Source organism: Lissotriton vulgaris, chromosome 1_1 (genome assembly GCF_964263255.1).
Source record: "Lissotriton vulgaris chromosome 1_1, aLisVul1.2, whole genome shotgun sequence".
NCBI classification, from domain to species: domain Eukaryota; kingdom Metazoa; phylum Chordata; class Amphibia; order Caudata; family Salamandridae; genus Lissotriton; species Lissotriton vulgaris.
The window spans coordinates 1,194,615,281-1,194,903,638 of record NC_141685.1 but is presented as its reverse complement, the minus strand read 5'-3'; the positions used below and the strand labels follow the sequence as shown (position 1 = coordinate 1,194,903,638).

Genomic DNA, 288,358 nt, shown 5'->3' with positions numbered 1-288,358 from the left:
CAGATGCCCTGCAAGTACCTGTTACTATAGGTCCTATAGTATCGATTTATGACCCAGAAAGAGCTAGAGAGGAGGAACAGGTACGGAGGGACAGAGAAAGAGCAGAGCTGGCAAGGAGGAACGATACGATCAACTCCCCGAGTCAGTTGCCGATACCAAGAGAGTGGAGCACCCCGGTACATACAGCAGAGGATCCAGTAGGGGATCCGGGGGGCCATAGATGGCCAGTGGATATGAGGGGATCAGGACGGAAATCCTTTCAGGAGTTAAATGAGTACATGAAGAAGTGGGATGAGGCAGTAGAGGCTCACAAGAGCATCATAGCTGCGGAAGCTGGAAGGGAAAGTCAGGATAGCAGGACCCGGACCCACTGCGGGGCTGATGAAAGCAGTCCGGAGCGGGACGGGAGGCAGAAGGACAGTAGGGAGTCACCCATTGGGCCCGGAGTGGAGGTAGATCAGACCTGGAAAACAGGGGCCCCGGGAGTGAGGGGGTGTCTCTCCCAATACACAGTGAAGGAGAAAGGAGAACGCAGGAGTACAGAGACAGCTTTAAGTGTACCCACTGTGTGCCCGGCAACAGAGAACAGAATGGGAGTTGCGAGAGGCCACGCCACAGCCCCTGTGATGACGGACAAGAGCGCAGTCCAGGAGATATGGGTAACCGAGAAGGATCATATCGGATACTGAGTGATACTAGACAGAGAGAGAATGGCGACCGGAGGGAGAATAGCAGAGAGTCCTACTGTGAAAAGAGAGAAGAAAGAGAGAATGGACAAAGTAAGATCGGGGGTAACAGGCCCGTGTTCCATCACCTTCCAAGATCGGATGGCCGAGCATGGGACCTGGAGAGATGGGAGCAAGGGAGAACACTCCTTAACTCTCCCGAACCCAAACGTAGGGCTCGGAGTTGGGATGGGAGGGAGACCTGTGAACCCCCTTCGAAAGACATATTGCGAGCTGAAATAAAAGCCAAGAGGCTCGATGTCGCCAGCTTAAAGTCAGATCTGGATGACATGGTAGATGGTACCCTGCCTTTAGAAAGAATGGAAATGTATGAGCAGGACGAAATACTGTTCATGGCAAAGGACATCACTCGAAAGGCGAGAACAATCCATGAGAAGTTAGTCGAACTAGCAGGCAAATATATGGTGGACCTGTCAAGGACCAAAGCATTACAGGGTAACCACAGGCTGCATTATTCAGATCGAGACCTAGATGAGAGGAGAACAATCGGATTGAAAACGCACATAAGGGAATTGATCACTGGAATAAGGACGTGGAGGGCACTAGATAAATGGGAAGAAAGGTGGTCCAAGAAAGGGACCGTCAGGAGAAGCGTGCTTGGTATGACACCAGGAGGGCTGCAGAGAATAGAGGCATATCCTTTGCGTGAGGTCGCAAACGGGAACTATGTGCATGTGCCATGGAGTAGGGGAGATTTAGCTGCTTTTACCACTTCCTTCCCCAAATTGCGGGAGAACCCAGTCGAGTGGTACAAGCAAGTCGAGAGATTCGTAAAAATCTCAAAGGTCCTATGGATAGATCTGAACACGCTGTTTGACATTGTAGTACCAGGAGATTTGTGGACAGCATGCAAGGTTAGCGCCGAGTGGCCCACAGCAGAGCCAGAGAGAGATGCTAAGACTAATGGGCCGTCCGAGACCGTAATGGCAAAATACGAGAGAGTGATGACTTGGCTGAAAGAAAAAGTGCCAATGCAGGACATAGATTGAGTCAAAATAGATCGAACTAGACAGGAGCCCAAAGAGACAGTTCACGAATACTACGAGAGATTGCTAAAGGCGTTCAAACAATATAGCGGTCTGGACGTAATGGATCCGAAGGACATAGGGCAATTTGTGTCTAAGTTCGTTTTGGGCCTGAGACCGGATATCAGTTTAATGATTCAGCAACACTTGATTTGTTGGCAAAATAAACCTTTAGATGAAATCCTGAGATATGCCAGGTACTGCTGTGATGAGATAGACTCCAAGGCCAAGAAGCTAAAAGAGAAACTGATGGTGGTGCAGATGCAGGCAGCTGGAAAGGGGGGGCAGCAGCAACAGCAACAAGGAACAGGAACTGGGGGGAAGAAACAGTATAGCCAGAACAAGGGCAAAGAGGAGAACTCCACCTTTAGACCCAGAATAGACATAGCTGCCTTGAAGAAAACGACTCGGTGCCACCAGTGTAACGAGGAGGGGCATTGGAAACGCGAGTGTCCCTACAATGTTGAGATAGGGGAACAGGAAGTAGAGGAGGAAGAGGTCCAGAGTACGCCTGCGAGAGGGGTAACGCAATACCAGGGAAAGGTGCTCAAAGGGGGGACCCCTCCTCCACGAGCCCAGTTCCCTCAGCCACCCAGAGTAGGGACTATGGGTAAGACATATAGGCAGATGCCTCTGTTTGTAGGAGGCGAGGAATGCTATTACGTAGATCCGCTAACTGGACAGAGGGTGGAAAGGGAAGACTGTACTCTTGGGGCAGCCTTGGAAGTGGATCAAAGGGGACCCTATGTTGAGGCCGAAGTGGCGGGGTGCCCCACGACATTCCTAGTGGACACAGGAGCCACTCGATCCACGATCAGATCAGCCGCAGTTCCAGGCCTGCCCATGTCTGGAGAGACAATACAAGTGGTGGGGGTCGCAAACAGGAGAATAACCAGCCCATTGACTGAACCAGTGCAGGTGAAAATAGGGAAGTACAGCGATGAGCAACAGTTTGTGGTTTGCGATTCTAGTCCTGTATGTCTGCTAGGAAGAGACCTTTTGTGCAAGTTAAATTGTACAATATACTGCACACCACAAGGAGTGGAAGTATTGACCAATGACGATGATGCTGACTTCAAAGTTGCAAATTCAAGAATATGTGTGGAGCTGTACCCCACTCTGACAGTAGATGAGCTCCCCTGGGATCTGAGAGAGACAGTGGCACCAGAAGTGTGGGATTTCACTGGGGAAGAGATTGGATTGGTAAAGGGGGTGGACCCAGTGAAAATTGTAGTGAAACCACATGCTGAGTTTCCGAGAACACCCCAATATAAATTGACTCCAGAAACGATTGCAGGTATAAAGCCCGTGATCGAGTCCATGATTAAGCAGGGAATACTGAAGGAAATCGTGGGTAGTCCATGTAACTCCCCGATTATGGGTTTGCAAAAACCAAATGGGAAATTCCGGATAGTGCAGGACCTCCGAAAGATTAATAACATAGTTGTCTCATGTTGTCCAGTGGTACCGAATCCATCAGTGATACTGTTTCAGATACCGTTTCAAGCCGAATGGTTCACTGTGATAGATCTTTGTCAGGCTTTCTTTTCGATCCCTCTGGACGAAGAGAGCCATTACCTTTTCGCATTTAAGCTGGAAGGTCGCGTCCTAACATGGTGTCGTATTCCTCAGGGGTATACAGAGAGCCCATCGATCTTCAACCAGCTTCTGAAGAAAAATCTTGAAAGTCTAGTGCTGCCCCAGAAGTCAGTTCTGGTCCAGTACATAGACGACCTCCTTGTGGCGTCAGAAACAGAAGAGGCTTGCAGGGAGGACTCCATTGCTTTGCTAAATCACCTAGCTGCAAATGGGCACAAGGTGTCCCCGGGAAAATTACAGTACTGCCTGACAGAAATGCAGTACTTGGGACACAGAATTGAGAAAGGCAAACGAAAAGTGTCACCAGACAGGATAGAGGCGATCATGAAGATGAATGCGCCTAAAACACAGAGAGAAGTCAGGATGTTTCTAGGGATAGTGGGTTATTGCCGACAGTGGATCGCGAACTTTTCACTGAAAGCAAAACCCTTGCAAAAACTGACGCACAAGGAGGTGAGCGATCCGGTACCATGGGACAAAGACTGTTTGATGGCGTTCCTACAGCTGAGAGAGGACCTGTGCCGTGCTCCTGCTCTGGGAATGCCTGATTACGATAAACCATTCTTGCTTTACTGTTGTGAGAGAGAGGGTTGTGCGCTGTCTGTGTTGGCCCAAATTCATGGGAATGCCCGTAGACCAGTCGCTTACTTCTCGGCTACTTTAGACCCAGTAGCCGCAGCGTTGCCCGGATGTCTCAAATCCGTTGCTGCAACCGGTGTCAGTATCGAGAGGTGTGAGAACATTGTGATGGGGCATCCGTTAGAGGTGTACGTGCCCCATTCTGTTGAACTGTTGATGACCAGGACCAAAACACAGCATCTGACCAATAGCAGGCTCACGCGCTATGAGCAAGTCATTCTTGCTGCAGAGAACGTGACCCTCAGGAGATGCTCTGTTTTGAACCCTGCCACTTTGATGCCACTCCCAAAAATGATATCGATGATGATGAATGTACAGACCATGACTGCCTCGATGTGACTGAACTATGCACCAAACCTAGGCCCGACATCGTGGATGAGCCACTGACTGACCCCGATGAAGTTTTCTTTGTCGATGGCTCATGTGTAAGAGACGAAGTTGGGCAGTTGAGAGCAGCTTACGCTGTTTGTACAATTACTGGAGTTGTGGAAGCTGGATGCCTGGAAGGAGTACACTCCGCTCAGGTAGCCGAGATTATTGCCTTAACGCGTGCTTGCTTGGCAAGCAACCAAATTCGAGTCACCATATACACCGACAGCCAATATGGTTACGGGGTAGTTCATGATTACGGGCAGTTGTGGTCTCAAAGAGGTTTCATGACCTCTTCAGGCTCTCCCATTCACAATGGAGAGTTTGTGCGCTTGTTGTTAGAGGCGTTGCAATGTCCAGCAGGTATCGCAGTTGTGAAGTGCACCGCACATACCAGAAACATGGACTTCGTGTCACAAGGCAATAGATATGCCGACGAAGTTGCGAGGTATTGCGCGGAACAAGGGTACTCTTTCACGGAGGTGGAAGTGGGTGGAATAAATGTAAGAACTGAATTAGCCATGATATTAGAAACTGTTGATACTTGGGACGAACTGAAATGCATGCAAGAAAATGCTCCTGATTTTGAAAAGCAAACATGGGAAAAGGCAGGATGTGTGGTGGGTGAGGCTCATTTCTGGGTCTCAGCAGATGGAAGAGCAGTGTTACCCAATGAGATTGTGAGCCCAATGGCTAGACAAATCCATGGTCCCGTACACCTAGGGAGAGATGCCATGCTGAGAGTATTTAGGCAAACCTGGTACAACCCTAAATTCAGAGTCGCAGCCGAAGCAGTGTGCCAGCGTTGTGTGACCTGTCAGCAGTTGAATGTAGGAAAAAGGACACCAGTTGCACTGAGCCATATAGGGAGGTCTGGGGGTCCATTCAACCGTATGCAGTTGGAGTTCATTGAACTGCCAAGGTGCAACCGCCTTCGTTATGTCCTGGTGGTTGTTTGCGTATTCTCCAGATGGGTTGAGGCATACCCTACACGTAGGTGTGACACCCTCACAGTAGCCAAGTTACTGCTTAGGGAACTCATTCCGCGCTTCGGGGTACCGGCCTCTTTGGAATCAGATAGGGGAACGCATTTCAACAGCGAGCTTGTGAAGATGATTTGTGCGGCTCTGAACATAGATCAGAAATTGCATTGCAGTTACCGACCAGAGGCCTCAGGAATTGTGGAGCAGATAAATAGCACCATTAAGGCCAGAATTGCAAAAGTGTGTTCATCAACGTCCTTGAGTTGGCCTGACGCTCTGCCGTTGGTCCTTATGAGCCTCCGTAGTACCCCAGACAGAAGAACGGGACTGTCACCTCACGAGGTGTTGATGGGGAGAGCAATGAGGTTGCCATCTGTACCAACTGCTGCACTGTTGAACATCACAGATGATATGATCCTGGACTATTGTAAGGGGCTGTCTGACGCCATTCATTCTGTGTCCCTTCAGGTGCAGGCTGCCGAAGTTCCATCGTGCCAGGACCTGTGTCATGACCTGTGCCCTGGAGACTGGGTGCTTGTACGAAAGCACGTGAGAAGAAGCTGCCTCGATGTTCGTTGGCGTGGGCCCTTCCAGATCATCCTGATCACTAACACTGCAGTCAAGGTGGGAGGCCTGCCCAATTGGATCCACGCGTCGCATACGCGGAGGGTTCCAGCACCTCTGGAAGAAACAGCTCCTCTCTCGGATAGAAGTCCAGCTGCGGACCGAGAATCCATAGAGGGGGCCAGCCAAGCTGTAGAGGTGCCAGAAGAAGGAGGGAACGAGTCTGACCAGCCTGAGGACGGTCAGTACAACAGCGAAACGGACGACGCTACTGAAGGAGGAAGTAGCTGGGAATACGAATCAGACACTGACCAGGCTGAAAGAGAGCGAGAGCAAGCCAGAAGGACAAGAAGCAGAAGGGTTAGACGTGGAGAAGCCAGCTGGCCTCAAAGAAGGAGTTCAAGCCTGAGGTCAACTCCAGAGAGAACCCTTCCCCCGATATCCGAAGATTCAGACCTGGAGGAAGGTGCTCAGGGCGCTGAGGCACCAGATCCAAGAAGGTCAAGAAGAGTGCGTGTGCCTAGCAGAAGATACGCCACCCCTGAGTGGACATATCTGGCGACAAATGTCTTGGGAACGAGCGACAGGGAGGACCAGAGCGGTGCTGGTGTCCAGCTCTGAACCCATCATCACAGTAGAAGTACAGCTGTTAGTACCCGGAGTCGAAGCAGAAGGGTCATTAACGTTCACACTCCCCAACCCTCCCCGCCTCAGCAAGTTAAAGCACATGTTTTTCACAGAATTGCAATTCCCCGACTTTGGTACAAAGATAACAAGCCATGAAGAGCACGTTCTTCGTTTGGAAATATTGAACTATGCTGTTCAAGCTGCAGGCTCAAACCTGATTGTGGATGCTTAGAGACTTTGTAAATAAGCAAGAAAAAGAAGATTACCTAGCGCCCAGGAAGCAGAGAATCTTAGGGACCTTCCTTTGAGTTGACGGAGAAGGGCTAGGGTTGTCTGTGTTAAAGCTTTTAAAGACTTTTGCTAAGGAGGTTGTCAGCTTCCAGTTGTGTGGTTTTAAGGACAAGAGGAGCAAAAAGGACTGTAAAGGAACGAAAAGAAACGAACTTTGTGCTGAGAAAAGAGAGAGCCATACTGTCTGACGAAATGGAGGCCGGCACCCCGAATCGCAGGGCCAAATGTATAATAGGCACACTAATAGTAGGAGTGATATTTTTGATAGCTTTAGTGGTAACAGTTTCATATGTAAAGGGACATGAGGATGAGGCAAAGGTAACCGATGAGAAATCTGTAGTGACACCTAAACCAACTGTTGCTGGTAAGAAAGGGGAAAACACACAGGAGAAAGCGTTATCAGCAGCAGAGGCCCGTAGGTTACACGTGGATGAGTCCCAAGGCGACTTTAGGTCAAATGCTTATGCTAAACTTTTGTATGAATACGTGGATGCCATGGAGGTTAAGGACTGTTACGTCTGCATGCAGTTGCCGGCGTCTGTTGATGAAGGCATTAGATATCATCACCTCCCGCTGACATATGGCATTACATGTAGCTTATTGCTTAGTATATTTTATGGGAGAGATAGTTTTGAATACTATTTCTCCAATTATGATTCAGTGTTACCAGAAGTCCCAAATTACAAACAGATGAACAAATGGGACTACTGGAAGAGTGAAGACAGATTGGCCAAGTTCTTCATTCCGTGGATTACCTTAGATACTTCACATGCCCGCAGAAATAACCTGACATGCAAGGTGTCAGAAGTCGAGAAGAAGTTTATAGGGCAGGTGGATGATCGATACAGGAGGCAAAAGATTTTGAAAAAATCAGGACAATGGAAAACAGATTGGACCGAGGAAGAGAAGGCACACAAAAGGAAGGGTAGTAGTGGTCCAATAGCTTTAGATAGAACGCAGAGAGGAAAGCTATGTCTTCACCGAGCCAAAACGTATTATGAAAATGTATACGTAGGAGAAGTCAGCTGTGAACATGCTTTCAATTTAGAATATTATACCAAGGATTTCCTGAAGGGAATGCAAGTGATTCCAAATGTATATTTTGTATGTGGAAGAAATGCCTACGTGAGACTACCTGATAACTGGTATGGATCATGTTACTTGGCAATTGTCTTCCCCAAAATATATCATGCCCAAGACTTAGAGATCATCGAGGGCAAGGCTTCAGCAAGAGGGAGAAGAGATCTAGGAGATGCAGAAATGGTTGGAGATGTATTTGGAGCTGTATTTCCTCTGTTAGGACTAATCCTTAATGATGTTAAAATTAGACGACTGGCAACAGTCGTAGACAGGTTGTCTGCCAGCACTGCTCAGTCCTTAATGCTGGTAGAAGGAGAGATGCAATCGATAAGGGCCATGGTTCTTCAAAACCGTCTTGCATTAGACGTCCTACTAGCAAAAGAGGGCGGAGTCTGTAAGGCTTTGAAGGTCCAGGAATGTTGTACTTACATTCCAGACAATTCAAAGCCCCTTGAGAAAGTTATTATGAACATAACTGATATTCACAAAGAGATCGAAGACCTGAGTAGAGAAAATGTCTGGGAAAAAGTGGGCCATGGAATGAGTGAAGCTGGAGGTTGGTTCACCACATTAGGCAAAAGCTTCGTGTGGTATGTGCTGAAACCTATCATCATAATATTGATCTGTGGGATCATGTTGTGGGGATTGGTGAGGGCATTCAAATGGTACAGAGCAAGGAGATTGGAGAGGGCCCAGAGAGAACAGCTACAGAGATTAGCTGCCATACAGGACAATCAGTACAGGAGTCTGAGGGCTCTAGAAACGCAGAAACGAGGAACACTAGCAATTACGTCAGTTTAAATGTTAGTGATGACCCCGAGAGGTCATCAAAGGGGGGAACTGAGAGAGCGCAAACTGACCTAATTGTATAAGTACATCACATTTACACGTAGTAAGCACAAGTCATGAAGAGAAATGCCATGAGTGCTGACATTGTATGCATCTATATTCTGAAATGTGTAGTTAAGCTAGAGAGTTATGTAGAAGTGGAACTAATGCAGAAATGTGTGAAAATGTATAACCTTATTAGACGTGATTAATCCTGAATCCATGTCGTGTAGCTGCTAAATGAAGGGATGTACAAGACGGAGTAGGCCTCAGGGCCAGAGCCGAAAGGGTTGGGAAAGGTGCACGTTTGCACGACATGGATTGCACTAATGTCATTTAGTAGTAATGGGTCATATTTTATAGATGTGTTTACCTAATCATAGAGTAGAGTATTAACATGCTATTAATTAATGAAGGATTCGAAGGGTATAATCATTATGAGAAATGTTGTAGGCCTGAAATGTTTAAAGACACTGATTCATACGTATTAGTCTGTGCTGAAAATAATGTTGCAACCTTTTGTTAGAAGTCTATGAGAATTGGGATCCTGGCTGCAGATGTCTGTCTGCAAGAGAAAGGGGGGATCCAATTATAAATGAAATGAATAAAGGTTTGTTCAGGAGCCGGCGCAGACACGGAGGAGGGTTCAGGAATGTTTTAAGGGGTATCAGCGGGCCGGAGAAGAGTCTGAGAAGCAAGGTCAACTCTAACGCACGAGGCCTCATCATGGAAAAAGCCAGAAGCTACACCACGTGAGGGGCGTCTCACGAGGGGCGTCTCAAATGTTGTTGTATGTTTTGTATTAGGGACAGCACCCCTGGGTGGAGTTAGAGCAGATGCCTGAGGACCCTTTAGAGAGCGGATGGGTAGGCAGAGAGGGGTCAAGACTGGAGGACTATAGGTTTTCACCAAGAGACTAAGAGTGGATGATCTTCCTAGGAAGTCATTCACAGCTGACACCTTTTGATAGGTTGAGACTTTGTTAAGTAGGGATACCATCCAGGGCAGGGTAGGGACAGCCTAACCTGTATTTTCCCTCTAGCCCTAAATGACGGAGAGATCACAATACGTGTCTATGCTCGCAGCCTTGTTATTTTTAGAACTTGTACTTGTAGTCTTCTTTGCTCGTCTGAGGGTTTTCAGAGAGCACATGTATGTAGTTGGGCCCGTGTATCTTGTGAATCTCATTTTGAGATGCCTGTACTTGCAGCTAATTCTAACTTTATAATAAATCTTTGAAAGCTAGAAGTTGTTTGTGATCCTTCAGAGCGGAGTCCATTGTTGGGTGACTAATCTGGTAAGAGATACACTTTCTTCCCTCAATGACAGGCAACAAAGGTTCAGACGGCCAGAACGGGGTTTTAGATCAAGAGTGATAAGGTAGCGATCAAAATCTCGCCCTCGCAGAATCGTGTATCCCCTTCACTTCGGCCGTCTTCGGAGAATTAACCCAGCAGGATCAGACAGAAGCAGTCGATCTCTGCTCGGGCTGAGCGCAGGGATACACGATTTCATGGGATACCAGACAGGCTCACGCTATAAATTATCTGACGTTTCTCTGAATACTGGAGCCACTGCTGCACAAGAGACAGGAAGCAAATTGAAAGCAGTACAAAGAACGAAAGGTTAAATAAATGAACATTAAATGCGTACACAGAGTCGAAGTGAAAGAATGGTATGCTTATTTGCCATGCAAATCGCAACAAGTACAAAGAAAGAAAGGTGAAATTAATGGAAAATTAAATAAATGCACGCACGGAGTCACAGTGAAAGAATTGTTTTTTTTAAGCAAGTGGCAAGTAGTACAAAGAAGGAAACCGTGAAATAAATTAAAATTAAATAAATCCATGCACGAAGTCAGAGTGAAAGAATGGAGTTTTATTTTTTAAGCAAGTTGCAAGTAGTACAAAGAAGGAAGCGTGAAATAAATGAAAATTAAACATGCACAGAGTCGGAGTGGAAGAATAGAATTTTTGGGGCAGATGTATCAAACGATTTTTTTGTCGCAAACCCGGCGATTCGGTAAAAAGCAGCGTTTGCGACAAAAAAACGTGAAAATGCAATGTATCATCTAAAACGCATCGCAATATTAAGGAATCGCAAATTTTGCCATTCCTTATAATATTGAGTAAGCATTTAAGGAATCGCAAATTGCGATTCCTTAAATGCTATGTAAGAAGCAATTAAGTTTTGAGAATTTACACTAAGAAATTGCAAATTACCACCAACTTGCAGTTGGTGGTAATTTGCGAATTCTTTTACAAATGCACTTTTTGGCATTTGTAAAGGTGCCATGTGGCACGCATACATGTCCTTAGGGCATGTATGTGTGCCATATGCGCACACATGTACATTTCAGGGGTGCAGAAGGGTGTCCTTAAGACACACTTGAAATGATTCTCAATTTGCGATTAGCAAATTGCGAATCGCAAATTGAGAATAAAATTCCCATTCCTTCCTAGGGGCCTCCTGGCCCATAGAAATTAATGGGAAATTATTCCTTAATTGCGATTAGCAATTTGCTAATCGCAATTAAGGAATTTTAAGAAATCGCTAAAAAATAGTGAATTTTTATAAACATACCGTTTTGCAATTCTCTAATAGCGATTCTCAAAAAATCTCTACTTGAGAATCGCAAATAGGTATTTTGATACATCTACCCCTTTATTTTTTAAACTAATCGCAAGTAGTACAAAGAAGGAATCGTGAAATAAGTGAACATTAAAGATATGCACAGAGTCGTAGTGAAAGAATGGAATTTTCATTTTTGAGATGGAATCACATTGTAAATTAAAACATGAGGAGAGAGACTGACAGAGCAGGGAACATAGCTGCCAAGGTTTTAGATTGCTATGTGTGACATTCTCATAAATTTTGTGTAAATATGAGTGACATTTCAGCAACTATGAGTGACTCTTTCTTGCAAGCAAAGTCAAGTAATAAAGATGAGGGACACATATAAATATCAGAAATCACACCCATTTCACCAAAGAGAAACTCTAAGAAGTTCTTAAAATTGCTGCAAAGCACCAGCTCTAGAAGGGCACTGACCTAGTACTCGCGAGCCGTCCCAGACAGCAGCACGGGCATTGAGAAGGATCAGGAGAGTGAGGCGCAAGCCTTATAGATAAGCCAGGATGCTGTTTGTTTCAAAGACAGTACGGTTTCATCAATCCAAATGAAAATGATAACTGAGGAGTGCAGCTGAGCGGTGTTAGCCCGCTTGGCACACCACTACCTGCCCCACCCCGCAGCACAAGATTACACCAGCAGGCTACAGCTGTACAAGAGCTATTGAAAACACCAGGCTCATAAGTGACACAGCTGCTGGCCATGCTGAAAGTTGGACCGGCACCATTACCGCTGCTCCTCATTACCATGACCAGATATCAAGTTGTCGATTCTAGGGGCCGGACTCACTCCACTAGGCAGACGCCAACAGACGAAGGCTCTAGGGAGGCTGCATCCATCCTGGTGATTGCTCCCTAGGGCTCAGCTTCCAGCTTGTTTATGTGTAGGCCTACTCACCTGCGGCAGTCTTGTGTGCAGGGGATGTGCCCGGGTAGTCCTATGTGGAAGGGAAGTATGGAAGCGGTGATGCTTGGAGAAAGTGTATGGGTTTTGGGAGAAGGTGGCCTGGCATATGCTGTCCACTAGTTATAGTGGGCACCTTGCACCAGTCCAAACAGCCGCTTAGAGGTAATAGGTTAAAGACAACCTTTAGTGAAAGCTATCCTAGTGGTAGCTATGGAGAGCAGCCTTCAGACTAAGTCTTGAAGGAATGTGAAACAGATTGTTTTACCAGTCTATAATCTCATGAATGACCAAATGAAAGGAGAACCACACCAGGTATATATATATATAATATATGTATTTATTCTAAACACACCCTACTAGTCTCTTTATGAGGCTAGAGGTAAAAGCACATATATTATACTTAATATCACACAGTAAATTAGCATAATATACGTTGAGCCTTAAGGGCATACCAAACCATATATTAAGAAAGTGGTATAAGAACCACTACTTGACTAGACACACGGCCTAGAGCCTGTAGACTCGCTGGGCCCTCAATAACCACCCAAGGTAGTTTTCTGGAAATAAGGACGGGGCCCCTGTGATAAAGGATGATACCCTAACAAGGAAAAAGCTAATTTGGAAAAAGAATCGCACTGGGCAAAAGTGCTACTGTTACATGTGTGCAGTCAGCTGTAACACAAATATACAAACAATTGAAAAATTAATCTAAACACACATAGTGTACAAAAATATATATTTTGTTTATTATTTTTATAAAAGATTTTTTGTTTACTTTTATGTTTCACTGGTTTGTCATTACTTTCAAAAAGATATTTTTAAAATACATTTCACATGATAGATCATTAATGAAGTTAATCAAAGACAGAACATAGCTTAACTATCCCTATGATTTGATGTAACAGTTTGAATAATTATATGTCTTTCAACCGGTGTTTTCTCTATATGAACTCTGGATATCAATATCGATTTCTAATTTCACATCCCAGGATCTGCTGATACTCTGTTGTCATTGTCATCATATTATTGTCCTTTTCTTTTTTCTGTTTGATTTTCTTTTCTTTTTTGTGGTCATACCTCATTATTCAAACTGTTACATCAAATCATAGGGATAGTTAAGCTATGTTCTGTCTTTTATTAACTTCATTAATGATCTATCATGTGTAATGTATTTTAAAAATATATTTTTGAAAGTAATGACAAACCAGTGAAACATAAAAGTAAACAAAAAATCTTTTATAAAAAAAATAAACAAAATATATATTTGTTGTACACTGTGTGTTTAGATTAATTTTTCCATTGTTTGTATATTTGTGTTACAGCTGACTGCACACATGTAACAGTAGCACTTTTGCCCAGTGCGATTCTTTTTCCAAATTAGCTTTTTCCTTGTGCTAATGGGGAGCCAGTGCAGGTCCCTCAGGTGGGGGGTGATGTGGAAGTGGCGTGGTACGTCGAGGATGAGTCGTGCTGAGGCATTTTGGATGCGTTGTAGTCGTTTGATGAGCTTGGTCGGGGCTCCCGTGTAGAGTGCATTTCCGTAGTCGAGTCTGCTGCTGACGAGGGCCTGGGTGACTGTCTTTCTTGTATCTATCGGGATCCATCTGTAGATCTTGCGGAGCATGCGGAGGGGGTGAAGGAGGAGGAGTAAACGGCATTGACCTGCTTGGTGATTGAGAGCGTTGAGTCGAGGATGATTCCCAGGTTGAGTGCGTGGTCGGTGGGTGTAGGGGCTGCTCCAGTGCCGTCGGCCACCAGGAGTCGTCCCAGGCTGAAGGGTTGGAGCCGAGGATGAGGACCTCCGTCTTGACCGAGATCAGCTTCAGACAGCTGGTCTTCATCCAGTCGGTGATGGCCTTCATTCCTTCATGGAGGTTGGCTTTGGTGGTGATGGGGTCCTTGGTGAGGGAGAGGATCAGTTGAGTGTTGTCGGCGTAGGAGAGTTTGTTGAGGTCGTGCTGTTGGACGACGTGTGCGAGAGGGGCCATGTAAATGTTGAACAGTGTCGGGCTGAGGGAGGATCCCTGGGGTACGCTGCAGAAGATCTCGGAGGCATTGGACCGGAATGGGGGAGGCGGACGCTCTGGGTTCTGACGGAGAGGAAGGAGGTGGTCCATTCTAGCGCCTTGTCTCAGATCCCTGCGGCGTGGAGGCGTGCGTGTAGTGTGCGGTGGCAGACGGTGTCAAAGGTGGCGGAGAGGTCTAGGAGGATTAGTGCTGCGGTCTCGCCATTGTCCAGCAGGGTCCTGATGTCGTCGGTGGCGATTGTGGATTCCAAAGTGTTTGACACCAAACACAACATGTTTCCATGCAGCCATTCCAAAGTTAGCATTTACCGCTAGGTTATAATGCACTTAAGAGTGTATGGTCTTGCTGCATCACAGAACAGCCCCAGAGAATAGATTCCGAAGGCTGCAGAGGGGTTCTGCTCATGAATAGGCACCCTCTCACATGAAACCAAGCACCCTGCCTTCGGGATTTATAAGCCTGCCATAGGGGTGACTATTAGGTTTCTATATGCAGTGATTTAAGGTAGATATGGGTAACCTATATCTAAGCAAGGGGTGCTTGCACTACCTTACCCAGGCTGCAGTAGCAGTGCTATGGTGTCATTTTGGAGGTCTTCCCAGGGGAGGCATAATACATGCTGCAGCCCCTGGTAGGCCTCTGGGGTACCCATGCCATTAGTACCTGGTGTACCATATACTAGGGACTCACAAGGATACCCCAGTAACCAAACTGGAGTGTACCTAAAGTACTTGCAATCAATTTAGAGAGGAAGCAGCTAGGCTGGGGTCCTGGATAGCAGGGCCCCAGCCAGAATAAAGTCGTAAAACAATGAAACATCAGCAAAAAGTGGGAATAACCATAAGAGCAGATCCTACTCTCCAACAGGTTTCGCTGGTGTTTTTTGAGGGTGTGGGCGAAAGATTCTCGGTGTAGACAGGTGTCTCATGCAGGGTCCCTTACTTCTTGTGATGCTGCAGATAACTGCTGTTTATCTTCTGTGAAGCGCCGGTAGGGCAGCATGCCATTTTCGGAGTTAGGTGCTAAGTGCAGACCCCTTCATCCCTGTGGCGCCCATTACCTGCTGAGTGCATGAGTATAATCCCTCACTTGTTTTTCTGGCCTGCCCTGTGGGAATTCAAGACCAAACAAACTGGGGAAGCTAGTACTGGCCCACGTGGAGCGAGATTGCGTTTCAAGGTGGGGGGGGGGGGGCAGGTTCCCTTACCTGCTGCCGGTGTAGGCACACTCTCTCCCTCCTAGGTGCTGCTGTCTTCGGAGTCAGCTGCAGCCACGCTCCTCCAGGAGTCGAGTTGACAACTCCTTGCCGGCTGCACCACAGCATGCATTCTGAGATGAGCTCACTGCTGCCTGTCAGACACCACCAATCCTGCAGCTGTCTGGACTGGGATGGGACTGGCCACGTGCCAAACGACTGTCACATTATTCCATTACTGTCGCGTTTTCCACTCGCACATGCCTGCTCGCCAATATATAAGGAGAGCAAGTCTCTTGATAGAAGCGCTTGGCCATAATTTTAACACTGACTGTGTGAGGTGCCATCATGTGATGAGTCTCACAGTGAGTCACACGGTTAACCTGAATGGATTGCCGGTGTCAAGGGGTAGTGAATAAACATTGTTACATTGTAGCCTCTGCTCTCAGCCTTCCTAAGCCAGCCCAGTCATGAGCTAAACCAGCCGCCCCAAGCCTGCGCGAGCAGAGCAAACCGTGGGCTCCAACCTGGATTATTTATTTTATTTTATTTATTTTATATTCTTGTATAGCGCAAGAATCGACCCCTTACGAGGTATCTCCGCGCTTTGCTCGCAGAATGGAATGGCTGCTATAGAACAGTGATTGAGGTTATAGACTGATGTTTGGAAATTTTTATTCTTCCTGGAATAAGACGGTTTTTAGTTTCTTCCTGAAAGAGGAGTGATTATGGGTTTGTCTGAGGTCAGTTGGAAGATTATTCCAGAGCTTGGGCCCTACCAGAGAAAAGGCTCTGCCACCTTGTCTGGTTTTTTTGACAAGAGGGGTTTTAAGTAGCAGTTGGTTGCTTGACCGTAAGGCTCTGTCAGGTTTATAGAAAGGTAGCTTTTGGGACAGATAGTCAGGGCCTTTCCCGAACAAGCACTTGTGGACAATGCAACAGATCTTGAACTTGGTCCGTTGTCGTATTGGCAGCCAATGCAGTTCTCGCAGCAGGGGTTTGGAAGGGGTTCTGGGGGGGGCGTTCAGGACCAGTCTTGCTGCTGTGTTTTGGACTACCTGGAGGCGATTAATAGCACTCTCGTTGGCTTGAATAAGGAGTCCGTTGCAGTAGTCAATTTTGCTTATCACCATAGTCTGCACTAGGGTCTTTCTATAGTTGTCTGAAAGGTAGGGGAAGACTCTTCTTAACAGACCGATGGTGTGAAAGCATGCCCCAGCGACTGCATTCACATGTTCCTTCAAGGTAAGATCCCGATCCAGCTTCACCCCCAGATTTTTTACTGTTAGTTTTGGGGTGGGTACTGGTCCCAAGTCAAGGGGCCACCAGTCGGGAGACCACAGTAAGGACGCTTTTCCAAAAAGCATTAGCTCCTTTTTTCCAACGTTGCATTGGAGGCGGTTGGCAGCCATCCAGTTGGAGATGGCCCTCATTCCTTCCGCAAAGTTGTCCCTAACGTTGGAGTTGAAGGAATGGAAAGGGTAAAGAAGCTGGGTGTCGTCAGCGTAGGACACCGGGGTGAATCCATATTTTCTCACAATCTCAGCAAGGGGGGCCACGTACACATTAAACAATGTGGGGCTTAGGCATGAGCCCTGTGGCACCCCCTTCGTGAGCATCCTGGAAGAGGAGCGATATGGTCCCAGGCTGACAGATTGTGAGCGCCCGGACAGAAAACTCTCCAGCCAGGAGAGGGCTTGACCTCCTATGCCCACTCTCTGTAAACGGCTCATGAGGATCTTATGGGACACAGTATCAAATGCGGCCGACAGGTCTAACAGCACCAGAATCATTGAGCCTCCTCTGTCCTGTGACATCTTGATGTTATCGGTCACGGTGAGGAGAGCAGATTCGGTGCTGTAGTTGGGCCTGAACCCAGATTGGGAGTGGTCCAGGCCCCCTGTCGCCTCAATGAACCTGGACAAGTGGATGTTAACATGCTTTTCGGCCAGTTTACTCAGGAGGGGCAACAAAGAGATGGGACGGAGGTTAGAGAGCTCTGTCCATGGGGAGGTGGCATTTTTCCGAATGGGATTCACCACTGCCTCTTTCCATTGCTGGGGGAGTTTACCTTCTATATAGGAAAGGTTCAAAACTCTTTGGATAGAGGGGCAGAGCTCAGTGCAGAGCATGACATCTTGATGTTATCGGTCACGGTGAGGAGAGCAGATTCGGTGCTGTAGTTGGGCCTGAACCCAGATTGGGAGTGGTCCAGGCCCCCTGTCGCCTCAATGAACCTGGACAAGTGGATGTTAACATGCTTTTCGGCCAGTTTACTCAGGAGGGGCAACAAAGAGATGGGACGGAGGTTAGAGAGCTCTGTCCATGGGGAGGTGGCATTTTTCCGAATGGGATTCACCACTGCCTCTTTCCATTGCTGGGGGAGTTTACCTTCTATATAGGAAAGGTTCAAAACTCTTTGGATAGAGGGGCAGAGCTCAGTGCAGAGCATGTTCATCACTCTGGGGGGGAGGAGATCGAGGGGGGACCCTGTTTTTGTGGTATTTAGTAAGGATTTTATCTCGTCCTGAGAAATTTCAGGAATCTCAGTGAAAGTTTCAGCATTGGTTTGTGAACAGAGAACGTCAAGCGTCTCTGTGTTGTTGGGGTGTTTGGCCAGTATTTTATTGTAGATGGTGTAAATTTTTTCCTCGAAGTATAGAGATATTTTGTTGCACAGATCCTGCGAAAAAGTATCAGGACTTTCGCAGGCTGTGGGATTTGTGAAGCTTCTTAGGATTTTATAAAGTTCTCTGGTAGAATTGTCTGCTTCGTCTATTTGGGACTGTAAGCTAGTTTTCCTTGCCTTTTTTATGTTATTGTAGTAGGAGGAGGCAGCTTGTTGATAGAGCTCTTTACTTTCACTGGAGTGGTTCTTCCTCCATTGTTTCTCTAGCTTTCTACACTTTTGTTTTTCAGTTTTTAGAGCTTCAGTGTACCAGATTTCTTTTTTGTTATTAGTGGTAGGTAATTTGACCAGTTTTTGAGGAGCTAAGAGGTTTATTGTGTCGAGGAGGGAGTTGTTAAGTTTGGCCAGGGCCGAGTCAGGGGTATCAGAGTCGGAAAAGGTTGGAGTTTTCCATGTTTCTACGAATGCTTCCGGGGATATCTTGTGCCATGGTCTACGTTTAATGCTCCTGGTAGCAGAAGGTTCGGGAGGTTTGGTGAGTTGCATGAAGGAAAACTCCAGCATGCTGTGGTCAGACCAGTATACTGATTTGGGGGGGTGACAGTAAATTGAAGGATCGTTAGTGAAAATGAGGTCTAAGGTATGGCCACCTCTGTGGGTGGGACCACTATTTCGTAGATGTAGGCCAAGTAGAGCAAGGTCCTCCAGTAGGAGCTTAGTATCAGGATCCTCTGGTGTATCTGCATGGATATTAAAGTCACCAAGTAGAATGAAATGTTCTTTAGCTTTCATGTGAGGAGCAAGAATTTCAGTGAGAGCCAGGGTAAAACTAGTGTCGGTGCCAGGGGGGCGGTAGACTAAAGCGCCCTTCCAGTGGTGTTTGTTACTAGTATTTATTTTAAAAATCATAATTTCCATAGAGGGAAGTAGAGCTTGTTCTAATATGGAGATACGGAGACTGTCTTTATGTATTATGGCGGTGCCGCCACCAGTTTTTATCGGGCGGTCTTGCCTCAGGATTTTATATCCTGTGGGGATTCCTGTCATAACAGATGGAATAGTGTGGGGCTTTAGCCAGGTTTCCGTTAGGAAACATATTTCCGGTTGGTGGCAGCAAATGGTATCCCATATTTCAATGCAGTGACGTGGAAGGGATCGAACATTAAGCAGGAAACTTTTCCAGCCTTTATGTGTGGCTTTAGGAGTAGAAGCGTGCCCTGGTATGATTGTATTACAAGTGGTTTGGAAACCGCACTCACGACATGAGAAAGGTCCTTCTGGGTAGGGCCAGCCACTATCTAAACATTGGTAGTGATCCTGTGGGCGAAGCGAGTGTAGGAAATCAGAAGAGTACCTGATAAGAGAGTCTGTAGAGGAGACCGGGACGGGGGAGGGGTGGGAGGACATGTGAGCAGGGTGGGCGGCCCCTGGTCCCGTCCTGTCGCGGACGGGCGCAGACGGGCTACTCTTTGGCTACTCTTCGGCGTAGCTTCGGCTCCACTGCGCGCGATCGCTGCGCGCTCAGGGGAGGGCGAGGGCTAAGTAGCCCCGAGAGCCCCAGCTGCTAGAGCGCTAACCGCCCAGCAGTTTGGGAACAGGAAGTGGTGTCCTCCCTCTAGCTTCCGCGGGAGGACGAATCAGAGAGCGTGTCCTCTGCTGGCTTGCACCAATCAGCAGGGTGTTGTGATGGTGAGTGTGGGCAATGCGGAGATCAATTTTAAGTTAAAAATTCCGTTTTCGGTACAGGTGAATAAAACGATTAAAATATTTCAGTCACAACAGAAATCAAAGCGCAGGCTCAGCGCTATAGCCTGGGCGAGCAAGCGGTTCCAGGTACTGCCACTACCTCTTACCGCAGCGCCAGGAAGTCAGGCTCCGCCTAAGTAGCCCCGAGAGCCCCAGCTGCTAGAGCGCTAACCGCCCAGCAGTTTGGGAACAGGAAGTGGTGTCCTCCCTCTAGCTTCCGCGGGAGGACGAATCAGAGAGCGTGTCCTCTGCTGGCTTGCACCAATCAGCAGGGTGTTGTGATGGTGAGTGTGGGCAATGCGGAGATCAATTTTAAGTTAAAAATTCCGTTTTCGGTACAGGTGAATAAAACGATTAAAATATTTCAGTCACAACAGAAATCAAAGCGCAGGCTCAGCGCTATAGCCTGGGCGAGCAAGCGGTTCCAGGTACTGCCACTACCTCTTACCGCAGCGCCAGGAAGTCAGGCTCCGCCTAAGTAGCCCCGAGAGCCCCAGCTGCTAGAGCGCTAACCGCCCAGCAGTTTGGGAACAGGAAGTGGTGTCCTCCCTCTAGCTTCCGCGGGAGGACGAATCAGAGAGCGTGTCCTCTGCTGGCTTGCACCAATCAGCAGGGTGTTGTGATGGTGAGTGTGGGCAATGCGGAGATCAATTTTAAGTTAAAAATTCCGTTTTCGGTACAGGTGAATAAAACGATTAAAATATTTCAGTCACAACAGAAATCAAAGCGCAGGCTCAGCGCTATAGCCTGGGCGAGCAAGCGGTTCCAGGTACTGCCACTACCTCTTACCGCAGCGCCAGGAAGTCAGGCTCCGCCTAAGTAGCCCCGAGAGCCCCAGCTGCTAGAGCGCTAACCGCCCAGCAGTTTGGGAACAGGAAGTGGTGTCCTCCCTCTAGCTTCCGCGGGAGGACGAATCAGAGAGCGTGTCCTCTGCTGGCTTGCACCAATCAGCAGGGTGTTGTGATGGTGAGTGTGGGCAATGCGGAGATCAATTTTAAGTTAAAAATTCCGTTTTCGGTACAGGTGAATAAAACGATTAAAATATTTCAGTCACAACAGAAATCAAAGCGCAGGCTCAGCGCTATAGCCTGGGCGAGCAAGCGGTTCCAGGTACTGCCACTACCTCTTACCGCAGTTTCTAACAGAGCACTAATAGCACTCTGGATTGATACTGAGGCACTACAAATACATGACTTTCCATTTCAGTGCAGTGATGCGTACCACCACACTAAAATGCGTTAGTCTAACACCTGATGTGTGGTACATGGCAGAGCTGAGGGAAACAGTGGCAGAGATTAAAAAACCTAAAAGGGGGGAGGAGCCAAGATGGCGACCGTGTAGTCCCTCGGCTCCGGGGACCGTCTCCTTCTTTGTGTCTATCCTGCCGGCGATCCTGCTTTTAGAAGGCACATTGAGGAAGCCGATGTGCTCCAGCGGCCCGCGGGGAAATTCTGAGGCTTGCGACCCCTTGCAAGCGGGGGTAATGTCCAACTGAAGTTTGCGGCCCGCAGCGGACCCGAGACCGGGGCCTCGAGTGGATGCTGGGGCCGGCTGCCGGGTGAACAACACCGGGCGTCAGCAGCTGTTTGGAACCGGTCGGACCACTCCCATTAGACGCGACCGAATCTGGAACGCGCGCCCCACTGGACTGCAGGTACTGAGTTGGATGTGCCTGGCGAGTTATCCGGGGGGATTGCACGAGTGTAGAAACCCACACTGCGACTGCTGAGGAATGCCCGAACATAGCCCCGCTAGCAGCGGGAGGCTCCCGAATTTTCTACCCCTTCAATATCGAGCAGGGCGGCTTGTTTAAGGGACAATGCCTACGGCCACTCTTCGGACCTGTTTAACGTTTCTTCTTGATGTGTAAACCTGAGGCCCATTGTCAGCAGCCCTGCATTACTCGAGGTGTTTCCATTGGTGATCGCGAAGCGCATAATGGAGGACAGCCTTGGGGAGCCTGTGTCATGGAGCGATCGTGGACGTGTGGTGCAAGGGGACTCGATCGGAAGGGAGCGTGGAACTGTTCGGGGCTATGGCGACCTATTGGCGGCTATTGTCTCCCTTCATCACGATGTGTTACACTCTGCACGAACCCTGATCAGCAAAGTGGACGTTATGCTAAATGCTCAGGGATGCTTGAAAATGGCTGCCTCGCCGGACTGTAGCGGTATTCTTTGTTCCACGTCTGACTACGACAAGATGGCGGCTTTGCGCAGCGGTGATGGCTCAGAGACCCCAGGCCCCGAGGTAACTCTGGCCGCTGATGGTTATTGCCCGGGCCGAAGTGAAAACCATGGACTGCAATCACGACGGGAGTTCTCTCCCCGCACCGTGTCTCCCTCTACCCGGAGATCGCTCCAGAAGGGGCTGGACATTGAGACTTTCTTCCCTGGATCGGTTTCGCTCTGTGCCACGAGAGTGGTGTACTTTTGGCCCAGCATGATAACATTGGTCCTGTGTATACACGACATGGTTGAGTGCTTAAGTCAATGTTCCCCGTTTGGACTGTCGTGCACGTCTTCCTGGACTCTCTGGGTTTCCATGGTTCGCAGTGGTAGTAATGAGAGAACGGGCCAGGGGTGAACACTTATTCTTATGGTTTGGTGGTTTCCTGTTGCTGACCTGGGCATGTGGGTGGTGTGTTGCTGCCTTTGACTGCGCTGTGTGTCGATTCTGTGCATCCAACTCACTCTGATTGTAATGCTTAACATCACCGGGCTTTCTACTTTGTGCTGTTACTGGACTTGTGGGATGGTGTAGCCGGGGGACGGGTGGTGGGCTCCTCCCCGCCTTTCTTTATTTACTGAGAGTTATAGATTAGGGCTCTTTTCTTACTCTCTATATTTCGGGACTCCTTTTACTGGGCGACAGGCACACTGCTGGGGGGGGTAGGCCGTAGCCAGCTGCAGGGGTGCAGGGTGGGGGGTGGACGGGGGGGGGTGGACGGGGGGGGGTTTGTTTTATTCTTTTTGGTTCTAAGGGCCTTCTATTCTTTTTCTTTTTCTTTCTTTTCTGGGTTTAGACGTTTCTACATGTGTGGTAAGCAGCGATTCTGGCATTTTATTACGTTGTGTATTTGTCTATCCTGCTCCTACGACGCCGGAACCAACTCGTTGTTCTGCGATATTCTGCTCCTGTCTATCCTTCAGAAAAAACTTTTAAAAATTAGACCTTAGTATCTCTGTACCATATCCTTTGCGCCTTTCTATGTTGCAATGTACTATATCTGCGAGCCCTCGGGCTCCTTGTGGACTGTATGTGCGATTTTCTATCAATAAAGGTCTTCCAAAAATTTAAAAAAAAAAAACAAAAAAAACCTAAAAGGGTAAAACCCATCAATATGGGAGGAATATTAAAGTGTGAGGGATAGAAAAAAGGCAATGGGAAAAGCAGGATAGGAAAATGGAGAAATAAAAAAATTATTTATTTATTAGAAGGAAAAGCGTCCTACCTGTATTAGCCGAGCTTGTTGCGACAGCGGGGGAATTCGCTTGGTAAGCGCAGAGCTATTGGGGTTGGTGAGAAAAGGGCTTTAGAAAAAGGGGGGTCATAGGACGCTGCATCTTACCGAAAAAGTTGCAGGCTTACTCTTTCAGGCGCCATTACCCGCGTGTGGAGAGTATCCTAACTTGTGCTGACTCTGCCCCCGGATACCAGTGGTGTTCCGGTTGCTCTTTTTTAAAGAGGCAGTGTTACAGCGGTCAACTGCATTTAAAGGAGCCTGTTTATTTCATTAAGAGATAGGCTTGGATATTTCTAAAAATGCTTTTCCTTCTAATAAGAATTTCCGCTATGTAAGCGTTTGCCGTCTAGCGTTTTGCCTTGTATGTTTATGCTTATGTTTCTGTTCCCTACCTTTGAGCATTAGCCGGCGCCATTTGTTTATATCATTTCATAACTGTGGGCATTGTGTAGAAACGTATTAATGTCCCAGAGGTAATTTTCCATCCCTCAGTCTCTTTTTCAAAATCGGCACTTTACAACTGTGACCTATGCCACCTATGCTTTCCATATGTGAACTATAAGCATTATGCTCAGTATGTATAAACGTATTAACGTTCCAGGGGTGGTCTATTCCTCCCTATATAAACGGGACCTTTTTTCAAAAATGGGTCCCCTTTTTCTTACTGAACTTCAGCTAAGTAAGAACTTTAATTTGAAAAAACAGACTCAGCTGTCTACTCAAAACCCTTCGTTGAGTACCAATCAATATTTTGACACATGAGGCACTCAATAAAATTCTACCCAATGACAAACATCTAGTCTATAACATTTTCCCAGCAAATTAGAAATCTCCCTGCACTTGCAACAACTGAACCCAATAAAAACCTCCCGTTCCCTCCCACACTCTGATTTGCAAATAGAGTACTACTCAGCCTTGTCCCACAATAGGACAATGTCTATTAATTTTCCCCCAGTGGGAAGAAATTGACCTTTGAACATAAAGTCTGTATTTCTGTACTAACATGCAATTCTTTTTCAGAAATTGGACAAAATGTCTAGACCTTGAAAATACAAAACCGATACTGCACAAATAGTGTGAGTATACTTTTTATGTTTTTTGTAAGTCCTGACGAAAGCTCCACAGACCCCTAGGGCCCAAGGAGCTGAAACATGTCGACGAATCCACAACAACTTTAATACTTATAGACCTAGTAACTCGGTCTACAATAAGTACCATGCTTTTTTAAAACTAAGTGGAAACATACCCCTCAATAAATCCTTGGGGTTACTTTCCAATTTTTAAAACAATTCTATGCACACCACTTTTCATTTTCTTTTCTTCCTTTTTTGCACTGTGTGAGTGGGGAAACCCTCATATCTCTGGACACTGCACCAAATAACCCAGAGGTGCCTCCGGTTTGAGGCTGGCAGTTAACGCACAGAAGAAATCCCAATGATAACTGCCATAACTACAATGCGGGGCGGATGAAACATATATACCGCACTCCGAATTGCATTGAGTTTTTTTGAGGGTACTCTTCTTCCTTAAACCTAAGGTTGTAAGGTGTAACAAGTGTCCTTTTTCATTATTTGGTTTACTGTCAGTCCCTAGTGGAGTGCACCCGGAGTGCCAGGGCTTGTAAATACAAATGCTTCTCGTGGGCTTGCAGCACATGTTGTGCCACCCACAAGAGAGGCCTAATAAAAGTATGTCTGAAGGTCTGCCATTGCTAGACCTACGTGCAGTCTGGTACTGTCACGCTGACTGCGCAAGTACACCTACTTGCCAGTCCCTAAACCTTCCCTTAACTTCGTGTTAGTCACCCCTATGGTAGGCCCACGGGCAGGGTGCATTGTAAGCATAAGGTAGGACAAGCCTGACCAAGTTGGCATGTCCTAATAGTGAATTACAGCCATATTAGTTTTTCACTATTGTAAGGTTACCTGCTCTCCATTAGTTAGAATGGGCTCCCAGGGTTATTAATGCTATAATCCTAGATGGCTCGGGGAGCATGGTGCAATGTCGAGTTTGGTATTCCTGAACTCGGGGTTTGATAACGCATCCGTTTGTGTGGATGGTTTTTGGACTCTGGGTTTGAAAATAGCACTTTTAGAAAGTGGCTATTTTCTTGTCTAACTATTTCTGGTTTCTGCTGGTTTGGTGTGTGTGTGACAGGGGCTGGGTGGCTCCAGAGTTCTGAATGAGTCAGTGTGGGGTGAGTGGTGCATTTGCATTGGGAGTAGGGGAGAGTAGTTCCTGATAGCCTGCCCTGCCTGATACAATGCTGGCTCCACCTCCTGCCGGGCGACTGATAGCTCTGCTCCTGCCAGTGACAATACTGGCTCCACCTCCTGCTGGGCGTCTGAGGACCCAGCCCTGCACAGTGAATAGGCCAGGTGCCTCTGCCTGGCTACACCCACAACAAAACCAGGATGAGGGGAATTCCCCTGCATGGACAAAGGGATCAAAACCAAAAAGGGGTATAAGAGAAGGACCCCTGAACCAAGAATTTAGATCACTTCTGACAAGGAAACCTGAACCAAGGACAAGAAGCCTGTTGATCCAAGGACTTGCCTACCCCCTCTGCCAGTGTGCTGTTTGCTGGGGGGAATCCTGCAGTGCTTCTTTATTTTTGCCAAGGAACCAGGAGAGAGGAACTGAGTGTGTACTCTCAAGCTTTGCTAAAGAAAATCTCCAAGGGCTGGAAGAGTGCCAGCCTCCTGTTGAAGTCACAGGGCTAAAGGACTTCATCTATTTGCTAAAAGTGCTTATTGCTGGAACCTGAGAATCCAGCACCTCTGAAAGAAACCAGCAATCTCGACGCCGACGGACGCCGCCGAATCCAGCTCGACATCGTGAGTAACGGCTCCAGTGTCCCGCTTCCTCGACGCCGGCCGCCGGGCCCGATCGACGCCAGCAGCGACGCCAGTGAGTAGTGAGTTCGGCTCCAGCTCCAAGTGACCCCGTGTCTGCATCGCCGCTGATCGCATCGACTCCGAGCCCTCTCGACGCCGTGAGCGCTGCTCACTCTTGCAACATCATCATCGACATCGACGACGACGCCGTATCCTGCTTCGCCTCGTGAGCGCTGCTCCTGCCTGACATCTGTCATGCCGCTGCAGGTCGCCTCGGCTCCGAGGCTCGATCGACGCCGAAGATGCGACGCCGGACATCTCGACGCCGCTGATCATTGTGTGCTTTGCTTTTCCAAGGTACTGTGTTGTGGGGGTCTGTGCGACTCCGTGCTCGACGTAGCGCTCCTCGCGGTCGACGCCGAACCTTTGGATTAACTTTGCCTCGACGTCGTGTGACTCATGTGTGGGTTACATTGTTGCCAAGAACGGTGTTTTAAAGAAGAAGAGTTGCTTTTGTTACTAAAGACTTTGTGCTAAGAAACTACACTTTAACTATTATTTTTTCCTTCCAAGAGTATTTATTAAGATTGTGGTATATTTTTGTCGTTATTTGGTCTTGTGCTAAGCCTTATATAAAAATCCTTATTTTTATAATACTACTGTGTCGTGTCCATTTGTAGTGTATTCACTTTATCACTGTATGTGGTCACAAATGCTTAACGCACTGCCTCTGAGATAAGCCTGTCTTCTTTGACAAGCTACCAAGGGAGTGAGCAGGGGTTATCTAAGTGTGTGATCCCCTTGCCCTGACAAGAGGAGGTGAGTCCCTATTTGTCAGAAGTGTATACCTCTGCCAACTAGAAACAGCCAAGTCTAACATTGGTGGGTCAGCGGTGAGGATTTGAACTTTGCATTTATGACCCATGTGCAGTGATTAGTGTGCGCTACATAGTGAAAGCAGACCATAGCACAGCCACAATCTATTTTTGGTAGGATTCTATTTTTGTTCTCCGCTTTTCTGAAGCTTGATTTTTTGAACACTGCCAGTTTTGACCATGAGTGATGCCGGAGTCACTACCCCTGTTGTTGTTGTGGAGGAATTTGATAGAGCAAAGATAAACGACTACAAATTAAAGGAGCTGAAATCCTTTTGCAAGAAGTTTAAAGTTCCTACCACAGGCATCTCATTGAAGGAGGAATATCTCAAAGCATTGGAAGCCTGGTTAGAGGCCAGAAATCCCACTGATCCGGTGGTGGTACCGCCAGTAGAAGGGGAAGAGGAGGTACCAGTGAATGGGCCCGTGTCTCCTCCTGGTAGCAGTGTTTCCTCTAAAGGTCTTTCCCCTGAAGAAAGAGAAGAAAGGGCGAAGGAGCGTGCATACAACATGGAAATGGCAAAACTTAAGATAAATGGGCAGTTGGAGTCAGAAAATGCAAGAGGTAGGAGAGAAGCTGATCTGGAGATCAAAAGGTTGGAGTTTGAAAGAGAAAAGTTAGCTTTGGAGCATGACACAAGGTTGAGGGAGATAGAGCTCCAAGCTAAGAGTTTAGAAGCGAATCCCTCTGGTGGCAGCATCCCATCTGTGCCTGCAGAAAGTAGGTTTTATTTTCCTAAAGATGTGATCAAAGATTATCATAAGAATGAAGATATTGGTCAATGGTTTAAAGCATATGAGTTAGCATTGTTGGCCCACCGGGTCCCTGAGAAAGATTGGGGAGCGGGGTTGTGGGGTCACTTTGTGAATGAGGGAAAGATACCCTGTTAGACATGCCTGTTGAGGATAGGATGTCTTATGCTCATATGAAAGATGCTTTAATGTTGAGGTATGGCCTACCCCCAGAAAAGAACAGACAAGCCTTTAGAGAATGTAAGAAATTGCCTGGTACGACGTGGGTTGAATATGTGTCATTTTTTTGCAGAGCCATGGATGGTTGGGTAAAGGGCAGCAAAGTGGAAAGTTATGAAGCTCTTTATGATTTGTTTGCTTAGGAGCATTTGTCTAATAACTGTTTTCCAGAGCTGCGCCAGCACCTTATTGATAGCAAGATATCTAACCCTAGAAAACTTGCTGAGGAGGCGGACCGCTGGGTCAGTACCAGGGTCCACAAGGGTCCAGTGGTAGACTCAGCCAAAGGTGGGCAGGGTCCCCAGCAGAAGAGTGGGGGGGCAAGGGTAAACAAAAGGAGTCCCAGAAAGGGCCCCAAAGTAATCCCCAAGGGAACCAAGGGAAAGGTTCCCAGCCTCCCCCTGTGAAGAAGCCAGGGGCCCAACAGGTAAACCTGTTCATAGGGGCCCAATGACCTGCTATGTTTGTAAGCAGGTAGGACATCGTTTTTATGATCCCCAGTGTCCCATGAGGGACTCTAATGCACCACCACGTGCACCCCCCGTCAGTTGGCGAGTGTAGCCCTGGGAGGGGAGGAGATGGTTGCCCCTGGTGGGAGGGGTCCCGCAGAGATGTCCCTGGTCTCGCTAGGAGACATGGAAATGGCCCCTCCACCCCCTCTGCCTAGTAAAACTAATAAATATAGGCAGTAGGTGACCATTAATGGCCATAGAGTGGAAGCTCTCAGAGACACCGGAGCGAGTGTCACAGCTGTCAAGTGTCACTTGGTGTCCAGAGAGCAGGTGGTTCCCCACAAATTCTACCCTGTGATAGCTGCTGACAACTCCCAGAAAGAGTGTGAGGTAGCTCAGGTTCCCTTTGAGTGGGGGGAGTTTCAGGTACTCTTCAAGTTGCTGTGAGGCCCGCCATGCCTGTTTGTCTCCTGGGCAATGATTTGGAAGACTCCCCTTGGGCTAAGGTGGAGCGAGAGACACATTTGAAAATGTTGGGTGTGCCAGAGTTGGTGTGTGCAACCACTCGATCGATGACAGCAAGTATGGTTGTTGATGGGGTCCCGGAGCCTGAAAGTATGGCCCAGGACCCAGCTGTGGAGAAGAGGCAGGAGGCGTGGGAAACCGGCCCCCACTGTTCCTGTGGTCCAGGAAGAAGTAGACCCTGAGGGGGATGCCCTGGAGCCCGCAGGGGAACAAGTTGCTGAACTGGGAGACCTGCCCGAACTGACCCACTGGCAGCAGGATGGTGGTCCCTCCAGGGAAGAATTTTGTGCAGAACAGAAAGTGTGCCCTTCTCTTGTGGGTATGAGGCAGCAGGCCTCAGCCCAAACCGCAGGTGATCAGTCAGGGACACATTTTGTCTACTGGGAGAACGACCTCCTGTATAGCGAGCCTAAGGCTGCTGAGCTTGGGTCAGCCCGTGTGCTGGTGGTACCCCAGCGCTTCAGAGCCTTCCTACTGGGTTTGGCTCATGACGTTCCGTTAGCTGGACATCTGGGGCAGGACAAGACCTATGACAGGCTTGTCACCCATTTTTATTGGCCTCAGATGAGAAGGAATGTAGACATCCATTGTAAAACCTGTCACACTTGCCAGGCAAGTGGGAAAAGCGGAAGGAAGCAGAAGGCTCCCCTCCAACCTTTTCCGGTTGTCAGTACCCCCTTTGACCGGGTGGGGATTGACATTGTTGGGCCCCTGGACCATAAGACAGCCCTGGGCAACAGGTTCATCCTGGTCTTGGTGGACTATGCCACACAGTACCCGGAAGCCATCCCTCTTCGAACAATGACGGCCCCCGTGGTGGGACGGGCACTGATGGTTGTTTTCTCCCGCATGGGGTTCCACAGAGAGGTGGTGTCAGACCGGGGCACCAACTTCATTTCCAATTATATGAAGTCTCTGTGGAAGGAGTGTGGGGTAACCTACAAGTTCACCACTCCTTACCACCCTCAAGGTAATGGGCTGGTTGAGAGATTCAACCGGACCCTTAAAGGCATGATCATGGGTCTTGAAGAACCAATGAGGCGTAAATGGGACGTCCTCTTGCCATGCCTGCTGTTTGCTTACCGTGAGGTGCCACAGAAGTCTCTAGGGTTCAGCCCCTTTGAGCTTTTGTATGGTCACCCGGTAAGAGGACCTTTGAGTCTGGTCAAAGAAGGCTGGGAGCAATCTCCCAGGAAACCTCCCCAGGATGCATACAGTTACATGCTGGCCTTTAGGAACCAGACTCGGCGCTTCAGAGATCTTGTTCAGGCAAATCTGGAGGCCAGCCAGGAAGAGATGAAGCGGTGGTACGACCGGAATGCCCCTCTGGTCGAACTTCAGCCTGGTCAAGAAGTTTGGGTCATGTCCCCTGTCACCAGTGGCATCTGTGTGATGCCACTGCCACACTTCTAGCCCTTATGGAGATACTGGAGGAATTGGAATCGTGTCAGGCCTCAGAGTAAATTGGTCTAATTCTTGCTTGTTCCCTTTGGTGTACAGATCTACCACTTGGACAAGGACCTTGTGGAGAGTAATGATAACATGGGTAGGGTCCTGGACTCGATCCATAAATCCCTCCCTTTCTGGTTGTCCTTGCTGGGCCGGCTGGCAATCTCCAAGATACCTATCCTGTCACAACTCCTGTACTACTTTGGAGCGTTACCACTTTCACTTGCCATGTACTTCTTTCGGGACCTCCATGGTCTCCTGCTGGAGCTGATATGGGGCTTAGGCCGGAGGTGGGTGGAGCTCTCCATACTCCAGGGCCTGCTTCTTGAGGGTGGTCTTGGCACCCCCAATTATGAGTTGTAATATGCAGCAGCTCAGCTGCAGTGGCTGGTGTGCTGGTTGGGCACAGCCCATTGACAGGAGAGGGCAACCATTTGCAGGCTCCTCGGGTGGACACACATATGTGGCTGTTGGACCCCTTAGCTCGCCCACCGCATGAGATGCATCACATCAATCAATCAATCAGGGTTTGTAAAGCACGGCTACTCACCCGTGAGGGGCTTGAGGTGCTATGGGGGCAGGGGACCCAATGGATCAGTGCTGAGATCATCCAAAGAGTCAGGTCTTGAGGTTCTTCCTAAAGTGCATCAGCGAGGGTGATTTCCTGAGGTTGATCAGAGGGTGTTCCATGTCTTGGGGGAGAGGTAGAAGAAGGAAATTCCTCCGGTTCTGGTCTTGCAGATTTGTGGGACGGTAGACAGGGAAAGCTGGGTAGAGCGAAGATGTCTGTGCGGTATGTCGAATGTGAGGCGGTGGTTCAGGTGTTGTGAAGGGCTTTGTATGCGTGAGTGAGGCGTTTGAAGGTTATTCTTCCGTCGACCAGGAGCCAGTGGAGGACACAGAGGTGTTGAGTGACGTGGCTGTGACGGGGGATGTTGAGGAGTAGTCTTTGTGCGATGTTCTAGACATTCTGTAGTCTTCAGAGGACTTTCTGGGTGACGCCGGCGTAGAGTGCATTGCTGTAGTCGAGTCTGCTGCTGATGAGGGCAAGGGGACAGTCTTCCTGGACTCTGTGGGGATCCATCTGAAGGTCTTTCAAAGCAGGCAGAGTGTGTTGAAGCAGGCCAAGGAGACAGTGTTTATCTGGCGGTCTATTGTAAGTGAGGAGTCTACTACAATGTTAAAGTTTTGTGAGTGGTTTGTGTGGATATGGGGACTTCCTAGAGCAGAGGGGCACCAGGAGTCATTCCAGGTGGAGTAGGAGGCTCCCGGGATGAGGACTTCTGTCTTATAAGATTTGAGCTTCAGGTAGCTGTCCTTCACTCAGGCGGCAACAGCTTTCATTCCTTCATGGAAGTTGTTCCTGGCGACAGTCAGTTCTATGGTGAGGGAGAGGATCAGCTGGGTGTCGTCGGCATAGGTGACAATGTTCAGCCCGTGGTTTCCTGACGATGGCTGCGATTGGGGCCATGTGGACATTGAAGAATGTGAGGCTGAGGGAGCTGATCTCTGTCAGTTTCAAGAGGTATGGTGGGAATCTAAACCGTTGTGTTCTGCCAGTGAGGAAGGAGCGGACCCAGTTGAGGGCCTTGTCTCGGATACCAGCATTGTGGAGTCTTGTGGCTAGGGTGCGGTGGGAGACGGTGTTGAAGGCTGATGAGAGGTCCAGTAGGACGAGGGCCGCGGTGTAGCCCTGTTCGAGGTGGGAGCAGATGTTGTCAATGGCAGCTAGTAGAGTGGTCTCAGTCCTATGATTGCCTAGAATCCAGAATGGGAGATGTCCAGGACATGGTTGGTTTCGATAAAGTCGGTGAGTTGGGTGTTGATAGCTGTTTCGATGACTTTTGATGGTCCTGAAGTTCTTGAAGTTCTTGAGGTTCGTCGGGTCCGCTGAGGGTTTCTTCAGGAGGTGGTTGAGAACAGAGTGTTTATAGTCGTCGGGGGAAGGTGGCGGTCTCGGGTGAGTAGTTGATGGTTCGGCATAGCTCGGGTGCAATTGCGGAGGTGTCTCTGTGGGAGATGCGGTGCTGGCAGGGGTCCAAAGGTGCTCCGGAGTGGATGCTTTTCATGGTCTTTATGGTGTCGTCCGTGGTGAGTGGGGATCAGCTTTAGTGGTTGCTGGCCCGGTGGTCCTAGGTGTCGAAGTTATCATAGATAATCATGATCTTGTGGTAGAAGCAGGTGCTGAGTCTGCTACAGAGGTCTTGGGAGGGTAGATCGTCAGTGGCCTCACTATTGGGTTTGGCAACCTCCTTGAAGATGCTGAAGAGTTCTTTGCTATTGGGTGCATTGTTGGTGATTCTGTCTTGGAGGGACTTCTACTTTGTGGTTTTGATGAGGTGATGGTGTGCAGTGGTAGCTGCTTTGAAGGCAGCTTGTGCTTCCAGGGTTTTGTTGTTCATCCATGTCTTCTCGGGCCATCTACAGGTGCGCCTGGAGTCTTGAAGTGTGGGGGTGAACCAGCTTGCTTTCTTGACATGTTGTTTGTCAGTGGCTTTCTTGAGGGGGGCAATGGTGTTGGCGCACTTTGCAATCCACTGGTAAAGGTTGCGTGCTGTGATGTTGATGTCTGAGGATGTCGGTGGTGATGTGTGATTGAGGAAGGTGGTGAGTTGATCTTCTGTGACTCTGTTCCAGCTTCTACAGGGTAAACGTTGGAAGTGGAGGTGTGTGGTGGGTTTGTTGAAAGAGAAGTGGATCAGATGAATATAGTACATTATTGCTGGCATGCATATGAGAAAAGCAAGGGGCACTATCCTCCGTCCTCCCGACTGATCCCCGTTTGGCGGTTCCTGACACTCCAGGAGGTGACCCAACACCATGACATTTTGTCTTGGAGAAAGGCAGAGATTGACTAAATGAGGGACCTTTTCCTGGCGGGTGCACTAATGCCCTTACAGTAGATTATGGACACTTATAGCATTGTGGCAGGGGATTTCCTGATGTATCACTCTGCACAGCATGCAATCCCTACACTACACCACCACTGCATGCAATCCTGTCACACAGAAGCAGACTATAAATTATTGCAACCCTTTAGGTTTTGTTGCTCTCTTCCCACTGCAAGTCGGACAACAGGGCTAAAGACGGATGGATGGCAGATCTTGAAATGCAATTCACAGACCGTCTCTGGTCCTGGGAGTTACAACATGTTAAAGAGGTTTGACATAATCCATGCTTCTGTTACACGTAATTTAACTATTCGCATCAGGCACACCTCGGACTGAAATGATTCAAGGGCATGTTTCCTAAGTCATCCTCTGCATGCCCCAGATGTAGAGCAGTAGAGAGTTTTTTACCTCATGATTTGGGAATGCCCGGTGATGCAGCAGGTCTGGGGTGAAGTCACGGAATAACCGCCACTTTGTGGAGCACTTTGTGGAGTACTTTGTCCTGCCCTCGCTGGGATCATAAGTCACACAGATGATGGAAGGAATGCAGAGCAATTCAAACATTCACACCCCAGTCAATAGATCTGAGTTAAATCCATGGCTCTCTTGCGCACCATGCCACCCTAGTTTAGTCCCAGCCATATGCAAATCGGTCTTGAACCTATGCCTATACCTTAAGGGAACAGTCCAGCCCTAACTGCCAAGCCAGGTCCTCCCTGGACCAGAAACAAGCATTCTGGGAATGGTTTCGGGGCATCACCCCTTATCAGCCAGGCTAGTTTGAATCCAGTGGCATTCTGCATTGGCACTGTGATCCAGATTAGGGTCTAAGTAAGTATTCAGATCTTCTCCCCATCGGATTATTGTGGGTTGCAGAGCATATAGACTGCTCTCCAACTGTTGATAAAAATCAGGGTTATCGACGTTAGGTCCATACGTATTTACAATGGTAATTTCTGTGCCTGTTAGTTTACCCTGTACCATCGTATAGCAGCCCTTATCATTGGATATAGTGTGGGTGAGTGTGAAAGAAGTACCCTTTTTAATTAGTATAATAACTCCCCCGGAGGAGTACGAAGCAGCTGCCCTCGCCAATGCCCTAAGGATGTATCCCGTAATTTGTTGGAATGAGTCTCTTGCATCAGGGCTATTTCAACATGATGCCTATCTAAATATGCAAACACCTGTCAAACCTTTTGGGATTATTCAATCCTCTGACATTCCAAGTCAAAAATGTAATTTTTTTTCAGCCTTGATGGTATTCTACATAATATTGCCTTTGTGTCTTACTCTGGTTCTCCAACCACCCCATGTGCACTACGCTTCGGCAGTCATATTTGTGATGCACCGCACTAAGTATGAACAACAAAAAGTCCCCCATTGCCCCTCCCGCTTCAGCATCCCAATCATGCCAAAGAAATTCCCAAATAAGCAATACAACAAAACATGACATTTTCCGGATAAAGCTACGTTCCCCTCTTGTCTATGAGTTGCTTAGATGTGAGGGTGGTCCCTGGTGTATGGGGGGCAGACACTTTATATTGGGCAAGCGTCATCATGACATATTGTAGTAATCATACCCATTCTATAGCGATGCACCTGGGTTGTTGCAATTTACACGCTGTAGGGTGCCATCTTCTCTGTATATGCTGTAGCAGTTTGAGTTCTTTATCTACCCGCATGTCTTTAAACCTGGTGTGAATCCCCTCAGAGTTTTTTAATAACCTTACAATATCACTAAAATTGCATTGCATTCATGTTCTGTGTACAATATTAGTTCTTTCTGCAACTGCTATTTTCACATGTATATTTACCATACTGCTTACTGCCATTACAATGATGTTGCAGCATACGACCTCCAGTCAGTCCTTATTATGCAGCCGTGAGAGCTGATTGTTCATGTTCCCACTGTTAGGTCGTTCATGGCGCACCATCCATCTTTCTTTTTAATTGTTCTGGAGATTGTGCACTGGCTGATCGGTCCTGGTATCATTCCGAGTGTTCAGATGTGACTGAGCGCGGTGATCCCAGCTGGTTCCGCTGCATCTGCTTCAGGAAATCCATGGCTGCGCCTGGCGTCGTGAAAAATCTGGGTCTGCCCTCATGCAAGACTCGGAGGCGCGGCATGTACATCATTGCATATAGAATGTTTGAGATGCGGAGCTTTTCTTTTGCATTTGCAAATTCTGTGTGTGCTATTTGTACAGCTATTATGAAGTCTGGATAAAAGGCAACTTCCCTAATGTTCTTTTTGTCTCTCGCTAGTCTCAGTACTGGTTGGGTGGATCGACAATAGTGTTAACCTCAATTTCATGAGGCAATGTGTCCCAAGATAATGTACAAAGCAGCATATCAAAATACAGTCAAATAAGAAAAGGTTGACTCAATGAGTGGGATGAAGGGCAGAATTAGAAGTTTAGTGAAGATTTATTACAAAAATGCTAAATGTACAAATAGTGAACTGCAAATAAAAACGAATCTCATTTATATGCATAAAGTCATTGCAGTCAAGGCTCTCTTTAAAAAACCAATACAGAACAAAAGGCTAAATCCATAAAAGACCAAGTTCCAAATATGCAGGAAAAACAGTAAGAACTCAGACAGCATCACTACTAGTAGCATAGAAAAAGGTCTTCTGGTTCACCCCTAAAAGCTGAGCCCTTTTTAATCTTTTCCCTTTTAGAACCAGACATAATACAGGGCCCAGCTGGTTCATCTGGCTTGTCTTTCTATGGATTAATTTTCATGTAAATCAGTGATGTTATCCAGTCCATCCCTTTCCCATTTAACTGCATTTACAGGAGGGTCTTTCTGAATCTGCACCTTATTTTTGCAGGTGCTCTCGCCAATTTGGAGCCTACTTGCCCACACTCCTTCTCCTGTGCTCAGTGGAGGGCTATTTCATGGTAAATTCCGAGGCTCAGTAATTGGTTCTTGATTTTGAATGAAAAATCAAATTCTAAGGTATTTTTATGCTCTATCCCTAGGAATCCGCCCCTTCCCCTCCCCCCTGTCCTGATGAAGACCCCAGCGTAAGGGATATAATAACCTACTTATTTAGGGGTCGGAACGGTGACATCTGTGTTACTAGCCAGCTTTACCAACAGCGATTCATCACTGTGATATTGTTACAAATCATGGCTATTTACTGTTCTGTTACACTGCAAATCTTTTGGCTTAAGATATGAGCCTTTGTGTTTTCTAAACAACGTATTTTGTGATTTGCACTTCCTACTCACTTCTTTATCCTCACTTGAATTTCCAACACCTCATTTCCCCTTCTCCCTTTTCTCCTCTAGGGGCACTCTGAAAAGTTTTGATAATATTATAAACCGATGTATGCTCAGTGTGATTTAATAGCACTGTGTGCTAATTACAATATGTGTTTTGTGAATAATTGTCTTTCACTGATATACTTTGTGTGTTCACTTAATGTCTACTGGGACCAATGTTCCAATGTACCACCCCCAAAATCAGGCATTTGTGAAGTAAATCTCCCCATAGAACAGTATGAAAAATGCTGCATTGTGGTATGAGGAAGGAAATACATTTTCAACAAATCAGAATACAGACTAATAACGTTATCCAGCCTTACTACCTAAGCACTAACCTTCTACATGAATAATGAATACCCCCAACCCCCTGACCTAATGTAATCTGGAGGTGTCAGAACAAACTAGTTACATAACCAACAGTAAACTATTGTGAATAAATTCAATACCGCATGCAAGAGCCTTGTAAAAATGTTACGTTCTAAGTTTATGCCAAAGAATTTACTTGAAGAAGAGTGTCATTCAGAAATAAACAAAGATGACTTGCTTGACTAAGTGCAGCAGAAATAAACAGTGAATGTGACATACATTTTTGACAGATGATAAAACCTAATTAAGTACAAGTTACTCATAAGCCAGGATAACCCACTTTAACAGGTCATTTAAAAATAGTTTAAAATGCAATAGCATCTGGTCACTATACACGTGTGAATTCAAGTGTAGATTAAGATTCTGCAGGTTCTTAGTAATGCACTATTTTTTAATGTTGGACCTGGCCCTTTTTGCAGGGTTATCCCAGAATTTCTTTCCTTCCTCTTGTATCTTTTTCTGACATGTTTTTGTTGGTTGTCTGACTCTGGGCACTTTACCACTGGTGATCAGTGCTAAAGTGCATGTGCTCGCTCCTGTAAACTTGGTAAGATTGGTCTACACCTGTTTTTGTTTTTTTTGTTTTTTGGCAATAGTAAATTCTTTTTTGTGGTTAAGCCCTAGTTACAGCCTCAGCACCACAGTTCCTGTCATGTGCATTTTTTTTCGTTTAAATTTCTTTTATTGGGAATTTTGAAGTTCATGTTACATTGGCATACGTTTTGTGTTAATGCATACAAAAAAAAGTCCATATCAACATTGTGTAACATATCCATTCTACCATATAACATATTGTTCCGGTTCAGGAAAGCACAATTACATGGATACTGCATCTCCAGCCAACTAGTGTATAGGAGGATGGACTGATAAGTGGCCGGTGACTGCATGTGTTGGTTTTGGCACGGGAGCAAATGAAGCAGTAGTCCCCCACTCTATCACTGTGCACTTCTGCATTGTATACTCCTGCCTGAGTTCCCAATACTAAAGAGCCTCTGCCTGAAGTGGCAGAGGGGTAAACATATAACCATTAACTAGTGGAAAGATAGGGAATAGAGGGGAGGTCAGGGGCGCTCTATGGTGATTTTATGTCTTATGTGGGGTATCTGTGACATCGGTTGATCAAGGCGTGCGACATCCTATGGACACTATCTCCTGCACACTGAGTCAGGGTCCCTGTCTGGGGAGATCATAGTAGAGAGTCGGCCTTCTTCCTCTTCCAGCTATAACATGCCTGCGTTGTCTTGTGTGCATGGGGACAGGGGTGGGGTTAGGGATTGAGATTGTGCTGCTTCGGGGGAGTCAGCTTGCGTAATTTCCTGTGTGAATTGAAAAATTAGTTGTGCCCACTCCATGGAGATGGGATGTTTACGGATCCCCTTCACTTCCCCATCCCTTATTGCTTCTTCTTCCGCTGCCCCCCATTTTTTAACGGCGCCAGTCCAGGCAGCTTCCAGGGGCCCTGCCGGAGGCCTCCAGTGCATGGCTATTCCCCGCTTCGCCAGTAGTATGGCCAGGGACGCAAATCTGCATTGCTCCTTTTCTGTCTTCTGCCTGCGGAAGACTTCCAGGGCACATGCCTCCCATGTGTCAATATTCGTGAGGTGTACCGTCGCCTCCAGCTTCTGATGCACCCTCTCCCAAAAAGATTGGATTATGGAAGAGTCCCAGAACATGTGTTTGAAGTTCGCCTCGTGGGTATGACATCTGGGGCAGGTAAAATGTGTATCCGGGAAAAATCGGTGAAGTCGATGCAGCGTTAAATATGCACGATTAAGGCTATTGAATTGAATGTTTTTAAATCGCGCATTTCTGGAAACCTTTTTGGGGTATTCTAAAGCCTTGTCCCACTCCTTGTCATTGAGTACTCTTCCTATCTCATCCTCCCATTTCTGACGTAGGGTGTGTAATGGGGTCGTGATCAGTTTCTTTATCGCCCGGTAATTCCACGTGACTAAGTGTCTGCCCAACCCCATGCGCAGGCTTGTATGTAAAACCGGATGTGTCAGTGGTTCACCCTCTGTGAGGTCCCAACATTGACGGACGTTGTCTACTAAACTCCTATGCACTAGGAATTGGCCTGGAGGGAGATCGTAATTTTCCATCATTTGGGCATATGTTTTCAGTTGCCCATCTTCAAACAGGGATTCCATTTCCGTCACCTCGCATTCCGTCCACACCCGGAGGGCTCCTGCGGTATAATATTGCTCCTGGAGCGGCAAACCGACTAACAGGAGCAGCGGAGAATAGAGAGGTCAACCCTTGGACATGCGGTGTATGCGCATCATGCATTTGCGGGCGATGGATACCTGTAGGGGGTGTGTACACAAAGGCTTAGTGCCCAGCATCAACAGTCTCCGGATAGCCGGGAGCGGTACCCTAACTTCATTAGTGTATGTTTCCTCTGCATGCCTGTCTGCCGTCCAATGAGACAACCATTGAAGCTGCGCTGCCAGGAAACAGGCCTCAAAGGAGAGGGCCCCCAAACCCCCCCTGCGTGGTGGGTAAGTAGAGGGTATGAAGGGCTACTCTGTGCCTGCCGCCACCCCATATCAAAGAGGCAAGTAGTGTTTCCAATTTGTGAAAATAAGAGCGGGCGGTATCACTTGAAGATTAGCGAAGGAGTACAACAGTCTGGGAACCATAATCATCTTCGCTAGGGCCACACGTCCTATGGGGGCCAAGGGTAAGGTCTTCCAAATGGAAACTGCTGCTAGTAACCCAGCTAAGGTTTTGCAGTGGTTTCCCTCGTACAGGTTCTCAGGTGAATGGTATAATCTCACCCCTAGATATCAAGGTGCAGCTGTGCTCCATCTGATGATTTGGGGTCTTATCATTATGTCCAACGGGCCAGGTGGGGCTCAGGGGAAAGGCCGTCGATTTTTCCCAGTTGACCTTAAGTCCTGAGACTTCGGCGAAGCTTTGCAATATTTCCCAGATCGGCATTAGATCACTTGTGATATCCTTCACATATATCAGGAGGTCATCAGCATATAACAATACGCTATGTACCATTTCTGCAATTGGAATGCCCCAGGCCTCCCTCCCTGTCTCAACCTAATGGCCAATGGTTCCACCGCCAGGGCAAAGAGGAGGGGGGGAGAGGGGGCAACCCTGTCTCGTCCCACGCTCCACCCGAATCGGATTTGAGAAGTACTTCCCCACTCTCACCCTGGTGATAAGGCCCCTGTAGAGAAGTTGTGTGTATGCCAGTAGGTACGGGCCAGCACACACTTTACAGCGAACCGCGAAGAGATATGGCCATAACAATGTATCAAAGGCCTTTTCGAGGTCCAATATAAGGCATGCAGCTCAGGGGAAGTATTCCCATGCGCTATCCTGTATATGAAAGAGCCTACATATATTTTGTGACACGCTTCGCCTAGGGAGGAACCCATTCTGGTTTGGGTGGATCAGTTGAGGTAGAACCTGGGTATATCGATCGGCCAGTATCTTCCCCTGGGGAAGTTAAGTAACAAGGAAATGGGGGGATAACTAGAATCCACAGGAAACTTTCCCAACTAACAGGACCTATCCCTCTGGGAGATACGTCCAAACTGCACATCATGTGCTAACTCTAGTTCATTCCGTAAAGAGGAGGGGGTTGCCAGCGCCTTCTGCCGCCGTAGCCACCGTGGCCCGCATATTGCCTACGTAGAAATGGTCCTTATTTGCTTTCTGGGTAGTCGCCGCCTACTGGTGTGGTCTATTAGCCAGTCTGGCACTCAGGCCCACAAGTTCAGTAGTAATCATCGGGTACCCTTTGAATATCTGGTCGGTGTCCTCTGTTCCAGGAGGTATGCGGGCTCTGAAGAATTCCCCACTGGTGTGTATACTGTTGCAGCTTTTTGAGTGTCAAATCAAGGTATCTGCCTTCTGAGGAGTCACCACCGGCGTCGTCGCTGAGCCGTCCCCCAAGGTGTTGATGTCACTACCCTCCTCCTCTGAGGTGAAGATGTATGGGCCCCTCTCACCATCCAAGCTGTCTCCCGGGGGCCCCAGCTCCGCCACTGCCAGAAGAGCCCTCCGACGTTCCGCGATGATTTGCGTAAGATCAGGTGAGATGTTAGTGGAGGAGTCCGATCACGAGCTGAGCTGAGTAAGTGTGATTTTTTTCTGTTGTCGGCGACGGCGACCCGCCGACCCCGAGGTTTGCGCTTTCCTGAGGTTATTCACACCCGACAGATGCTGTTCGATCCAGCCACTAGCTTACCCAGGGTCGGAGAAAAAGTATGTGGTCCCGCCATGCATGATCTTGAGGCGAGCCGGAAATAGAAAAGCGTATTGAACATTTTTCTGGTGAGAGTGTGTTTGACCGCCAAGAACGTGGCTCGCTGATGCAGCAACCGCCCGCGAGTAATCTGGGAATATCATAACCTGCTTGTCCTCCACTCGAAGTACTCCTTGATATCTTGCTGCTCGAAGGATCGCATCTCTATCTTGAACGTGAAGCAGTTTTAGGAGGAATGGTCTGAGTGACGACCCTGGGGGTGGTCTACAGGCCGGCACCCGATGCGCCGTTTCGATTGAGAAAAATGGGGTCAAGTTTCTTGCCGGCGTGAACTTCGCGATCCATGTTGCTATGTAGCTGAGAGGGTCGGTCCCTTCCACTCCTTCCGGAAGATTGATGATACGGATATTACTCCTCCGAGACCGCCCCTCCAAATCATCTGTTCTGGTCTCCAGGATCTTCACCCGCGCCTGTCTTTTAGGGTGTCTAGTTGTTGTTGTATTTGAGGTTCCATAGTGTGCAGCACTTGTTCACCTTGCTTTACTTTGTCTGCAATCTTCCTGTGGTTGTCTCTGAGCAGGTTGATGTCCGTGGCTAGCTCCCCGAACTTCTGTTCAATGGTGACTCTTGATTGCTCAATTGCCGCTAAGACTTTGTCGAGTTTGCTCGACATTGAGTCTGGGCATGTGGCCTCTCCGCCGGGTTGCGTGCTGGCTAGAACCGGGGACATTGTTCTTGGGGGTCCTGGAGTCTGCGCTGTGCCCGTCACACGTCGCCCCATGTTGGGCAAGTCTCGTGCCGGCCACTGCTGGGGGATCCTCTACGTCTCTCTTCACTACCAGCCTTCTGAACGCTTGCGGCTCATTCAGGCTCCCCCCTTAACCTGAAGGGATCTTTCAACCTTGTTCGTATGTATATCTTGCGCACTCCCTCCGTGCTCCACACCAAGTCCGCACCCCACCTAGGTTCAATGGGGATCAGGGCTACCACCAGTAATGCAGACCGCCCACAGTTCAGGTGTGTCCAAATGCTTTTCACTATCCAGATCGCTGATGCGCTCCCATATAGTGTCTCGCTGCACCAGTTAAATTGGGGAGGTCCCAGTTGTAGAGGGGCTATAATCAATATTCCCGTTGTGCTTATCCTGCCAGACCCCCCTCGTGCAGCTGGCCACCATGCCTGGACGCCTCTCACACCCTCCCCAGCATGCCTCAAGGCCCAGCGCCGTGTCTGGTGAGGGGGTAGGATCCCGTTGTGCACCTCCGCGTGGGCCCGCTGTCTCAGATGGTTGGGGTCCCCCCTCGTGCGAAGCTCCCTGTGTCAGGGGGGGCTCGACAAAAGTCACTGCTGTGCCCTCACCTCACAACTTCTCCTCTCTGTCTGCTTGGGAGCCACTGGGTCCTCGTCTGGGCACCACCATGCCCCAGTGTCTACGCTCGGGCGTCCCCCACGGCGCTTTCTCCACCACCTTGGGTTCACTCAGGGCCCGCCGGCTGCCACCATGATGTAGGCACAGCCGCGACCCCCTCGGAGTAGCCAGTAACTCTGCACTCTCCACCTCCGCCGCCACAATTCACCGGGGCAGGAACTCCACAGACGGCCCAGGTGGGATCGCCTCTCAGACTCCACCAGATGCTCCGGCCCTTCCACGGAAACTCTCAGAGCTCACCGGGTGCCGCCATATTGTCAACGTGGCTGTAGCCCCGGCAGAACCCCGGGCATCGTTGTGTATATCTTTGCGGCTGTGTCCTCGGGCTTGACTGATGTCCCTCGCTGGCGTCTGGGGGTCGGCAGCTGATTTCCAAATGTAACTGTGTGACCCCGCAGTCTCCCTCATCTGCACTGGCTCAATCGCGGGAGCTTTCAGAGCCCGCCGGGCACCGCCATTTTGCAAATGCGGTCGCAGCCCTGGCGCAGCTCTCCGCACCGTCGCGTGGACCCCCGCGACCGTGCCCTTACGCTTGCCGGAACTTCCCAACATCCGCTGAGGCTCGGCGGCAGTTTCCGGCAGGTAGGAATGTTATTTCAGCATATTTGGCCGGAAAATCGCGGGCCGCGGAGCGGAGCTCTACAGAAGCACTGCCGCCATCTTGGCCTGCTTGGCCACTCCCCCAAGATTGGTCTACACCTGTTTTGCATATTTAATGTACCTGTAAGTCCCTTGTTCAGTGGTATCCTATACACCCCGGGCCTGAAATTAAATGCATCTAGTTGTCCTGCAGCGCTGCTTGAGACATCCACAGATGTAGCCTTTCTAACCTGTCTCAGGCCTCTGCCACTGCAGGGCCTGTGTGCGCAGTTTACTGTCACAGTGAAGTGGCATTTAAAGTGTTTGCCAAGTCAGAAACTCTCCTTTACTACATATAGGTCACCACTAAGGCAAGCCTAAGGTAGCCCTATGGGCAGGGTGCAGTGTAGGTAAAAGGTAGGACATGTGCCTTTGTTGTGTTGCATGTCCTGGTAGTGACAAACAGCCTATTTGGCTTGTCACTGCTGTGAGGCTGCTCCTCTTATAGGTTTGCCTTGGGAATTTCCTGATATGTATTTCAATGGTAATTTCAGATATGAAAGGGGTATCGTGGCCATGTTTAGTATGTTTGGAATAGTAGCGATACATCCTGTTTTTTGGTGAAAGTGGATTTGTTACTACTATTTTAGAAATGCCACTTTTAGAAGTGGCCATTTCTGTGTGCTTAGGACTCTTTGTGCCCTGCCTGATTGTGTATTCACTGTCTGGTTCTGGAGTGACAGGGGCTGGGGATGGGCATTCACTTTACACAGTCACAAGGGGGTTGAGGTGTGTCCTGCCTTTCCTGGGTGACTCTTAGTTGGGCTGAATAGGTCTGGTCTGCATTTAGAGTGGTGGGAGGAATTGTACTAGCACCTGAATAGGGATGTGCCTGCCTTTGACAATGCTGTCTCCGCCCCCAGTAGTGTGTCTGGAGCAGGGCTGAGGATTAAATGGGGGTGTTGTGCACTTCTAAAGTTGTTCAAAGTGCCCCTAGAACAAAGACTTTGTGGGTATAAGTACAGGGGATGTGACCACACTGTGGGGGACTAGTAACCAGACTCTGCTGCCTCTACAGACTGCACCTGAAAGAAGGAACTATTGTGCTGCTAGGACGAACCACCATTTGGACTGTCTGCTTGTTGTTCTGGAGGGACTTATCCTCTGCAAGCTGACTAACTGTGCTGGTCTTTCTGCCTGCTGTTGCTGTGCGTGTGCCCCCAGTGCTCTCAAGGGGGCCTACGAAGGTGGCACCTTGAGCAACTCTGCCATGGAACTCGTGTCTCCATGAGTCTGGCAATAGCGTGCTCTGAGCAGGGAATGAGGGCGCTTCCAGGTAATGTTGCTGCAACCCAGCGTATGGAGAGAGCTGGATTTGTGCTAATCGTAGGTTTGCTCTTTGTGCCCTAGCCCCAAGTCGGCGCATGAGTAGCGGTGGGTTCCTGTCCCTAAGTCAGCACGGGGCTGACCAATGTGGTGCCTTCCCTCATGGGGATGGACCACCAACATCCAGTCCCCGAAGCAGCTCCCACCCCGGGGCGACCAGAGTAACCGGTGTGATGCCACAATCCTCGGTCAGTAGGTAAGTATGGCACTCTGGTGGCTTTATCCAAGTCTTACGCAGGCAGCAGGAGTAGAGTCTTCAACATCCAGAGGGATAGAGCAAGACCTCCCGTGGATGAATGCCCTGAGGGGTCATTGTTGTGCTCCACTCGTACACCAGACAATCAATTACCAAAGCTCGGAGGGCACCGCTGTTACCATAGATCCCAGAATCCGAGCGCATCGGTGCTCCCACTTCTGCCTTTATTACCCAGAGTGCAACAATGCTCCTACGAGTACTTGCGACATGCCTGGGAGTAGTGCCATCATGCTGCGCTACCTCTGTGAGTGGACCTGTGTCCAGCTGAAACTCCTGCCCTGGGGGGTGTAATGACCTGATTTTTATACCAAGTTATCAGTTTATCAGTTATAGCACATCCAGCCACTACGTACCACAACCCTTCTCAGGACCTATAGGACACAATATCTAAAATACCTACCTGAGAATGGGGAAAATAGCAATAAACAGGCTTGCACAGTTAGAAATACTACTAGAATCTGGGGAAATCCATACGATATCTTATGATTACCACACTGCACTGGTTTAGAGTCTCCTGCACTTATTTAAAGTCTCCCGACTGTCCCTATTTATAGTCTTCCGACTGTCACATTTACCGTCTTACGACTTCTTTATAGTCTCCCAACTGTCCCTATTTATAGTCTTCCGACTGTCACATTTACCGTCTTACGACTTCTTTATGGTCTCCCGACTGTCCCTATTTATAGTCTCCCGACTGTCCCTATTTATAGTCTCCCGACTGTCCCTATTTATAGTCTTCCGACTGTCCCTATAATTTGGGTATCCCTGATGAGAGCCGATTTCCCTTCCACATTGAAAAGGGGTCCGACCTTCCCAAGCAAGAACTGTTAAGCCAAATCACTCCCATCTGCAATTATCGCTAATCATGAGTCATGCACCTTTCTGTCATCAGTTACCTGCAAGAAGGGAATCGCACATCCTTCTATACGTTAGCACCTGGCTAAAAAGACACTGGGGCTCCTTCTTAGAAATAACATACAAATGGAACTAATGCACACTGGGGTCTCTTTATTACATAATGATAGAATGACAAGAAAGAATCTTTATTACACAATAATAGAATAGCAATCACCAACACATACATACATATAGGAAGCTGAAAGAAAAAGTGTTTAAGCACAAACAGATATAATGAAAACATTCTTAGAACACCTCACCATATTAAGAAGGGTCCAACTCTCTGTTCCTCTCTGGTTGGATCAGGACTCTGTTATCACCAAACCACCATCACCAACAGACCAACCTCTGATGTTCCTTATGGCCTTTGCACTCCACTGGCTCCAACTGAACTGGACTGCACTGAACTCCGCCATAACTCCAAAACAACTCAATTCCAACTCTCCCGTAACTCCATCTGACTTCCAACTCACTTCCAACTGGTTCACTGCTCTTCGTTAATATGGAAGGCTCTCTCTCATGGAAATTTCCAGCAAGCAACCTACCTCCCACCAGATTCCTGTACCAAGCTCCGTGCTCCCTACGCACCTCCAGTGGCCAGCTGCTGTTGCGTCTGGAGCACAGAAAATAGGCACATTCCTCTGATAAGAGCCGGTCCTCACTGGTGTCTAGGTAGCGAATAACAAGTTATAGCTAAAAGACCACCCTTCACCTACAAGCGCCTCAGAGGGTCAGGGCAGGAAGAAATATGGCGTCTCTCTAGTATGGGTCTCGAGGCCCAGAAAAAGGAATAAGAGACATAGAATCATGTCAAAGCAAGTAGGTAAGCCTTGCAAATAGGTGTGGTAAAGTCAGAAATAACGGACTTATCATTATATACTGAGATGGCAGTGGACAACGGTCACCACCAGCCCAATGGGTACAAATTATCCGGTCACTACAGGGGGTTAGTGAGAAAGAACAGGAGTGGGACCCATAAACCACGTTGGGATTGGGTATAGAATGTACATAAAAAACAATATCCCAACCGGTGTCAGTTTAAGACAGTTTAACCATGTATGCAAACAGCATTACATAAGTACGAAACAAGGAGACTCAACTGATTTATATAAGGCTTGTAATTCACCAATTCTTAAAAGCAGTTGCACATGGAAATACAGTTAAAGCAGCACTGTACAGAGAGAATCATGTGACAACCTGGAGGCACTTGGTGAATAGTGATATATACAAGTAATAAAAAGTGACGACGCAAGTGATGAAAGTGAACAGCGTGAACGGCGTAAGGTGACCAATATATGTACAGTGGTGGTTCAATGAGTGACAATTGAGATCAATCACAATCAAATTTTTCCATATTTTTGAGCCAAACGCATGAAATACGCTAAATAATTGCGCAGTGATGTCGACGCGTTTCGATCCTCGGTATTCGGGATCATCTTCAGGACAGGGTTGTCGTATTTTCTGGGTGCTGCAAAGGGAGGGGGAGAGGTCAGGGGAACAGGAGGGGAAAAGGCAATGAACTGTAGCGTGAACCATGTGCTCCATGCTGACAAAGCGGCGTGGCTCTAGGGTGCACTCAGCCGGGTGGAAATGGCGCGCTGAAGTGGGGCGGGTGCGAGAAAGAGACTAACGGGTTAGGTCAGGGCGTCGGAGTGATCAAGCGCGTGTGGGAGCAATCAGTCAGGTCAGGAGTGCAGCCGGGTGTTTCATGCCGCTTGGTACTGGGGTGCAATCAGCCGGGTGGAAGTAGCACGCTAATGTTGGCCGGGTGTCCATTAAAAGGATCAAGGCGTCTAGGTGATGCTGGGCGGACAGGTACAGTATGTCTGATCAGGAGTGAAGGAGTAGAATCATGCATTTACAACACGCGAAAGGCAGCCAAGGTACTATGTGCAGACTAGGTGGATAGCACATAGGGTGACAGTTGAAAGTGATAATGCGGGGAGCAAGGTGGCCGCGTGGAAGCATGCACGCATGCCGAAAGTCGGACATACCTAGAGGGGCACCGCCTAGTATGCCAGGTGCCTGTGGAGCCAGCCGGGATGGCGAGTACTCCAGGGGTAGCTGAAGGGAGAAAAGCGGAAATGTAAAACAAGAGTGGGGACTCGGGCAGGGACCAGGCGAAAGCGAAAAGTAAAGGGAACATACCTAATTGGTGAAGATAGACGCGTGGCTCGTGGGTCCGAGCGCGTCGTCAATTAAAGCTCATCTAGTGGGAGAAAAACAAAGAGCATGTAGCAGCGAGCAATCTGCTGATTGTATGACAGAGAGCGACGGGCCAGAAGGCGAAGCCGCAAAGGCATGGACAAAGTTACCTTGATAGATGCTGGGATGGGCATCTACGGTGGGAGAATACAGCGCCTGGCAAGGAAAAAACACACAAGTTGTGTCAATGAACGCCAATGGTGGGCGAGAGACCACAAGTACACCAGGGAGTGAGCAAGGGGAGGGCACGTACCTGTATAACTAAAGGCTGCTGTCATGGGGTGAATCACGGGACGAAGACGCGACTCGCTGGCGCGGTGGAGCACTTCGACAACCCGGAAGGGGGAGCATCCTGTATAAATGCAGCGATTGGGCGTGACGTTGTTAAGGGGCGGGCCGAAAGGAGGGTGTTGCGCTATTGAGACTGTAGTGCAAAACTTTATTGAGTGTGTGAGCGCTGGTAAAATACCGCTGGCAAAATACCGGGGAGTGTTATAATTACAGCTACAATAGAGGTGGCCTTTATTAATACATTGCAGGTGACGGAGAATTAGCGCAGGCAAAGGACGGTTTATAAGCACAGTATAGAATCGTGGTCCTATGCATATGAACAGACAAGGAAATACAATTAGTGGGGAAGGTTATACAAGTATATGTACAATCCTATCACACCAACTTAGATATTTCACAAGAAACAATGTCACAAATTTCAGTTCACAAAATTAATACAAATTGAATTATATATATGGTTCATTTAATCTTTAAGGCTTTCTCCAAGTCCAGCCAACACGTGTTTCGTCGAATGGGCAGGAACCCACGACTTCATCAGGGCTGGGAAAGAAAATATAATACAAACAATATTGGAGTTACGAGATACATTGTCTCGTGTTCACAATTTGTACATGTTATTACTTTTTGGATATTTACTTGTCATGCAAGTGAGAATGTTTATATTTAGGGACATATAGCATTTCCCGTACACGACAGATATATTGTATATCTCTTATCATTATGTGAGAGAAACTTTCTAGGAAAAAGAGGTGGGAGAGAGAGGATATCTCCCATAGAAAGGGTGAAAGTTGCCTCATTTATAGAGACATGACGATGCCCCACAGTTCGTGAAGTTATTCACTTCATAGGTTGTGCCAGAATTCCATTCCCTCACCGGCGGTGTGTTTCCACAGTCGAGTAGTACCGTTTTCGTGCCATATTACATGATTTATATAGATGCCCGTGCCGGATCTAGTTCTTCGCAATATCGGTGTGTATTTCTACAATTGTGAAGTGCCTAACCTAGTTATTGAGGCTGAGTATGAATACTCAGGCTTACCTGATATTCGTTAGTGGTGTATTTTATGCCTGTAAATTATCAAAGGTTGTACGTATAATGAATTTCATATCAAGATTCATGATCAGCATTACAGTGACGGATTGATAGTGTCATTAAGTAAATCAGTCCAGAGACGTACCTTCTGGCTGGTTATATTTCCGACCCAGCCTCACGTGGCATGGGTTAATTATCTCTTTTGACCCCGATTATTTATCCTTTGTTTCGTCCCGTAAAGTAAAGAAACTTCAGGAGGAAATTGCACAATTGGAATTGGAAATTAAGGAACTTAACCTTACAGAAGCCACCGAAAAAAACTATGAGATATTAAAAGGGATATTAGACAAACATCAGACTGAGATTAAACAACGTAAAGCTCGCAAAATAAAGAGAGATGAGATAGATTGCAAACAGGGTAGGGTCTTTACTTACGCACGGAAATATGACCATCTGGTAGATAAAGGGACAAAGGGAACTACACAACAGGCTCAGAATTTAACTCCAGCGAGTTCCGTCTCCACATCTCTGGAGACCCTTCCTAGTGAAAATGAGGAAATCTCATCTGATGACACCACACAAGCAAGTGCTTTTTTAAGGGAGGTAAAAAGAATGAAACGGGGAAACAGGGATCAATCAAGACAAAAGGCAAATACAACAAAAGGACAAGGAGGGGAAAAAGAGGAGGAACCAAATGCAGGAAGACAGGGAATGAGATTGAGATCTTGGAGGAAATAGTTGATGATACGAGTGAATGGAGGGGTGTGCAAGTGGTGAATCTCAGTGACAAAACATTATCACCAGATATGATTTCTGTACTAGAACGGGGTATGGGTTTTTGCCCTAAAGAACAGGGAGATATACACACATCTATGGTTGATTTATTCAAATTCACGAGAAAATTTAAATTGAAGAAACATTTTGACTGTATGCAAACTACAAATAAAAGCATAGAAACAGAAACTGAAAGTGTGACTCGTGTAATACCAACAATACAAGATATTAGAGATTGTGAGATACTCTTATCTATTGTGGATGATGACAGAGACCATATGTCTATAGATGAACTATTGTTTGAACATGATATAGAACCAGACAACACCATCTCAAGTGGTCTACACAATAAATCACGATGGACCCCGACTTTACCAAGTGGGAACAGTGTGGATATGTTTCACAAATTAGTCACTGAGGATCTATACAACCACTTAAAACACAACTTAAAACACAGGAGGACAATTTCGGACAACCTCAGTAAACATGAACGTCAAGCACTACTGGATTTGAGTAAGTTACCCGATGTTACAATTAAGGAGGCGGATAAGGGTGGCAACATAGTTGTAATGAACACTGAAACTTATAATGCAGAAATACAAACACAATTGACAGACAGGATCTGTTATGAGAAACTCACAGATAATCCAATGGGTTCACTAAAGGTTAACATCAACACCCACTTAGAAAAATGGTGGCGTGATGGTCTTATCAGCAGGGAAGAATTTACATATCTAAAAGTAGATAAACCAAGGTTCCCGTGTATTTATACTCTTCCCAAGATACATAAAAACGCCCAATTCCCGCCTGGAATACCTATTATTTCCAGTATAGGGGGCCCTACTGAGAGATTGTCTCAATATGTAGACAATTATCTACAACCACTAGTACGAAACCTACCAGCATATATTAAGGACACCAAGCATATCTTAAGTATTCTCTCAGATGTACCATGGGAGGATGGTATGATTATGGCCAGTTTAGATGTCACCTCCCTGTACACAAACATTAGGACAGATCTGGGTCTCTTGGCAGCCAGAAAATTTAACAAAAGACCAGCATCTCAGTGGGCTCACACTGAGATGTTGATCGACATGATGGATCTCATATTACAGAATAATGTTTTTCTATTTGAGTCTACTTGGTATAGACAAAAACAAGGTGTAGCCATGGGCTCCAGGTTTTCACCTTCATATGCGAACCTGTTCATGGGCAGGTTCGAGGAGGAGTGGATCTGGGGCCCGGGTGGCACACGGTGGAGTGAATTCATCATATACTGGGGCGTTACATTGACGACTGTCTTTTAATTTGGGCTGGAGATATGAATAATCTTAAAGAATTTTGTGAATACCTGAACTCAAACCTGATGGGAATACATCTAACTCACTCTCTAAGTAAAACCCAAATAGAATTCCTAGATCTAACACTATTCATTGAAGACAACAAAATACAGAGTAAACTATACAGAAAACCAACATCATGTAATGCTATTTTGCATGCTGGTAGCTCACATCCCAAACATCAGATCCAATCCATTCCCTTCGGAGAATTAACTCGTGCAAGAAGGAACTGTAGCAAAGATGATGATTTCTCAGAATGTAAGATCAACATGAGAACAAGGTCCAGAGCCAGAGGGTACAATGCAGATATTATTACCAAGGCTGAGCAGAGAATTGATAGCACACCCAGAGAAGTAACTCTACGCCAAAAACACAAAGAGGACAACAACAACACTAAAATTAGACTAATCACGAATTATGACGATGCAGCAGTCATATTAAGAAACAGTATGAGGAAACACTGGTGGATTTTAAATAATGACAAATCCTTGAACCAACATATCACGAAATATCCCCTCATCACATACAGAAAGGGGAGGAATATTAAATCCTGGGTGAGTCCCACCTACCCACCACGACCCAAGATAGTTCCAGATTGGTTAACCCAAAAGAGTATTGGCTTCCACAAATGTGGGACATGTAAATTATGCCCCATGGCCATGAATAAGTCTAAGACATTTTGCAACTACATGGGCAGGGAATTTAAGATCAAACAACTACTTAACTGTAGCAGCTGCTTTGTAGTTTACATGATCACTTGCAAATGTGGTAGTTTCTACATAGGTAGCACAAAAAGAGCTCTTAAAGATAGAATTTTTGAACATGTAAGAGCAATCAGACATCAGGATGCAAGATACAATACTGCCACACATGTAAATCAATGCCCCAAACAAAGCAAGAATAAAACAATTAGCTTTTGTGCAATTGACCAGGTAAGAAATGATCCCAGAGGGGGAAACAGGGAATTGATGTTGCGACGCAGAGAGGCGTCATGGATACTAACTATGCGAGCGGTAGAATATGGGATGAACTCAGACCAGGAACTGCATTATTATCTAGGTGACTAAGACACAGCCTTATATTACACTGCTCATCCAGATAGGAATTCATGTACTAAATATGAACCTGTAATGCAATGAATCAAAAACTGCAATATATGTAAATGTGCCCTCAAACGTATTTAGAATAACAAACAAAATAAGAAATGTTTTTTTATCTGATATAATAATTCAACTCAGATATTATACAGTACAATGCTTGCCTCACAGTACTCTGTATAACTGTATACTGATTAATGATATGTTAATATGACAAAACTGTCAATTTGGCACACTATAAATGTCTGTCTACTCTATTATTTACATGTACTTGGCCCCATAGTTTGGAAATCGGCTATCACTAGGTGACGAGCACTTGTCAAATATATAGGATCACACCTTAACAGTACAAAACGCAATTCGTAAGTAACACCTGGCGCTTCGCCCCGCACTCGATTTCATAAACAGAATCACGGGCACCAGTTTTGAATACTTTTAATATCACGGTGTATATACACAACAGATACCGTCCCAATATGGCGGACAAAAACGACGCGACGGGTCTAACATAGACCGTCTAGTATCTATACGCAGGAAGGCAAACCCGAGGAATATATACTTCCGGGTAATAGACGCGGGCTTCCCAAAATACGGAAGAACCTGCTCGACACGGAGCCGCATTACCGCCTTCAGACTTCGAAATAGGAAGGTAAGATATCGGAATAGGATAAATAATGATGTTTTAGTTAGGGATCTACGGTATTACGGAACACTAACGAATTTCCGTTTATGTAATTTTCTTTCCTTGAAATGATCGACAGCTGGGGTGAGGATGATAAATAATTAAGGTGAACATCGATCCCTCTAATGATTGGATCGGAACTCCAAAATATCTCGATCACGTTGGAGAATTACGGACTTACCATTAGTTAGAAGGTAAGCTCGTCACCCTATTAATGATATGAACTTAAGAATACACTAGCTGTACTTTAAATGCAATAGTATTTCACCTGGATAATGCACAATATATACAATATATATCTCTCTACAGCTCGAAACAAAGGATAAATAATCGGGGTCAAAAGAGATAATTAACCCATGCCACGTGAGGCTTGGTCAGAAATATAACCAGCCAGAAGGTGCGTCTCTGGACTGATTTACTTAATGACACTATCAATCCGTCACTGTAATGCTGATCATGAATCTTGATATGAAATTCATTATACGTACAACCTTTGATAATTTACAGGCATAAAATACACCACTAACGAATATCAGGTATCAGCCTCAATAACTAGGTTAGGCACTTCACAATTGTAGAAATACACACCGATATTGCGAAGAACTAGATCCGGCACGGGCACCTATATAAATCACGTAATATGGCACGAAAACGGTAATACTCGACTGTGGAAACACACCGCCGGTGAGGGAATGGAATTCTGACACAACCTATGAAGTGAATAACTTCACGAACTGTGGGGCATCGTCATGTCTCTATAAATGAGGCAACTTTCACCCTTTCTATGGGAGATATCCTCTCTCTCCCACCTCTTTTTCCTAGAAAGTTTCTCTCTCATAATGACAAGAGATATACAATATATCTGTCGTGTACGGGAAATGCTATATGTCCCTAAATATAAACATTCTCACTTGCATGACAAGTAAATATCCAAAAAGTAATAACATGTACAAATTGTGAACACGAGACAATGTATCTCGTAACTCCAGTATTGTTTGTATTATATTTTCTTTCCCAGCCCTGATGAAGTCGTGGGTTCCTGCCCATTCGACGAAACACGTGTTGGCTGGACTTGGAGAAAGCCTTCAAGATTAAATGAACCATATATAATTCAATTTGTATTAATTTTGTGAACTGAAATTTGTGACATTGTTTCTTGTGAAATATCTAAGTAGGTGTGATAGGATTGTACATATACTTGAATCTACGGATTACTGGTGGGAAAGGATGACAACCCATACCTAGGCACCCAACAATCAAAAATAATAGTGAATCTGGTATTGTTTTGCCTATATAGTGTTAAGCGCCAAAACCACCTAGAACTGTCATCCTTCTATTCCCTATTAATTTATACAAGTGAGCATAAATAGTACATACCACGCACCGGAGAAATAGCGCTGACATAAGACAGATTACAAATACAGCATAGTTTCATTGTCATATGTTTATGAAGTTATACAGGAAGTAATCGTAATGGCAAGAGACAGAGTTGCAACATGCTGGACAACGGGTAAAGGCCTGTAGAAATAAGAAGGACACATGTCAAGCTGGGCAAGGGATGAATGGTATTACCACAGATTGGTAATGGAGCCATGGGTGTGTAAGGATGAGTTGTAGACAGCTCATATGGGACACACTATAGTTAGGGTAACTACCTAACCGGGAGAGAATAAGTGGTGACAGTACTGTTCCACTCATCGAGTGTGTTCAGGCCATGATTAACCGAGTCCACAAGAGAAATCCATTTACATTCTGCTCTGTTCAATAGGCTGGTAATGTTGCCTCCTCTGATGGGCAGTGATGGTTTCTCAATGACCTGCCAGCGCTAGTCTTTGTCAAGATGATGGCGGTCAATGAAATGAGCTACCAACGGAGCGGTCAGGACTTTGCAGTTGATTCTGCTTTTATGTTGGATAATCCGCTGCTTGACCATCTGGGTAGTCTGGTCGATGTATAGTAGGTCACAGAGGCAGTGAATGGCGTAGATCACATTTTTTGTTCTGCAGTTGGTATGGTGGCTTAGTTTGTGGGTTCGTCCGTTGTAGATGAATTCTTTCGTGCTGGTGGTTAGGTCGCATACACTGCAGTTCTGGTACTTGTAGTGGCCGATCACTGGTTCAAGGCCCCAGGCGGCTGTGATGGTGTGTTTGTCCGTAGGTGGATTCTGCCAGGTGATCGCATGTACTAGATGACTGGCTATATTGTTTCCTCATTGGTAAGAGAACAGGGGAGGGTTGTGGAACTGTTCATGGGGACGCAAGAGATACCAGTTTTTCTTGATTATTCTGCTTATCTTATTGCTATCAGGACTGAAGGTAGATACAAAAGGAATCCTGGTCCGTGTCTTTTTGATGTTGGGGGTAAAGAGGTGTTCGCGGTGGTTATACCAAGCACGTTTCTTAGCTCTAGTGACTAGGCGGCGGGGGTAGCTACCGAAGAACAGGTCAACGCACTTGTTGGCAAAATTAAATCAGGCTCTCCGTTGGACCCATGTCCTCCGACCATAATGAACCAACTACACAATGTGGTTACCCAGCCGCTGACCAACATATGCAACTCCATCTTTAGGACAGGTGTCTATCCACAGACCTGGAAGAAGGCTATTGTTAAACCTCTGATTAAGAAGCCATCTTTAGACCCTACCATCACTTCCAACTACAGGCCAATTGCCTGCCTTCCATTTCCTGCCAAAATAGTGGAGGCAATAATGAATAAACAGCTCTCTGAGTTTATTGAACAACATAAGCTCTTAGATGACACTCAGTTCGGGTTCCGGAAGGGACACGGAACCGAGACAGCATTGATAAAGGCCTCGGATGAAATTCGAGAGATCATGGATTCGGGAGGTGCTGCAGTGCTCATCTTATTGGACCTGTCAGCTGCTTTTGACACGGTCGACCACGTCATCTTGGTCGACCGTGTCGCAGCCCTTGGAATTAGTCATCTGGCTAAAGACCTTATAGCCTCCTTCCTTGTTAATCGCAAACAGGCAGTCAAACTGGGCAACTACTACTCGCCCACTTCTGAACTGCCCTGTGGAGTCCCTCAAGGATCCTCGCTAAGTCCCACGCTTTTTAATATCTATGTTGCGGACTTGGCGAGGGTTATTAAATCACATGGGATGCGATTAACTACCTACGCGGATGACACCCAGCTTGTGCTGGCGGTGCATAAGAACGGTCCAGTGGTAGCAGCTAAGTTTCAGGAGGGTTTACTGGATGTACAATCATGGATGCACAGTAACTGCCTGAAACTTAATGCAGAGAAAACCGAAGTTATGACTTTCGGCAAGATCTCCCCCGAATGGTCCCCAACTTGGTGGCCCAGTCAGATGGGCTCCCCCCCGATTCCAGCTGTCAAGGTTAGGAATTTGGGAGTGATCTTTGATAACAGGCTATCTTTTGGTTATCATGTCAACAAGGTGGTCTCTGCTGCATTCTTTGTGCTGAAGAAAATAAAAAAACTCATGCCATACCTACCCGCTTCGGCAGGGAAAACACTGATCACCACCTTAGTGTTTTCGAAGCTGGACAATGGAAACGCCCTCTTCCTTGGCACTCACAAATACATCCTGAACAAACTGCAGTCCGTGCAAAATGTGGCAGCACGGATTCTGCTTAATATTCCTTGGCGACACTCTACTTCAGCAGCCATACGCCATCTACATTGGCTAAGAGTGGAGAGCAGAATTAAATTCAAGGCTCTCTGCATCGCCTACAAGGCCATTCATCAGACTGGACCAAAGTTCTTAAAGGAAGCTTTTCAGGTGTACATACCTGGAAAGAATCTAAGATCAGCAGCAAGCCACCTATTGCATGTTCCCCGAACAAGAACGGCCACATGGGGAGATAGACGCTTCCTGGTAGCGACCCCCATACTGTGGAACACACTCCCCTTGTATATTAAAACAGCACCAACACTCATTGCCTTCCGTAAGGCTCTGAAAACTTGGCTATTTAATCAATAAGTTCCTGTCCTGAATTTTGTGTATCCTAGAGCATCTCATTGCGCCTAGACACCCTAGGGTATTAGTTGCGCATTAAAAATCCCATAAATAAATAAATAAAATAAAATAGCCCCTATGTATCAGCTTGTTCACTAGTATGTCGGCTTCCCGGAAATAGTCTTTGCGCCACTTACAATTGCGGCGGATACGCAAAATACGCTCTAAGGAAAGCCTCCTGGCATTTTTTGATTGGGTGAACACATGTGACCCCCATCTTAAATTCACCGACCAGTACCACCCTAGTTCCATTGTCTTTCTGGATGTCATTATAACCAGCAAAGGCGACCACCTAACCACCAAAACTTACTATAAGCCCACCAGCAAAAACAATCTGCTTCATTTTTCAAGCGTTCACCCATGTCCATTGCGGGAGAATTTACCTTTTGGTCAATACTTACGTATTTGTAGAAATTGTAGCAACCTTACTGATTTCAACACACAGGCAGAGGATCTTACCAACAAGCTACTTACAAGAGGTTATCCAAAAAAAAATCTGAAAAAAAGCCGTAAGAGGGCTAAGAATCAAAATAGGGAGGCCCTGTTGGAAGACTACAGCAAGGACAGAAAACCTGAGACGCCTTTGACCTTTGTGACGACTTACAGCAACATCTCTAATGCCGTGAGTCGCTGCATAGGCAAACACTGGCGAATTCTGACTACCAATGGGCGTAAATGGCAAAAACCGCTGTTTTCCTATAAACGTGAAAGGAGTCTGCAAGATGCACTTGTTCACACCCGCCCAAGAACTAACGATACAACTCGGGACAATAATGTCCTAACTACATGGGGCTTGCCCCCTGTTAACGGCCATTTCCCATGCGGAGGGTGCAAGGTTTGCCACCTTACCACAGCAACGAAGACACTAAACCTAGAGGATGGCAAACTCTGGCATCTCAAAGGGCATACAAATTGCAATTCAAGTAACGTTATTTACCTCGTTACTTGTCCCTGCAATCTTTTTTTTTTTTTTATTTTTTTTTTAAAACCTTTATTTATGAATGCACAATACACAGCGTCTGCCTACAACCCCGCAGGGCCGGCCGCTATGACATAAACAGGATGATTAAAAAGTGAATTAGGAGACAGTACGTTGTTAAAGCAATCTCTCGAGACTACATTATCGGATAAAACATAGCGCAATATAAATAGGATAAGAAAGGTTTAATTTTATGTTTTTGTCGAAAAGAACAACAACACACAAACACATGGTATCATAGTGGCAAGGGTCGCTGGAGTGGGGGAAGGGGGGAAGGAGGTTAACAAATAAAGAAACACATATGGCGAGGGGGGGCGAGCACGAGAAATAGTCCAGCGGAGGAGAGCAAATGTCTCCGCGGTACGAATTCCACTGAGACCAGACCCTGGACCATTTCTTAGGACGCCCCCGCGCCTCATACACAGTTTTTTCTCGGAACATGCACCAGTCCATGTTCTCTTTCCAGGCACTGAGCAATGGTATTCTAGGGGAGCCCCAGAGCTGCGCTATATCTCTCTTTGCGACCATGTTGCCCAGAGTGACCCAAAGTGTCTGGGCAGCATTACAATCAGACGGTTCCCACACATTGAGCAGACAACGTCGTGCTTCGGGAAGGAGTGGGATCACGGTGACACGACCCATAACATCATGCACTCTGGACCAAAAAGCTGCAATCATCGGGCATTCCCACAGAACATGAAGGAAGGTACCATCCATACCACACCCACGCCTGCATCGTCCATCCGAAACCAAACCCATTCGCACCAGACGCATTCCAGTCAGATACACACAGTGGAGGATCTTCAACTGGACAAAGCGAAGCCGAGCCGGGATAGCCACCTCCTTAGGGGAGGATACAGCTGACTGCCAGTCCTCGTCGTCGAGTTCGAGCCCGTCAGCCATCCAGGAAGCACGAAGCTTCTCAAGTTGGTCAGCCCTGTTGTTGACAAGCTTTTTGTATATCAAGGAAATAGTGCTATCGGGGACGTGGCCGTCTAGAACACGATCCTCCAAAGGGGAGGACTGCGGGATATCGGTACCAGATGGAAAGACGGAGGACAAGGCATGTCGAACCTGCATATATCGGAAGTGCTCTCTATCATCGAGCCGGTATTCCAGTTTCAATACCTCAAAGGATTTAACAGCGCCCCGTGCCCATAGATCCTCCACCGTACTGATCCCAATCATGTCCCACTTCTCAAATCCTTTCGTCTTCCACAGATTGCCCAACCGATCCGAGTCATACAATGGCGTCATACGTGTTAGCCTACCACCCCAGCCCGTGGCCACAGTAGCATCTCTCCATGCCCGCACTGCACATTTCGTCGGACCCGTAAGGAGTCGAAAGGGTGCCTTTGAGTACAGAGCCCTATTAAAGTTGCCACCGGGTAATAATAGTTTATCCAAAGCAAAGGCGGGAGCGGGTTCCGGAGCGTACGTCGCATGGTTGATAGCGCTCAAGTGCGAGGCCCAGTAATAGCGTCTAATATCCGGCAACGCAATACCACCATCATACCATGAGAGGGTGAGCTTGGACAATGCAATACGGGCACGGCCATCCCAAATCAGTTGTCGCTGTAAACTCTCAACCTCACGGAAGTAGCGAGCAGGGACAGGATCGAAAAAATTCTGCAGGGCGTAAAGAAATCGGGGGAGCGACATCATTTTAAAGAGTGCCGCTCGGCCCAATGGGGATAAGGGCAATTCACGCCACCGTCGAACGTCTTGCTTGAGTCTACGGAGCGGAGCATACAAGTTCCGCTCATAGCGGACCGAAGAGACCATAGAGACATAGATCCCCAAATACTTGAAGCCGTCGGTCGCTACCAGTATGGGAAACCTGCGAGGCAGAGGCGGCATAGCCCCGGCTATGACGTAAACACAGGACTTAGTCCAGTTGATGACTAGTCCCGAGTTCTTACCAAAGGATGTGAGAACGTCAAAGAGGACGTTAAGCGACTTTTGAGGGGAAGTAAGGTAAAGAAGGATATCATCCGCGTACAAGGAGACGCGATCCTCAAGATCTGGAGACCATCTGATCCCCTTAATAGAGGGTTCCCACCGAAGCCACGCAGCAAGGGGCTCAAGCGCCAATGCGAATAGAAGCGGGGAGAATGGACAGCCCTGACGAGTGCCACGGCCTAAGGGGAAGGGGTCAGAGCATCTACCATTTACCACAACCTGAGCCAATGGCCGTTCGTAAAGGAGCCTGACCCATGCGATGAAATTAGGGCCAAAGCCAAACTTAGCGAGAGCCGCCCAGAGGTAGGGCCATTCGATAGTGTCGAAAGCCATAGTGGCGTCTAAGGAGGCGACCACTGCCGGCTCGGCGAGAATTGGAGCTCTCGCGAGAACACTGTGGAGCCTACGCAGATTAAGGGCCGTGTTCCTGTGCGGGATGAAACCGGATTGATCCGGATGGATCAGGTCGCAAATCACCTTAAGCAACCGATTGGCCAGAACCTTGGCCAGGATTTTGGGTTCCGCGTTCAGGAGAGAGATGGGGCGGTATGAGGCGCAGCGGTCACGAGGCTTGCCATCCTTATAAATGACCACTATGGTGGCAAGGCGCTGCTCGAGGGGGAGGCTCCCAGCCTCAACCGCCTCGAGAAACATGTTGCGCAGATGGGCGGCCATCTTGTCCGGACAAAGTTTGTAAAGTTCAATGGGCAGTCCATTTGGGCCCATCGCCTCTCCCGAGCGCAAAGATCGGATAGCAAGGGCAATCTCATCAACGGTGAAAGGGGCCTCCAAGACAAGACCATCATCATCTGAAACAGTAGGCAGGGCAATATCTCGCAATAGCAGCCTGGAATCAGCCTCATCTCGATCACTAACAGGCGTATAAACCTTCCGGAAGTGGTCCACAAAGCAATCAACAATTTCACCAGGATCGGAGACACTCTCACCGGATTCGCGAACAATGACAGGCACAACACGACTCGCTCGTTCAGCCTTATCCAGCCATGCCAGGAGCTTGCTAGCCTTGTCACCCACATCATACAGTCGGCCTAGTTGATTCGCTCGCATCAATTTAGCAGCATCAGTGACACAAGCTTTATAGTCAGCTTGTTTTAGTTCCAGAGTGTGCAGCAATGCAGGCGTGTCATCCCCACCCAACTCACTTTCAAGCGCAGTGATCTCAGTTTCAAGAGCCAGAACAGCCTCCCTCTTTACCCTACGCTCTGCAGCAATGAGTGATAGGGCGGAACCCCTGATAACCGTCTTGAAGGCCTCCCAAAGAACAGTAGGGGAGGTGACCGAGCCCACATTCTCACCGAAGTAGCAATCAATTGCCTTAACCAAATCTGAGCGGAGCCGGGGGCTTCGGAAATGCCAGGGAGGGACCGGGGGGACCCTGTTACCAAGGAGGCCACCCACAGAAATCCTAATAAGCAAGGGGGAATGGTCCGAGATACCCCGGGGAAGATGTCGTACCTCCCGGACAGTGGACAGAGTGGAAGCTAACATAAAGAAATAATCGATACGGGAGAGGCTGCCATGCGCACCAGAATGAAAAGTATACTGCTGGAGTGTGGGGTGTAATGAGCGCCAAACATCCACCAGGCCAAAAGTATCAGCCATCTCATTGAGCCACATCTGGGACGGCAGCAAGACTCTAGGGGGAAGTCGATCACATTCACCAGACATAACAGAATTGAAGTCCCCGCCCAAGATTAACAATCCATCAGGAAGGCCAAGGAGAGTCCTGCCAAGGTCGGCATAGGTGGTAGCCTGCAGCCCCGGGGGAATATAGACAACAACCAACACAATCTGTTTACCCTCCCACCTCCCAGAGACAGCAGCATACCGCCCTCGGTCGTCAAGGATAACCTCGTCAATAGCGAGAGCAAGGGAAGACTTCACCATGATACCCACACCACGGGACCCAGAAGTGAAACCAGCATGTGCGACCAGGCGATAACCCCGGCGGTCGAGGGCTTTACAAGCATTTCCAATTAAGTGGGTCTCCTGAAGGAACACAACCTCGGGGGCATGACGCCTCAAAAATTGTAACACAATGCCCCGCTTGATCCTGTCACCCAACCCGTTTACGTTCCAAGAAAGAACCCGCATTTCACCCCCCCCCCATTGCGACAAAGGCATTCCACCCCAGTCCCCCTCCACAACCCCAAGTTCGGAATAATTGCAATCTGTGAAATACCATGAAAAAAGAGACATAACAAACTAAACGAAACACAACCAAGTCCCCAGGAACCAACCCCCAAACAGAAACCCGTTACAACACCCCCCTCCCTGCACCCCTGCTGACTAAAAAGCCACCCCCAACTGCAGTGTGCCTGTCGCCCCATCTTATCTACACAAAGAACCCCCCGAGGAGGAAGGGAGAAATCACCCGTTCCCGCACCGCCACGGGCAGAACCATAGAGCACACAGTTAATTCACTCAGTTCAATACGTAGTCTCAATCTGGACCTCCGGGGCCCCATATTACTCCTGGGCCGTTGCACCACCTTCCGCACCACCAGGGCCTCCGCTCCCAGAGTCATCTGTCGGCAACGAGTTCAACCAGTCGGCAGCACGCTCCGGCTGATCAAAAAAGTAGGCACGTTCTCTAAATTCAATCCGCAGTCGGGCTGGAAACAACATGGCGTACTTCAGTCCCCGATCTCTCAGGCGACGCTTCACTCCGAGGAACCCAGATCGCTGTCGCTGCACTTGGGGAGTGAAATCAGGATAGATGGAGATAGAGTTATTGTCATATTTCAACGGGCCGTGTTTACGAGCGGCCTGGAGGATAGCGTCTCTATCTCGATAGTGAAATAGTCTTGCAATGATAGGCCTCGGCGGGCCTTCTGGTTTCACTTGTCCTCCTGGAAAACGATAGGCGCGCTCTACGGCAAAGAACTTACTGAGTCCAACCGGAGCAAGTTTAGCAACAATAAGTTCCTCGACCAATAAGTCGATCGAGGCAGCACCATCACTTTCCGGCACTCCAACTAGGCGTATGTTATTCCGCCTGGCCCTGTTGTCGTAGTCCTCCATACGCTTGAGCAGCAGATCATGCGAGGCACTCAGATTTCCAATCTCAGACTGCGCCTCCGCCATGTCCGTTACCAGGCTTGGCGCCTTAAGATCTAGTGCCTTCACCCTCTCATTCGTTTTGGCAAGATCGGCCCGAATAAGAGTAACATCCACAGCCACCGTGTCTATCTTGGACACGATGGCTTCGTATTGCTGACTCATATCGGCCTTAAGTCCAGAAATGGCAGCCAACAGGTCTTGGAGCGATACTTCCGAAGAAGACGGCATATCCGTTTGGGGTCCTTCAGCGCCCACGCTTGTGACACCGGGGGAGCCTCTCGGCTGGGTGTAGCGTTCGATCATATTGGACTGGATCGACCCCCCCCCCGGGTTACAGTCTTCCTGCGTTTTTCGGCCTCAGGTTTTGTCGCCATGTCGCATTCGATGGCGGCCGAGTACCCAGGAGAAGCAGTGAGACGGAGGAAAATCCAGAAACTCCGAGGTGCAGTTCGAAGAGGGAGTACCGCAGGCCTCCTTGCCAGTCCAATGATGGAAAGTGTGCACCGTGAGGGCAGCAGGCGAAGACAGAGTAGGAGGAGACAGAGACAATGAGGCAGGAAACCGAAAGTGAAAGTGGTGCACCTCCGGTGGGCCAGATGCCAGGCAGCCGTTGTTGTTGAATTACAGGTCGGCCACAGTAGGCAGCCGAGTCCCCGGTCGCGTCCGTGGGCAGGCCAAAAAGTTGAAGACGACAGAAAAATGGTCCACAAGGTCCGATTTCGACCAAAAAAGGATCGTCAGCATCAGTGAGAGTAGTACTTCAAAAGCCCGTCAAAATGATCAGGATAAGTGTAGGATAGATAAAGAAGGGCGGCGCGGGTCTCGGGAGCTCTCTGCTCACGCGACCATCTTGGATGCCCGCGTAGCTCCTCCTCTGTCCCTGCAATCTTAAATACGTAGGGATGTCTATGAGGAAAATAAAATTGCGCATCTGCGAACATCGCAGTAATGTGAGGTGCCGAAAGAGCTCCACAAAAATAACTGCTCATTTTCTGGAACATGGCCACTGCCCGAACGACATCAGATGGACAATAATAGAGCAACTGAATCAAGGGAGTGAAAGTAGCTTCTTTGAAAAGGAACAAAGATGGATCTACCGTCTCTCTACGCATTCACAGGGATTGAATGATGCAATACCCTGGGGTTCAGTAATACGGCGGTGAATGGCCCATTATATCTTTACTACTGATAGAACTATCTGGATTTTACATGTTGTAAATCCATTAGCCATTTCTCTTAGCGGGTTTGTCAATCATCCATACTTTCACCCCAGTTGAGGGACTGTAAATATCAGATACTTTCTATCCCTAGGTTGATGGGATTCCTGAACGTTATATCCCCTGGTTCCAGTAGCAGCCTCGTTTTGTATGCGATTCATATAGATATTTTCAAACTACACGTATGCAAGTTAGGAGCTGCTAGCTGTATATAACATTGGGGGCTCTGTGAATGTGACTTAATACTTATTACATGCACTAGCAGCCTCAGTTGGCATTAATTACCAGGGTTTCGCTATATGTTACATGATCTGTCCCGTCACAAACACCCTATGCCCACAATCAAAAGACGAGAGCAAGCTAGGTTCTTATGCGATCCAAGTTCTGATACGTTTTCTGAGCGCAAGAGGCAAGAATTTCATGTCATTTTTTGTAGCCTCACTTCCATATATTGTTTAATCAATAAAGTTTTGCTTCAAAGAAGGCAGGCTTTGCTTGCTCGCCCTATGGTAGTCTAATGTGGATGGCTCCTTTAAGAAATGGTTACTAAATAACGATCACGTGATCGCGACCTACGTCAATCACGTATTCACAAAAACCAGCGCATCCACGGCTCTTGTGTATCGGGCCGTGAATGTGGATACACTAGGTTCCCTGGAGGGCAGTCGCTGGGAGAGCAGTAAGTAAGACGGCGGCGCGTTTTGTTTACACTATTGCCGCCCGCTGCTTAACCCGGGCATACACGCCTCTGAGATAGCCTTTGGCGAGAGAATACACGGTAATTTTGACCCGGGTCTCTGTTTCGCAGATGTTCCGGGCGTGAAGAATTCCCCCTGCCACGAGCCTAAGGGGCACCGCTCCTAACACGTACGAGTGAGTTTAATACCCTGAGGCTTTTCCTTTTTCAGTGTTCCGTGTTTTGAAGGTGTATTTTAATGTATTTATTTTATAACGGGCACTTTTGCAACTGTGATGATGGGAATCCCTCACGGCTTACAAATCATAAGAGATTGTATTGATGAGGTAGATATCCTGTAGGTGAATATACCGCCAGACACTCTGCAAAGTTGATGCAGTGGTGATTATAGTGACATAATTTGTGTCAATGTTAATGGGTCTAACTTCCTAATTAACGTTATTTGGTGGGACATACTGAATGTCACGATGTTACCACTATCACTAACTACTTGGTGGGTTTTGCTTCTTGCACTTTGACAATAATTGTGATTTTATGCAATAACAGTCAACTTGGAAATGTCTCAGTAGTTTACCTTTTTTCCTATGGTTATTGATTCTTTTCAGATTTACCATCCCTCACGCATTGGAGGGGATGCACGAGGAAGTACCTGTGCACCGGTTACATTCAAGTTTGTAATCTCTTTGTTTTTCTCGTCCCAGGTGGTAGTGGCGCCTTAGCGTGCGTCACCCACGAGGCGAGGATTTGTTTGGTCCTGACGAATGCTTCGCTGACTAGTGGCTCCTCATAGCAGAAACATGTCGACCTTTGTATTTTTATGTATAGGACTTCTTGGTTCACAGTAGTCCACACTCCTTTTAAACTCACTTTTCATCACTGTTGGATACCACTTCACGTATTCCAAATAGGAGCCCAATGAAGACAACTGGCAACCAACTCTTAGTTGGTGCCTGAGGGTTCTTTTTCTGCACTGTGCATGCATTACCTACCTGATTGCTTTTTTCTATGCAGTATTCCTACTTGGGTGGTAGTAACTGAATTTCTTTACCCCCCTTTCCTATGTGCTTTTGTCTTTTTAGTCACTCTTCTGTTGTTTTGAATTCAGTATTTCAAAAGGGGTATAAGAGTGGCCTATTGACCCTTTCTCTCCTGTTGATTACGGATACGCAAAAATTGGCCATAAGGCAGTCCATCGCGTAGGCCTCTTGGGTGGTAACTGGAATATTGCAACAGTGTGTTTCTTTCTGTCGGCTTATGATACAGCGATGTGCTGAGAAATCCATCTTTTGCGTGAATTGTCACGTCAAGGAAGGGTAAGTCGTTGGTCTTGCAGTCGCTCGTGAACCTCAAGTGTTCTTGTGTGTTATTCAGCCACTCAATGAAGGGGTTTAAGGTGTCAGTGGAGCCGTTCCAGATGAGGAGGATGTCATCGATGGACCTTAAAACTACACCACGGTTCATCCCCTACAACCTTCCCTTAGCTGAGAAGAATGCCCTCAACTCTCTCAAAAACAATAGCGAAATCATCATTAAACCTGCAGATAAGGGCGGCGGTATCGTTGTCATGGACATCGCCCAATATGACTTGGAAATCAAACGGCATCTCGGACCACAACCGCCCTCTTGCCAAGGATCCTCTGACCGACATCAGAACTAAAATACTTGCAGTCACTAAGGCAGCCAGGGATCTCGATATCATCACCAAGAAGGAATATGAATACCTAAATAAACCCCATCCCAGGACACCAGTTTTATATGTTCTGCCTAAGGTACATAAGGACGCTACAAACCCACCTGGGCATCCCATCGTGTCCGGTTGCGGCTCAATACTTGAACCATTGGGAAAATACATTGATGCCATCATCAAGAAATTTGTCCCCCTCACGGATACCTTCATACGTGACAAAATGGACCTTATCACCACCATTGAGGACAAGGCCTTTGACACTTCCACACAACTGATGGTGCGCATGGACATAGAATCACTCTACACCAACATCCCCCATTGCGAAGGCCTACAAGTCATCAGGGACCTTCTACTTTCCAGACCCCAACTCACCAAGATCCCCACCGATTTCATCATGGACCTACTACGCATTGCACTACAGAACTACTACTTCCTATACAGAGACACATATTACCTACAGATCAAGGGTGTCTCAATGGGTGCTTGCTTTGCCCCAATTTTGCTATCCTATTCGTCCATGAAATGGAGAAATCACTCATCCTCAACTCTGTCAATCCATACCTACCACATATCGGTCTTTGGCGACGATATATCGATGCCGTCCTCCTCATCTGGAACGGCTCCACTGACACCTTAAACCCCTTCATTGAATGGCTGAATAACACACAAGAACACTTGAGGTTCACGAGCGACTGCACGACCAACGACTGAAAGTGTGCATGTGATTGTTGAGGTCCTGAGGCGGAAGCCGGGAATGCTGCTCGAGTGAGTGAATGAAATAGCATTATTTCTGATCACCTTTTAAAAGACTGACATTTTAAAAGTGTTACTGTGTTTATTGTGTACTTAGCTTTTAAAAGAACTATTTTTAAAAGCGTAATTGCGACTTGATTAAAAACCGAGCGAACGCTCGCTTAGTCAGCAAGTTTCACTCCCCCCACTGTCCCCGTCCCACAAACCCTGCCCGCCCTACCACAGCCGACTTGGTGCTGCCGGGGACTAGAATCTTAAACCACCATCTTTGGTGAGGAGCAGGCGAGCGGCACAGTGCTCGGCCCCTTCCACCTCTACGGTTATAAATGAATACCCCTCGCAGGAAGCGCAGCGGACGAACGCAGCGGGCGCGTCGACGGCGCGTCGAAGACGCGCCAAAGACAAGCCCGTCTGCGCCCGTCCGCGCCTGCACGGGACTAGGGGGTGAAGATTCTGCCTCAACGGCCAGGGATAGACCAGACATATTGCGACTGACCTATTCAAAAGACAACCTTATGCTTCTCAATACAAAACCTCCACAGGGTCATCCTCTATGTACCAAAGTGGAGCCTGCTAACATCATGGGCCCGTTTGGCTGCCGGACATGCAGATGGGTTAACAAACCTAAAGATGATCCAACACCAAGAAACTTTTCTAATCTTGAAATATCTTGTATGTATTTGAACACAAGATCACTCCCCAAACATTCAATTGCACACTAGGATATTCTATACCAATTGCAACCGGATCTAGTGTTCCTCACGAAGACCTGGCTCGACACCCACAGCACTCCGGACATTGCAACAGCGCTCCCCATAGGGTATAAAATATTAAACCTTAACAGACCCAAAAAGAAGGGTGGAGGGGTAGCCTTGCTATTCAAAGAAAAGTTCACTTGTACCCAAGAAGCACCCAAACAGGATAGCAAACATGAAGTAATGATTTATTCAATCTCTTTAGGCACCTATCTATTGATGGGAGGAGCTATCATTTATAACCCTCCAGGGAGCACAGTTGAATTCAGTACCCAGCTTCTCTCTCAGATTCTTCCCGCTTGTCTAAAACACAAAAACATCCTAGTATTAGGAGTCTTTAATGTACATTTTGAGTCACACACTAACTCACTTACTAGGCATCTTGCAGATAACATGCAAATCCTACAACTAACACAACTAGTTAACCAGGAGACACACAGAGCGGGACACAGGCTGGACCTGATATTTACGAATATCGAGACCACTACTATTAACAATATTGTGCCTCTTACATGGACCGATCATTATAGGATAGATTTTAATATCAGCCTACCAATAAAAAATACGAGACCAATGACACAGACTCCAGCTACAACTAAAAACTGGAGTAAATTCTCATTGGAGAAGTTCCAACAGCATTTTCATTATACTAATGCAAGCTCCTCCACTGAACAAGAAATACACCAACTACAAAGAAGTATTGGTGAAGCTCTTGAACATTGCTCAACAAACTCCACAAAATGTAAAACCAGACGAACCATGTCGGAGAAGTGGTACGGTCCAGATCTCAAGGCACTCAAAAGAAAATGCACTACGCTGGAACACAAATGGAGGTTAAGTAAAACCATGATTGATAGATCCACTTATAAAAAAGAACTGAAAGCCTATAATGCAGCCATGCGGAAAGCAAAAAAAGATTACTTCTCACGGCAAATACTAGAGCACAAACACTCCTCTAAAGAACTTTTTTAAATTGTTAGAGAACTCTGCAACCCCCCCAGCCTCACAACAAATTTATCACCCTCACAGGAGGGATGTGATAAAATTAGCAATTACTTTTTTGACAAAATTGATAAAATTTACTCATCCTTCACCAGTAATGACCAGGAATCCACCGAGCACCATGCTGATGCAGAGCCTTTCCCACTGGCCACCTGCTCTGCCTTTGGCCCTTTTTCAGAGGAAGAAGTAAATAAAGTTATGTCAGAAATTAAATTGGGTTCCCCATTAGACCCATGCCCACACCACATTTTCTTACAACTAATTCCCTTAATTAGTCCAATAGTGACGCAAGTACTAAACCAGTCATTAGACCAAGCGGAATTTCCAGCTATCTGGAAAACAGCAGTAGTGACTCCCTTACTTAAAAAAGCGGGTGCGGACATAAACAATCCTGCCAACTATCGGCCCATTTCGCAGTTGCCATATCTTTCAAAAGTATTGGAGAAACTAGTGAACAAACAATTATCCAACTATCTGGAAACTAATGACCTGCTTGATGCCTCGCAGACAGGCTTTAGGTCAAACAACAGTACTGAGACAACTCTCTTGGCAGTACTGGATGATATCAGAAGTCAGGTTGATGTAGGTAAAACGGTGGCCCTGATATTATTGGATTTATCAGCGGCTTTTGATACCGTATCCCACAACCTTTTAATACAAATGCTAGCCGCAAAAGGACTACAGGGAAAAGCCCTGACCTGGTTGAATCCTTTTTTATCCGACAGATCGCAATCTGTCCGATTAGGCAGTTATACCTCTACACCTTGTAAGATCAAGTATGGTGTACCACAGGGGGCATCATTAAGCCCAACATTATTTAATGTTTATGTATCATCACTGGCCACTATCGGGAAGAAGTGGGGCGTTAACATTTGCTCATATGCCGATGATACACAACTAATGATTGCCTTAAATGGTGAAGAAGATCCCAAAAACAGACTGCTTAACTGCCTCTCTGAATTATCCAGATGGATGCATAATCACTGTCTAAAACTAAATGCTAATAAATCGGAGATCTTACTGTTCGGCGGTTCCCAACAACTTTGGGATGACACCTGGTGGCCCAACATCCTTGGTACCCCCCCAAACCAACTCAGACCGCGAGGAATTTGGGAGTTCACATCGACAATGCACTGTCAATGAAAAACCACGTGACAACTATCTGTGGTAAAGGCTTTGCACTACTGAAAATGCTACGAAGAGTGTTTCCATGGATTCCCCCTGGAATGTAGAAAGATCTTAGTACAGTCACTACTAATTAGTAGACTTGACTACGGGAATTCCCTATTCGTTGGCATGGCGGATTACCTATTTTCAAAATTACAGCTTGTTCAGAATGCGGCAGCAAAAGCCGTATGCAACAAAAGAAAATATGACTCCGCTTCAAGTTGTTTGAGAGCCCTACACTGGCTGCCAATGAGAGAAAGAGCCACTTTTAAAATACTGGGCATCAAACCGGCCCAACCATCCTAAAAAACAGAACCAATTTCTATATACCAAATAGAAATCTTCGATCCCAATACACAGCAAGAGCGATAACCACCCGAATAAAGAAGGCTAGGACGGGTGGCCGTGCCTTCTCACACTTAGCTGCAAACCTGTGGAACAATTTACCGACAGACCTGAGACTTACCGACGACTACCTTACCTTTAGGAAAAAACTTAAAACCACACTGTTCCCTAACACTCACTAAAATTACAAAACTACCACTGACCAATGCCAGCTTTATGTACATTGTCTATTTTAGCGCCATGATATCCTTTCAGGATGAATGCTAGCGCTTTATAAATACCTTTACCATTGCCATTACCATTACCATTACCCTTCCTTGACGTGACTATTCACGCAGAAGATGGTTTTCTCGGCACATCGCTGTATCGTAGGCCGACAGAAAGAAACACACTGTTGCAATATTCCAGTTACCACCCAAGAGGCCTACGCGATGGACTGCCTTATGGCCAATTTTTGCGTATGCGCCACAACTGTAAGTGGCGTAAAGACTATTTCCAGGAAGCCAACATACTAGTGAACAAGCTGATACATAGGGGCTACCCCTGCTGCCTAGTCACTAGAGCTAAGAAACGTACTTGGTATAACCACCGCGAACACCTCTTGACCCCCAACACCAAAAAGACACTGACCAGGATTCCATGTGTATCTACCTTCAGTCCTGACAGCAATAAGATAAGCAGAATAATCAAGAAAAACTGGTCTCTCCTGCGTCCCCATGAACAGTTATTATTATTATTATTATTGCATTTATTGAGCGCACAGCTACCCGGAGGTTTCCCGGCGCTTGCCTTGGGAACCCGTCCTGGCTTTTCCCTGTGAGATAACCCCTACAGGGCATCCCCAAGGTGAAAGCCAGGCATCCCGCCGCAGGGGGGCCGTTGTGGAGATTAAGCAAGCTTAATGCCCAGAGTTGCAGAGTGAGAACCCATGATTAGAGCAGGCACCGAAGCGAGAATTATCGAGTCCGTGGACATTTGAGCTCAAGACCCTGCCGCGTCGGGAATTGAACCCTGGTCCCGGGTCTGACCTCAGCTTCCGGGTCTGCCTGCTCTACACCGTGAGCCACACTTCTCCACAACCCTCCCCTGTTCTCTTACCAACGAGGAAACAATATAGCCAGTCATCTAGTACATGCGATCACCTGGCAGAATCCACTGACGGACAAACACACCATCACAGCCGCCTGGGGCCTTGAACCAGTGATCGGCCACTACAAGTGCCAGAACTGCAGTGTATGCGACCTAACCACCAACACAAAAGAATTCATCTACAACGGACGAACCCACAAACTAAGCCACCATACCAACTGCAGAACACAAAATGTGATCTACGCCAGTTGCTGCCCCTGTGACCTACTATACATTGGCCAGACTACCCAGATGGTCAAGCAGCGGATTATCCAACATAAAAGCAGAATCAACTGCAAAGTCCTGACCGCTTCGTTGGTAGCTCATTTCATTGACCGCCATCATCTTGACACAGACTTGCGCTGGCAGGTCATCGAGAAACCATCACTGCCCATCAGAGGAGGCAACATTACCAGCCTATTGAACAGAGCAGAATGTAAATGGATTTCTCTTGTTGACTCTGTTAATCATGGCCTGAAGACACTCGATGAGTGGAACAGTACTGTCACCGCTTAGTCTTCCCCGGTTAGGTAGTTACCCTAACTATAGTGTGTCCCATATGAGCTGTCTACACCTCCTCCTTACACACCCATGGCTCCATTGCCAATCTGTGGTAATACCATTCATCCCTTGCCCAGCTTGACATGCGTCCTTCTTATTTCTACGGGCCTTTACCCATTGTCCAGCATGTTGCAACTCTGTCTCTTGCCATTATGATTACTTCCTGTATAACTTCATATCCATATGACAATGATCCTATGCTGTATTTGTAATCTGTCTTATGTCAGCGCTATTTCTCTGCTGCTTGGTATGTACTATTTATGCCCACTTGTATAACCTTCCCCACTAATTGTATTTCCTTGTCTGTTCATATGCATAGGACCACGATTCTATACTGTGCTTATAAACCGTCCTTTGCCTGCGCTAATTCTTCGCCACCTGCAATGTATTAATAAGGGCCGCCTCTATTGTAGCTGTAATTATAACACTCCCCGGTATTTTGCCAGAGGTATTTTACCAGCGCTCACACACTCAATAAAGTTTTGCACTACAGTCTCAATAGCGCAACACCCTCCTTCCAGCCCGCCCCGTAACGTCGCGCCCCCTTCGCGCCCAATCGCTGCATTTATACAGGATGCTTCCCCTTCCGGGCTGTCAAAGTGCTCCACCGCGCCAGCGAGTCGCGTCTTCGCCCCGTGATTCACCCCATGACAGCAGCCTTGAGTTATACAGGTACGTGCCCTCCCCATGCTCACTCCCTGGCGTACTTGCGGTCTCTCGCCCACCATTGGCGTTCATTGACACAACTTGTGTGTTTTTTCCTTGCCAGGCGCTGTATTCTCCCACCGTAGATGCCCATCCCAGCATCTATCAAGGTAACTTTGTCCACACCTTGCGGCCTCACCTTCTGGCCTGTCGCTCTCTGTCATACAATCAGTAGATTGCTCGCTGCTACATGCTCTTTGTTTTTCTCCCACTAGATGAGCTTTAATTGACGACACGCTCTGACCCACGAGCCTCTCTTCACCAATTAGGTATGTTCCCTTTACTTTCCGCTTTCGCCTGGTCCCCGCCCGAGTCCCCACTCTTGTTTTACATTTCCGCTTTTCTCCCTTCAGCTACCCCTGGAGTACTCGCCATCCCGGCCGGCTCCGCAGGCACCTGGCATACTAGGCGGTGCCTCTCTAGGTATGTCCGACTTTCGGCATGCGTGCATGCTTCCACGCGGCCACCTTGCTCCCCGCATTATCACTTTTAACTGTCACCCTATGTGCTACCCACCTTGTCTGCACATAGTACCTTGGCTGCTTTTCGCGTGTTGTAAATGCATGGTTCCACTCCTTCACTCCTGATCAGACGTACTGTACCTGTCCGTCCAGGATCACCTAGACGCCTTGATCCTTCTAATGGACACCCGGCCAACATTAGCGTGCTACTTCCACGCGGCTGATTGCACCCCAGTACCACGCTGCATGAAACACCCGGCTGCACTCCTGATCTGACTGATTGCTCCCACACGCGCTTGATCACTCCGACGCCCTGACCTAACCCGTTAGTCTCTTTCTCGCACCCGCCCCACTTCAGCGTGCCATTTCCACCCGGCTGAGTGCACCCTAGAGCCACGCCGCTTTGTCAGCATGGAGCACACGGTTCACGCTACCGTTCAGCGCCTTTTCCCCTCCTGTTCCCCTGACCTCTCCCCCTCCCTTTGCAGCACCCATAAAATACGACAACCCCGTCCTGAAGACAATCTTGAATAACGAGGATCGAAACGGCGTCAACATCACAGCGCAATTATTTGGCGTATTTCATGCGTTTGGTTAAAAATATGGAAAATTATGATTGTGATTGATCTCAATTGTCACTCATTGAGCCACCACTGTACATATATTGGTCACCTTGTGCCGTTCACGCTGTTCACTTTCATCACTTGCGTCGTCACTTTTTATTACTTGTATATATCACGATTCACCAAGTGCCTCCGGGTTGTCACATGATTCTCTCTGTACAGTGCTGCTTTAACTGTATTTCCATGTGCAACTGCTTTTAAGAATTGGTGAATTACAAGCCTTATATAAATCAGTCGAGTCTCCTTGTTTCATACTTATGTAATGCTGTTTGCATACATGGTTAAACTGTCTTAAACTAATACCGGTTGGGATATTGTTTCTTATGTACTACAGGGGGCTGCCATTGTCTTCAGCAGCTGCACCGCGTGTTCGCGGGCAGCTTTATCTGGTATTTCAGTATGCTGGAGTGGGGGTGGCAGGCAAGATTCCCCAACACCGTTACCTACATTGGTGCCTTCTCCCCTTTCTAGACAGAACTTACCTTGTGGGATATTTTTCTGTCGCCTGATGGGGTGAAACCTCAACGGAGGCCCCCATTGTGCTGAACACACGCGACATTCAGGAATTACCATATACCATGTCAAAGAAGTGCAGGTGCTTTGTGCCTTTCGTGTTCAGGGTGGAAATTGGTAATTCCTGTGCTTTAATTATTTTTTTTGCCATACCAGCTCCAAAAGGTTGATGTAGCTGTTCCAACCTGTGTTTGTTGTCATTTCCCAGCTGCTTCTTACTTATGCTCTGATTTTGTGATGTAGGTTGTGTTCCCTTACATTTCCAGGATTTGCATAGTATGGCCAGTGGCCATGAGTGATTTCTGACCTAACATGCATTTTATGCCCTGATATTATGATTTATATCATTTTAGGCCTTTTAATGACAGGATAACGAGTATCATTTCAAGATCTACATATTATGTACAGAGATAAGGTCTTTGTGATGTGTGCCACTTATAAGTATTTACTTTAGGCACTAACTGATGTTATGATAATTGTCTGGTTGGCAAAGTGATTAATGTTAATGTTATTTATAAAGCGCGCAAATACCAAAAAGGTGTCTTGGCACTAAGGACAGCAAGCAGCCCTACAGAACACCCCTCACTGGAACAGCCAAGTTTTCAAGCTTTTTCCAAAGCTCAAAAGGGAACTGGCCTTCCTGATCTCAGAAGGCAGCAAGTTCCACAGCTTCGATGTACCATACTGAAAACTCCGCCCACCCCAGTGCATGTTTACTTTTAGGCACTGCCAGTAATTCTGCACCCGTAGAAAAGAGCTGTCTAGCTGGCTGATACCACACAAAACGTTTCTGAAGAAAGAGCAGACCCTTCTCTGTCAGGGCTTTGTAGGACACACAGAGAGCCTTGAATTTAATTTGTTGCACCACTGGAAGCCAATGCAACTTCCAAATTTCCTCTGAGACGGACTTATGCCGAGGCAGACTCAACAAGAGGCAAGCTGCCGAGTTCTGCACTACCTGGAGTTTCTTCAGGCACTTCTTCTGGGCATTCAAAAAAAGCCCATTGCAGTAGTCCAGCTTGGCCTATATGAGGGAGATGATCACCACTTTCTTGGTCTCCACTGGGATGTAAGGTAGTACCTTCCTGATTTTCTTTATAAGAAAGTGGGAAGCAGACACAATGGCATTAGTTTGTTGAGTAAGCGTCAGTCTGTTGTCAATCAACACACCTACGTTTTTAGTCTTTGCCGTTGGAGTGTGCGGGACGCCCATTTCTGCTGGCCACCAAAGGTTACTCCAGGAAGGTTGTAAATTGACGAAAATCAAATCTTCCGTCTTATCAGAATTTAATTTAAGGCAATGGCTGCTAATCCAGGTGTTTATTGTGGCCATGAAGTTATGAAACTGCGAAGCAGGTGAAGTCTCTTTTTTGTGAGCTGCAACCACAATCTGCGAGTCGTCCGCATAAGATGTTAACAAAAAAACTAAATCCCTGACCAGCAAAGCAAGTTCGGAAATGTAAACTTTAAATAACAGTGGACTCAGCGAGCTTCCCTGCGGAACTCCGCAAGGCAGCACATAAGGCTCCGAATTGAAAACATCAAGGGACACTGTCGATCTCCTCTCCTGCAGAAAGGAGGCTAGCAGTGCCAATGCCATGCCATCCACACCCAAGGTTTTTAATCGGTGAATCAGGAAAGTATTATCAACAGTGTCAAATGCGGCGGAGAGGTCGAGGAATATTAATGCAGCAGTACCTCCTCCATCCATAACCGCTCTGATTTCTTCGGTCGCCTTAATAAGCGCTGTCTCTGTGCTGTGTTCCTTATGGAAGCCAAACTGCGAATGATCCAACAGCCCGTTATCATCAATAAACTGAGTCAGTTCAACATTCATAATTTTGTCAACAATTTTTGCTGGTAAGGGGAGATGGGAAATGGGGCGGTAGTTCAACGTAATTGTGCATCTAGGGTAGGCTTCTTTAATAACGGGAGAGTGGATGTCTCCTTCCAACTCACAGGAAATATGCCTGAGGTGAACATCTTGTTGAAAATGTCTGAAAGCACAGGACTCACCAGGTCTACCAGCTCTTTCAAGAAGGCTGATGAACATGGGTCCAATGGTGAGCCTGTTTTAGAGTCCAGTATGTAGCGGCTAACAATAGCTGCTGACACAGGAGAAAACTCAGAAAAACCACTCATGCCGTTGTCCAGAACCCGCACCTTAAGTGCCGACTGGGGACTTAGCCCGTCCTTAAAAATGCTAAAGATGTCCAACACTTTAGTTTTAAAAGTGGAACCCATGTCATTAACACATTTTTGACTCCCCAACTTACCCAATGCTTTGGGAACAGTAAGTTTATTGATGACTGCGAATAGTTCTTTCGAAGAATATTTTGCAGCATCAATCTGAGCTTTAAAATACTTGCTTTTCTCTGCAATCAAAAGATTTTTGTACAACCTAAAAGCTATCCTGTAAACCTGCTTGTCAGAGTCAAGATAATTCAAACGCCAGCGGCGTTCCATGCGTCAACAGTTCTGTTTCTCCTTACGAAGGAGATCAGAAAACCAGGGTGCCGATGGAGCGGCCCGGTTACAGGAAATAATCTTTGTGGGGAACGCTAAACTGATGACGTCAGACAGCCAATTGTTGCAGTTTTTTACTGCATTGTCCACATTATCGCAACATAGGGGAACGGAGCACTCCAGTGTAGTTTGAAGAACTGCTTTATCCACTTTGCTCCAAGCTTTACAGGAGGCTGCCCGTGGCATAAACTTGCTGACCTGACCGGAGTAACTCCTGGGAAAGTTAAAACTAATGAAAGAGTGATCCGACCATAGAAGTGGAATCCCTTCTTTAAATTTGAGCCTCTTAAAAGATGAGAAAATCCCAGCCAACGTGTGCCCAGCCACATGAGTGGGAACACCAACTAATTGGGGCAGTCCAACTTCGCCTAGTGTATCTAATAACATAGCCGTCTCTTTGTTATCAAAGTCCTCTAGATAAAAATTTAAATCACCCAAAATTGTAAATTCCTTGTTGGATAATACAGTTTCTAGCAGCTCATCGAGATTTGCTAAAAATGTAGTTTTGGTCCCAGGGGGACGATAAACAAGAATACCCTTAAAAGAGAGGTTAGCGCTAAGTCTGGCAGTGAATTGAAGTGCTTCGCAACCGGGGAGAGAGAAATCGATGAACAGTGACTGCAAAGCACTCTCTAAAAATAATCGCTACTCCTCCACCTCTTTTATTCAAAGGCCTATCCAGTAATTATGATCTATGTGATGTCATGACACTTGTCTAGATGGCAAAAGGGTTTATGTGATTGTGGTCTGTGTTTTATGTATAATACAAAGAATATTTTTATATATCCTTGTGTGGAGTACCTTTTGTGGTGTGCCTAGTGTATTACTGGTGTGTGTGTGTTGCGCAACCGCTTTACACATTGCCCCAAGGATAAGCCTGACTGCTCTGCCAAGCTAACAAGGGGGTAAGCAGTGTAACTCCCTTACTCTGACCAGAGTGGTGGATTCTGCCGGGCTGAGGTGCATACCCTGGCCAACCAGAAACCCCATTTCTAACATCTATTAATACAAAATTCCTCAGCTTGCTTTCCTAAGAATCTCCCTTCCTGCTCTTCAACCTCTCTGTATTTGCTTAATGGTTCATTTATTGAGGAAAGGGTGGCATAATTTTGATCCCGTGTATAATCTTTTCCAGCTACCTAAGAGAAATTTAAGTCATCAATTTCAATGTTTTTGCTTCCTTTGCTATGCCCTTCCCAACAACATACACTTAAAAGGGCCTGCCAAAACATAGTCATCCGCAGCACAGAGACCAGATTGAGGTCTGAATATTCAGTGATTGTTTTCCGCAGCTCATTCATGAAAGAGGCATTTAATTAGGATTTTAGTTTAGATATCCATGTTACAGTGTATCAGTCCTGTGCCAGAACTATTGGGGAGTGGTCTGATAAGGAATGGCATAGATTGCCAATGTGCCCAATCTATTATGTCAGGCCCATAGACACCAGCCAGTAGTCTATTCTTGAGCTTCCCTTGTGCGCAGTAGATTAATCAAGTTCAAGTTCAAAAAGTCTTTATTTCGAATATCAATTCATAAAAGACAATACAAAAAAAAACCAGTATTTTGTAAAATCATCTAAAAGTTTTCCTCATTTAAAAAGATATTAAACAGTTTGTAAGACAATTTAATAAAGACTTCTAGTTATAATAACAATCGACTTTATAAAATGTGTAAAAAACAGGCATTATGAGACATTGGAGTTCCTAGTTCGAATAATCCAGGCCCAGCCTAGATACTTGGCCACGCCAACCACCACCATCTCAGATGTGTTAGTGCGAAATATCCTCATGGCTTCTAAGAACCCTTTGATTTCAAGATTATTACATATGGGTTTAAGCCATTTTAACCGCGGTACACGGTAGGCTGGGCATGCAAAGAAAAAATGACCCATGCTTTCCGGGTGATTAGGGCACCAAGGACAGGTATAATTTGTATTCACAGACCATTTTCCGGCAAAGGAATTGACTGGGAGTGATCCGACACGGAACTGGTGGTATAATTTCCAGTCGAGGGTTTTAGTGATCACGTCCCAGTAAGATTCTAGAGAAGGGGTCAGTTTATGTACCAGAAAATGCCCAGTTAGGTTAGAAGCATCCGACTGGGCCACTGCCAGGTGTTTTACTGTGGCCCAGTATAAATCCTTGAAATCCTGTTTAGAGGGAAAAAGGGAATCCCCCGGGTTGGACCAGAGGTGGTTGAGACCCATCTCATCCAGCACAGATTTTACTTCCCTTAGCCAGGGGATTTGGGAAGCCCCCCACAATGACCTAACTTCATCCAGTTCCTTGGCAAATAGGCTAAGCTCTGGAGTAGTCCAGAGCCGTCGCCATAGGGCCACCAGACGGAACCGAGCCAAGTCATTGAAGGGTTTGCAACCCAAATCTAACAGCAGTGGTTTGGTGGGTGTAGATTGAGGAAGACCCACCAAATTACGCAGGAATTTATTTTGTGCCTTAACAAGGAGAGACAAATCTTTATACCCCCACACATCAGCGCCATATAATATGGCTGTGTTAATTTTCGCTTCGTAAATTTTTATCACCGGGGCAATACGTTTGGTGAGGGACTTTTTTTGCTCCTGTAATAAGCATCCCGAGAGGCGGACAAACTTAAGATATAAAGCCTCAATCTCGGGTTTCCAGCTAAAGTGGTAGTCCAGGGTCACACCCAGGTACATCATTGTATCCATGTAGGAGAGTAGGGTCTGCTATCCTATGGTCACCCCAATTTTTGCTTTTTGCTTCACTGGTTTTCGACTTACTGAGGCTGTGGGCCTGCTAATCAGACCCCCAGCCTGCTGTTCTCTCTCTAAATTTGTAATACATGTGCTATAGGTACATACCACAATTGGAAATGGACTCCTTGTCAGCCCCTGTACTATGCACTATAGGTGCTCAGGGCATAGGTGCCACCAAGGCCTACCAGGGGCTGAAGCATAGCTTTTGCCACCCCTGGCTGGTTCTTAAATTGACACAACTGGCTGATCACTCAGCTGGGGCAAGTGGGTGTAATCACCCCTTGCTTAGATATAGTATACCTATATCTAAACCTATATCTGGACACATATAAACCTGTGAGTCACTCCTATGGAAGGCCTTATCAATCCTGGAGGCAGAGTGCGTGGTTTTATGTGAGATGGAGCTCTGGCATGAGCTGAGCCTGTCTGCAGCTGTCGGGAACAACTCCCTAAGCTGATCCGGGATAATGCCATACCATATACTCTTAAGTGCCTTATAATCCTCGCGGTTATATAGCAACTTTGGTTTGGCTTTATCAAAACATGTCGTGTAAGGTGTCATACGAATTGGAATACTACCCCCTCGCCAGTTCTGGCGACGGGGGTAGCATTCCACCCTTCTAGAGGGAGAAGACATGTTACTTTACTGAAACGCGGTTGATTTAAAATGAGCCTCAGATCCACAAAATGGATGCCTCTGCCACAGACACGGGTCTGGCCTCCTGCTGCTGACCGAAACTCAGCAAATGGTGGCCTGGACAAAGGGTTTCCTGTCGCAGGGCGGTGTCAAACCACCCCAGACAGGAGATAGTGGATTGTCGCAGGGAGGTTTCAAAGAAACCAGACACTGCCTGGGGAGCACAAGGCTGCCCCTTGCATAATCCGGCCAAACCAGTTCTGGGGCATCCCAGCCCCAGTCCCAGCGCGGCCTGGATCAAAGGAAAGGGGTGTAACCACCCCCTTCCTGGGTCCCACCCATAGGACGGGACCTAGCAGGATGTCCAGCCCACCAGATTTGAATAAGAGTGGGAGCAGTGCCAATGCAACTCAGATCATCCTGAAGAAACATAAGAAACAAATTCTGGACCCTTCGACATCCTACTCAACGTAGAAGACTGAAGAATCTCCCTTGTGGTCAAGGAGTTGAGGTTCCGTGACAATTGTAAGTGGTGCTTTCGACTCGCACGGATATAGTCGAGTCTGGTATCTATGAACCGCAAATGACGAGTTTAGTGGGTGTACGCAGTTTCGCTGTGCTAACCTAAATCATTCGTCTGTTACGTGGGTATTTCTTCTTGTACCCACGGGTTCCATCTTAGATACGGCATCCATTTTGTCTCTTGCCCTCAAGTAGCCAGCGAACGGACGTTGTCCGCTTCGCGACCCTGGGACTCCCAAGATATTTGCGGAAGACACATGTCCTATGTAAGTGTTTTTATGATGAGGGGGATGATACTGTAAGGCAGATGGCGCCGCTCGAGGCTCATCTTGCCGCACGGACTTATTGTCTCAGCCGTGCATCTCATTAGGCACGTCCCTTTGATGCCTGTATCTCGTGTTTCCTGATACCTCCCCTTTTACACCCTTTTCGATCTCCCCACTGTTTCCCTCTTCCTCTGCACCTGTCCCTGTTCCTATTTTCGATCTGTTTTACTACTGATTGGAATGCGCTAATGGTGGGAAGATGGGTTTTTACAGTTGGGAACCGCCAAATGTTTCCGCACTTATGTCCCGGACCTTGTGTGTATCAAAGTGACCAAAGCGACCCCTCTGGGGGATAATTATGGGAACCGGGTCATAAACTTTTGTGTTCAATGTAACTCTATGGGAAAATCGTGTATAAAAGGAGCGATCCACAGAACCAATTTGAAGCAGTCTCTCCAAGTTGCACGTGTTGTACTTGTCGTGACTTCTGTGTTCCCTGCAGCAAATAAACCTTGAATCTTTGACGTCGAAAGGAAGTGTCCCGTGTCTCTGTGATTCGTACGCCGGAGCAGGTTACCCACGAAGGTTTCAGGTGTTGTGCCCTGGCACCGCTGGGTTCTAAATAACCCAGTCCTTCAGTTGGCGCCCAACGTGGGGCTGCATCAGTGGTACCGGTCCAAGCCCGACGATCGTGAGGAACTTCGTGTGAAATCTCCGAGGGAAGGTGCACCCCGCTTCATCGATCCTGTTGTCGAAATAAGTGGCCCGAAGACTTTTCCCGCGAAGATTCCCGCCTCCTGACGGCTGCGACGGACTGCTGCCCTGACTGTAGACCTGTTTTGGCGCCTGGCGTAGACCTTGGTAGAGCGAGACGATTGACGGGCCTTCCTGGTGACGCCATCGATCTTTGAGTTAAGTATTTGTGGGTCGCTCCCAGAGTTCTTGGTTGTGGTTACTTAGTGGTTGCATGGTTCCATTGCATTTGTAGTTCTTGGTACTTTGTTGTGTTGTTTGACGACTGCAGCCGCCAAAAACCGAGGGTTTTGTTCTTTGCTGGGACTTGGTAAATCCCGTAACCCTTGAAGTTTGTGAAACTCGGCTAGTGTGCAAGATGCCTGGTCGCAGTACTTTGTTTAGTTGTTTCAGACCTTGTGGTATGGATTCCCGACTGGAGGACTTGTGTCCGATACCTCCGGTTGGAACTCCCACTTATGAATTGTACAGTAAACATGGGCTAGGCCCGATTACTTTTAATGAATACTGGATCCGATACACGAAGAAGGACGGTGACCTTCGTTGGCCACCTCATGGTAGCTTTGAGGCCCCGATCTTAGATAACCTAGAGGCTAAATTGTTCGAAAGAAAGTCAAGGCCGGCCATGTTTGATGCCTTTCGGTTGTGGCGTAAAGAAGCCCGACAGAAAGAAATCAGACAGACTAAACGAAATCAGCGAGATAATGTTGCTACCATAGTGAAGAAAGCAGAGCAATTTCAGCGCGACAAGGAGGTTAAGGATAAGGAAGTGTTTGATAGACTACAGCGTATGACCATAGATAAATGTTATCCTACTTTGCCTACGGAGTCGGAAAAGAAGGAAGAGGCAGTTGAGGATCCTTTAATGTCTTATCTTATGAAGTCGCCACCTCCGTATGTACAGGGTACCGCAGTTCCTGTGGTTCCTGCTGTACCTATTCTTCCGCCTATTCTTCCTGTGCCTGCTCCTCAACCTGCACCCGCTCTTCCGACTGTTCCTGCTCCTTTGCCTACTGCTATCCCTACTGCTCCTCCGCTTCCACATACTCCTGCTCCCGCTACTGCTCCTGTTCTGTTAACTCCTGCTGTTGCTACTGTTTCTACTCCTTCGCTTGTTAGTCCTGTATCCTATACTTCTCCCTCTACTCGTTCTCGTACTACTCCTCTTGCGGCTAGCTTCTTTCATTCGCTCGGACCTGTTCTTGGGTCCGCTGGTTCAGATGGTCCTCAGAGACGTAGTCAGCTTCCTGGTAACAGAGAACGCGCTTCGCTATATAATATGGCGATGGGTTGGATGACACATCCTCTTAGAAATCCACCCCGTATTGTGCTCGACACATTTTGTCAATTCAATATACCAACCCAGAGATTTGTGTTCGAGGAAATGTGTAAGGTCCTTCGCGATCAGATATCGGCCGATGCACCTGACGAGGTGCTGACCGCTTTGTCTGATCTTCAGCTTCAGTTCTCGAACGGGCTGATAGTGGATACCAACGTTCGACGTGCTGTAGAGCGGTTGCTATCTTTCCGTCCCACTCCGATACCCCAAGCCTTGTTTGTTGAGGATGTTGAAAGACAGCCGGATGAGTCTGGTCAATTTCCTATGCGCGACGTTCCACCAGTATGGATGCCAGGTAATCCTAATGCTGCTCCTCCGACAGTGGGGCACTTCCAGAGAGTATGGATACATCTCCCATGGAAACGCTCGGAAGTGTTACAGGTGAAGCAATCTTTGCCTGACCCTCGCAAAAATCCTACAGGGTATTACAAGGAATTATCGCAGCTCGTAGATGCTACGATAATGAATCTTGCCGATATTGACATGCTGTTCGGCAATGTCGTACCGCAACCGGTATGGGCTAAGATTCGTCAGGAAAACCATCCGAATGAATTAGGTGGTGCTTGGGCTGCCATTGTAGCGGCAGATGCCGGGCAAATTGGTGGTGCTAAACCCGACCAGCTGATTGTTGATCTTCCTCAAAGAATAATAACGTTAATGAAAACTCTTATGCCAGCCATGAGGGTGAACTGGGACAAATTGTCAGCTTGTAAGCAAAAGAAGGACGAGAGTGTTTCCGACTTCTTTACAAGGTTCGAGGAAGCATTCATTGACCATAGTGGACAGGATATGGGTACCGAGGGTGGTCAGCGATTGTTTGTGGATAAATTTGTTTCGAACTTATTGTCCGATTTGAGCAATAAATTAAAGAATTCAGAAAGTGCATGGGCCGTTTCTACCTCAGCTCAGATATTGGCTACAGCGCAGTATTATGAGAATAGAGAGAAAGAGGAGAACGACCGTGCTGATAAAAAGACGAAAGAGCTCAAAACTAAAGTGTTGCTGCAACAAGCGTATCCTCCGCGTTCAAATCAGAATGCACCCCAACAGAATAGATCGCAGTCGCAATCGAATCGATCGCAGATGCGTAATGACTCCTCCTCCCAAAGATCATCGTTAGGGTACAATCAGTGTGCTTATTGTAGACAGGAGGGACACATTAAATTCAATTGCCCTGTTCTGAATGATCGTAATAGTGGTAATTCGTCCAAAGGAGGTCGTGGTGGTTCTCATCAGGTATCACGCGGTAGGGGTCGTGGTGCTCAGAATGATCGTTCTGATAACTCATCTAATTCTAATAACTGTTTCGATCAACGTGGATCATCGCAAGGACGATCTGCGCAGTATAATGTAGACGATTATTACGTCGATCAGGGAACTGACGACAGTAATTACTAGGACAGCCAAAGACAAGGAGAGGGAGTGGTATCAGTTCCGGTTGATCAGAGAGGGCCTTACGTCGCAGTTGCTACATCGGGCGTCGTTGAGCCTTTTCTGTTGGACACTGGTGCAGCTAAAAGTTCTATTATGCATTCGAAACTCCCTGGCGCACCTTTGTCTGGCTTAACAAATGTTTCCGTTGGATTCTCTGGCGCCCCCGTTAGCAATCCAGTTTCGCGCCCTTTACCCCTTACAATTGGGCCACGTGAGCTTCAAGCTCCGTTGATTTTGACTACTGGTTGTGGTGAAAATCTTTTGGGCCTGGATTTGCTTAAACGTTTGTATGCAACTTTGTATTGTTCTCCTGCGGGTGTAAAGCTTACGTTAGGAGAGAGGGTTGTCTCTCCTATGTACTTGTCTCTCGATAAGCTTCCACCGGAATTGAGTTCTCTTCCTGCGTCTTTGTGGGCAACAGGTCCCAATGATGTGGGCCTGCTTGACATCTCCCCTTATGTTGTTCAGTTGAAATCTAATGTGCGATTGCCACGTATTCCCCAGTACCGTATCTCTCTTGATGGTGAACGAGCATTGTTAGCGATCATTTACGATCTGATCGAGAAAGACGTTATTGAAGAGACTCGGGGAAACGTGTGCAATAGCCCTGTACTGCCCATTCTTAAACGTACTGATCCTTCAAAACCGCCTGTTTATCGCTTTGTTATCGATTTACGGGAGGTGAATAAAATTGTGGTTCCTCAATTCCCCGTTGTGCCTGACATCACGGCGCTACTGACTCTGATTCCAGCTTCTGCGTCGTGGTTTTCGGTGATTGACTTGAAGAATGCGTTCTTCAGCATCCCGATTGCCGAGGAGAGTAGAGACCTTTTCGGCTTCTCTCTTGGTGGACGCAGCTTCCGGTTTAAACGCGCTCCTCAGGGCTACTGTGAAAGTCCATCGATTTACAGTCAAGCCTTGAAGGGTCAACTGGATGCGTTTCGATTGCCGGCCGGTGCGGCCTTAATCCAATACGTCGATGACCTATTGGTAGCTGCTGATACTCAGGACATTTGCAAAATCGCTACGGTGTCCTTGCTGCAACATCTCTGTGAGTTGAATCATAAGGTGTCCCCTTCTAAACTCCAATATTGTTGTCAAGAAGTAACCTATCTAGGTCACTTATTGTCAAAGGAGGGAAGGAGGTTGACCCCAGAGAGAATTGCAGCAATTGCACGAATGGCTGTGCCAAAAACTCAAAGAGATGTGCGTGCCTTTCTAGGTATCACGTCGTACTGCAGGCAATGGATTCCTAATTTTTCATTGCTAGCGAAACCATTGGTGGCTCTTACGTGCAAGGATGTTTCAACTCCTTTACCATGGACGGAAGAATGTCAGAAAAGTTTTTCTGAATTGCGTGATTCATTGTGTTCGGCTCCTGTGTTGGGTACTCCTGACTACAGTAAGCCGTTTACATTATATGTTCACGAGAGGGAAGGTTGTGCTTTGAGTGTTTTAACGCAACCTTTTGGTGGTAAACAACGTCCATGTGCATATTTTTCCTCGACCTTGGACCCGGTAGCTAGAGCATTGCCGAGTTGTTTGAGAGCAACAGCGGCAGCTGCGGTCTCCATCCGACAATCAGCAGGATAGGTCATGGATAATATGCTTACGGTGATGGTTCCGCATGCAGTCGATACTCTTTTGAATCGTACAAAAACTCAGCACTTGACGAGTGCGAGGTTGTCTGGGTACGAGCTGACGTTGCTGGCAAGTCATATTCAGATAAAACGTTGCAATGTTCTGAACCCGGCAACTTTGTTACCAGTTAGCGCAGAGTCAGATGAAGTAGCAGAACATGATTGTTACTTGAGGACGGAAGAGGAAACAAAAGGTCGAGTGGACCTTAAAAACACCCCATTGGAAGACCCAGATGGAACACTGTATGTGGATGGGTCATGTTTTAAGTTGCCGAATGGCGATGTGACTACTGCTTATGCTGTTGTAACGTTGAATACTGTTGTTGAGACTGCAAGGTTGAATCAGAATTCTGCCCAAGCTGCAGAGCTGATCGCTCTCACTAGAGCGTGTGTGTTAGCAAAAGGGAAACGTGTGAATGTGTTTACCGACAGCCAATACGCGTTTGGTGTTGCACATAGCTTCGGACGATTGTGGAGAGAGAGAGGTTTCTTGACGTCGCATGGTACGAAGATTCAGCATGGCCAGCTTGTGAATGATCTTTTGGATGCACTGACGTTGCCTAAGCAGGTAGCGATTGTTAAATGTAGTGCGCATCGTAAGGTGACGGATGACGTTGGTCGTGGTAATGCGTTTGCGGATGAGATTGCTAAGGAAACTGCCCGGAACCTTAGCACTCGAATGTATGTGACGAGTTCGGTTAGGTGGCCTACAGAGTCGAGCATGTGTGAAGACACTATTGAAAGTGTGAAAGAAATTCAGAATGAGGCCACCGAGACTGAAAAGGCGAAGTGGAAAGAAAGCACGGGAAAGTTGGATGCGAATGGTTGTTGGATTGATTTGTCGGATCAGAGAAGATGGTTGTTGCCCGATGCGTATGTGCTGGCCGTTGTGACAATGGCGCATGGGTTAGCACATATTAGTGCGAAAGGTATTTGTAAGTTGTTGTCTCCTGTGTGGAAGAATGACGGTATCATGAAATGTGCTGAACGTCTGGTGAAGAATTGTATGGTGTGCATGATGTACAATCCTGGCAAAGGAACCCCAACTCCTCCTGGCAGTTTTGCTCCCCCTTCATGTCCCTTTGAGGTGATCCAATTGGACTTCATCCATATGGAGCGATGCAATAACCTGAAATACGTTTTAGTTGTGGTTTGCGCATTCTCCCGATGGATCGAGGCCTATCCTCTCAAAGACAATACTGCTTTGTCTACTGCGAAAATCCTACTGAAGGAATATTTTCCTCGGTATGGAATGCCTAGAGTCGTGTGGTCAGATAACGGAAGTGAGTTTGTGGGAAGTGTGATGAAGAGTGTGTGTAAGGGCCTTGGAATTAATCAGAAATTCCACAGCGCCAATCATCCCCAGTCAGCTGGTTTGGTTGAAGGGTATAACGGTACCCTTAAACTGAAACTAGCAAAGATTCAGGCTACGACTGGTCTTTCGTGGCCTGACGCTTTACCTTTAGCATTACTGTCAACTAGGGCGACTGTACACTCCCGAGTAGGGCTTAGTCCCTATGAAATAGTGTTCGGCCGTCCTGCGAATGTGTGGGGGGTTCCTAGGCCAGGTGTGTTCTGTGATCTTGAGTACCCAATGTTGATCGATTACCTTCATGACTTGACTGCTAAACTGAGGTTAATTCACCAACAGGTTTACGACGCACTGCCGACGCAGACGGAGGGTCCAGGCCACCAGCTCCAGCCCGGAGATTGGGTGGTGACGCGGAACTTTTCGCGCAAGAACAACTTGGATCCGAGGTTCACTGGACCCTACCAGGTTCTCCTTGCCACGAGGACTGCTGTTCGTCTCGAGGGACGGAAGAATTGGGTGCACGCCACCCATACCAAAAAGGTCCCTATCCCTTTGCCGGCAGACCCGTGGGTGAGGAGAGGCATTGCATCAACCGAAACCGAAGGATTGCCGGCGTTCGTACCTTTTAGCGACGCACAGCCTGTTGGAGAATCCTCAGTGCAGCAGAAAGACACTGTTGAACAATTGTCATCAAAAGACTCAAGACCAGAACACTCAACTGATCAGCAGGACGCTGTCTCTCCAACGGATCCTTTGTTTGACGAGCAGACACGTCCTGGGAAAACCCGATACTTCTTGCGATCTAGCACTAAAGACTAATAAAAGATCCTGCTTTGCTGTATTGACAACTGCATTATCCCGTTTTCCGTGATCAGTTTTGAACATTCATATTATTGTGATTATTCCTATATATATACATTGAGCTTCATTCCTTATACTTTTTGCTTCCACAGCCGAGAGACATTGTTTTCGCACATATATATATATTGTGAAATAAAGGCCGTAGGGCCGCGCGCGTACTTCCTTCTGGATAGTAGGTCTTGACGCTAGGTTAAAGACCGTCGGTTCCTGGGAACTCCTAGGGATTGACTATTGCTACACAGAACGAAGTGTGTCAAGAAACGTTGCGGACGGTCGTAGGGAATGGCATTTTCGAAGCTGATGGACTTGGAAGAAGCTCAGATACAAAGATTCAAGCTGCAACAACTTAGTCGTACGAAATGTTTTATATTCCAAGTGTTTGTGTTATTCTTGACTGTTTCTGCATTCTTGGCGGGTGGGGTGTATTATATGATCTCTGGTTTTCTATCTCCTGTTTTACCTACTCCTACACCTGATCCTAAACTTACTACTGTTGCCTCTCCCCATTCTTTTCATGTCTTACCCGAACACGAGCAGGCTAGACGTGCAGAATTCCGCAATAATTCCTTTATTCAGCTCCTTCATCAGCATCAGTTAGTGGTTAACACTACTAATTGTTGGGTGTGTGGGTTGATGCCACATACTACGGATAAGGGAATCCCATATCTGGTATTACCGTATAGTTCCCAAGGGTCTGCTCGAGCATTTCAAACAATGTTTCGAAGCGCACTAGGTTTCCACCCCATTCGGGAACCACGTTCCCCCTACTCTGGTCCTACCTCGTATCAAAAACCTTTGTCGATAGCAATAGAGGACTTAGACAGCGATATCTATGATCCCTCGCTTATTCCCGAAGAAGAGGTACAAGCTTACAGGGTCCTGAGTAGAGGCGAGTATAGTGTGTTCACTAGTGAAAAGCAGCTTAAAAGCTCACCTCCGATATGGGTCGTACCCCACATTGGTAATTTTTGTCTGATGGGTCGTGGCCGAAGATCAAAAGCCCGACTTGGAGAGAGTGCTTGCACTGAAAATTACATTCTGCCGATGGTCTCGTCCCCTGTGTTCCTGGCTGCCAAGGGTACATACTTTATCTGCCATGATCGTGCATACGCATGGTTGCCCGCTGACTTCATGGGCTCATGTTTCATTGCAAATTTGTTGCCTCCGACGTTCACTGTAGATGCCGATTATCACAAGACTAGAGTTGTGCGAGGCGTAATTAGCGAAGAGGATACTGCCGGTCAAGAGGCAGGAGACTTTTTCAAGGGTTTCCTCCCGTTTTGGGGACCTATGGTTAATAGTAGGAACCTGAGACAGTTGACTCGAGTGGTAGAATCGACAGCTAATATTACTGCCAGTGCCCTTGGTAATATCACCACAGAACTTCAGGCGGATAGACTCATGACGTTACAAAACCGTATGGTTTTAGATGTCATCTTAGCAGATCGAGGTGGGGTATGTAAGGTGATCCATTCGAGCTGCTGCATTTTCATTCCAGATAATGCTCCGACTGTCTATCAAGCCATCTCTAAGTTGCATAAGATCTCTGAATCCATACACGTGGATGTAGGGGATTGGACGCTACTTGGATGGTTTTGGGGCCTAATGTCGACTTGGGGTTGGAAGATTCTGATGATTATCGGAGTTGTCGTGGCGTTCCTGTTCACGTGTTGCCTTTGTGTGCAGTGCGGTCCTGCCTTATGTGGCCTTTGTGCCACAACGTGTATGAGACAGCCGCCTGTTACCAATGGAACTCGGTTGGACAGAGCTATGCTACAGCAACATCTAGATGGTCTGATGAATATCGAGTATGATTCCGACTAGTGCTTGCCTACATGAGGGCAAAAGGAGCGTCTGAGGTTCCGTGACAATTGTAAGTGGTGCTTTCGACTCGCACGGATATAGTCGAGTCTGGTATCTATGAACCGCAAATGACGAGTTTAGTGGGTGTACGCAGTTTCGCTGTGCTAACCTAAATCATTTGTCTGTTACGTGGGTATTTCTATCTGTACCCACGGGTTCCATCTTAGATACGGCATCCATTTTGTCTCTTGCCCTCAAGTAGCCAGCGAACGGACGTTGTCCGCTTCGCGACCCTGGGACTCCCAAGATATTTGCGGAAGACACATGTCCTTTGTAAGTGTTTTTATGATGAGGGGGATGATACTGTAAGGCAGATGGCGCCGCTCGAGGCTCATCTTGCCGCACGGACTTATTGTCTCAGCCGTGCATCTCATTAGGCACGTCCCTTTGATGCCTGTATCTCGTGTTTCCTGATACCTCCCCTTTTACACCCTTTTCGATCTCCCCACTGTTTCCCTCTTCCTCTGCACCTGTCCCTGTTCCTATTTTCGATCTGTTTTACTACTGATTGGAATGCGCTAATGGTGGGAAGATGGGTTTTTACAGTTGGGAACCGCCAAATGTTTCCGCACTTATGTCCCGGACCTTGTGTGTATCAAAGTGACCAAAGCGACCCCTCTGGGGGATAATTATGGGAACCGGGTCATAAACTTTTGTGTTCAATGTAACTCTATGGGAAAATCGTGTATAAAAGGAGCGATCCACAGAACCAATTTGAAGCAGTCTCCCCAAGTTGCACGTGTTGTACTTGTCGTGACTTCTGTGTTCCCTGCAGCAAATAAACCTTGAATCTTTGACGTCGAAAGGAAGTGTCCCGTGTCTCTGTGATTCGTACGCCGGAGCAGGTTACCCACGAAGGTTTCAGGTGTTGTGCCCTGGCACCGCTGGGTTCTAAATAACCCAGTCCTTCAGAGTGACCACCCTGTGCAAACAGTTACCATCCAGCCCTCGACCCTTGCTATGTTACAGTTTCCTGCCGGAACTCGAGCAACAGAGATCGACGATATCAAGCTTGCCTGCCTTCTCCCAGCCCAATCCACAGTCCCTGCAGAGCTGAGACCAGTGGAGGCGACCGGAAGCGTGGGGCACGCCATCTTGAAAAGGCCATGAGACGCTGACCGTGCAGCCCACGAGTGACCCTCGAAGCTGTACACCGGGGTTTGAGAAGCCCCAACCCTGAGCTACACTTGCACCAAAGCTACCCCCTCCACACTCAACGAGTGCTGCGTGGGGCCCTTCTGCTTGTGTTGGCTCGACGCGTTGGCCCGGTCACTTGCCAGCTGGCTTGTGGCCCCTGTGCCGACAAAAACTTGAAAACGACCTGCTTTTCTGGTTGCTCCAGATCTGCACCAGCTCCTGTGAAAAGGAGCCCCCACTCTGACCCTCCTGGTCTGAGTGAGAAGCAATCTCCCGGTTCCGCGTGGATTGCTTTTGCCAAGTGCTGTTTGCTGCAATCTTGAAGCCGACGGTGCTGACGGCGAGAGCCTGCGTGGGACAGATCATGACCTGCTCCTGGACATCGCAGATGCCCCAGAGCCAACGTGACAGCGGAGAGAAGCCTCTCGACAACCATCTGATTGCGCCCGACATTGCCTGATTCCGTCCTGGTTCCACCCTGGTCACTGCTGAGTGACCCAGACTCTGTCTCCTCTGCTTTCAGATTCATCTCAACTTCGATCCACCCTTGGATCACACCGGACACTTCTGCTTCCCATCGCCTGCAGCATCTCCTGCTCCAAGAGCCTGCGTGTCAAAACCCGACGCCACTTCGACCCTGTGCACCCACTTCCTGTGGGTGAGGTAACATTGCAACGCCAGTGTGCCCACGTTGGTACACACCTCTAGGGTCTGTGTCTTAAGTTTTGTTCCTCTAGGTTCAGCGGAAGTATCCTTAATCTAACTTTGTGTAACTTTTACTCACCATTGACATTGCATTGGTGCAAGCCGCACTTTACGTGCTGCACCCGAGTCCTGCGGGCTTCTCCCGACTTCAGCATTGCTAGTCCTGACTGCTCCCAGCGATTCTCTAGGCCCTAGGCCTAACCACTGTTCGATTGGTATCTCTTATACCACTTTTTTAATATATGGTTTGAGTGGCCACCCGCCCTCATCCATAATTGTGCAACTTTGAATGTTATACTGTGCTTTTGATTTAACGCTTGTGCCCCTTTGCTCATAAAGAGTACTGGGGATTAATTTAGAAATAAACACATATATTTTTATAATATATACTTGTGTGGTGTCCTTTCATTTGGTATTACAGGATTGTATGTGGTAAAACAGCTCGCTTAACACGACCTCTTGAGTTGAGCCTTTAAGGCTGCTTAGTCCATGCTACCCCTAGGATAGCTTGTCTACAAGGTTGACTTACAACCAGACACCATAAGGGATTGTTTGGACTGATACAAAGTGGTTCCAGAATTGGAAACACTACATATCAGGCCAACTTCTCACAATCCACTTGTTCAATCAGGGTACCATTCAAAGTAATAGAGGTTTTAATAGGGCTTTTGTTACTAAAAACCATAAATTTTGTTTTATCTGTGTTGATCTGCAGATCATTAACCCTGCAAAACTCAGCGAACCTGTTGAGGGCTAATTGCAACCCCCTACGAGTTTTTGAGAGAAGCAGGGTATCATCTGCAAAAATCAACATCGGGTATTTAAACCCGCCCAAAGATGGTGCATCGGTTGGGGTATCAGAAAAGAATTTTACAACCTGATTAATAAACAAAAGGAATAAGGTGGGCGCCAACACGCATCCCTGACGCACCCCGCGTGTAACTGGGAAACTATCAGTCACCTGACCTTGTTTACCCCATCTCACTTTAGCGAAGTTTTCTTTATGGAGTCTAACCACTAAATCAAGAAGTTCAGGAGGCAGACCCATGAGTCTAAGGGATTTCCACATTTTCTCTCTTGGTACTAAATCGAAAGCCGATTTAAGGTCCACAAAAGCGGCATAGATGGCGCCACCACCCAGCTTGACAACCTTCCAAAACAACATGTTGAGTCTAAATACCTGGTCTAGGGTGCTGGTGCCTACTCTAAACCCAGCTTGCATAGGGGACAAAATATTTTCTTGCTCCATCCACCCCTGGATTCTCACAAGTACCATCCTGGCAACTATTTTTTGAATAGAATCTATCAAGCTTATAGGGCGATAGTTCCCTGGGACTGAGCGGTCTCCTTTTTTAAAAACTGGTAGAATCTCCGCCCCTTTCCAGGAGTCCGGAATCCTTGCCCCTGCAGCGATTGCATTTACAAGCGTGGTTATGTAGGGAACCCAAATGCTCTACCTGAGTCGACTGCACCCAAAGCATACTTCGTATCAGAGGTATTAAAAACAAGCGGGCAATCAGGGTTAGTAGGCAAGACTACATCCAACTCTTGATAAGAATCCTGATCCACATCCGGAGCTCTGAACTGCAATGAATAGAAAGCCACCCAGTCTTCCACTGAGACATGATTCACGGGGGTTTTGGAATCCTGGTTCGCACCCTACTTAACGATTTCCCAAAACTTAATTTGGTTTGATGTTAAACATGCTGAAAGGAGCTCTGACCAATGTCTTTGCGGCCCATAGCGTTTTTTTATAGATGAGCCGGGCCGTTCTAATAACTGCAATGTCTCTGGATTTAATCGCTAAGATCGGTCTGCTGTGTGCTACCCTACAACTTTTATTATACCATTTGGTCCGGACTTTATCCTTCCTTGGTATTAATGGGGTTGTTAACAGGGTTTTTAGTTCCGCAAAGCACTGGTCGTGAAGATCACTAATCTGGGAGATAGTCCCCTGGGAGGACGATGCAACTTCCATTGCAACCAGTGTCTTTGCCACTTCTTCTTCTATACCTTTTATTATGGAGGGGTCTGCAACTACCCTAGACCATTTTACTCTTTTCCTGTCATTACACAATATAACTTCTGACGTTGAGCAGGTGGTAATAGAAGGCCCATCTCCAACGCCTAGAAGCTTGAGACTCAACGAAAGGGGGTTATGGTCGCTCTCTGGGCGTTCCACAACCTCCATGTCAATAACCTGGGACCAGAGCTCATTTTTAACAAGGAAGTAGTCGATACGACTCTTACTGACTCCATTGTTAAAGGTCGGTTGGCCTGATTTATCGGAGGGCGTGCGTCCATTAGCAGCACGCAGCCCCCACTCTAGACATAAGCCCAGCCAGTGAAGTGCTGCCTCAGTGCCCTTGACGCCCCTTGTTATTAATAAGGGCGGGATGTCCCATGCCACATCTTCATCAGCCCCCAGATCCTCCCCCACACTGTTCAGAGGCTCAAATGAGCAGTTCAAGTCACCAGCGACCAGAACAAAACTGTCACTGCCTATTCTCCTCAGCAGAGAGTCCAGATCGTCTATAACTGACTGTTTGCGACCTCCAGGGCGTCCTCTAGCTATATATTTATGAGGACTAAGTCCTTATTGTTGCCTCGACTACACTTAATACAGAAGAGATCCGGATTGTCTACCGAAATCTCCAATAGACTAAACCCCATGGACTGTCTTATCCATACTACTAACCCTCCTGAGGGTCTGCCCTTTGGGCCCTGTATAGCAGGCTTGAAAAAGTTTAGGTACCCAGCCCTATGGATCGGGGTAACTGCCCAACTTTCCTATAGAATTACAATATCAAAGGAGTCAATGAAATCAGCCCAATCTTCACTATCCATACGACCCCTTAGTCCTGCCATATTCCAGGAAACTATTTTGGCTGTCCCCACCTGGTTACAAGATGGGGCTGCATCTAAGGTACACTTATCCTCTTCTAATTCAGCATTCGCCCTCCAAAGGGGACTAGATCTCAGGGGAGATGATTTAAGGTATGATTCTGCATAGTCCTTGCTATTACCCTCCTCAGTGGCATTATTTCCTGGGCAGATGGAGAGTTGGATACAACCTATGGTATCCCTATTAGAACTATCCGGACCATGAACATACCCCAGTCAATCCACACATTCCAGCCCTGACAGTGGATCAAACCTGTTCGAGAGGTACGGGTAAAAGGGCGAGTTGGGAAACCTCTCTACCACGTTTCTCCCCACCGGTCTATGTGATGGGAAATTTCTGGGAGGGGGCGGACCATACCTTTTAGGGTAGAAGTAAGACAAGCTTAAGGATTGTACATCCACTGTTCTTCCGAATCTTGCCTCTCTGCGAATATAGTCAACCACCCATGGATCCCGAAGGTTTATTAAAATGCAATCGCCTTCCAAGTCCTTTGGACAATAACCCACCCAATCGACTCTGCGGACTGTCAGAATCTTTGTAGAAGAGGAAGGTGGAAGGGGACGATTTTTATTAAGCCAAAAGGCTACTTTGTTCATTAAGTCACCATGTGATTCCGATTGTCTGTCCCTTAAGGGTGCAACTCCTGTCAGGACGATAGTATAAGGAGTGGCATCGAATGGTAGATCTGCTGGGGGGGGGCCCTCTTCTAGTAACTCTTTTAGGAGGTTGTGTACACCCAGCTGCAACACTAGCATTTTGATGGGAAGTCGGTTTGGAACTGCCTACCCCTGAAGTAGAGGCCTGTGCAGAGCTCACAGACTTGGAGGTAGATAGCAGAGGTAGCCCATGAGATTTAAAACGTGCCTTCTTAGGTATAACAGATTGGGTAACCCAGGTGGAGGGTTTATTTGGTGCACTAGATGGCTTCGAAGTCCTAGCCTTTGGGACCGGTCTGGTGTCGCTAACATTTGACGGTTCCCCAGGTGGGATAGCCTTGGTAACTGTATCAGTATGGCCTGAAGATTTAGGGTTAGGATGACCAGAACCACTGGAAGAGACCAAATGCTTAGCCTGATGGCTAACGAGTTTTTTTAGTAGACAAGAATTATCTTTAATGATGGTCTCTAGGTTGTCAATTTTTAGATTCATAAGTCTAGTTCTCTCTAATACCGGGAGCAAAAGTGTCTTAATTAAGATTTCCATTTGTGCTAGCAGGTCGGCATTATTTCCATTCATATTTACTATGCTAGTGAGGGGGACCCTTGTGGGATTAGAAGCAGAAGTAACAGGGCCACCCGATGGGATAGTAAGTAATGGACACTAAAGAGAAGCTCTCCCGCCTAGGGAGAGGGCGCCCCTATGCACAACTGAGGGAGGACCAAGAGGTCTGGTTCAATTCATCCAATATATCCAATGAGAGTGTTCACAGCGGAGATATTTACATATATCCAGTTTTATTGGGATATCATGTTTTGGGTATTTTCAGTTGTATAATGCTTTTCAAGATTGGTAATCCAAAACAACATGCATGATTCCAGGTATGTTCATAGTCACACAGCCCAATGCATTTCGGGCGGAGCCCGTCGTCAGGGGGTTACTCTATAACAACAAAAAACAGAATGGCTCGCTGTAATTGCGTAGCGGAAAACTAAATAATACTGACAATATGAAAACGGAAAACACACGGTGTGTATAACATGATGAAAAGTGAGCAAGCAAAAGAAAAAAAGAATAGGGGTATCTGAGTTACGTTCTAAACACCAAGAATTGAATACACCCGGTGAAAAAAGGCGGACCTGTGTTCTCGAGGGATGACAGCCTTCACCCAGACGTGATCTTTTAACTGACGAAGCTGCACCGTATCTATAAACCGAATGGATTTCCCCGTGAATGCACTACCAAAAGATTAAGACGCTCAAATGATACTGCACAGCAAGGCAGGGTAGCGTATTTACTCGTGTGACCAGCGTCAGCGGACTACGCGGAGTTCCGTGAAGTAGACGAGACAGTGTGCGGAGTTAGCAGAACAAGTAGCGAAAGGTGAACAGAAAAGAAGGACTAGAGTAAAGCAAAACTGCCCAAGGGATCAGAATAGAAGAAACGCGTGAGCGCCATCTTGTAACAGGCGAAACTGACAAACAATGTACAATATAGATGAAGGAATAAACATAAGGAAAAGTGACACATGAGAAATAACGTAGGAACAATGATGCATACATGAAAAATATGGTTCACAATTAAAGGTAGCACAAAAATTCAATGCGGTCGTTAAGCCCCAAGGGGGCCATCGTGGACAAATATCGGATCCAGAAATTTTCCCTTTTCAGGAGTAAGTTCTTATTGTTCAAGGTGATGGGTACTTGTTCAAGTATCTGGTATTTCAGTTGGGCTACTGAATGTCTATTTTCCAAAAAATGAGTGGCAACTGTAGATTTTAAATTCCCAGTGCGAATATTGCTCTTATGTTCTAAGATCCTCGTGCGGATCTTGCGTTCCGTGTGTCCCACATAGCATTTGCCGCAAGGGCATTTCAAAACATATATAACATTCTTGCTGTTACATGTAGCGTTGACTCTCAGTTTAATGGTGTTGCCTTTCATGGGGTGGTTAATCAGGTTCCCTAGGATACAGTTATTGCAATTGCTGCAATTGTGGCAGGGTTTGAGACCAGAGTATGTGACATTAGACTTGGGTGTACTGGTGTTGTTCAAAAGTTCTTTTAAATTTTTGCCCCTGGTGAATGCAAAGATGGGTGTTTCTGCGAATAGACCCTTGAAGTCAGCTTCCATTGTTAGTATGGGCCAATGTTTACGGATGATTTTTTGAAATTGAGCAGATGCTTTAGAGTGCTTGGATACAACTACTAGCCGGTCGGAAGGTGTCTTCTGTTTAGGAAGTAGCAGCGAGGCTCTGGTGCATTTCTCACTTCTCTGTATGGCCAAATCTAGTATCGGGGTAGGATATCCCCGAGCTCTCAACCTTTCTAGGACTGTTTGGATTTGAATCTTGCTTTCCTCGGGTTTAGAAACAATACGTTTAACTCGCAGAATCTGGGCATAAGGTAGATTGTTTTTTAATCCCATGCGATGGAAGCTCTGGTAGTGTAATGTCGAGTTTCTGTCGGTAGGTTTTCTGAAGATGGAAGTGGACCAGTCACCCAGTTCTCTTGATATTTTAACGTCCAAATAATGGACGCAGGATGAGCTGTAATCCCATGTAAATTGTATCCTTGGTGTAACCTGGTTCCAGGTGTTGAGGAAGGTGACCAGAGTTTCAACTGTGCCAGTCCATAAAAGAAAAATGTCATCAATGTACCGGAGGTATAACCGGCCGTGTTCTTGCCAATCAGATTTGTTTAGGATGTGGGTTTCTTCGAATATTCGCATGAAGATGTTGGCGTAGCAAGGAGCTGCCGAGTTTCCCATGGCCGTGCCATTGAGCTGTAGGAACCATTTGTCAAAGATGGTAAAGTAGCTGTGGTATAGTGTGAATAAGGTGAGTTCCATCAAGAATATTTTTAGATCCTGGTCAAGGTCTGATTCAGCCAATGTGTTTTCAACAGCTTCTATCCCTTCGTCATGTGGGATTGAAGTATATAAGGAACTGACATCCACAGTACACATGATGAGGTTGGACTCTTTGAGTAGATTCATGATGGGTTCCAATTTGAGTAAAAAATCTGTAGTATCTTTAACAAAAGAAGCTGATGTGGAGACAAATGGTTGGAAGTATTTGTCCAAGAACTTCCCTACATTCTCATGGATGCTTGTTCTCGTTGACACAATCGGTCGGAAGGGCGGATTAGTGGGATGCTTGTGGAGTTTAGGTAACATGTACAGTGTCGGAGGCTTGGGATTAATTGGTATGAGATACCTCTTCGTTCTCTCATTGATGGTTCCATTGTCGAAGGCTTGATTAATGATGTTGATCAAATCGTTGGTGTATTCACGGGTGGGATCCCCCGGGAGTATACCATAAGTGCATTGGGCTGTGTGACTATGAACATACCTGGAATCATGCATGTTGTTTTGGATTACCAATCTTGAAAAGCATTATACAACTGAAAATACCCAAAACATGATATCCCAATAAAACTGGATATATGTAAATATCTCCGCTGTGAACACTCTCATTGGATATATTGGATGAATTGAACCAGACCTCTTGGTCCTCCCTCAGTTGTGCATAGGGGCGCCCTCTCCCTAGGCGGGAGAGCTTCTCTTTAGTGTTCACCTTCTAACACTGACTGGCCAGACAGTGTTTCCCCGTTGCACACTACAAATTTTTTAAGAAATTATCATCTTGGATTACACCAGCTGTGCGAGATCCTTTCATTTATATAGTAAGTAATGGGTCATCCCTTGAAAGGAGAGTTTCAGACACGCACAACGATGGACTAACGGTTTTTAGTGCCTTTGAAACTCCACCTTTCTGCCGGCCTTTGCTGCGCTTCCTCTTACCAGGGCGATTCATCTCCAGAGTCTCCTCTTCAGAGGAGGAGTCTAGTAGTGAGGGTGTAGCTGATAGTACGCTATCTTCTACACCACTCACAGATGAATCTGCATCACCAATGTTATTATCAGAAATATAATGCAGTAGAGGGGAACCTTCAGTGTCATTATGTATCTCAACTGGTACAAGAACCAAATTAGGGGGAGGTGGTTGGTTAGGTGTTGGGCTTGGTACTGTAACAATGTGCCCCAAGGAAGAACGTTTCCCATTTATTAAGTCTAGGGACAACCTTTTCTCAACGAAAGCTATTTCTTTTTCTAAAATACCCGTAGCTTTGGTTATAAAAGCATCTAATGGGACTGATACCACCCCCTTTGAAGTCTGAAGTGCTACAGAACGATCTTTACCCGAACGTAGGGGCATGTTGAAAAACAGACAAGCTATACAACCAAAGTACAGAAATTGAAATCTCAGAGGACACCCAACAATAACTATGACTGTATGGGCGACTAAGCCACTTAACCACTAAGTAGTAATAATCACCAGGTCTTTGTCCAAAGGCCAAGAGGAATGGCCCAGCCCGGCCTCCTACGGCCCCTGACGGCCACAGACGGTCCCGCCCTTGTCCCGGGCTTCTCCTGGGCACGCTCCCGCGCTGCTGGTACACAGTGATCTTTAAGTAACGAGGAACGTGATTGGCGGGGGCGGGGCCGGCAGGGAGAGCAGCCCAGCTGATGTTATTGAGGCACGCAGGGACTCCTGGTCCACGGAGTCCCTGCCTTCTGCTCGCAGCCCTGCCGGTCGGATGTAGAAGTGCCCCTCCTGTTGTAGCAGCTCCCGCGGTTAGACCGCGCAGCGGGACCCGCGAAGCGGGTCCGGCGAGTTGCTGTGTGTGACCCCAGAGGCTGAAGGGCCGTGAACTGGAGCAGCAGCAGTCGGGTGTGTATGCTGGCAAAATCCGAAGAAAAGAGTCCCCAGTAGATTAATAATTGTATTGTACTGTGGTTGGATGCTGTGCTCACCACTACTGCATAACTGATGTTCGTAAGTAGGTTGCGTTTGGGGGTGAAGGACTGGATGATGATGATGGGGCTTCAAATACATTAAACAATGACTATCATAATGCCATGCAGCCTGAGATTGAAAGCACAAATATGCTTCATTCATTAGTCTTGTTTGCAATAGTCTGAGTGCAGCATCCTGTCGCCCTCCATTTACCACCCGCTTTACTCTTGATGCTCACAGGATAATGGACAGGACAAAGAGCTACTTTCGAAGTAGAGAAGTTATAACATGACTCTGCCCTTAAAGTTGCCTGTCAGAACCCCTTTCAGAGGACCTGGGGACATGCAGGGGTTACTGGGCACAATCGTTGGGGTTGTGGCCTTTTACCCCTGATGTCCTGGGACCCGACCTTCTATAGATCCTGAGCAACTCGGCCAAATACCCCTTCTGTACTTGATTCTCAGTGGAAGCTGTGGACAAGCAGTCAAAGGCTCCCTCGGGGAGGGGGGAGATGGAATGGGGGAATATAGATACTGATGAGTGAACATGACTCATAACTCAAAGTGCATACAGTACTAACAATAAATCAATGTCCAGACAAATCTTTCATTTTATAAGAAAAATAAGTATTTTATTTCTAACTCTACACATAACAACATTCATGGGCAAGAACACAATCCCCTTTAGGTTGGGGCTCTATTAGTTCTCAGGCACATCCCTGTCTCACCTTCTACCTTCTAACATGGTCAGGGTTATCCCCATTCAATCTTGACCGCATCTAGGGAATGCTCACTAATAGGCCATACTCAAGAGTAGGAATTCGTAAAAAGTGTCTATAATGCGGTAGCAGTGTCAGCAGTGTCAACAGCGTCCCCCCCCCCCCGGGCTCCACAGACCCAGTTCTAATCGTACCTGCTCTGGCTCTATGGAACCATTCAGTGGTCCAGTGAGTGCTCTCTCTGTGGATGCTCACAAGTCATGATCCTGTTCTGTGGAGACAGGCTGCTCGCGCTACATGCAGCAGCACCATACAGGCACAGGCAATCTCCCTCAAGTAGCAGTGCCAGCTTATCCCAAAGGAGCAGCCACTGCTCTGCGAAGTTGAGGCAAGTCACTCTTTGCCTCACTGGGGTATTTGATCCTCCAGCTCCTGACTGGAGCCAAGCAACTGTAAAACATCTCCGGTAGAGTCCTTTAAGTTTGTGGGGAAATTAGTAAGGTGCAGATATTAGTGTGCGGGCATGACCAGCAAGTCACAACTATAATATTCTGTGCAGATAACAACCTACACTTCTACCAATATTGGTACAGACAGCCTCTTCCAGCATGCAGGGCTCCCGCAGTAGGGCTTCTCACTGGACTTTGCTCCGTCCAACGTTCTCCTCTTACTCACAGGGCACTCGGGTCTTGGCAAGCAGGCAGGCACTGGTGCTCTATGCTCCAGAGGAGGTGATCTTGGTTTTCCCTGGGTGATATCCACTCACCCAGCAGGGAGACTAGCCGACCTATGTCTCTAGTCCTGGTGACAGGCAGAAGTCCTGCACAGCTTCCCCTTCTCAAACAGCCCAGCCGGCTGCTTGGCAGACAGCAAATTTTGGGGTCTCAACCTCCCCTTCTTCTAGTCCATTCCCAGACACCAAATGTGATTTAAATTCATAGGGGTCGATTAGGATGGTGGAAGGACCCCCACCGCCAGACATGCAGTGGCAATCCTTCCGTCCCCCGACTGGGAGTTCTCCCCCCAAATTAGGATGGCGGGGGAATCGTTTTCTGACTGCGGCGTATAAAAAGATAGTCTGCCACTTGTCCGCCAGATGCAATTATTCAGATATAAGGATCATAAAATGGTGGCGGTGCCTAAGAGGTACCGTCCACCAAATTATGATGAGGGAAATGTCATGCCTTTCCATGGTGGCAAGGCCACCATGGAAAGGCATGTGGGGATTACTTAGGGGGTACCCGTTGATGGCCCCCATGTGTTGGGGAGGTGAGGGTGCACTTGGGGGGTACCCCCTACATTTCACAGCACTACTTGGCAGGCACTTTGTAGTGCCCGCCACATAGTGCAGTGAAATGCACAACATGGCGTTTTTCTTCGAGGCGGGTGCTGCTGTGAGCAGCATCCGCCGCAATGTTAACAACCAAAATACGACTGCCCTGGTGGTGGTCACATCCTGATTTGGTATGCGGACATTCCCGGTTTGCCACAGGATGGCGGACAGACTCAAGTCGGTCTGACATCCTAATGACCCCCCGGAGTCTTTGAAGTTTAATGTTGGGGTTTTGCATCTTTTGAAGTGTACATTTTTTATTTTCTTCTTCCCTCTTGAAAGGCTCTCTGTCACAGCAGGAAAGACTCTGAAGTTGATAGACCCACCACAAGATAGTCTGCCACTTGTCCGCCAGATGCAATTATTCAGATATAAGGATCATAAAATGGTGGTGGTGCCTAGGAGGTACCGTCCACCAAATTATGATGAGGGAAATGTCATGCCTTTCCATGGTGGCAAGGCCACCATGGAAAGGCATGTGGGGATTACTTAGGGGGTACCCGTTGATGGCCCCCATGTTTTGGGGAGGTGAGGGTGCACTTGGGGGGTACCCCCTACATTTCACAGCACTACTTGGCAGGCACTTTGTAGAGCCCGCCACATAGTGCAGTGAAATGCACAACATGGCGTTTTTCTTCGAGGCGGGTGCTGCTGTGAGCAGCATCCGCCGCAATGTTAACAACCAAAATACGACTGCCCTGGTGGTGGTCACATCCTGATTTGGTATGCGGACATTCCCGGTTTGCTACAGGATGGCGGACAGACTCAAGTCGGTCTGACATCCTAATGACCCCCCCGGAGTCTTTGAAGTTTAATGTTGGGGTTTTGCATCTTCTTCCCTCTTGAAAGGCTCTCTGTCACAGCAGGAAAGACTCTGAAGTTGATAGACCCACCACACAGTTCATAAAATTGACCAGGGTTCACACCTGGATGTCAGCCACAGTGATATGTGCATCAAAAGGTTAATCCTGTCTCCAGGCACTACTCATTATGATTCCCTTATTAACCCCCTCTCCTTCTGAGATGTGTTGAGGCCACTTCCTTGTGATCTATCACTGAATAAACGAGTAACCTTTTGAATTGTAAATGGCCAGTCTATTCCTCCCTTTCTTCAGTATGTTTTCCACCTATCTCTGAAAAATTCGAAATACACAAATCTGTGAGTTTGTGTGCTGGCAGTGCATGTGTTTGCAAACAGCACACCTCGGAACAATACAGAAAAGCTTATGTCTTCACCAGGCAGGCCTGGGCTTCTCAAAATGGCACCTAATGTCTTCCATGTAGGGTACCATTGCAGGCACACATACACCTAGTACACATTGACAGCACACTTATTGGCCAGCACTATTACCTCCATGCATTGTGCCATTACAGCTACACATACATTCAGCACACACACTCAGTCTGTGTGCACTGTTCAGTACTTAAGCTTTTCTGTATTGTTCCGAGGTGTGCTGTTTGCAAACACATGCACTGCCAGCACACAAACTCACCATGTGCACACCGCAAAAATCACCCTTCATGTGTTGTACTTCATGCAAGCACACATACACTCAGCACATGCTTTGATTGCGCATGCACTGCACAGTGTTACATCTCTCATTTGATGAATTCCCCACAGCCAAAAATACACTCACCACATGCACTAACCACACATATACTGTACGGTATTACTCTATCCCTATACTGTACCTTTTCCAGGCACACATAAATTCAGGGCAGAGTTACTATTCTTACACTGTGTAGTACTCCACATCTACCGGACATGTGCCATGGGTGAGTACAAGGGGAGTACACCTTAGGTAAGCAGCCAAATGTTTAAAAAGGTGAGTGAGATTGTAGGCCTCACTCCACTGACAAAGGGTAAAGACTACCTGTTCAGTACTACTGATCACTACACCGTGTGCTGCCACCACCACGTTTTTGCAGTTTAACTCTTGGTGATGCAAATAGCCTTTCACCACTTTGAGGGTAGTTCTTTGGACACCACTTTTGGTCCAACAAGACTGCGATCTGTGAGACAGGCCTATGTCATGGCACACACACATTATCCCTGTTATCTAAGAGAAACAAATCAGCAATAGGGATCCAGACAACAGAAGAGTTGGTTACTGAAGGCAGGGGTACCTGTCTAACCATGCAGAATACTTTCCCACCCCAACATTGTCTTTTTAATTATTCCCACTGCCCGACACATTGTAACCTTAATTTCTTAAGTCATAAATGCGAGGTACTGAGTAATGCACATGAGAAGAACTGTACATGTTAGACAAGTGCAAATTAAACAGGAAATCAAATTATTATGGCAAAGTTTTGAAAGAAGAAACCTCAATAAATGAATGTTAGCAGGCATGAAGCAAAGATGAGAAATAGGTGAGGGTGTGAAGATGGATGAAATTAAGGTTAAAATATCTTGAGGTGTTGTTGAAGAGAAGATACAATTCAGGTGAGGTTCAAGTCAGGCTTAGTTAAGAGGAACGTTGCAGTAAGTGACCGGGGCATTAGTGTGAGGATGTGCTAAGGTTTAGGTGAGGTTGTGGCCTGGGGGGTCTGGAAGAGGCTGAGGTTGATGTTAAGGTGATGATGAGCTTGATGTAAGGCAAGCATGAGGCGGTGATGTCACTGAGGTAACACTAACTGGATGTCAAGGAAGATATGTTTAGGTGAATTTGAGCCAACATTGATATATAGATGGATTGTGTGAGATTATCCTGATGCAAGGTTGAGCTGAGAATGTGAGATTTAGATGAAGTTGATGTAAAGCTGAGGTGTATGTGAAGATACTATGAAGAAGGGCAACCATGAGGCTGGGGCCAATCTGATGTAAAGGTAAATTGAAAATGAGTGGGAACTCGCACAGCGTGGATAAACTGAGTTTGTATTTTGGTAATGGATTGTAGCGTGCAGCCGGGTTATAACACTGTCTGGCCAAACAGTGTGGGCACAAAGCTAGGAAATTCGAGGGTCCCCCTACTGGGAGGGGAACAATCCGATGCACAGCATGTGGACCGTAGTCTTATTCCATAGACATATTACTCAAGAGTCTAAATGGGTGATTTCAAGATTTTTAATCTTCACGTAGTGAATATTTTAGCATATTCATGTTCACTATGGTTATACAAGCCAAAAGTGTGTCACTACACAGTCTATAACTCGACCATTGTAATCCTCAAAAAAAGATCCCGATGCATTTCGGGCAAAAGCCCTTTCTCAAGGGAATGCTCTACAAAAGAAAACAAACATAACCAGAGTAAATCAACTATAGGACGCTGGAAGTATACGATCGAAAGGGCTCATGCATTAGCCGAATCTTAAGTGGCTATACAGATGGTGGCGGAGACTAAAACAAAGTGACGAATTTGCGAAAAGACTACTAAGTGATGTGGCAATATCCAAGGTTGTTCATACAAAAGAGGAACGTGGTTGAAAACACACAGTGACGGAAAGCGGTAGGAATAAAGAGTCAACCACAGTGCCAAACCCAGGTTGTAGTGTGCAAGACGCGAGCGTGCCAAGGTGCGCGGGAGAGTTCTCCCGAGATTACTTACATGATCAGGTTTACAGAGTGCCTCGCGGCATGCCAGTGAAGTAGTGATACAGTGAATGAGGGGTCTCACGGGAGTATAACAACAGGAATAGACACAAACGAGGGGTGCAGTGCAAGGGGTTAGTAAACAGAAAAGAAGGACCAAGGTGTTAAATCAGAAAGACAAAAATACGGGCGCCATATTGGAAGGGTCGGAAAAACCTAGTGCAATAAGAGAGGTAGTGTAAAACAATAATGGCAGATAATATATACAATAACAGTGTGACAACATTATAAATAGCAAAGGAATTCAATTCGATCGTTCAGCCCGTTGGGCGCCATCGTGGAAAGGAAACGGATCCAAAAGTTTTCACGTTTAAGCAAAGTGTTCTTGTTATTGTAAGTTGCTGGTACTTGTTCCAAAATCTGAAATTTAAGTTGGGCTACAGTATGTCTGAATTCAGCAAAGTGAGAAGCTACTGTGGATTTTAGATTGTTGGTGCGGATATTGCTTTTATGCTCTAAAATCCTGGTACGGATTTTTCTTTCAGTGTGCCCCACATAACATTTGCCGCACGGACACTTCAAGAGATAAATGACATTGTTCGAGTTGCATGTAGCATTCACTTTAAGTTTGATAGGATTTCCTTTCATGGGGTGACAGATAACATTGCCAGTGATGCAGTTGTTACAATTGGAGCAGTTATAACAGGGTTTCAGTCCTTTATACACCTTCTGTGTATCGTCATAGTTGGGTTTCGATAGGATTTCTTTTAAGTTTCTGCCTCGTGTAAACGCAAAAATTGGAGGTTGGTTAAACAAACCCCTGAAGTCTGGTTCCAGGGTCATGATGGACCAATGTTTTCGGATGATGGCTTGAAAGCGATTGGGCGTCTTGGAATATTTGGATACAACAACCAAGCGTTCTGATTGGACTTTAAATTTGGGTTGCAGCAAGGCGGACCTGCTTTTCTTGTCACTTCTTGCAATGGCAAGATCCAATATGGGTGTAGGGTATCCTCTTGCTTTCAACCTGTCGAGAGTGTGTTTCATTTGTGTCTTGCATTCATCTTCTTCTGAAACTATGCGTTTTATCCGTAGAAGTTGGGCGTAGGGTAAATTGTTCTTGAGACCAGGGCGGTGGAAACTACTGTAGTGGAGAGTGGAGTTTCTGTCTGTAGGTTTGCGATATACAGTGGTGGACCAATCTCCTTGACTCCTGTGGATTTCCACGTCTAGATAATGTATTAGTCTTTCATTATATTGCCATGTAAACTGTATTCTCTGGTTGAATTGATTCCATGTTTCCAGAAAGGCATTCAAAGTGTCTGCGTTGCCCTCCCATAGGAGGAAAATGTCATCAATGAAGCGTAGATACAGACGGGCATGTTCTTGCCAACTGTTTTGACACAGGATGTAGGACTCCTCAAATAGCTTCATATAGATGTTGGCATAGCATGGAGCTGCCGAATTTCCCATGGCAGTGCCGTTGAGTTGGAGAATCCATTTGTCTTTAACTGAGAAATAGCTGTGATAAAGTGTGAATATGGTCAGTTGCATTAGAAACAATTTAAGGTCAGCATCTAAATCAGATGAGGCTAAAGTGTCTTCAATAGATTCAATGCCTCCGTGTTGACTCTTTATTCCTACCGCTTTCCGTCACTGTGTGTTTTCAACCACGTTCCTCTTTTGTATGAACAACCTTGGATATTGCCACATCACTTAGTAGTCTTTTCGCAAATTCGTCACTTTGTTTTAGTCTCCGCCACCATCTGTATAGCCACTTAAGATTCGGCTAATGCATGAGCCCTTTCGATCGTATACTTCCAGCGTCCTATAGTTGATTTACTCTGGTTATGTTTGTTTTCTTTTGTAGAGCATTCCCTTGAGAAAGGGCTTTTGCCCGAAATGCATCGGGATCTTTTTTTGAGGATTACAATGGTCGAACTATAGACTGTGTAGTGACACACTTTTGGCTTGTATAACCATAGTGAACATGAATATGCTAAAATATTCACTACGTGAAGATTAAAAATCTTGAAATCACCCATTTAGACTCTTGAGTAATATGTCTATGGAATAAGACTACGGTCCACATGCTGTGCATCGGATTGTTCCCCTCCCAGTAGGGGGACCCTCGAATTTCCTAGTAAAGGCAAATTGAACTGGATTTTAAAGGAAGTAATTGGTAATCACAGGTCAGAAATGGACACTCTAAAAGATCACCTTTAGAGTCCGGTGCAATAACATTGCAATAAGATGAATCAGATTTTCCATCAATTCTCCTAGACATGAAGGAAAGGGGAGACCATGTTGGCTCCTAATCTATCTGGTAATACATTACTGACTCCGCTCTTTGCACTGCATGGGTTCTTCATTTCACTCTGCAAAACTCTTTGACATAGTTTCTGCTTTCTGAACTCCATTATCCACCTTCAGAATAATAAGGGAAAGTAAACCTCTAAGGAGCAGTAGTTCTTTTACTGACAAATTTGTTGAAGGTTTGCATGGACATTACAAGCCAAGCTGAAAATCTAGCTTTAGTGTGGTGTGTAGTTACCATCATCTTATATTGCAACTGGTTGGATCACTGATTCTACCAACACCTGTGCTGTTAAAATCCTTCTCAAAAAGTACCACTGTAAAAGTGAGCTATTGAAATATATGAAGGCAGATCATTGACCAGATTACCTTTATCGTTCCTTTTCCTAAAGATTTGATTTGAAAAATAGGAATCAATAGTGAATTTTTATTGTAGCTTCTTACTTAACAATGAAGGCTATATAATTTAAAAGTGAGAGTCTATATGTTAATTTGCTTCCTGTATATCAACTTCAAAGAATCAGAGGCTGCATTCATAATATTCCCAAAGATAATTGATCACGTCATTTCATGTACAGAAGACAGTATCAGTGGCAGTAGGTATTCACAGAGAGTAACTTTCAGCTGGAAATGGTTCTTGGTACTGAAAAGAACTACTGTTCATGATGAACTACGAGTTCAAAAGAAAGATTTTTAAGGCCGTACTAAATTGAGAGAGAGACTGATACGTTCAATTGCATTAGGTTGTATTCTCTTCAACATGTAAAAGCATCAAGTAGTTTATTCACCACTCCCTTGTGGGTTAGCACACTACTTCTGCATAGTGGTGCTCATTGCTAGAGCATGGGCGATACCATCCTCTCTTCATTATGGTGTAAAGGGGCATGATGGCATATATGCGCTCTACAGTCATCATGGTGGACAAAACACCAAGAAGAATTGGATTGGTCATTGTGGTGGTGGTTTCCTACCTCAACTATTGTAACAACAAATACATGGAGGACTTATGCAAAACCATCTCTAAATTTCAGGGTTTGCCGACAAACGAGGCTCTCCTCACTTCAACCTAAAGTTAGCCATAACATCCCTGGTTTGACTCCACCATAAAGAGCCTTGAAGTCGCCTGCCCTAGCTCAGAAGCCCTTAAATAAGTGGACCTATAACCCTTCCATCCGCACCAGTCCACAAAATGATAAGGCCTCCCTGAAACAGCATCCTCTCTACAAGGGGAGTATAAATGCCCAGAGGGACAGCCATGCACTACAAGGCGCAATTCTGAAGCCAATTACACAACATTAATCAAAGTTGTGAAGGGCCACCTACTTCTTTCAGCCTACAGTCGCTGGTCACCTTTGACTGACCAATTAACAGTCCCCACCCCTTTTCCCTCGCAAGATTTTAAGAATGCTTCTAAGTGGTCATCAAAGTAGCACATTGTGCAAAGCTCAATTAAATAAAGATCCGTACTATGTGTGAAAAGGCCATATGATATGTCACTTGTGAACTAGACATCCCATATGCATGTACGTGAATTTGAAGTGCTTGTGCACAGAAGGGGTGATATATACATACATATTTTCTGCAATACTTATGCTAACAATGAGCAATGCTTAATTTTTTGCAATGATTATGCAAATAATAAATCACTCCTGCAATGCCTGTGTGAGCAAATCCTGCAATGTCTATACAAGCAATAAGCAATTCCTGCTATGCCACCATAAATCATTTTTGCAATGGCTGTGTGTACATTTGCTTCAATGCTTATGCAAGCAATATATAATTCCAGCAATGCCTGTGTAAATGATTCCTGCAATGCTTGTGCAAAAAAATAAACAATCCCTGCAATGCCTCCATAAACAATTCACCTAATGGCTGTGTGTACATTTCCTGCAATACTTATGCAAACCATAAACAATTCCTGCAATGCATGTGTGAACAATCCTGCAATACTTCTGAAAACGAGTCCTGCAATGCATGACTAAGACCTGCAGTGAACAATTCCAACAACGTGCACATAAAGAAGCGCCCAGAGGAAGGGCGTAGTGAATATCAGCTTAAGCGAGGTTGCCAGTAGGGCCGAATACATTGTTTATGGCCCCTTTTTAGGTCGAGCCTAGAGCAGCGCATGTGCTGCTGCTCCACTTTTGGTGGAGGGTAAATAAAAGTGCTACCCATAAGCTTTTCCTGGCCTAAAGTGTGTGTGCATGTGCGAGTGAATGCGCACAGCCGCCATCTGCCTTTCTTATCTTTTCCTCGCCATTACTTTCAGTTTTGAAACTTTCACGGCCAAGCGGCCATTGCTTGTCTTTATTATCTTTCGCTCCCTTGCACACTTTTTCTCTTTCCCTTTCACTCTGTGTTGTCCTGTTTGTTCATCATTTTCCTTTCTCTCGTTCCTTTCTTTCTCTGCGCCCACACCCCTTTGTCATGGTATTTCGTATTTATTTATGAAGTAATGAGCATAGGTAAGTATGGGTGTTCTACTGCACATAAAAATGCAAAACCGGCTCGAACAGACCAACCTCGCCCCGGGGGGATGTCGTCGCTCTTGACAAGCGCAGACGAAGAGTCGTGGTTTGTGTCTCTGCTGTTCCTCAAACACAGGTGATATTCCGCAGGTCTCTCTTGATTGAAGGGCACGTTTAAAATAAAACTGGTGTTCGGGATTAATTTGACTTTTTATTCTCAATAGCATCCTCTAATTCTGATTTTGTTATTTGTAATAATATGAATGTTTTTATTAGGCAGTCTGATGGTATGGAAGTCGGTGACATCATTACAGGCTAAATGAGATTTTTTTCTCTAATACATCAGGACTAAATTCTAATAGGTTGAGGCACCTCCTGCTCCCCATTATGTTTACGAATATCTGTGGCTTGGAGTTTATATCGCTACACATCTTCGAGAGTGTGACAGGAGGATAGAAGTCCAGCCCTCCTCCCACTGCCCCTCCTCCTCTCTTGCCCATGGGTCATTGTTGCTGTGGCATCATCATACCCTTTTCTGTTACACAGCCTCATCCCCGAGATGCCGTAGACAATACTATCACATGTACCCACACTTAATGATATAGAAATACAACATGGAGTGTGTAGGCATGTCAAATCCTGCATATATATTTAAATTAGGTAACATTCTTAATTAACAATGAGTCCAATCTTTTCAAAATAGGGAAGCGTGTGATGAGAGCAGATTCTACATTTTCCGTCACTGGGGCATCGCTGTGACGGGGCAGGTCGCCCTTACCATCTCTACAGTTGCTTTCCTTCAGCAGGGCTCCCAGGGCTGTAAACGCATTGCTCACGACGAGCAGGGTTCTTCACCACTCTAACGACAGTCCTAGACTCATTCATTGATCGGAAGTTTAACACTCTCCAAATATTGTAACAACAGATTTAGATGCAAACGTCTACGCGCACTGCGTGTAGCATCTGCACCGTGGCAAAAGCCCAGAAAACACAACACCAAGATGCGCTGGCCTGCCTCTGGTGTACACACTTTTTCCGCTCTTTATTGCCCAGGATAGATGCCCGTACCTATATGGACTTTTGTATTTACTTTTTAAGCTATGCATTATTTGATTTGCTTTTTACATCACTGGCGAAGTCGGTTTTGTGTTTCAACACTGAAGCGTTATGTATTTTCCAAATTTATTAGTAACATGACAACGGAAATGGTTGTCATGGAAGAGGGCAGGTTAATAGGTTTCTTGAGTGATGTTGTGGTCTGTTGGTAGGTCTTGTACTGATGTCACAATCAAACAGTGCGTCCCTACAGTGATGTTGATGGAGCAAGGTTGCACATGTAAAGCGACTTGCTTGGCATCAACCCCCTCAAAATAATATATAATGTATTAACAAACATGTTTTGTGTACTAATGAACAAGTTACTTACCTTCGGTAACGATATATCTGTAAGAAACAGTAGTTAGTATTAGATTCTTCCCTTAGAATATCCCCAGGCGTTAGTCTGGATCCGGAAACTTTTGCGTAGCAGTACCCCTGCGCGTCGGTAGGCGTCGTCTGCAGGCGTCCCCTGCGGCTCCGTGTCCGTCAGAGGCGTCGTGCGCCGCGATGACGTCGCTGGAGTATATAGACGCCGCCTCCGTGCGCTGACATCAGTTCTTTGCACACAGATTTTCCGCGCCAGAACACGCAGAGCCATGTGAGAACCAACACTGGTGCCATTATTTGAAACTAGGGCCCTGAAAGGTATGTCCCTAACCCTAGGTATCAGTTCGCAGAACAGGGAGGATGGGTGGGGCGGTAAGGAATCTAATACTAACTACTGTTTCTTACAGATATATCGTTACCGAAGGTAAGTAACTTGTTCATCTGAAAGAAACAGGTTAGTATTAGATTCCTTACCTTAGAATAGATACCCCAGCAATACCAACCCCGGTGGTGGGTCTGCGAACCAATACCATCTTACACCAGAAAGTCCTGGAGGACAGAACGGCCAAAGAAGCCATCCCTCCGGACTTGACTGTCCAGGCAGCAGTGCCTCGCAAAAGTGTGCAGCGAGTCCCACGTAGCCGCCTGGCAAATGTCCTGTAAGGGGACGCCCAGGGCAGTAGTAGCCGCCGTGGCCCGAGTGGAATGGGCCCTCAGCCCAACAGGAGGCTCCTTCCGAGCCAAAGAGTAGCACGCTTTGATGCACAGAACGACCCACCGAGAGATGGTCGTTTATGTACCGCTCGCCCCTTCTTCGCACCCACGTAGTCAACAAACAGTTGGTCATCCACCCGGAACTGGCATGTGCGATCCACATAAAATGAAAGCACACGTTTTGGGTCCAGACAATGGAGCCGCTCTTCATCCTTTGAAGGATGCGGAGGCGGGAAGAAGGAGGGTAAGGTGATGGACTGCCCGATGTGAAAAGCAGAGACTACTTTGGGCAGGAAGGAGGTCTAGTTCGGAAAACCACCTTGTCGGGATGAATGGACAAGAAAGGAGGTTTGACAGAAAGAGCCTGGAGCTCACTTACTCTCCTGGCAGAAGTGATGGCAACCAGGAAAGCCGTCTTTAAAGTCAGGAGACGGAGAGGACAGGAATGAAGTGGCTCAAAGGGAGCACACATCAAGAAGGTGAGAACCAGGTTCAAGTCCCACTGAGGCATCACAAACGGAACAGGTGGATACATGTGTGTGATGCCCTTCAAGAATCTTGTTACAATGGGGGACTTGAAAAAAGAAGGTTGATCAGGCAGCCTCAAAGGCCGAAAGGGCAGAAAGGTAGCCCTTGATAGTGCCCAGAGCAGAGCCCTGCTGGGCAAGAGAAAGAAGGAAGAGAAGAACCTCAGAAAGAGGGGCAGAGAGAGGATCCACAGCCTTTGCTGTGCACCATGCCACAAATTCGTTCCACCGACAGGCGTATGCCGACTTTGTGGAGGAACGCCTGGCTGCCAGAATCACATCACAGACTTCAGGAGGCAAGTCAAATGGCCTCAACTGTCGCCGCTCAATCTCCACGCATGGAGGTGGAGGCTGGACAGGTTCGGGTGGAGGACCGTCCCCTGCTGCTGCGACAGAAGGTCCTCCTGAAGAGGCAGACGAACCAGGGGATCGACTGACATACTGAGTAGCTCGGGATACCAGTACCTTCGTGCCCAGTCCGGAGCCACAAGGATGACTTGTGCCCGGTCGCGCTTGATCTTCTTCAGCACTCTGGGCAGAAGTGGTATAGGCGGAAAGGCATACAACAGACCGCAAATCCACTCGCGACGAAAAGCGTCTCCGAGCAAGTGCCGCCTTGGAAATTCCAACGCGCAGAACTGATGACATTGCGCGTTCTCTTCGGTGGCGAATAGATCTAACCAAGGCTCTCCCCACTGCAGAAAGAGATCTTGCGCCACGTCTGAGTTCAGACGCCATTCATGATCCATCGAGCACCGTCGGCTGAGTTCGTCCGCCCTGGCGTTCAGAGAACCTGCCAGGTGTTGAACCATCAGAGTCACGCCCTGATGTTCCAGCCATTGCCAGAGGCGCAGAGCCTCCTGGCAGAGGGTCCACGACCCCACCCCGCCCTGTTTGTTGCAGTACCACATGGCGGTGGTGTTGTCCATGAACACCTGCACTGCACTCCCTCGGACAGACGGGAGGAATGCCTTCAGTGCCAGACGAATCGCCCGCAGCTCCAACATGTTGATATGGAGCCGGGACTCCGCCGGAGACCAGAGGCCTCAGATCTCCGCCTCTCCCAAGTGGCCTCCCCAGCCCTGGAGGGACGCGTCCGTCACAACTACGTGCTCCGGTTGGGGAAGGGAGAGGGATCTGCCGTTGACCCAATCGCGGTCCGTGAGCCAACACTGCAGCTGTCTCGCAGTGCCCTCCGAGATCAGGACATGGTCGGACAGGTTGCCCTGATGCTGGGCCCACTGAAACTTCAGGTCCCACTGCAGAGCCCGCATCCGCCACCTTGTGTGATGCACCAGAAGGATGCAGGAGGCCATCAGCCCCAGAAGCCGCAGCGTCAACCTGACCGAAACTCGGGATAAAGGCCCGAAGATCGGAATCAGAGCCTGTATATCCCGAACCCGCTGTTCGGGCGGGTAAACCCGAAACTGCGCCGAGTCGAGAACTGCTCCGATGAAAAGGAGCTTCTGAGAGGGGCACAGGTGTGACTTCGGCACATTGATAGAAAATCCCAGCCGTAGTCTGGAGGTGGCTGACGACTGTCTGGGGCGAGCCCGCCTTCAACAACCAGTCGTCGAGGTAGGGGAAGACTGAGACCCCTAACCTGCGCAGATGAGCTGTGACCACCGCCATCACCTTCGTGAACACCCATGGGGCGCTGGTAAGGCCGAAGGGGAGCACGGTAAACTGAAAGTGCTCGTGGCCTACTGTGAACCGCAGGTAACGCCGGTGGGCCAGCAGGACGGGGATGTGGAAATATGCGTGCTGCAAGTCCAACGCTACCATCCAGTCTCCTGGGTCCAGGGCAGCTAAGACCTGAGCCAGTGTCAGCATTTTGAACTTCTCCTTCCGGAGGAAGCCGTTGATGTTCCTCAGATCCAAGATAGGGTGTAGGCCCCCTTTGCCCTTCTTGGGTACCAGAAAGTATTGGGAGTAGCAACCACGTCCTACTTCTGGCCCAGGAACGCACTCGATGGCCCCCTTGGCCAAGAGGGCCGAAACTTCCTCCTGCAGGAGCCGCAAGTGATCCCCCGATACGCGGTGGTGTTGCGGTGGCATGGCTTGAGGAGTCGTCTCGAAGGGGAGGGTGTAGCCCCATCGGACGATCTGCAGCACCCACCTGTCCGAAGTGACGGTGCGCCAGTGAGAGTGGTGATGGCGAACCCTGCCTCCCACTGGCGTCCCATGGGCCGAAAAGCACGGACTAGGAGGGTTTAGAGGCGGATGCTGCGGGGGAAGGTGTGGACTGACCTCGCCTTTTTCCCCGACCACCGCCGCGGCGGTTTCCATGGTCGCCGCCACGCTGGACGACAGTCTGCGGCGAGTGGCTGGCGGCACGTGTGGGGACACCCCTTCCTTGGCCACGAAATGAGCGAAACGAACCCGTCTGCTGGCGCAGGGCCAAGAGACCCAAGGACTTGGCCGTGGCCCTGGAGTCCTTAAAGCGCTCAAGCGCGTGGTCCGCTTTGTCGCCAAAGAGGCGACGGCCATCGAACGGCATGTCCATCAGAGTGTTCTGGACATCTGCCGAAAAATTGGCGGTTCTCAGCCAGGCGTGGCGTCTCACCGCCACTGTCGTAGCCATCGCTCTGCCTAGCGAATCGGTGGTATCCAGCCCACACCTAATGGAATATTTGGCTGCATCTCGGCCTTCCACAAGGGCTTGGCCGAGTTTGGCCCGTACCTCCAACGGGCACTCTGGCAGCACTTCCGCCACCGTCTCCCACAGAGAGTGGGTGTAGCGGCCCAAGAGGCATGCGGTGTTGCAAGACCGCAGTCCCAAACTTAGGGAGGAGAACATCTTCTTGCCATAGTTCTCATGCCTCTTGGATTACCGATCCGGCGGGGCCGTCGGGAATGCGGTCTGGGAATTAGAGGCCTGGATGACCAGGCTCTCGGGGGTGGGGTGGGTGGACAGGAAACATGGGTCGCCCGGAGCCGGGCGGTGGCGTCTGGCCACGTTCCTATCTACGTGAGAACCCGTAGCGGGCCTGGACCAAGTGCCCAGAAGAATGTCCGACAAGGCCTCATTAAAAGGCAGCAGAGGCTCAGCCGAGCATGACTGCGGTTTAAGGACCTCTGTGAGGAGGTTAGTCCTCACGGCCGCGACGGGGAGCTGAAGGCCCAAGGCCTTAGCCGCCCTCGTCAACACCACACCATACGTAGCTCCCTCCTCCGAAGCCACGGTAGGAGGAGAGACAAATCCAGTGTCTGGAGAGGTGTCCAGGCCACTGGCATCCCCAAGGTCTCCTGTCCAGTCCATATTAGACTGACACTCCCTGGTCAGAGGGTCCTCAGATCCCTCCCAATCCTCCCCTTCACCCATCTCCTGAGACTCAGGGTCGTAAAACGATGGGGTCGGTTCATAGAAGACGAAATCTCCAACCGGCGTCAGATGCGACGCCCAGCGGCGCCGCTCCGACGTCGGAACCGAAGTAAAGGAGGCATCGGGGATGGCGCCGCCCGAAGACGGCGCCGGGGGTGACTAGAGTACTGCTCTTTCCAGATCTGCGCTGGCTGGCGCGGAAAAAAGAAGAACTGACGTCAGCACGCGGAGGCGGCGTCTATATACTCCGAAGATGTCATCACGGCACCCACGACGCCGACGACGGACGCGGAGCCGCAGACGACGCCTACCGACGCGCAAGGGTACTGCTACGCAAAAGTTTCTGGATCCAGTCTGACGCCTGGGGATATTCTAAGGTAAGGAATCTATCACTAACGTGTCTCTTTCAGATTTCTTGCTAACTCCCTTGATCCCTTAGGACTATAGGTACCGATGACAAGGATTGGTAAGTCAAAGGTATAGGTCCTAAACGTAATCACGGAGTAGAGTAAACGCACAGGTTACCTGATTTGATTATTGTTATTTCTATGAAATATTGTGTTTTTGTTTATGGGCCCAGGTGAGTATGGTAAAACTTGTCGGGTGACCTGCGCGCTCTATCAATGTCACACCATAACAGCCGGTTCTTGGAGTGACGCAACACTTCCAGAGCGATGTTAGTCTGACAGGGGGTTCCTGCAGTTATGTTAAAGGCTGACATCAGATTCTGCAATGACATCACAGTTTCATCTCGTATTCTTAGAGCGACTTCTCAGTGTGCAGTCTGGTTCCTGAAGTTTTGTTACAGTTTGACGTCAGAATCATGTAATTCCTGACATGCCACAAGATTCTCGTGTTACCAAAGGGTGATCTCAGGACTATAGAGTGACGTTAAAGTGTGCTTTTGGATTCCTGGAGTTTTGTTCCAATTTGAGGTCATGCTGTGATTCTGTCTGATGCTTGATTTGTTCAGTATTGCATAAAAGGTTTTCAGAGCAACAATGTTACAGTATGACGTCAAGTGCCAAACATGTTTCACAACCTGTTTGCACTCGGATGTTAATTTTCAGCACTGATGTCACAGTCTGACATGATACATACACATGGGTCATGCCACAGTTTGATGTCACGCAGAGGAAGTGGTATCACACTCTATTGATAATTTACTGCAGTGATGTGACTTTTTGATGTCATACACAGAGTGACATCACAGTTTGATGTTACTTTCATACAGTGATGTCATTGTTTGCTGCCATGCACATCGAGAAGTGTCACAGTCCGAGTCACGTTGCTAGAAAAATATAGAATGGACTCTGTACAAAGACAGCAGAATGTGATATCACTACACCAATCAGGACTACACTGAAGACAGATCACTCTCTTTGGAAGACTATGCAGAATATTGTGTACTGTGAAATTTAAAACAACACTTTTACAGCAACCATTAAAAAAGGGAATCCCAACTCCCTGAACGGACAAGCAGAAGAGATAATATAGTGCATATAGCGCCACCATAGTGTCTCTCTACGCCACCACAGCATCTCTCTAAGCCACCACAGTAACACTGAACGCCACTACAGTAACACTCAACGCCTCCACAGTAACACTCAGCACCACCACATTATCACTCAGGGCCAACACTGCATCACTTAGCACCACCACAGCATCACTCAGCACCACCACAGCATCACTCAGCACCACCACAGCATCACTCAGCACCACCACAGCATCACTCAGCACCACCACAGCATCACTCAGCACCACCACAGCATCACTCAGCACCACCACAGCATCACTCAGCACCACCACAGCATCACTCAGCACCACCACAGCATCACTCAGCACAATCACAGCATCACTCAGCACAATCACAGCATCACTCAGGGACCCAACCCCATCACTCTGCTGCACCACAGAATCAGTCAGAACCACCACAGCATCACTCAGCACCACCACAGCATCACTCAGGGCCAGCACAGCATCGCTCAGCACCACCACAGCATCAGTCAGCACCACCACATCATTACTCTGCACCACCACAGCATCACTCAGGGACATCACAGCATCACTCAACGTCACGGCAGCATCACCCAGCACCACCACAGCATCACTATATGCTACCACACAATCACTCTGCAGCGCCACAGCATCAATTTGCATCACCACAGCATCAGTCAGCATCACACAGGACCACCACAGCATCACTCAAGGCCAGCACAGCATCACTCAACATGAAAGATGAATGCAAAAACATAAATAAATGTTAAAAGAAAGAATTAAAGATGGATGGAAAGGAGGACAGGATAAAAGAAAAAACGAGAGAAAAAAAGGAAAAAAATCAATACAAGTAAAATGCATTTTTTTAACCAAATTCCTTTAGATGTAGGTTTATAAAATGCAATATTTTACACATTTTCCTTGAGTGAACAATATTCACTGGCTTTTAGAGCAAAATTTGAGATCGTTCACTTTGATCCATTTTATTTTCCTGGCTACACCCTCGGCCTCAGAGCACACGCTAAGGTGCCCCTCTGCAGAGCACAAGCTCTAGGTAGGCGCCTCTCCTGAAGTCTCTTTCCTTAATTTATCACGCTTGGCTACTGACAGGCTTTAATTGATAAAACTGCCAAAGGATTCTTTACGAGTCATCCTCGGCTCGGAGCGCTGCTGCTTATGCCGAGCCAGGCCTGAGCTGCCATGCCACTCTCCTTGAGGGGGCGTAGCTATAGAAGAGTCAGAGCTGGCCAATCGGGCAGAGCTCTGAAGAGAGCCGAAGAGCAGGGGATACCGGATCCCGAGGGGATACCAGATATTACACAACACCAGCAAGATCCCAGCTCAGTACAATGGAAATGCCACGGATTGATGCAGTAATATGTAATGGAATACAGAGTTCAGATATTTGCTCTTGATTTATCTACATGGTCACATGAGCTGCCCAGGAGGTAGGTCGGTTTCAGATTGCCTTTCGTTCTCAGGCATGTGTCAGGAACGACACAGAAATGAGGCAAGGGTAGAGGATGTGGTCTTACGGCTAGACTGCCGAATTTGGAGCTGGGATACCAAGGTTCGAGGGGGGAGGGGGGGGGGGGGGGGGTTGGGGGGGGGATCGACTCCACATCCTAAGATTCTGTGCAATTCACTTAATCACCTGGCATCTGACAAAAAAAAGTGTCCTTTCGTAAAGTAACTGGTGCTCATGTAAAGTGCTCCAATACCTTCAGGTCGAGTTTGCGCTATATAAATCTGCAAAAAGAGAAAAAGGTGAAACTCGTACAACATCTCTGATCACAACCCTCCAAAAATAGACAGCTTGTGCAGGGAACCAGCATTCTATCCTGAATGTAATACATCCTTAGGAATGGAACAATTCGTATTGCTCCTAGTTTCCAATTAGTTCTTGGGGAAGTGAGAGAGCCCCAGTAAATAGAGACGTGCCCAGATTTTTCCAAAAAGGGTCAGAACGCGCTCTAAATATATTTTCAAAAAAAGAAACCTATACCACTATCCATCATCAGCCACTACCCCTCCCCCAACCTAGTGAGTGAACAGAAGTCACGCTTCACTCACGAAGGGGAATACACTCCAAGTGTACCCCCAGTTTGATCATCTAGGTCTATTTGGGGAGCCACAAAATAATCTCCTTCCTTTCCAACAGGTATGAAGATGCGGTAATTCACAACATATCTGTACCTTGGGTGAAAAAAAGAGATCATTCTCAGAAATCGGATACTCCTTTTTAATTTAACATCTTTATTTTCAGTTCTGAATTAAACAATGTAAAAACCATACCAACAGTAATAACATTCATTTCTTGCAAATGGTGAATTTGATCTGCACTTCTCAGCTTTGTGGTCTGTCGAACATGATCATTGGTTATCACTCTTTACATGTAAGCAATGCTCATATATTATCTCCTAAATTCTCCATATTCCATTCATTACAGGAAACTGCACGTCCCTGGCCTTCCATAGTTGCAATTATCAGCTCCCAACAAATCTCCACAATCCCCTCCGCTCCCAACACACACCACCTCTTTTCTTTTCCCTACTACCTTCCTGCAGCAGTTGTGGTAGGTGTACATCTTTCAGCCCCATCCGATAGAGCCTTTTCTGATTCCTCATCACTCCCAGCTGCCCTCGTCCGAAGCTCTTCGGCTAGGGGAAATCTCTCCCCCATGTGTTTTTTGTGGGGCTCATAAGTTACAACCAGTAAATGGATATGCAGTGCTTTTCTACGTTTACTAAACGAAAAAGACGCACCCATCATCGACGGCTGGGAAGCACTTGTAAACAGTTTAATAAATGAATTCTCGTCCAAATCTTGCACCTGGCAGGATACACCACAACCTCGCATTTCACCTGCAACAAAAAAGTTATAATCTCAAAGAAACTCGGCCCTACGCCGGGAAATGCAATCCTATTCAACCTCTACCAGCAAGCTCAAAAAGCTTTCAAGGCATCCGTGCATAGAGACGAACAATCAGTGTCTGACCAGATCTGGTTGAAGTTAGTCTACACCAGCAAGAAGTCCAACTCAAAGCTATTCTGGTCTCTCGTGAATAGAGGCCTACTAGGAGGCAGAGGATACAGCAGCGCAAAAATAAGCACTGACGACTGGACTGAGTTTCTATACAATCACTTCGGTAAACATTCAGGCAGGATACAGCATCCCCGTGCCCATTCAACATCCAAATCTTGGTCAGCACTCACTGAAGCCCGCTTCACAGGTAACACCAGGTCTATCACCCCAGTTGAAGATGCCCCGGATGCAACAATAATCGAGAATGGAGGCACGAAATGATCCAACACCAGAGACGCCGACGACTCCAGGAGTTTTAAGAAACACCATTGCTCGAATAATTAGGAAAGGCAGGTCAGACTGAGCACCCGGCCTAATGGGCTACCCCAGGCCTTGTTCAAGTCAGATGTAACATTGTGGTCAGGTCTCCTCACGCCCGTTTTTATATTGAAGGCTCAACCACCACATTCCGGATTCCTGGAAAGGTGCGATCATCTATCTCATCTACAAGAGCGGTAACAGAAACGACCTGAAAAAATATAGAATGATAGAACTCCTTGACATCGAAGCTAAATACTCTGCAAGCAGTGCACTGGAATAGCTTTCAACTTGGGCCGAATCAACACAGCGCCTCCCCTTCAACCAGACCAGCTTCGTGGCTAATTCAGGCACAACCAGTAATCTACTGACACTAACCGTTTTGATGGAGAAGGCTGATGTCCGTCGTATCCAACCATACTGCTGCTTCGTCGACTTCACGGCGGCTTTTGATCGGGTGCCACGCAGCCACCTATGGCAAAAATTAGAGAGCTGGGGCATACCCCCCCACTCTCTTAAAAGCCATAATCCAACTCAATACACAAACCTGAATAAGAATAAAGTTGGGAGAAGGCTCTCAAGTCTCAAAAAAGATCCCAACAGGTAACAGTGTTAAACAAGGCTGCGTGTTGTCAACACTTTTTTAATCTGTTAATCTCAGACCTATCCTCCACACTTGACAAAGTTAATTCTCACCCGCCTGAACCAGATGGAACCCGCATCAGCAACCTTTTAAACGCCAACGACCTTGTGTTACTGAGCCACACAAAAGGTAGGCCTACAGAGGCTACTCGACGAACTACTCCCCTATACAATTGACAATGCTCTCAAACTGAATCTGTCAAAAACAAAAATAATTCCTTTCGGTAAACAGAAGCAGCAGAAATGTGGGTGGTTTTTCAACAATAAAAGCATCAACACAGTGCCATACTATAAATTCCTGTGAATCCTCCTTGACTCCAGAGGTTCCTTTACTAAGCAAAAATACGCTGTTAAGGCTAAACAACTGTCGCTGGTGGTTGCCCCAGCAAAACTTTCAAAACATCTACTTGGGCCAAGCCTAACTCCACAGCTCAAGTTGATGAAGGCTAAGATCACCGACTCTATATCATATGGACACGAGATTATGATGGGCGCAACAAGCATCCTATTAAACAAATCAACCACCAGAATCTTTAAACTAGCATGGCGCCTGCCTAGGTCTTAATCTCCAGCACAGGTTAGATTAGAACTTGGCCTGCTAGACCATAACGGCGTCGAGGCAGGCGCGTTTATTAAGCGCTGCAACAGGCTGGGCAACTTCCGGGATGGCAGTCTGGAGGCCAAACTTTGGAATGAAATAGGGCCCACTCCCTACAGCTACTCAGTGTTACGGAATATTGGGAAAGAAAACCCGTCACAACAGGCATTGAAGACCGTAATCAAGCGAAGTGCCGGCTTTGGTCTTTTCATTCCGAAAGGGCAAAACTATCCAGAAGGAAACACGCCTGGGCTGTTATCTCCTATCTCAAACTGGGGGTTGAGTCATCCTACCTAGCAAGTGCATACTCACTTTTTTGGAAGGTCAAGTTCATGGCCCTAAGGTTGGGCAAGTGGCCTTTTTTAAAGCATCTGCAATAATGGTGGCGCCCCAATGTCAGCCTCGAATGCAGGGAGTGCAGCTACCACTCCGAAAGCATTGAGCATATAGCCTGCACATATCCCGCTCTGCTCAACGACAGAAGCATTGTATTGCCGGAGGAGTGGAACAAACTAGGTGTCTGCATATGTCGTCTGGCCATAATCGCTGCAAACAACCCAGAAAATACAAAGCTGAACATTCGGTTTAGCAAATTTGTCATCAGAGCAGCTAAATCGCTGGGGAAAGATAATGCAGAGAATCTTCTGCCGGTTGGTCACGCCATCTCTTCGCAATAAAAGTTTGCGGCCTCCGGCTCATCCAGCGTGGCAGACCTGAACACAGCCTTTAGCTTTTAAAACTACTTGTCACGTTCATTCGTCTCCTTTTTAGAACTTCTTAAAACTACGCTGTGACTGTTTTCTTCCCAAAGACCACAAACTATATAGGCAAACCACCTCCACATTCGGACATTTTTTTTTAACCATAACCCATTTTACAGTAAGATTACTGCACTGTTTTTGTATTAACTTGGGTCCTCTTTTTTAAACTTTGTCTGTGTACACATGAGCTATACAGTTTTAACATTCTGGTATGGTTTTTAGTAACCAAACAATAAATTTGAATTGAATGGATATGTGGCGTTTCACCAGCTGCAGCTTCAATGCTGGAATCTGTGCCGCGTCTTACTTTTAGCACTTGGTAAAACACCCAGTAGACAATGGCGGATTGTCACTTCTATTCTCTCACTCGCAGTCGGCAGAGCAGAGTCACCGCTCCTGTCCAGGATTCACATACTGGACACTCCTTAAACACAATTATGGGTTAATAACGACTGATTTTGATTAAAGGGGTCTCCAAAGAATGTCTCACTAGTCTCAAAACACCAGCTCACATCATCAAAGTCAGATTTTAGAATGCCCATTATTCATGATTGTTAGTTATGGAGAGTTGTATTGTTTCCTATCTACAATGGATGGCCTCATTGACCAAAACAAAAACCACATAACATCTACTTTAACATCCTATCATCAGAATGCAAATCATTCCGACATTCAACTTTTTCTTCTTAATTTTTGTATTGAATGTGACTTTTTCACAGGGAGGGGATACCCTCTACGAATTTCTTATGCATAGTATATATGTATTTATTATTTTACTCGAAATAATTCATTATGTCTCCAGTGACCAGCATTAGGAATTAAGGTAGGAGACCCACTGACTCGTGTTTTTGCAATCTTTAGCCAGCTCCTGCGGTCCAGGTTGTAGCGCCTATGTGCTGGTGCTGCTGTACCGGTTCATACTGGCCTGATTTACCCACTCTCCACTGTGGAGGCTACTCGACAGATTTGTCTCAATCAATGGCATCTTTGAGTGGGGAACACTTTATTAACAGAAGTGTTGGCAACTGCATGAAAGCAAGGGACATCACAACAAACTGTGATGGAGCCTCTCATTTTCTACTGAAAGGAAAAGCGTCACGCTTGAGCAGTGGACAGGCGCCATCTTAATAAAAGGGCTGGGCTGGCCACACACTTAAACCACCACCAAGAGTCCATTTTATAAGTATTTATTCATGACTAGCGCAGTTGCCACAAGGAAGACCGCACAGTTAAGCTAGAACTCAAGGTCATGATGAGGCGGGTGGCTACACAGAGCTGTCCCACCGATGGCAGGAGAAAATAGTCCAGACTGAAAACGAGATACTACAAGCACTGATGTAGCAGGTCATTCATCACTGGAGAGACCGTGGGATGGCGAGTGTCCGGGGAGTGGTAAGAATGTCAAAGGGTGGCGGGGAGGCCGTTAGGCATTCCCTGGGGATGACAGAGGCCGTGTGTTTTGATGGCGATGTGGAACAAGTGACCAAGGTGACTGCTGTACAACTGGCAGTGAGTGGGTTCGACTCAAAATGGTCCAAGCAGATCAAAGGGCATTGATCTCGGCCCAGCTTAGGGTGAATTGATAATTGTAAGGAGGGGTTGGCTAGCTTTACGAGGAATAGAGGTTTTAAGATAGGTATTTGCAGTGCTTAATTTGAAAAAAAAAATTAAGTGCCACGGCCCTTCTAGGAAGGCCACTGCAACCTGCACCGCCCATTGCTCCTGCCAACACTACAAATGACAGTATCAACGAAATGAAAATGAAATCCAGTATTTGTACAGCGCACAATTCCCCGAGGGCCTCAAGGCACTAGGGGCCGGCGGGAAGATTAGGCAAGCTATTGAGTCACATGGTGCTGGACTAACCGGGGATCGCACCCTGAACCCGTGGTCCGGACTCAGAAGCCCAGGCCACTGCCCAACCCCTCTTCCCATTAACATAACACCTAACCATCCCACTCTACATAGTGTGACAATTTAGAGTATTTCAAGCCACACAAGGCTAAAATAATGGTGTGAGAGTTTGCTATCATTAATTTTTTATGCTGTTGTACTCACCTCAAAATTAAGCAGACAGCGCCACCATGTGGTGGACCGTACTAGAGCCGGTGCTGGCCATTAAGTGCAGGTGCCGAGCATCGGAAAATTACTACTAAGGAGAGGTGCCATGGACCCCTTTGAAAACAAGTTTCGGGGGGTTGAGCAAAACATAGAGCATAGGGGACAGACAATGGTGTAGAAATGTTACAGATAATTTATGTGGTAAGGTTCAAAACTTTGCCTAGCACAGAAAAAAAGTTAAAAGATAGGCTAAATAGGAGACTGTTGCAAAATTCGATTTTACTCATAACTAGTGTGCTGAATTAAGCTTTATGGGGAAGAATGATAAAGTCACATTTTGCAAATGTTTTGTACTGGAACCCCTTACGGTTGTCGAGATGAATGCCAACAGCTGCAGGATGAGTTAAGAGTACTCAGGGTTTCTGGCAGAGGGATATGGGGATCGAGAAAAGGATTGGGTTAGATTGTCTATTTTCCAGACTCCATTGCACAAAGCCTACAATGCCAGCTTTAAACGTTTGTGAAATTAAAAAGAGAAGAGATGTCCCTGCCAGGTCGCTGAGAAGCAGAAAGAAGCGCAAAATTGAAAGTGGGGAGGAAAGTTTAAAGGAAAACATTGGGTATCCTACGAATAAAGGCTCGAGGAGTATCAAAATCACAAGTCTATGTCACCCAGAGAAGTAGTGTAAGGGGGGGGGGGGAGCAGGCCCGTAGCATTAATCATTTCAACAAAGTTTAAATAAAGACGATTATCAAAGCTTGGTGCAAACAAAGGAAAAGTAAGAAAAAAAGCAAGGTTTTACTCAAGCTTTCAGCATGTAAAATTCATTGAAGACTTTCAAAACAATTTTCGGGAAATAAAGCTCCAATTCACGTGCTGCTGAAAAAACAAACACCACGATGTAACTCTTTTTTTATGTTTATTTCAGTACTAGTCAGTCTCCTGATCATGGTGCATGAACTGCACACTAAGACTTAAAAGTAATAAAGGAAGCCTTGGCTTCTATTTTTTATTTCGAGATTGAGATTTTCTTCAGCAACTACAACATTTACTGGAAATTATTTACATTCGTCTACAACAGAAAAAAGCAACAGACTGTAAAATGCCAAGAAGGGATGATCTCATTTCACTTCAACTCCTGCCACTTTAGTGCAAATGTACCTGTGCGATCCCTGCAAATTAATTACTGCTTTTGGTTTCTCCTTCAAATACAAATCACAGCTGCGCCTCAATTCAGCAAACTCTGGGTACTGACAATAACATAGTTCCAAATTGTTCTTCTGTGTTTTGTATACTTTTTTGTGTCAGTGATCAGACAGTGCTGTAGGGAAAGCACCATTGGTTTGATCAAGAAATATTTAAAAACATAAAGCACGTACAAGCTATGATGTCTACGGTTAAAACTACAATTTCTAGTGTTTCCTGCAAAGTGCAAAATGGAGTGATCCAAAGACTACAGAGCTTGTAGGGGACACCGAATTGGTTGCCGTGCATAGGAACGACTGCATTCTAGTTCAGTCCTTGTCACAGATGTTCAGAAGTAGTACATTCACACGTGGGCGTTCTTTTTTCGTGCATGGATCCATGAACGTTTGTATCCCATCAATGGTTTCACATTTTTCCAGTAGTTATCTTCTGCTCCAACTCACTTATTGTAAGCTATGCTACTGTCACTAATAGCATCCCTGTTCCGATGGTGAGCACACAAAATAACTTTCTCTCTGAACCTTCAATTACTTATAGCTATTCAAATAACATCTGTTTATAACACCACAATGACCATGAATACAATTTTCCAGCTTCGCCGTTGCCCGCAATTAGGAGATTTTCAAATGCCCTGCAACAATTTTCAATAAACCAATAAGTATTTCCAATCCTTTACCCTCCCAGTGTTTTTAAATACATTGGTGAGAGTAGACCAAATAACGAATGTGCCCTTTATTGAACGGTCAGGTGCAAAACTACTAAGCACAAATACACGTAGTGAACATGGTAAAAAGAAGAGTGGTTGTAACGTAGAGGCAGAAACAGCAACACACAAGCAAAAGATCAGGCATTTTAATAAAGCACCGGGTAGAACTGCTGCTTTAAATTTTTAGTTGCTACAAAGCACAAAGATTTTGGGCCAGATTGAAAATGTCTATCCTCGCTCCCAGAGTTGATTTTTTTTTTATTTATAAAACAGGTTACTGGTTCAAGCATGACAGGGGCAAGAAAAGTCGTGCTGGTTAAGTAATTGTTCAAATTATATACCACGGAGCTTTACAGAGGCAGGACACTGCGCAGTGTTAAAAAAGGCACCGTCGTCCTGCTGTACCTCAGCGCTTTCTAAAGCAAATCAGGCGGTCACGTATTAAACGAACACAACGTGATTGACAGCTGCAGTTGTGTGTGTATATTACATACATTTCAAGAGGAAATCCTGCGGCAGACTTTGCAGTAGATGTTACTGACAGGAACATTGCATATTTGACACACCAGACACAATCACTCAAACCACGGTTACCTCGGTGCAAAGCTTTTTCTGCTGCATGTAACTCTTAACATTAGTTGAAACTTATTTTAATAGACAATTATTGGTGATGGAAAGCAACACTCTTTTTTACACAGTCTTCACAATTTCAAAGAGTCAGACCTTTAAGAAAGAAAGGCAAGTTTATGAGCTCGTTTTTGGACTAAGCCAATCGATACAATGGTTTGAGGTTTCAATGAAGTCACGGTGACAGCGGGGTAGCTGGTAGTTTTATTTAAATCCGACGTGCCTCTATCTCTTCGTTGGCCCAGCCCTCCATATGCCCTTATCTTTGCTCTATGAAGCAATGCAGATCGAACTCACAGCCACCAGAAGCGAACATACACTATTAACATGATAAAAAACACAGCTACGGCAGCAAGTTTTGCGTATGTGGAACGCATGTTCAAGTACTTTGCATCTTGGCGGTACTTCTTGGACAAACTTGATAAGTTGCTGGCTTTGTAATCCAATGCTGTAGAAGCAAACATGTATGTTTGTAAGTTATTAAAATATGAAGCAAAAATATCAATGTGCAAATACAATCCTTTGCAGTGAATAAGAAACAATAATTCTGAACACCATTAGGTAGCACCAGAGCCAGGGAGGCAAATATTTTGAACAATCCAGAGCAACGCATTAAAGAAAGGCTCACAATATCATGTTTATAACATAATTAATGCACTGAATAAAGATTATATTCTCACATAGGTTTACCTTGAAACATTCACGTACAGAAACTTTAGCATAACGCACCAATTGCCTTTTCAGGACTGTCCAGGGCAGTCTTGGGTTTAAAAAAAAAAGTATATATATATATATATATATCTATATATATATATATATATATATATATATATATATATACATATATACATACACACACAGATTCATATCTCTATATTTTAGCTCTTGCACTTAGGACATTAAGCATAGTAATGTTAGACCTCCTTGCACTTGAGGCTTAACATCTGTCATGCATTTACTTTACTTTGAGGTTGATTTGAAAACATTTATAATTCTTTTATCTCTTGTTTAAATAATTGAAACTAGCTTTCTTATGATAGTTTTTAAATACTCAAATATCTTACATTTAAATTGTCTCATACCTTGAATGTTATATTTGGGCTCCACGTGCCACCCACAGCACGGACCCATCAATCTTCATTTTTTCTTAGCCTAATATGCCTTTTTAATGTTTTATATTGTTTTGGTTTTAAGTAATCTACACCATAAACTTTGTACTGACTTAAAATATCTCTATATATTTTGACCTCACTGGAAAAAAATAGGTTAGAGATGTTATAGGTATGCTCGGATTTCACTTATACAAAACCATAGAAACTCAGCAGATTTAGTTCAGCGAGAATAGCAGACACAATAATGCAAACAAAATATCATAGTCCAGAAAACTGCAGGATCACGCAGTGTTGAGAAAAGGGAGGATAATGTCAGAACTAATAAGTCGAACACTAAGGTAGCCGGTGAGAAGTAGTCATGCGTGTGGTTGAGGAAAAAGGTATCTCAGGACCTAGGGAAGAAACTTGTTCAGAAAGAGCTTCGACTTCGAGGGATTCAATCAGACTTCAGGAAGCAATGTTTTCCAAATTCTCGGGGCAATCCCAGAGATCAGTTGTAAATTTTCTTCTTGTGGAATATCTGAGCTTTTAGAAGTAAGGTCTTGGATCTTTTGATGCCATCAGGGAAGTCATTTGAGACATTAGACCATGTCATGAGTGATGTAATATGTAAGGTCATAAGCAGTGCATTGAGGGTGTGTCAGGTATAGTCAGCTCAGGTAACTAGAACTGCTGAATTCCATTGGTTTTGTATGAGTGAAATCTAAGCGTATCTATAACGTCCCTGTAACCTTTGTTTTTTTTCGGTGATCTATGGTTTTTTAACTAGTAGTCGTGTTTGCAGAGTGGTGGAGAGCAGGGGTGGGGCCTCTGACCGCCTCTCAGGAATCCTGCTGTGCCGAACTTACTGGAGGTACCAGGAAGGCTTCTGGCCCCCAAGGACCCTCAGCATCCAAGAGGACCTCATCACCCAAACAGTAGTGCACCAAGAGGTGCATTTGCAAAGTGGTTGGGAAAGGGGGCAGGGCCTCCAACCAGCTTTTAGCTATTGCGCTGTGTGGAACTTACTGGAGGGGATAGGAGGGGTTCTTGGCCCCCAATGACCCTCCGCATCTAAGGAGACTTCCTTCCACTTCCAGTAGTGTCAGGAGGCACATTTGGAAAGTGATAGATTAAAGGGGAATGACATCCGAAGGCCTATGAGCAATCCCATGTGTGAGACTTACTGGAGGTAACAGGAGGGCTTATTGTCCCCCAAGGACCCTCAGCAGCCAAGGGGACTTCATTCCCCCAACCAGTAGTGCGACAGGAGGCGCATTTGCAGAGTGGTGGAGAAAGGGGGGAGTGGCATCCAAAGACCTCTCAGCAGTCTTGCTGTATGGGACTTATTGGAGGTAACAGGAGGGTTTGCTGCCGCCCCCTTCAAGGACCCTCAGCATCGAAAGGGACTTCATCCCCCAACTAGTAGTGTGCCAGGAAGAGACTTTGCAAAGTGGTGGTGCAAGGGGGCTGTCCTCCAGCAAATTACTGAGCTGTCACTTTAAAAAAAATCTTTCGTAGCATTAGGGAAGGTGAGGCACGTGGCATCTCCTTACCAGGGCCAATTTCAACCCCAGGGACCACATCCCCTAGGACCTTTTTTGAATGGGAGAGGGTGGCTGCGTGGCTTCCCCAGGCTGGTTTCAGCACTAGGGAACCCATCCCCCCCAAGGCCTGGCATTTTTTTATTTATTGCTTTTAAAAATTAAAGGGAGAGGGGACAAGCGTCCCCCTCCTGGCTGATTATGGCCCAGGGACCCCATCCCACGGGGCCCAGCCTCTCTTGTGTGTGCCCTGGTCCCACCCAGGGCACCCACCCAGATCTATTGGGGACCGCGGGGGGAGCCTGAAGGCTCCCCGCGGTCACTGCAGGTTCCCTTCCTCCTATGGGAGCCGGCACTGCTTTTAAAAAGAGGGAGCTGCTGAACATGCAGCTTCCCATTTGTGGAAGCAATTTTGCTCTCCTTCTAGCAAGCATGAGCATTTTTATGCTCTTGTGTGCTAGAAACAGAGAGTTAGCTATGGCTTGATAGGAGTGGTAAAGCCCCTGCCAAGCCATAATAAACAGCTATGTCCTGGGGGTTGGCACATCAGAACATAGAAAGAGGAGGCCCGAAGGGGGGCAGGGGAGGGTTCTGTCCCCAGGGCCGTGTATGGCTCCAAGATGGTGACCGGGCAGCCCCAGTTTCTTTTGGGCTCGCCCCGGGGACCTGGTGGTCCCCAAGGCCATGTATGGTGTGTGAGGGGGTCCGCAAGGGGCCCCCTCCCTCTTTTCAAAGCTATGCCCGGGGGGGGGGGGGGGGGGGGGGTTGTGGTACCCAGGCAACGGGGGTCTGCATAGGCCCCTACATGGCTTTTAATTTAACCCCGGGGAGGAGGCGGTTCCTCGGGCACCGAGATGCACCCCCCCCTTTCTGTATATGGAGCCCCGGGAGGTGGCGGTCCCATGGGCATTGGGGGGTACCATGCTGCCCCTCTCCCATTTGTTTGTATATAGCCTCTATGAGGTGGCAGTCCCCGGGTCTGCGAGGGGTCCGTGTGGCCCGAGCATAATTTATTATTAATACCCCGAGGAGGAAGTGGTCCCCAGGGTTTTATAAACCATTGCAGGGGGGCCTCATGCAACCCCTCATATTTTTTACATGTCTCCAGGATTGGCCCACCCAGAGGCTTCCTGAAAAAGACATGCAGTAGACGGTACATCTTTTTCTTCAATTTCCATCCCTAGATATCTATATTTTTGCCCTTTAAGATCTGAAAACTACTGAACAGATTTACACCAAATCACAAAAAGCATATCTAGCTTTCTGCCAAATTTGGTGCACTTCTGTTCAGCAGTTCGGGCTCATGTTCAAAATCCCTATGTAAAATTGCGTTTTGGAATCCCCCTTTCTTTTCAGCCCCCGCTTGACGGATCTCTTCGAAACTTTCAACAGAGCACTGATCCAACTAAAGTATATGTTTAGAAAACGTTGTTAAGATTCATCAAGCGGAGCCAAATTTATTGGCAAAACAAAAAAATGCTCTTCCTATGGTAACTGTTAACTACCTACTGACGACCGACAGTAGGATATATGTATATCAATCAGTCAGTACTCTCAAATCAGGATTATTCACCCATGAGGGCCTCAATGTGCTGAATGGAGGGGGTAGGGCGGGAGTGGGGGGCTTGGGAGGGGGGTTTGCGGTTCAGTTGAATAGCTTGTTCTTGAAGTCCTTTCTGAATTGCGGCAGTGATGGGGATTATCAGAGGTGCAGAGGCAGTGAGTTCTAGATCTTCAGAGGGAGGTAGAAGGATCTTCCTCCAGCTGTGGTCTTGTGGCAGGGATGTGGAATTCCAATAGCCCGACGCCCAGGACATATAGTTTGGGGTCGAGGGCAACAAGTTTCATGTGTATTTTGCCCTTGGGACAAGTAAGCCCAACCCTCTCCAGCACAAACCCTTTGGCTGCCAGTTTGCAGTACCACATTATGGGTCAGGGAAGGGCACTGTCTGCAGTTAAGGTAATATTTTTGCCCTTATGTTAATTCTGTTCAAACTTGTATTTATGGTTCTTTGATTGAAAGCCTTTATTATCAAGGTGAGCACTCATAAGTAAATGTAGTAAGCTCCAACTGCACTTCTGACAGTGGTTCCAGTATAAAAATGTGTACACATAATTTCAAAGTTTAGCAATATGAGCTATGTATAATGCTCCCAGAAAGCTCGCTGATTTTATGCAAATATTTGCAGAAGCTTGAAAGCAATATGGATGATTCTTTGCTTTCAAAATAAAGACTTCATAAAAAGCAGGAAAAAACATTTTTCTAAACTACTGCAAAATTTCAGGTACCCTTTTTTTTTTTAAGGATCATTAAGTATGGTGTTGATGCATGCTAGTATTTCCCAAAAATATTCATAATGGAAAATCAGTGTAACCAGTTTCAATAAGATAATGTGAAACAAAAATAAACAAGCATTGGCAAAGCCAGTAGGTTTGAAATTGGTGGTCAGCTTTTTAGTTTTGTCAATGTGACTTGTTTTTTACCTTATTGGTGTGGGAGCTGCCGGGCCCTCAACATTATAACAAACATTGGCAAAAGCAAAGAATGGTTTTTGGGTCTCAAAAAGCACACATTGTCACATAGTTACTGGCACTGAACAAAACTACCTTGTGAGCAGATATGCTCCTTGTGAAAGAGCAGAATGCTGTCACTCACAGTGAAGCCAGCCAATGCACAGAGAGAGGTAGAATTTTAATAAACACAAAAGGTTACTGTCAACGGCAGCCAAATTAGGGGCCCAATTATTAAACAAAAGTCTCAAAAGTGCACCCATAGTATATGTCCTTGGATTAAGTGCAGCTATACGGCTTTCGTGAATTCCTAAGAATTTACAGAAGCAGGACAAGAAATAGTACTCCTAGAAAACATTTGTAAACTGCATTTTAGCATGAGCAAATATGCATGTGTAGATTTGCTCATGCGAATAGCTGAGTGTTTGCAAGTTCACGTTCCCCCCAACCACTTTTTTCCTAACTCTGGAAGAAGGTTTAGGTCTGCCATTGTAAGGAGTAAATTTGGGACAACACTTATTGTTGTGATCACTGTTGTGTTGATCTTTGCTTGTTTCGAGTTGTGTTACCCCCTCCCTATGCTCCGCCCCCTGCGTGGCTACGCAGGAGCGTATTGTAAGCAGACCCGATGATGAAGCATGTAACACACATTGTGTGTGAGTGAGGGCAGTTTTTTCAAATAATTTTGATTTTTCACAGCCCTGTGTCTTTGTGTGCTTCGAGTTTCTTTTTTCCCCCACCCCTTTATGTGTTTACATTATTGATTAGGGGGTTTGAGGTGGTGGAGTTCATTTGTTGACCCTCTCCCCTCACTTGTGATAAATGAGGAGTACATTAGCACCATTTCTAAAATAGGAAAAGATTATAAAAGAGTTCCATAAAAAAACATTTAAACGAGCTCCTTAGTAGGTTTGCACAGACTCAAAAGGGCTGGATCCGAGAGATGGTGGCCAGGCTTGTTGGGCAGAGCTGAGATGTCTGGTGTAAGTGTAGAAGGAAAGGCCGTGGTTGAGGTATGCAGGTCCGGCGTAGTGGAGAGCTTTGTAGGTGTGCATGAGAAGCTTGAAGGTGATTCTTTTTTTGACAGGTAGGTCTCGTAGGTCTCTTAGGTGGCTGGTGAGGAGGTTGCCACGTGGGATGGTCAGGATGAGTCTGGCAGAGGCAGTCTGCAGTTTTTTGGGTGGGTTTCAAGGTGGTGGCAGCATAGAGTGCGTTGAGTCTGCTGCATGGGTGACACTTTTCTTGGACTCAGTGGGGTTCCACTTAAAGATCTTACAAAGGAGGTGGAGCTTGTGGAAGCAGGAGGCCAAAACAGCGTTAATTTTAGCTGTTCATGGAGAACGAGGAATCCAGGATTATGCAGAGGCTTTGTGCGTGGTCCGTGGTTGGATTCCAATCGCTGCAGGCAACCAAGAGTCGTCCCAGGCGGAGAGAGGGAGAAGCCCAGAATGAGGACTTCGGTCTTATATGAGTTAAGCTTGAGGCAGTTGTCTTTTATCCGGCTGGCGACTGCCTTTATCCCATTGTGGAAGTTGCTCTTGGAGGCTGAGGGTTCGACTGTGAGGAAGAGAATCAGCTGGGTGTCATCGGCGTAGGAGACTATGTAGAGTCCATGGCTTCTGACGATACGTGAAAGCGGGGCAATGTTGATGACAAAGAGGGTGAGGCTCTGGGCGGATCCCTGAGGCACTCTGCTGCTGATCTCTGTGGGTTCTGAGTTCAAGGGTGGAAGTCTGACTCTGCGTTCGGACAGTGAGAAAGAGCAGATCCATTCTAGGGCTGTGTCACTGATGTCAGCGTTGTGGAGCCTTGCGCATAGAGTGTGGTGGGATACGGTGTAGAAGGCGGCAGAAGCATCCAGGAAGATGAGGACAGCAGTCTTGCATTGGTCGAGGAGGGTGCGGATGTAGTCTGTGGCGGGGAGGATAGCGGTCTTGGTGCTGTAGTTGCTTCTGAAGCTCGATTGGCAGAGGTCCAGAATGTTGTTCATTTTGATGAAGTCTGAGTGTTGGGCGTTGATAGCTTTCTCAAGGACTGTGGCTGGGATGGTGAGCAGAGAGATGAGTCTATAGTTCTTGAGGTCCATTGTGTCGACAAAGTTTCTTTTACAGGGGGTTGATCTCTGCGTGCTACCAGTCTTCCGGGAAGGTTGCAGACTTGATGGAGCTGTTGATAGTGTGGCAGAGTTAGGGTGGGATTGAGTTGCTAGCTCTCTATAAAATTTTGTGAGTGCAGGGATCCGAGGGGGCTGTGTAGGGGATGCTCTTCATGATCCTGGGGGTGTCTTTAGAGGTGAGGGTAGTCCAGTTGGTCAAGGTCTGCTGCAGGCTGGAGCCACTGAGTGCGGTGGTTGCGGGTGGGGTAGGAGAGTCTTGGGTTGCAAAGCCGTCATAGATTTCCTTGATCTTGCGGTGGAAGAAGGTGGTGAGGTTGTTGCAGAGGTCTTGAGACGGGGGATGTCAGCTATCTCTGTGCTGGGTTTTGCGAATTCTTTGACCACAGCAAAGAGTTATTTGTTGTTTTGTGCGTTGGCATTGATGCGTTCTTCGATGGCTTCTTTCTTTGCTTCTTCTGCTGGGGCGGTTGTGGTGTGTAGTGATGGTGAGTATGATGGCTGAATGCCCTGCTGGGATCTTGCTGCTCCTCCATCATTCCTCAAACCGTCTGCAGGTGTATCTGGACTCTTGGAGGGCAGGGGAGAACCAGCTAGCTATCTTGGAGGCTGCTTGCCTGAGGGTTTTCTGAGGGGGGGGGGGGCAGTTTGTTGGCATAGTCAAGAGATCCAGCGGTGGAGGTTGTGTACAGAGGTGTTGGTGTCTGTGGATGTCTGTGGTGGGATCTTGCTGAGGGAGGTGGTGAGCTGGTCTTCAGTGACCTTGGTCCAACTTCTGCGAGGACTGAAGTGGGCATGGTGGCGTACGATGGGTTTGGTGAAGGAGAAGTGGTCGGTCCTGTGTGGCTCGGAGGTGTGGCTGATGGAGATGTTGCTTGTGGTGAAGATGGGGTTGTGTGTTTCCTGCTGAGTGGGTTGGTGTTGAAATCTGTTGTTTGAGTCCGATGGTGGCGAGGTTCTCCAGTAGGGATGAGTGTTGTGGTCTTCGGGGTTGTCTAGGTTAGAACTGAGTTGGATGAAGTCCAATAAGGCGAGAGTGTGGTGAGCAATGAAGTCGGTTATGGCTTCGAAAAAGATGGGGCGGGTCTGGGAGGTCTGTAGATGAGGGTGCCGCAGAGGGTGGATTTTGTGTTAGTCTGGATCTGGAAGTGGAGGTGCTCCATTTTGGGTGAGTCGTCGTCAGAGCTGGTTATGAGGGGGGACAGAGTCTTTGTGTACAATGCTGATGCCTCCTCCCAGTCGGTTGACGTGGTTCTTGTGGAAGAGTTTGTATCAGTCGGGGATGGTGGTTGCAATGTCCGGGGCTGAGCTGGAGTTCAACCAGGTTTCTGTGAAGAAGGTGACTTTGGGGGAGATTAAGTTAAGCAGGTCCCAGATCTCCACAGTGTGTCTTTTAAGGGAGCGGGTGTTGAGTAGGATACATCTGAAGTGGTCGGGTGGTTCATGCTGTTAGTGGGTCTAGTGTGCAGAGGCCGGCGAAAGCGCAGTTGTGCAGGAGAAAGGGTTGGCAGGGGGAGTGGCACCCGGTGTTGAGGGCGTGGAGGGTGCTAGACTCATAGCGGTGGATGGACTAGGGTCCCTGGCACTGCGCACGGTCTAGGCACAGAAGGGCTTGCTATTGGTGTGACTTCAGCACGACAGTGGCACGGCCACCATTAAGTAGTGTGAGTGGGAGGGCTGGACAGCTGTGAGGCAGGAAAGCAGCGCTGGAGGGCAGCGGGGTCGTAAGGGTTGAGCAGCAGCAGGAACACGGAGAGAAAAAGGCACAAAAAAAGAAAAAATGAAAGAAAGTGACAAAAAGCAGAAAAGATGAAAGGAAAGTGTAAAATAGATCAGAGGAGAAAAAGGCAGAAAGCAGAGGGCAAAGCAGCAGCAGAGAAGAGATACTTCCCACTGGACCACCAGGGATGAGGCGCAGGTGGGTGCCTGCAGGTGGAGGGCCTTGAACACAGGCCTGCAAGGGTCAGGTGCAGCAACTACCAGGGGAAGCTTGGTTGTTCTCCTCACTGTCAATGACAACATTTTGTTCTCGTACATGTGAAGCTACGCCGAGAGACTGGTACTCCCTTGTTGGATTTCATTTCTTTTCTCATTCATGTGTTTATTATTTATTTTTATGATGTGTATTTTTTAAGAGCTTTTTTTTTCCAACAATGTACATGCACGCATAGTTTTTATTACCTTTAAAGTCTATTATATATGCTTACAAAAAATAACAGGTTTTCCAAGGCCAGAACTATGCTTGGGAATATAATGTTTGTGAATAACTGTGCCCATCAATGTCCAAAAATCTATTCCTGTATTTAAAGTACCTTATAAGGCAAGTCTGTGTGAGTACTATTTTTGGGGACTTCTGTACTAAAATGTATTAATAAATTGATAGAGAGTTTAGGTTTAATTGATTTTTTGGGATTCCGACTGTGAGGACCTTAGTTAACAAGTAGTGTATGTCCATTAAACCAGAGGTTCTGCAGTGGTTCTATACAATTCTGCAGTGCAAGAGGAGCAAAGGCCCGAGAACAATAAAAGTGAAGCCTAGCAGCTTAATGACATTCACACTACAGGAATTTACAGGAATAATGAAGATTCAGATTAAAAATTAAAAGGTACTGATCAAGCAAAGGAGAGCAACATCTGCTCTCAACTAGGCTCTCATCACCTTGCTTATTGATTTCTTAACTTGAGAAGGTAGCATTCTGGGTAAACTACTCAGGTTTCCCAGATTCTGCCCAGATAACCTTTAAATAGTATTGTTTGGACACTTCACCAGGGGTATTTTTGTTGAGGAATGGACTCAGATCCATGTCATGGCACTACTTTCACAACTGCCCCCCCCCCAAATGCCACAGATTTTCTGTTGTTCACCCTCTCCAAAGATGGTGAGAGAGCCATGAGAGCTCTGAAATGAACAGATTCTTCTCCATTCTATTTTCTGACTACAGTGTAGGCGATCCAAGACCTAGACGTAATGCCAAGACAATGGAAGTAGTAGCCAATGGCACCACCATTTTTCTAGGGTTAACTCATCATTTAGATGTACATGAAAACCATGCACTTGCAAAATAGAATGGCTCTTGTCAGCCAAAGGGGGGCCTACACATCTGTAGGCTCTCAGTGTTGTACACACCTCCTTTAACTCCTAACTTATTATACAAAATCATACAGACCATATTAACAATAATATGAAGAAATTACACAATGTTCAAAAGGACTTTTGAACACTAGCGGCATCTGGTCTTGGTGGTCAGGAACATTCTGAAATTGAAATTGGGATTGCAATCATACTGATCATAATTACTTTAAATCAGCCGATAAAGGGCATCCTCCACCATGCTTGCACGAAAGGAGCCGTACCTGCTTATCCGCTGAGTACATTTGATGATGGTGAAGAACGTGATCATGAAGAAATCACAACTGAAGCAATACGTTAGTTTGCTATTGAATTGATGTTGGGATTTTACCTCCTGGGGAAAATGGGAGGGCCTGATCAAATTAATTTACCTACATATGCGAGTCAATGCTAACATAAATGCAACAAAAATAGAAAATTCCCGCATGGAAGTGTGCTGCTACTTTCTTTAATCAATTGCGGTTTCATTTTTCAATCTACTTAAAGACCACTGAACCTTTAGTATCTTCGGGCATTTACATGCATTTCGATTCGAATTTAGTGTTGCCGTTCTGTGTTGCACAATGCACATTTGCGCTGCACCATTCTAGCAAAGTGTATCCATGAGCTGACTTTGGCCGAGCAAAGCATGGATTTTCTGAGAATAGCAGAGTCCGCTCTTGGATGAATCTGGTAGCCATGGTCTTCTTGCATTCTTCCCACAAGAAGATCCTGGCACCTGTTCATTAGTGTCTATCTATATGCTATGACATGTTCTCGGCTTCATTCACTTGAATTGCCAAGAAGTTTATTCATGAAGCATTGATACGCAAAGACATAACATGCTCCAGCGGATTGAGGGCAAAGTTCTAGTCCTTTGAAACAGCAATTGCCTTGCTTATTTCGAATGCTTTACGGCTTTTTTGAACTAAACTTATGTTAGACTACTACGCACTTTCGCAAGTGTTGTTTTCTTTTACACTTGCCTAACTTGAACGTTAATGAACAAGATTCTAACGTGTCAAGCCCTTAGATATACCGTTTCCCATTTTTTTTAAAAGACAATTTAGCAAATATTTTATTGTAAATAAAATAAAGAAAGCAATTCCTATCTCAGCTATGTAAGCCTCAAAACCGTAAGTAGAGAAGAAATGACAAATATTTTGTATTATACGAAATCTGGAAAACAGATGAATACATTTATATTTCTTTTTAACATTTGCTGTCTTTTAGGGGTTTACCTGCAGACTTATCCGTTTGAAGGTGGATAAACATACCATCAAATATTTATGCACTTGACTAGCATTAGAAATTCATTAAAAAAAAAAAGGTAAAGCACGATGTTTACCTGACAAAGCTTCTCCTCTTTGTAGAACCTCTTCAATATTTGCAACCATGATTCGTTGTACATCCTGCAATTCAGTATTAATGGAGCCAAGGTTTCTTCGAGCTCTGCTGTCAATGTAGGACTTCTTCGTTTTCTGAATGTACGTGTCTAAAAAGACAAAAGGTAGGGTTTGTTCTACAGTTACAAGCTATAATTCAGGAATCAACATTTTATGGCCAACACAGAACGTCATGTTTTAACTAAGTGTCCTGCCAAAGCCCACAACAGCAAAAGGTAGAGTTCACAATGGGCGAGCTGCTTCTCAAGGGTAAATTAGAGAAACCCATAAAAATCGTGTCCAAAACTGAACCCTCTATTGTCTTATTTAGGTTCAGCCGCATCTGCGGAAACTTGCGACAGCCACACAATAGTCATGAATACTACACTACACGAAATCACACATAGGCTTACCAAGAAAGGAGAACCAGAAAGCAATTCCTGAAGGCACTGACTGACAGATTACAAAGATATTGTTCTTAAAGGCAATGCACACCCATTGTTACCAACTACAGTCCACATTCAATATAACTGCTAGACCTCTACTTCCAGGAAGGAAGACGTTATTGCTCTGGATAAGAGCGGGTGCTTTCTTGCAATCCAGCAGGTGACGGCTGACAACACAAGCACCTTTTACTGCCCACTGGCTTTGCATGATGAGTGTTGTTTCGTTTCCCTTTGTAAGCGTACATTGACACCAACAGTTCTATCACGAGTCCAGTTTTCTCAGGGCGAGCTATTGTTTAAGGCCTACTGGTTTGTTCGGACGAGAGAGCTTGAGCTGGTAAGAACCAGATGTTCTCAGTGGTCGAAGTGGGCGGGATCGGCAGGGCACGGCGTGCCCCTACTTCCTAAATTTCAAAGAGTCCATTCCCCTAGTTTCTTACATTAAACATGCCTCCCGGACGGCAAAAATCACCAAGGCCGATAGTTAAGGCTCGGCTTTTGGGGACGGGCAGAGAAGAAAAAGGACTTTGTATTTTCCTTTGTGCCCAGAGAAGACAGGGACAGTGTCAAGTACTCCTGCCGCTGGCAGCTGGCCCCCACCCCCCACCCTTTGATCCCGTTCTTCCCTCTCTTTCTGTCGTGCTCCTCCTCATTTAGTGAAAACAGAGTCTTCAAGAAACGGGTATTACCTTCTTTATCCTCCTGGGTGGGAAAGTGCACCATTCCTGGAGGTACTAAAATACCTGCTTGTTGGGTGAATTGGAAAACAAAATGTCTTCTGCTGCTGTGTGTGTATGGATGTGGGCTTTTTAAACCATACTGCTTACGTTTTGTAAGGATATAAGCAATGGACATTGAAACTGGTCCCTTCGGGCCCTGTACCCATGGACTTAACTTTTCAGGCAAAGCCCTCACTAATTTCTGAACAATAAGTGTAAAAAGAAAAAGGTAACCTTGTTATTCCTGCTTACATTTCACATGCCTTACTTAATCTTGCATTCCTTATGAGTGTTTGCTTTTTCTAGGAAGTTGAAAACAAAATGTAGCCAGCATATTGCTCTTGTGTAGTGCATCATTTGAATTGAGTCACAGCCAGGTGTTTATAGCAAGTCAGTGAATTGCAAGTTTGTCTCAGTGGGGCAGTATAGTGTTCAGTGGGGGAGGGGATGTGGCAATATGTTCAGAGCTGCTGAATTTGGAACTGGGGAACCAGGTTCAGCCTTCATGACTAGTCCACCAGACCACTACCCCTGAGGGAGCACATTCCCATGCTAGACCTTAGAAGGCCTCACAAGATCTTAAAAGCCCTGGTGTCTTAGCACCAGCAGATGGACCCTACCAGTGGCAAGTGTGGGTTAACATTGAAGGCCTGTCCGCCACAATTCATTCTGAAGGTCACCTCCAGTCTTTCAGGCAGGCCTTTGAAGAAGCGCACCATAGAGTGACAGTGGCTCAGGTCACAGGACCCTTGAGCAGGGTGGCTCCAGGGCAGTGCGACCGCTTCAGGCACTGACCAGCCGCGGTCCGTGCAGGTAACCACGGTGGGGCAGAGGGGCCAGTTAATGGGGGATTTCGAGGGACGATGCAGAGAGAAAATTAAATAAATAAATAATTAATTTTCCCTCGCCATCGTCCCTCGAAGTCCCCCCTTAACTAGCCCCACTGCAGTTACCTGCATGGACCGCGGCTGGCGCTAACTTCAGGTGGGGCGTCATGTTTGCAAGTATAATATGGTTTTATCAGCACTTACTGCCTCCTTCTTGGCCTCCAACAATTTTCGGCAACAACAAAAATGTCATGATAACTTCAGTGATTGAGAGGCATGGTGTTTTGTCTGGTGGACGTTTTGACTCATGAAAAGGAAACGCAGAGGGTTAACATGCCTGCTGCTAAGAACATATAACATGCAGATCACAAAGTATGCATAATGTAAATAGGTCAGTGGGTTACTGCTTTTGTCAGAGAGACCCTATTGTTACTTGCAGTTAATAAGTTAAAATCCTGAAATCCTAACATAGAACAATGAGCTAATAACTGTCATGTAAGGGCTGCATGCAAATTGCAAGGTATAAATTAGAGCGTTATAATTTTTTCCCCAGTCTTTGATTATCCTCATGTTCACTTGGGTAGAAATCAATTCTGATTATTAAAAAGAACCCCCAACCATGGTATTACGTTTTCAATTCTGAGTTTGTGTTTCTCCAGACCAATCACTATTAAACCATGCTGTCTACTAGTATGGTTGTCATGTGACTCCACTCAGTGTGTTAAAATACCCCTCACACACCAAAAGGGCCCTTGGTGTCATGCTTCATCATCGGGGTCTTCCCGCCCCCGCTGCGGGACGGGGCAGTGCTGCGACAAGCGGCTACGCCGGAGCACCTTTTAATTGTGAGTACTATGTGAGTGATAATGGAGTGAGTGTCAGTGAGGTCAGAAGTGATGAACAGTGAAATTAAAGTTAAAAAATACCTGGCCTGGTGTTTAGAAAAAATTATTTAATAGGCACTGGCTGGTATCGTTAAAAGGGGTGAGGCGGAGTGCAAGATCGGGTTACTAGTCTTGCTCTCCTGTGTGGGTCAACATGTTTCGGGGCGACATGCCCCTTCGTCAGGACCGGGATGTATAGATCCCCCTGTCACTCACTAATGCGCTCCCACAGATAGAGAGTGTTGTGTTTGATCAATGTGTATAAATAATTTAAATACACGTGAAAGAAGCTCGGTCAGTAATACTGATGATGTAAGCCTGCAAGGATAAGAACACAGGATTTTAGAAAGAGCGCGGATCCCAATGCGCTTTACTAATGAATACCTGTAAGGAATGAAAATACACATAGGGGAAGAAAACACACTTTAGGCTGTTACATGTCACGCCAAAGACTTCTTAGGGGGACCTGGATAGCCGGATATGGAAAAGACAAAATATATAGAACTGTGGAGAAAAGCATTCATGGGCTTATTGCCTGGCTGGCCGAGGATTTCCCGGAGGGGCCAGGTAACTTCACAGGGTGCAAATGGGAAGGAAAAAACACACATAAAAATGTATACATACATACACACACCAATATAAAGCATCAAAAACTAGCAAAGAGATGCTTATTCACTTTTTATACATACTTATTGAATGATGAGACAATGCCCCATGAGCCAAGCTGGGCGAAGGGTATAGAGGGTCCAACTGTGGGGAGACATGGAGAGATAATGCCAGGACCTAGATTAGCTTTTTACCCTGAGTGAATTAAGGTAGTGTATACCAGGTCAGGACTGTCGGCTATGCCGTACTTACTCAACCCCCACACCTCAGTGCTTCCTCCTTCGTCAGTGGCTTCCGTGGTAATGGTAAGCCGGGGCAGGGCGGGTCTTATATAGTGAGGCCGTGGCTTGTTAGCAGAGCCTTAATTAATTAACTCGAAACCGATGTGCGTGTTCGGTCGAGTGGTTTGGGCGTGTGACCAGAGCGGCCATTGTTAAATGTCCGAGGTCGGCTGGGCCGGGATAGGTATTGGCAAGGGTCGGTTGCATTTCCCTTACGATAGGTAGTAGTTGGCGGAGGGGGTGGGTAGAATGCTAGGATACATCCCAGGTCCGCTCTGATGCTAGTATCTGCGTGTCAGGCGACACATGCGCCTGCGCGGTGAAGTGTCTACACTCCGCGCATGCGCAGTAGAGCTGCATAGTGACTATCTTGTCGCGCATGCGCGGGAGGGAGGTGTTCCTCCGCGCTGCTCATCAGGAGCCTGAGTCTTTGGCGTGACATGTAACAGCCTAAAGTGTGTTTTCTTCCCCTATGTGTATTTTCATTCCTTACAGGTATTCATTAGTAAAGCGCATTGGGATCCGCGCTCTTTCTAAAATCCTGTGTTCTTATCCTTGCAGGCTTACATCATCAGTATTACTGACCGAGCTTCTTTCACGTGTATTTAAATTATTTATACACATTGATCAAACACAACACTCTCTATCTGTGGGAGCGCATTAGTGAGTGACAGGGGGATCTATACATCCCGGTCCTGACGAAGGGGCATGTCGCCCCGAAACATGTTGACCCACACAGGAGAGCAAGACTAGTAACCCGATCTTGCACTCCGCCTCACCCCTTTTAACGATACCAGCCAGTGCCTATTAAATAATTTTTTCTAAACACCAGGCCAGGTATTTTTTAACTTTAATTTCACTGTTCATCACTTCTGACCTCACTGACACTCACTCCATTATCACTCACATAGTACTCACAATTAAAAGGTGCTCCGGCGTAGCCGCTTGTCGCAGCACTGCCCCGTCCCGCAGCGGGGGCGGGAAGACCCCGATGATGAAGCATGACACCAAGGGCCCTTTTGGTGTGTGAGGGGTATTTTAACACACTGAGTGTATTCCAACACCATCGGAATATGTATTGTATGTCTGTTTCAGGTGGTCTTTGTTGATTATTTAGACGTTCATAAGAGGAGGATTAGCCCACCGCGGTGCCTTGTTGCACCACCTCTTCACTCCCTTTGTTGATATTTTTGGTTTTTGAGACAGCGCGCAGCTGTGGGAGTTCTACCGCTCCATTTAGAGCCTACCAGAACTTCTGGCCTTTAGTAGAACAGCCAACTCGGTTTTTTCTACTTTTCCTTTTTCCTTTTGCACCCCTTCCCTACACACATAGTCTCAACCTTCCACGCACACACACCTAATATACATACTCCTTACCAGCCTCAATGGAGGAAGCTGGAGGCCTCGCATTTGACGATGAGGAGGTCGACAGGATCCTAGCAAACCTACGCCCATTCGAAGGGCTGAGCAACACTGAACCAGGCATCAACGAAGGTGACTGGGACGAGTTGGCAGCCCTGAGGAGAACGCAGATAAAGACAGCCCTGCACGGCCTACTCATGTCCGAATATTTGAAATCAAAGACGGCCCCTCCCGGCCTAATAGTGAAGAATGAACCATTTATCTTCACGCACGATCTAGAATTTAAGAGGGATTGGTCTCTTATAAGCTGGAAGTGTACTAGGGACTGGCTAGTCCTTATAGTAAAAACTGCAACCAAACTAACACAAGAACTCAAGATTGAGATAACCCAGTTAGAAGTGAAGATAAAAAGTTACCTTGCCCCAGCCATTCTGAAAAAAAGACTGGAGGAACTAAATCAAGAAATGACAGAGTTTGAGTGCACCCTCAAAAAGAATAAGTATAAAAAACACAAAAAAGACACAGAGAACTTCACGCATGAACGTATTTACCCGTACATTAAAAAAGACCATGTATCCAAAAATCAGAACAATGACCAGGACACTGACATGTCCGATACTAGTTCTAACGGGTCAAACTCCAGTAGAAACAGCAACCAGAGCACACGAGGAGGTACACAATTCTCTGGCAGAGGCTATCCACGAGGTGGAAGAGGTTGGGGCCCATATCAAGGACCACCTCCCTTCATGCAAGGACCTCCCGGCTTCATGCAATATCCACCAGGGCCTGTCTTCATGGGGAATCAATTCCCACCGTGGGACCAACAAATGCCCCCCTTTAACCACTATGGCCAACCGCCTTTTTTAGGCCAGCGCCAAGGAACAAGAAAGGGCCGCAACCGGAAAGGTACACAGGTACACTGGAATCAACAGCCAGCGCAACCCCTAGGGGTATCAACCCGGAGTCAAACAGCGTCAACCAGTCGAGGAACTTAGTTGTAAACTTGTCTGACCACTTACTAACGGAAGCTCAGGAGAATGTCCTAAGTAAGGGCTTGGGCTTCGTCCCTACCCATAAAATGGATAAATTCAAACTCTGCCAAGAGATGAAAGAGTTTACGCGAAAACTTAAGCTAAAAGCTTTTTTTCAGGACTCTAACAATGAAATGAATGTCCAAACAGATACAGGCCTGAAGAACAAATCCTCTTTCACACCTCTAGACTCTACGCTACCGGTTGAACTGTTAACCTTTGAAAAGGCAGTTATGGCAGATCTGGAAAAACTAACCACTGACAGTGGGGATGTCTTTAACAACACCTCCACAGCTGAGAGAACGGCCTTGTATGAACTGGCTAATGATGAAACGATTGTAATCAAGCCTGCCGACAAGGGCGGAGCGACGGTGATACAAACATATACCAACTATGATAAGGAGTGTAGGAAACTACTTGAGGACAGACGCAATTATCAAATACTGAGGGAAGACCCGACTGAAGAAGTCAGGATCTGTATCCTCATAATGATTGAGGAAGCAATGGCACACGACTGGCTCACAAAACAAGAGAGCGATTTTCTGATTCAAAAGAATCCAAAAACTCCGTATTTCTACACCATCCCCAAGATTCATAAGGACGCCCCACATCCACCTGGGCGCCCTATAGTATCGGGAATCCAGTCAATCCTTGAACCCTTATCAAAATTTGCGGACGCTTTCCTTAGACCAATAGTACAGAAGACGAGTACTTATCTAAAAGACACGAAAGCAGTCCTACAGTTGGTAAAAGAGATACCTTTTGACCCCGAACACGACCTCCTGTTGGGACTGGATGTAGAGAGTCTCTACACGAGTCTCCCCCACCGAGAGACTCTAGAAATTATTGAGGAAGTCCTGTTCTCAACCCCATGGGCGTACCACACCCCGAGGCAAGTGGTCCTTGAATGCATCTCCATGACCCTAAAAAAGAATTTCTTCATGTATGAAAACACATACTACCTACAAAAACACGGCACGAGTATGGGCAGCACCTGTGCGCCGAGCCTAGCAGGGCTCTATGTGCACCATCTCGAAGCCACCAGAATCCTGAACGACCAGAACCCCTATAAGAACCATGTGGTCGCATGGAAAAGATACATAGATGACGTATTAGTCATCTGGAGGGGTGATCAAAACTCTGTGGTACAATTCATGACTTGGCTGAACCAACAAGATCGGTTCCTCAAGTTCACCCACACAGCCTCTAATGAAAACCTTGTTTTCCTTGATTTGAATATCTACCCCTCTAATGGCAAACTAGAGACATGTACTCATTTCAAGCCCACGGCTAAAAACAGTCTGTTACTATATAGTAGCTTCCATCCACGACATCTACGTGACAATTTACCCTATGGCCAGTTCCTTCGCCTTAGGCGTAATTGCAGCGCTATCCAAGATTTTAAAACCCAAGCAGCTGATTTGAAAACTAAGCTCAGTAACAGGAACTATCCTAGCAAGGTAGTCAACAAGGGTTTTAAGAGAGCACGGAACAACAACCGAGATGCCCTTTTGGAAACTACAGCAGAAAAAGAACAAGACCAACGCCCGATTTGTGTCACAACGTACAACACCAATTCGAACCAGATCACAAAAATTGTGAACAGACACTGGAAAATTTTGAATTGCGGAAAACTAGATTTCCCAAAACCAATGTTTGCACACAGGCGTGGTAAGAACCTGAAGGATCTGCTGGTCCACACGAGACCTAAACAACTCACGAACGAGAGACCCTCTGCCATTTCAACCATTGGAGGGCACCACCCATGTGGCTCGTGCACATCCTGTCAATATACAAAAAAAAGTCGTAACATAACTTTTTCTAACAAATCCACATGGGAACAACGTTCCTTTACCAACTGTAATAGCCGGAATTTGGTCTATTTGATCACCTGCCCATGTAAAAAAGAGTACATTGGCATGACCACACGACCGGTCAAGATACGAATGGGCGAACATCGAAGCAACGTACGTTGCAAAAAAACTACCACAAGAATGGCCACCCACTATGCCACAATGGGTCACAGTATAGACGATCTGCAATGGACAGTCATAGAAGCCTACGGGAGTGACAAGGACCTTCTTGCAAAAGAGCAACGTTGGGTCTATCGCTTGGGCACGCATCTCACAGGATTAAATGACGATATTCCTTGGTCGCAATTTAAGGCATGATTAAAACCTAAGCGAGTTCCATAGTTCGGGACCTTAATACAGTACTAATATAAAACTCAACACCATCGTGTCCCACCAGCAATCACAGAAACCTGCAATGTGGTCCTGGCCGACATGATGTGTAAATATGTATGAAAATCTCGAATTTTTATTTTATTTATTCCTTTTTACAAACTGTGTGCAAAAAATAAGAGTTTTTCGCTCTGAATAGCTGTAACCTAACAAGAGCCTCTTTATTTTCCCACCTATAAGTAAGTGGAACATAATTTGAGAATATCAGTCTTCACCCATGTACAACCTCTGCCTACAGGACAGTTGATAAATAACACATGTTCCGCTTTGACAATGATTTATACATCTTCATAAGCGTCCCTCCGTATTTCCATTGAAAAAAACCCCCCCAGGCTCCTGATGAGCAGCGCGGAGGAACACCTCCCTCCCGCGCATGCGCGACAAGATAGTCACTATGCAGCTCTACTGCGCATGCGCGGAGTGTAGACACTTCACCGCGCAGGCGCATGTGTCGCCTGACACGCAGATACTAGCATCAGAGCGGACCTGGGATGTATCCTAGCATTCTACCCACCCCCTCCGCCAACTACTACCTATCGTAAGGGAAATGCAACCGACCCTTGCCAATACCTATCCCGGCCCAGCCGACCTCGGACATTTAACAATGGCCGCTCTGGTCACACGCCCAAACCACTCGACCGAACACGCACATCGGTTTCGAGTTAATTAATTAAGGCTCTGCTAACAAGCCACGGCCTCACTATATAAGACCCGCCCTGCCCCGGCTTACCATTACCACGGAAGCCACTGACGAAGGAGGAAGCACTGAGGTGTGGGGGTTGAGTAAGTACGGCATAGCCGACAGTCCTGACCTGGTATACACTACCTTAATTCACTCAGGGTAAAAAGCTAATCTAGGTCCTGGCATTATCTCTCCATGTCTCCCCACAGTTGGACCCTCTATACCCTTCGCCCAGCTTGGCTCATGGGGCATTGTCTCATCATTCAATAAGTATGTATAAAAAGTGAATAAGCATCTCTTTGCTAGTTTTTGATGCTTTATATTGGTGTGTGTATGTATGTATACATTTTTATGTGTGTTTTTTCCTTCCCATTTGCACCCTGTGAAGTTACCTGGCCCCTCCGGGAAATCCTCGGCCAGCCAGGCAATAAGCCCATGAATGCTTTTCTCCACAGTTCTATATATTTTGTCTTTTCCATATCCGGCTATCCAGGTCCCCCTAAGAAGTCTTTGGCGTGACATGTAACAGCCTAAAGTGTGTTTTCTTCCCCTATGTGTATTTTCATTCCTTACAGGTATTCATTAGTAAAGCGCATTGGGATCCGCGCTCTTTCTAAAATCCTGTGTTCTTATCCTTGCAGGCTTACATCATCAGTATTACTGACCGAGCTTCTTTCACGTGTATTTAAATTATTTATACACATTGATCAAACACAACACTCTCTATCTGTGGGAGCGCATTAGTGAGTGACAGGGGGATCTATACATCCCGGTCCTGACGAAGGGGCATGTCGCCCCGAAACATGTTGACCCACACAGGAGAGCAAGACTAGTAACCCGATCTTGCACTCCGCCTCACCCCTTTTAACGATACCAGCCAGTGCCTATTAAATAATTTTTTCTAAACACCAGGCCAGGTATTTTTTAACTTTAATTTCACTGTTCATCACTTCTGACCTCACTGACACTCACTCCATTATCACTCACATAGTACTCACAATTAAAAGGTGCTCCGGCGTAGCCGCTTGTCGCAGCACTGCCCCGTCCCGCAGCGGGGGCGGGAAGACCCCGATGATGAAGCATGACACCAAGGGCCCTTTTGGTGTGTGAGGGGTATTTTAACACACTGAGTGTATTCCAACACCATCGGAATATGTATTGTATGTCTGTTTCAGGTGGTCTTTGTTGATTATTTAGACGTTCATAAGAGGAGGATTAGCCCACCGCGGTGCCTTGTTGCACCACCTCTTCACTCCCTTTGTTGATATTTTTGGTGTCATGTGACTCCTACACCTTGTAGTCCTTTGTCATATGTAACATTTCCTATACAGTGATTTACACATGTATGATTTATTGTCTGTTTAATATGCGTTATGTAAAGTGCTCTGACACCCTACACTGGTATTAGTGGTGCTGTACATTTTCTGATTCCTTATTATTTTGACATTTTTACACATGCTAACAGTCTCTGCAAAGATTTTTCCTTATTATTACCAGTGGAACATACGACTGCAGCAGTGAGAACGGTGACCAGTCAACCTTTACAAAGGGCCCTCCACTTCACAGCAGCAAAAGTCAAATGTGTTAGTAACTTTTGATCCATTTGAGCAATAAACAATTTATTAGTTAAAATCGTCAGATTATGCAGCAGATGATGTATTATGTGGCAAATACGGCAGAGCCATAATTATGTGGAAAACATTTGCAAACTAGGATATTTTGCCATTCATGTTTGAACTGCTCTTGTAGAAAAAGGGAGGAGAAGTGCTGATGACAAAAACTCCATGGCTGGGAGACAAATGGCTTGCGGTTCCACTTTTAAGGGTATTTGGGACATTCTGTGATTGGAAACGTATCCCACTTTGTGAATGTATTTTATTGTCAATAACTCATATTAAACCTTAAATAAACATGTGTATCCATTGGTTAAATTATATAACGTAATAAGCTGTAACTGGTTAGTTAAATGGGAAACAAATACTAAAAATTGGGATACTTTGCTCTTCCTGCCCCCCCCCTCTGAATCCACCCACTGACCCAATCCACGGATTATTCCCGCCCTCTGATTCTCCACCCACAGTTACCCTACTTTTTCCCCCCTACTTCGACCACTGGATGTTCTGAATATTCAGAAAGTGACTGAACAATACAGTTTATTTTCTTTTTCTGAACGCAAAGGTAGAGGATTATGTAAAGTGAACTGTCTAATAATCGTGCTGGGGTCCAGGGGGTGTGGAAAGAAAGGCTGTATGATTTAACACACAATTATATAGCTTGTAATTAAACCATATGTATACTTCAAGATGTATCAGCAGTTCAGAAAGCACTTTTTTTGTAATTCTGAAGTGTGATGAAACACAGATGTCAAAACAAATCGGAACACTTTACTTGGTTATGTGCAAATGATAAATATTTGCTGAAACTCGATTTCCACACATTATCGTTTGTATGCTATATAGTTTTATCTGTCAAACTGCATGTCAATGGGAACGTTTGTGGTCATTTCAATGGAACATGAGCTGTGAATGACAGTGCGCTACCATATCATGCTTTAGTGATATATTTACTAAAAGTGAGTTTTTAATCGAATTGAGAAATATTCCTGTTCCTGTCCTGATAACAGTGCTGGTTGTGAACTAAGGCAAGTCCGGGGTCATGTGCATCGTATATGTGAGCTAGATTCTTTTTATGCATGTAGCAAAAGTTTAGTCTTATAATTAAAACAAAAGAGTTTTTGAACTCACATATTTGAAGGTGCCATCATATGATGATGAAAAAAATGGCAACTCGTTAAAACAGAACATTTGCAATGTGAGACCAATTACTGGGTCAAGGGCATTACTGTTAGGATGAGAAGATGATTCAAGTCACTAGACCTGCAGGTCTGGTAGCATGTTCATGTTCAAGGTATGAATTAACATTCCTGTTTCCTATTTTGGCATAAATTGATGACTGCAGTGTAGCAAAATCTACATAGCTCTAGGCAGCAGCGAGCGGCCCATCTTTTTTTGTCTAGGTTCGCGTTATAGAAATGAAGCAAACGAACATACAGTTCACAAACCAACTGACTTTATGCTTCTCTTGGAACCTGCATGGCACTCCACTGCCTTTTGTCTGGTTTGCACTATAGGAGTGCCACATACATGCAGACATCTAATTAGATTTCTATATGAGCTGCAAAAAATATTTTCTAGCAATTGCTTATTATAAAGAAAATTGTGTGTAACCTTCTTTACCAAAAGGCAGAGGGCTAGAATCTAAAAGGTGCCAGCTTGTGCAGCTTTTTAATAGCCGGCACTTTGAAACCTGTTTAAACTTCTTATTCATCTGGAACGGCACCCATTGTCTTCATTCGAGTCCCGTATTTCTATCAAAGCTCTGCACATTATCTCACAGGGCTAAGTACTAGAGAGGGAAAATACTGCTTTGCATAAATTTAGATCACGGCACAGGCAAAAGCTATCTTCATGCAGACTATACTTGGAAATTTGCCTCAAGCCTTCCACGGAGGAGCAGGTAGTGCAGGCTCTTTGGCAACGAATGTGTCATGCATTTCCTTTCATGTCATGCCAGGAGGAGCCAGCTTATTCTCCGAGTGCAGGTATTCCGATGCATGAACTCGGGCAGGACAGTGTGGTACCAGACCCACAGAAAGCACCAGCTATGTGATCTTGATGCTCTCCTATTGGTGCTTTTCCACCTTAAAAGTCACCAGGACGTGTCAGGAGAAGGAGACTCTAGCTAAAAACAAATAATAACCCATTTCAGGGATCAGATTGTGTTTGAAGGGCTAATAGCATGCCATCATGCTTCTTAAACTAGGATTCTCTAAACTCTTTACAGAACAACTCACCTTTAATCTGTTCACAGACAAGTGATCCCGTACTTACTGCAGGAATTTTTCAGACTGTTTTCATCACTAAAAGCTGTGCAAACTATTGCAACTTCAGAACACACCAATACTTCTTGTGTGAAATCTTAAATCCTCTAAAGACATTCCCTGTTCTCCAGTATTAGGGGTGTCTTTCATAGATTCACATGCTTGAATATTCCCCGTCGTCGAAGTGGGAGTCCCACGGTAAATAAAATAGCAATAATGCTAAATATAATAATTATATATAATAATATATATATACATATAATACATGAAAAGAATAGAAAACATAATAGGAATCCCAAAAAAACATTCTTACATAGGAATGCATGGTAAAGAGAAAAAACTACTGTAACACGTTAGTGTCATTATGTTAGTCCAAATTACAGCCAATCAGGCGTCAGCACCCTCTAGAACATGGGTACTCACAAACTTTCTCTCGGGTGCCAAATTTACAGTGTGGTTTGTGGCCGAGGGCCGCATCAGTGGGGCTGGGTCAGTGGGGGGGGGGGGGGTCAGGGCTAGAGTGGGCGGGACTAGAGGGGGAAGTATGTGGTAGCCCAAAAAAGTATACAGAGCAGCAGAAAGAGGCAAAAGTAAGTTGAGAAAGAAAGGTAGTGAGGTAGGTTACACTGCATATGCTTATTTTAATCGTTTTAGGCATGTAAACCACAAACAGTTATCAGTTATTTTCTTGGACTGCATTTCATAACACTTGAGTGAAAATATGGGCAATTTAGGGTTCTTTACAAAAATAGTTCAGAGTTTCAACACGAAAATGCCACAGTTTTGGTTCTACAAAGGCATCAGGGTTCTGCAGAACGTGTTTTTTAGTCGACATCTGAAAGGCGCATAGTTTTATGTATTGATGAAGGGGGGTTTAGTATTGGGTGAGCAGGATGGCTGTATTCACCGCAAGATTACACAGCCTGACCTACTAGCTTTTGTCAATGCTCTTTCCCTCTATGACGGAGAACAGACGCCGGATTTGAAGAAAAAAAAACACCTGGTGAACGTCAACATAAAACACTTCCCTGAGATGTCTTATTAGGCAGACCTAAAGCGAAATAAACTACTCGGACCCCAGCCTAGCTGGAAAAGCACTGTATGCACCAGATAGGTCTTCGAATGCTGTAGGACAGGCTGCACTGCCAGCAGGGGGCCCCAATGCACCCACTCGCATCCTTCTGTCGTCAAAGGCATTTCTTCATTAAAAATGTTTTAAAGAAAATGCGCCATGATTTATCTACGTGGAAAACTGCAGTGTTATCATAAAACATTCAAAAGAAAGACGTGAAAATGAATCCTCCTTCGGTAAACTGAAGCTAACTTTAACGTTTTCCACTTTCTTCGGTAAGCTTCTTCTGTGTGCAGTTATGCCGGTGTTTTAACCATTCGAGATGTCCAGTCTGCCTGTGCTCCCGGAAGTGCCTGTATTTCTATGCTTCTCCTGAAGCTGGGAGGAGAGGCTTAGAAAATGCCCCCAAATATTCGAGGCGAGAATTATTTACTATTTTAACTCCAGGCCTTAAATACTTAGGAAAAGTGTATGAACATGGCTTATTTTCGGCAAACGGGGGGATTAAAAATACATTAACGTCCGTGCGCGTGCATCAAATACTAGGGCACTGACAAATGGGGAGCTTAAAGGAGATCCTGAGCAGGCAAGTTCCCGTTCTGTTGATGAAAGCCGTATTTCTATCTCTTCCTGTCTCAGCACGAAGCATTTTGCTTAAAGTGGTGACTTACAAAGGTGTTTAGTGAGGCAGTTAAAACTTGGCATTGTTAAACATACCTGCAGGTAAAGTGGCCCTGAAGAATCTCCGGGTGATCACAGGCAGCAGTGAAGATTCTGCGGGCTGTGAGGACATCGTCACCACGGACACAGGAAGGTCCTTTAAAAGTCAGCTGTAAAAACGCTAGTTACAGCTGACTTTTAAAGGGCCTGTGCTTCCCGCCGGGTGCCGTGCGTGACGTCACGAGAGGACCGCAGGAGGAAACGTATGCTCCTGCGGCCATCTTCTATGTTTACTTCAAGGAATTGACTAGCAAGGTCCGCGGGCCGCCAAAGAAGTCCGGCCGGGCCGCCTGCGGCCCGCGGGCCGTACTATGAGTACCCGTGCTCTAGAACCTTCTCCTCAGAAGCTCAAGCCCTTAGATTTTCTACCGCACGTCGTGTGAAGGAGTCTCCCTGAGCTCTGCTCAGTTTTTTAACTCTACTCATATATTCCCAGTGTTTTTCACAACATGTCAAGTAAGAAGTCTTTATTTAGACCTTGTTCCTCTTGTGGGAAGCTGCGCCTTTTTGAAAAGGACCCCCATCAGAAGTGTATATATAGTTTATACCCTAATCATGAGGCCAGCAGCTGCAAGTTCTGTAGAACTTTTTCTACTAAGACTCTGAAGGACAGGGAAGGCTGCCTTCTCCTTTGGCTTCAACGTCTGAAAGACAAGGATTCAGCCCTGTCAGACGCAGAAAGTTTTCATTCTGGACTTTCTTCAGCAGCTTCTAAATGTGGTAGTTTACAGGATGTTCCATCTCCTTTCCTTACAAAGATGAAGTTAGCCTTGCCTCTAGCTTCTGTGGTGTCGTCAACCACTCCTACCACTGTTACGCCCACGAGACCTGGCTCTCAGGCGTCTTCTGCTGCCTCTCGAGGTGTTTTCACGCCTCTAAAAGTTCCGCCGTCGACGCGCGCTCCGACGACGAGAACAGCTTTGGCTACATCCTCGACGACGACACTGACTACCACATCAGCTTTGTCTTCTTCGGCGACAATCTCGTCGACAGCTTCCACGTCGACGAGGGTTGCCTTGCCTTCCAAACCAGTTCCGTCGACGATTCCCATTTCCTCGTCGACGAAGAAGAAAGAATCTTCGTCGACGAAAGTCTTCAAGAAGTCCTCGTCGTTGTCGACGACTCCGTCGACTAAGAACTCATCGACGAAGATACCATCGACGAAGACAACGTCGAGCAAAGACTCATCGGCGAAGACGCCGTCTACTGAAGCTACACGGGCGTCGACGACCGTTCCGTCTACGATTGCTTCGTCGACGGCCTCGTCTACAGCTGATCGACAGTCGACAGTGGCTCCGACGACAATTCCGTCGACGATTCCGTCGACGATGATTTCCTCAAAACCGTCTTCGGCGACGGCCAAGCCAGTATCGTCGGCGTTATTGACGACGGCACCGTTAACGGCGGCACCGACTTAGTTTGCCTCGTTGCCGTTAGTACCCTTGAAGGCTTCAGAATCTTCTCATCATCACGACAAGATTCCGTATCACCAGCTCTCTGATCCTGAGATGCAACCTCCTTCTCCAATGTTTGCCACCACATCTGAGCCTGACTCAGACTCAGAACAAGAAGGGGATACCTTTGGAGCGGCTCAAAGTCCATCTGATTTGATTATTAAGTGTCAAGACACGGATTCAGATGAGGCTGTCGGTGATCAGCAATCTCAGTCTGAGGAACAGCTGGTTCAAGTTCCTATGGCCACCATTCCTATAACTTTGATCTCTAATCTCCAACACATGCTGGATGATTATAACCGCTGTTTCCCAGCTACGCCGCAGTCTACACCGGCACCATTACCGGCTACAGTGGCGCTGCCTCCACCTTCTCGACCACCTGTGTTACCACCTGCAACTTCGTCACAGGCCCAAATTTCTGTTAGGATCCATACCACAGTCTATCCACAGGAAGTGGATGATGATGCGGTCCCGGAACGTGAGGACGGAGAAGTCCCCGACAATTCGGATGAGGCAGGTGACCCGGATATGGCGGACTGGGATGATTATCGGGCACAGGCGCCCTCCCCTCAGCCAGGGAATTCTGGAGATTCACCTCCTGTGGATACCGCCAGTTTCCATCTTTTAATGGACAAAACAGCTTTACGCTTTAAACTACCAAGATCACAACGTGAGGAGGATTGTTTTCTTTATGATTTAAAGACAAACCTTATAAACAGACCCACACGATTCCCATCATCGATTTTGTCTGGAAGGAGGGAATTAAGCTCATGACTGCTATAAACTCCTTGCCTGCACAAATTCCACGCCTTGAGAAAAAGTACAAGGCCCCGATTGGGTCTCCGGCTTGCCTGCTTTCTCACTCCAAACCGGACTCGGTAGTGACTCAGGCCGCACAGCGTCGGGCCCGAAACCCAGCGGCTCCTATCACAGCCCCTCCAGATAGAGAGGGTCGACGTCTGGATGCTATTGGCCGCAAGTTCTCAACGATGGCTTCTACGTCTGTCCGAGCAGCCAATGCCTTAGCCATCTTGGGACGCTATGACAGACAAATGTGGTCAGACATTTCAGATCTCATAGAACTCATACCTGATGCTTCCAAGGCTGACGCTTTACAGATCCTTCGAGATGGACAGAGGACGTCAGAAGAGATGATCGACTGTGCCGTCGATGTAGCTAGTACGGGTTTCCGTCTGCTTGCAAGTGCGGCTGCACTCCGAAGACAAGGTTGGCTGAAATCCACGTCCTTCAGGCAGGAGGTCCAATCCAGAATACTGGACATGCCCTATTATGGGGAGTCACTATTTGGTTCCCATATTGATGAGGCCCTGGAGTCCATTAAAAAGGACACTGACACGGCAAAGTCTTTGGGCACGTTGCAATTTCGGAAGCAGTCCTTTCCAGGTGCCCGCGGACGCGGCACTCCTTCCAACGTTTGAGGTGGGCAGCAATACCGCTCTTACAATCAAAGCGGCCAACGCTACACGCCCACTCAGCAGTCTCGTCAGCAATCCTCCAGACCTTACAGAGGAAAATCCTCTTACCGAGGATCCAACTCTAAACTCCAATGACTCTTCCCATCAGAATGTTGGAGGTCGAATCTCTGTTTTACTCTCAGTGGTCCTCGATCACCTCGGACCGCTGGGTGTTGGACATTGTACGACGAGGTCATACACTAGAGTTCGTAGAGATTCCTCCATGCACGCCCCCTCGTGGCCCGCCTCCTCCGCACCTCGAGGAGCTTTACCATCAGGTCTGTCTTCTTGTGTTAAAGGGTGCAGTCAAAGTGGTTCCGAAACATCAGAGAGGAGAGGGGTTTTACTCTCGTTTCTTCCTCATACTCAAGAAGACCGGAGATTGGAGACCCATTCTGGTTCTGAGGGCTCTCAACCAGTTCCTAAAGTCCCAATCGTTCCGCATGCTGACGTTGCAGGAAGTCCTTCGTCTACTATCCAACGAGGATTACATGACCACCATAGACCTTCGGGATGCATACTTTCATGTCCCTATTATCCAACAACATCGCCAGTACCTGCGTTTCAAGGTAGGACCAATGCGCTTTCAATTCAAGGTACTACCCTTCGGGCTCCGTTCAGCTCCTCGGGTGTTCACGAAGGTACTGGCTCCTGTGGTGGCTCACCTGCGTCTCCAAGGCGTGCAAATCTTTCCATATCTGGACGATTGGCTCCTGAAGTCTCAATCCCACCATCAGCTTCATCAGGACACTCGCCTTTACCAGCAGGTGTTTCAGTCCCTGAGGTTAACCATCAACGTCGAAAAGTCGCAGTTTACACCTCTGCAAACCAGATCCTTCCTGGGAGCGATCCTCGATACGAAGCTCTCCAAAGCGTTTATCTCCCACGAACGACGTCTCAAAATCCTTCGTCTGGTCACCCTCATTCGAAGAAAACAGTCCATTTCTGTTCGGACGTTAAAATATTCTTGGGAATGGCTTCATCGTGCATCGCACTGATCCCAAATTGCAGGTTGCGCACCCGTCCCATTCCGGAAGAACTGGGCTTACAATGGCGTCAGGTCTCCGGCTCCTTCAACGACCTTGTCGCAGTGACACCCCGCATGCGAAAGAGCTTGCTTTGGTGGGCGCAACTTTCAAATCTGGAAATGGGAACGTCCTTTCTCGTTCACGCACCAGATCTCACGCTGACAACAGACCCTCCCTGGAGGGGTGGGGCGCTCATCTCCAGGGCCTATCCATCAAGGGCAAGTGGACTCTGCCCCAGCGCAAGTGGCATATCAACAGGCTGGAGTTAATGGCAATCTTCCTTGCGCTCAAATCATTCCTCCCGATTGTTCACGGGGAGGCAGTGCTAATCCAAACGGACAATACCACCAGTATGCACTACATGAACAAACAAGGGGGAACCAAGTCACCTCATCTGTCTCACTTGGCTCAGTCGATCTGGGATTGGGCTCTCCGCCACCAGATCACCCTGACAGCCGTCCACCTTCCAGGTGTGTCCAACATTTTAGCGGACTCTCTGAGCAGACCCCACCTCCTCAACGCACGAATGGGAACTACACCAGCCAACTCTGGATCATGTTTTTCTCCAGTGGGGTCACCCACATCTAGACCTCTTTGCAACGCCGGAGAATCGGAAATGCCCGTCTTATGCAAGTTGGCATCCCCACCCCGGTCGTGTGGGAATGCCCTTTTGATAGACTGGTGCGATCTATTCGCATACGCTTTTCCGCCAATTCCGCTAATACCGCGGGTGCTGGGGAAAATGCGGAGACAACCTTGTCACATCCTGCTGATCGCACCTCGTTGGGCGAGACAGGCATGGTTTTCAGAACTGCTTCTGTTGTCCCAATGCAAGCCCATTCCTCTGTGTCCTCGTCCAGACCTATCGATGGACAGGGGTCTAGTGTGCCATCCGGACCCCTCCACGCTGCAATTGTGGGCATGGAACCCAAGTACCTTGAATTCGCAGATTTGAACTTATCTCAGGAATGCAGAGACATTCTGGCTCAAGCTAGGGCTTCGTCTACCATCAAGACTTATAAACTCAAGTGGAAGAGATTCTGCCATTGGTGTATCTCAGCCAATGTCCATCCCATTCATTCCACTCCAGAGCAGCTTCTTCCATTCTTCTTAAGCCTTGCTCAGTCAGGACTCTCTCATTCTACCCTGAGAGTCTTCTTAGCTGCTATATCTCGCTTCAGGCATGATGGCTCTTCCTCCCTCTGCTCGTCCAGAATCATCCGACAATTCTTCAAAGGGCTTTTCCGCAAGTTCCCACCTGTTCGGCGCCCTCCTCCCTCGTGGCACCTCAATGTTGTGCTATCCCAACTTATGAAGTCACCATTTGAGCCTATCCATAAATCGGATATCAAATTCCTCACTTGGAAGGTTGCGCTTCTTTTGGCTTTGACCTCATCTCGCCGCGTGAGCGACCTGCACGCTTTCACTATCAAGCCGCCCTACCTTCAGTTCAGGCCTAACGGAGTGGCGCTCCGCACCAACCCCTCTTTCCTACCTAAAGTACCGACAGACTTTCATTTGAATGAGCCTGTGTTCCTAAAAACTTTCTTTCCGGACCCAAAGTCTCCGGCGGAACAACGCTTGCATTCTTTGGACATCAAACAATGCCTTAAATTTTATATCGCTAGAACTGCCTCCTTCCGCAAGTCTGGCCAGCTGTTCATCGCCTACGGACGTTTCCGTAAGGGACATCCTGTTTCTAAGCCTACTATTGCTCGATGGCTATCCTCAGCCATTGCCTTCTGCCATCAACGAGCTGGTAAACCACTGTAGTCTTCAGTGAGAGCTCATTCTATGAGGGCGAAGTCTTCATCCACCGCCTTGTTTGCTGGTGTGCCTCTTCATCAGATTTGCTGTGCAGCGACATGGTCCAGCAGGCACACTTTCACCAGGCATTATTGTTTGGACGCCATCAATGATGCGGATACCGCTGTGGGACAGGCAGTGCTTCGCCATCTGTTTCAATAAGGTGAGCCTCTGTTCCCCCCTCCTTGATGTTTTACTGTGATTGCTATGATGTTACGTGACTGTATTATTCTGATACTGTCTTAATTCTTCCATTTATTTGCCTTGCAATCTCAGTTCTCGGAGGTTACTGCTTTCTATTCTATTCAAGCATGTGAATCTATGAAAGACACCCCTAATACTGGAGAAGAACAATTGTTACTTACCTGTAAACAGGCGGTTTTCCAGTATTGGTGTCTTTCATAGATTCACATGCGACCCACCCTCTTCCCCTCAGAGGCTCTCTTCTCCTCATGCGCTCTTTATTACTTGTGCTACGAAAATCTGAGGGCTTGAGCTTCTGAGGAGAAGGTTCTAGAGGGTGCCGACGCCTGATTGGCTGTAATTTGGACTAACATAATGACACTAACGTGTTACAGTAGTTTTTTCTCTTTACCATTCCTATGTAAGAATGGTTTTTTGAGATTCCTATTATGTTTTCTATTCTTTTCATGTATTATATGTATATATATATATTATTATATATAATTATTATATTTAGTATTATTTCTATTTTATTTACCGTGGGACTCCCACTTCGACGACGGGGAATATTCAAGCATGTGAATCTATGAAAGACACCAATATTGGAGAACCACCTGTTTACAGGTAAGTAACAATTGTTCTTATCTTTTGTTTCACAGCTTCCTTGATTTCTACCAAGAAAGGGAAAGGCAGGCAAACTCTTGTTGGCTTTATCTATTATGGAATGTACAACGCTTCAAATGGGAGTCCAGGACAAGTCATTCGAAAAAAACATAAAATATAGACAGTTGCATCCTGGAAATACCTTACCAAATTCAATGAAGGAATACGGTCTGGACACAGTTGGTACCTTCTTTCCGTGCTGTTCATCAAACTCGGACTGCAGATCTTCGAGGTATGCGAAGGCGAGCTTTTTGGGGAACGCCGCTTCACAAAGAACCAGATAACAAACTCCATTTTCTATGACATAACTAGAATTTAAAGCAGAAGAAAGAACTCGGGCTTGAATCATGAACACCAATCTCGGATTCAGAAAGGAGAATGCCTACACAATTAAGCTACAAAAATAAGTGATTTAACTTCGTCAGTTGATCTCTCTCCGTTTATGGATTTAAATGCTATTTTGCACATTACATGTCCCGAACTTGCAAATCAGCTTTTGACTCAGTCTTTAGCCCTATTTTTCAATAGCCAATAGGCTAACCGACAACCCCCAAGTATACATTTAAATTAAACTTGGCAGGTAATTTACATTACTTCCAAAAGGCCTGCATGGGAGATATCTAGGTTCACATGCAAATCTATAGAATTACCAATACTGGAAAATAAGTTAATCATGGGTATCTTACAAGATGGTACTGGATCTTGTACAGTTTCACATCCTTTTTTAAACAGCACTCCTATTTAAAATGGCAGGACAGTAGATGCACCGGTATACTTTGGAAAATCAGTCAATGGCACCTGCTTAACTGAGCATCAGTGCAACATACAGTGCTGCTGATCACTGGTGCAAGGAACAACAAGCATTGGCATAGCCAACAGGTGTTGCCTTTGCAACCTCATAAGTGTTTTAGCTAGAGATATTGGCTTTGTCAATGTCTTTAAGCTATGTTGTAGAGCCGCGTGGCTGCTGTGCAGCAAGCTGAAAAGTTATAATAAAAAAGTGTTATAAGCATTTTTGTTACTTTATATATAACCAAGAAGACATTATGTACAACTTAACAACCCTATTAAAAAATAATTAACATAAAAATGTCTTCTAGTTTTTTTGTCCTTGCAATGCTGGCAACTTCTCCCTGCCTGTTCATATGCTTGTTTGTTATAGCTGTTCTTTGTTATGGTGGGACATAAACAAAGGGAAGGTGGAGGTTGGAAATAGTACCCGAATTACAATACAAGCAGTGTATGGTCACTAGGGCAGAATTCACAGATTCCGAGGGCAGAATGATGTGGTGCTGAGTGATGCTGAGGTGGTGGTGTGCTGGTGCCAAGATGATTCTCAGGTGTTGCTGAGTGTTACTGAGGTGATGCCGAGGTGGTGCTGTTTGATGCAGAGGTGTTGCTTAGTGATGTAGAGGTGCTGGTGCTCATGTGGTGCTGAGCATGTGCTCTGGCAGTGCTGAGTGATGCAGAGTTGGTGCTGTGCTGAGGTGATGCTGAGGTGGTGCTGTGTTGGTGCCGAATTGCTGTTGTGGTGGGGCTGCGCTGGTGATGGTGCACTGATGCAGAGGTGGGAGTATTATAACCCATGAATTCCTCCTGCATCATGTACACATAGACGGCTTATATATTTACATGAAGTCTTGTGTCCCTAGAGGTGCATAAACATACTGCTCTCCTCATACTCTATGCCCTATAAGAATGACAGCACATTAGAAATCAGTGTAATTCACCTACCACAAGCCACCTCTCAGCTTACAGTGCACTGATGTGCAGGGCTTGTCATACTGTAGCATGGCTATTAGGTCGGTAAATGCGCAGAAATGCCTTTAAGTGGAGGCTGTAGTAGTAACAAAGTCATAGTATTTAACCCCTTCGATGCTGATGACGAGCTCAGCTCGTCATCAGCCACGGGGGGCATGTGCGGATGACGAGCTGAGCTCGTCATCTAACGCAGCTTTTGCAAAAAAGCCGCGTAGCGCAAAAATAACCGCAGCAGCGATGCGGTTAAAAAAAGGTAGGGAAGAGACAAAGAAGAGTGATCAATGTGTAATAAAAAGACAGAGCTGGAGACTGGAGTGTACAGTGTTGCAGAATGGATAACTTATATTGTGCCACACTTCACATATGCCAAGCAGTGGGTAAATTGTTTGCTGCGGACCAGGGAACCTGCCATCAAAATCCCAATTTCCCCCTTGACACATTGTGTAACCTTGGCCAAACCAAATTGTGGCCAATCACGAGTCGGATGGTAATCCTGATCTGGTCGGAGTAATCAAACGAATTAGGACTAGGGGTCCTGCTATGACACTGATTGCCATGTAGCCTGCTGAAAGCAAGTGAAATATTCAAGTGTAAACCATCCAAAATTGCAAATATCAAGTTAGAATCTGCACGGAAACCCCAATTACTACATGCTATTAGGAATTTTTGATGTGGAACCTAATAAATACCCGGTGCACCTGAGAGAATAACGCGCAATTTAGAGCAATATTGCAGCCGGTATTACCAGACCCTGTGTACCGAGCCACTTTCTGTGCCTCAGTTCCCATAACAACCAAATCGGGAGCGCTTACAATTAGGATACTATAACCAAACAAGCATTTGCAATTCAATAGGTCTCGCATTAGCAAAGTTTGAAGTTGTTGGTATTGTAAATAGCATTGTTTTTTATCTATTTGTTTTTAAAAGCTTCTGTGGTGCACTATTTATTCTAGTTTTATGTGGTACTATGTTCCAACGTTTTAGACGTCGCAGCGCTAAAAGTAACAGCTGTTACAGAAAACGGCACGTTGCTTTAGTAACTGGGTTTTAATGAACGTACAGGAGAAGCTGGAAGGAGTGGTGCTGGTGACTGCGTCCTCTGCTTGAAGTGCTTGTGCGTTTAGCTGATGGCCTCTAGGAGCTACACTCCTGATTTTGCCTCCTTCCGGGTTCCTAATATTTCGGCCCTCCTAAAAACCTAATTTGAGCAATGAATTTCAAAGAGGACTCACGCGTTTTTAGCTTTTTTATGTGCAGAGTGGCAGCACGGAAAAGGGTTTTGCTTTTTCAGGCTTATGTTTAAGGGAATTATTTCTTCACGCCATATAATGTCAAAGCACACATGATGTAGACCCAAAGTACCACCCAAAATATTATTCCTTACCCCCATCACCGCCACACAGCACCTGAACCATAATTGGTACATGTGCTCGGCGGTGGTAACAGTCTCTGAAGTTTTAACGCGGTTTATTAGAATAATAGCCCGATGCCGAGATGTGTAACTCCCAGGACACGGGTTCGGTCCTGTAGATGAATAAGCTATTTTCAAGCAGCACTGCGAAAGAAACAAGTTCACGAGCTACTAGTTGGAGATGCCTCTTCCACATCAACTAAGAACACAATATGATTCTTCTCGAAATTAAGAGGTGTGAACATGGAAATCGGTCTGAAAGGGAAGCTGGGAGGAAGGGGTAGAAGTGTAGGGTATGTGTGAAGCTGAAGACTGCGCTGGGTTAAGAGTGAGCAGCCGGCTGGCGAATGACACGAGACCTGGGTTTTCTTGTCTGCTGTCACATTCTTGGGGTCCCCGTCCCCAATTCCATCCCAGCATTTGCTACATGCTGCAGAGTCCCCCCAGGACCCCTCACATCCCTCCCCGACCCCAGGTCACCAGAGGCCAGAGCTTTTTCTCCTTCTTGACAAGGTGTTATCCAGCGACAAGCAATGCCTGACTTTAGTGTCTACCCCCAGGGTCTGCCAGGCTCTACTCATCAGTTCTAAATGAGATAATGCCCCGCCAGTGACACCTATGAAAAACAAGCTTTGGAGGCCTGGAACATTCTAAAATGTCACACTTGTAGATATATGATGGTTAGTTGTGTTTGTACTGCCACTGGTAGCGGTGGTAAGGAGCAGTGGCCTCTTGAAAAGGGCCCTGCCACTTATTTATTTACAAATCAAGCACTGGTGGTGCTGCACGCGGCCCTGTGTTGTGTGGTGACCCAGACCAGATTACTTAAACCAGGGTGCAGGGAGGGGGGGGGGGGGGGGGGTAGAGAGCTGTAATTGTTCGGTACTAGACTGCATACGGGCAGATGGTTTTCACATTACTCGTGTTTACACAGCGATGCACGGGGGACATGACAGTCTTTTGGCCAGCTGCCATGTGTAGGATTAGAAGGAAGTATTTCAGCTGTGAGCCTGACCACGCCTCCTCGTTAATTAGGGGGGTTCCTTTCCTCTGTATAGAAAAGTTGTTACTAACAGTTCACTTTGACAAGAGGTTGTGACCGGAGTTCACATCCCACACACCTTTGGTTATTACTCCGCATCTGTCCCAGTGCTGGCGCCATCATCAGCCACGGCGCAGGGTCACAAGAAGCGCTGCCGTCTGGCAGGTGCACCGAACAGGGGCCTGGGGGGCTGTCCAGGGTCCTGTCTGCCGCTGTCTGAGTCCGAGGCGCTGCCCTGGCACGGTGACGCGCTGTAAATCTTCCCACTCACTTCAGAATCACGGTGCCATGGTCTCAGGTTGGAGGGGGCAAAGTAGGGCGCTCAGACACAGCGCCATGTAGTGGCTGAAAGGCAGGGCTTTAAGTGGGATGAAAAAACTGGGGGGTCTCTCAAAGGGGCGTGGCTACTAATTAGGGGTTGTTTTTTAAACACTTGCGCTAAAAATCTTTGTTTAGTATAGTGTGCCGCCCAACTTGTATTTTGCTGTTTCTGTCATTGCATCCAGATATGTGATACAATAAGTAACATCATACATACAACAAGTACGGACTATTGGCTTTGTCAATGGTTATTAGTTGCATAAGATAAATAAGCTGCAACTATATCTTGTTACATATAATATTGAAAAAGCTTCCAATTAAAGCCCTGGTGACCCCACCACAATGTTGCTGCTCTTGCGTTTCAGAAAGAGAAGAGAAATCCAGAGAGAAAATGACTCTTAAAGGATTTCCCTTCCCCCACAACGCTCACCTGGCATGACGTCATGCAGTAACTTCTCCATCAGTGAGAAGTGAGCAGTGTGGGCAGCGCACATCCATGTGCTTGTCTCGAAACGGGTCTCTATCTGGCTGTTTTGTGCCCGGGCGCTTTTTTCCGGACTGCAGTGACAGTAAACTGCTGTCTCTGCAGTCTGGAAAAAAACGGACCGCCTGTGCCAGGGCTCAAAACAGAGCCCGATAGAGACCCGTTTCGAGGCCTCTTTTAAAAAACTCCCGGTGCTCAGACCCCTTGAGACCCGGCCCACTTAAAGCCCTGCTGAAAGGGTATTCTTTATGGAGATTATGCTGTGGCAGCATTTATTTAGCGTTTCATATCCCCGAAGTGCGCACAGGGGCGGCCTTAGGCATGTGCAAGCTGTGCACCTGCACAGGGCCACCAAACCCCAGGGGCCACCACGCCAATATATATCCTTAATATAATAATCCCCTGAGGATGGATACATATTTGCGTGGTGGCCCCTGGAAGGGATTTGGCGGCCTCCGGCTCTGTTCCACTTCCAAACACCCTGACCCGCCTCCCCCCTCTTCACTGGCCTCACTGGCCACCGCGCTCTGCCCCGCCCGGACTCCCTCTTCTGGGGCCCCCTACCTAAGGTCCCTGCCCAGGGCCACCATGAGCCTAGAGCCGCCCCTGGTGCGCAGAAGAAGCAACTTAAGATATCCCTTGTAAACGTATATCGTGCTTGTACTCCTGTCCACGTCTTTCTGCTGGGTGAAACAACACTCCGTCCATCGACCTACCAAAGATAAAGGGCTGTGAAAGCCTTGTGAAACTAAATCACCTGCAGCAGTCTGTTCTCAGCAATGGATACATGAGCCGACTGCGGTACGTTTCCGGTTTACCACAGCCTGCACGTGAAGAGCATTGTGGTGTCTACGCTCCATTTGCTCACCCCAGGGGTAAATTAGTAATGTAAGTCTTGGAGCATAGGCTGCAGGAGGGGCAGGGGGAGGAGGCTTCGGTCTGCGAGGGAGCCCGATGCACACTTGCAAGCACGGTCAGTGAGTGACTCGCTCTGCAGCCGACTTCAGGAAACAACAAGCCACCAGCAGCGTACACACACACACACACACCTCTATACTGCACGCGCTTAGCCCACTCAGCTATCTCACAGGTGGACTTGTGATCCAGAAGTTGCACAACAATCTCCGCAGCAGCGTCGGAAACCAGCTTCCACAGGGGAGGGAGGGGGGTGCAAGGAAGAGCATGCGAAGGGCATCACCGCTGAAGGAATGCAGAAGAAGCGGTGTACCAAGCCCGGGAGGCAGCCCGGGAGGCAGCAGAGCTCGGGTGGGCGGGGGCGGAGGAGGAGGAGGAGGGGCAGGCGGTGATCTCACCGCAGCTGCTCTCTCCTGATAAACAGAGGCGCGTGACCTGTCCACACGGGTTTTATGACAAAAGGAAAGCAAGCTACCTTTTTCAGAAGGACGTTCTAAAAAGGGGACAGGGTGGCAACTAAAAACCCTCCTTTTCAATGGGAAGCCAGCGTTTACCATAAACGCTGACACTACCCAATGAAAAGGAGGGGCGGGGCTTAAAGGACTCTTTTTAGAACAAAATCTCTCGTAGGGCATGGCTAGCAGTTTCGCTGCTCGAGCCACGCCGCTACGAGACCTAAAAAACTGTGGCTCCTGAACAAAAATATAAGAAATAGGCAGTATTGCTAATTACAATGCCAATAGACAGGGGTACAAGGGGATGTCCAAAAGAGAAGTAAGACCATATACAACGAGATACTTGTAAGTTAAAAAATGTTTATATACATAAATCAACACAGTTATATTCAAAATAAGTGCATGGTGTCCCCAATGAACATGTAACCTTTAAAACAGTGTGTGACATTTCGTGACATAGAGAAATGGTTTCCATAATGACAAAGTCGGCCATCAAATTAGTACATACAAACACAACCTTCTAATCTGGTGATAGAGGCTTCTAAATGGTTCGCTTTTAGGTATTGTTGACGGCTTTTCGACCCCGTTCACAGTAGGGGGTCTCTTCAGGACCTAGCAATGCAGGGACATCTGTGGGATGATGATAAAATAGAATAAATCAGGGGGGCAGACACAGCCAAAGGTCTGTAAGTTTACGCTAATGAGCGATAAAAAAAGTACCTGTAAACGGAATATGCTGTCCAAGTGACAGTGGTGCACCCCAAGGAAGTGAAGGTATGGAATGGGTACTCACGTGGGAACCAGCCGTGAACTAACAAAAAGAAAAGAGGGCAGTGAAACCTCATATTAAATTACTGAGTTAAGATAAGTGGCATTGCTGGTAGAAACAATGGTACAAGGAAACTTACCCCAGTGAGGGGAAAGACAGTCTAGGTAAGTGCTATGTATGATGTACCCTGGTTCCATGTGAGTAAGGTTTCCCTTGTTTCCTTTACACTACAATTAGGATGCATCATAAATGAATGCCTAAAGTGCTATGTGAAAGTGGACATTTACCCTTTTCCAAAACCATGATGAGACACGTGGTGTTCCCACAAATGGACGTACTTACCTACAGCACTCATGAGGTTCTCCTGGGAGTACACCTGCGCAAACGTGTGGCCAAAGATTTTGGGTTCAAAGGGACTATAACACTTTGCCATGCAGATATTATTTGGCACGTGTGTGCTTATGCTTATGCTTCTTGTGTGGTTGCTGTGTGCATGCATTGTTCTGTATAACAGAAAGAGTTCAGCAGTGCCATGTTATGTTGCAGTGGAAACAGCATCTCCAGTTTCATCGATTGGTGGTGTTGTGGAAACCTGTAAAATATATAGCCATGTTGAAGGCCAGCGTTGGAATGTTTTTGCATTATATGTAGATTGTGCTTTACTTTTGTTATCTTTGCATATTAACAGCTGGCGCAAAGGTATTTCTCTCCAATTTTCAAAAACGCAAGATGCTACTAGGTTGTAATCGCCAAACGCTGTGCTATGCAATTACCCAGTAACACAACATAACTTCTGCAAAAGTGGAGCAAACACATTTTCTACTTTTGTGCCTTTCGTAGTAGGGTCTGGAGCAAACCCAGTGCTTAATTTGTAAAATATTAAGTGCCAGGGCTCTGACCTAGAGGCCACTGCAGCCTGCACCACCCACCGCACTGGTCATCGCTGCCAAAACAAATACTATCTCTCTTACATATAAACGCGACCGCTCAGATGATTCCAGGTCTCCAAAGCTAAAGGAATGGCTTGGGAGGCAGGGTATTAGCACTATTTAAACGTATATTGTATTCCTAAACAACCATTGTTCTGCTCATCTCCAAATTAGATGAGCAGCGCCACCGTGTGGTAGACTGTTCTAAGTATGGTGATGACAATTAGGTGCCTGTGTCGAGCACCGTAAAGTACTGGCTCAAATTAAGCACTGAGTAAACCAAATACTACGTCCAGGCTTCAGTCAGCGGGTGCGATTCATGCTGCAGGGTCTCCACATGTGGTTGCCTTCCCAAACTATATTTGGTATGAGTGTATGGTGTGGAAGCTCTGGGCTATCCCTGTGGAAGTGTTCCAAAAGGTCTGAGAGTGGGTCTTGTGAACGGTCCAACTGGTGTGACTGTGGAGTGTGTGCAAACTTTTCGCAGTGTCCTGCTTTGTATCTAAAATGAACTTCGACACTGCTCTGTTTAGAATCCTTCAATCCAAATACAAACTCTAACCTTTCACAAAGGAAATGCTGTTTTCAATAGCACCCACTCCAGTCAATTATTATATATTTTTTTCCAAATTGACCTCTAAATTCCGATTTTACAATTAAGTTATTATAAGAGAAACGTGGCTCTGGAAGCCCAGTGCAACAGCCGGTCTAAAAAACACAATGCGATCTTTGTTCCTCAAAGGCACTTTTGCGGGGAGAGAGTAAAGAAGTTCAGAGTTTTTGTTTTAGGCAGAGGAAAAGAAAAAAGTAAAGAAGCAAAACAGTGACAGTGAAGACACCCACTCGCTGGTTAGAAAAGGGATTGAACTGGAGGGTGAGTGATAAAACACTGATGAAGATGCCGACAGACCGCTCATGTGGTCAAACTAAGAGAGCCTTCAGAGTAGATGAGTTTCTGGTCTAGCAGCGGTGCTCTTCCAACAAGGAATTATCTGAGCAAGTGCCAGACTAACAATCCAGCTTGCTTATAATACATGATCAATGTGTCGCCATGTTTGAAGAGAACACCTACACACAACAAGAAATGATTGGTAGGTCAATCAGTACAGAGGAGCTAACTAAATGCACAGTGCGCGTGCAGGTCAGGACGTGAAACTGCTGAAGGAAAGTGAAGTTACCTACTGCTGGAGAAGTGTGGCTCAATGGTTAGAGCGGCAGACCCTGATGCAGAGGTCTAGCCTGGGACCAGGGTTCAATTCACCGCCTCGGCGGGTCTTGGGCTCAAAATTCCACGAACCTGATAATTCTCGCCTCGGTGCCTATTCCAACCATGGAGTCCCACTCTGCAACTCTGGGCAATAGCTTGCTTAATCTCCACAACGGCCCCCACAACGCTAAGGATGCCTGGCCTCCACCTTCGGGGTGCCCAGGAGTGGATGCCTCACAGGGAAAGCCAGGATGGGTTCCACAGCGGTATTCGTACAAGCGCCTCGAGACCCTTGCGGGTGAGTAGGGTGCTATGCAAGTATCAATTTACATTTTACTGCTAAATTGCCAATCATGGCAACCCATTGGTATGACATAGTATTTATTGTTTAAATAAACACGTACACAGCATTGCAGTTATCCGCGGGACTACGACAGTTTCTGAATGTTTTTGACTTGCGGTGTTGTAGAGAGGCGGGTAGCACAGCGTTGAAGATGTATTCTTGGTGCTGTACAGACTGGTGTGATCAGTCATGGGCAGTGGAGGATGCGGTAAGTGCGCGGCTGTTGAAGCACAGCTCCGTGGAGATGTGCAATGTGTGGAACTAGTCAGTGAATCTGCACAGCAGTCAGTTCTTGCCCACGTTGGAGTCCTGTATGAGGGGCAGTCGGAACAGGACGTTGTACTGCTTGGCTATGCTGCATCTGGAGAAACCTGCTCATAGAAAGAGCAGTAAGGGAGAGGCGCCTCTGCAGCAGCTGCAGTAGCTTCCACAACCCATGGCTGGATGGGGCTCGGATCCGCCACCTGGCACCGCTAGCGCCTGATGCTCCAGGGCTTCCCATGGCAAGAATCAATACGCCTCTGCACCTCTTCAGGGGTAAAAAGTACTAACATAAATAACAGTACAATGAAGCGGTGTGCACCTTTCTTTTATCAAAGTAAAAAACAAGAGCGCGGCGGCCGTGAAGAAAGATGAAGTGCAGCAAATGAAGTGGCCACTGGCCTTTCTTTTATCAATAGAGCACCCAAAGTAAACAAAACACGAACACTTATGAGAAGTGCTCGTTCTGAATCTAAAAAATTAAAGTTCCAAAGACGCGAATTACAATGACACAAGTGGAAGAGGACCAATAGTCCATGTGAGTTAACAATTGAGAAAAAGGTGAGACAAGCAGGAACCATTATCCACTTAGTAGCAACATTTTTTAAAGGACCCTGACAAAAGACGATCAAAGGCTGGAGGCAAGCTCTAAGCACACAGAGTGAAGACAGCATGTCTCGAAGACAGTGCATGTGCGCTGCCTAGGCTTGAAGTAAAAAACACCAACAGTTAAAAACATGATCCGTTTCTTTCCTTCTTCTGCTTTAGAAGTGGTAATACATCTTTACTGTGTCTTTAATTTACAATAAAATGTGTCCACTCTTCTAGGAACTCTTAGAGCTAATAACATGGATACTCTAATTAATAGCCTTGATGTTCTAAATAGAGGTGTAGCTAACTTTGATTATCTACCTGTCATTCATTATTAGGAAATGTCTGAATGGCAAGTGTGTGTGTCATATTTGCGTGCTCTGGCCAGTCTCCATCTTTTGTTGTTCTGGCAATGCTCTGATGTGGAGCCTTAACATAACTCTGGGACTCAGAGGAGGCATTTGGGTGCTTTCTCCTGCGTAAAGGATGCAACAGTCATCTGGGGACATTTTCCAATTACCATAGGCATGCTCAAGCCTACATTATTACAGTACAACTGGGTGTATCTTCTCTTGCAAGCCTGTGGAGGATATGATGATGGTAAACAGTAGGGGGTCTCCAGCCACACCATGTACCGGTTGCATGTGGCATTGTGATGGATTAACCCAGCTATATGGACAGAGGGTGAAGGAGGTTGCAGGACCAGAGACTCCAGGAAATGGATATAAAAGGAGTGGGTTCTGCTGCACTGCAGAGTGGGAGAGAGAAATCACGTACGTTCAGCCAGAAAGTGATGGCAAGGATACTAATTCCCGCTCTAGGAGACAGGCCATGCTTAAGATCACGTTCAGGTTGGGATCATGTGCTGGCCCCATAGCTTCTATATAGTTAGTAACTGTCTGCATCCAAGATCATGCACCCCATACCACACAACACCGTAAAAGACAACTAAATCAAAAGACAGAAGAACAAGGATGTGATGTGATATTGATGGCTAAATTAACAGACTAGTAGAGGCCACAGAGCACATTGAGCCAATGAGGAGTACACTGCAATCTGCAGGATGTATAGGCTGACACGGCCATAAAGAAGAAATACATGATGCCCCAAGGGGTGGTCTGCCGGGATTTGCGTTTCTGACATGCATTATTTAAATGCATTCCATAGTTATCCAAGTACCGGATGCCAACCCGCTGGAAGGCAGAATACTTGAGAAGCCCCTGCGACGCAAATCGATAGCTCTAATTTACAGGAAGCTCATGAATAATCTACCAGATGCCCTAGAGGCCTTGAGGGGACTGTGGGATTGGGGTCTTGGAGAATTTTTCGATGATAAGTAGACTGAGGTGCTCTTAGGACCTAGAGAGGTAGCAATTAATAGTGGGTTCGGCCTTGTTCCATTAAATATTCTACGGTCCATTATACCAGAGTGCTGCTAGCGAAAATTGGTAGAATCAATAGCGATGGAAGTATCCTAGGTTGTGAGCAGAGGGGAACTTTTCTACATGTATTGTGGGACTGCACCGCATTACAGTTGTATTGGGAGAAAGTGATACAATTGCTAGACATAGTCATATGCCTGACACTGAACCAGGAAGGGAAGTTTTGTGCCCTGAGTATATCGAATGTCAGGGAATGCAGACATCAACAACTGTTTTACAATTTGGGGTTAGTGGTAGCCTGGTGCAATGTTGCAAAAGTATGGGGCTCCCTGACCCGGTTGTATGACGCTTCAACGCATGCTTTTACCATGCATGCCTTTACAGCCCAGGTATTACAACGCAAGTCGTTACAACAACTTGCGTTGGGGGGCGCTGGATAGTGGAATAGTTTAATTTTCTATTCCAACTCCAGTCCCGTGGATAGTAGGGAAGGTGTTGGATAGAAAATTAAACTATTCCCTATCCAACAGCGCCCTCCAGCGAAAGTCGTAACGACTTTCGTTGTAATTCCTGCGTTGTAATGGTAGTGCGTGGTAAAAGTTTAATTTTAAACGATGTTCCCCCCCTGACCCTACCCACACTAGTGTGATGGAGTGCGAGCTTGGACCGGTGCATGCGAACGGAGCGAGTTATATATGAAGGGAGAGGGTGTTTGCATACATTCTGGAACTTTTCAGATCCGTGGAGAAATTACTGTGACCTGCTAAAGTCCTTGATGACAGAAACACTTCATGTGGAATATCGATCACCCTACTGTACCCTCATGGGTATTGCTGTACCTGCGTCCCTCTACTACCTGTATGGTTGTTTTCTGCTGTTTAGGTGTCACTATGCATGATTGCCCACCTGTGGACTGGGCTAAGCATCACTGGTTACCAGCAGTCATTTTGTTTCTTGTGTTTCTATAAAAAGAACATGCAAAAAAAAGAATAGTATGCAGGAGGGTAAAATGGAAAAAATGAAGGGATTAGTTGATAAAAATGAGTATACATAGTCAGCATGAAAATAAAAAGTGGAGGAGTATTGAAGGATGTTTTGAGTCCACAGCTCAGGCCTCGCAATACTATGGACGACTGTTTTAACATGAGATGTGACGCTTGAAGCTAAGGTAGAGACTGTAGGAAGGTGGATATCTGACTATATGGTTACCCCAACTTTTTGCCTAGTGTTTAGCTGGTTTAGTTGGCCTGGGATCCTGCTAATCAGGGCCCCAGGCTATCTGCTCTCACTGTAAAATGGACTCAATGTACTTTAGGTACATATCCAATTGGGTATTGGGTCACCTTATGAGCCCCTGTATAGTGTATCATAGGTACCCAGGGCATAGTTGCATCCAAGGCCTACCAGGGGCTGCAGCATGTATTATGCCACCCCTGGCTGGCCATCCAAACTGACACAACTCGCTGATCACTCAGCTGGGGCAAGGTCGTGTAATCACCCCTTGTTTAGGTATAGTATTCTTATACCTACCATTATATATAGACACATATACATCTATAAGTCACTCCTATGGCAGGCCTTGACAATCCTGAAGGCAGAGTGCTTGGTTTTATGTGCAATGGTGCTCTAGCATGAGCTGAGCCTGTCTGCAGCTTTCGGAACCATGTCCTTATAGCTGTTCTATGATATAGACATACCATATACTCTTAAGTGCATTATAATCCTCGCTGTTAATGCTAACTTTGGTTTGGCTTTATCAAAACATGCTGTGTAAGGTGGCATACGCTTTGGGATACTACCCCCCTCCGCCAGTCCTGGCGGCGGGGGTAGCATTCCACCCTTCCAGAGGGAGAAGACATGTAGTTGTAGCTTTACCCGGTTAAAGTTAAACATAGCCTCAGCATCATAAAATGGATGCTGTTGCCACAGACACGAGTCTGACCTCCTACTGCTGGATGAAACTGCGGCAGGGAAGGCCTGGACTATAGGTTTCCTGCCTTGGGAGGTGCGAGCACCTCCCCAGACAGGCTATAGTGTATTGGGGCAGGGTGGGTTGAAAGAAATGAGACACTGCATGGGGCACACAAGGTGCTCCATACACAGCCCGGTCCAAACCAGTTGCTGGGGTACTCCAGCCCCAGCTCTGGCCCGAAACTGGACAAAGGGAAAGGGGTGTAACCACCCCCTTCCCAGGTTCCACCCATAGGAGGGACCTAGCAGGTAATCCATCCCCTTAAGATTAGTATAAAGCTTGGAGCTGTGTCTAGAGACATTAGATTATCCTGAACTGAAACTCTGAAACGAAACTCTGGACCTTCGACATTCTACTGCAACTAGAAGACTGAAGAATCTCCCTTGAGGTCAAGGAGTGACCACCCTGTTCAAACAGGCACCATCAGTGACTTTCCGGTTTGCTTTGTCGACGCTCCCGCCGGAACCCGAAGACTTAGCGACGCAGCCTCTGGACTTCGAGACTTATCTGACTCCGACCCACATCCACAGCAAAGCTGAGACCCGTGGCGGACACAAGAGACGTGGGACCGGATACCTGTAGTACCTGCTTTTTGCTAACTGTGCAGCTTCTGAGGCGTTCTTGAAGTTGTGCATTGGGACTTGAGAAGCCCCAGCCCTGAGCCGTAAGTGCACCGAAGCTCAGCCCTCCACGAGTGCCTCGTGGGGCCTGTCCCTGCATTTCTCCTCGACGCGTCTTCGCGGTTGGTAGCCCATTGGCTAGTGGCCCTCCTGAAGACATCCTTTTGAATCAACACCGCTTGCTCCTGCTTTCCTGTAAAGGGGAAGCTCCCCAGACCTTGCTGGTCTGAACAGAAGCTGATCTTCCATTCCTGCGTGGGTTGCCTTTGCCAAGGCTTGTTGACTCCAATCCGGAAGCCGACACCACCAACAGCGAGATCCTTCGTGGGACAGTCCGTATCCAGCTCTGGTCGTTGTCGACGCCACCTGGTCCACGTGGCTGCAGAGACAAGCTTTACTTCTTCACCTGTTTGCATCTCAACATTGCCTGGTTCCTTCCTGGTCACTGGCTAGTGACCCAGACTCTGTCCCCTCTGCTTTCAGGTTCTTCACTGCTCCGATCCACTCTTGGATCCAAACGGACATCTTCCCCCTGGTCGCCTGCAGCATCTTTGTGCAGCTCTCCATAGGATTCGACGACAAAACCAGACACGAAAGAACACCTACGCACCCAGCTTCCCTGGGTGAGGTAACTCGAGTACTCCGGTGCTCCCGTGGGTAATAACTATCCAAGTGTCCTAGTCTAACTGGGTTTTCCCGTAGTCCATCCGGAAGTGCCCGAAATCAACTACTTTGTAAACTTTATGTTCCCATTGAAAGTCCATGAGAACCCGCGTGTGTGTTTAGACACTGCACACGCATCCTGTGGGACTCCTACTTCCTAACCTGTGGTTGTTCTGTGTAGTCCCATCGATTTCCTAGGCCCTAGGCCTACTCACCTTTCCTGAAGTGCTTCTTATACCACTTACTTAGTATATGGTTCGTGAGGCCCCTAGGGCAGAATTGTATTTGTGCAACTTATAGTATGCTTATTGAGTCACTTGTGCTGTATCTCGAACTCTGACCTCATAAAGACTGCAGAGGGGTTGTGTTAGTAATAAATACATATATATTTGATATATACCTTGTGTGGTGCCTTTCATTTGGTATTCAAGGGGTTATTATTGGTAAAACAATTGGCTTCACATGCTCTCTGAAGTATTATTCTAAGACTGCTTTGACCATGCTACCACTAGGATAGCTGGTCTATAAGGTTGACTTTACAACCATCACCATAAGGGTTGTTTGGACTGATACAGGGTGCCCACTAGAATAGTGGACATCACATAGCAGGCTAACTTCCCACAGAGACAATAGAATATGATGAAGTGGCATGCTGGATTATGGCTCTGGGGAGTCCACTTTCCTCCAGGGGTACAGATGATAGCCTGGTAATTCCATGAAAACTAGTCATTTATGGTTTTGAGCCCGTATAGGTCACCGGCTGGAGAGGTCAGCCTGTTGTGGGAGCTAGTAAACACAGGGCAATGCAAGCTCTCCAGTAAGGCAGTGACGGAGAAAACAAGCATTTGCAATGCAATAGGTCTTGCATTTATGCAAGTTTAAGTTATAAACATTGTGAACGACAATGCCTTTTATGTTTTAAAAACAAAAATAAAAGGTATTATCATTTACCATGTCAATAGCTCAAACTCGTGTAATTGCTAGACCTATTGCAGTGCAAATGCTTGTTTTATAGAATCAACATGCCACATTTCCACCCATTCGGACCGCCATTAAACACAGCAAACTTTATAGTTGGTGCTGAGAGTGAAAGAGAGAGAGAAAGAGAGAGGGAAAGAGAGAGAGAGAGAGAGAAAGAGAGAGAGAAAGAGAGAGAGAGAGAAAGAGAGAGTGAAAGAGAGAGAAAGAGAGTGAAAGAGAAAGAGTGAAAGAGAAAGAGAGAGTGAAAGAGAGTGAACAAGAGTAAGAGTGAATAAGAAAGAGAAAGAGAGTGAAAGAGAGTGAAAGAGAGAGTGAAAGAGAGAGTGAAAGGGTGTGAAAGAGAGAGTGAAAGAGAGTGAAAGAGTGTGAAAGAGAGAGTGAAAGATAGTGAAAGAGATAAAGAGTGAAAGAGAAAGCGAGAAAAAGATAAAGATATAGAAAAAAGAGAAAGTGACTCTTTACACATTGCCTCTGATATAATCCTGATTGCTCCGCCAAGCTACCAAGGGGGTGTGTAACTCCCTTACTCCAACTAGAGTGGTGGGTTCTGCATGGCTTAGGTGCATAGCCTAGCCAACCAGAAACCCCATTTCTAACACCAAGCTACAGAGGGGCGCATGAAGCAGTTTTCAGTATTGCAATGCCACAAGCAGTGCCATTCTCACCTAGTTCCAGTGCTTCTGTGTAAAGTGGTTTTAATCACTTATTAACACCACAAGCGCTGTTTTTACTTCCTTACGCCGAATATACCTCTTTGTCCCGCAGTCTTGCCCGCATGGAATCACAACGCAGTCATTATCACGACCGCGTTGTTATTCCGCATACCATTACTCCGGGACACTGGATGTTGGAATAGTATAATTTACTATTCCAACTCCAGTCTGTGGGGACACTAGGGAAAGTGTTGGATTTTAAATCCAACACCTCCCCCCCTCCACAAGTCGTTGTTCCGACTTGCGGAGTAATGGTATGCGGAATCACAACGCGGTCATGGTAACGACCATGTTGTGATTCCATGCAGGAAGAAAAATTTGTCATTAACGTTGTTTACCCCTTACGCCACCTTTATAGCCCGCTCACCTATCCCATGCAGCTACCACCCCTCCCAACACTCACCTCTCACTAGCCACAATACTCCACCAGGGTGATGGAGATATTCAGTGGGTGATTCAGGAGAGTTGTCGGAGGTACGATGGTGTCTGTCGAGATGCCCGACGCTGTTCTCCTAGGGAGACTGCCTTATGGACATAAAAAGGGGCCCCTGCTTCCGAACTGTCTTCACCAGCTATAACGAGGGAGCTAAATACACTTCCGCCCAAGCCAGGGCACTATCGAACAATGATCGACCCTGGGTGTACGGCCACAGGCAGAGGGGAGAAGCTGGTCAGTAGTGTTTGCCCGCATGGTGGTTAGGGGTGGAAGTTGTGGACGTTTCAAAACACAATGTGCCTCGCACTAACCAGCAGAAACTGCAGACCAAGGCGGAAATTACCTGTACAAGTGTTTGCGTGGATGTGGCATCATCGGTGTGCCAGCGACTGGCAGTGCAGCGCACATCATATTTCCTGGTGACAGTTCAGGGCGCCAACTTGAGGCAGGAAGGGGAGGCGACTCTGAACACTGCTCTGGGAAGTGAAACCTGGCCTGCTTCACCTGGCCCAGCAGCTGTCTCGGGTTACAGTCCACGGGGGCGTCCTGTGCTCTTGTTCGAAGTTGGGACATTAAAAAGGGGTGGGTGGGGGCGATAAGCGCCCATCAGCACAGTTCAGCACCATTATTCTACACCAGACAGACGAAAGTGCAGCCGGGGAATAAGAGGGGGAGAGTACCAGGAAGGTGACACACAAGGCCCTATCCATGCACTTAGAGGCCACAGATAAGGGTGATAACAGGACACTTCTCAGCCTGGGGATACTTTTAGGGAGTACTTAATTTGTGAAAGAAAGTGCCGGTACCCAAAGCTCTGCTCAGAAGCCGGTGGAATTCAACATAGGTACGGGGAATACCAAGGCTGGTAGTCTCAGCCACTACCACACACTCCCAGGCACGTTTCTCGCTCTTACAAGTTTTTCCCTTTGTGATGGTTTTGCAGACTTTTCCTCAGTCTTTCCAATCTGTGCATATTTCCCCTTTCTTGCACCAAGTAAACATCTGACATGGGGGGGGCGTGGCCGAGCGCGGAGAGAGATGGCCGCCTAGTCCGCGAGCTCCGCTCGCCACGGCACTTATCCTGTGAATATCCTGCTCTTCCCCGGGTCGCACAGGCTCGGGCAGTGCTCGCAAGACGTCGGAAGATGCGAGGATCGGCGGGCGGCAACTCCGGCGCTTGGCGGTGACTGGTGACCCATCCATCCACCCTTTCTCGCTAGACGCCGTGGCGGCGTCCGACTGCTGGCCGAGGGACCGGATGTTGGTGCCGGCCGCGGATGCCACTGGAGGTCGCGGCTTTGCGGGCCACGCAGCCCATATCTCTTAGCTGCGGGAGAGACACTGCGCCAACCCGGACGGACGTGGGGACTTGGCGCCACCACAGACACGGGCGCACACGCTGGAGATCTGATCCATCGCCTGGCACGACCGTTCCTTTGTTCTCTGCGCTGTGTGTAGATCTACTGGACGAGCTGAGATCGCCATTTTGGAACGGGAGCAACGTTGCTGGCGCTGGCTGACCTGGGGCAGACCGGTGCATCGTTTCAGACCTCGAAGGTATGGAGGTCGGCGCTCCTGCGCACAGTTGGTGGGTCTGCCCCTGCTATTGAGACTCTGTGCCATATAACGCCGATGCTGCCCGCGCTTCTTATGGGGCATCCTGTAACTGAGTGTACTGTGTATTGGCAAGGTGTAATGGCGGGTCGATCGTAGCAGCTGGAGGTGGCGCCAGCCCCTGCTCTGGTGACTTTTACACTAACTTTTCGGCTGGGCGGTTCGGTGGGGGTCACTGACATTGGCCGAGGTAGAAGATACCCTGAGAGCGAGTGATTTTATATCGGCTAAGCACCATGGAACCTACGGCTCGCGACCTCATTGCTGCTCTGAGCTCCCTGCGCTTTACCTGTTTGGATGGGGCCGGGGACCTTGCACGGCGCCTGGACGCTATTATCACCCAGCCGTGGGAAGAAGGCTCCGGCGATCCCGTGAGAAGTAGTGTTGTGGGCGGATCTTTGCCGCCATTAGATGTGCCTGCTACGTGCCTACCGGTGGTGCCATGGAGGGCCCTGGATGATGTTGGTCACAGATCCCACCTAACTGGCCGCGTGAATGTGCCATCGAGGCCTAGTGCTACAAAAAGTGCGGATTCCCCTCATGGGCCTGTTTCACCACCCGGCTATCTTGTGTTGCCACTACCGGGTCGCAACCTGAGGGATTTGCTCGGAGCTTTGTTCCTGTGCCTACATGTCCTCAGGAGATTACTTGTCAGTCCCTTGCCTCTGAGATCTCTCGCTGAATTGCTTTTGTTCTGCCCGCCTGGCCGTCTTGTTCATCCGGGGCGGTGCCCCATTGCAAACTTTCAGTGGCTACGTATTGACGGAAGGGTAAAGTTGGGACAGGGGTGAACTCTTCCTTTTTGCATCGCAGGACTGATCCCCGGTCACCCATTATGATGTGGACGCTGTGCTGAACTGTACTACGACGCCGCCATTGTTTGTCGACCTGCTGGTCTGTTTTGTGATCGCGCCTGAGCTGCTTTGTGCGAATGGGGTGGGGCGGGAGTCTGCTTGTGTTGACTTTCCCCCGTCTTTTCCCTTATGTGGGTACTCTTGGGGCGACAGGCACGTTAGTAGGGGGGGGGGGGGCGTAGCCTCTTCGACGTGCAGGGTGGGGGGATGGGGCTTGATTTTCGTTTTCTTTTTGTTTCTATGGCCTTTTCTTCTTGTTCTTTCTCTTGTTTCCTTCTTCTTCTTTCGTATCTCGGGTCAGATGGGGGTTGGGTTTAGTTCTTTCTGGGACGGATTTTCGCGCTTTGCGTCTGTGTCACTGTCGCAAGGTTTATTGATTCACGACCATGATATCGATTTTAATGCATAGTTACTGAATGATTATACATCCTGCTCTTCCTTCCCTCTTATACTACTGTTTGAGGGCGCATTTTCTGCTGCTAATTTTCCCATGTAATAAGTGCCTTTCTGCATGTCGTAGGATCCTTTCATCGTTGTCATATAATGATCCCTCTTATATCCTACTATACCGTATACCAGCTAGAATGCAACTCCTGATGTGACGAATTGACTGGGCGGGCGCTAACTGGGGTGATATGTATTTCGGTGCTTGTTTATCCTTATTGTGCTGATTTACGCCAGTTTCTTGATAATGATGTTTAACTCGTGTATATCCCTTTACTTGGTCCGCCCTTTCGGCCACCCGATCTGACTTTAGGACGATTCGTCTAAATTACAAAATGAAACCCTCTCTATCCTTCTCCTGTGGCTCCTTGCCAGTCTACCGTAGTGTTGATATTGTTGATTTTTTGTCCTTTATTTGCTGCACAAGGTACCTTGGAAGGCTATTTACTGTCATAGCGGCCGGCCCGCAGTGGTTGTAGGCAGACGCTGTGTACTATGTTTCTGATAAATAAAGGTTTTCAAAAAAAAAAAAAAAAAAAAACATCTGACATGGGAAATTAAGTGCCAGCCCCAAAAATAAGTGCAGGTGGCACGCCCGGCTCAAATTAAGCACCACTTTTAGCTTCTGTAAGGCACAAGATGGAAAGGTCCTGGTAACAAGCTTGTCAGATAAGTGCCAGTGGTACCCCGGCTCAAATTAAGCACTGCTTTTAGCTCTGTAAAGCAAAATCAAAGTGGATAATGGACTGATCTGGGTTTAATCCCCCATCATTCTTTAGCTCACTCCGCCACCCCAGTTCAGACATGGCCATATGCAAATCAGTCTGACCCTGTGCCTCATGGGAACTGTCCAGCCCGAACTGCCAAGCCAGGACTTCACTGGACCGGAAACAAGCATCCTGTGACCGGTTTCTGGTTAGTCAGCCGTCATCAGCCAGGCTAGCTTGAATCCAGTGGCACAGTGAACAAGGGACCCAAGTCTGGGCATACCCTGCCAACTTAGGGCGAACAAAGCAAAACCAAAGGGGATGATGGATGGAGTGTTGAAAAATGCAAGCACTCACCCCCAGTCAACTGATCTGGGTTTAATCCATCATCGTTCTTTAGCTGACTCTGCCACCCCAGTTCAGACATGGCATGGTGAGTGTGAGAAGTTAGCCTAGCATATGATGTCCACTATTCTAGTGGGCACCTTGCACCAGTCTAAACAACCCTTATTGATGGTGGTTGTTAAGTCAACCTTATAGTCAAGCTATCCTAGTGGTAGCATGGACCAGCAGTCTTAGGCTAAGACCCCAGAGAGCATGTGAAGCAAGCTGTTTTACCAATTATAATCCCTTGAATACCAAATGAAAGGACACCACAAAAGGTATATATCAAATATATATGTATTTATTTCTAACAACCCCTCTGAACACTTTATGAAGTCAGAGATCGAAGTACATCACAAGTTAGTCAATTAGCATACGATAAGTTGCACATTTACAGTTTTGCCCTAGGGGCCTCACTAACCATATACTAAGTAAGTGGTATAAGAACCACTTCAGAAATAGTGAATAGGCCTAGGGAATCACTGGGGCTACACTAGACAACCAAAGGTTAGGCAGTAGGAGACCCACGGGAGAGGCATGCAGTGTCTTAACACAGTCGCGAGTTACCATTGATTTATAATGGAGAACAAAGAAGTTACAAAGTTACTGTTTAAGGGCACTTCCGGATGGACTAGGACAAAACCCCACTGGAGAAACGGAGTACTCGAGTTACCTTACCCAGGGAAGCCGGTGCATAGGTGTCTTTTCGTGTTGGGTTTCGTCGATGCTTTCAATGGAGATCTGCAAAAGAAGTGCTGCAGGCGGCCAGTGGAATTGTGTCCAGGTGGATCCAAGGGTGGATCGAAGAAGTGAAGAACCTGAAAGCAGAGGGGAAAGAGTCTGGGTCACTAGCCAGTGACCAGGAAGGAACCAGGAAGGAACCAGGCGATGTCGTGATCTCAGGTGAAGAGGTGAAGCTTGTCTCTGCAGCCACGAGGACCAGGAGGCGTCGCCGACGACCAGGAGCTGGATTCGAGCTGTCCCACGAAGGATCCAGTTGACTGCGGTGTCGGTATCTGGATTGGACCCAACAAACCTTGGCAAACGCAATCCACGCAGGAAGTGAAGATTGGCTTTGGGTCAGACCAGCAACGTCTGAGGGGCTTCTCCTTTGCAGGGAAGCTGGCGCAAGCCTGGAGCAACCAGGAAAGCAGTTTGGTTTCAAAGGTTTGTCTTCAGGGGGCTCACTAGCCAGCGGGCTATGAACCGGGAAGACACGTTGAGCTGAAATGCAAGAGCGGGCCCCACTCGGCACTCATGGAGTGTGGAGGGCTGAGCTTCGGTGCGAATGGCGCTCGGGTCTGGGGCTTCTTGTACCCCAATGCACAACTGCAAGGGTGCCTCTGTAGTTGCACTGTTAGCAAAATGCCGGATGTCCAGGGTGCCCGGTCCCACGTCTCTCGTGTCCGCCACGGGTCTCAGCTTTGCTGTGAATGTGGTTCGGAGTCAGAGAAGTCTGAGAGTCCAGTTCCTGCGTCTCTGAGTCTTCGGGTTCCGGCGGGAGCGTCGACAAAGCAGACCGGCAAGTTACTGGTGGTGCCTGTTTGCACAGGGAGGTCACTCCTTGACCACAAGGGAGATGTTTTCAGTCTTCTAGTCAGAATAGAACGTCAAAGGTCAAAGAGTTTCGTATCAGAGTGTCGTTCCAGGATAATCTAAGGTCTGTGGACACAGCTCCTATCTTAATACTAAAATAATGGGCTGGATTACCTGCTAGGTCCCTCCTATGGGTGGACCTGGGAAGGGGGTGGTTACACTCCTTTCCCTTTGTCCAGTTTCGCGCCAGAGCGGGTCTGGAGTGCTCCAGCAACTGGTTTGAACCGAGCTATGCATGGAGCACCTAGTTTGCTCCTGGTAGTGTCTGGAAAAGCATCTTTCCCATTCAACCCACCCTGCCCCAATACACTACAGGCTGTCTGGGGAGGTCCTACCACCTCCCTCGACAGGAAACCTATTGTCCAGGCCTCCCTTGCTGGAGTTCCCCCAGCAGCAGGAGGTCAGACTTGTGTCTGTGGCAGCAGCATCTATTTTGTGATGCTGGGGCTCTGTTTAAACTTAACCGGGTAAAGCAGGAACATACATGTCTTTTCCCTCTAGAAGGGTGGGATGCTAAGCCTGCTGCCAGAATTGGCGGGGGGTAGTATTCCAAAGTGTTTGACACCTTACACAACATGTTTTGATAAAGCCAAACCAAAGTTAGCATTAACCGCAAGGATTATAATGCACTTAAGAGTATATGGTATGGCTATATCATAGAACAGCTATAAGAAGATGGTTCTGAAAGCTGCAGACAGGCTCAGCTCATGCTAGGGCACCCTCTCACATAAAACCAAGCACTCTGCCTCCAGGATTGTTAAGGCCTGCCATAGGAGTGACTTATAGGTTACTATATAAGGTAGCTATAGATATACTATATCTAAGTAAGGGGTGATTACAGCACCTTACCCAAGCTGAGTGATCAGCCTGTGGTGTCAGTTTGGATGGCCAGCCAGGGGTGGCATAATACATGCAGTAGGCCTTGGATGCACCTATGCCCTGGGTACCTATGGTACACTATACAGGGGCTCACAAAGGTGACCCAATACCCAATCAGGTATGTACCTAAAGTACATGTAATCAATTTAGAGAGAGAACAGCTGGGCTGTGGGTCTGATTTGCAGGCCCACAGCCACACTAAAGTCGAAAAACCAGAGAATCACAGCAAAAAGAGGGGGTGACCATAGGAAGCAGACCCTACTCTCCTACAGTGAGCAAAAAAACAATGGATTTAGGCCCAGATCTCTGTACCGGGGTGAATGTATGACATTGTTCTGCATTCTGTCCATCAACTGTTGTGTTTGCATTTGTCACCCCGAGTGGGTCAGGTATGCTCAGACATGAGTCCTGTGCTCTCCAGGCCACTGGAATCAAGCTATCCAGGCTGATGAGGGCTTACAGCCCGAAACCGGTCCGAAGATGCTTGTTTCCAGTCCAGGGAGGACCTGGCTTGGCAGTTCGGGCTGCACTGTTCCCATGGGGTACAGGGTAAAGACTGATTTGCATATGGCTGGGTTTCAGAATGGAATGGTGAGCAAAAAAAACGATGGATTTAGGACCAGATCTCTGTACTGGGTGAATGTATGACATTGTTCTGCATTCTGTCCATCAACTGTTGTTTTTGCATTTAGCTTTTGTAAGGCACAATACGGAAAGTTACTGGTAACAAGCGCGTCCGATAGACACTACTGGCAGATATTACTGCGGCATGCGGAGCTGGGGCAGGTCCGAGACATGTTCCAACCTCTGTAGTAGTCAGTCCTAGCAGCAGTCCGCTGCCTTCGAGAAACGGTTTCTGCTGCTGAAGTGTCAAAAGCGCCAGCTTCTCAGATTTCCGCTGAACCATTTGTATGAATGCTTGGTAGGCAGCCTACGTCCATTAACACCCCTCCTAGTCCATCAGTAACGCAACTAGAGCAATACAGTGCATGACGTCATTTACCTTCTCATTCTTTCTAATTTTGCCTAATTTTTGTTTTGTTAATGTAAATATTTTTTAAACAAGCGCGTTGATTCCAGTACTTATTAAGTGAAAGTATTTTAGATTGAGATTATAAATTGGACCAATCATCTACATTCAGTTCACAGTCACTACTGCTGATCTTACCTGCCAACTACCATGTAAGAAATTTCAATCTGAGCCAGAGGCGCAACTAAAGCCACATTTCGGCAGGGGCTAATAAAAATTTCAGGGGGTGCCAAGTCTTTCAGCAATAGGCAGAGTGGAGCTGCAGGAGCTCTAAGAAGGGGTAAACACACCAAAGCCATATTAACAAGTAAATGGTCTTTTAAAAACCTGTGAAGTACTCGGGTGCCTCTGCAATAAGACGGGAGCCAGCCAGGTAAACTGTCTCAGCCCGGGCTAACACACACTAAGGGGGGGGGGCTGAAGCCCTTTGAGCCCAATGGGAGTTGCGTGCCTGATCTGAGCACACTTGTACAATAGTGAAAAATTCTGATTTCCGCATTCTGGAAGAGGCACTATTTGCCAGTATCTCCTCGCCAGATTTTGCCTGCTGAAAACCTTTGGGAAAATGGTATGGGGACTCTGCTTGACCATGCATGGCAAGGAGCAGAACTGAGATTAGCACATGGGAAAACTCTGCCCAACTTTGAATCCTGGTTTGGCCGCAAATAGAAGTTTGGGCCCTAAACAGAATTAGAAGAATAGTTGTAACCAGGGCAAAGGTTTATAGTCTGGGAAGTTCTAAGTCACTTGCTCAGTGTACAAAAGAATAGATGGTTGATGAGACAATGTACAGCCATGCTAGCTGTTCTTCTTTTTTGTAGGCGGGACATCGAGTGCGCTGTTGAGATTTCACTATCAATACGTCAGTGCATGGGCTGGGGATTACGACATTCTTTGGAAGACAGACAGGCACAATGTGCAGTGGGTGTTCCTGGCGGAGCTGTCCTCACACGCCTTGACAATTAAGCCATTCTTTTCTGTTGTGCAAGTGCTTGACATCATCAGTGTTTGTGAATCGCATGGTTTGTTTTACCGTCGCACATGCGGGAAAAGTTCTAATGTAGTTTAAGAGATAGATGGTGAAAAAACTGCAAATAACTAACTCAAAGCGCGCATTCTGATTCCTCCCTGACGAGTCCTTTTCTTTTAGAAAAAGAGGCGCTTTGAAGGTAGATGTTCGCTGTTGGTATTTAGCGACAGCATTTTGCTTCTACACTCTTTTTCTAAATATTTTTTTTGTTTGGCGTCTTGTGTTATTTTCTGGATGACAATGGTACTCTGTAGTGCTCAAACAGAACTTATGTTGAAATACGCTATCAGTATTTTTTTCATTTTCACTGCAGGGACGGTGTGTTGTGTTTATACACACTGCCCCCAGTAACAGGCTGCCTAAATAGACTTTTTAGTACGCGACAACTAATATATTGGCTAATAAAGATGTTATAAGTAACTCAGCAGCCAGAGTTCGTTACAAGCGCTCACCATCTGTTTTCATTCAGCCGCTTGTTCATATTTGCATCACGTTTTCACTTTCACTGAAAGCGCGATGCAAAAATAAACACGGGCTGAGTGAAAACAGATGGCTGGCTCCCATAAAGATAAGAAATTGCTTTGCGAAAGCAGCAAAGCAGGCGACCCAGTCCGGATCGGAGGCGAAAGGGCGTCAACAAAAACCCCTCATTTCCAATGGCAGGCCACCGTTTAAAATAAACGGTGACGCAAGCCAATGGAAATGAGGAGTGGGGCTTCGAGTCCCTTTCTGAAAACTCCTCATCCACAAAATCTCTCGCTGAGCGAGCAGCGATTTGCGCTGCAATACTAGGCGAGACCGCAAAAGGGTAGAAGATGATAAACTGGCGATTCAGGGTTTTTCAGTAATGCTAGGAACATTCATGGCTGTGAGCTAGTACAGTGATCAGAGCCACATGCCTTCCTACGAGAGGCACTAGCAGGGCAAAAACTGCAGTGAGCACCCTGTGGAGGAGCTAGTGTACCAGGGGAAACAACACAGTGATAGGGAAAAGAAACCTACCTCTAAGTGGGAGCATGATCTAGGTTTCCCCTGAATGTAGTCAAACCAAGTTACTCTGATAACAGAACCGCCAGTTAATCGAGCAAGAGCTGATCAACAAAAAAAGTGCAATTTGACCAGAGTACATCTTTTTAGACAATTATGCAATTTCTTGAGCATTAGAAGAGGCTCGGTTCCGCACTGACAGCACACCGCAACTGTGTTGAGCTCCCAACAATGCTTGTTTAAGGAAATCCCAATTCTCTATTTTCTCCCTTTTAGTCCACAGCTAGAGCAGGGTCCTCGTTGAACCAAGGATTTGGAGCGGAATCGAAATTCTATGGGGTCTTAAAATAGAAGTAACATTTTCTGATGTCCTCAATTTCCAATTCACCTAAAACTGTAGATGCTGTTTGTTGTGTTGCCCAGATGAGACTTAATAGAACACTGCCACCTGCGGATATTATTAAATACTAATCTGTATAGTACTTTGTTTTAACAACAGTTTTTTTTATTTTATCTTTGAGTTTTCAGGTTATTGGAAAGTTTTGCAGATTTTTAAATCGTTTAACAAGACAAAATAAAAACTTGTAAAACAGGCTGGGTGTATCGGCTTTAGCGCCAACAACCAGAACAAAGCTACTGTTGCTGCTTTTCTGTCTGAATGTGAAGTAACCTAACCTTGTAGCGACAGGATATAATTTAGACAGTGATATGTAAAGTAAAGTCTAGTATCCAACTAGTGATTCTCTTACCCTTTATTCAAATTACTTAAAATCGCAAACAGAGCATGCATGGAGCTCAGTGTTTTGAATGCCTTTTACTTAAAAGTGCTTTTGGAAGAAGGTGTCTGGTCCATCGCTAGTGCTGGCCCCTTTTCATCTTTAATCTCAGATATTTTTTAAAATACCATTTACGTAAGAAACCTGAAACAAGGGGTTTGTCACCGAAGAAAATCAAGAATTCCATGCAACGACTACTAAGAAAGACTGATTGTATAATTAAACACGCAGAGCATCAAAAATCCACTACCAAATTAACTACCTAAACAAGATCAGGCAAGCTTGCTGATTTGAGTAAAATGATTTAACAGACCCCGAGGGTTGTATAATTCCGACTCCAGGACACCTTACCCCTCATGGCAGTGTCTACCCACACAAGCTTTGCCAGACACCCCTCTTCCATTCCTAATCTACGTCATTTCATATTGCCCCCGTTTTTAACGCTATTTTTTACCTTTTTAAACATTATGTTGCTATCGAGAATGGTTTTATTCAATATGCCCCCAAGACAAAGTTGTGCAGGGAAAAATTAAATGCATGCATAAAAAAGAAATACACACTTGTAAACTGATTGTCCAATATAAACTCCAACGGTTCACAGCTCTTTCCTCACACAGAACTGTTTTGCACTGCACCTTTGAGTTTATTGGTCTTTCCTTAGCCAGGGTATACCAGTCACACTCGAGCAGGGTGTAACTTTATCAAAGACACATTCAATATTCTGATGTTCAATTTACTTTTCTGTTAGCCAGTAGAAGACATTTGTTCCCATTACTTTCTTGTAAAACTATGCCACAAGTCCTAAAACCCATGGATTTTCAAGTTATTCCACTTTCACCTTGAAGAATAGCACTACCTCTCTCGTTCTCAATTCCGTTGTAATTTCTCATATTGCAGAGAAAACAGGTATGTATGCCTGGGACTTGGGTAGTCTTAGTACTCCCACAGCACTCTATGCATGCCTTCTGTGTCATATCTGACCCAATTTACCTTAAACATACAGCTCTAAGTCAGAATGTCACATACCAACAGTATGTTGTGCTGAAATGGTACACTAAGTATGCTGTAACATTATTGGTAAAATGAGGGATTTTTTTAATCCCTTATACATAATGTTGAAACACTTTCCCTTTTATTAACCAGGAGTATTTTTCGAAAAGTCCTTCTTTTGTGTTTTCTCTTGTGCCCTTTTTGGGTGATCTCCTTTCACATGTATTCTTTTAGCTCTTACCCTTCAAAACACGATTTTATTATCCTCCTGACCCTTACTTTCTCTCTTCCTTTGTCCCTGGACACAGCAGTTGCAGTTAGTTTCAATTCCTTTCACGTCTCTGGGCCCCTTTCACTCCTCTACCATCGAAGGCCCTACCACGTGTACCGCTCTCTAAGTTGGCTTCCTGTCATCATTTCCTCCCATGCAATCTTGAGGGGAAGGGGGAACAAGAGTGTGGGGCTCTTCTTTAGGTCTCGCCTAGGCAGCGCATGGGTGGTCTCTTGGGAGACATGCTGTATTCAGGTATGGACTTTAAGCTCTGCCCATCTTTTCAATTGGCAAATGTTACTGTCCTTTGTAAATGATGGCTTTTGATTCGCAAATAGGCGTAGTAGTCCCTCCTTAGTACCTTCTTTAATCCTGTTGTCACCTCCCATGAGGTCTGCCTCTGTTACATGTGTTGCTACTCGGTATGTGCTATTTTTAGTCTGTGAGCATTATTTTCTTAATTGCTGCCGTCACTTAATCTCTCACCAGAGCCATCCCCACACTACCATCTTCCATCCTCCCTGCTTTAGCATTCATTATTTTGTTTCAGTGGCATTGTCATTTATATACATTTGCCATTTCGCTCAATTGGTGACCTCGCGCTCAGTTAGGGATTGTTGAGCATTCCACAGATATGTAATAATACACATATACGCAGCTTCGTTTCCCTTTCTTGTTGTCTTCTTGTAACACTCTTAACAAGCAGACTCATATGTCTCACACAGTGTTAACAAAAGGAAAGAAGAAGGCCGTGCGTGCATCTGAGGGAGTCTGCTGGTGCAACCACAAAGTCATCAAGCATTTGGTGGGGAGCAAATAAGAATCCCTGAACACTGAAAAAATAAAAACGCCCTTCACAAGATCAGAAAGCGCAGCACGTTTAAAATAAACACGCAGAGCACAATAACTGCTAGGGAAACAAGCATTTGCAATGCAATAGGTCTCGCTTTGATGAAAGTTTGAGCCATTGGCGCTTCCAATATTAATGCAACGCCAATAGTTCAAACTTAAAGTAATGCAAGAACTATTGCAATGCAAAGCAATCGTGGCACTCACGCTTTAGCTTAAGATGTTTAAAGTGAAAGCGTGAGTGCCGTGATTGCTTTGCAATGCAATAGCGCTTGCATTACTGAAAGTTTGAGCTATTGGCGTTCATTATTATTAGCAACGCCAATCAGTGGCGGCTCCTCCGCTAAGGCGGAGGAGCATCACCCCACTGCTTTTTTGCTGTGATACAAAAGGAAAATAAAATGATAACTTGCGTTATTATCATTTTATTTTCTCCTACTTCTGCCCACTTTGCGTTAGGGGGAGGGGGCAGGGGAGAAGTGGTAGCTCCCGCCTACAGTGCGCAGTGTCTTCTTGGCCGGACCTCTCGGGCCGTCCAAAACAGTCTTGTTCACTGTGCATGTTCTCCGTGCAGGCTTCAAAACAGCCTCCATGACAACCGAAACGCATTGACGCAGTGGTGTTTGTTAAATTTGAGGTGTGGCCGTGGCCATTAAGACAGGGAAGGTCTTACCCTGTTAAGTGCTGTCATTACACGGTTCAAATTGACGATTCAAAGGCAAAATTCACTGTCTTGTGTACTTTCCTTGCCAGGGTGTTTGTCCATATTATGAATTAGTACTCACTAAGTTAGTCAGGAGTTTTTAACTTTTTTATTGGGTGTTATGTTGCCATACAATGTGTATTGTACTTTTTAATGTATTTTATGATTTGATGTAACAATTTTTATATTTCATGTAATAAAATTTGTGCATAAGTACTTCCACATCTTGAGCAGAGTATCTCTACTTATAAATGATGATGTCTGTCGTGGTTTAATGTTGTATGCTTGATAGAAGGGTAATAATTGCTACCATCTCTTTAAGTAATATGTTGAACTGTTCCAAAGGGAATCTTGTTTTTAAACTACTTAGTTTACTTGGTGCTCAATCTCTTTGGATTTAAAGAGCCCCTCTCCTTGGTTTCAAGGTTTGTTGGAAGCAGACCAGGAACTGAGGTCACAAAAATTGTATTGTTCTCATAGAAAAGCTTTGCAAAAGAAACCGGGTGAAATATTAAATCATGATATCAAATTCTCATTGGAGGAAAAAAATTGGAATTGAAAATCTATTGGTAAAAAATCCCTCACGTACCATACAGGATTGGGAAAAAAAATCAAGCAAAACTACCTGGCCTTGAAAGCTCCCCAAAAATCAGAGTGCAAGATGGGTAGAAGGATTCGTGAAAATCACAGTTCCGTAAGAAGATTATGGTAAGGATAAACATAATTACACAGATTGGAACGGACATCCTTGTTTTTCCTTAATTGATGAAATAAATAACGGAATTTGGTAACTTAAGTGACATAAATTAGGATATTGCCACAGGACACAGAATAACAATACTTTCCTGGAATATATATGGCCTAAACAAAATTATTGAATTAAGGAATTTTCAACATTATTACTTATTTGTAGGGTTTCTTATGCTTCCAGGAGACTTGGTCGTTTAAAGACCTCAAATGCCGCTCAAGTGAAGGATTTTTACAACTTAGTAAAAGGACTAAATAACAGCTCAAGTGGCCCCTCGGGATGTATTCTGGCCTTGATATCTACTAAGGTTGCCTGTAATGTGTCTCTGTAAAGGCTAAGAGTAAATGGATTTCGGCATGCTGAACACAATTGCGTAGCACTGCACCTAACTCTAAATTCATAATTGTTACAAATGTTTATATCCATGCAACAAATGCATAGGATTATGAAGCTCAACTTGTCATTTTTATGAAAAATCTTACTAGGCTATTTTAGGACATATTCTTCAATTTTAATTTTATTGTTGGCACATTTTAATGATACAGTAGGTCCACGCAAGAGCAATCCAGTGTTTAACACCTTGCCTGCGGCAGGAATTCCAGCCCGGTGCTGGACATTCCAATCGCGGGCGTGGTGGTGACGGAACCCAGCCGTCATGCGCACAGGCCACCCGTGGCACATGACGGCTGGGTTTTGTCATGAGCATCGAAGGGGTTTAGGAAATGTTACCGGCATAAAACATTAGTTCTCCAAATATTCTAGGAAGTTAATGGACGCCTCTGGATATTGCATTGTGAAATTTTCTGACACGAACTGCTCATTTTACATAAATGTTCATATAATTTCTGATAGACCAGCTAGGGAAACGATCATAAATGGTTTGCAGTGTTGCCAAAATGTTTTTTCCATGCTTGGTTTGTCAACTGGGTTGAGCACTTAGAATACTTGCAAATGGAAGGGAGTGATCATTGTCCCATACATTTAGAGTTACATGTGGGGGTTCATTGTGCAAGAGATAATGCGTTCTCTTTAAAACTGGACTTCTGCAAGTGCCTTTCTACAAGGATAACTCAGAAGCATTTACCTCTGTTGTTGAAGTTTCAATAGCAACAAAATATAATTCTGGAGGATGAAGTATTGGTTGACTTCATACATTGGCACAATGATCTAATTAAGCAGGTGGTTTTATGACTAAAGGACACGTTTAAAAGGGACAGGCAAAGAGAGTAGGAAAAGAATCTAGGAAAGAGGAAGAAAAATATATGGTTCGATGAAGAATGTAGACTACTAAAAATAGGATAAGGAAACATGAGAGAAGAATTAAATTGGAGTACGACTGAGACAAAAGTCCTCCTTGATAAAAAAGTAAAAAGAGACTATAAAAGACTAATCCTCAAAAAGAAAACTGCATCTTATGAACATTTTTGGAAAAACATGCTTGATGTAAAAGATTCAAAAAATGTTTCTTAAAATTCTGGAAGTTTGTACAAGGGATGGTTAAGGAGTTGGGGAAGATAATGAATTAGATGGAGGACGCCACATGGGTAACCTATCTGGAGGAACTATATTCAAACAGTTATACTGACACACTGCGTAATGAAACTTTCCTAATAAAAAAAAGGAGATAGCAGCCTAATTTTGACAGTTGGTTATGAAAGAGACCATAATGATTCTCAACTTAACGAGAGCAGTCGGTCCGGAAAACTTTTTGGCAATTGTAATGAAAACAAATGTTTATGGGTGGACTAGGATGTATCACTTGGTGTTTCAAAGAATACTAAAAACAGGATTTTTTACAGAAAGCTGGAAGGGTGCGATCATAAAGCTTATATTCAAGAAAAATTAGTAGACAGCCCCCAACCCCCCATCCCCACCCCCCAAAATTAGAGACAGATAAATCCATTAGATGTGGGAGAAAAATGATTTTCAAAAACGATTTTTGGCTTGCTGCACGAATGGACAGACACCAAACATAATCCCCATTGAATAGGGAGGTTTAAAAGTGAGGCGCTCCATTGTTGATCACTGTTTTAGTTTGTGCTCTTTAGCGTGAAAGTCCAAGGAGTTAAGAGGTCACTTATTTTGTTGTTTTGTGGACTTTCGCTCTGCATCTGATTTGGTGGCCTGTTAAAAGTTATAGGAAATGTTATTAAAAAGCAAGTTATTTATCTTTGGTAACGATGTATATGGTAGAAACATATTCTAGTTGTAGATTCCTTACCTTTAGAACTTCCCCCAGGCGTCAGTCTGGATCCGAAGATTTTTCAGCAGCAGTACCCGTGTGCGTGGCTGGGCGGCGTCTGTTAGCAGCTTTGCGTCCGTTGTTGGCGTTGTGCACACCAGAAAGGATGTCCCAGGTCCTACACAGACGCCACCTGGGCACACTGACATCCATTCTTAACACTACTTTCCACACCAGAAGCACAGAGCCATGAGGGACACTGACCACTGGTGCGTCAAAACTAGGGCCCTTTTGGGGCGTCCTTATCCCAAGAAATCAGTTTGCAGAGCGGGGAGGATGACTGGGGTGGTAAGGAAACTACAATATGTCTCTCACAGATACATCGTTACAGATGATAAGTAACTTGCTCATCTGATAAAGACTTATAGTTGTAGATTCCTTACATTTAGAATAGATTCCCCAGCAATACCAACCCCAGAGGAGAATCTGCGAACCAAGTTCACATGAGGAAGTCCTGGAGGACCGAACAGGCAAAGTACCTGTCCCTCCGGACTTGGCTGTCTGGGCAGCCGTGTCTGGTAAACATGTGCGGGGATCCCCAAGTTGCCACCTGACAGATATCCAGGACAGTGGTTGCTGTTACCACTCTAGTAGAGTGAGCACATAGCCCAACAGGAGGTTCCTGCTTTGCCATTGTGCAGCACAATTTAATGCAGAGGACAACCAATCGAGAAATGGTCCTTATCTGCACTGCCTGACCTTTCTTGGCACACACATAGCCAATGAAGAGGTAATAATCCACCTTTGGTATGATCAAGATCTAAAGACAGAGCCCATTTTGCGGTGGAGTCTAGTCTCTTCTCTTCCTAGGAGGGATGGGGGGGGGCCGGTAAAAGGTGGGCAGAGTAATGGATTGTCCCTCATGAAAAGGCGTGCCCACTTTAGGGAGGAACAAAGCATTTGTTTGAAGCACCACTTTATCTGGGTGGACAGACAGATAGGGAGGGTTGAATGATAGAGCCTGGAGCTTGCTTACTCTACGTGCAGAGGTGATAGCAATTAGGAAAACAGTCTTAAGGATTAGAATCCTGAGAGGGAAATTCTAAAGAGGCCTGAAGGGAGCACACATAAGAAAAGTCAAGACCAAATTTAAATCACATTGGGGCACTATGAAAGGAGACAGAGGAAACAAGTGAATAAGACCCTTAAGAAACCGGTTGACAATGGGAAATTTGAACAAAGAAGGCTGATCTGGAAGTCTCAGAAAGGTAGAGATAGATAAAAGGTAACCTTCAAGGGTGCCCAGAGCAGAAACCTGCTGAGCCAAAGAAAGTATGTACAATAGATCAACATCATTTGCTGTGCACCATGCCACAAATTTGTTCCATCTACAGGCATATACAATTTTTGTATAGGGAAGCCTGGCTGCCAAGATGACATTACAGACTTTGTATAGAAGGTCGAAAACTGTCAACTGCCGCCTCATCCCCACGCAAGGAGGTAGAGACTGGACAGGTTTGGGTGAAGAACCGTCCTCTGCTGCTGTGAAAGAAGATCCTCCAGAAAGTGCAGTCTGATCGGAGGATCGATGGCCATGCTCAGAAGGTATACCAGACTTTTCGTGCCCAATCAGGAGCCACAAGAATGGCTTGAGCCTGATCATGCTTGATCTTCTTGAGCACTCTGAGCAGAAGCTGTATAGGCGGAAAGGTGTAGACTTGCAATGAAAAGCGTAGCCAACCAAGCTCTGCCTTGGAAACTCCAATGCGCAGTTCTGACATTGTGCGTTCTCTTCGTAGGCAAGCAGATCTAACCAAGGCTTTCCCCAATGCTGAAAGAGACCTTGCACCACCTCCTGATAGAGACGCCATTCATGATCGATCAGGCATCGAAGGCTGAGCTTGTCCTATCTGGCGTTCAGAGAACCTGCCAGGTGGTGCCCAACCAGGGATATGCCCTAATGTTCCAGCCATGTCCAGAGACGGAGAGCCTCCTGACAAAAGGGTCTATGACCCCACCCTGCCTGTTGCAGTACCACATGGCAGTGTTGATGTCCATGAACACCTGCACTACTTTCCCTTTTGAATGCCTTCAGTGCTAGCTCCTAAAGGTTGATCTGGAGACCAGATTCTGCCGGAGACCAGACACCTCTGATCTCCTCCTCTCCCAGGTGGCCACCCCATCCCAGGAGTGATGCGTACGTCACCAACGGCATATCTGGTGGGGGAAGGAAGAGGGATCTGCCTCTGACCCAATCTTGGTTTGTCGCCCACCACTGCAATTGCTGCACAGTTCCCTCCGAGATCTGGACGTAGTTTGAAAGATTCCCCTGATGCTGCGTCCACTGGAACGCCAGGTCCCACCGCAGAGCCTGCCTATGCCATCTGGAATGACCCAGCAGCAGGGGAGGCCATGAGGACCAGCAGCCTCAGAGTCATTCTCACCGAAATCGGGGATAGAGGCAGAAACATCAGTATCATAGCCCAAATATCCCAGACTCGCTGCTCAAGAGGATCAGTCAAAAACTGCACTGTGCCAGGCATCACTCAGATGAAAGGGAGTGTCTGAGAGGGAGCGAGGTGGGACTTTGGTATGTTGATAGTGAACCCCAGGGAGTACAGGTGTTCCGCTGTAGTCTGGAGGTGGGAGACAACAGTCTGGGCCAAGCCAGACTTCAACAGCCAGTCGTTGAGACAGGGGAAGACTGATACCCCTGATCTGCGCAAATGAGCTGCGACCAATACCATTACTTTTGTGAACACCCGAGGGGCATTGGTAAGGCCAAAGGGAAGCAAAAGTGTTTGTGGCCTAACGTGAACCGCCATTAAAGTCTGTGGGCTGGCAGAACCGGGATATGGAAATAAGCATCCTGCAAGTCCAACGCTACCATCCAGTGTCCTGGGTCTAGAGCAGAAAGGACCTGGACTAAAGTGAGCTTTTTGAACTTCTGTTTCCGAAAAAAGAGATGAGGGTCAGGAGGTCTAGAATAGAGTGCAGGGCTTTGTCAATTTCAACTACGTCCTACTTCTGACACAGGGACCCTCTCTATGGTCCCCTCTGGCAAGAGAGCTGCAACTTCCTGGCGGAGAAGCGTCAAATGATCCTCCGACATGCAGTCATAGGAGGGTGGCATGGAGGGAGGTGTAGTCTCGAAGGGGAGGAAGTTTCCCCTTCGGACTATCTGCAGAACACACCTGTCGAAGGCGATGGGAAATCCTTCCTCTGACTGGCCGATGATCGGCCTGAATCATCAGACTAGGAGGGTTTGGTGGCAGTGGCAGAGGGGAAAAGGGCGGACGCAGACTCCCTGACCCAAGAGGATACTGGGTCTCACATCCCCCGCCACGCAGAGGCTGGACAGCTTGCATGACTCGGTGGCTGGGCTCCCCTTCCATAGCCACGAAAGGCAGTCTGTGGGGGACAGATTGGAGCTGTGAGGCCCAAGAATCTGACCGTAGATGGAGATTCCTCGAAGCGATCAAGCGCTGAGTCTACCATCTCGCCAAAATAAAATGGCGAGTGCTATTATAGGGCATGTCCATAAGAGTAGATTGGACATCCCCTGAAAAGCCAGATGTCCTCAACCATGCGCAGCATCATAATGCTACCAACGAGGCATCCGATCTGCCAAGTGAGTCAGTAGTTTCCAGTCCACAACGAATGGTGAATTTGGCTGTGTCTCTCCTATCCGCAACTGCCTGGGAGAGAACAGCCCAGGCCTCCTCCAGGAACTGAGGCAGCACCTGCACAACCATATCCTAGATGGTATAGGAGTAGCGGCCCAAGAAACAAGCCATATTCACTGACCACAATGCCAAGCTGGAGAAAGAAAACATCCTCTTTCCAAGATGGTCCAGCTTCTTGGATTACCCATTGGGGGGGCGGAAGGGAATGCACCTTTGAAAGATGAGGTTTAGACAACCAAGCTCTCAGGGAAAGGATGTTGCATGGGGAAAGATGTTGCGTAAGTGTGGTGACGGCTTCAATTGACAGACAGAGCCGTCATGTGTGAGAACAGAAGTCTTTATTCAGAACAAGTACAACATCTGCGACCTCAGCCACAGCCTCTCGGTAACGCTGTCACCGCCTCAGTGTCCCCGGCGCTCGCCTTGGAACGCTGGTCGCGGTGACATTCTAAGTGATGTCACCGCGAGCAGCACCATTACACGCGGAGCCGCCGGGGGGGGGGGGGCAAAGAGGGAGATACCACACATCCCCCCTCCCTGCGAAAATTGAAAACATTAGATAAAGCAAAGTGCAGAAACCAGAAATGGGTTAAGACCGTACATTGGGTAGAATGGCAATGGTCACATCATTACATATTGATCAAAACGCCTGGGAGGCCTGGTCACTCTCCTGCTGAGCCTGTGGCCCGGATGAGAAACACCTGACGGGTTCCTGACAGTGAAACCGCTATCCCTCCTAGGACCACTCTTCCCCCCCTTTGCACATTCTGGGGCCTCTACAGGAGGGTGGTACTTTACCACTCTCCCTAGGTTCCATATTTTCCCTTCTTGGGTTTTGACTGCATTCTTGAAGAGTTTAGTGATCTTCGTGGGACTGCTGTACTCTGACCAGCTTGCCTTCCCGGTGGGAGCTTTGATCTTGATATTGTCACCTACTTTGAACTCAACTTCCTGTGTGGCTTTGTGTTGGTCGTAACCTTCCTTCCTCACCTTCAATGCTTGTTCATGTTTCGTCAGGCTATCCTTCTCTTTGGTTCGGTCCGACCACCCCTTTTGCCATTCCATCCACCCCGGGGTGAGTTTAGTGTTGGGTGTCCTTGCGCGGAGTAATTCGAACGGGGCGACACCCGTTGTCTGATGCGGCGTGAACCGGTACGCTTCCAGGCGCCTCCACAGCTCTTCTTTCCAACTTATGCCACTGGCTTTGGCTAGCTGGATGCTCTCCTTGATGGTTTTGTTAAAGCGTTCAACCATGCCGTTGGTTTCTGGGTGGTATAGTGCGCATCGCTTATGTCTGATGCCTTTTTCTTCTAGAAAGTCTTCCATCTCTTTCGAGCATAGTTGTACTCCATTGTCAGTGAGGATGTTGCTGGGAAGCCCCTCTCGGATGAATACCTCCTGCAAGAATCCGATGACAGTCTTTGTCGTGACTTCACTGACGAGTTTTATCTCTGTCCACCGAGAATACAAATCTACGAGCACTAGAATGTAAGGTGTCCGCAGCTCCCCAGTCATTGGGCCCACGATGTCCAAAGCCAGCTCGTCCCAAGGTCCTGACGGGGGCGGCCTACATACCATGGGTGGTGTCTGTTGCTTCAAGACCTTGTCACTATTGCAGCACGGGATGCACTCCCTGATTCTCCTTTCGGTGACCAAGTCCATGTTCGGCCACCAGTAACTCTCCCTGAGCCTTTGCTTGGTTTTGGTGATGCCCAAGTGCCCTTCGTGAGCTATCTCAATCAGGTTGTCTCTGACAGACGCTGGTGGCACGAGCCTTGTTCCCCTGAACAGGCATCCGTCAACAATAGTTAACTCGTCCTTGACGGCCAGGAAAGGCCGTAGGTCTTCATCTCGTTTGTCACTGTGCTTCCAACCATCTTTCAATCTTCTGCAAATTTCATCCATTGTCTTGTCCTCTTCCTGTGCCTTTCTCCACGTTTCTTCACCCAACGCCTTCTGAATGGTGCAGACATTCTCAACCATGTATCCCTCTTCGTCTTCATCAGTATTTCCTCGCATTTCACTTGCTTCTACACCGCTGACGAGTCTGGACAGGCAGTCAGCTGCAAGGTTTTGCTTTCCTGGGACGTACTCGACATGGAATGTGTACTCCTGGAGACTGACGACCCAACGCCTTATCCTGCTGGAGATGGCATCCAAACCCTTTTTACTGAACACCTCTACCAACGGTTTGTGGTCGGTTCGGAGGGTGAACTGCGTACCCCACAGGAAGTCTCTGAATTTTCCTATAGCCCATGATACCGCCAATGCCTCTTTTTCGATAACTGAGTAGTTGTTTTCAGACTTCTGGAGTGATCTCGAGGCGAAGGCTACAGTCTCTTCTCCTTCCTCGCCTTTCTGGGTGAGCACGGCTCCCAACCCTTTTGCACTTGCATCAGTGGTGAGGATCGTTGCCCGGCCGGGCAGGTACGACTTCAAACTAGGGGCTTCTGCAAGAGCCCTCCTAACATCCTCGAACTCACTCTGGCATTCCTGGCTCCATTTGAATTCGTTATCCTTTTTTAGCAGTAGCCTGATGGCGTAAGTCCTGCCTGCCAAGTTCCTTATGAACTTTCCATAGAACTCCAACATCCCCATGAACGATTTGATCTCGTCTTTGCTTTTGGGGGGTGACAGGTTCACGATGGTGTCTTGCAGTTCTGCCTTAGGACGTATGCCTTCTGTCGTTATCTTGTGACCCAGGAAATCCAACTCAGCACAACTGAAGACACATTTGTTCTTCTTTACGGTAAGGCCTTAGGACAAGAACCTCTTCAGCACACAACTCAGTCTCTCATCATGCTCCACTTGGTTCTTAGCGAAGACAAGCACGTCATCCTGGTAACACATGACGCCAGGGATGCCTATCAGGATGTTGCCCATGATTCTTTGGAACACGGCAGCCGCCGAGACCAAACCGAACGGCATCCTTTTAAACTTGTAAGCGCCCATAGGTGTCACAAAAGCGGTGAGTTCCTGAGACTCCTCATGAAGTTTTATCTGAAAATAGGCCGAGGTGAGATCAAGGGTGGAGAACACCCTGGCATCCTCCAGCATGCTCATCATCTGGGTGATGTTCGGCAAGGGGTATCGGTCAACAACGACCTCTTTGTTGAGGGCCCTCAAATCAATGCAGAGCCGGACTGACCCATCCTTCTTCTTCGCTGCCACGATGGGCGCCAACCATTCGGTCGCTTCCACGGGTTCAATGACTCCAGCCTTGCACAGTTTCTCCAATTCGGATCTGACCTCTTCTTGGATTGCTATTGGGAGTCTTCTGACTTTCGCCACAACAGGCTTGGCATTCTTCTTCAATTTTATTTTGTGACAGTAGTTCTTCAAACATCCAAGCCCTTCCCTAAACACTCCTTCAAATTCTTTGGTGATGTCTGACTCACAATCTTGTATCTCCTGTATCAAAATCTGGGGATTGCTGTTGGGATTGAGATACACACCCAAACCCTTCTGAGCTCGCCAACCCAAGATGTTGTCTCCTACAGTGGATACATATACTTTAGACACAGTGGTCCTATTCCTGTACTCAATTTTGCTCAGAAAGTACCCTTTCATGGAGATGGGGCGCCCCGCATACCCTCCTGGCCTCAGGTCTAACCTCTTTAAGATTATTTTTCCTTTAGACACACGCGAGAACTCCTTGGCATTAATAATAGTTATTCTGGAACAGGAGTCAAACAATGCTTCAAGGTCAACCTCTCCTACTCTTATGGTGTCTTTGGGACTATCGACCTGATCTTCCTCAACCTGTGCTGTAATCTCTTCACACATTGGGCTTCTGGATCCAGGCGCCTTCAACTCTTTTACTTGCACCACAAACTCGTCGCACACCACATTCGTTCTGTCTCTACTCTGTCTACTTGCCCCCTGCCCACTCTTGCAGTATTGCTTGAAATGGCCTTTCTTACCACACTTGTTGCATGTGAATCTGAGGGCGGGACACTCCTTGTCATTGGCTAAGTGCCCTTGTTTGCCACACCTGTAGCAGGTACCTTTGAATAAACCTCCTGGCCTGCCTTCCTTCTGTTCCTTGCCCACTGCCTTCTGACCTTTAACTACAGACACAGTCTCGCATTCGGACACCACCTCACTGACATTGACCTTGTCATCGTTCTTCTTCTCCCCTGCATCTTGCTTAATCTCTTTGACGCACTGCAACATGTGCTCTACCTGCTTGGCTATGATGAGAACTTCTCTTAACGGCGGGTCATCTTTAAGCCATAGCTCTTCACGCACTCGTTCCATCCTGCAGGTCAAAACAACCTGGTCCCTAATTCTCTCCTCACTCCCTCCCCCAAACTTGCACGTGGCGGCCAATTTTCTCAATTCAGACACAAAATCTTCTATAGACTCTCCTTCCTTCTGTGCTCTTTTCCCAAAGTGGTACCTCTCCATGATCGTGCTCGTCTTAGGGAGGTAGTGCAGATCTAACCTCTTCAGGCTAATTTCAAATTCATTCAGCCCTCTTGCTTCCTGTGCCCCTAAATCTGGGAGATGGTCTAGAACTTCCTCCCCCTCTGCGCCCAGATAATAAGCTAACAAAGCAACTTTCCTTTCCAACCCTAAGTTAGGCCCACACACAGTAGCGTAATTTAAAAAAACTTTCTTCCATTTTTTCCATAAGATGGTGGGGTCACCTGGGTTCGTTAAGAAAAATGGTGGAGGGGTTACACTTTGCATGTTTCAATCCACAACAGTCTCAGGATGAGATAGGACACTTTGAAGTTTGCACCAACCCCCCTCGTGAGACTCAGAGAGGTGGACACTTCCAGCCTGTACTAAGAAGATATGCGTGGCAATACTGCTAGGGGCCCCAAATACTAGTGCTTCAGAAGTTATTCACCACATGGGAGGGACAGCAATGGAGAAGTGAAAGACCCAATCACAAAACGACTACACTCCCCTTATTTGTACAGACATTCACTCATTGGCAGAATGAGCTCTAAGCCAAGTCTGCCCTAAGAAAAGTCACCGTTTTGTTAAGGTGCAGTTCTCTACTCTTGATGACATCGGTCAGGACTGGACTCCATGGGCCTCATAAGTTGTTTATTCGCATCATATGCGTCTGCTCAACAGGGCCAAACTCGCCAACAGTTCTTTATCAGTGCAGGAAAATCCTCCGACAACCCACAAGCGGCGCTCTTGCTTCCACAGACACAGTTCCCCTGTCGCTCCCTGCGGCGCCTGTCAACGGTGGTGGGAGAGGATGATGCCAGACCCACGCGCTAGCGGCGGAACCTCCTAGATCCAGCAGGGTCACTGCATGAAGAGTTCCTCAACAAACAACAGCTGCACGCAAGGCAATACTTCAATCCACGCAAGCGTGGTATGCTCAGGCTCTTTTCAATCTGGTACAGTTCGAGCCTCTTCACTACGCTTAGACTCGCAAAAGCAGTGCTTGCCCCACTTAATTACTGCACTGTTCTCGTCAATGACTTGGCCGACCACGCACAGAGCCATCGAAGGAGTACAAAGTTCGGATATTACACCTTTCCGATTTCGGCACAGCGCATCTCCGTTCAGACTTCGCGCTGCTTGTTCTCACACAAACCAGGCTTACCACCCACTTTGACAGCTGTAAAACGTAGCTCGTCTGGGTCTGGAGTGGCGCGCAGGGCTGGCACACAGACGTACTTCGCGTCTAGGGGTCACACACCAACCTGCAAGTCTCTTCACACGTACTTCGCACCTTCTTTGTGCGTTCGACAAACACCATCGGCGGTGATTCTTGTGGTGTTATTGGGAGGATACTTAAATACGCGCAGGAGTTGCAGACACGCGTTACCTTACTTCATTGAGGTGATGAGATGAAGGGTAAACGCCGACCTGTGGTCGCTCCTGCATGTATGATTCCAGGCACCGATCCTTCCTTGCCTCTCCTTCTCCCTTCGCTGTGAGCTCACAGCGCTGCCGTCTTGTTGGAGCCGCCGGGGGGGCAAAGAGGGAGATACCACAGTAAGCAATGCTGGATCGCCTGCAGAGTGGTGATGGTGGAGGGCAATTGTCCTGTCCACAGGAGTCCTGGTGCTGGGCCTGGACCAAGTGCCGAGAAGGATATCAGTGAGTGCTTAATTGAAAGGCAAACTATGTTCAGCGGTAAAAGCTGCAGGTGGAAGCACCTCTGCCAGGAGGTTAGTCCTGACTGCCACCAGAGGGAGTTCAAGGTCAAGGACCTTGGCCCCCCTTCTCACCACCACTGCACAGGATGCCTCCTCCTACATAACCATGGTAGGGGGGATAAAGCAAGCCAGTGTCAGGGGAAGTGTTCAACTCACTGGCCTCCCCCAGGTCCATCTGCCAGTCCATTGTGTCTTCAAGCTGGTCTGTTAGAGGGTCCAGAGGCCCTCACAGTCCTCTTCACCACCTCCCGGTACAAAATCAACACTGCAGATGAAAACAGGGACAAAAGTCCCCTCCGGCATTGGAACAGACGTCAATCGACACCGGTCGGCATTGGGAGGGTTGATGTTGGGATCAACGTAGGAGAAGGTTAAGTTGGACTGACCAAAATCGGTCTGGATCTGAGAACAGATCCATGGGGGCCCACCGGGGCCGGAGCCTCTAGCGTCAAAGGCCTAAGAGCCCCAACCGACTCTGCGGGGCGCGAAGGCGCACCAGTAGAGCCGGGCTGCCTGAAAATTAGGTGCAAGGCCTCATAAAACTCTTGCAAACAGGCATTAGATGGTCTGGCTACCAGAAAAGGTAGGAGGTGCGGAGTCATCTTGGAAAGAGGTTCCGGGGACGGAGGCCTAGAGCAACGACACCCGGTCCCCCTATCGCTTCGGACTAGGTGAAGTCGAAGAACGCCAAAGCTTCTTCGACTTCTTCTTTTGCTTACCTTTACGTCCCGAATATTTTGAGTGGGACTAGGAGTGTGGGCTCTGTAACCGTTCTCAGGACCTTCCTCTCTGTCAAGGACAGGAGTGACGCAGAGCCAAGCTTTCGAAACCGCTTCCACAAAGCTTTCAGATTCATGGCCCGGCACTCGGAGCACGACTTCAGGTCGTGGTCGCGCTCCAAGCACCAGAGGCACATGAGGTGCAGATCCGTCACAGACATCATCTGATAACAGGATCTGCAGGACTTGAATCCGGTCCTATGTTGCGACACACCAGGAGTCCAAGAGTCAGAAAAAACTTTGACAAAAGTTGAAAAAGTGTAGCCAAAAACAACTAAGGGTTAGCTCACTCAGGATCTGCACTTAGTCTGGTGCGGAAAGAGAAAGAACTGCTGACAGGGCGTACCAGCGGCGTCTATGTAGGTCCCACAATGTTATTCATGGGGCGCACAAAGTTGAACACTGAGCCACCCGGACCCCTCTAGCAACGTGCAGGGGTACTGCTGATGAAAAATCTATAGATTCAGACGGACGCCGGGGGGGAAATTCTAAAGGTAAGGAATCTACAACTAAAAGTCTCTATCAGATATATGAAATTCCAAATGGCCTACTTCTAATACTGCAGAATTACATAGAGAGAACTGGGCATGCTTAGTAGTATATCTCATGTGTGTGCCCCACTTTAATCCTACTAGCTAACTGACCCACAGTTTTAGCTGCAACAAACAGTTTTAGCCCCAAAATAAATTGTTCGCATATCATGTCTCATTTATATGCTGATGATCTTGTCATCACGGACATGACGGAAAATAGGCCTCCAGAGGAAACTAGAGGGGTTTTACATAATTGTATCAAGAAAAAACTGACAGTAAACATGGACAATACCAAAGTTCATGTATTTAGAAAAGGAAATTAAAAGTATATAGATATTTAGGCAATACAGAATTAGGGGTGCAAATACTTAGGTATGTGGTTCAGGAAGAATTTGCAGTGGACGGAGCATATCAAATTTTGGATAAGCAAGATTACTTTCTTCCCTATTCTGGCTCAAAACATTTTGGAGAGATTATGGTGGGTCATTTCTAAGACCTGCTATATCAGCGCACCTTGCCATGATCTGCCTTCAGTTGCAATATGGTGTAGAAATACATCGTCTAAGTGGCAAACTTGATTGAGATGTTAGGGCGCTAGAGGGCGCCGGGCAAGATGGCCGCACGTAGGTGAGGCTCTGCCGAGACCGTGAAATAAGCTGTGAATATCCTTTGAATTCTGCTGCCAAACCTGCCCAACCCGACTGAGATTACCTTCTTCAGCTTTCCGGCGTAGTGTGAGCCGATATTTGATGCTCTGTGAGACCCTGAACCGGCACTTCAGGCAGCGGAGCGCTGCACCGGGACCGGCGCCGGAGGAGAGCGGCTCTACACACGGATGCTGGCGGCTTCCTTGTGAACCGGCTGGGCAGTATCTGGACTGCTAAGGCAAGCAGAGCGACTGAGGCGAGAGCTGGAGGCGGCGGAGCAGAATCTCGTGGCACCGGAGGAAGGCGCTGGTCTGGTGGCCTGGGGCGCGGCCCTGCTGCATGCGGTGAGTGGGGGTGGGGGTGGGGCTCTAGGCGAGCCCGGGGCTGCGGAGGTAGCGCTGGGCCGCACTGGGCCGCGCCTGAGCTTGCCGCGCCTGGCGGGGTGGCGGGCAGGGTGCACACCTCAGCGGAGCAGCGGAGCTGGGGGAGCGCTGTTGGCTGGTCGCATACCGGGGCTTCTAATAGTGCTGAGGAGTGCTGGAGGTACAGAGAGGCGGGCCGGGCGAGAGGCCCTCCCTTGCAGCTTTGGCGCCTTGGGCCTCGGAGTTGACGATTCAGACGGCGGGGGAAGCTGGGTGCTTGTGAACATTGCTGACTAGGGCACACCGTCCAGGCCTGCGTGTTCAGTTCTCAGGGAGGCAATATAACTTTGGTTAACTGATCGTGGGACGGACTGGGAGCCCTGTGGGTCGACATGGGCAGGCCCGAGAGGAACCAGCCCAAGCTCAACTTTGAGGCCAAAAAGACAGCGATGTCTGCCTCGCAGGCCCCTCCGGACAGTGAAACGACCGGGGCAGTTGGTGGTACCCCTAACCTGGAGGCCACACTGGTGGCGATGCAAAAGACGCTCCAGTCCATAGAGGGGACTATGGAAGCGGTCAACCATAGGCTAGACCACATGGCGACGCAGTTTGACCGGCAAAATGAGAGGATGGGCGAAGTGGAACAGAGAGTGTCGGCCACGGAAGACGGGCTAGCTACGGTGTCCACTAAGGTCTTCAACATGGAGCGTGTTTTGGCGGTCATACAGGCTAAGAACGAAGAATTGGAAGGGAGGTCTAGGCGCAATAACATTCGCGTCACGGGCCTACCGGAATCTACAAATGTGGGCAAAATGGAGGAGTTCATGGAACGCATGTTGGTGGACATCTTTGGGGCTGACCAGTTGTCGCGCGTGTTCATTGTAGAGCGGGCGCATCGCTCATTGGCGAAAAGACCGGTGCCTGGGGCGCAGCCTCGTCCCATTATTGCACGTATTCTCAACTATAAAGATCGTGATGTCATCCTGCGACTTGCACGAGAGAAGGGCACGGTGGAGTATCAAGGGAATAAACTTGAATTTTATCCGGATTTCACGGTAGCGGTGCAGACGGCGAGAAAGGAATTTGCCATGGTGAAGAAGCTCCTTCGCACCGGAAATATCCCGTACGCCATGCTGTATCCGGCCAGGCTTCGGATAGGGCCACCCTCGGATAACAAAATCTTCGCCACGCCCAAGGCAGCCATGGATTATGCCAAAAACCAGAAAAAACGTAAAAGGAACTCGAATGTAACACAGGACGGAGAGGAAGATTTGCAGGAGGAGGTGGCTTAACTGTTCGTTTTGTCGTGATGGACAGACTGTGGTATCTGAATAGTAAGTGAGCTGGTTCCACGTAATGCTAGAGGGGAAGTGACTTGGATTCGGGTTGGTCGAGTTCATATAGCCTGCTGACCGGGTATTATCTCCTACGGGACCTTTGTTCTTACAGCATGCGACTTGGTGGACAGCCTCTTCTGACTATGGCGAATGAGGCACTCGCAGAGCCTATCCTTGTTGCACATTTGTTATGTAGTGGTGCCAATTGTTCGAGTGTTGCTACAACTTCTATACAGGGGGGTGGCTGCGGGGTGGGGGGCTGCTGCTGTCCGGAAACTGGTCCCTGATGGGAGCTCCATATGGGTGTCGGGGATGATCAGAGATAATCCTACAATATTATTGTGGTAAAATTTCATCCTCCAGGGATCTTGGAACTTGTACTGCGGCATTGTTTATTGGACATGTGCTGCGAGCGGCTTTGTGACACTACTGGACTTGTGCAAAAACTGTTGGCTGAGGGCTGAGGAGGACGGTATATTTGCTATTCCAGCAGCTGCAGGGTGGGGGGGGGGGGGAGGAGTGGGATGTGCATAGGGCTGTTTACGGTCTGCTCGTCGTTAGTTTACTAGCGAGGGCTGAGCGTCACTACGCCCCCGACAAATGGGAGTTCCCCACACACTACTGGTTATCTGTTTGGGTCTTTGGGGCTTGGGGGGTAGGGGACGGCTTTGGCAAGTTTGGGGCGCTGAAGTGGGTGGAGGGGGAGGTTGGGCTTTTGGAGTTCTTGGGTCGGGACAAGCTGTGTGGCGCTTTATGGTGGGGGGTTGGATTGGACGGGATGGGATCTGAGCCAATTGTTACCTGCTGATATTTGGTTGGGCTCTGACTGTGTGTTCTGTGCTTTCTGTGAGGCGATCGGTTTGTACTATTGTTTACAGGGTATATTTGAGGTCTGGATAAATGAGCAGGGGGGGTGAACTTACTTGTATTACCTGGAATGTGAGGGGGCTCAATCGTCCACAGAAAACTAGACAAATGCTGGCATTCCTGAACAGGCATGGAGCGCAGGTGGCTTTCATACAGGAAACACATCTTAGGGGAAAGGCGGCTAAAACTGTGGGTAAACAGTGGGCAGGATATAGACTGGCTTCCCATTATTCGACGTATGCACGTGGAGTTATGATTTTGGTCAAAAAGAATGTTCCGTTTGTATCACTGCATGAAGAGATTGATGAGGATGGTAGATACCTAATAGTACATGGGAAGCTCTGTGGTACCTTAGTCACGCTGGTGAATGTGTATGGGCCTAATGCCGACGACCCCGAATTTTATGTTCAGCTGTGGAATAAGATCTATCTGTTACCTCCATCGGCTATAATATGTGGGGGGGATTTAAATGTCACGCTCGATGGGGCACTGGACAGGAAACATGATAGGCCTTGTGCGCACAAGAGAGCAGCTGATGCAGTGCGAGATGGAGTGGAGGGGCTTGGACTGGTGGATGTGTGGAGATTGACTCATCCTGAGAAAAGGGAAGGCACGTGTTACACTTCGGCGCATGATACATGGTCAAGGCTGGACTACTGGTTAGTGACCCGCGATGTCAGCGGATGGGTGTTAGATGTCACACATTTGCCTCGAACGATTTCTGTTCATGCGCCAGTATGTATGAAAGTGACACTGCCATTGCATGCGCCAGCACCGTTCTCCTGGAGACTGCCGGCAGGCCCCTTAACTGACTTAGTATTGCGTGAACGTTTGAGGACGATTATGGAGGAGTTCTTTGTTAAGAATGTTGGGTCTGTTGATAGTATGTGCACGGTGTGGGAAGCCTTCAAAGTGACCATTAGGGGAGCGTGTATTGGATTGCAGTAGAGGGTGCTCACTTCCTTGAGGGATGCGATGACCAGGTTGGAGGGCGAATTGTTGTTGCTTGAACGGCGACTGGAGGAAAGATTTGAGGAGTCTGTTTTGGCCAGTATTCGTTTGAAAATCACTGAATACAATGAACTCGCGGACCAGGAGGTTAAATTCCTGTCCAAACATACCAGAGCGCGTTACTATGCTGAGGGGGGACACCCGGGGCGGGGATTGGCTGATCGGGTTAAAGACCCTTGGGCTCGACATTGTACAGTACAGAAAATAGAAGACGGGGACACCACTGTCACCAGTGCGGCTGGTATTTTGACCTGTTTTACAAAATATTATGAACAGATGTATGAGCATAGGGAGACGGCAGAGGAGGAGGAACTGGCACAATATTTTGAAGATGTTGCGCTGGTCTGGCTCTCTAGGAGTCAACAGGAATTCCTTATGCATCATATCACTGAGGGGGAATTTAGGGATGCGATAGCATCATTGCCGAATGGCAAGGCAGCGGGTACTGATGGGTTGCCGTCTGAATTTTATAAAGAATATGTGGATCTTTTGCTGCCACATCTGGCTATGGTTCTGGAGGAGGCGGTGGAACAGGGTCAATTCCCGACCACAATGAGAGAGGCGCTTCTGGTTGCACTGCCGAAACCAGGTAAACCGCCGAATAAATGCGAATCGTATCGCCCCTTATCCCTTATGAACACTGATGTCAAAATTATTGCTAAAGTGTTGGCGACTCGGCTGCGCCTGCTCCTCCCGGTCATGGTGCTGCCAGACCAGTCTGGTTTTATCCCCCTTTGATCTACCACACACAATTTGCGGGCCATATTTGCGGTGTTACATCTTCTCAAGCCAGATTTGGCTGCGGTGGCGGTCTTGCTAGACGCCGCGAAGGCCTTCGACTCAGTTGCGTGGCGGTATATGATCGCGATCTTACATCGTATGGGAGTGCCCTTCTTCTTTACGTCACTGGTAACACTGCTCTACACCAATCCAATTGCACGTGTACAGGTGAACGGTCATGTGTCAGCTCCATTCCCTGTGCAGCGAGGTACCAGGCAGGGCTGTCCTTTGTCGCCTTTACTTTTTGCTCTGGTGATGGAGCCACTGGCGTGTGTGCTGAGGCAAAGGTATGCAGACGCCGCCCTGAAGTTCCCTCTTCGATCTCTGGCGGTATCCATGTATGCCGATGATATGGTCCTTTATGTGCGAGAACCTGTGCGTTACTTGGAGTCTGTGCTACGTGAATTTATACGATTTAACCGTATCTCGGGCCTCTCCATTAATTGGGAAAAATCTGTCATATTGCCACTCACTGACGCTGCGGCCCCCTTCCCCTTGGAATTCCCGTTGGAATGGGCCACAGAACCGGTCCGTTACCTTGGAATTTGGATGCATAGGGACGGTCAGGAACTCATTCGGGCTAACTATGGAGTGGCTATCTCTAAACTTGAAGATCAGGTGGCGCGTTAGATTCGACTCCCGCTCACCTTTGCTGACCGCGTGTCCCTAATAAAAATGGTGGTCCTTCCGAAATTCTTATATCTTTTTGTTAATATTCCACTCCCGCTTAAATCGCATTTCTTTGCCAGACTGCAATCTTTGCTGACAACGTTAGCCTGGGCCGGTAAGAAACCCAGAGTGAAATGGACGGTCTTGACTAAGCCGTACGTGCTGGGGGGCTTCGCCGTGCCAGATATGAAACTATACTACTTGTGTGCCCAGGCGCAGTTTGCTGCCTATTGGCTATCGGCCCCGCCGTACACGCCACATGTGGCGCTTGAAGCCAGTGCAGTCCTGCCTATACCACTGAAGGCCATGGTAGTCAACACGCACTCTGTGTTTGAGAAGGGAGAGGTCGACACGGTGCGCTCCACTGCCAACGCCTGGCAGGCTTTGGGTAAACGAGCGGACCGACTGCCATTATATGCCCCTGATATGCCACTGCTGTACCACACGGGGATCTCGGTCTTCAGCGAGATCGGGGCCTTGCAGGTCCTGCAGGGTGCGGGACTCGACACGGTTAGAAAACTTTTTCCGGGTGCCTCGTTCCTCTCATTACAAGCTGTAACAGATCGTTCCCCGAACGTGGTTATATCCACGTTTATATATGTCCGGCTCCGAGCTGCAATACACGCCTTATATCCTACGTATCCGGAGGAACCCTTGACACTGGGTGCATTGCAATTACTATATACTGCACCGGATAAGGCCCAGTTGCTCTCCAGGTTATACCGAGCCTCGCAGGAGGATGAGGGGGGGAGGCGCAGTGGCGGCAAGAGCGAGGTGGGACGCATGCCTGCCTGAACCACTAACTGACGATGAGTGGTCCGAGTGCTGTTCTATGACTGGGGGATACGTGGCCAATGGCAACTTTCGCCTTATTCATTTTAAATTTCTACACCAGTGGTACTATACGCCGTCTCAGTTGGCAAGGTATGGTCTTCGGGAGACGTCTCAATGTGTTCGATGTGGGATGGATGAAGCGGACTTTGTACACTTGGCCTGGGGTTGCGCGCGTGTGTATGCTTTCTGGATGGCTGTGACCGAGGCACTCACTACAATGACGTCGACTGAGGTTGCGATGGATATCCGATTGTGCTTGTTGGGTCTGGCCTCTGGTGTGCCTGCGAGTGTTAGGCGGCTGGTAGTATTGGCATTACAGATTGCTAAACGCCGAGTGGCTATGGCTTTGGGAGGGAAGAGGGCTCCTGATGTGCAGCTATGGCTGCAAGATATGGCATACTGCAGAGATCAGCTAGTTTGCTACTACGAGGGGCTTCCTGCGAGGTCACGTCCACGTGATATCTGGGGCCCATATACGGTGTACATGTTATCCATGACTGACAATGAGAGTGCTCGCAGCATGAATGGGGGTACGTCGGTGGGAGAGAGGGACTCCATATAACGGGCTGTGAGTGGGATTGGTGGATATGGGGCAATGGATGCTTGCGGTCAGTTCCGCCTTCAGCAGTTCTTTGTGTGCCCTGCCTGCATGGGAATGTGGTTGAGTTCTCGGTGCATCACTGCTGTGTTCTATACCTTATTCTTGACGATCCAGGATGCTGGGATGCGTCTCCCTGATGAGCCATACAGCTGGGTAATGGTTGTTTTTCGTCCTCGACCTTATGCACTACAACATGCTGACTAGTCCTGACTCAGGGGGTACGGGGTGGAGGGTTGTTGGGGTGTTGAGAAGTTGTTTGTATAAAATCATAAAATAAGACCATCTTATTGTAAGCGACCCTAATGTACGATGTAAGTGGACTCTGGGCACTGGTTGATTTCTGCTTCAATATGCGTCAGGGGATGCTTTTAAATGAAGTCATTGACTGTGTGCTTTGTTTTCACTGCTGTCATATCATTTGCAGCCGGCCCTGTCAAGGGGTTGTCGGCACGCTGCTGTGTATATGCATAATGTTCAATAAAGGTCTTGCAAAAAAAAAAAAAAAAAAAGAGATGTTAAAGAGGACAGATGTTTAAAATAAGGTTCTTCCTCTTCCATACTCACTAATGATCCAAGCTGTAAGAATGGAAACTGGTCGAACTGCCTTTCTTTCCCTGATGTGATTAGATTTTTGAGTCACATTGAAAATGGTACAACCTAAAAAATTATCACTCTGTGTCAAATATGAGATAATGTATAGTCGATTAAGATGGTCACCAAATGTAAGAAAGTGGCTCTATATATACTGGACCAAAGTAAGGTATCATGTGTATAGAGTCCACAATCCCCCAGAGGTATAACAGAGGTTAAAGTTAGGTATGACCTTACTCTCTAAAGTGGTAGTTTGGTCGAGCAGTAAGGCAGTATCAGAGGACAGTGTGAAGCATTTGTTGTACACACCCAGTCAGCAAAAGGTTTCACACACTCAATAACTGAACTCTAGGCCAATTGTTTTTATATCAAAAGATATAGTTGTTTTATTTTAGAACCAGCAGGTATCAAAATATACTTTTCTCAATATGAGCACTCTCGGGTAATTACTTTGCAAAGGGCAATAAACTTTGTAAACACAATAGGTACAGTGGTTGCAGTAGGCAACACAATTCTAAACACAATTTAACATTGAGCTCAATGGGTTTTGCTACATAAATTCAGTTGATTACTTTATAGATTACTTTTGTAACTCCAGGACAGGATCTTAGATTCCGTCCTGGGATCTAAGCTGAAAACAGTTTAGGAAAAACGTTTTTGTTATTGCAGTGATTTTTAAACAATATAAATGTATTTTCAAAGTTGACACTTAAAAAATTTTCAGTAAAAAACTAGCAATGTTATCCTATGAAAGGAAATTCCAGTCACAGGTAAAGTAGGTTCTCGTTACTTTTGTAATCCAGTACTGGACTCCTAGGTTCAGCACTGGGGTCTCTACCCAAGACAGGTAAGTAATCACGTTTTTGTAGTTAGTATGATTTTGAAAGAATATTTGTAGTTTGCAAAAATAGACAAGAAATTTCACAGAAAAACAGTCAATGGTTTCCTATGGAAGACAATTCAGGTTACTAGTAAACACAGTTAGGATTACTTTTTCGGTTCAGTACTGGGCTAAAAGGTACAGTACTGGCTTCTCTCCTGATCACAGGCAAGTACTTTGCAATTCTTTATTCGGCTGATTTTAGATGAATATTTTAAAGTTTCAAAACTTCACACTTAGAAGATTTTGAGAGTCAAACCAATCAATGTTATCCTATGGAAGGAAAGTGAGTTATCGGTTTTCAGGTGAGTACTCGATTGGTGAAGTTAAGGTCTGGGCATAGACTCAGGGGTCCCCCAGGGTCAGGTAGGTACAATTGGTACACCCTCAGTGGCACTGGGGCAGCCGGGTGCAGAGGTAGTTAGGCCCAATGTTATCCAATGAGAGGCAGGGGGCCTTCAGTTGGTGGCTGCAGGCTAGCAGGCAACGCTGGAGCGGGAGCTGAGCTCCTGGTCACTTGCTCCGGGCAAATGGGGAAGTAGTATAGGACAAAGCTTACACTCCCAGAGGCACTCAGGCGGCTTGGTGCAGGGTGCTTTTGAGCAGTCAGGCGCTCAATGTTATTCAATGGAGATATTGAAAAGGGAACAAAGGCTGCAGGCTCGGGACGGAGGATGTTCAGGAACGACCAACACTTCGAGGGGTAAGTTGGGATCTTGGAGGATAGGTAGGCACCCAGGAATTGGGAACAGGGGGCCGTTGGGTGCCGGGTGCAGAGGTGTCTTTTGAGGTCGGGAAATCTTACCCCCTGCTGGTCGCGGTTGGAGGGGTCCCTTGTCCTGTGGCTGAAGGCGTAGTCGGGGAGGGTCCTCGGGCACTGGATTCCAGGTCAGAATCGCCGGGGGACGGCCTCAGGGTCTTGATTCACTCCAGCACAGGCCAGGCTTGGCGGGTGCAGAGAGTGCAGGGTTCGCGGTTCCGGGCTGATGCCAGTGCTTGTTACTTGCTTTGAGCAGTACCACTGCTCGTGGGAGACCCAGGTAGTCAGAGTCACAAGGCAGTCAGGTCCTCCAGGGTTTTTGAGGTTGCTATGCACTGGAGATGCCGGGGTTTAGCAGGAGCAGGGTTGAGGGTCGACAGGCCGGTAGGGCTGGGGCCAAATCAGTTGGTGTCTTCCTCTTTTTAGCAGCTGCACAGCAGGTCTTCGTGTTCCTTGTTCTTCTTTCTTGTTTCGGAATCTGGATCTGAGGAAGAAGGTTCAGGTTACCCCTAAATACTAACTTTAGGGGCTTTACAGGTAGGGCAAGGACAGGGACCAATTGGTACACCCCCTAGCCTGCTCCTCTCCTGTGGGAGGGGGAAGGAGCCTAGCTGTGATTGGGCAGGGCTCCCCATCTTCAAGATGGCCTGAGCCCGGTGTCGTGCATCACCTCGCCTCTCCCACCTGAGAGGTGGAGTTGGCACAGGCTGGCATACCCCCTTTCTGACGTAGGGTTTCCCGCCAGTCTTCCCGCCAGAGTGGGGGTCAGAACTGGTGGGGGCCATTTGCTGAGTACAGCAAGTGGTCTGGAGAAGCTCACAAAAGCAAAATGCCTTTGAAGCTTCCCCTGCCCATCCTGGGGGAGGAGGCTTGGCACCTCGTCCCAGGATGTGCAGTGTTGCAGGCCCAGGAGAGCGGGGCTCTCCACCTAGGGGTCCAGCAACATGTCTGCTGTGGGGCAGCATAGGCAGCCTCTCAGACAGGACGTGGATTGTAGATTAGGTTCAGGTGGCATCTCGAAGATGCCCTCTGTAGTGCATTTTACATTAAATCCCACACTGGCATCAGTGTGGGTTTAATGTGCTGAGAAGTTTGATATCAAACTTGTCAGCCTTCAGTGTAGCAATTATGGTGCTGTGGAGTTCGCAATGAAAACCTCCCAGCACCATATACTCTTAATGGCATCACTGCACTTACAGTGCCCAGAATTGTCCCTGGGTACTGTAGGGGCACAGGGCTCATGCACCTGTGCCCACACCTCTGGCATAGGGCACCCAGCTAGAGGGGTGGCTGATGTAGGCCAGGGTAGTGGGTTTGTGGGCATGGCACCAGGGATGTGTGCCATGTCGACTCTTTGTTTAGTTCTGCACCAGGACACTGGCAGTGGGTGTGTGTCAGGGTACAGGGCCCCTAAGGGTGGCACAGTAAGTCATGCAGCCCTTAGGGGTCTTCTCTGGTCACAATGCCCTGGGTACCTAGGGTACCATTTACTAGGGGCTGACATGTGGCCAGAGATGCCAATTGGGTTTAGGCTTTAGTACAGTTTTTAGGGAAGGAACACAGGCCCTGTGTACCTGATTGGCAGGGACCCAGGGTATACAAAGGAAAAGTGCATAAGGTATCAGGCAAAAAGTGTGGGGGGGTGGGGGGGGGGGTACTGCAACAGAAACTCACTTTCTCACACCAAATGTCAGAAAGGCTGTCAGTGAGATATGTAAACGTATATCGGTTATAGCACATACTAACTTACAAGTGGCGATGTCCAAAGTTGAGTTGCGAGTAAGAACGAAAACGTATGCCAGAGAAAGCTATTGGAGATATATGAATGGTACAGTGTCCACTCAGTTTCTGAGACCCTCCTGACAAATTAATGAGACATTTCCATATACTGATGTCATACCAAATTCAGCTTTAAGATTTGCTGTTTCAAAACTTAAAGTTTTGGTGAATCCAGCCTTTCATGTTCTTCTGCAAAAACGGGACTTTTAGAGAACGATAGAAAATGCACATGTGGTTTGAATGTAAGTTGTAATACCTTATGTACTTTATTAGATGGGTGGTGATTTCTAAGACTAATAATGAAGAAGTATTGTATATTAGATTGAAGGCAGGCTCCTGCATTTTTATCGGATATTCGGTATCTAGATATGACTTACGAAGATATCTATTAGCAATGAAGGAATTTTTAAATAGAATTAATTAAATGGATTTAACAATCATGTTTTGCTGGAATTTGTGCTATAGGATACTAGTAATTTATGAAATGTATATTTGTTTGGTGTCATTTTTAAACAACTTCTATTGGCTTGTTTTGAATGTTTTATACATCGATTTCGTGTATGTGCATTGGGAACGTTTAAAGACCAAGGTCCAATAGACATTTTGTGACTGACTGACACCTATAGTACTCTCTTTTATGAATATTAAACAACATGGAACATTGCCTGGTTAAGCAAAAAGAGGTCAGATGCTTGGTGGTTAAATTTTTTAACCACATGGCTGCTAGGCGTTTTCCCGTCCTGCGCTAAAAAAACATAAAGTCCATAAATCATGACGAGCTGGCCTTGTCATCCGCGCACGGCAGGTAAGCGCCATGACGAGCCCAGCTCGTCATTAGCTTCGAAGGGGTTAAAGGGTGGTCGCATAGTGAATTTACAAGAAACACTGGATACAGACAACTCCTTTTACCTGGATAGTTACAACTCATATTACTCCCCTGCCTTACCTGCATTCGAGGGCAGAGCCAGGGCTGGTTTCCTTGCATTAGTTTCCTTAAGCATCACTTGTGGAGACTGGAACAAGCTATTTGCTTGCCGAAAGGGTAGATTTTCAATAATCACCTAGCTTACTAGTGGTCACTTTTTAGAAGTCCTTCTCAAAAATAAGGTCTCTGAACATTTATTGGCTATGAAGATTTTTTTTTAGAGATTTATGCAGAAGGGCAACACACCCAATATTCAGTGGGTCTACTTGAATGACTTCAATAGCCACCTGCCTCACTCTCTTTGTCAAACTAGAGAAGAGATCTCCATGGTCGAGCATTACCAAGGTCATTTCGAGCACACCAACCTACTAAACAGAATTGTGGCGGATCATAATTTGGCACAGCTAGTCCACAGCAACAAAGGAGAGGGTTTGGAAGAGATTATTCCAACATTTGTCAGTAGGAGTTCTCACTCTATTACTGATTATATATTTATCTCTGTCTTTTTATGTGAAATGAGTTCAGCAACCATAACCCATCAATTCAACATCAGTGGAGACTGGAGGAGGAAGCTGTGTCTAGAGGAGGGCCAAAGAGTTATGATATTAGGCCTTGTGATCAAGGGTGTAGAAAGAAATGAAACCAGGTCTCCTCCGATTACCTCTTGAACAATTTACATAATGAATGTGGTTGAGACATTAGTTTGTGTTTAGAGGCTCCCCACAGTCCAAAGATTGCTGGGAGCGTTTGCCATGGTCTATAAGCATGTCTCAAGGAATTTAACGAGAGTGGGTGGAAGATCTAAGACCTCAGTGATGAGATGGTTTGATATCAATCGCTCTGAGGCTCATCAAAGCTTGCTCACAGCCCTGAAATCGATTTTGAGGATACCACTGAAATAGCTTCATGCAGGAAAAGATATGAAGTTTGGAATCCGCTCCTTGAGGTTAATATCGTAAAAAGTAGCACCAGTTTTGGGGAAACAGTCCATCATCCTTATTTTAATGGTGAGTCCAATGGCATAGTGGAAAGTAATATGGCACCAGATTTCTGGGTGCAGCATTTTCAGTGGATATAATGGGTCTATCCCAGATGAAATGTCTAGCACACACGCCGAGGGGCGTGGTGGAAACTTTGTTTTGGCTTTACTTGAAGAAAAATTAGCTGAGGCCATTTTTTATATGTCAAAAGATAAAGCACTGAGCCCTGAGGGAGTCCCCAACAATTTATGTAGAGAACCCCCAAAAAAGGGCTAGGATTTTAACTTTTTTAAATGCCACATGTATATTGGGCATACCGCCCTTCCTGGTCGAAGTCTATAATTACAGCGATGTTCAAAAACGGGGAAAGCAATGACCAGCGATGTTATAGGCCCATATCCCTTAAAGATTCAGTGGTTAAGGTGAGGACGGGTTCTTCTCTCCAGTCTAACAACATGGCTTGCTCAGAATAATGTGGTGTCCAAACTGCAATATGGCTTTAGGTCTGGGAGGAGCACACTAGATCAGTGCCTGAACTTTCAGATGGTCATTGGAAAATACACATTAGCCAAAGGGGGCTTGTTTCATCTATCCTTTATGGACTTGACATCAACCTTTGATAGAGCGAATAGGGTTACAGTTTGGCTATTTCTCATTAATATGGTGATGGATAGAAATATAGTCAACTTTTTGAATGAGCTACACAAAGACCTGTGTACAGTAGTTAGATACAACAAGTCCGGGAGTTTATCTTCTTTTAGAGTTCATCGGGGGTGAGACTGGGTTGCACTTCAGCCTTTATGTTCTTCACATTATATATAAACAACCTGGGTTCAACTAAGTACTGCTTGTAAAGATGTCTCTCAGGCAGGAGCTCAGTTAACTCCAGCACTTTTATATGCTGACAAAGGGGTGATGTTAGCAAGAACAGCCATAGAATTCAGCATCTCTAATTCTTGTGTTTTTTTAATGAATAGTATGGACTGGAGCACACATTATAGTAAATCTCACATAATGGTTTGACCGCCAGAAATAAGGGCCACAGGAAATGTGTTCTGAAGGGTAGTGGAATTCCTACAGTGAATACCTTTTCTTACCTTGGAGTCATGTTTGATAATAAAGGCTTCTCACGCCCCGTTAGAGAGAGCTAAAAGGAATGGAAGGGCTAGAGTGGCTACATCCATATTTGACTGCTCTAGTCGCTTAGGGGCAAAGCCAGTGAAGGTTCTGGTCAAAATCTGCCAATCAATGTATTTCTTTGGTGAGTAACATAAGTGATATCTGAAGTTATAAGGAGGCCAATAATTTACAAGTAGTGGAAAATAAATGTATGAGATGCCTGTGAGCAGGCCCTCAATCCTTATGTTGTCCATGAACAGTTCGGTTGGTTTGGGTTATATCTCAGATCTTTTATCATTTCAACCTTTATTAGGTGGATTACGATATGGATAAATCTAGACTTGGAACTGAATCAAACCATAATGAAAGATCGTATGTTCCTTGAGAGGGTTGGTAGTGTAACTTAGCTTAGTTACATTAAATCTTCATTGGCTAAGTTGGGACGTTTCGATTTATACATGACTCCAGAAAGGATTGGACATGAAAATTTGGGTTGGATTAAAATACACTTTCTATCTGCAGCCCATGCAGAGAGAGAAGGGAAGGAAATGTGCAAACCCTCAGTGCACGTCTACATCACATTTAACTGAAGTACGTTAATAGAACCCTATCTTACAGTGGTTACAAATCCTCAACATCGCTATTTATTAACAAGATTTAAGCTAAATTCACTGCACTGGCTGCTGGCTGAACCGCGAGGATATAACAAAGTTGCAACTTTAGGCCCTTATAGCTGTGACTCCTCAGAGCAAGGCACCATGCACTTTGTAATGTTCTGTGAACATTATAGTTCCTTGAGACAACAGTACATTTGACCTTTGCTCAGAGGGAAACAATGTTTACAAGTTAAACCTGCTTTAACTTTTTTACAGATGTTGTCTAATGAATTTATATGTTTTATTTTTTAAAGGGACAGTGAGAAGTAGACAAAAAAGATTTCCAGGTTTTTTGTCCTGAGACTTAACGATATTATGTTACACGATGTTACTCGTAATGATTTCCTTGTATCAACTTTTTAACTACATTTTTTCACTTTTATTCTGGAGATGTTTTATTCAAGATTTTAATCTAGTATGATTTTCATGGACTATTGTCTTAAATTCTGATTCACTTAATCAGCTTTCTACTGTCTTTTATAAGTAATCCCTCTGGCTCAACGGTGGACTCACCAAATACATCGAATCGTCAGTTCAATGACTTGGCCAGATTTTTTTTTTAATAAAGTGGAGAAAATACATAAGAGACTCACTCCGGCCTTAGGCATTACTGATTTTGTGGATGGGCCAGGGGACACTGGACCCTTGGCCGTCAACAAATTGTCATATTTTCCCTTATTGTCCTCCACTGATTTTGAGTCCCTTTGCTTGAAAATTAAATCGGGCTCACCGGCCGACCCCTTGACACCTGCCCACTTCTGACAGTTTCATGCCTTGATTTTCAACCTCTCTCTGACTACAGTGTCCGTTCCATCGGCGTGGAAGCACACTAAAGTTATTCCTCTTCTAAAGAAACCGTCTCTGGATCCTTCTGAGCCAGGCAACTATTGCCCTATATCCCAGCTGCCTTTCTTGGCAAATTTGCTCAAATCTCATGTGAATACCATTCCTACTGAGTTTATTGAGCATAATGCCATCATGGATCCTTCGCAGAACGGTTTCCGATCTCGCCACAGTACAGAATCAGCTCTGTTGGCAGTGACGGAAAAAATCTGTGGCAGTCTTTATGTCGGTGATTCTGCGGCCTTAGTTCTTCTGGACCTAAGTGCCGCCTTTGACACGGTCTCCCACGTAATACTTTTAAAGCGCTTACAGGAGATAGGAATCAGGGGCTTGGCCTGGTTTCGTTCCTCCCTGGAGGGGCGATCCTTCCAGGTCTTGGTGCCACCTTTATATTCGCGAGAGCTTGCCCTGCAACAGGGGGTGCGACAGGGCTCAATACTGAGCCCCTACTTTTTAACATTTATGTTCAACACCTTGCGTTGGTTGCTAAAAGCAGAGGGCTGTCATTGGTGTTGTATGCTGACAACACCCAATTGGTGATTGCCTTCTCTAAGAAATGTAGTCAGAACCTCGAAAAGTTTAAGGAGGGTTTGGTAGAGACTGCGGATTGGATGGCTTGCAGTTGAATGCCAGTAAGTCAGAGGTCTTGCTGTTTGGGAAGGACCGGGATTTGTGGTCTGAGCAGTACTGGCCGAATCGTCTAAAACCGGCTTCCACGCCTAAAGAGGCAGTAAAGAACCTTGGTGTTTGGATTGACAGTTGTCTCACCTTTGACACTCAATTGAAAGCTGTGGCAGAGATCTGTTTCGGGCTCCCGCGAGGATTAAAACCTCTCCTGGGTTTTTTTCCTCCAAAAGTACGTCAAACCATTGTTCAGGCGACGATCTTATCTAGACTGGACTATGGTAATTCTCTTTATCTTGGTGCCAATAAGTCCAGTATTAGGCGCCTGAAGAGAATACAGAATGCAGCGACACGCATTCTCGTGGCACTCCAGAAATTCTGTTCCGTATACCACGTCTTACCTAAACTACACTGGCTGCCAGGTGAAAAACGAATCCAGTTTAAAACGCTCTGTGTGTCTCACAAAATTCTGACTCAACAAGCATCCTTGGGGCTGGCCAATTTACTAGCTTTCTATGCGCCGCAACGCACTTTAAGGTCTACCGATCAAGGCCTGGTCTGTATTCCTCGAGTCTTAAGAGCTAGAGCTGGAGGCCGTTCTTTTTGTAGTCTTGCGGCAAAACTTTGGAATTCGCTCCCTGTCTCTATCACAGGGACCCAGGATCATTTTGCATTTCGTAAAGCCATAAAGACCTGGCTCTCCCCGGCACAACTTCTTCCCTCCACGCTCACTCTCAATGTCTTTGGCGGTGTTGGGGCAGCCATGCGCATTACAAATCCAACAATAATAATAATATTGTCAATTTTCAGGTCTAAAGTCCTGTCAATTGCGTTCAACTTTCACTAGCCAATCTGATAAGTGGGTGGTGTCCTTGCTATATTACGTTTTAATATTTCTCTTCTCTGTGCCTTCACCTCCAGGTCACATTGCTTTTCCAGACTATTTATCCCTTCTACTTTGAAAAGCAAACTCATATTCTAGAAGTTACCCTACCAAATGTCAAAACTATCCTGCAACACAGGAATTCTTATTGATTTAACTTAACTAAGGTGTCAGCCAGATGAAATAGAAAGACTTAATTTACATTAACCATGGACAACGAACAGTATTTCTATACCATAAACACAATACAGACAATATTTTTTCCTGCCCCTGCTGATTTTCAAACCTCTTTTTCCAAAAAGTTTTTTTGAGGATTCGGAAGCACCTGGTATCTTGTTTGTTATCTGTAGGTTTGTATTATGAAAAGTTTAAACTTGTAAACTGCTCCCATTGCTAACACTAGCAACAGAGTTGCCATAGGTGCACCTTCTGTTTTAGGAGCGGTCTATGTCTTCTTGCCTGCTCTAATGTCAACTGAGCCCAGTAATCATGGGAGGCCCCACTTTGAGGTAATTCAACTGAGCCCAGTAATCATGGGAGGCCCCACTTTGAGGTAATCAACAGATAACTGTTTCCATGCTGGGCAGCGGATCAGACAGGAAAAAGAGAAGTAAAAGATCAGCAGCGACCTGCTGGTTGGCAACAGGAAAAGGACCTTCACTCTTCAAATGACTATGAAAAACACTACAGCATAGTAATAATGATAGACTCCTTCCACTATGGAATTTAGGTCCAACAATTGACTGGACACCATGTGACCATCTTTGAGATCTTTGCATCTAATCTTGTGTCACAGAGGTTAGATTCTGGATCCACTGGCCACGCATTCCCCCCCCCCTGCCGAGGCTGAGCTCGGCCGCCGGAGCTGCTCGAGCCGCTTCCCCAGGCTCCCGCACCCCGGTGCCGCCTCCGGTGCTCCCCGGCCCAGCAATGGTGATGGCCGAGCCCCCGGGGCAGCCCCAGTGCGGCCCGGTGTGGGTGGCCTTCTACAACATCGAGAGCACGCTGGGGAAGGGCAACTTTGCCTTTGGCTAGTGAGACACTGCATCACCAAGAGCGAGGTGAGTGCCTGTGAGGACCTAGACAGGGATTCCTATGCAAGCCGGGCCCCTGGATCACCGAGAGGGAGGGGAGTACACGTGGGGAGCGAAAGAAACAAAAGCGGACACTTTGGGGGAAATTAATAAACGTGTGAAAGTTGCAGGAGGTGTGTGTGCGTGCGCGGGTGTCTGCGTGTGCACGTGTGTGTGCTTGCCTTCGGTCGGCCTGCGTCGGCGCGTCCACAGACCCTGGTCGGCGTGTCCACAGACCCTGGTCGGCGCATCCACAGCTCTATCTCCCTTCAGAGCGAACTCGGTGACAATAGGTCTACGAGACCTAAAAAACACTCTACAGTGTAAGACTGCAATCAGGAAATTGTGTTTTGGGCCAACTGCACAACATGGACTTTTATCATTAAAGCTACGCAGAGTACTAACAAAGAGAAAATACTTACTGAAATGCCATTACACCAGCTTCCAGAGTACATCGTGTTGGAGACTGCTCATTCAGCTTACGGAAAAGTTGCTTGGCCTGACTCTGGTATTGTTGCAAATCCCGACCTGACTAAAACAGAAACAATTTCTTTTAGAATGTTATCTCATATCCTCAAACTAACCTCATGTAACCTTATAACCTCAAAATACAATCAGCAGCATCATTCACATTAAGAAAGCAAATCAAGGATCCTCATCAGTAAGACAGGGACTACGCAAAAAATGTTGGAGGGTCAAGTCAAAGAAATTAAAAGAATTAAAAAAAATGGTGACAGAATTATCTGAAAATCTCTAAGGAAACAGTCAGTCACGTGGCATATAAAGCAATTAAAGTAACACTGATGACCCAGTTTGTCTCCTGATCTCAGTAGAGATCTGTGCATGATCCCTCTTTTTGGATTAGCAAGGGCCCCAAGATTTGAGAGAGAAGAGAAATGTAAACACAAATAAATAAGGACTAAGACAATTTGAGTAGATTAAAGTCCAATGTATCGAAGGGTGTTCAAAACAGGTCCAGGGAAGTCAGATTTTCAAGGTAGTTAATAACGATATAAATGGCTCTGATTTTTGATGCATTACAGGTAAAATCGTTTTAATTAGATAAAGTATGAACTGTAAGTCTGGTTTGCAACTCCGCTTTGGACCTGGGCAGGGCACTCCTACCACGTATGCTATTAATACATTATGCACACGTTTGGAGACGCTGCATTTGGTGTGCTGATTGGATCTGTAAGAGTACTATTAGTCCTCTTAGGGATCCCTGTGTGTTGTATTATTACCTTTGTGGCAACATTGATGAACAGTATGTAATTTAAATTGTAAATGTAATATCGTGTACGAGATTTGGGGAGAGGAGTTACGGAGGGATTGGTCTAAATAAGTGTGTACTGCAATGAGACTACGAACCAATGATCCTTTATTGCCTCATACTTGACTGGCTTGTTGAAATGTAATGACATTTTTGTTTAAAATGCTAAGAAAATAAAAAAAATGAAAAAAAAATACATTATGCATACGTAGGGTTAGATAAACGAAAAAGTTCAAAATTATTTTCACTTTATAGGTCTGTCCTTGACTAGATACATGTTACATGCTTCTACACACACACACACACACACACACACACTAAACACAGTCTGGATTGGTACTCTTCAGTATACACAATCTTTACAAATTCTGTATTGTCTAAGCGGTTGCAGGTTAGCCGCTCAGACAAGTGAACACCCGCAAAATTACAATCCAATTTTAATTGGATCACCTGGGCCACTATTCTTACACTTTGCTGGGTATGCCACCATCTGCAAATAAACTTGCTAATGGTGGGTATACCACCTTCTGAAAACACATCTGAAACTCGCATATTAAATGCAATTTACATATTTAGATATTTAAACTTTTCCAGCTGTAAATGTAATTTAACCTAGATTAAAATTCAATGTGTATGGGGATGAAAAAGTTTGTATACAAGTCTTTTAGACATCAAGAAAACTTTTGAGTAAATTCAAATTCTAGACATCATAATTGAATTACTTTAGTAGCACCAGTTTATATTGTGCCCAATGATGTGGCATAGGACAAGGGCCTTTGTTTCAAACAGGTCTTGAACAGGAAATCACTATTTCCCAAATCCAGGTAGCTCTATGGAAATTTAGTGAGATGCGAGCTAAGCTTGCATCACAGACAGGGCTTCCACTATACCAACCTGTACACCTGCTGGCAATATGTAAAAAATTGATGCTTGTAGAATAGTAATAATGATTGCTTGTTTTTAAAAAGGTACACCAAAAAATAGTACATTGAAAAACATGTTTTGCTATACTATTGTGCAACTCTATCACCGTTTATCTGAGGCACCATTTAGTAAAATGTTTTTAATGTACGTCAAAACAAGAAAAGATTAATAATTGAGAATCAGTGTAAAACTATAATTGGCAACAATAAAATAAAGTAGGGGTCTTTTACACATGTCACCCTAAGGGTGGGCGTCCCCCAAACCTTTTGCCTTATTCTGCCATATTTTTCAGATCTGGTTTATGGCCTTCGGACTCAGTGCAGTTTATCACTGGTAACCAGTGCTAATGTGTATGTGCTCACTACTTAAACATGGTATCATTGGTTTGTCGCCAATTGACATTTTTAATTTACTTAAAAGTCCCTAGTAAAGGGGTACTACATGTACCCAGGGCCTGTAAATCAAAACCTACTAGTGCTCCTGCAGCATTTGTTGTGAACCCCCCCCCCCCAAAGTTGCCTTGCACACTTGACTCAGGTCTGCCATTGCAGCCTGTGCGCGGTTTTAAGCGGACATTTCGACCTGGCAAAAAAACAACTTTTGGAAGGTCAAAGCCTCTTTTTTAATACATATAGGTCAGCCCTAGGTTAGACCCTAAACCACCCAAAGGGTAGGGTGTAATGTGGACTCCACTGCGCCTACCATGGGTGCAGCGATATTGGACAAGGAGGATATCTCTTTAAAGACAGTAAACAGCTCCTTGACCGAGTTCTCCGCTATCTCTATCCTCTCCTTATAGTAAGAAGCCTGCGTCTTTCTAATTAGGGCATGATAGCCCTTGAAACTGGCTTTGTATTCACTCCTGCCAAGAGCCGAGAAGTCTCTTCTCCAACGTCTTTCGAGGCGCTTGTAAGCTGCCTTTGCCATTCTAAGTTCATCCCCAAACCAGGGGGCAGATTTTATTTGTCTCCCTGACACCTTTGTGGACCAGGGTGCATTACTATCGAGAGCCTCCGTGATGTGTCTATCTAAGGCATTACAGGCAGACTCAATATCCAACCTACCAGGGTACTTTCATCCCCTTGTTTCTGCTCCATGCAAATTGTTTTACTCCTGCCCTTGCCATGAGTAAGTTTCTAATCTTTTCCAGTGTTGTAATGAATGTGACTTCTCACCAATGAACCACGCCCAACCCCTTTTTAGGATAACACACACAAGTTTATTAATGCAATGTTTAAAAAGGTAGGCCAAGTATATCAATAAATGCAGATTCCCAAAATGTCAAATAAATGATTAAATGAACAAATGAAATAGAATGCAGTATATACAGATAGCAAAGAGTAGAAAATATATGCAAGAGATACGTTGGGCCCGTTTCAGTTTCAGAGGCTGATGAACAAAAGGAGTCCATGCCACAGATATATTTTCCCTGTGTCTGGAACATAAACTACTGTGAAATTCATTCAGGACTGGAGTCAAGGACTCGGATACGCCTTTCCTCCATTCTCAATGATAAACAGACTAATGGCACTAGTCAGGGGGAAGAAGGCAGAAATGGTGTTGGTGACACCACTTTGGAGATCACTAGGTTAGTTTCCGGTTCTTCTGTAACTTTCTATGGATTCTACGATCCCACTTCCCTGGACTCAGGATATGTTGACGGATGTCCACAGCAACTTGCACCACTTGGTATAGGTAGGGATCTTACTGCAGTACATGGAGGATTACAGAGGAAGTACCAGACTTATTGTGACAAGCGTCCTACCTCATCAGGAAAGCATGGGCAGATTCTACCATCAAGCGCTAAAGTTCAGATTGGTGTTTCTGATCATGCTGGTGTCTGGGATGGGGTTTTGAGCCTGTGTGGCAGATGTAGTCTGTATACTGAAGTTTGGATTGGAACAGGCGGAACCTGGTCTGGCTTACATGACAATTAATGCCTGCCGATCACTATTCCGGTGGGTCACGTCTCTTTTCACAAAACTGCAGAGTTGTGCATGCCGTGCAGGAACTGTTTTTGGCGTTCCTACTGTGGTGCCCATTTTCAGATCCTCCACAGTGGGACCGCTAAAAACAGCCCATCAGACATAAGGAAACTCTTAATCTGGTGGGAAGTGCGACCACGTGTTTGGCGGTGCTGGAGTGGTGAATACAGACCCTTAGTTTCCCTTGTTAAACCCTATTATGTAGTCACATGAACACACAAGACTTAATGTGAGGAAAGGAGTCGTGATGAAACCAGAGGCAGCAAAAGTATGGTTTGTCTCCATTTTCTCCTAATACAAACTACCAAACCAAAAGCACACCTAGCCATCTGCAAGGCTCCTCAGTCTTCCACCATGTAATTTATTTCAAAAATATTTTTTAAAGTCTATTCTCTTGATACCATCCTCAACATTCCGGAGTATTCCTATCCCTCTTCCTCATCATATGTAAAATATACTGCTGCTGTACTGCTTGAGCAATCCCACAACCCTTGCTACATAGAAAAGCATGAAAATTAGCATATTTCCATTCCGAGCACTTACTCGCTGTGCTCACTCCTTGTACCATCACATCCACTCTCTTTGGAAGCATAATAACTCTCAGAGAGTCTGCACCATCATTGTGCTTCGCGACCCTTCTCTTTGAAGGACATAACAGCTGAGCAGGGCTGTATATACCCACTTTTTGAATGGCTTCCTAGATTTGAGTGGTAACAATCAGCACCTAATGGGAGGTGGCAGTGGTGGAGCTCACGGTTTCCACTTACGCCAGATCTGTGGATTTTGGGACAGGAAGTGGGAGAAACTATAGAGAGGCACCAGCTTCTCCACCGTTTTTAGGTCTCGCCTAAGCCATCCCGTTAGAGATGCTTTGGCGAGATATAAAGTAAGGGCTTTCAAAAGTGCACCCAAAGTGCGTATCGGGTACAGTGCATGTGAGCACAACCACGCGCATTGTGCACAGCTTCCATTTGCCACCAGACACTTCGTTCGCGCGCGCTGCGCTCCACCTCTGCTGCCACACGAATTTAGCTCACCAGGCTGCATACCCCCTCACCCCCATATTCTCGCCCGCCAATGTCCCTCCCACCCTTCCTTTGATCTCCGCTTTTCTTTTAACTTTCAGCACGAGTTCTCACAGGCTCCTCTCCGCCCCCTTCCTTTAATGGCCCTCCCCCTCCCCCAGCACAGAGCGCACATCGCTTGTTGTTTTCTCCCTGCCTGCTTCTACACAGCCCCTGTCATTGCCTTTCGTTCGCTCAGGTGGTCACCCCTCACCGCTTTTATCGAATATATGTTCTTTTCGGTGAGTGTGAAGCGCTCAGATTCTATAATACTCTGCTAGAACCTGGACCCCTGCTCAGTCCACGGTGTGCTTAAATGCTTGAAGTTTTCCCCAGTTTCTACATTTCTGTGCTGCTACTTATATCAATAACGTTCCTGTGCTGGACTTCACTAATTGCTTTTTTGGTTGTTTTTTTAGCACGTTATTTAAGCCACTCCCTTTATTACATTACCCACGCTGCTGGCTTTATCCTTTCAATCAACTTTTTGCTGCTGTACTGTCCCTCACATTTTAGGAAAGTAAGCCGTTATGTGGGGCTATTAGGGCAGGACGATGGTAGGTGGTATTGCAAGTTATTTCAACCTTCACCCCCTCTCAACTCATTGTAACCTCCTCCAGCGCTGTGCACCCCTTCACACACTCGCATATAGCCGACCATCGCTGCATGCTCCCTTCAGAGAGGGCAGGAATTGGATGGGCATGTCTCCTGTTAAGGGCCGTCATTCATTCCAGTTACCTTACACAAGGTCACATTCATTTTTATTGTCCCGGGAATAACAGCTTATTCGTCCAGAACTATAGGATGTCGAGCGACTCCGTGACTCGAACCCGATTCCCAGTTCTAAAGTCAGCAGGTCTGGCCATTACACCGCATCCTGGGGTAAGGGGAGAGGGGCAGGCTATGCCACATGGAGGCTCAGCTCGCCATGGGCTCGAGGTGCCAACAGGGCCTCGGGCTGAGCCGGAGCCAGGCATCAACCCTCCCCCGCCCCCCCTCCGCCCCCCCCCCCCCCAGAGTATTCAGGGAGCTGAGCCGAGCCTGCCAGGACCTCTCTACAGGCCTCTGCTCTGCTGATGTGGACGGTATTAAACGAAGAGTGTATTGTAAGGTGATGCCACAAGTCCTCGCTTCCTTCCTGATGGCTCTGCGCACAAGGCGTCTCTTCTCCTTCTTTGTACAACTATCTCCTGTAGCGCCTCGCTCTGCACACAGCTGCTTTCTCCTAGCGCTGCATGCTTCTAGCTCACTAAAGCCTAACTAAAACTTGACAATGAGTTCAAGCGCAGTGGAAGACCTTTTACAATAGTTGACTAGTTATCTTTCATTTGTTTATTGGTGTATTTGGATGTTAAACAGGTACTGCTAATAAGGGGAAATATTTGCCCAGATGGTGTTACCGTTAGTAAAAAAGACAAAATAGTTAAGTAATATAACAAAATGTGTTGCATTATGCCGCATAATTTGCCTTTTCTTGCAATATAATTTAGCGGCATACTTTGGTCCATCACTGCCACATAATCTCAGCGGTCCTAGATATAATGTTCTAGTTAGACCACTATTTCAGGAGAGTTTAAAAGCTCAGAAATAGACATGTGAATACTTTTGGAATCGTCTAGCGTAGGGGCGGCGTGTCGGGGTCTCGCACATGACCTATTTTCTCACATTTCTGTAGTTTTTGTAAATACAGTTGGGTAATTTAGGTGGCTCCTGGACATGTCACAGCACCTTCTTTTGGTGTCTCAGGTATAATCACTAGGTGTGAGCGCAAAATCCGTTCCGCTCGCGGATTTTGCAGATTTTCGGTAAATCCGCGAACTCCCGCGAATTTACCGAAAATCCGCGAATCCGCGAGCGGCGGATTCAGGGGGCAAAAGTTCAAGCCTTCAAGCTTGAAGTTGTAACTATTTTAGGATGGCGCCGGCAAGCTGCCAGCGCCATCCTAAAATAGTTACTAAGTTAACTTCAACAGGAAGCACTAATAGCTAAAATAAAGCAGGTGCTCGAGCACCTGCTTTATTTGATCTATTAGTGCTTCCTGATGAAGCGAATTTAGTAACTATTTTAGTATGGCGCTGGCAGCTTGCCGGCGCCATCCTAAAATAGTTACAGGATTATAGGTTGAGACAGTGACAGCTCACTCAAGGGACCCCTGCGCCCTTCGAGGCGATTGCATAGTAACACACACATGGTCGCTGGAAGTAGTTGAAGTTCAAATTCAGTGATTCATTCATCAGCCCAAAAACAATCGTGAGCGTCGAAAATCAGCTGTGATGCTGGATAGAGGCCTTTGCATCCTTGACGTCCGCCATTTACCCACTATGATGGACAGCTCACTCAAGGGACCCCTGCGCCCTTCGGGCGATTGCATAGTAACACACACATGGTCGCTGGGAACTAGTTGAAGCTCAAATTCAGTGACTCATTCATCAGCCAAAAAACCATAGTGAGCATCGTCGCGGCTGCACAGAAGACCCCCCCCCCCCCTCCCCATTAAGGAAATCCGCAAAATCCGCAAATTTTGCGGATCCGCGAATCCGCAAATTCGCTGATCGTGGATCCGCGAAATCCGCCCATGCCTAATAATCACCCTTGGATCTCAAGAGGCTAACTCTCGGGTCTCACCGGAGGGTTACTTTATTATCTCACATGAAGGTCATTTGAGGATATAATGTGAGGGTCACTTTAAGAGCTAACATGAGGGTTATTTTATTAAATGCTTTAGATTTCACAGGAGGGTCTTAATCAGCGGGCCAATTACTCAATGTACTGGTACACTGCTTTTTCCCAGTGGCGATAGATGCAAAGCGGAAGTGTGCCCGGTATTTATTGAGGATTAACAGCAGTGCAAGGTATAACTCGGACCACCGTCAAGGGGAAGCAGGGAGTCTGGAAGCACATGCTTCAAAATATGAGCATAAACTGTGTGCTCCTCAGAGCTGACAACATTACGCTTATCTGCCCCCTCACCCGCCCCACACACACACACAGCCACACACACAACCACACACACAGAACCAACCGTCAGTGCACACTTTCACCAAGCACAGACACCACCAGTCATCAGTGCACGCTTTCACCGGGCACAAACACCACCAGCCGTCAGTGCACGCTTTCACCAGACTCAAACACCACCAGCTGTCAGTGCACGCTCCCACCAGGTACACACCACCAGACGTCAGTGCGTGTTTTCACCAGGCACACACACACACCACCGGCCGTCAGTGCACGCTTTCACCAGGCACACACACACCACCAGCCGTCAGTGCACGCTTTCACCAGGCACACACACACCACCAGCCGTCAGTGCACGCATTCATCAGACACACACCACCAGCCGTCAGTGCATGCTTTCACAAGGCACACACACCTTCAGCCATCAGTGCACGCTTCCACCAGGCACACACACACCACCAGCCGTCAGTGCACGCATTCATCAGACACACACCACCAGCCATCAGTGCACGCTTTCACAAGGCACACACACCTTCAGCCATCAGTGCACGCTTCCACCAGGCACACACACCACCAGCCGGCAGTGCACACTTCCACCAGGCACACACACCACCAGCCATCAGTGCACACATCAATTGTTAACGCCTCCACAATTAACTATTGTAATAGCAGTATGGTGCACTTTACTTTTAAACATATTCATTTAAAGTGCAGCATGCCACCATTGCTACAAAATAAATACAAATTCTTTTGGCCTACAATTTATAGACTTTTGTTGCAATTGGTGTTGCAATATTTAGCAATGCCAATAACTCAAACTTAATTAATGCGAGACCTATTGCATTGTAAATGCTTGTTCTTAGGTCTGTCTTTCATCCCTTATTTCCCTCCGCTTTCTGGCGACCTGGGGGAAAATATGTATCGGTTTGGCAATATACAATTAAGTTGTTTGACATGAAGTCACAGCAGATAAGAGCAGCTACCAATTTTTTTATTTCTACATCTTCCATAGTTACATCAGGAAACGATAGAAAAGCTACAAAGTAGGTAAATGTGGAATAATTCTAATGCATATCAACTACTTGAAATGAAAACATATTTGACCAGGTTGCTCTGCAGATACAAAAATATATGGTTCCATCCCAAACATATTAAGTGAAATATTCAATTCTAAAAAAAATTATAAGAAGGTTTAGAAGGCGCAATCAAACCTCAGAGCATTTTATGGTAATGCATGGGAGGCAATTACTCGATTGCTATAGTTAAAAGTAGAGGTCCTGTTTCAAATGAGTTGATCACCAATGTTCTATATTGACAGCTCTAGTACTCTGTTTCTAAATAAAACTCTTCAAAGGCACTGAGGTTACTTCATGGGAGCCAGTCAATGACTCTGCTTCTTTTACTTTAACTTGATTTGTTGTTTGTTCGTCGTTTGTTCACAGTACTTGATGAGGATTTTCCAAATGAATACCTACCTCTACACTACCAGAATGAGAGCTTAAGTACAGATATATGTCATTATTATTATTATTTGCCATGGGGGCGTGGCTAAGCACGCGACGTGAATGGACGCCTCGGGGTAGAGCTCCACTCCGAGCTCCCCTTCCCGGTGTAATTATCCGGTAAATCAGACCCGAAACCAGCCGAGGGCCGACGGCGCGGCAGTGGGACACCATTCTCCAACTCCCTGCCGACTTTGGAGGCGATCGGCGCTTCCGCGCCGCACCGAGTGTTCCGAGACGCCAGAGCCGCCCACACTGCATCCGGCCCCGGAGCGCGACCAGGCCAGGCCGGGGCTTCCCCACGTGCCGCAGGCCTCACTCTAAGGCCTACCCACAGACCCTGCACACGCTGCTGGTGCAATCAAGCAACGCCCGAGACACGACCTGGTGCAATCGAGACCACCGCCCGCAGCGATCCAGCGGCGGAACCACGGGGACTCCGGCAGCCGACTGGAGACACACCGGAGCCGCCTGGGAAGTCGACGACCTGTGGCGAAGGGGCGCAACATTCCCGGAGCCTCACCATCAACCCCCACGCGAGCTGGGTAACCGGATTCAGCCCGAGAAGGTCAGTCAAGCACGCGCTACTGGCGGTGGATGGTGCGCAGCGACAGTCGGAGAGAAGGAGCCAGACGCCTCCACAGACGCCATTGCTGGGCGGATCCGGAGCAAGGCGCGGAGTGCCAGAACGCCCGCCACGCGGTGTAGAGTAGCAGGGGCCCGCAGGCGCCTACATCCCGGGACACATAGCAACCCTGAGGCCCTCGACACCACGTGGGTGCGGACATCCACATAGCTCATACCACACGCCGGCATATTGCTATATACATCCAACCTCTCAACAGCCAAGTCGGCGCCGGACCGCACGAGGCAACGCCGCGCCCACCTCCTTCATAAGGCCGCGGTGACGAGGTGATCACTCTCTCCAGATCTCCAGGCTGAGGCGGTGGAGCAATACATAGTCTGATGTCTACTGGGCCCAGAACTCTAACTGGAGCGGGGGCCAGTGGCTCCAACTTAAAGTGCAAAATGGACAAATCTGGGAAAGGCCCCGACTCAGACCAAACAACGGCGAAATTAGACACCATGCTGGGAGCCATGTAGAGATTGGAAGAATCCATACAATTGACCCGTACGTCCCTAGCCACGAAAATCAATAGCGTGGCCATAGACTTGACTCACTTGAGAGCGGACCATAAAAAATTGTCGGAGCGCACCACGACCCTGGAGGGGGACATGAAAGCGCTCAAGCCTCAAGCGGACCAGTCGCACAAGCAGATACAGGATTTATTGAACAGAGTGGAATTCCTCGAAGACAGGGCGGAGGACGCGGAAGGCGGGGCACGCAGAAACAACGTACGCCTCGTGGGGGTCCCGGAGAAATGGGAGGGAAGAACCCCCGAGGAACACATGGAACAATGGCGGAGAGATCTGCTACCGGAAGGATCACTATCCCCTCACTTTGTGATAGAGCGGGCCCACAGAGTCCCTACCAAACCACTAGCGACGGGATCCAATCCCAGACCCATGCTGCTCCGCATATTGAATTACCGGGACAGGGATACAATTTTACGGGAAACGCGCAAGCTCCACGAGATCCAGATTGACAACGCAACCGTGATGTTCTTCCCGGACTACACGATACAAGTACAGCGGCACCGGCATTCGTTTCTGGAGGTGAAAAAGCGCCTGAGACAACTAGGGCTGCAGTATTCCCTGTTATTTCCTGCGAAATTGCGAGTGGTGGCGGGAGAACGCACTCACTTCTTCATTGAACCCACAGACGTGGAGGCCTGGCTGGACAGAGGAGTAGACACGGTCCCTAAGACACACACAGGCCCTGCGCCCCGACAACAACCTGGGAGCAGCAGAAGACGGCGCAGACCCCGCCAACAGACACGGTCTGACGCCAGTGGCGTGGCGAAAACTCCCCCCCCGGCGGACGCTACGAGGAAGGAGAAACAGGACGCCCTCCGCCTTGTCATGGAACTCAGTGGATCCCCCACACGAAGCGAGGCAGTAAGCGACAGCGTACAGGACCTCCCAAGCGACGACGAAGCCATTTATGGGTTGCCAGACTCTCAAGCATCGGGGAACAGACCGAATGTTACTCCACAGACAGCTGACTACATTGGCTAACCACGATACGCCCTAACACTTCTAAGAGACATAGCCGGAGACGACCACACTGCTTCGGGCTTGTGGCCGCCCATGTACCAGTACATGAAACATTGGTTGACGCCCTGGGCCCTACTAGCAGAAGGATGGCCGGCTCGCACTGAACACACCCAGCCTTTGATGGACGAGTGGCCCGGGGTAACCTCGGAATCCTGCGACGGGCTGCCACACAGCCCTACAGACGCTACATCTGATCGCAGAGGGCGAAGGACACGTAAAGTATGATGGTTTTTATATGTATTAACGGGGTCCCCTGCCTGCACAGGTGGCACAGACTGGTATACCACCCCCGGGATTGAGGCGATCCCACTAACGAAGAGAATATTGACTCATCACCATTGACACTGTGCGCATAGCACGTCCACCCCCCTAAAGTTTAAAACTTTGTTGCTCTCCTTGAGAGTATGGACGGGAGCACGTTCCGCATCCGACCTTTTGGTATTCTAACAGTTCATGCTGTACAATGGTTCAGTTCATTTCTCCTGAGGCGGAAGCCGGGAGCCACAAGCACAATTTTTTTAAAGCATTGTGAGTCACGTTATATTTGTATTTTAAAACGAACGAACAAGTGAATGTGTGTGTGTTGAATTAAATAACCTCACCATTGTACTCCACCAGCCTCCTTGCCACAAACCTTGCAGCGGATATTAGCGCTGATGAGGACATTGTATTGATACAAATATTGCCGCCATTTCCCGACGCTGCCTAAGGCCACGCACACTTTCGGGGCCACGCCCCCCTACCTACCACTCTCCCTCACTATAAATCATGTGTATCCATCGTACGCGCAGCGGGCGCGACGATTGCGCGCCGAAGGCGCGCCTAAGGCAAGCCCGTCTGCGCCCGTCCGCGCCAGCTCCGGGCCTAGGGCCAGCCATGCTGCCAGTCCCCTACCAGCCCCGAGAATCACGTGGACCAGCACACAGCTACTAGACCTAGGTAAGACATCCTGCCCGTCTCCCATCACTTGTAGCTTTCCTCTACCTTGCCCCTTCCGGCACAAATGTCCAAATTGTCCTTTCTCCCTCTGTTCCGACTGGACTCGTACTAGGAACAGTACACCAGCAACTAAGCAACCCCCCCCTACCAACACCTACTCCATGGGTTTGGTGAATTGTCGCTCTCTACCCAGCCACGCCAATGACATCTGGCTTTTACTGTCTACCTCATCCTGGGACGCACTGTTCCTAACAGAGACTTGGATTAAAGACTCCTCCAATCCTGACATCGCTCTAGCTCTACCCACTGACTACAGTTTCGCGGGACTCAGCCGTGAAGGCTCCAAAACAGGAGGAGGAATCGCGGTGATCCTAAAGAAGCACCTGAAAATCACCTCACGAAAAATCTCAAACATTAACCCCATTGAAGTTCTGTACTTTTCAATCACTGACTCCACCACAGCCGTTTGCTCAGGGATTCTGGTCTATAACCCCCCGAACACCTCACAACCTGCTGTCCTAGAGCTATTGGCTGTCACAGCAGATCTCTCCCTCAAACACCCCCACTTCATGGTACTGGGAGACTTCAACCACCACGTTGATGTAAGTAGCTGTAACCGCGCCTCCCAACTCCTCGAATCTATGCAAAACATCAATCTTACGCAAAAAGTAAAAGGCCCCACTCATAAAGCAGGTCATACCCTCGACCTTATTTTCTCGAACTGCGAGAAACTCAAAATCCTCCCTTCCCTACCCCTACCATGGTCCGACCATTTTCTTATACCCTTCGAGTTACCCCTGACTCTAACTACAAAACAGGAGTCCTCCATCAGATCTCAGGGAAGAAAATGGTACAAACTTACACTTGCTGCCCTAGAACCAAACTACCATAACAGTTTAATCCCTCTCCTGGACGACCTCAGCGAAGCAGTGCGTACACTAAATAGCGACCTTACGTCCGCTATCGAGAAAGTCGCACCTCTTCAAAGCCTTTCCTCCCGTAGACAACAACCATCGGCCCCATGGTTCACGGAAGAACTACGGGCACACAGAAGCATGTGCAAAAAGCTAGAACGACAATGGAGACAGAACTATGATACAGGAGCTAAGGCCCTCTATCGACAAAGTCTTAAAGAGTTTCGCAAACTCAAACGCCAATCCATGAGCACATACTTTTCCGAAACAATTGCCAAAGCAAAAAACTCGACCAAGGCCCTATTCAATATAGTGAAAGAATTTACTCACCCCAGCGCACTCTCCACTCCAGTGCCCATGTCACAGACACTATGTGAAAACCTATCTAACTTCTTCGAAGAAAAAATTGCCAACATAGCGGCAGCGATCCTTCAGAAAGATTCCGATAACACCAAAGATCCAACCCCCAACAGCACTCATGCATTTACCTCATTCCAACCACTCAGCAAAGAACTTGCTCTAAAGCTGCTTCAGGAATGTAAATCTGGTTCACCTCTGGTCCAGCCACAGCTCTTATCATGAACGAAATTGCCCCCATCATCATTAACCCCCTATTAGACATCTGGAACTCCTCATTACTCACTGGGGTTGTTCCCGCTGCCTGGAAACACGCCATGCTAATCCCACTTCAAAAAAAAAAACGTCGTTGATCCTTCCTGTCTAAATAACTACCGACCATTTTCACTTCTACACAAGCCCTCAAAAGTTCTGGAAAAAGCCGTCCAAAAACAACTGTCCCACTACCTGGAATCCAACTCCTTATTCCACGACACCCAATCAGACTTTAGACCAGTCTACAGTACTGAGTCGGTGCTACTCGAGGTATCCGAATCGATCCGCGAATGCACGGACAAGGGAGAGGAGGCCATGCTGGTCCTCCTCGACCTATCCGCTGCGTTTGATACCATCTCACACGACAAACTTCTGACTCGTCTGCAAGAAGTTGGTATCGGCGGGCCCCCCCTCGCATGGATAAAATCTTTTCTCACAAATAGAATACAGCAAGTGATGCTGGGACCTTTTCTCTCCTCCAAAAAACAGCTGAGCTGGGGCGTCCCACAGGGCTCGGCCCTCAGCCCGCTCCTTTTTAATGTGTACCTCAAACCTCTGGCTAAAGTTGTTGAATACTGTGGCGTCAAAGTAACCTTCTACGCTGACGGCACCCAACTGGTGTTCTCCTTCAAAGAACACACTGAAAAATCTTTTAACAACTTCCCCCTCTGTATGCTCAACATCGCCGCCTTGATGTCCGCTAACAACCTGAAACTCAATACAGACAAGACCGAGGTCCTGTTCTTTAATCAAAAATCGCCTATACCCTCCAATCTCTGGTGGCCGTCTGAACTCAACCCCCCCCAGAACCAGTTCAAACAGCCAGCAACCTTGGCTTTCAATTCAATACCTCCCTCTCCTGCAAAACTCAAATCAATAAACTCACCTCATCCTGCTTCGGGAAACTTCGAATGATAAAAAAAATCATCCCATACCACCCACTTGAGTCCCGTAAAACGGTGGTTCATGCCCTCATCACTGCTCATCTGGACTATGCCAACAGCCTATACGTAGGCGCCCCCACTTACCTCATCTACCAACTTCAAAAAGTCCAGAATGCTGCGGCCAGGCTAGTCTGCAATATCCCCTACCGTCATTCCATCACACCCCACCTAATCAAACTACACTGGCTCCCAATAAAACTCCGTATTCAATTCAAGGCCTTAACACTGGCCTTCAGAGCGCTCAATGACCGAGGCCCAACCTACCTACGTCGCAGAATGAGGTTTTCACAAGCTCCAAGAAACCTGAGATCCAATCATCTTCGCCTCATGATCTGCCCCCGCTTTCGCCTCACATGTACAGGAGGAAGGGCCCTGGCAGTAGCCACTTCCAAACTGTGGAATCAGCTACCCACAGAGTTAAGATTCCTGACGTCCGAACCCCAATTCAGAAAAAAACTAAAGACCTGGTTATTCTCACAGATCTAAAGATCCCACTTTACTCCCCCTCGACACTCCTGAGATTATGTCTTCAGCGCCGGGACACCTCCGTCGGAGGTAGCTGTGCGCTCTACAAAATTCTAAATAAATAAAATAAATAAATGGCTGCATGTTTCGTTGGCCATGTTTTCCCCCCTTCCTCGTTCACATTGAAGTGGTCAAAGCTTATATGTCCTAATACATTTGTGGGTGACGCCTGTCGGGTGGCGGACATGGAGTGCATAGGGAGGGACAGAGGGGCCTGGGCGGGGGAGCTCGCTCTACAATGTAATGTCTGCTGTTAAGATGTGCACGTGGAACGTGCGAGGTATTCACACACCTACACGCCGCTTTCAGATTCACTCCTATTTGAAACGTCACCACGTCCAAATCGCTCTACTCCAAGAGACGCACCTTAGCAAGGCGGAAGTACCCACACTGAGACGCAGGTGGCGCGGACAGCTGCATGCCACGGGTTTCTCGTCCTATGCTAAGGGAACACTGGTGTGGGTTAGACCGGGCATACCCTGGACGAAATTGGAAACACATATAGATCCGGAGGGGCGGTATGTCGCGATACATGGCAGGCTCGACGGTAACCCACTGGTCCTGGTCTCGGTGTACGCGCCCAAGTAGGATTAGCAGACTTTCTAGCAAAATGATCAGCCGCATTAGCCCCCTGGCACGGAATCCCCTGGATCCTAGGTGGGGACTACAATAGCACACTGGACACTGCTCTGGATCGCTCACACCCTCCACCCCTCAACTCACAGGCTCAACACACCGCAAACTCGCTCCAAGCATGGGCCACCCAATGGGATATACACGACGCATGGCGCAGCCGCAACCCAAGCACTAGACACTACTCATATTACTCGGGGGCTCACGCACTATATGTACGGCTAGATAGGTTCATGGTATTTAGCGAGCTCTTACCGCACATCGCTGACACTTGTTACATGGGCCGCACGCACTCTGATCATAACCCACATATTATAGACCTGTTGTGGGAGCAACCGCGACCCCCGATTCCCACATGGAGGCTGCAGCCTGGTCTCCTACTGGACGGTCCGCTCCGGAGCTCCATAGCTGCACAAACAGCGCAATATTTTGAAGACAACACTGGCACGGCATCGTCACCACGAATAGAATGGGACGCGTTCAAGGTGGTCCTCAGGGGGCACTGTCTGGGCACACAGGCTCACTCCCGACGCCAGCTAGATATAGACCTCAAGCGCCTGGAGTCCACCCTGCACCAAACAGAACAGACAGCGACCACTGACGACAGCGCTGCCTTGCTAGAAGCACGTGCGGAACACGACAAACTGATGGATCGGTTGAAACACATCAACTATGCGGCCCACTCAGCGCGTACACACCACATCGGGGATAAACCTGGCAAGTTGTTAACCTGGCTAATACAACGCGAGGAGCGCACATCGCCAGTGACAGCGATTCGCCTGGCCAATGGCCAGGCAGTATACACCCAGACGCAGATACACGGAGCATTTGTGACGCACTACAGTGCGCTGTACCAGTCCCGCTTGCTGGCCACGCGCGTGACCATCGAATCATACCTAGATGACATAGCGCTGCCCATCATAACAGACGACCAACGTGACGACCTGGGTGCCCCCCTGGAAGCAGATGAGTTACGAGAGGCCATATTCGCACTCTCGAATGGTAAAGCCCCTGGCCCAGATGGGTTGCCAGCGGAATATTACAAAGCCTACTCCGACATACTCATCCCCGAACTCCTCAGGGTGTATTCGGCGGCGCTGGATGACTCAGCACTGCCTAAGTCAATGAACGAGGCGACGCTGGTGTCTCTCCTCAAGCCGGACCGTGACGGCATGCTTCTTGGGTCGTACAGACCGTTGGCGCTGTTAAACACGGATTACAAGATATTGGCGTCGACCCTGGCCAGACGCCTGGCGGCCCTGGTGCCTGCCTTGGTGCACGCTGACCAAAATGGCTTTGTGCCCGCCAGATGCACCTCCCACAATATAAGAAGGCTGTTCCGTGTCCAGGCCTACGCATTACCAGACTGGCCATGCTCGGGTTGCCTGGTTCTCGACCTAGAGAAGGCATTCGACTCGGTCGAATGGCCTTACCTGCTGTCTGTCTTGCGCAAATTCGACTTAGGCGACGACTTCATCGAACTAGTCGGACTATTATATAATCAACCGGAAGTACGAGTTCGCACAGGCAAACTGATGTCTGACTCCATCAAGGTTCGGCGCGGCACTAGGCAAGGCTGCCCACTGTCCCCTTTGCTGTTTTCGCTAGCGATAGAACCCCTAGCCGAGACATTACGTGCCAGAGGCGCACATTGGGGCATCCCTCTAGCGGACGGAATACACATAGTATCGCTATATGCGGATGACCAGCTTTTATACGTCAAAGACCTCACCTGCATACCGCCGGAACTATCAGAAATCTTCCAGTCCTTTGGAACCGTGTCGGGCCTTAAGGTCAACTGGGCCAAGTCAGGGGCGTATGGTTTCGGTCCAGACGTCCCGGACACTGAGATAGTTATCCAAGGCGAACGGCTACCATGGCACCCCACAATGTTCAAGTATCTAGGCATATACATCTACAGGACATCCCAGGACATCCTGGATGGCAACCTCACACGCGCCATAACATCCATTAGATCCCAGATTTCCTTCAGGAAGACGCTCCCACTTAATGTACCAAGCAGAGTGACACTGACGAAGATGATCGTCTTACCCAGACTTCTGTACTATTTTGCCAACATCCCAACATATGTCCGAGCCCGCACTTTCAGAGAACTGGAGACCATGGTTAGGGACCTGCTATGGAATACCGGAAGGCCCAGGGTGGCCCTGAGGAAACTCTACGCCCCAGTCAATGATGGGGGCCTCGCAGTACCAAACCTAGAACTCTATTATCTAGCGGCGCAGTTACAGTGGGTGACGGCCTGGCTAGCGGGCAGAAACCTGGCAGACACCGCCACAGCTGCTGGTATGTTGACACTCGCCCAGATCCACTCCCTCTTCCACCCCTTGGCAACCACCAGAAGAGCGACTCAACTGCACACGGCCGTGGCTGTTATATGCTACACCAGGAGCCTGAAGCTCACTAAGCATACTAAACCGTACGCACCCGTGCTGCCACTCCTGCGCACGCCCACAGCCTCGACTGTCATCTCAGAGGCAGCACTAGAACACTGGACACGCACAGGGGTGGACACCATGGCGGACCTATATGCTGATGGCGCATTACTACCTTTTGCGACACTGGCTGAAGACACTGGTCTCCCGGCGGGGCAGTTCCCAGCTCCACGCCTCCATAGTACTGACATACTCACAAAAGTGGGGAACAATAGTGGAGGAACCACCCACACACCAACTAATACAGCATCTACATGTCATGGGAAATGGCACACATGTAGTACACTGGCTGACCTACGCACTACTGTCACACACGCAACAAAGCCTACAGCCACTACGAGACAAGTGGGCGGCTGACAGGGGCAGGGACTGGACAGAGGTGGAGTGGACAATGATGTTAACGGGCCCAAGAAACACCCCACGAAATGCACGATTCAAGCTAATCCAGTTCTACATTCTGCACCGTGCGTACCTATCCCCAGACAAAATTAATTCATACTTCCCGGGCGCCGCGGCCAGTTGCCCGCGGTGTGCCCTGGAGGGCGCAGACATGTTGCACATGCTATGGCGCTGCCCGCACCTCCATACATATTGGCAGACACTACTACCGATATTGGAACGTTGCACCGACATGAAAATACCACACACGTGGGAGGCATGCGTACTAGGCATATACAAACGAACCAAACACAACAAAGTCCCCTCTCGTTTCTGGGATCTAGGCCTCGTAACGGCCAAACGGCTGATCACGAAACACTGGAAACGACCCCCCCCCCTGATGGCGCATTGGCGTACCTCCCTAGACAACTGGGCGAAAGCGGAAAGCATCACACTGCGCAATGAGGAAACTGCGGAAGTTCCCGATCTCAACATTGTGGGACGAAATGCTAGGCTCCTTGCACAAAGATATTCAAACGGAGCCCACCACAACAACAACCATAAATTGTGACCTTGACACCCCCGGTAGAGACCTAACCACCCAACCTCAAGATGACACTGCAGCACCCGCAGGCATAGACACACAGTAACCAACGCAGGGCAACTCCACCTGACGCCCTAAGCACATTCCACACCCACTGCCCCGAGCCCCTTGACCCTCCCCTCCGCTGAGAGACGACCTACCAACACCACTCCAAGACACCCATGGCTCCACAATGCACAGACAGATCCCAGCCCTAAATCACGCACCCAGCATCTGAGCGATTGATGACCACACTCCCACCTCAGTCCCCTTTTTAGGCTTAGCTCCTGTTTAATATTGTTCATTCATTTCTTTTTTCTTCTTCTTTATTGAAATAATTTGTACAATATACTGAACAGACGGGAACAGTTATATTACATCATCGTTGAACTGTATGTAACACTGCACCATTGAGAATTGTGATGTGCCCCGCGACTGTGACAGACATCCTTGAGATGTGACCGACTGCATGATATACCAATGGAATTGCCTTTTATTCTGTGATTTCAATAAAAGATATATTTAAAAAAAAATAATAATAATTATTATTATTTGCCATTTGTAAAGAGCACAGCTATCCATCGGGTTTCTTGGCGCTAAGCTCTACAGAGGCATTGCCGAACGACACTACCATTAAAAAAAAAAGCCATGTTTTTAGGAATTTGCGGATCTGCATTAATGAGGTACGCCTCCTCATATGCTGAGGCAAGGCATTCCACAGTTTTTGACCTAGATACGCAATAGAGCGACCGCCTGCTCGTACCTTATGTATTGTTGGCATACAGAATTGTCCCTGTTTAGCGATCTCAAGTTTCGATAAGGAATATACAAGGAGACCAGCTCTTGTATATATTTAGGGCCAAGCCCGGCCTTAGCTTTAAAAAAAGAATTTTTAAAAAGCAGAGGGCACTGAATTATTTTTTTTTCCAATGTAGCTCCCACAGAATGGGGGAAAGTGTGGTCCTTTTTGAAGAGCGAGTAAGAAATCTAGCCCCGACGTTTTGTACCACTTGAAGACAACGGATAGCTGCCTTATCCGCACCCAGGTACAAAACATTGCCATATTCCAATCTGGAAAGAATGAGAGCATGAATTAGCGCCCTCATTGCTAAATGAGGAATGATCCAACTATTTTTTTTCACCTACTTCATGACTGCAAAGCAGGACGAAGCCACTATGGCTGCTTGGACGCATAGACAAATCTTCATCTAGCCAAAAACCCAGGCTTTAAACTTTTGAAGAAGGGGCAGGGACAGAGCCTAAGGAAGGCGGTCAGAACTCCGGACCCCATAGATGTGGATTTTTTACCCATGATCAAGACCTTCGTTTTGTCCCCATTCAGTTTAAGCAGACTGCCATCCACCCATGCAGAAATCTGCTTGAGACCATGGATAATTGACTCAGCATGGTGTTTCTGATGTGGTCAGTGAGAAAGTAATTTGAGTGTCATGGGCATACGAATAAAGTGTGAGTCCACTACTCTCCACCACATCTACCAATGGACGAATATAAAGGTTGAATAATAAGGGACTTCAAGCAGAACCCTGAGGAACTCCTACAAGGAGGGTATGGGTCTCGGACCGTGAATCGGCTGCAAATACTTGGAAAGATCTTGTTTTTAAAAAATAGACTAGCCATTCGCTAGATGGGTGGAGGAGATGATGACTTTCCGTATAGGTAATCAGGCTTGTGTTTACATGTTTTTCTAAAATCTTAGCAAAGAGTGGCAGCGGAGGGATGAGTCTGTAATTAGCCCACGTGATTGGGTCAAGATTGGGATTTTTTAATACCGGAAGAACCATGGCATGTTTCCATGTTTGTTGCATATAGCCCTCTTTGATAGAACCGTTAAGCAGATCCATCACCGCCTGTAACAGATCCCTGTCGAGAAACTCCAGCCTAGCCGGAGGGAGTGGGTCAGGGGAAGATCCCGATTTAATAGCCTGTAGGATGGACAGGAAACCCTCATAGTCAGTCAAAGGCCAGTCCTCCATTTTTTGGGCTGGCTGAAGCAGATCTGGGGGTAAGGGTGGGATTTGAGTAGAGGCATATTGAGGAGTAGTATCTAATTCCTCCTCGAGAGCCCTAGACTTCAGATTCTCCTCTGTGTTTGAATAGTAATCACTTTGTTAATAAGAAATTGTGCTAATTCTGAGCACTGGGGCTGAGACAGACGAGCCACTGGAAACTGTTTTCTGAGATCTACCAACTACTTAACAACTTCAAATAATGTTTTGGAGCAGTTCTGGGCCTTTAACATTTTCTCTACAGAGAGCATGATATTCCTTGAGAGACGATTTATAATTAATTTTGTCTTCCACTACGTAGTGTTCCCTCCAGCGCCTTTCCAGGCTTTTGCATTTTTTCTCTTTAAGTAGAGTGTGTCATTAAACCATGGGACCGGAGGATGCATTCTATTATTAGCTTTATCCATAAAAGGAAGAGAGACATCTAAAGTCTCCTTCAGGCAATTATTAATGACACCATGGGCTAATTCCATACACTGTGTTAGATTAGGTTTAGCTTTCCCTTGCCTCAACGGTGTACATTTTTGGGAAGAAAGAGGTTATATTCGTTCCCGAATAGGGAGTTTCCCTTTAACTGCTCAAGACCACCTCAGTAACACTTTCACATTGGCATCATTCTACTTACTGTTGTAAGTGAAACTTGACCGATCCCGAATGGGTGCCAGCACAGTCAATGTATGGGCATTTGAAGGGGTGCATTCCTGTGGGCCCTTGGAGATAAATTTTCATCTGGTGCGAAGGATGGAAAGATTTTCCATAGTATTGACATGCTTTTTGCGACATTCTATGACCTGGTCTGGATTGAAGACTCCAAGTGCGCACATCACCATTTTCATCTGGAAATGTAGAAACTGCCATCACAGATAAGCTGCTCGCACCCATTACCTTCCCGCTGGAGAAGGTGCAGTCAGAGAGCTGGGGCCAGTGGTGGTATTAAGTGGCTCTAGATTCTCAACTATCCTACCCCCAGGTCCACTCCTTCTCGTGATTAGAGCTTCAGGCATAGATGGCAATCTGTTGTTAAGTGGCAAAAATCCTGTCCAGGGCTTCAAAACAGAATCTTACCCGTGTGCTAAATTTATTTGACAACAATCTTTTGCACATACTTAAGGTGGGAATTTTGCACCACCTCTTAACTACATGCATGGGATGGCCTTGTTCGGACAACATGCGTTTTTGAGACTCTGACAACCAGTTCTTATAGACAAGGATACCTTTTATATCCTTCAGTTATCTTTTTTTATAATTGCTAGAACCATACCACTATTATAGGACTTGTGCTTCACTAACTGTTGGGGGGCGTTCTTGTATCTTTAAATGTCACCTAACATGGTTATACACTGTAAAATACGCACCACAATGAGGCTCTAGGAAGTGACAATTATGGTATACTATATTTTTGTGTATATTATAGACCAAAGATGTTTTACGTACTGTGTTAAGTGTACTGGAAACGTACACTTATGTAAGACAACAGGTAATATGTATATGAATTTTTAATCTGCGTTTTTTGTTGTTTTTTTTTGTTTAAGAAATTTTTATTAAGTTTTAACAGAAGTACAAGCAAAGTCATACAATAATGTAGGTGAATATAATAAGTTAAAACATGGAGCAATCGAATAAATGAAAAATCCAAAATAATTAAGAAGGTGAAGAAGAAAAAGAAAAGAAAAGAAGAAGAGAAAGAGAAGAGACGGGAATGGGGAAGTGGAAAAGAAACAGTAACAAGCATTTACAATGCAATGGTTTCGCCTTTGGAAAAGTTAGAGCTATTGGCATTGTAAATGACAACTTTTGTATTTATGTTTTGGTTTTGAAAACAGATAAATAAATGGCATTGTCATTTACATTGCCATTAGGTTAATCTCTCGCAAATGTGAGACCTATTGTACCCTACGGATGAGCTCAGCAGACAGCAATTACTACCACACACACACACCCAGAGCCACACACACACCCAGAGCCACACACACACCTTAACCGGTATTATTTCATGGTGCTCTCAAATGGGAGGACAATGATAAAGGAGAAACCGTGAAGAAAACTAATTGCTCACAGTGACACCGTTTGGAAAAGCTGGGAAGCCAGGAGTGAACCCAAGGTTTTTGGGTCAGAGAACCGCAGCTACGTTTTGCCTCCGGTTCTACAAAAGAAAGTTTCTGACTGATCATTTTACGCAAGTGCACTCACAACATAATTTGCTTTTTCATAAATTGGGGCAGCAACAGTGGGAACATTCCAGTATAGAGCAGGTACACCTTGGACAGAAAGAGTACAGCCTTTTGCAATTACAGAACAGGTCAAATTCGGGCAGCAGCAAAGCAAGCTTTACTTCCTCACAGAACAGGCATGTCAGCAGGAAAGCAAGCTTTCTTTACTCATAAAAGGACGCAAGTCCAATATTTCATTCCCTACTGAACATATCCAGAAGCGTAAACAAAAACAAAAACAAACTTTCAGCGCTCACAGAATATGTACAGTTAAGGAATGACTGACAAGTAGATTACAGACATATCTGGAATGTGCTCAAGTCTCAGAGTACTGTATAGGTGGATAAACAAATGAATACTTGAGTTCTGACACAAATTCTCACTTAGACGATACTCCATGTCAGCATCCTGAAAGCCCTGCTGCTAGGACAGGGAGACTTGCCTACTGTTTGTGTTGATTCTTGGGGTTTCCATGGATTTAGAAGTAGCAATACCCATAATATCACTGTATTTTGGATCAGCACAGCTCAATATGCTCAGGACAGGTACACATGCACCATTCTCTTCTAAAATATTCTGAATGCGTGTGCGCAGGGCTGGATTAAGCAAAATAAGCATGTGCTTAGGGCATCAAGGGAAAAGGGACACCACAGACATTTTCAATTGCCGGATTTACCATGAACCATATAATGCAAACTTGCAAATGGTGCAGCTGAACCTATAAAGTGGAAGTATACAAAAACAAACTTTATCCATCTTACTCGAAGTTTTATTTCATTGTGAAATAATAAAATGTTAGTTTACAAGTTATTGATTATTTTTGGAATTAGAAATATATGGGGCACCAAAATCTTACGTGTTTAGAGCCTCTAAAGGTCCCTATGTAATCCCAGTCTCGGAGCGACACTCGTTCAGTGTTAAGAGCCATAACAGATATTTGAAACAAAGATCAGTGGGGAAAAAGGGGGGGGGGGGAGGCAAATGAGGGTCATGAAGACCCAGTAAGGACAGCAAGGGGGCGGGACGGCAGTGAGACCTCTACAAGCTAATTAGATGCAGCGAGTGATCCACAAACCAGGTAAGTCTTTTTTTATGAAAACCCCTGCTGTGCACTCCACCCGCTGTACACTCCCCCGCACCTCCTCCGCCACTCTTTACTTGTGTCAGCCGCCACTTAGGGTTAGTGCGGGTTCCCATTCAGTGCAGGGTGAGAGCATTGGAGCAGAGGATGCAGGGTGAGTGTGCGGCAGCAGAGGGTGCAGGGTTAGTGTGCGGCAGCAGAGGGTGCAGGGTGACTGTCAGAAGCAGATGTTGTGGCGTGAGTGCACGGGAGCAGATGATGCAGGATGACTGTCAGAAGCAGATGTTGTGGGGTGAGTGCACGGGAGCAGATGAAGCAGGATGATTGTCAGAAGCAGATGTTGTGGGGTGAGTGCACGGGAGCAGATGATGCAGTATCCCTGTCAAAAGCAGATGTTGTGAGGTGAGTGCATGGGCGGGAGACGATGATGCAGGATGACAGTCAGAAGCAGATGTTTCAGAGTGAGTGTCAGAAGCAGACGATTCAGGATGAGTGCATGGGAGCAGACAATTCAGGATGAGTGCATGGGAAGAGACAATTCAGGATGAGTGCATGGGAGCAGACAATTCAGAACGAGTGAGTGGGATCCAACAATGAAGAGTGAGTGTCAGGAGCAGACTATGCAGGGTGAGTGGGTGGGATCAGACAATGAAAAGTGAAGTGTCAGGAGCAGACTATGCAGGGTGAGTGGGTGGGATCAGACAATGAAAAGTGAGTGTCAGGAGCAGACTATGCAGGGTGAGTGGGTGGGATTAGACGATGAAGGGTGAGTGTCAGGAGCAGACTATGCAGGGTGAGTGGGTGGGATTCGACAACGAAAAGTGAGTGTCAGGAGCAGACTATGCAGGATGAGTGGGTGGGATTAGACGATGAAGGGTGAGTGTCAGGAGCCGACTATGCCGGGTGAGTGGGTGGGATCAGACAATGAAAAGTGAGTGTCCGGAGCAGACTATGCAGGGTGAGTGGGTGGGATTAGACGATGAAGGGTGAGTGTCAGGAGCAGACTATGCCGGGTGAGTGGGTGGGATCAGACAATGAAAAGTGAGTGTCAGGAGCAGACTATGCAGGATGAGTGGGTGGGATTAGACGATGAAGGGTGAGTGTCAGGAGCAGACTATGCAGGGTGAGTGCATGGGATCCGACGATGAAGGGTGAGTGCCAGGAGCAAACGAGGCAGGGTGAGTGCGCAGGAGCAGATGGTGCAAAGTGAGTGCATGAAAACGAATGGTGCACATTGTTTGCAGGGGAGCATAGACTGCAGGATGAGTGGGCGCATATAGTGCAGGGTGAGTGCACAAGAACAGACAGTGCCAGGTCAGTGCACAGGAGCAGATGGTGCAGAGTGAGTGTGTGAAAGCATATGGTGCACATTAATTGCAGGAGAGCATACACTGCAGGCTGAGTACGTATGAGTAGACGGTGCAGAGTGGGTGTGTGGGAGCAGACAAGGAGGGTCAGTGTGCTGGAGCATACGGTGCAGGGTGAATGCACGGGAGGTTATGTTACAGTGTGAGTGTGAGTGTGTGGGGGCAGAAGTTGCCGGTTGAATGCCTGGATCATAAAACATGGGCCCACCATCACATAAATAATATATGGGCCTCTGAGTCACGGTGACTTGACGTAGGGCTTCTGGACAAATGCATCATAGGAACCAGTGATTAATAATACAGCGACGCATGTCTTTCAATAACAGGGTACCTCAGTGAGGTGGTCATTTAAGGGGCCTGGCATTGTTCCTGCTCTGCGGCTTCTGCTACAATGCACTAACCTAAGCAGAGGCCACAACTGCGGCACTTCCAGAGTGCAGTGATGACGCCGTGGCAGGGGGGCGTATCAGTCTGTGACTGCAGACAGAGAGTGTGACACCAACACCACGAGGCTCCTACATTGCCCTTCACTGCACACAGGGACAGTGACACCAACACCACGAGGCTCCTACATTGCCCTTCACTGCACACAGGGACAGTGACACCAACACCACGAGGCACCTACAATGCCCTTCACTGCGCATAGGGACGGTGACACCAACAACACGAGGCTGCTACAAGGCCCTTCACTGCACTCTCAGCAGCAGCCGCACACCAGACGCCACTGGAGGGACGCCACCCGCAGCAGCGGTACTCACCCCGCACCGCGGTTCTCGCACCCACCGCCGCTCCACTCCTTCCAATGCAAGGCCCTTCACTGCACTCTCAGCAGCAGCCGCACACCAGACGCCACTGGAGGGACGCCACCCGCAGCAGCGGTACTCACCCCGCACCGCGGTTCTCGCACCCACCGCCGCTCCACTCCTTCCAATGCAAGGCCCTTCACTGCACTCTCAGCAGCAGCCGCACACCAGACGCCACTGGAGGGACGCCACCCGCAGCAGCGGTACTCACCCCGCACCGCGGTTCTCGCACCCACCGCCGCTCCACTCCTTCCAATGCAAGGCCCTTCACTGCACTCTCAGCAGCAGCCGCACACCAGACGCCACTGGAGGGACGCCACCCGCAGCAGCGGTACTCACCCCGCACCGCGGTTCTCGCACCCACCGCCGCTCCACTCCTTCCAATGCAAGGCCCTTCACTGCACTCTCAGCAGCAGCCGCACACCAGACGCCACTGGAGGGACGCCACCCGCAGCAGCGGTACTCACCCCACACCGCGGTTCTCGCACCCACCGCCGCTCCACTCCTTCCAATGCTGTTCAACTACCTCGGACACAGCTCATTCAGCAGCGGGACCAGGACACAGCAAGGGGCTGGCCTCCGAAGCGGGCGGAGCTGGGTGTAAACAGCAAGCCATGTTCCGTGCAGCGTGCAGAAGGAGGCATCCATGCTTCAGGGGAAAGAAGGCGGCAGAATAGGCGTGCGTAAACACCTCCACCAATCACCGGATGGATCCTGCAGGCGGGTTCAGTTTTGGCTTTGGTCCGACAGTCATTTGTTGCCGTAGCTTAAACCCATCCACTTGCGTCTCGTGCAACACAGCAGTTCTCTGTATAAAGATGCAAGATTTTCAGGGGCAGTAAAGGGCGCGCGCGGCTGCACCAAGTACCTCACAACTAGTTATCCACGTGACAGGCGGGAGAGGAACGGACGGCGGGAGGGGGCGGGAGAGGACACAGGGGGCGGGAGGGGGGCGGGAAAGGACACGAGAGGAACGGACGGCGGGAGGGGGCGGGAGAGGACACAGGGGGCGGGAGGGGGGCGGGAAAGGACACGAGAGGAACGGACGGCGGGAGGGGGCGGGAGGAGGGACACAAGGCAGGACAGCAGCAAGCACGGCCCGGCCGGACCAGACACGGGGGCGTTCCCGGCGTCGCGTGACGTCGGCAAAAGCCAAAGAATCTCGGGAACGCCCCCGTGTCTGGTCCGGCATTGATGGACAGGCCCCTCGTCCAATGGCTAGGCTCCATTTATGGAGCTAGCCAATGGGACGGGGGGCGTGTTCCATAGTGCCTTACTGTACTCAATAGATTTCTCTGGAGGAGGAGCCTAACGGCTCCGCCCCCCAGCGAAACCTAAAAATGAGAGGGGAGAAAGAGAAGCTGAGGGTAAGGAGGGGACAAATAGGTAATAAATAAGTTATGAACTCAAGTGGGATGAGAAGAAGAGAGATAAGAGATAAATGGAAGCCATAGGAGGTCAGATTTGATTTTTAAAGGGAGAGAAGAAGAAGAGGCAACAGAAATCCTATGCTCGTCACAAACGAAATTCCACCAAGTCATAACAGGAAGTTTGGAATTATCTTTCCAACAAGATAAAATCACTTTGAATGCAATAGCTATGAACAGATCAAGTAGTCTAGCAGTAGATGAAACCAAATCTATATCATCTGACAAGGAACCTAATAATACATTTGTTAACGTGAATGGAGTAGAACATTGAAACATACGCATGCATATAGCCCAAATATATTTCCAAAATGAAAAAAACAGATGAGCATTCAAACAGTTGATGCTTAAGTGTAACTTGTACAGAAGAACAAGACCAGCATAAGGTTAATCTGCGTTTTATGGCTTGGCGCCGAATACACTAGTTTGACTTTGTTAGATCGGTGCCTTGCTACATAGTAGAATGTGAACATTGCAACATGATGACAAGTTCAAAAGTGGCAAGATAATTCCAAAGTCCTCAAGATGTTTGCTCTATAGAAGCAGTCGACCTTTGTGCTCAAACTTTCAGTCACCTGAAGATTTCAAATCTGATTACAGCCTAAATCGATTAAACTGGGCAGACAACCATTCATTCTAATACTGTTCTTACAAAGCCTTGTAGGATCGGTAAAATCCCTCCCACTATATTTTCTTTATTTTTAGCAATACCAAACAGCATGAATTGAATCATTGCACTATTTGACAAGCATATGTCCTTTATACATTATGCAGAATAACCAAAAATGATTGATTTACGAATATAATTAGCATAATAGCGGTGTAAAAGAAGGATAAGAAAATAAACCACTAAAGTAACCATAAAAGATCGGCAAAATACTACGACGACACATTCCGGACGATAATTAAGTTTATTTCGTAAATAGATAACATGCACACACTGCCTGGAAGAAAAGCTGTACACAGAAAAAGAAAATACAATATTACAGAGCTCCTCAAAAACTTGTGTTTTGTCTCCTACTGGGTTTGGACTTTATTGAAACACATTATTAGTTTACTATCTTGACAAATTGGAACAAAAATTAATGATACACAGTTCAATACAGTCAACAGCACTGAAAAACCAACCACCTTGATGGTTCAGAAAGGAAGCTAGAATAAAGGAACAAGCCTTGACAAAACCAATAGGTTTTGGCTATGCAAGACGTATTGGCTTTGACAGTGTTTATTTTCTTTTTTCTATTTACACAGCAGTGCAAGCTCTAAAGAAATTGTTCAAAGTAAAAAAAAAAAGGGCTATGACGGATCACAGTGCTTCATTGTTTCGCTTTCAGCCACAGCAGCCTGTGCAGCAACACAAGGGAGGGAGCAGTACACGGGGGGAGACTGCGGACACATGCACTCTATAAGAGTGAGCATGAAACAAAGTGTAAAAAAAAAAAAGTATCTGCAGGAGTCTGTGGCCAGTGAAAGGACACTGGCAGCAGAAAGGTAGCTGTACTTGGTCCATGCTCCACAACAAGCACATACATGAAGCGCAAGGAGGGAGCCAAGGTGAGGAGAAAGGCTCTGACTAATAAGATGGAAGGAAAGTAGTGTAATAGGAACCAACGAATGGTAAGTATTTGGCGGGCTCTGAACCTTTCATGCTTTTGTTTTGTTTGTTTATAACAGATTTCGAAATCACTCCACGCGCTATGCAGGCGAAACCTAAAAAGTGCAACTAGGCTGATCAAAAACAAGTAACTGGCAAAAGGTTATTGCAAGAAAATGAAGGGAAAAAAGCAAACCAAGTACCACACAGGCAATTTGTGTACATATGTTTTTTTAATCGCACTAAGTAAGCCCAAATTTGCTTCAAAGGAAAGCTCACATTTTGTAGTCTTGAACAGAGCTCTTTCTGGTACAGGTAAGATAACTGTGGGATGAGGCGCTCTGTCCTTATTCCTAAAACACGTGCCTACATCAGAACAGGTCGGTGTCCCTCATCAAACATTCTAGCACTCCACCAAGTACTTTTGAGACACAATTCAAAAACAGGCGTTTTTGGAAAAACGTACTGAGTAGATCTGTGTATGTATTAGCTATTCTATAGAGTGCTTTCATGTGCAGTGAGTGAGCATACAGGTTAGAACATATTGGTAAATATATTGCATTGCTCATATCTAGGTTTTCCGTGTCTATTTTTTTAAACTCTATTTATGTTGCTTCATTCTCCCAAACTGCAGCGCAATTGTTCATGCTTTGCATTTGTGACTACTTATTAGTGCCCAATAGAGCTTTCGCCCAAAAAAAAATTGTATATAATAATAGATCAAGGTACATAAGTCATCAGAGTAGATTTGGATGGGAGCACATAAGTGTGTTGGATAAGGTGGATGATGAATACACCACAATGCATACATTTAACAAATATATATAAAATAACCATTGCAGACTACTGTGTGGATATGGGAAATTGGTGTAATACGAGGGTTCTTTGTGGGCACATTTAAATGACATAAGCAAATTTAGGCTGAAAATTCGTTACAATGTAATAGCCCAAATAAATAAAAATAACTTTGATGCAGAGCATATGGAAATTTAGGGGCACATGCATCATTGTTTCATTTTGCACTTCCTAATTTGCGATTTTTAGGGAATCGCAAATTAGGAAATGCAAAATGGGATGCATGTACATTTTCTCAAAATATTTGAGAATCGGTAAAAATCGCAATTTTTACCGATTTTCAAATATTATGCGATTAGCAAAGTGCGAATTCGCAATTCCCACTTTGCTAATCGCAAATCCTGATTGCATTTCAAGGGTGGAGAGGGGGGTTCAAATGACCCCCCCCCTGCAACCATGAAATGTTGTTTTCGCATCATGTTGTACACACACATGTCCTAAGGACATGTGTGTCCGTAACATGAATGTGTAAAAAATGCTTTTGCAGCGTTTTTAACACTTTTTGCAAATTTACCGAGTAGTTCAACCACTCGGTAAATTTGACACCCTAATTGCGAATTCGCAATTATAAAAGTAATCATGCATTGCTTTTAAGAAATCGCAAATTTGTGATTTCTTAAAAGCAATCGCATTTTTAGAAATCGCAAAAATGTGCGATTTCTAAAAATGCTTGATGCAATCAAGGCGATCTTATATCTTTCACCATGGGTCGAAGTATCTTGTATAACAAAAAATTAGGCGGGTCATAAACGGGTTCTTATTACAAAGGCGGATGCAAATACAATGGCGGATGCAATTCTTGCGTTTGAAGTCGTGGTGGCTGTTTTTGGGACTCTGAGGGTGATCGGTGTGTTGGCGTATATGGCCTCTTCTTCTGGTTACTGACTACTATTTTTGGGAATATTGGGATTCGGATTATCATATCTTGAAAATATATTTGCGGATCATATGGAATACACATTTAGAGGATGTTATAAATGACTCAAGTTGCTCAAATTAAATGGGTGAGATTTACGCCTAGTTCTTTGTATTAAGAACCAGTTTATGACCCGCCTGATTTTTGGATATACAAGATACTTCTACACCAACGAGTTACCGACCCATGGTGAAAGATATAAGATCGCCCTGAAGAAGTTCTGTTGTACAGAACGAAACGCGTCGGCTAATTGTGGTATATAAACATAAGAAAAATAAAAGCAATTGAACAAGTATCAAGACTCTGCACTTCAATAAGAACTTTAAGGAATATGACTTGATTGAATTTACTTTGCAAGTGGTGCCGGACCAAACTTTGCGACAATTATATTTTACTCCGCTGTGGGAGTGGTGCCCTTGGACAGGGGGCATCTTTGGAGCTGGCACACGTAACTTACTTTCCCTTAATACAAATTGGTCTGTATATATTTGGAGGCTGGTGCTGTTTCTGATTGTCTGGTCCACTGTCCGTTTCTTTGGTTTCTAGGGTACTGAATTTCATGCCACATATCCTTTCCTTAATAGGTTATCTTACTAAACATCTCAAGACGTCTGCGTTTCACAGTTCACCCCTTGACAAATCAATTTTTTTTTTAAATGTTGTCATTTGGGGGCATGGCCAAGATGGCGGTCTGAACGTTCGCTTCTCCCGGAGGCTCCTCGCTCCTGGCTCCTTTACACGGCAGTATTGCAGCAGGAAACCCTCATCTGGCAGCTACAACCACTGGAATCGAGGGGGGGGAAGAGAGCCGGCACTCCTATGAGAGAAAGAAGAGAGGGTTCGAACTTGCCATGCCAAGTGATTCTCAGAAGGCGAGTGTTGCCGATAGAAAATGGTGCCCAGGTCAGACAGCGATTAGAGCTGCCACCAACGCGATCCCCAGAATTGCGGTAACAGTGTGGCTGGTGAGAGCGGGGTGAGCCGTCCAGATTGCCCGCTAAGTGCTCGAAGCGCCTGCGGAGCACTTAGCGGGCAAGAGGCTAATTTGAATTTGAAACGGACAGTCCCACATTCACTATCTGGCTGGTGACGATCAGATTGAAATTCAGGGGGGTTATATTGCACTAAAGATTGAATGTCCTGAGGATGGCCTTAAGGATTTGACAATTATAAGGCCGAAACGTCGACTTATTAGTCCACATCTTCTTTTAGATTAATTCTAAGCAGCAATATTTTTGTGTACAGTCAGCAAGATTTGTTGTGAACTATATGTGAAGAGTGGATTGCAACGCAAGTGGTCTTTAAGAATAACTAATCTACTTCTGGTCCACTTGGATTTTGTTGATTGATTTTCACTGTTTTTAAAATTGTACCCTTCATGATGAACACTTTATATAAAAGGATTTTTCTATATAAACTATTTCCCGTGTAGCTTGTTCTTTTGTGAGTATTTACCACAGTGTCAAACATTGAAAAAGACAAAGTAGAAGAATAACAGGTTTTAATTGAATTAAGTTGATCCTAAAGTTATTACAGTACAGATAGATCAACCGCCTGTTACTTCGATTTACATAAATAAATTCCCTTGTTGGCAACTTTTTCTCCATGGGGGACAGCACACGAAGGGCTGAGCAGCAGGCCGCATAACTTTTCCATAACACACAACAGCCGGGTGCCGCGACTATCCCACGGTGGGTGTGAGGTGAACTCCTGCCTACGTGCCTGACACTGGGCCAGGGAGCGGAAAATCGAAGTGGAAGCACAAAACGCCTTAGCCAGGTCGCACAGTTGGGTGCAGGGGATCAGCAAGGCTGTCGTGAGAGTAGGGGAGCATACACTCGGCCAGAACATTCGGCTGGCGGAGAGGGTATGAGCCGGTCATAAGCGCCCACTATTGGGACCAAACTGAGTCAGGGGACGCCCTGATTGGTACAAGGCAGAGGCATAGACTTCTGACACACCGGAACACTACAGGAGGAAGGAAGACACCCTCTGAACGGTGGAGAGGCCGCTGAAGTGAAGGCAGAGTGTGGAGGTGGGACGGACGTGAACTCTGCCGGAGGTTGTGCACCTCCGGAAACCAAGGGGACTAACACACCCTATAACACAAGGCACTAGCGCTACTTCGACGCCCCAGAACGTAACGAGCTCCGGGATTGACTTCTCCCCTACGCACTGCACAGTGTTGTCATCGGTGAGGAAGAAAGGGGAAAGATCTTTGAAAGAGATGCTCACCAAAGGGCCCCCTCCTGGGGACAAAGGGAATAGAACGTCCCGAGGCCAGAAGGCTCCTACAGATCTGGAAGACGGAGAGGTCCCAATTACTCGGTCATTCCTCGAATCGCTTTTCAATGTTCTCAGAGAGGACTTTCAAACACTTAAGAATGAGGTAGCAAGCGAGGTATGAGAGATCCGCCGGGACATGGATGCAATTGGGTAGAGAGTAGCAGCGATTGAAGAATGTTAACTAACCAAAGGGGAAGAGATCGAGCAACTCCAACAAGAAGTGCTCCCTTACGGGATCAACACCTAGATCTGCAAGCGCACGCAGAGGGCCTCGAGAATCGTTCACGACGAAGTAACATCCGCGTCAGGGGGGTCCCCTCGAAAACTAAAGGGACGGATGTGACCCAATATCTCCAGGGCCTGTTTCGTGACATATTAGGAGAATCACAAGACTTAACAATTCGCATAGACCAGGCACACCATGTAGGGTTGGCGAGACAGGTTCCTGCTCCTCCCCCAGACATACTTGCCTTCCTGTCGTACTATCCTCTCAAAGATCGAATACTGCGGGAGGCCAGATCGAAACACCCCGTAATATATCAAGGGCATTCCATAGCTCGATCCCAAGTTGTTTACGGGGGTCCTTGCAGCTAGAATGGGTCCACGCCTACTTGGGATTATCGAACCGGACCAATCTGGCTTCATATCCAATCGCCAAAGCATAAACAATTATACTAAACGCACTAACATGAACGCCCTACTACTGCCGGTCGATGCCGAAAAGGCTTTCGATAGTTAGCTGGGATTTTTTAGACAAAACATTAGCTCATTTTGGCGTAGGGGAGCGGCTCAGAACTTGGGTTGCGAGCTGCTACGACAAGCCCACGGCGGTCGTTAAGATAAACGGGGTAGCTTCCTGGTCCTTTGAAATACAGATGGGGTATGAGACAGGGGTGCCCTTAGTCGCCCCTTCTCTTTGCGCTTTATAAGGAACCCCTAGCACAAAAAAGTCGGGATAACCCCGACATCTTAGGTATTCCATTTGTGGGTGAAAGGCATATGGTGAGCTTATACGCCGATGATATTCTGGTGACTCTAGATTCCCCTGAGCAATCGGTACCAGCTTTCTTGCGGGAGCTGAGAGCCTTTAGTCGGGTCTCTGGCTTTAAGGTAAACGTTGGGAAATCCATGGTCTTACATCTTGGGAGTGGGGCAGACCAACGCGAGGAGGAGCGGCCACAGTAAGGAGAGCTGCAATCCTGTGACACAATCACTTATTTTGGGATAGAGCTTGCTTCTTCTGTTGCAGAAACGGTTACACAGAATTATACCAAGCTTCTTTCCCAAATTCAGAAGGACCTTAGACAATGGTAAAAACACTCCATGTCTCTTCTATGCCGCATTGCAGCAATCAAAATGAATATCCTGCCCAAAGCTCTTTATATTTTTCAGACTATATAGGCCTGGCCCTCACTGGAGGTCCTCCATAAAATACAAAGGGTGGTGCAACGAAGGAGGATTGGGTATTCCGAACTTTCTAGAATATTTCCGAGCATCACAACTTTGACATTTGGTGGGGAGGAGCAGGCCAGAGTCTGAAAAAACGGTGGCTGTTCCAGGACCGGGCGATTTCAGGGCACTCCTTGTGGAAGGGGCCTTTTCTAAGGCCGCCAGATAGACCACCAAGTCTCAGGAGTTCCCCAATCACAAATACGATGCTTAGAGCCTGGGACTCAGTGGCAGTCAAACGCGGACTTCCCCTCGCCCTTGACACCTATCTTTGACAATCCTAAATTTCCACCTGGGCTTGAAGAACGAGCATTACCACAATGGCGTGCTATGGACTGCAAGTCAGCGGGGCACCTCTTCAATTTAGATGGGTTCCTCCCGCTTGCAGTAGTGCAACAATCCTACGCCATCACCGCACAGCAACGCTATCAAAACTTCCCAAAAAATTGTAAATTGATACTTGTATAGCGCACTACTCACCCGCAAGAAACTCAAGGTGCTTGTACGAATACCGCTGTGGAACACTGAAAGGCTTTCCCTGTGAGGGGTCCACTCCTGGGCACCCCCAGGGTGAAGGCGAAGCATCCTTAGCGTTGTGGGGGCCGTTGTGGAGATTAAGCAAGCTATTGCCCAGAGTTGCAGAGTGGGACTCTATGATTAGAATAGGCACCGAGGCGAGAATTATCAGGTCCGTGGAATTTTGAGCCCAAGACCCGCCGAGGAGGGGAATTGAACCCTGGTCCCAGGCTAGACCTCTGCATCAGGGTCTGCCGCTCTAAACATTGAGCCACACTTCTCCACTCTAACCATGGAGCCACACTCAATGGCTCCATCATCCCGAGGTGCGGTCTTTGGTTCAAAGAAAGCTTAGCACCTATGAGAAATAGCTCATAACCAAAGTTTCAGATAAAAAGATTGTCTCTAAGCTGTATAGTATGCTGCGTCCACCAGCTCCTTCCTCACCCTCGGCAGGGCAGCGGCGTTGGGTGCGGGAACTTGGGAGAGAAAAACAGAGAAAGATATGCGGGATATATACTTTCGGGCTAATAACACGGCTCGCAACACAGCTAGTAGGAAATCGGCGGTCAAGGTGGTCACTTACTGGTATTTAACTCCGGCCAGGTTGAATAGAGGGCACCCTGATCGAAGTCTGACCTGTTGGCGGGGTTGTGATGAAGAAGGTACACGGACTCATATACTTTGGGATTGTAAGGAACTGGGGTACCATTCTGGACGATTTTGACAAGCAATTGGACACTGATATCCCCGATTCCCCACATACACAATACTAGGGCTTCCCAACTCACTCCCCTATCCACTGAAATCTATTAAAGGACGACAGATGGGCCTGGCACTGGGAGCAGCTGTTCAGTATATAATTTCTTTATGGGGCACACGAACCCGATCGACTAACACAGGCGGGCTACACAAATTATGATATATCATAGGCATGGAACGTATTCACGCCACCCTGACGAATTCTACGAAATCCTTCTATATGGCGCCCATTGCTGTCACTGCAGGCGCTTGAAATGAACGAGGTGACATGCCCCAAATACCTTCGTCTCCTTCGGCTCACGAAGTACAACAGGCGGAAGACGCCCCTGAATCTGCTCATTAATCAGCGACCCTCACAAAAGGTTCTTAAGAAATATGCACATAACACTCCGGTTCGGGAAGGGAGAGGGGGGGGGGGGGGGGAGGGGGGGTGTTATGGGAGTTTTGTTTCTCATTCGCTCTTCGATTTCTTATAATGTTCATTTGGGTCAATCCCAGGCTGCACCATCCTTGAATTTGCCTCCCCACTCGTCCATGGCAGAATTATTGGGATTCATCTTTATATGTTTGGACCTGGCTGATAAGTGGGGTGGACGGATTTCTCGTGTTCGTGATTTGGGATAGTTGGATGTACTCAATGATGCCTTTACTTGTTTGCAAATCAATAAAAACAGAGTTAACCCCCCCCAAAATAAAATGTTGTCACTAGCAATTCATATAAGTAGGCAGATCTGTACATTGCATGAGAATACATTATGAGCAGATATAAAGATAACGGCAATTCTATGTCCAGACCGGAGGAGAGGATGAAGCTTTACTTTCAGTGCTTTATTTCTCCAGCAGTCATTTTGAAACCAACCCTACATTTCCCATCAAACTATGGTATAAGAAAAAAACAATCCAGTCCACCAATCAGAGCAGCAGTAGTCCTTCAACAGTATCCATCACGGCTATAGCCTCCTCTTTCTTTGCTGCTCCTGCAGCCACAGAAGTGTTTTGTTTCGCTCCTTGATACTGTACTGTTTTAATGACATTGTGGTGTTATTGTGCTCATATTATTCTAATTTGCTGCCACCGAGTTGCAGGCGTGTGAGCTGAACCGTGTCTGCCGAGCATAACTGAGCACCTCGATTGTGGGAACGGTTTCCGCTCCTCTGCAATTGCAGCATCTACCTGACAGGCTCTCTGCACAGTAAGATCATCCGACCACCAGGGGGCCGCACATTCCATGACTACGTGCTCAGTGTATCAGACCCGCTGTGCATGTGCATTCAAACAGGGAAGAAAGACTGGCTAATAATAGTCTGGGCTTCCTCAGAGAGCAGCCACCTGGAGCATTACACCCGCACTGCGGGTAAGACAATTGAAATTCACAGTGGGGACTCACCCAGGTGGTAAAGCAACAATCCCTTCAGAATCAGAAGGTAGAGAGAGTCCCCAGGCCATAGGTCTACTTCTTGCTTATTGTGTTTCCCCCAGTGTATTAACCCCGGGTACCTGCATACCCTCCTTAGTACCAGTACAAAATATAGGAATATGGGGATTATTATGAGGAGGAAGAGGTTCAGTACCTACCTATTGATGATGATTTTTGTCAAATATTGTATGTGTCCATTTTCCAAGCTGTTACACAAGTAGTCGAGCCCTTGGAGAGGAAAATTCAGTAATTACAGGCTCAGTGCGCAAGACCCCTTGAACAAAGAGAAGAACCTATTGGCTCTCAGACCCCTGTACTTCCAGAATAGCCTATAACAGACCATGTCACCCTAAGCAAGTGACCAGCAGAGGCTGGGGTTGATCTATATGCCATTGCATGCTTCAAAAAGGCTTTCATGGAGTCCCAACCCGCCGCCCTTACCTTACTAGATGTATTGAGCGACCCCTCTCTTCCAGAGTCTATACCTAAATCAGGGGGGCCGGGCGATTCCCCAATACCTCGGACAGATGTGGGAATTTGGGACACCCTTGGAGACTATCTAGTGGGTCGCACCCCTGGGGGGGGAGGGGGGGGGGGGGGGGGTAAAATGCTCTAGGGGACCAACCGGCGGGTCCACTGATATACTTGACCCAGAGGACCTTTTGCAACAGTGCTCGGCTGAGTGAGTCCCAGGCCCTAAGGTGGCTCATATATAGCCGGATGGCTGCACATACCATTAGACAAGGAGGGCAGAGTAGCTGCTAACCAACCATAAAATGGTGACCTTTTTAACAAAATGTATGCACAAGCCTAATGAGGATATCAGCCGGTCCTGGCGATCTTACCAGGACAAGTTGCTGGAATTAGTCAACCTGCTATCCAAGACCAGAGATATTGCAGAGGATGTGGAGATTTCGGGATCTCTCATTGCCCCCGAAGGAATGTTCAGCTGGGCCCAGCAGCCTGTCATTCTGCTAGGAAATGCATACTGTGCACTTTCTATCGAGCGTCGCAGGTCCCTGCTAATTAAGATAGACCCCAAGTTGGGAGAGCTTGCGACCTCAGAGGCAGGTCCCGTTGCAAAAGGAAATTTATTTGGTGAACCTTTTATTAAGGAATTAGGGAAATTTGTGAATATGTTCACATCCCTTGAGTTAGCCCAGACTTCTATTAAGCGCATTTTCACCCTGGGTGTTTTTCCGGAGCCGGTCATGGTAGAGGGCGCTTGACCGGCCATGCTTTCCAGCAGCCCTCGACAAGAAGAGGGGATAACCGGCGTGGGGAATGGTAAAACTCAGTGACATTTAGTATCTTCTACAACACCAGAACTTACCCCCGACACAGAGGGTCGAGAAGAAGGGGCAACAGACAACATCAGACCCAATTGGGTGAGAGTTCAATCCTCTGCGTGCATACGCATGGGGGCTGATTGGGAGTCTTCTTTCACAATTGGCACCTCCTGATTTCAGATGCGCGGGTACTACAGACGATCCAGGGTTTTCAAATGGAGTTTTCGAGGTATCCCCTTCAGCCATAGTTTTCCCTGGAAAAGACTGTCCTGTTGGAGGCAGAGATCCTCCAATTGCTGGAAAAAGGGGCCATTGTCGAGTCCAAGTTCCATCTCTGCGGATTTCTCAGCAACCTCTTTCTGGTGGAGAAGAGGGACGGAGGGTACCACCCGTTGATCAATCTAAAGGAGTTCAACAGTTGGAGGATCTATCGGCATTTCAATATGGAAGGTATTCATCTCTTCCGGGAACTTCTTCAACCCTGGGATTGAATGGTTTGCTTGGACCTCTAAGTCTGCCCTCACTGCTTCGCAATCTACCCTATTTTGGGGTTCATAGTGAACTCGGTAACAGCTACCCTCAGCCGTCCCTCCTGCAAGCTCACAAAAAATCAGACATGTGCTCCGTCGAACGCTTCCAAGTCTTCAAACCCCTATGTGACTTAGCCAGGGTGCATGGTCTGCTTTCTTCTTCAATACAAGCAATCTTCCCAGGTCCTCTACACTACAAGGAATTACAACGCCTGAAGATATCTCACTTACGTTGCAGTCTTAGTTACTCGCAGTCCATCCCTATTTCGGAAGAGGCCAGGAAGGAGCTTCTGTGGTAGTTGAATTCTATGGACACTTGGAACGGTAGGGCTATTTTCGGCTCCCAACCCGATTTGGCTATAGAGCTGGACGCCAGCAGGTAAGGCTGGGGTGCCCTTTTGCGGGGAATTCTCCACCGGCAGAAAATTGGCCTCCACAGAGAAATCCATAAAACAAACTGCTTGGAATGTTTGGTTCATTTGCGGTGAACTGTTGGACCAAAGACAAAGCTCATTGCTGTGTGTTTTTAAAGAAGGACAATGTGGCAGCTGTTCGCTATGTCAATATTCTCGGAGGCCCCCAGTCCATGGCCCTGTCCGATCTAGCGCAAACGTTATGGGACTACTGCTTGACCAATCACATCTCGGTCTACAGAACAGCTGCAGGGTCAGGCCAATGAGGTAGCTGTTTGGCACTCTCGCCATTGGAGAGACACCAGCCTCTGGAAACTTCACCCAGTGGTATTTGCTCCCCTGCAAAGGAAATGGGGGGCCTTTCTCAATCAACCTGTTTGCATCTCGGCGGGATCATTAGCTGGAGGGATATTGCAGTGGGAGTCCAGACCCAGAGGCAGAGGCCTCCAATGCATTTCTCCAGGACTGGAACGTGGAGAGGAGTTATGCCTTTCCATTATTCGCAATGATCATGCACGTCTTCACTCAAGTACGCTGGTAGAATGCTGATCTAGTGTTGATCACCCGATATGTTAGTCTGGTTTCCAGTTCTGATGTAACTTGCTTGGGATTTTCCAATCCCTCTCCCCGGTTTCAGGATCATTTATTGGATCCCCAGGGGAACCCTCATCATCTGGTGCTCTCTCGGACCCTCCATCTCATGGTGTGGTGGATTACAGGGAACAATGGAAAGTCCTGAGTGTAGGAGAGTAGGGTCTGCTATCCTATGGTCACCCCAAATGTTTGCTTTTTGCTTCACTGGTTTATGACTTAATGTGGCTGTGGGCCTGCTAATCAGACCACAGCCTGCTGTTCTCTCTCTAAATTAATGCCAATGCACTCTAGGTGCATTACGAATTGGAACTGGTTCACCTTATAGGCCCCTGTAACAGTGTACCATAGGTACCCAGGGCATAGGTGTAGCCAAGGCCTTCCAGGGGCTGCAGCATGTATTGTGCCACCCCTGGCCTGGCCTCCATATTTGACACAACTGGCTGATCACTCAGCTGGGGTAAGTTGGTGTAATCACCTCTTGCTTAGATATAGTATCCCTATATCTAACCTTAACTGGACACATGTTAACCTATAAGCCACTCCTATGGAAGGCCCCTGCAATCCTGGGGGCAGAGTGCGTGGTTTCATGTGAGATGGTGCTCTAGCATGAGCTGAGCCTGTCTAAAGCTGTCGGGAACAACTCCCTTAGCTGTTCCAGGATATTGCCATACCATATACTCTTGAGTGCATTATAATCCTCGCGGTTATATAGCAACTTTGGTTTGGCTTTATCAAAACGTGTCGAGTAAGGTGTCATACGATTTGGAATACTATCCCCCCGACAGTCCTGTCGACGGGGATAGCATTCCACCCTTCTAGAGGGACATGACATGTACATAACCTGAACCCCGGTTAAAGTTAACCAGAGCCTCAGCATCATAAAATGGATGCTGCCACCACAGACACAAGTCTGACCTCCTGCTGCTGGGAGTCCTTCCAGCGAGGGAGGCTTGGACAAAGGGTTTCCTGCCTTGGGAGGTGCGAGCACCACCCCAGACAGGATTTTGTGTATTGCGTAGGCAGGGCTGAATAGAATCAGACATGCCTGGGGCACAAAAGGTGTCCCCGTGCATAAGCCAGTCCAAACCGGTCCTGGGGCTTTCCAGCCCCAGTACTGGCGCGGAGCTGGACAAAGGAAAGGGGGTGTAACCGCCCCCCTTCCTGGTCCCACCCAGAGGAGGGACCTAGCAGGTGATCCACCCCTCAGATTGGGAATGAGAGCTGGAGCAGTGCCATAGCACCTCAGATCATCCTGAAATCAACTTGAAACTAAGAAGACGCTGGACTTCGACATTCTGCTGCACAGAAGACTGAAGAGCATCTCCCTTATGGCCAAGGAGTGGCCACCCTGTGAACACAGGCACCATCCAGCACCTCGACGTCTGCTTTGCCGCCGCCGCCTCCTGCCGGAGCCCGAGCCCAGAGCCCGACGAGACCCAGACTCCCAGACTTCTCACAGCCCGATCCACAGTTCCTGCAAAGAAGGGACCCGTGGAGGCACCGAGAGACGTGGGACCGGACATCTCGAAAGACGCCCGAGAAGCTGACTGCGCAGCACCCGAGGCACCCTCGACGCTGTGCTTTGGGGTTGGAGAAGCCCCACAACCGAGCAGCCCTTGCACCGAAGATCAGCCCCCCAGCATCTCCACGATCTGAGTGGGGCCCTTTTGCATGGTGCGACTCGACGCGCCATCCCGGCCACTTGCCACGTGGTCAGCGGCCATCTTGGCGACGAAACCTACAATTTACACCGCGGGTCTGATTGCTCCAGACTTGCCCTCGCTCCTGTAAAAAGGAGCACCCGCTCTGACCTTGCTGGTCCGAGTGATAAGCTTTTTCCACTTCCTGCATGGCTTGCATTAGCCAAGGCCTGTTTGCTCTAATCAAGTTGCCGACACCGCCATCAGCTAGAGCCTTCGTGGGACAGCTCGTGATCGACTCATGGACGTCCTCGACCTCTTCGTGTCCACGTGGCTGAGGAGACAAGCTACACCTCATCGCCTGTTTGCACCCGACATTGCCTGGTTCCATCCTGGTTCCACGGTAGTCACTGGCTAGTGACTTTAAACATTGTCCCCTCTGCTTTCAGGTCTTCACCACTTCAGATCCACCCTTGGATCCACCGGAACTCTCCTCATCGACCCGCCTGCACAGTCTTCATCTTCAGGCACCATCGAACTGCGTGACGAAACCCGACACTACTTCGCACATGTGCACCCGCTTCCTGTGGGTGAGGTAACTCAGCAACGCCGGTGTTCCCACACTGGTACACACCTCTAGTATATGTGTCTAAAGTTTCATCCTTCTAGGTCACTCGGAAGGTTCCTTAAACACTAACTTTGTAACTTTTACGCACCATTGACATTGCATTGGTGTATGCGTGCACTTTAAGCGCTGCACCAGAGTCCCGCGGGCCTTTCCCGACTTAGTCACTGCTAGTCCCGATCAGCTCCAGCAATTCCCAAGGCCCTAGGCCTACTTCCTTTCCGATTAGTGGTTCTTATACCACTATTTTAGTATATGGTTTAGGTGGCCCCTAGGGCTCATCCATATTGTGCAACTTTTGTATATTTAAACTGTGTTTTGTTTTAACGCTTATGCTTCTGTGCTCATAAAGAGTATAGGGGATATTTGTAGTAAATAAAAATATATATATTTTCAATATATATCTGTGTGGTGTCCTTTCATTTGGTATTCAAGGGGATTGTGTATGGTAAAACAGCTTGCTTCACATGCCTTACTGAGTTTAGCCTAAGACTGCTTTGTCCACGCTACCTCTAGGATAGCTGGTCTATAAGGTTGACTTACAACCAATCATCATAAGGGTTGCTTGGCATGGTACAAGGTGATCACTAGAACTAGTGAGCATCATATACCAGGCCAACTTCTCACACCGAGCATTTCATCTCAGGCTGCAGCACTACTGACCAAAGCCTGGGCGGACGGCTCACATAAACGATACCATTCCGCCTGGTTCAGGTGGACTTGTTAGTGTCATCAATGGCAGCTTGATCCCATGGGGGCAGAAGTTGTGTGTGTCTTAAATTTCCTGGCAGATATTGCAACTGAATGTTTGGTGTACCGGATTAATCAATACTTTTCGCTCTGCAATCTCCGCCAAACATGGTTTTGTGGATGGATATTCGATTGGGGAGCATCAACTTGTCTGTAAACTCATCAGGGGCACTCGGCTGTCTGTTCCCCCAGAACTGCGTATTCCCAATTGTGGGGTGTAAACATAGTTCTTCACTTGTTCAAGTCCTGGCCAGCCAAAAAATACCTTTTTAAGGAAACAGATGTAAGCGATGCTGGCTATGCTGCACTGCCTTATTCCCTGCCGGAAAATGTCAGATGTGAGGATGCTGAATCTTACAGGTAGAGTATTTACTCCCGAAGGGGTCACTCTTCACATATGCAGACAAACAAAGTGTAATCTGAGAATTGTGTTGTATCATGCTTTTCCTAATGTTTCTAAATTGTGCGCAGTAAGGGCACTAAAAATGTATGAAAATGTGACTGAATAAAACCGCCCTCTGGGTGAGCAAAAAGTTTATTGCACTTACAAAAACTCACAAAGTGTTGTCCTCCCCTACTATTGCCAGATGGATAAGGTGGATTTTGTAGGAAGCGGGAGTGACATTTCTAAATTTGGGGCTTACTCTGTGAGAGGGGCTATGGCTTTTAAGGAATTTTCTGTAGGGACGCGTTTGGAGGACATCCTCAACACAGCGGACTGGTCCTCTGATTCTACGTTTAAGCGGTTTCACTTTAAGCCAATTACACATTTGGCATCTGGTGGGGGAGAAGCTTTAAACTAGCCTAATCCTCGCCTCCGATCCCGATCTAGAATGAAAAATTTCCTAGCTATCGTAAAGGAACGTTTCAATTCTATTAAGGAGGTGGAGTAAGGATTAGCCCACCCGATAGACCATATTTCAGTTTTCCCATCCTAGAGTGTTGGCTTTTCTATGATCTGAGAGTTTCACTGTTGGCGAAAATATATCACTTACCTTATTAATTGCCTGTCAATATAAGGTGTTGGTGATCAGTACTGCTTTCTCTGTATAAGACATTTAAGCTTGTCTTACTGTTAACAGTACCTTGCTACTGTAAAATTGATATGTAGGCGTTATTGGAATGTTTCCTATGTCTCACGTGTGAGGTTTCTGTTCATAGGAATGGACATGAATAAACAAGACTAATTATGAAGAGCATTTGCTGTATTCGCAGAAAGAACGAGGTGCGATAGATACTGTTGAAGGACTACTGATGCTCTGATTGGTAGACTGGATTGTTTTTTTCTTATCTCAATTTGATGGGAAATGTAGTGTTGATTATTGGTTTCAAATCAAGTCAAGTCAATTAAGCTTTATTCGGTGCATAGTATAAAACCATAAAATTATTCTAATCAAAAAATTAACATTCCTAGGAATCATTAACAGTGTACGCAAACGATTTTTCTTGCGTACAGACATTCCATCTACAATTTCATTGCAAGTTACTACTCCTGAATCGATCACCATTTCTATATCATAACAGAGAAACTAGTATTAATACAAGGACATTTAATCATTACTAAATAAAGAAATAAAAACATTCACCAAATTAGCATACAGAAACATTTTAATCCATACGAATATTAAAAAAACAATTTCCCTATTAAAAAACTACATTTATAAAAACTAAGACTCAGGGTCTGGGGTCAGTGCATGTTGCATTTTTCTTCTTCATTGGATTATACAAACAAAGGTGCTTTTTCATAAGGTGCGTAGAGTGCAAAGAAATGGCTAATATCAGGATGAGAATTAATAATCCTTCAAGTGTCATATTTTTCATACGTTAGGGCTTATAAATGAAAGTTATCCTTTCTTCTCCTGATTGCCATGTGCATAAAAACAATGACTGCATTCCTAATTTTATCGTTTTCCAAAATACAGATATAATTAAAAGCCTGTTTATAATTAATATAGCTTATTACCTAAAAACAGTGGTTTTAAGACAAATTTCCGAATGTACCGATTAAAACGTCAAAAAAGTATTAAGTGCAGCGTGGACTGAGGGGACTTACCGTCACAAGGACGGTTTGGAAGGTTATGACTCTACTTTCCCGAACAAGGGAAAGCTATTAAATAGTGTAAGGAGCCCAAGCTTAGCCTGGTTAGATATAAGCTATGCTGGGTGTTTCTTACCGAAATAGGGTATGGTTGAATGCCCGTCAATATTGGACATTCACAGTAAGATTTGACACTCTGTTTTAAACTAGCTTCTTCAACTCCTGCACGTTCCCTAGTGGTAACTAGCCTTGTCTTTAAGCCTCTTTTACTATAATCCTGAATGGACAGTGGCCCATGAAAATCAGGGTCCACGCTTCAATCTTTTAAAAGATTATAAATATATTCTAACCCGGGGGTATTTCTACTATGGTCAAGGGCAAGGCAATCCATAATTATGTCCTTAGTAACCTTAGTCTCGTCTTTCGTCCAGATTCCATGCCAAAAAGTAAGTGCTGCTGTGCTTAAAAAAAAAAAAAAAAAAAAAAAAAAAAAAAAAAAAAAAAAAAAATCGATAATATATGGTGCGACTGCCTACACCCTTTTTAAGAATTTGTTTTCCTGGGTTTGTAATGGGATTACGTTAGCATAATAGGGATATCCAATGCAGATATGCGTAATGCTTGGAAAGAAGATCATACGGTGGAGAAAACTATCCATGCAGGATCGCAGCAGGCTCACAGCCGGGACGCCAAGCGGGTGCCCACCTCTGCTGGAGGCAGGCCTGACTAGCTCACCCCCCATATGCAAGCTCGACAGAGGGCCTGGCTGCCTGTGCTGCCCCCAGCGGTAAGCGAGCCAGGATACACCCGGATACACTTAACTGACCACTGAGATTGCTGGGATCTGGAAACATTGGGAAGGAACAAGCCACCACTGCCTGCGTAAATGCAAGCTAAGATGAATCAATACACGTCCACCATTGGTGCAGGACAAAGCCCAGCCCTCCAAGCCCCACAGCGGACTCACAAATCATCGGCAATTGATGCATCACTCTTATGCCAGGCCCTTAGAAATGTTGCTAGTCAAGTCACGGAAGCCAAACATTGTGTTTCATCAGTAGAAGACTAGGTGGACACACTTAAAAAAACAGGTCTCTAAACTACTCTACTTCATGGCAGCCCTGGTGCCGAAGAGGCTGAAAACTATTCCGATAGGAATTACTTGAGGTTTGTAGGAATCCGGTGGGTGTGGAGTCCTCGGACGCTGAGAAGTTTCAGGAACAGTGGTTGAAATCCTGGGTACAAGTTGTCACAGAGGTTTGTGGTGGAGAATGTCCACAGATCACTGGCCTGGAGCTCTCCCCCATCTTCCCAGGACGCCCTCAGATTGCCCGAGTGCGATCCTATCAGGCTAACGGATGGATCAAGCCTCTTGATTTCATGACGCATGGAATGCATCATGATCTTTCCCCGACTACACAAGGGCTGTTTAGCAGCACAGGCGATACTTCAATTAAATTAAGCAAAAGCTCTGAGCCCTCAATCTCCAGTCTATGCAAATGTTCCCAACTGAACTGAAAGCGATATTTAAAACTCACTTCTTTGAGGCATCTGAGCAGGTTTGTAAGTGGGCAACGGAAGAGAGAGACCTCTGGGGAGGGGGATCCGCCGAGCCCAGAAAATCGAGAGGATCTCCCTGTTCAAAAGTGAAACTAGCTGGGAGGAAGATCAACCAAGCACAGGGCTTAGTCTCTTCGGTGCTCAATCTCACCTGGGCCTGAGGCGGACCTAAATGGGATTGATGGAGGTGGGCGATCTGTGCAGACCCTTCTACTTGCCGGGATGAGCACTCAGCTGACCCCTCAGGACTTTCCACCCGGACAGCTGTACTTCAAGAAGGTGGGAATCCCCAGCCCCGGGTTTGCCGGGTTACCCTACAATATCTTAAGTAACTTGTCAAGAGGCTGACCAGTTATCCTGTAATGGAGGTCCTTTATTTCACGTATACGTTTAGTCGTGTGTGGTTTTGGAGGGAAGATATCAGTTGAATAAACGTGGGGTGGGCAACAGACATTTCCAGTGTTGGGGAAATGGGTAGTTAAACATTCATATCAGGGAAATATGGGAGGGAGTTCAGGTGGGGTTGTTAAATAAATGTATAGTTTGGCACAGTAAGCAAAACAGTCTAATGCACCCATCATGGTAGATGCAAGGAAGGGACCCTTAAGCGCATCATCGGACGCTAACAGGGGCAAGGAGGGAACAGACAATCGGAAATGGGACACAATACGGTGATGCGTCCTTTTGTGCAACGTTAATGGATTAGGGAGTAAAATTAAGAGGGGAGTGGTCACACAATATATTTAAAGACTTGATCTTGTCCTGTTGCTTCTGCAGGAAACGCATTTACTGGGAAGAACAAGCTGTTGCCTATAACGAGGTCTGGCTGGCCATGCAGGGTTTACGAGAGTTTCCTGGGGAGTAGCAGACCTAGCCAAAAAGACTCCCCCCATCACCCCCCCCCCTCCTTTCAGGTGAAAAAAACAACGGGAAGATCCGAGAGGGTGTAATGTGGCAGTGGCAGTGAGGGGAGACTCACAAATGCAAATTCCTCTCTAAGACTCCAGAGAGTGTTGGAGGCCCTATTCTCTTAGACGCACCCAGCGACTTTCACCCATTGGATGGGGACTTGAAGGAGGTACTGGATGGGGACCTTAATATGCTTTTGCCCAGACAGACTCTCAAAAGAACACCTAGAGAGCTAGCGTGTCACTCCCAAGCTCTGGGCCTAGGTGATGTTTGGAGACACCACCACCCAGGAGATAGACAATACATGTTCCTTTCTGACGCCCAAGAGACACGGACACAACTGAACTACGTGGTTCTCCCTTTGAGAGAACTGACCTAGGTAAGAGTTGTGAGATACCTTGCCCAGGGAATATCCAATCACTCACTGCTGTTGGTCAAACTGAGTGGCCGAACCCATGGGGAGGCACATACCAGCCAACATGCTACATGGGCCAAACTGGGGAGACGACCAGCAATATAACAATGAATTAAACCCAGATCTGTGACCAGGGTGAAGTGCTTGAAAACTTTAAACACTCCGTCCTTTATCACTTTACTTTGTGATGATGCTATGTTCACCCTAAGTGGCTACGGGTATGCCCGGGTGTCTCTGATTATTATGTATTTTGCAATGTGTGCTTTCTTTTTGTACTGTCAACAAAATAAAATTTTAAAAAAAGGTTATGCCCGGACATGAGTCCCTTGCTCTATGCACCACCAGATTCAAGCTAGCCTGACTGATGAGGGATGATACCCAGGATGCTTGTTTCTAGTCCAGGAATGACTTGGCTTGGCAGTTCGGGCTGGACTGTTCCCAAGGGGAGCAGAGTGAAGACTCATTTTCATATGCCTGGGTCCAAACTGGGGTGATGTGGGCAGCAAAATAACAATGAATTAAACACAGCTTTGTGACTAGGGTGAGTGTTTGAAAAGTTTCAACACTCCGCCCATCATTTTAGTTTGTGATGTTGTTGTGAAGAGTTATGAGATACCTGGCACAGGGAATAACGGATCACTCGCTGCTATTGGTCAAACTGGGTTACCTACTCCATCGCTAGGCACATATCTGGCAACTTGAAGCTTGTCCTTAAATGACGTAGACACAGCGGAATCTCTGTGGATAGACATCCAGTTATAATTCAAGGAGTATGAGGGGTCGTGGCTTCCCCAGTCACCCTTTGGGAGGGAGGGGGGCTTATAAAGCGATACTTGGGGACAAAACCTAGACCATTATTGCCCTAACAAAGAAACACAGGGAGGAAAGGACCCATCAGCTGGAGAGCCATCTCCTACCACTGGAACGGACCTGGGTAGAGTCAGGTAAAAAGGCAACCTATTTACGTCTACAGGCGATAAGACAGCAGTATCACAACCATGTGACCCAGGCAGCTCACCAGCCCTCCTGGTATGCTGGGGAGGCAAGAGGAGGAAGCGACGTGGGTGGTGGTAGTGCACACTGATGGGAGGGGACAAGAGGGGAGATGTTGCTCATACTAATACAGATATAGCCCAGGCATTTGCAGGGCACTACCAAAAACATTATGCTCCCGGTAGAAACTGTACAGACCAAGAATTCCTGGCCTTCCTGGGGGAAGATGCCAGCCCTCATCTTGACGCAGCCAGTCAAGAGATACTGTAAGGAAAATTAATAGAGGAGGCAATTGGGAAGTTGTGCAGGCGATCCAATCTGGGAAGACGTCTAGGGCCAATGGCCCCCCCCAGTGGAGCTTTATAAGTGCTAAGTCTGCCTTCTCAACCCCCAGCTGCTCAACTTATTTGGTACAGCGATAGACGAAGAAACCTTGATGTCAAATCTTAATCACACAATTATAGTAGTCAGCGCCTTGACGCCCATTGGGCTAAGTAGCGCTATATAAATCTGGCTTCATTCATTCATTCATAGTCACTCCTATTTGTGTTCCTTATACAGACCGATTTTGTTACTGAACTCCAACAGTAAAATCATGGCCAGGATTCTGGCAACTTGTTTGGTGGGAGTGATATCGGACTTGATCCACCCACATGAGATGGGTTTTATGCCAAGACGGGAAACACGCTTAAGTCTTAGATGGCTACATCTTTGGCTGGACAAGATTAAGATAGACAGAGAACCCAAAGCATTGTCAATGGATGGTAAAAAAGAATTTGATTCCACACACTGGTAGCACTTGCTTGAGTCCCTGAAGTGTTTAGGCTTCGGGCCAAAGTTTTGCCCATGGGTGACCTCACTCTATAAAGAACGTGCCCCGCAGCAGTGCGGGTTAGCGGAGTGATTTCAGAGATGTTTGCGCTCAGGAGAGGTACGAGGCAGGGGTGTTCACGGTCACCCTTCCTGTTGGCATTGTGATTGAAAAACTAGCTTGCTGGGTAAGATGTAGGCCATACATAATGAACTTCCCCTGCAAAATTGACACCCTGGAAAAAAAACTGTTGCGTGCTAATAATTTACTGATATATGTGGCAGACACAGAGGTGTCAATCGCAATGGAACTATAGGTGTTCCCGGTTTTAGAGACTTACTCTGGGTACCACATAGATTGAGAGAAGTCCATCACCTGCCAGCTGGGAGCCTGGGGGGGCTGCACAATGTGACAGGCGACAGCAGCCTGACCAAGACTGTTTTTGAGTATCAACATCACACCAAATGCAGAGCATTTCCTAGAACTCATCTTCGAGAGAGTCCTGGGAGAATTCCACATGAACTCTGAGAGATGGCTTAAACTTCCCTTACAAATATTAGGCAGAATTGGCCCTTTATAAAATGATCATCGTACCTAAGTAACTATGTGCTGCAAATCACCCTGGTTTGCATCCCTGAAAAATATTGCTAGGTTGGACAAAAAGCCACCAACCCTACTACGGAATGAGGGCACCCCGAGAATAGCTCAGTGGACACTATACAGGTCATCTTAATATGGAGGCCTAGCACTACCCGACATGAGGGCGTACCATAGGGCGGTGCAGCTGCAAGCCTTCAATGACTGGTGGTATAGCTAGTACAACGAAGCAGCATATAGGATGGAGACAGTGTCTATGAGAGCGATTACATCTACGGGACACATGAACGTTAACACCTTAACTGAACCAACCTAGACCACCCAAAAAGCTTGGGACGAGACAACCAGGTCCCTGGATTGGAAGGGGAGATGTACCCTGGCCATCCCTCGATGTAAATGATAACTGATCGCCGAAGTGGTAAGGCTTGTTGATTTCCACCGAACAAATCGAAATAGAAACAATAGGAAATGTACTAGTGGGGGGAACTTGAGTCATTTGAGTATCTGCAACAGGAATTTACCCAGGACTCTTTCCCACAGTTCAAGTGTCTGAAACCAGCCCATACCCTGAAGACAGAGAATGTCCTGGGTACCGAACTACTGGATCATAGCCCACTTGAGAGCTGGGTCTTGTGGAGCATGCTTACCCACAAGGGGTGTCACAACTATACTGCACTATCCTTAACACCCCAGATAACCTAGGAAAACTCCGGGGAAAATGTGAGTCAGATGTGGGAACCCGGGAAAACATCTACTAGAAATCAGCGCTGATACCCCTCGAATAAGTAACTTTTCAAGCTAGACTACTGAATAGATCGACTAATTAAAATAAAAATTATTTTAGATTAACAGTTAAAATGTCCAAAGATTAATATTTTAGTTTTTTAAATTACAGCTGAAATGATACACATTTAAAATGTACAAAGAGCAATAGGCAGTCAGTGCTATGTGTAGGCCATAGAACTATGAAGAAGCAAGTTTCCTGTAACTAAAAGTGAACCTAATATTGCTGAACTGTGCACAAATAATTTAGAAGTCTGACCTTTATGCGACATGCTTAAAAATGTCCGTCTTAACTGCTGAATGTCCCAGTTTTAATCAAATTTATTAATTTACTAGGCAAAACCAAAGGGAATGATGGACAGAGTGTTGAACATTGCAAGCACTCACCCCCAGTCAACTGATCTGGGTTTAATCCATCATCATTCTTTAGCTCAATCCGCCACCTCAGTTCAGACATGGCCATATGCAAATCAGTCTGACCTTGTGTCTCATGGGAACAGTCCAGCCCGAACTACCAAGCCATGTCTTCCCTGGACCGAAAACAAATAATTGATGCATGGAAGTGGAGAGCGTGAGGTACAAAAGCTGAAGATGCCCCTGAAAGTTTGAGAAAGTTCGAGGGAGATGAAGAACCTGCCATGGATTGACGAATGACTTTGCTGACCCTGAAGCTAATGAGGCCCCAACTTAAAGGCCCAGCTGGGGGAGGAGACACTGCACTAAACTTTCTAAGGGAAGGAGTATGGAAGCCCTACAATGTGGGCTGGATTGTGTTAGACGAGGGAGAACAAAGAACGTCAGGATTGGAGTGATGAGGAGCTTGAGTGACAACAGCGTGTGCAATTTTCAGCATTATTGTGCTGTAATGAAGAGAACAATAAAACATATATATATATACATTTTTTTAAATACATGGAAGAGAACAGACATGCTTTTAACAGCTTCTTGAAAACCAGATCATTTACTTCTAATCTCAAAAAAACGCAGAACCTGGTTCCAAGCTCTTGCCTCTAAAACGGCGAAGGGTCTGCCTCATCTAGTGGCCGGTCTGAACTTTGTTACATAAACATGAGTAGTGATCGTTAAACATAATGAGCTCTGTATGGTGTTTTGGGTAATTCTGTCTGAGGGTTACCCAATACACCACTCAGAGAACTTCTGTTAACCCTTGGAAAGTTTGTTACACTCTGTTTGATACTTTATTTAGACTTTCTTGTCATGAATGTTTCGCTGTTTGTTACACTCATTTTCCTAACAGCAAAAAACACACGTATATTTGGTAATGCAAAAATCTGCTGAAAAATTGCAAATTCACTTTACCTCCACCCCACTTTCCCATCATGATCAAAGTTTTACTCCTGCTTTTGTCAGGAGTCAACTTCCAAACTTTTCCACTAGGAAAGAGATTGGAGAGGAGGAGGAAGTGACTACTCTTTCACATGTAAGTTTTTGAATGAGCACAGACTCGCAAGGCCTTCCAACCGAGAAATGACCACTTCCCACCTACTTCCAGTCCCTGTATGGCCTGCATTACAAGTTCCATGGTACTGGTTTGGTGGTTTGGCACATGCCACCACTACTGTGCGATTATGAATGTATCCCCACTGAATGGGGACTACCCACACAAACCCAGTTTTACCATCAATAGAGTACAAAAGACTGAACAATTATGCCAAAGTGAACCTGGGTATACATTTATAGTTGAAGAATAATAGTTTAACCATGGAATCAATTATTACGGAGTAAATAACTGAATAAACAGTAAATCAATTACTGAGCCCATTAATGTAAACATTGTAATGTAAGCTAGCCCACTTAGTTCAGAGTTCATTACAGAATGCATTTCTTTTTCAAAATCCATCAAAAAAACTAAGAACATTCATATTATAAAAAACAATGTGTGCTTAGAAGAAAGAACATTTAAAGTATGCTCTGTGTCCTGAGGGCTCACACAAAAGAAAACAAGTTACCACACACATAAAAAGTGTGCATATACAAAAATAGACACATCTTGAGTCCATTAGTAATATAAAGCTATGGCGAGTAGATTTTAGCCATGTGTAGTCAATTTAGTCTGTGTGTTTTGGACAACGTTTCAACTTTGTTCCTGATATCAAGGACTCAACAGCACTGACAAAATATATGGGGCATGTAGAGATGGAAAAGTCCTCTGTATGGTTAGAGATGTGTACTCCTGCCCTGAGTACTCAACTGTTATGTTATCTGGATCCCTAATCCTAACCATCACTTGACGCCCACAACTTTCTCCCCCTTCCTTCCTTTTCGTGGGGCACATCGGTTTTGCATAATTCCCAGATGATTTGCTGGTTTGCCAACATCTACGGATGTTCAATACAAATAAATAATATTGAGCAGGAATTTTGAGTGCAAGTAATTTAATGCCTGTTGGTACTTAACTGTGTGTTCTTAGAAGTTGTTCTACTGAGACCACTCTTTTCAGCTGTACCGTTTTTTACCCAGTTTCCCAGTGGCTTATTTGGGTTATTCCCCTTTTTGTAACAACTTCACCAAGCGTCAACAGCTCAAGCTCGGTCATGGTAGTATATTGTGTAGTTATCAGTATTAGTAAACAGGTCCCATTTTACCCTGTGTTGCTGAAGTGAGGCCTACCAGCTCAACCCCCCTTTTAAACGTTCCACTGCTGTGTGCTTCACTCAACCTTGTCCTACATCAGATAGATATGGAGTGCTGCACAGCACAGAAGTAGTGACTGAGCTGGATGTATGTGTGCCTGGGAATGGTATGGTACAGTACAGGGATGGAGTAGTGCTGTGCAGATGAGAGATGTACTGCTGTGCATTGTGTGTGCTATGGCAGCATGTGCTGGGTATATCTGTGCTTGCATGAGGTACAATACATGTGAGGTGAAGTGCTGCGCAGCCCGCACATTGTGAGTGTATATGCTGGCGGTGTGTGTGTGTTTTTGTAAATAGCACAGCCTGGTACAATACAGAAAAGCTACAATACAGAACAGTGCATAAAGACTCAATGTGTGTGCTGATTGTATGTGCTTCTGTAATGGCACAATGCACAGAGTTAACAGTGCTGGGCAATAAGTGTGCTGTGAATGTACACTAAGTGCAAATGTGCCTGCAAAGGTGCATAACATGGAGGGCCTTGAGTTCGATTTTGGGAAGCCCAGGCCTGTCTGGCGAAGACAAAAGGAGCAGAGGAACACCCCACACAGATTTGTGCATTGTTGTATTCCTGTGAGCTGGGTGGGGAGAATCCTGACATTTGGGAGAACCAGCTGCCTCTAATCATCTGAAAGGGCAATCCTGGTCAAGTGCTGCAAAACGCCAAAGTGGGTAGATCCTATATACATTGTTACTTACTTAGTAGGACTTTATCTTGCTCACTGATGCAAATAGTTGGCACAGTATAATCCGTTATGAAGTTTAGAGCCACTTGTTCAGGCGGTAATTGCCAGGATGTCAGGGTCATAGTTGGCACAGATAAAACAAAGCAGACCATCAAAGTCTCACAGAAAGGAGGGTAGGGAAGACGTCTAGTTTGGCAGGCGGGATCGTTACAAGCTTCCTATGTGCCATGTCAGAGGGTAGGGAGGAGGCAGGAAAACTGGTCTAGGCTGCAATGCAACCAGTTCCCAAAGTCATTTTACCTGACAGATTTTACGGAGGGTAAAACAGGTCTTTTGTTCCCACCCTGGAAAATATGGTGCAGGTCCTCCCATGATCGAGCAGAGCAAAATTCCATACAGGAATTCCACTCCACTCAACTCGTTTTCAGGGCCTATGCAGATTTGGAGAAAGGTGGCAAAATCAGAACTCTGCTATATCAAACCCTGAATTAACATGAGGTCGACCATTATCAAATACCCTATTGTCAGGGCTTTTACATAATGTAAAGGCTGCCATAATTGTCCCTCTCTGCCTGTCACCAATTGGGACAGTCATTTTTTTTTTTTTAACAGGACAAGAAGATTTCGGAAGCATCTAGACCATCAAATACATATTTTACAGAATTCCATACACCTGCCTCATTTTACACTAAAATGTATATTCCTTACTTATAAGGAAAGTGGAAGTTGTCTGGGAGTAAATTCTAAAAAGGAAAGATGATGTACACCAAAAAGAGGGTCTTTTGGGTATAAGAAAAAGCATAGAGTTTCGAGTGCACGGGAAGGAGAGAAGGGTAACACTGGACAGACCAATTTATTTATGGTCTGTCAGAGCAGCAACTTACCAAGCACTTTATGTCCCACCTTCACGTGTGCAGCGTGCCAGTCTATCTAGGGTTAGAGACTTGATCCAACTAGGACTCACCTGACTGGTGCTCTGCTGCAACTGGTGGGGCCCCCAGAACATGGGAAGGTGCCAACCCTTTCTGAAACTTTTGTCTTCCTTTGGACTAGCAGAAGTAAGTGAACTTTGGGGCTATTTCTGCTCAGGTTACCAACCTAATTGCTCTACCAAGTCTAATTATTTATGAGGTGTATTGTTACAGCAGTAAGCAGTATACATGTCTTTGAAAAGCAACAAGGCTACTGTGTATACCACAAAATGTCATTAGTTCCTATTTGCCATTATTTTACTCATTTCACAGAATCTCTGACCTGCGCATGCTGGGATACGGATTACAGGACCTTTTTTGATTACCATCTTTTTTTGGTGCACATGTACACAGCGCCCTGCTGCACTCTGGCTAGATCAATCTACGAAGCGGCCAATAAGTTTTAATCTTTTAGTTACCCCTACAAAAACTGGATAACTTAAAATGCAGACCATCCAAGTAGATCGCTGCCTGTTTCCCCTTTCCTCTCTCTCGCTCTCTATCATACTATTCCCAGTCTCACAAATCTTTACAGAGTAGTTGACACAAGGGCTGCAGTCAGCATGCAATATAAATGAGAGCATAACAAACTAATAAATATCACGTGATGTGCAGAGTAAATTATAAATTGCTAGCCAAGTACAATTCTAATTTGTACACTTCTCGCTTACATTCCTCCATCACACTGCTAGGCGCTGCAACCCAAGACAATATAAGAGAAATTCTCCGTTTATCAGCTAGCACGTGCTCTTGAACACTGGTTCAAATGGCCAAGCTATGAACACAACCAAATACCAGAAAGAGAAGCCACCAAAGCACAGTGAGCAGACCATCCACCTAGCAAATACCATGAGCAACGTTCTGCCTCGCATCTCACCATGCTTCACTGTTATAAAAAAAATAGGACCTAAATAACATCTTGTATTTGCTGCCAGAACTATGTTAATCATAAAGTCCTAACTAGATTCCTCTTTACTGATAGCCACACGCTTTAGTCTTATTTTAACCCTGTGATCTCTGGTAAGCTCAGTATATTTCTTCTTAATTCGGTTCAGAACTTACGAGTCAACTTTGATGACAAACGTGGTATGGAAATTCATGTAACTAAAACAGCAGGAACCTGTTATACGCTTCTGAAAGCTCCTCTGAAGATCCTGCCGGGACTTCCCTCTTCCTCTAGAGCCATGGTTGTCCACAGCGTTAATCTCAGTCGCTTGGATTATTGCACTGCACTTCTTCTAGATACCCCAGAATATCTTACACATCATTAATCTAGGGTCCAGAAGGCAGCCGCTAAACTTGTTTTAATTATACAGCTTGAAAGAAGGGAGATAGTGGAACCTTCCTAATCACAGCACTTTAACCTAAGTAACTCATCATTATCATATTCCCTTTAATATTAATTGAGGGATTTGTGTGCACACTGATTAACACCCACCATCACAATGCTAGTTCACAGAAGAACGTTAACAGTATGCATAAACGCACAGGTGCACAACACAGATTTAAGCAATAAAAACAATTCTAACTCTAATAATCACAGGAGTTAGAATTGTTTTTATTGTTTTAATTCTACCTCGAAGAGCATTTGACTCTCTAGTCAAGTCAAAGTCCACTTTATTCGATTAATTAAAATCATAAAAGTATTCTACAACAAATATCATACATTCATATATCTTAAAAAACAGGTTAAAACAGTATTAAACAGTAGGTGGATTTTAAAAGCAAGTTAAAAAGGCATTATTTACACAAAATTCATTACAGTTTGCACTCAACACTACAATAAACATGAATTCAAGTATCTGTCCTCATCTGTGATTCCAATCTTAACCTTGATCTCTTACATCTAACAGATGCAGCCAAAAAGCTAGCAGTGCAATACATAATTACAGGGGAATGCATCATCTGTAAATATAACAACGCAGGCTTGTACTGCGTAAAACCCAACTCCTTCAGAATTGATTTTAAATATCGGGTACGAGGTTCGTGATAAAAAGAACAGAAGAACAGAAAATGGGCATTATCCTGAGTGGAGAAACCATCGCATTTGCATGGGGACGATTCCTCGAGCTTACACCAGTCTTTCTCGTCCCGCAGAACCATATAAATTTGGTTAAAACGGAATTTGGACAGTAGCCACCTATGAAAAGAATTAGTGACCACAGACAAATAAGGAGCCAACTCAAAAGATGGGGTTATCAATACATGAGCCCTCACAGAGGGTTTACATAACTCATCCGCTTCACGCTCGGCCATACGTAATCTGATGAAATTGGTCTTCACCCACAGCAAATCAGCTTTGCACAGGGATTCTGGACTATTAAAGATTTCAGGGCGTCCCAAATGTGCGGCCATGGATTCAATATATGACAGCCACTGAATATCCCTCCTGTGATCTAATATAAGACAGTCTTTGATTATCCTGTGATTAAGGCTGAGGTTCGGGTTAAGCCAGAGCTTGATCCACATCAAGAGTGGAGCTAGATTGATTATATCTAGAATGTAACCCAAACCCAGCTCAAGATGTAAAGAGTGAGTGGCAGTTGACTGGGGTAGTCCCAACAGAGAACGAAGAAATTTGTTTTCCTCTGTCTGAATGCATTTAGAATTAACATAACCCCAGACTGCAGCCCCGTATCTAGCGATCGCGGCTGTCTTGGCTTTGTAAACGGCCAGGACAGCCTCGATTGGTTTCCCCCCCAATCTCTTAGTAAACCCCAGGATTGCAGAATATGAGCTTCTCGCCGCATTTGCTTTAGATGTTAACTGCGGTGTCCAAGTTCCCCTTTGGTCAAAAAATCACTCCCAAGTATGTAAAAACTTTCACACTTGTAATCACCTCTCCATCGCAAAAAATGGTTTTTTCTTTAAGTTTACCACATCCTACTGACATAGTGTGTGATTTGTTCTTGTTAACCACCAGGTCAAGACTGGACATAAAGTTGCCGAAGGAGTCGAGTAACTTTTGCAGGGCAACTGGGGTCCTGGCTATTAGCACCGCATCATCGGCATAGATGAGCACCGGAATTGGTGCACCCCCCATGCTCGGGATATCCTTTGAGGCAGCCGTTAGGTCATCCTCCAAAGAGTTCACGTATAGCGTGAACAACATTGGCGCCAGTATACATCCCTGACGGACCCCTCTATTTGATCTAAAACTCTCGGTACACTTTCCGTCAGTGGTCATTCTGATGCGGGCCCTCAGGTCTTTATGGAGCTCCGCCAGAAAGTGTACCAAGGAACTATCGAGGCCCATCTTCAGGAGCATTGCCCACAGCTTAGATCTATTAACAAGATCAAAGGCTGTGGACAAGTCCATGAAGCCAAGGAATATACTTCCCCCTTTTGCTCTGGTATTAAGGGAGCTGCACTGGCTGCCACTTATTCCAAGAATTTGGTTTAAATCCATATGCATGGTGTTTAAAGGTTGCAATTGGATGGGTCCACTTCCCCTGCAAACGCGACTAAGAAGATACATCCCCAATAGAGACCTTTGATCCGCATCAGCCAATGTGCTTTGTGTACCAAAGTTCTACTGCTGAAGTTAGGTTACTAAAGGTATTTTTCCAAGGATATTGCTACATCTCCTTTTCTTTGTCTTTCTCAGCTGTTATGACCACCACCTGGAGTCCAGTTGGTGACAGTGCGCTTTTTAAACTCATAAATAATTAAGTTATACTCTGTGCACTCCAATACTCTAAACCGGGGTACGACTCTATTCTGACACGCTACGTTACTATGGATAGGGTTCTGCGATCTCCGACAATTATTTGACTCAGACCCTGGTCTGTACCTTCTTAAACCCGTTTGGCTCTGGGCAGGTATTCGTTTTACCCGGAAGCGTGTGTGACCGGAGTTGAGCTTTCTATTATCAGGTCCTCGTGTTATCATGAGGAAGGCTCCGCAGCCTAACTGATCAGAAAGCAGGGCTGGACTTACTGACTGTATTATCCCGCGCGTAGGGTTCTGCACACAGACATCCTGTGATATCTTAAAGAGAGTTCAACATTGTTGACAATGTGCTATGTGAGTGATCATACGTAGGTTTTGTTGTTGTTGTAGTTTTATATAGCGCGAACTAGACCATCGGTTACATTACACAAGGACACGTTATTTTTGGGGCATGCATGGGGAGTTAAAGTGATTTGCCCAGAATCACAGGATGTTGAGCCGACGCCGAGTCGAACATGGTTACACAGCTTCGCTGAGGTTTTGGATTCTTTTACACTCTGCATGACATCGGCATAATTCTGTGCCATCTGAAGCTTTGGTGAGCCTGGACAGGAGTCTGTGCTCTCTCAACCCCTCTACGATCTTGACATGGATCTGCATTCTATATACATACTGAGCTGTTAGGAATGGTAGGCGTTTACTGACAGCACCAGCGAGCTTGCTTAAGAACGTTGGCCACCTGACACTCTGCTTCCTCTTACATGTACTGTGTGGTGTGATAAAGAGTGGGGTATCACCTGCTCATCCTCTTGCATCGAGGCTGCTAGCGGCAGCCCGTCCGCTACACGGGCGATCATAGTCAGCAGCACCATCGTGAGTGACTTGGTCGTATTGCTGTCGCCCCAGTGACCGTCCGCCGATGAGTTAGGCGGCAGTCAGCACAAGCTGTCCTACGTCGACCGTGCACTCCCGGCAGCCTCTTCGGTCCTTGCTCTTGGACCTTGGTAGTAGAGGGTGCATGCGCGGAAAAGGAGGCGTGGCACATGGAATGGAACACGCAAGGCTGGAGAAAGCACGGCAGTATTGACGTGGCCGTGTGTGCAGACAACCATTTTGGCTGCAGGCTGACTCGCCTATAAGTAATGCGAGGATGACCCTGCCTAGTGGTTCAGTGAACGTGATTGTGTTTACTCAACCAACTATTGAATACCAAAACATGACGCGTTCTAGTGTTTAACATCTTTCTATTGAGGCTGCAGAGAGCTTAGAAACTGACGTAGGACGACTCTGTTAAAATACATCGAGTTTTACTGAAAAGCTAGAATGCTAACCTGTTTAAAAGAAGGAAAACCATGGGCGTCATGATGCTTAGAGCAGAGAACTTTACATCATAGAAATGGCTTGCAAGTAAGTGCCTACATATAAATAAATAAAGTATATGGCCTGGTACCTGAGGTCACCAGGACTCTAGCACGCACTACAATAAATTCAAATTCTCCAATAGTACATTCAAGTCTAATTTTATCAAATTATCAAAGGTAAAGCATCACAAGTTCATATTGTTGTCATTCATTATTATATACACAATAAACAAATTAAGTTTCCATTGTATCATCGTATACGCAAATCATACTAAATAGTAAATACAGTAAAAACCCAATGCATTTCGGGGCTGAGGCCCCTTCGTCAGGGGTCTGTTTTAGAGGAAAGAGAAAAGAAAAAGAAAAAGAAACTCAGTTACTCTTGATGCTTGTGAGGAATATGAAGCTTCTACATCTTATGCAACTTAACGGTTCTTACCACGAGTGTAGGGTCACACGACCAATCATATATTGGGTGATTTTGTTATACGACAACAAATCATTTGAAGAAAAATTTTTGGGGAAAATATCATGTTAACACTTATGTTTTAGGAAATACGGGTGTCTCTGGTTATTTAAATTAAAAGTCGGTTTACCTGAGCCTTCTTTGCATAGTAAATATCTGCAACAGAAATATTGTGGTCATAGTTAGGGAGGGGACGAAACTAAACCTTATTAACCACGCTATACGTTATTTTTCAGAAAAGCGTGTCAAATTGCTCACCTGTAGAAATTCTTGTAAGTACGTAAGCGGAAAATCCTGCATGGATTAAAAAAATGCAAATTCTAATGAGCATTGTTTAGTGCGTTATAAAAGTCTAGTTTCCAAGCTCTCACGGATTACAAATAGGATTTTTACCTGTGAGCCTCTTCAACAGTATCTCGGTCTCGCTACTTCATTGTATGTGTTCCGCTGTAAATAAAAAGGTAAACGCATTCAAAAGCCTGCTCTCGAGTCTTTAGAGAGACTATGTGGTACACGCTAATACTTGCTCAAAGTTTCGAGCTTACCGTTTACGCGAAAGCGTCTCGTCGGATACGGTGTCCTTGGTCGAGTACACCGACCGGAACGAGCCTAACTTTTAAGTCCTTTCTTTATTGTTTGTTTACTTGTTGCTCGCTATGCAACAATAGACAAAGGACTTATCCATGTAATAGTTTGACGGGCGCCATTAGTGAAGAGTGAAAATTGGCTATTTGATACTAATGCAAACTCATTGCATGATCTATGGTGTGAATTAAATACAGTATCACACAACAAATAGTTGCATGCCTGAAGTATAATAGAAACCACGACAGAAAAAGAGAAAAAATAGAAAAATTAGATAGGTGAAAATTAAACAGAGTATAACAAAAATGAGGACGACCATTGGTCAACATGCATCTTCCTGCCTATTTACAATCTTGTTCAAAAAGAAAAAGACTCATTCCTAAGCAAATATACCCTTTTCAGACTCATGTGTGACTACATGTGCTTGTACGTGATCAAAGAGTATGGTTGGTGTATTAATATGCCAAGTGGGCATACATATCACTGTGGGTTCGAGTCCCTCGAGGGTCCTGTTACTAGAGTATTTATAGAAAGCAAATCATTTCCATTTTATCATTTAACCCATTTGGGGTCAGTGTTTGTAATTTACGTATCCAAAAGGCTTCTCTTTGGAGAAGGATCTTCGCATTATCCTGTCCTAGTCGCTGTGGAATAAGTTCGATGATTTGAAATCTCAATTGGGCTATTGTATGCCCTGTGTCCATCCAATGCTTAGCCAACGGGGAGGTACAATTCTTATTACGAATCCGACTTTTGTGTTCAGACAATCGCAATTTTAATTTCCTATCAGTTTCACTACATATAAATAGATCCGAATGAGGCGGGATCCTCCCGATTTTTGGAGCAAAAAATGGCTTAGCTGTCTCTCGCCTGAAATTGCATTTTCTTTAATAGAAGTCAGTGGAAGAAGTTATTCTGCCAATTTTTTTTAATCACCCACTTTCCTC

At 46.7% G+C, this 288,358-nt stretch overlaps 1 protein-coding gene across 2 annotated transcripts; it reads right to left on the bottom strand.

Annotated features, from left to right (window-relative positions):
* Nucleotides 1-127,089: 127,089 nt before the first annotated feature.
* SEC22B (SEC22 homolog B, vesicle trafficking protein) lies at nt 127,090-286,033 on the bottom strand. Of its 2 annotated transcripts, none has more exons than XM_086964448.1 (5): nt 285,797-286,033; nt 224,917-225,026; nt 161,989-162,149; nt 140,443-140,589; nt 127,090-129,174 (listed from the first exon to the last, which is right to left on the bottom strand). In XM_086964448.1, exons 1-5 carry the CDS (start codon nt 285,869-285,871, stop codon nt 129,020-129,022), a joined length of 648 nt encoding a protein of 215 aa, XP_086820574.1. In that variant the 5' UTR covers nt 285,872-286,033; the 3' UTR covers nt 127,090-129,019. The 2 variants fall into 2 exon arrangements, with proteins under 2 accessions (XP_086820574.1, XP_086820575.1); XM_086964449.1 differs by having other exon boundaries at nt 162,029-162,149; nt 285,797-286,001.
* Between the last annotated feature and the right edge of the window lie 2,325 nt (nt 286,034-288,358).

Excerpts from the sequence above, each read along its gene's own strand:
- SEC22B (XM_086964448.1), bottom strand. The coding sequence starts at position 285,871 with ATGGTGCTGCTGACTATGATCGCCCGTGTAGCGGACGGGCTGCCGCTA. Across the intron at positions 162,150-224,916 it reads GCTGGTGTAATGGCATTTCA|TTATGTCATAGAAAATGGAG; the intron begins GTAAGTATTTTC and ends TTTAAATTCTAG. Across the intron at positions 129,175-140,442 it reads AAGAGGAGAAGCTTTGTCAG|CATTGGATTACAAAGCCAGC; the intron begins GTAAACATCGTG and ends TTGCTTCTACAG.